We start from the raw sequence: 279,618 nt of genomic DNA, 5'->3' as shown, positions 1-279,618 counted from the left end.
CCTACACTTACCAATCTGTGTGAGTAAATATAAACCCACAATATACTCACCAAAAGTGAAATGATGAATGTCAGTTATGTCCAGGTTGTAAGAACGTCATTCATTCATTTACTTATTAAGTGATTATTGACCCACTTTTAAGTGCATTGTCCTGGATTCTGGTGTTCAGAAAACAATATGTCTAGAAGACAGTAAACAGTATAAAAGGTAAGGATAAATTAAAAAGACACATGTAAAATTTTGGCTCTACTACATTGTATAAAAGCAATAGAATGGTACTTATTATCATTATACCTATAAATACAGTGATTATTGTTACAGAATCCACATTTTCAGTTCCCATTTCAAAAAAAGATCTTTCATTACAATAATTCCAGTGAAATAAAATGCATCATCTTAGAATATAAATGAAGGGCAGGTAAAATTCATGGTGAATATAGAATATGTGCAAACAAGTATTTTTATTCTATTGTTCTTGTTTTCTGGTTTAAAAAAAAAAATGGTATCAGATATGTCCAATCTTTTCTCCCTGCTCATTCCCTCTTGTACCCTCACCACCCATCCATTTCCATCTATCCTATTTCTTGTTCTTTACCCATCCAGCCCTGAGCTTTATGGAACAATGGGTGAGCTGGGGGTAGGAAGCAGGGAACAAAGGTCATCCTGTGAATATATTGTGAATATGAATTAACTGTCTTTTCTTCTGATTGGGTGCAACAATTTGTTGGACAAATGGGAATCATGGACCTTAAGACCTGAGTCTAAGAACAGTCAAAATGGGTGTATGACTTCAAATATAGGACTTATTTTATGACCAGCATTAAGGATCATTCAAAGGAAGAGAGAAATTGATGAGAGTTATGGCCTGCACCAATTACTGGACTGAGATATATTGGATTACAGGTCAGGCAGTGTCTTCAGTAGAGATTCTGGTAAGGATGGATGGGAAACCCTGTTCCTTAATTCTTACAGGTATCACTAAGTGGTCAGTGGACTCTCTACTCCCCATTTTGACCCTGTTTTGATTCCCTCAGACATTCTCTTATTTATGAATACAAACATTCCAACCATAACTTTACCAATGGCGATAAAATTGATCAAGAAAGTATTTACTTGACATAGCACTATTAAGTCAGTTTAATTCCTGGGTGAATTTTCTTATAAGAGCAGTTAAACCACTTCTATATTTTTCCCCTTTAATTTTGATTTTACTGAAGCTACTTTTTTTTTTTTTTTTTGCGGTACGCGGGCCTCTCACTGTTGTGGCCTCTCTCCCGTTGCGGAGCACAGGCTCCGGACGCGCAGGCTCAGCGGCCATGGCTCACGGGCACAGCCGCTCCGCGGCATGTGGGATCTTCCCAGACCGAGGCACGAACCCGTGTCCCCTGCATCGGCAGGCGGACTCTCAACCACTGCGCCACCGGGGAAGCCCTGAAACTACTTTTGTTAGTACCTGTCCTTTTCTATGAACGACAGCGCTTTGGTTCATTTATTAATTTTTTTGTCCATATTAAATTTTATGGATTTGTGAGCTTTTTGTTTGTGTGGTAGTATTTCTTATAGATCTGCTTCTTTCCTTGCTGCTCCCTTCCCCGCAATATGAACTCAGGCTGCTAAACTTATTCCTGAACACCTAGAAGATAAACTTGCCTAGCGGCATCATGGGTCCTTTGTCAATAATGGGCTGTTCCATGTTCTCTGCAGCTGGCTTCTCTGGTGCTGTACAGATGGTGGATGTCAGGAGGCCAGTCCAGGGTCCCTTAGTCCCAGGCCACTGCCTGGCTGCTCTGAGGATGTAGGGGTTCAGTGTCTCATACCTGGCCTATAATCCATTTGCCGGATACCAGTGTATCATCTCTGATTTAGCAAATCATGAGAAAATTGTGATATTCCTTCAGATATTTCAAGAATCTTTTATTGTCCTCGATTGTTCTATTATATTTTAATTTAATTTTCATAAATACTTTTGATCTTTCTGCTTACAGTTACTAATAGCTTAAAGTGTTAGCAGAACAATAGCCAACAAGAAGTTCCAAGTACCCCTTGGGTCAAATCCTCCAAGATTCAATAGCAAGGGTGAAAAGAGCTGAAGTATCTTGCTTTTTCTGACTCTACTAAAATGTTTTATTACTGACACTGCCACATAAAGTATGTCATTAAATATTTGCATTTTAAACACCACCAATCACGAAAATTTAAGAATTAGGCTGCAGTTTCTTGTAGGTAATCCAACTTAAAATGATAGTGCCTTAGAAATAAATAAATATGGGTTGTGCTAACTCTTGATTTTATTTAATTTTAATTTGAAGGTAGAACTGAAGCAGCAGAAAAGTAAGAAACAAATAAGTAGATAAGCATCTAGTGGTGTGTAAGAAACTTTGTTTAACAATGTCATTTGTGGCTTTGAAGGCCAGAGATGTAGTAAGCTCTAAACCTTTAAGTGTGTGACTCTGAGTTACTGTTAGAATTTAATGTGAATATTTACCCTGAGGTACTGTGAGAAGCCCAGGAGACTCCCAGAGCCTGAGAAGTATGTAAGGGTAAAGGACACTCCTCTTTAGATGTCCCCCCTTGCATCTGTGCTCTCCTTTCTTTCATATTTCTGTACCATCACCTCTCTGTAAGCCAAACATGAAAACTCTACAGAATAAGTTATTTCTAAAGACTATTTGATGTAAAATAGATAGCTAGTGGGAAGCAGCTGCAGAGCACAGGGAGATCAGCTCCGTGCTTTGTGACCACTTAGAGGAGTGAGATAGGGAGGGTGGGAGGCAGACGCAAGAGGGAGGAGATATGGGGATGTATGTATATGTATAGCTGATTCACTTTGTTATACAGCAGAAATTAACACACCATTGTAAAACAATTATACTCCAATAAAAATGTTAAAATAATAAAATAAATAAAATAAAGACTATTTGATTTTCTAATGTTCATAGATCGAAATTTATTTAAGCATACTCCATTTGTCGTTAAAAATTTTTATATAGCACCACAATGTGAATAGTCACATGCATATATCTTTGTGCAAGTCTGATTATAGAGTAGAATTATGAAGACAAACAGCATAAAGATTTTTGAAGTTCTTAATTCATATAGATAACTGTCTCCCAGCAAAGTTGTGTCAACATATACTCTACCCACAGTGCATGGGGGTCCCCTTGTACCACCAAACTTCAACACTGGCCATTTTATTCTTCTAACCTTTGTCAATTTGAAAGGGAAAAAAAACACAAAACTTGTTTTAATTTGTGTTTCTCTGATTGCTAGTAGGTCTGAACATATTCCATATTTACTGGCAATTTGAATTTCTTCTCTTTTGAATTGCCTCTTCATGTCTTTTATGGGAGCACTCATATCCTTGTTGTTGCTCTGTGGGCCTCTTTTCTCTATTGGGAATACGTATTTTTTGCCATATATGTTGCAAACATTTTCCCCAGGTTGTCGTGTTCCCTTTTATTTTGTATATGGTGGGGGTTTTCTCCCCCATTTTGTGACAATTTCCAAAGTACCTTCACAAACATCAGATTATAAAAAGAGGATGACTACAAATCTGCAAACTCACTGTGGGCTTCTCTCTACTATCTCAATGAAGGAATAAAACCTTAATAAATCTAAAACACAAGAGACTGTTGATACTGTACTAGTGTTTAACATTCCTAAGTTTATATTTCATATTTGAGAGTTGGATTCTGGAAATACTTTAGTGTATCTATAATTCTAATTGAAAAAAGTCTTAATTAAATAATCGTACGTTGCATGCTAGATACAACTTTTTTAAATGAGAGAATCCTTTATTTCAAGGAGCTGCTCTACCAGGAAAGCAAGAGCAACATAGTTTTAAAAAATAATAGTCTTAAAAATGGTTTGGATTTAAAGTCTGTGTAGTTATCTCTTATTGTATGAAATATACACTTGTAATACTTTATATGAGCAATATTTTTTCTATTTTTTCTTTGTTGAAACTACCCCCAATCCCTTCACTATATTCTGTGGAAAGATCTTTTGAGGTCAACAAAAACAATAGCAATGATCAATGACATTTATTAAATGTTTACTATGTGCTATTACACATTGTTGACTTAAAACAGGTAGACTGCCAATTATTTCTCCAGGAAAAAAAAAGTGGGGGGTTGTTATTCAGGATCAGCAAAGAATTGCAATTCAGAGTCTGCAATCATGGCAAGCCACAAGCAAGTCCCCAGCAAAAGTGAAGAGGAGTACTCTTTTATAGAAGGGGAAAGGAAATTGGGAGGACTATAGTAAACAAAGAGTCCATGGATTTTCATTGGCTGAGTTGTGACAGTCTCTCATTGGTTGAGCTCTTGCCAGGCAAGAAGAGGAGTCTTTCTTCTTCCTATTAGGCTCTTCTATTGTTGTAGGACATGGGAGCTCCCTGCTCTGGTCTCCCAACTCTAAATTGAGGTTTCTGTTGATTAATTTTTTACAACATTACTGAGTGTTTTATATGGATTATTTTAATCAATCCGCAGCAGCTTTCTGAGGGAGTTTCTATTGTTATTCCAATTTTATAGGCAAAGAATATGAGGCACAGAGAAGTCAAGTAATGTGCTTAAAATCACATTGTTAATAAACAGTAAAGCTAAGCTTCAAACCCACAGAGTCTGACTGCAGATTTAATGCTGTCAGCCACTGTGCTATACCCCCACTTACAGACTGTGTGAGAACATTTGTCTGTCAGAGAAGAATCACTTATAAAATAATAATAATAGCAAACACAAATACAGTAAGTCCCCTACATACGAACCTTCAAGTTGCAAACTTTCAAAAATGCGAACATGCATTCGCACGTCCAATCACGTAAGTTAGTTCTCGTGTCTGGCATTTACTGTCACATGCGTGCATCCTCTACAAGTGGTTCTGCTTTTGTGTACTTTACTGTACAGTACTGTATAGAATACAGTAGTACGGTATCTTTATTTCAAGCCCAGGATGTCCGGAAGCAAGTGTAAAATCATCAGTATATAGCCGATTGTGTTAGTTGGGTACCTAGGCTAACTTTGTTTGACTTAGGAACAAAACTGGCCTTATGAACGTGCTCTTGGAATGGAACCCATTCGTATGTAGGGGACTTACTGTATAGCCCTTTCTGTGCGCCAGACATTGCTCTAGTCGAGGGTTTCTCACAGGTGGCACTACCAACGTTTGGGGCTGGATAAATCTTTGTAGGGGGCTATCCTGTGCATTGTAGGATGTTTAGCAGCAGAGGCCGGTAGCAACACTCCTCACCCCTGTTTGGACAACAACAACAAAAAATGTCTGCAGACAATCCCAGATGTCTCTGGGGTGGGCCAAATAGCTCCCAGTTGAGAACTACTGTGCTAAAAACTTCACTTACATTAAGTCATTTAATCCTAATAACAACTGTATGAAATAGTTACTGTCATTATTTCCATTTTACCCACTTCAGACCAGTTCTATTCTAGATAATCTAATCATCCAGAAAGTGAATTTAAAAGATAATTCATAATCTGGACCAGTCTAATTACCTCTAAATGTATTACTAGAAGATAAACCATCTACTTTGGCACAGCAGTGCTTGGATTAACACATTTTGGGGGTGGAAATAATCTTTTATTAATGAGGCCTGCCTAAGTATAGAGAGGTTTTGGGGAAGCTCCATTGTCCTCATTCATTTTGCAGTTCATTCAGCAGACATTTAGTGAACACCTACACAGTGTCAGGCAGTTCTGAACCCTGGAGATGAAGTGGGAAATGAGGCAAAGTCCTGGCACTCACATTCTGGTGGGAGTGTACATTCCAGTGACAGACAACAATCAAGAAAATAATGACAACAGTTCATTTTCAGATAATGTTAAGTGTTCTGAAAAAAAATAAGAGTATGATGTGCTAACAGAGAGTTGGGCAAGGGACATGTTGGTTTAAATAAGGATGTTAAAGAAGGCTTTCTATGATTTCTTTTATATGACACCAGGGGAAAGCAGAAGTGCAGAGACAGAAAACAGGCCAGTTGTTGCCAGAGGCTGGAGGTAGAGGGAGGGGTTGACTACAAAGGCATATGAGGGAATTTTTAAGGTGATGGAAATATTATATATCTTGATTATATCTTGATGATGACGGCTATTATACAACTGTATGCAAAAACTCTAGAACTGTACACTGAAAAGGGTAGATTTTACTTTATGTAAATTGTAACTCAGTAGACATAATTCTCTCTCTCTCTCCACATAGGCTTTTTACTGTTTTAGAAACAAAGATTATTGAGAAAGAGGCTGGGATGTTGTTCCTGAGGCTGGGAGTGTAGGCCAGAACTTGAACTTAGTTGGAGAGAAATTCAGAGAAAGCCTCAGGTCAGGCTGACAGGAGACCACAGTGTTGCCCCTACTTGCCTTGTTACCTTCAGTGGCTGTAGTGAAGCTGCTGCAAAGAACTGAGGTCATGTGGGCACACAGGAGGTCACCTGTTAGCAGCCAGTTGAGCCGGGCCAACCTGGGATGTACACCTGGCCCCTCAGAGAACCAGAAAAGATGCTCAGACCACAGGCTACGGTTCACTGAGCTGCCTTTTCTTTGTTCACCTCCCCTCTGGGGAAGATCTGGTTTGCTGTGCCACAGCTGTGTTTAGAACTCTCAAGACTAGGCAGAGTTCACCCAAGGTCTTCACCCACAGGCCTCCTCAGAGGTGTCGGGCCTTCACGTGCCTGGCCCACACATGGCTGCTTTCCCTAACCTTTCCCCACCCCATCACCTGTGGCAGGAAAAGCAGAATCTGTTTTCACAAACAAAACCCATTGAACTGAGATAGCAGCCTGTGCAGGAAGGAACCTGTCGGGACCACTTTCCTTAAAAGGAATAAGAAGCAGGCTTGTCTGCCCAAAGAGTACAGTCAGAGAGGGGAGGCTAGATGGAAGCCACCCTGGAATGGATTCCTTGGACCACTGCAGTATTTCAGCCTGTGGGAACAAAGTTTCTGGCAACTAATTTGACCTTGAAATGTATTATCATGTTAATGATATGTATCAAGAGACAGAAAAGTACAACCGAAACATTCTTCATGATGCTAGAATATAACAACATTTGACTCTTTAGGAAATAGAGTAAAATCAATCGCTGAGCATCTGAAAGTTTAGGTCCAGTAGGTCTATACTCAGATAAAAAGAACTGGCTGCAATAGGAGGGCTCTTCTAAATCTAAGCGACACTATTTCTTGATTTTCTTGGGAATGGAGGGGAGGAGAATGAAATGCATTCATAATTTGACATTGAAATGCCCTCTTGTTGCAGCAAGTTCTTTATATCTGAGACTGGACCTATTGCACCTAAAACTTTCAGATGCTGAGCGATTGATTTTACTCTATTTCCTAAAGAGTCAAAGGTTGTTATAGTCTAGCATCATGAAGAATGTTCTGATTGTGCTTCTCCATCTCCTGATACGTGTAATCTATAAGTAATACTATGTCTTGACTTTCTTAGGGACTGGGGAAGGAGAATGAGATGTTTGTTTTCTTCCCCGTCTTGCTGAGACCATTGACTTTGTGACTGTCTTTGAATGTGTATAGAACATGCCACTTTCTAGTCACCCACTGTTTTTGTATCTCAGGTCAGCTGCTTATTACTCAACCTGAATCTTTCCTCAAGAATTCTGTGCTAAGTATAGATATTGAATATAGAATGCTGGTGTGAACAAAGAGGGATTTGTGCTTTTAAAAAAAGATGAGCAAAATGGAGGAGGAAGAGGAAGCATAATGATAAGAACTTTTCAGTTTACATATCTGTCTGAATCATCTTTGTTTAATACTTTCCCCCATAACAAGTAGCATCGTGTCTTCTGTGCTGTAGGCCTCTTCATCACATCTGGTAAGTGTTGCTGCATGAATATTCGAAGAGCAAACCATCAGCACAGTGCCAAACCTAAATGCTTAACCCTGCATAGTGGTTATCAACTTCTTCTCTGAGACCATTGAGATGGAAGCCAGAGGAGTGGTTCCTGTCTGTTAGGCAGTGGACCCAGAAGTAATATATCAAATACGAAGATACATCAAGGAACATTTTTTAACTCATAAGAAATCAACATCAATTAGCAGTCTTGCAACTTTCATTTTTAAAAAGCACAACAAGTATATTGAGATGCTGGAAGAATTTTTTTAATGCATGAAAATAAATACAAGTACTTTGTGCTCATTCTCTTGCCTTATAAGTTAATAGGATCCTAAATTAAGGACCTTCTAAAGTTTTATGAAACTGGTAGTGTAACACTATAAATTAGAGGAAAGTTTCCATTCATATATGTTATAATGCTAAGGAGTAGAAATGGCCATACCCTAATAAGTTGCTATTTCTCAAGGCTTCATAGGCAAGGGGTTTTTTCATTCATTCACTCATTCAACAAATATTTATGAGTGTCTGACATCATAGACTTCTCAGCTTGTCAGGGAGGCAGACAAGTAAACCAATGTTCATAGCCCATTAAGTACCTGTGACAATAGAGGAGTATGCAGGATATTATGGGAAAACAGAGAAGGAACAAGGTCAGCCTGGAAGATTCAAGATAAAGATTGCCAGATGAGATGCCCCTTGAGTTGAGTCTCAAGGAACTCACGCAAGCAGAGATTGGAAAGGCAGGACATTCCAGATGGAGGAAACATATTTAAAAGTATAATTATAGAAGAAATGATACATTCTGGACACTGCAAATCATTCAGAATGGGCACAGGCCTGGAGAGGTAATAAAGGGGTAAGGTTATAAAGGATCTTACAACCATGCTAAGATGTTTGAACTTTACCCTGAAGGAAATGGAGTCACTAAAGCTTGCTAAGCAGGGTCCTGGGGGATGAACAGAATTAGGTTTGTGTTTTAGCAAGGTTAGGGAGACTGGCAGGAAGTGTTTAAATTTGTTTTACAAAAACCTTTTTTTCTGGTTAGAACACAGCCTGATTATAAAAGGCCTACTTACGAATGAGTGGATGGAAATATGTGCATGAGAGAATGCACATTGTTTTCCAATGTCCCCAGCAGGTTTGGGGGGTGGGGAGGCTTGGGTTTTTTTGTGGTTGTTGTTTACTTTTCTTAATTTTTTGTAAAAAGTTGGCTTTATTTGTTACTCTTTCACCTTATCTCAGTTATGCCATTTTGGCGACCACCGTGGCAATCCCCGGGGGAGCTGGGGCTGGTACCGCCCACCATGATCATTAACCACAGAGCGTGAACCTGAGCCTAGTAGGGCCCTGCTGAATGGTTATAAGCTTCAGGCAGGGCTGCAGGGCCCCCCCCACGAGGCCCAGTGCCCTCCGACTCACAGCCCCTGAGCCTGAGGACTAGTACCCTGCCTGCCAGAGGCCACAGTGTTCCCAAGGGAGGGGGGTTGCTGAGCAGACCGTGTGTCGGGGGAGATGCCAGATCTCTGCTCAGGACCGGGTCTGATACAGCCATCTGTGATATGGTGGTATGTCCTGGACTGTGGGAGGACAGACCTGTTGGGCACATCCTAGTTCTGCCGCTGACTTGCTGGGCAGCTTTAGACAAGTCATTTCTTGTCCCTCTGTCAGTCTGTTTCCTGATAGGCACTGCCAGTGATGTCTCCTAGGAGCCCCTCATGACTCAGACAGGTGCCAAGTTTGCCACCTCTGCTGAATTATGACCATGGATTTGTGCTTTGAAGGCCACTGTGTGTCTGTTGCTGAGCATCTCTCACCATAGGGCTGCTCTTGCCCCTGGTGTTCCCTTCTTAGCACTGGGGTGCCCTCCAGCAAGAAACCCTCAGGCAGTCAGTACCTGACTTTGTTGTCTCTGCTGCCCAGCACTGCCAGACCCCTGTCCCAAGAGGGGAGTCCTTAAACTTTCTAATTCCTAAGATCTAGGTCACCTGTTATTGTGAACAGAACTTATTTTAGACATAATTGTGAGTCTTTCTATTGTAGAGTAATTCTTATGTGAATGCTCTGGGGACGGAAAGGAGTAACCTGACAGTGGGCTTATAATGACCTTTCCTCCATAAAGAGAGTCCCACCTGAAGAAGGAACTCTCACATTGTGACAGTCCCCAAGGTCCTGGCATTGGACTGGGACTATACCATAGCCCTCTGACCAGAAGCAAGCATTGAACAGGTGTACAAGTCCAATAGTTGTGATTGGGACAAACCTGATGGCTCTCATGTGAAAGACAGAAAAAATGACCCTACCATGTGGAGAAAGAAAGGAAGTCAAGAGGGAAGGAAACTAGGTAGATTGCCTGCAAATTTATACCTGCCCTTTGGGGATGGAAATTTGATCCTGGAAGAATGGAAACTGGAGAAGAGCAGCTGAACAAATGAATGGAGTTATGGGTGTTGCTTATATTTTCCATAATAATTTCATTTTTATTTTCCTTTAGAATTTAGTAAAGTTCATTTTGAAAATTCTAGATTGGCTTGGCTGTGGTAAAGAAAGCCAAGGAAACCTTTAATTTAATTTAATTTAATTTGGTATTTGAACCAAGTTAAAAAGGGAAATGAAATTACCCTGGGGAACCAAGAGAAACCAGAGTGAGAATCTGAAGTGAACTTCAAGGGGACACATTTTGGGTTGGGTTTCTTGGCCATCTATCTCTCCCAACCTGGAGATTCTCCTTCCAGGGGTATGATCTGCTTAGACCTTTTAAAGCTCTGTATTGTCACAGAAAACTGTTTCATGTCAAAACATGGATAGCAGCAATACTGTTAAAAGTAATCCTAAAGTCTCTAAAAAAGATCCCATTCCTGGGATTTTGAACATACTGTATATAATGATATTTAAGCCTTTAATTATCCCCACTCACACAACTGGTAATCAGAGCAGAAAATAAAAAGTCAAAACACCTCTTTACTAAGGGCATCTATACACTAGGATTAAGTTCTGTTTGCTATCTATCAGTGCTACATTTTAACCAGATTAAAACATTAATTGTTAACCTCATTATCATGATTATTACCAATTAAAATCATCTGAACACTCACAAAGGACATTGTATTGGCACCATTTATCAAGTTATCAGTAGAGTAATCACATTTTAGGTTTAATTATTCCGCTTCTGATTACTGCTATATTGTTTCATCTCAGGGAAAAATATTAAGACTTTGACAACATTTATTGATCTATCATTATTCTCTGATTCTATGGATCCATTTTGGGCCAAGTTGTAAGATCTCAGCATAAATTCTTAGCTGGGAATACTTCTTCAATTCCTGTTTCTTAGTGTATTGCCAGAATAAGAGATTAAAACCTGCCATTTTCAAATTCTAATTTTAAATAGGGTAAAACCAGGCTGTATTTTAGACCTTATAAATATGTCTAAGTCATATGACTCAGTTATAAGATAAATTTCATGAAAGCCCTTTGGCCGTTACAAAAAGGGATACAAGCTATCTTTCCTATGTGAAGTCATTCATTCATTTAAAACATATATGTATATGTATATATATATATTTGCTGAGTATCTACTATGTGACAGACAACAGTAAGTAATAAGACACTGGATATGGAACGGTGAACTAAACAGACAGGATTCTGCTCTCATGGAGCTTACATTCTCGTGGGAGTAGAGAAACAAATATATGTCAGGTGGTGCTAAGTGTTGAGAAAAAGGAGAGGGGGTGGGGTGGCGGTTTGCAGGTTTACATACATAGTCAGGAAAGGTGACATGAAAAAAAAAGGGAGACAGTCATGTGTATGGCTAAGAGCCTTCCAAACAGACAGACATGCAAAGGCTTCACTGGCAAATTCTTGGTTTGTTGGCAGGAGTGAAAGGAGTCCACTGTGTGGAACAGCCTGAGAGCAAGCATGGTGCGAGCTGAGGCCAACAGCAGGATGCCAGATCACAAGGGATGTTTTATTTGATTTGCTTTCACTGGGGTGGAGGAGCAAATAAACTGAAAACAGATTAGTAAATCAAAGAGAATAGATTTCAGGACCGAACAAACAATATACTTAGTATGGGGGAAAAAAAAAGAGAGAGGGAATTCCTATTTCTTTTTTACTGCAATTGTAATCTGATTTGATTGTAATGCGTTTTTAGCCTTTCTCACTATAAACCCAAATGAAAAAGACTGAATTAAATTTCCAAAACTGAACAAATAACTATGAGAGGAAACAAAACTATGAGAAGAGTGTCATTTGCTGTCAATGTGCACAAATGTTAACACTGAAAAATCAAATGAGAGCTTAAAATTAGTACCAAATTCTATAAATTCAGGCTGTGGGTTTACACAGTTGTCTTGTGTACTTAAAGACAATGCTATTGAAGTAATTTTTATCTATGCATGGTAGGTGAGGTTGCAAAGAGGGAGTGGGGAGTCTCTTCCAGGTGGCTCTGATAAAAAATGTATCCTGAGCTTTGCGGTTGGAGCCCTCAGTGGTAGATTTTGTGAAGTATCTCTTCCTGATTTTAACAGTTTAAAATCAGGTCATCCACTTTGAACTAGCATATCAATGCTTCATTGTTTTACATTATGTTGCTTTTTCTAACCACTTCCCCAAGAGGGAGTGTACAAAATAGATCCCTAAATAGATCTCCCAGGCACCCCAGGCTGTTGTCAAAATTTGGCTATGCTGTTTTGCTGATGACTTGACCCATCAGTCTTCTGGACCATTTGCTTCCATTGGGTTTTCATTATGGACACGTACTGAACACCTCCTTAGTAAGTCATTTTGGGACGACTGACCACATGCAGCCCTCACCGATAGGATAGATAGAGATGGCTCAGAGTACACTGACTGCAAATAATGAACATATGCATTACATTGAGATCAAAAAGCAGGTGGACATTTCCTTTACACATCAGTCTGAGACAAACTAAGGAAACCCCTTCCCTCCCTTATCCACCGTGAGCTCTGTGGGGGAGGGACCTTAACTGTTTTGCTTAAGACTGATTGAGTTAACACATATAAAGCGCTTTAGATTTGTGTTTGCCATATAGGCGCTGAATAAACTAGTCACTGACATTCTCAGCATCTATCATATATATACATTAACATACTAGAGAAATAAAGAATATAGCTCGCTAGAGAAATAAATAAGGAACCAACTTTTGCGGAATTCTTATTAACCCACCATTGGAAACCAATGATTATGGCCACAGAGTTGAGGATAATAATTGCTATGTCACAATACCCACAAACCCACTACCTGGAGCACAATAATTATCCGAGTGTTGCAAGGGGAAGGGTTGCAGGGGCTGGAGAAGAGAGGCAACTCTTGGTGAGTTCCCCCAAAGCTCTAGGACAATACAGTCCTGTTCTCCAAGGAATCAAAAAAACACAGGCCAGCTCTCTGATCGGCTTCCAGCCCTGCAGACGGACGTCTTCCTAAACTTCCACCCCCAGGAATTCCCCCTCATCCCAGTTTCAAGGGGCGGGGAACAACCGGAATCTTTGTCAGGTCCTCCGCGCCCCGCCCCCTCCCCCCAGAGCCCCACCCAGCCTGACGTTCTCCTCCCCCACAAGCTCCCCTCCCCGCAGCCTGCGGCCTTGCCTCCCCTCTACTCCCCGCCCCTCCCCCTTCTCCTCTCCCTCCCCGGGCCCAGGCCGTCGGCGGGCACCACTCCCGGAGCAAGGGAAACCGCCAACCGGGTGGCGGCGGCGTCTCCCGGGGCAGGCGGGCTGGCGAGGAGGGGCGGAGCCTGGCTGGAGGGGGCGGAGCCAGGCTGGAGGGGGCGGGGCGGGCAGCCGCTCGCGCCGCACCCGGACTGACTGGCGAGCCGACCCCCGACCCCCACCCGCCGGCTCGCTCGCCCCCCCTTCGGGGCTGCCAGACTAATTTCTCTCCCCACTGGCCTGGTGCGGCCTGACGGAGGTGGAGTGGCTGGCTCCGGGCCGGCCGGCGCCGGGGGTGAGGCTGCCGGGAAGGGGCTGGGGGCGCCCGAGGGGCCGAGCATCCCTCTCCTCGGCCCGCCGGCCCCCGTTCCCCGCTTTCCCTCCTTCTCCCGCCTGGCCGCCCCGCCCCGCCGTGACCACCGGGCGCCTCCAGAGCCCGACGCGGTAAGTGCGACTTTCTCCTCGGCGTCGGGGATGGAGCCGCAGAGGGCCGGCCGCGCGCCGAGGCCCGCTCCCCTCTCCGCGCGAGCTTCCCGCCCGGCCGCGGCTGCCCGACTCCGGACGGGCCCTCGGGGAGGCGGCCCCGGGGCGTCTCGGTCCGGAGGGGTGGGCTAGGCGGGGACTTCCCCGAGCCGCGCCCGGGGCTCGAACCCCGGCCGGGTCTCCCGCCGCGCAGCCGAGAGTCCTGAGCGGCGTCTGGGCTGCCCTCGAGTTGTACAAAGTTCTGGACGCGGCGTTTGTGGCAGGCCTGCTGCGGCGTGGGCTGCTGTCCAGAATCAGTGCTTCCTCCCCGTCCTCTTCTACCAGTAAAACAAAGTGGAAACCATATCGAATCTTTTTTTAATTGTTACCCGCAGGCGATCATAATCTAAGTTTTTAAGTATATAATTGCCTCAGACCCGGAGTGAGGAGAATCAGAAAGAGACTTTATTTCAATAAAAACCGGCGTGTCTGGTTGAAACTTTTTCATTTAGGCGTTTCAGTGCATACGCAGGGATCAAAAGCTGACGAAGAAAGTTTATTGAATCAAAGAGTAAAGCACTTCTGCCGTCTTTATTATCATTACGTTTTTTAAAAAAATTTTTTGAGTAATAGATTCCTAAAATTCAAACGGTACAAAAGAGATACACAAAGTCTCTCGCCCCACCCACCAATATTACCAGTTTCTTGTGCATCTTTCCAGGGATCACGTATAATGCCAATGTCCTTCTTTAAAACAAATAATAAAGTGAAACTGTTGTGTGTTAAGTGCCTAGCAGTTACTGGTACCCAATAAATGGTAGTTGTCCTTACGTTTCCAAAAGAGTTTAATAAGTCTTTTTGGTATTAGACCGCTGAAAAACCAGTGGTAACTTTTCTTCTGGTTTAAGCGTTGCAAGTTTGATTATATTGTGAATGTGTATGTTCTATTGGCTTGTCATAACTCTGTGGATACTTTTACACAAAGGTGACACTGATATTTTGGGGTAATGGGACAGGTAGGGAGATATCAATATGAAATTGTAAGAAAATAGGACTTAATATATACAATAGATTCAAAAATGATTTGAAGCAACTTAGTGTCCATATAGTATTGTAGGGTAAAACAAAACGAAATGAGAAAAATTGAGGCAGAGCAGGGAAAATATGACTACAAAGTCAAGGGTAAGATAATACCAAGTGCATAAGATCCTGTACTAGAGGTGAGTGACAGTTTTGGCTCTGGGCTTCCCTGGCAGCCAGGCGGAAAAAAGAGAGAGTGGAATAAAATAAGTTTCAGTGTGTTTCTAATTCCAAGATAAAAACAAACCAGTTCTCCTGCATAAGCACGACATTTTCTAGTAATGAGGCCTGAGAGGAACATTTTCTCATGGGCCCTAATAAAAAGGAAGATTGTTGTGATACAGTTGACAACAGCTTTAAAATATCCCTACAGAAACTGATGAATTTTGGTTAACAGTGTTCTTCAGTATAGGACAATGGTAAGACTCTAAAGGTGAGTTCTCTGAAGGCTTAACTTTATCCATTCATAATGTTTAGAATTACCTAGAACAGTATTTCCCGAACTGTGTTCTTAGGCCTCAGAAATTAGTAGTTTATTTCTTAAAATAAGATTCTGAGCTCAAATAAGTTTGAGATAACTGGGTTAGACAAATTTCAATAGTTTTTTTTCTCAATTTCTTGGCTAATGTTCAAGTTTACTGTCTTAAAGGGGGATGTATTGTGTGACCTTTTCCAAAATTATTTGACTATGGAACACAAATTGAGAACCACTGAACCTGTAGAAATGGGTGGATTGCCTATCCTTCAGGTGATTCTTTTTTTTAAAATTTATTTATTTTTGGCTGCGTTGGGTCTTCGTTGCTGCGCCCGGCATTCTCCAGTTGCGGCGAGCGGGGGCTACTCGTTGTGGTGCGCGGGCTTCTCATTGTGGTGGCTTCTCGTTGCGGAACACTGGCTTTAGGTGCGTGAGCTTCAGTTGTTATGGCACATGGGCTCAGTAGTTGTGGCTCGTGAGCTCTAGAGTGCAGGCTCAGTAGTTGTGGCGCACGGGCTTAGTTGCTCCGCTGCATGTGGGATCTTCCCGGACCAGGGCTCGAAGCCCTGTCACCTGCGTTGGCAGGCAGATTCTTAACCACTACGCCCCCAGGGAAGCCCCCTTCAGGTGATTCTTTGTGAATATTTCTTACAGCTGAGGTTTGATAAGAATTAGAGCGCAAAGGGTTTGAGGTTAGCCAGTTTATTAAGAGCCAAACTGAAGATAATCTAAAAGTCAGAATTTTTTTTTTTTGGCTGTGCTGCATATGGGATCTTAGTTCCCTGACCAGGGATCAAACCCTCGACCCCTGTGTTGGACGTGCAGAGTCTTGACCACTGGACCTCCAGGGAAGTCCCTAAAAGTCAGAATTTTAAAATACTATATATCAAAGGAAAAGGCTGCTTTTTCCTGGAGTTCTTTTTATAGTTCCTCGTTGTTCTGCAAATTGCCAAATGATCTCGAGAACTTTTTCCTGTTCTGTGCTTCAGGGTACTCAGGGTCTTGAATTAAACTAGGTTTAGGCAAGTAGAACTCCTTAAAGGTTGACTTTTATTATTCTTGGATGTAAATATGTCATTAACATTTACTTTTTATCCTAAACACTGTTGGTACTATTACTATCAAATCCTAGAATTCTGTAGCTGTAAGAGATCTTGGAAAGCATGGTACGTAATGGAAAGGGGTTTGGAGCCAGAAAATCTGGGATTGTGTCACTAATGTGCAGGGTTGTTTCCAGTAAGTTTATGAACCTCTCTGAATCTGTTTCCTTATTTGTAAGATTAGAATGATGACAGCACACAATTCATTCAATAGATGTTGAGAGTCTAGTAGATACTGGGCAGTAGAAAAACAGCTTTAAGGGCACAAATGAAATAATGTATCAGGAATCCTTTACTGTCCAATTTTTTTCTGTTCTTGAGTGTAGATGGCAAGAGTTTGAACAGCAAGGAATATCATCCTATTCCAATATATTTGGTCTCTGAGTTTCAGATAGCAAGTAGTGAGGGGTTGAGAGAATGAGGGATTAGTCCAAAAATTTATTTGACTCCATCCAGTTGTGTTTGGATTTTGAGAGTTTGGATAATGAGTGATACTTCTATAAGAAAGTATTCTATAAATGATGCAGTGCTGTACAAAATGTTACCATTCTGAAGACAATGAGAGGGGTTTGCAGAGTATATCAGGTAGGATAAATAATGATGTGGTAACAAAAGCCCTCACATCTTAGTGGTTTAAAACAACAAAGATTTGTTGCTCAGTCAGGCTCAGTTAGGGTCAGCAGGAGAGCTCTGTTGCAATAATCATTTAGAGCTCCAGGTTGTCAGAGGCTCCATTTCAACCCCTGCTTCCACATTTGTTAGGGAGGGGAGAAGATGTGATAAATTGCACATTGGCTCTTAAGGCTCTGCATGAAAGTGACACAGTAACTTCTACTGCCATTTCATTGGCCAAACAAGTCATATGACTGCAACCCGACTTCAAGGAGGTGGAGAACTGCAATTCTATCTCGTGCCCAGAAGGAGGAGAACGGGAATAGTCTTAAGAACAACCTAAGCAGACTTTATAGTACCACAAGTTAATACAAAATCTGAATAAATCAGATCCAGATTGTGTTTTTCAGTATTCTATTTAGAGAATAGAAAACAGCATTCCTTTGTGTATATATATATATAATCGTAGAATTATGCTAATGAGAATTTAAAGAACGTATTTTATTAATTGGAACTGAAATGCTTTTGAAAACTCCCAATTAGACAAACTGGCCAAGTGGATTTCATTATTTTTTAATTATATGTCCATTCAATAAACATTCGTTAAATGTGGTGTGTATGAGGCAGGATGTTAGATACCATGAGGATAAAAAGATGAATGGAAAGTTTATACCCCAACAGAAAATAACTGTAATTGAGTTCTCTCTCTTTCCCTTTCTCTTTAAAACAACATTAAAAAAAAAATTAACAGAATCTTTCAATATGATAAAACCTGATTATGTATATATACATTGTTACACTTTGCCTCTAACCATCTTTTTTGGTCTTAGGGATTATTTGGTGACAAGTTATAGAAAATTAGTTAAACTAATTTAAGCAAAAAGAATGTTTTGTTAGAAAAGGGATATAGCTTTATGTCAAAGAATCCAAGGGCAAGAAGTGCAGCTGAGTCTCAGAGGCAACTGGCATCAATAACAGAAAGTTAGGAGCTGGGCTGCTTGCCCCTCTCCAGGTCTATATGATTTCTTGCCAGTGTCTCTCTCTGCACGGATACTTAATTCCTCTTTTTCTCTGTTGACTGGTTTTCTCTATTCTGCTGTTAAATGGGTGTGTTTAACCTAAGAGTTCACACACTTAAAGGAAACTAACTAGAGCCTTTAGCAATTCCAAAAGAACTACTTTTTTTCTAAGTGCCACATCTTGGTTAGTTCTTAAGTTAACCACTATCAGAATTTGAAAATAATAGAGTTGGCCCTAAAATATCAATATAACAAGTTAGGGTAATTGACAACTTTGTAATAAAGGAGGCAGTTCTAATAGCTTAGGATGAAAGAAACCTGTGATGCTGGTGAAAGTTCTACATAATTAACATCAGCTTGCAGATATCCTGGGACAGGCTGATTAGAATAATCAGGATAAGAGGGTAGAACTAGAGCTGACTTGTGGCAACAATATCCCCTCCCCGAACACTGGCAAATGCCATCTCCATTGTAATCCTTTTAGCCATCCCTTCTCCCTCTCCCAAGGTACAGACTACTGAATTGTCTAATTCTTATAAGTCACCTACTTTTGATGCTAATGCAGGGCTCCCTGGTTTCTTCCCATGGTTAATAATGCAGAAGGGAGCACTTAATAGACTGCTTTACGCTGTTCTTTTCTATCCTCCAAATTGGTCTAGACACTCTACTTGGCATTTTACCCTTTAACATGATCGCCATATTTCCCCACCAACTTAACCTATTTTTATTCTTGATAAATTTCCATTCTTTTTCTGTAAACTGTGTACTTAGCTTCTCTAGAAAAGTTCCCTTGGCATTCTTTACCTATGCAATATCTCCTTTAGTTTTGGAAAAACGTCCGTAGCTTCACCTTAGCAGATGGCTGAAGGGATGGACTGTGGAGAGGTAGTATATGTTACCTGGAAGAGGGGATCCCCAGGAACAAATAACAACAGAGGAAGGCGAGTAAAAGCTGTGTAAGAGATCAGGTGGGATTTGACAGGGATACATGTTAGGCTAAAAAAAGAAAGAGGAAGGGGTTGGGTTCAGATTGTAGAACATCTGGAACGTCATTCTAAGACATTCTTATAGTCTTGTTGCTGTGCAAATGAATGGGTCTTCTTGGGTTCAGACTTGTAAAACTACCACAGGCTTGTTTACTCAGAAGGCTATCAGACAGGAACCACAGCTTGCCAGCAAGGCAGCATCACATATTACTCATCAGTGGTTGTAATCCTCACAGCAGGCCACGTAAGCCGTTCATGTAGCCACCTGGGAGACATCTCTCCCCGTGAAAGCTTAGGTGCAAGGAGACAAAGCTCACAACAGAAAGATGCAGGAGCTGAGTTGGCTTAAAATCCTCGTGTCCCACAGGCGACAGTTCTCTCTTACAGGATTCCATAGACTTAGCTTCCAGGGTCCCCACAGGGCATGTGCCAATTACAAGAGCCACCACACTTAGGAAAGTCAAAGTTATGGCTTCTTAAGAGGTATTTATAGTTCATTTATCATTCCTCTGAATCCAGATGCAAATTTACTAATCGGGGGATCATTTTTATTATAAGCAATGTTGCCAGGTAACATAGTCGACATACATACTTCCATCAGATTGCCAGGGGAATAGAGCCAAGAGAGTTAGTTGAAGGTTAGTAGTAGAAGGGAAAAATTTTTTTTTTTTTTTTTTGCGGTACGCGGCCTCTCACTGTTGTGGCCTCTCCCGTTGCGGAGCACAGGCTCCGGACGCGCAGGCTTAGCGGCCATGGCTCACAGGCCTAGCTGCTCTGCGGCATGTGGGATCTTCGCGGACCGGGGCACGAACCTGTGCCCCCTGCATTGGCAGGCGGACTCTCAACCACTGCGCCACCAGGGAAGCCCGGGAAAAAGATTTTACCCACACTTGTCATTATGCACAGTGTCTTCCATAGTCCTTTTTTCATTTGGGAAGTACTCAATAATATTCATTTTGCTTATGTTAATGTAGTGTGTTTTAACTCTTCGTGACAGAAAGTGTGAAATAGAGAGCTTGAGAGAAAGGGAAGACTGGAAAGGTAGGCAAGGACTACTAGGTTGTCAAAAACACTGAATTCCATACTAAAGACCTTGGCTTTTATTTATCTTGTAGGTGATCAGGGAAAAAGAAAGTTTTAAGTAAGAGTGATGTCAAGAATTACACTTTGGAAGGTTAACTTTGGCTATAGTGTGAAGAGCAAATTAGAAGAGATTTAAATTTGAGGCTGTTTGGTTCATTTCTAGTAAATATTTGCCTTTCTTTGGGGAGATATTTCTCTTATAAGCAGAAAGAGGGAATATTCAATTCTGTGCTCTGCAGTTTAGAATTGCTGGACAGCTTCAACATGGTCCACTGATGGAACCAGTTCATCGTTTTAAATTTATTTGCCATCCCCCCCAACCCCCAACTTGAAGACTGAGAGTTTGGGAGGACTGCTGTGAACTGCCTGAGAACATTGGATTAACACTAAGAAATAATCCTCGCCTCCACTGGTCTCCACTGATCGCCATTTTACTCACTAGCATGCCTTAGTTTGCTTTTTGCCAGAGTTAAATTATAGAACAGTCTTTTGGTGGCTTTTTCACTTCTTTTCTTTCTTTCTTTCTTTTCCCCTTTTTTTTGGTTTGGTTTGGGTTTTTTAGGCCTGGTTGTAGGGCAAGCCAGGGAGTTTCTTTAATAGCTAACTGGTTTAACATTTGTAGTGATTAACCATTTCTAATTATGAGCAGTTGAGAAACCTAGTGCTTCATGTTTTTCTCCTCTCTATTGCTTACATTGCCCTTTTTACCCTTTCCTTACCCAGCTTACACTGTTCTGTCTAATATAAAATACAGTTCATAAAATCTGATTGATCCTACAGCAGAGTCAAGTTGATCTGTGATGGGCTCATTATGTTCCAAGAACTCAGGCAATTTTGCTTGATTATATTTGTGTCTAGAGAGTACTGATTGATTACTTTTTTCCATCACCATAAAGCTACAAAGAAGACAAACACTTACTGGATTTGGTTCAGGTCAGTAAAAGACAAAATTATGGTTATACAGATTATTACTTTTTATGGTACATAAGACAGCTATGTGCACATGCCAAACATAAAGTATCCAGCAGGAATTTAGCAGTGGTTTGCCATCAGATTTATGGTATGATTTTCATCCTTGTGCCGCAGCAAATACATACTTAAATTCACAAAATCTAAGGAGGTGGTGCTAAGGAAGTCTTTCGTTTTGACCTGTCATCAAGTCAAAGGGCTGTTTTCTTTTTGTTTGTTTGTTTTTTGGTGTTTTTTTTGCGGTACGCGGGCCTCTCATTGTTGCGGCCTCTCCCGTTGCGGAGCACAGGCTCCGGACGCGCAGGCTCAGCGGCCATGGCTCACGGGCCTAGCCGCTCCGTGGCATGTGGGATCCCCCCAGACCGAGGCACAAACCTGTGTCCCCTGCATCAGCAGGCGGACTCTCAACCACTGTGCCACCAGGGAAGCCCCAAAGGGCTGTTTTTTAAAGTCAATATTTTGTTATAATCATGCTATGGTCTTCAAAGTATCAATTGTGATAACTTTTATAGATGAGTTGGGGATTAAAAGGCCATATAATATTAGTTTAGCTGATTTTTAAAATGTAACTTGTTCTACTACAAGCTGTTAGTACCAATGGACAATTGAGGGATGAAAAGGTACTTTTGATGTTAATGTGGGTCAGCACTTCACACTATAAGAAATAGTGACAGAAGTTGGGAGGGAGCCAAGTGGGGCAAAATCTGTGAGGCATTTGTACTTGGTGAATAAATGCCATATTGGCACTTAATTGCAATAATGATGAACTTAGTATTTTGTTATATTAGGAGTGATATGGTAAGTACTCTTTTTTTCTTGCTTATTGTCTTTTTGCTTTTAGTTTGGTCAGTCTTACTGATAAAGCATTTAAGTCTGCTCTATGGCTCTCTTCTAGATAGCTAACCTTGATAACCTAGACTTAGCTACACTCTGAGTCTGCTTCCCAATTTGGACAATGAGGGTAAATACCTACTCTACCTTCTAACAAGGTAGCTGTGGGTTGCAAATGAGAATACTTTAAAAGCAAGAAGCAGTGTGATGTACTTGACAGTGTATGGTCTTTAGAGCCAGTCTTGGATTCAAATTGAACCCTGCTACTCACCAGACAGATACATGTAGCCTCACTTCACTTCAAGGTCCTCACGTGTATGGGGAAAGCGGAATGACCCCTGTTTGCCCAAGTGCCTGTGACAACTGAATGCCCAATTCAATGTAAAGTATTCCGTGTTAGCCTGCACATTTGCACACTGAGGAAGTGGTAGCTGGTTTTACAAATTCGCGTTCTTACTCAGTTCTTCCACATGCTACTTACTTAGTCCATTTATCTTAAGAGAAAACTGAAGATCGAGGAGGTAAAGTGATTTGTCCAAATTATACAGCTAGCTGGTGAGTAGCTCAATTATTGACTCAAGCTCTTTCTGCTCTACCACTTAGGCTACCACTAATAAGTGACCATGTGGGAAAATGACAGCAACTATCTGTGAACTGACTCATGGTTTTAACCTAACACACTCTTTTCCCTCTGTAAAATGTACTTACTGATCCCAGGGGCCAAGTGATCACTCATGGCTGAGTAGGCTACTCCGCGGCAGACCTGCATGACTCTGTGCCTACCTGTTGAGTTGGGTACTTACCAGAAGTTGGTTATTTTTATTCACAAACCTATTTTTAACAGTTATGCTTGTTATGGTAACTATAAAACGTTGGTAAACATGTAAATTCATGAGAGTGTAAGAAAAAGAGAATTCATTCTTTGAAAATTAAGTTGACTGCTTTGGGACGTCATCTCAATATAAATGAATTATTAACAAATTTGCTATCAAATTTGATGAAGCCTGGATAACTGTAAAAGACTAGGGGGAACATCATCAAAGCCTAAACCAGAGGCTGTTAAAAGTGTTCAAGTCCATGGTCCAGCTAACTGGTCATTAGACTATTAGTGGTTCTCAAGGAAATAAGGAGCCCACACCAGAATGTAAATTAACTACATCATTAAGCACACTGTTTGGTTCAGCTGAGAGTTTTTTTTTTGTGGTAAAACTTTCTCCTTGAAGGAAGCAGTGCATTAATTTACATTCTGGCGCAAGTTTTTTATCTCGTGGTGGATAGACCATTGGACTAATGGATTCTGTATTCATATTCTTTCAGAAGTGCTTTTAAGTTCTCTCTCCATTTATAGAAGCAATAAGTGGAAATCGTAGATGATGGGTCATTGTGAGCATGGCTTATGCAAGAAAGAGGACCCAAACTCAGTAGGAGGCCCACGTCAAATATGTGGCATTAACCCTATATGAAAAGATTTATGAATGAATGTGCATTTATGTTTAAATTGAAATAAAACCTTTAAGAATATGTAAATATAATTTTTATGCTTACTAACTTTTTCATTTAGTGGACCAGCTATGGGTTTCATCCAACAAGGGGGCTTTTATTATACTTAGAATTCCAGCTTAACTGGAAATATATCTTTGACCTCTGCAGCTATCTTAGCATCCTGTGCTTGCCCCTGTATATTTTTACCATGCTGTATTGCAGTTTTAAGATTGAATGTCAGTTCATGTATTGTAAGTGCTTCAAAAGCCGTAGTCCTTTCTGTAATCTTCATAGAGTTTCCAGTCTAGGGAAGAAGGCAGACATTAAGTAAATAATTTCAGTGAGATTATTGAATTATCTGAGCAAGTAGTTTGGAATGCTATGTGACCATATAGCAAGGAGACATAATTTAAAGGTTAAAATTTAGCCCACTCATTTTTTTTCACCTTGATCTCATATAAGTATATATCACAATACTTTTAGGGTACACAAAGAAATAAAATCCTTGTATTAGATGGCTATTACCATGAAATTAGTCTTCAGTTTTCAGTGTATAGGAGAGTTCTCAACTGCTGTTTTCAATCTACCGTATAACTTACAAAGCTAAACTAAATCTCTTAGCTTGTTACAGCTGAATTTAAATTCAATACTTATTTTTAATTTTCATTTACTGTTTAATCAGAAATATTTCCCAAATATTTTTAACAGAGTGAAAGATTTAACATTGTGCTAGAAATTTAATTTTGGATTTCAGAGTGTGTTTCTAAGCTTGTTTTTATTACAAAAGAGATTTTGATGCCATATGTTTGTAGTAAAAAGTGGAAAGAATGCAAAGATAACCAATGTTAACAGCCCAGGATTCATCTATCCACGCTTTAAGTTTCTGATTTCTTAAATAGATTGTAGATTGATTTTTAACTATAAGCTAAATATGGCTCTAGACTCCATATTCCTAGCTATTTTGTTGCTAAGTAAATAATTAAAGCTAAGTTTGTCTAAAGCTACGCTCCATCCCCCTGAAACTGTATCCTTCTTACTTCCTTATTTATGTTAATATTACCATTCTTGCAGCCACCCACATTTGCAAATGCTGTCGTCTTTGACTTCTTCCTGTCCATTTGCCACAGACATTTTATCAGGCCTGTTTTTGTAGTATCTTTAACACCCACCCCCTTTTCAGATCTCATTGCTTCCTGCCACCTCAAAGAGTTTTCTGATTTTCCTACCAATGGCATCTGCCCTCACAAATCCATTCTTCACTTAGCAAGTTAATTTTTTTGAGGTATACCTCAAAATTCTTAACTCAAGAACCTCATCCTCTCTCAAATAAAGGACATACCTACCTCTTGATAATTAGTAAGGGTTTCATTCAAAACCCTCTTCTGCTATATTTTAAGATCTTTCAAGGTCTGTGCCATTAATTTATTCATTTATTCTTTGGTTTAAATTCAGTAAAAGTTTGAATGTCGTGCACTATACAAGTTGTTACAGATATAGTGGCCCCTGACCTGATGGATTTTACTGTCTATTTTCTCATCTTTGAGTTCTTTCTGCTTATAGCAAAATTTGTTGAGTTTATATAAATACAGGATTTTTTTTTCCATTTATAATGTTTGCTTTTAATGAGTTTGGGGAAGAGGTACAGAATATCTGTTTCTGGAATTAAAGTTAAAATTAAATCTCAAATCTTTCCTAACCTGGGTAAATACTTGACTGACATTTTCTGCTGTCATACATTTTTTTGTTTTGCGGTACGCGGGCCTGTCACTGTTGTGGCCTCTCCCATTGTGGAGCACAAGCTCCGGGCACGCAGGCTCAGCAGCCGTGGCTCACGGGCCCAGCCGCTCCGTGGCACGTGGGAACTTCCGGACCGGGGCACGAACCTGTGTCCCCTGCATCAGCAGGCGGACTTTCAACCACTGCGCCACCAGGGAAGCCCTGCTGCCATACATTTTTAAATGTTAGTGGAATTATATCAGTCTTCAAATTTTTAAAATAAGCCAAGTTCTCATAAAAGACCTAATTTGACAGAGCTTTAAAAGTGTCCTGGAATTATCAAACTTTAAAGGGTTCTTTGAAATCATGTGTTGTAACTTATTCTTTTTATAGTTGAGGGGAAAATTGGGGAGGTGAAGTGCTGCTAAGTTAGTACAGTAAAATTAATTCTTGATGTGTTTTATGCAATATGTAGTACACACTTAAAACTATAGGAATAGATTCATTAAAATTGATTACTCATAAAACAAATACTGTTTTCTTAAAAACACTATGTGATGAGAGGTTTGTATAATAATGATTACACATATAAACCAGTTACTAAATGGTTGTAATTTAAATTGTTGAGTGAAGCCATAGCTTTAAAAGCCATACTGTTGAAGTGAGCTCATCTGCAGTGTATCTTAATGACATCTCAGTGTTGCTATTGTCATATTGAGTAATGTCATCTTTTAAATTCACAAACTAACATATGAGAAGTTTTGAAGCAGAAATTGCATGTGGATTCCTTAATTACTTTTAAAATAATGTATTCATAATTGACACTTACCTATTTTAAATACTGTGTGAGCTTTTGTATCTCAAATTTAAGTAAAGCAAAGTTATTAAAACAAGAAAGAGGTACAGAATATAATTTGATAATCAGTTTGAAGAAAGAAATGTCAGTCTGAAAAGATATCTGCTGTTTAGCCAGTAGATTTCAAAGTGATACAAATTTTATGCCTAAAGAATGAAATAGAAAAGAGAAATTCTTTGAGTAATATATTGTGATTTTTTTCTTAAGTTGAAAAAATACTAAAAAGGTTTTGTCACCAGAGGTAAATGTTTTCTAATATTCTTTTAACATTTGGTTCTTAAGTTTATTTTTATTTATTTATTTTTTTTGCGGTACGTGGGCCTCTCATTGTTGTGGCCTCTCCCGTTGCGGAGCACAGGCTCCGGACACGCAGGCTCAGCGGCCATGGCTCACGGGCCTAGCCGCTCCGTGGCATGTGGGATCTTCCCGGACCGGGGCACGAACCCATGTCCCCTGCATCAGCAGGCAGACTCTCAACCACTGCGCCCCCAGGGAAGCCCCTTAAGTTATTTTATAATTTCAAAAATGTACATAATAAGTATATATCTTTTATTATTGCTCTTATAGTTATTGGATTCATTCATTAGAGAAATATTTATTCAGCACCTGTCTTTCAGGTACTGTTTTAAGTGCTAGGGCTACAGCAGTGAGTCAAACAAAGCTGTACTGCAGCTAACTTTGTGGTGAGGGTAAAGATAATAATAAGGGAATAGCATCTAATATGCTAGGGGATGATGAGTGCTGTGAAAAAAATCAGGAGGGTCAAGGGGATAGAGAATGATGAGGGATCTAATTTATATAGAGTAGCCTGTGCAAACCATTTTGATAATTTAACAATGTAATGCCTTTTAGTATGTATTGCTCTTTCATAAATAATTACCCTAGGAAGGACTTCTCATCAGAAATGCATAAATTTTTGAGTGAAACAATATTATATTGTATAGTAAAAGTTGATGGGACAGAAGAAAAAGTGTTATTTAAATAAATGCTGAATTCCATGCCATGAAAACCTTAATGCTTAAGTTTACTACATATTTTTCATAAAGTATTTGGCCCAAGAATTCAGTTAAAGCTGGGAAATATTTCTGTAAACCCCTTTCTATCAGTGGGTTATAACAAGCTACTTTATGAATAGATCATTTTTTAATGTATTTTGTTAGAGTAAAGATTTTCCCCCAAAATACCCATGCTTAGACAGGCTTAAGCTTAGGTGAAAATTGTTAGAGACCTAGCTATAAAGGATTTTGAGCAAATTCTGTCTTTGAGGAGTATTTTCCAACTTTGCTTACCTAAATTCTCTCCATTTGTCATCATTTCCATTATTCAATATGACATTTAAAATTTTTGTTGCAATAGTGATCTTTTATTTTTTAAGTCTTTTATTTAAATATTCTATTTTAATGGTCATGTTATCCTCATTCTAAGTTCTAATTTGTTTTTTCTTTGATTGAACTTGCTAGGAGGTAAGAGAAGATACCAGCAAATTTTTTTGTGTGTGTGGCGTGTGAGCTCTAGAGCACACGGGCTCAGTGGTCAAGGTGTGCGGGCTTAGTTGCCCCACAGTATGTGGGATCTTAGCTCCCCGACCAGGGATCAAACCCATATCCCCGGCATTAGAAGGTGGATTCTTTTTTTTTTTTTTATACAGCAGTTTCTCATTAGTTATCCATTTTATACATATTAGTGTATATATGTCAATCCCAATCTCCCCATTCATCAGTACCAGCACATTTTTAAAGAGATAGATCTCTAATTCTGTCATTTCATTTCTTAATTCTTTAGTTTCTCCTCTAATCTTTATTATTTCATGACTCCTTTTAGAGGACTTATTTGGTTTTCAACTTGAATAGACTGACTAGTGCATGTCTTGTCTTTCCTTTTTAAATAATCAATGCATTTAGAAAGTCATAAATCTTACAGTAGAGGAAATATCCCACCTACAATGATTATCCAAGCCATCCACTGTGCTTAGGTGCCATTCCTTTTTCTTTTATCAAAGTCTTCACTTTTTTTGCTCCAGTGCTTTCGCCTGCAATCATCAATCTCACCTTCCTGTTGGATCATTCTCATCATTCTAATATGTTCTGTGTTTTTTAAAATCAACAAATAAACAAGCAGGCAAAACAAATCCATTGCCTTGATTCCTCAACTCTTCCAGCTGTAATCTCATTCCACAGCCTCACTATTGAGCAGAATTTTCTGAAGGCGTTGTCTGTACATGCTCTCTCTTATTTCCCATCTTCCGTTACTCTCAGCCCACCGCAGTCTGGCTTTGGTCCCCAACCCTTTACTGAAACTGCTCCTATCTGATTTGGCAAAATTTTTATATTGCCAATTCCAGTGGACATTTTTCTTTTCACGTGGTACCTGACCTCTCATTTGACATTGTGACCATGGCTTTTGCGTTGAAACACCTTTATCCCTTGACTTGCCTAACACCATACACTGCTGATTTTCCTCTACTTCATTGGTTGTTCCTTCTTAGTGTCCTTTGCCTTCATCTGTTAGAGTTCCTTGGAGCTTGGATCTGAGCTCCAGGAACATTTATCCAGCTACCTGACATCTCCACCTAGATGTCTCAAAGTTGCCTCTAACTTATCAAGAAATGAACACTAATTTTAAAAATATCAAAGCTAATGAGAAAGTATGATAAAAGGACTGGATATAAGATAAATGTACTTAATACTTTTATTATAATGGCAATAACCATGTGGAAATGCTAGAAAAAATTTATTGCATTTACAACAGTGAAAAAAGAGAAAATAAAAGAACATGATAAAAATTTTAATAAGAAAGGCACAGGACGTATAGTTAAAAGATTTAAAAATCTTATTAATGAGCATAAGATCTGAACAAACTAAAAAACATGCTTGGATGTGAAGCCTTGATATCATAAAATGCCAACCATCTTAAAATTAATACACAAATTTAATGCAATTCCAATTAGAATCTCAATAGGGTTGGATTTTTTTAAAAATATTTATTTATTTATTTGGCTGTGCCAGTCGTGTGCAGGATCTTTTAGTTGCAGCATGTGGGATCAAACCTGGGCCCCCTGCACTGGGAGCATGGAGTTTTAGCCACTGGACCACCAGGGAAGTCCCTAGGGTTGGAGATTTTTGTTGAGAGGATTGGGTAATATTATTTTAAAGTATATATAGAAGAGTACATATTCAAAATTAGTTTAAAATTTATTGTAAAAGACTATATGTGTAGATAGGAACTTGCTTTAACAAATAATAAACATATTGTAACTGTACTGTAATTAAAACACTAATATTGGCATAAAAATAGACAAATGGTGCAACAGAATTAGCATCCTGAACTGTTAAAATTCATAACAAAAATAATACCTCAATTCAGTGGGAAAAGGGTGGTTTATATCAAAATGATGTTGATAATAGAGGGCTCATATTAGAAATATAAAGAATTATAATACTTATTGTTGACTGGTGGGCCTGTGAAAATGAATGAGGATACACTCACTTTACTTTTGAAAATATAAATTTCAGGAAAGTAAACTATCTTTTCAAATTTAAGATGCACATACTTGCAACCCAGCAGTTCCACTCCTGTGAATAAATTCCAGAGACACAAAAGCCTCACAAGGATGTTTATTTCAACATTATCTTAATAGCATAAAACAAAAAAAAACTGAAATCAATTTGCATGCCCACTAGCAAGGAAGTAGTTTAATAAATTGTGTTTTACAATTATGGAATATTATGCAACTATTAAAAAGATCATTATTAGTTTATATTTCCATGTATATAATTTTGGTGGGAAAAGCAAAATGCCAAAAATATGTATACAGTATGATCTCTTTTATAAAACAATAACAAAAACTCCTATATATGTGTATATAAGTTTGGATATGAATTTTATAAACAAAGAGAAAGGTGTGAAAGGCTGTACACCAAGCTGTCAACATTGATTACCAGGAAGAAGGAGGAAGATTGACAAAATAAGTGTCTCAGTGAAAAAAGCATGCAGTATGAGTCCACCAATACAAAAGGTTGGGGTGGTGGTGAGCTTTTGTATATACATGCGTATGTATGTATGTATGCATGTAACCAAACCCATGACTATTACAGCAGTGGTTAAAGGCTGCTACTTGGCCTTTGTCAACCCAAGATCCTAGTATCCCTTTAAAATCAGAAAGCCTATTTCAGTGGCTAAACTCCCATATGCATCTCTAGTCTACTCAGAAGAGCTACTACATTAAAGAGGTATTTATTTAATGTATATCTCACTACCTTGGTGAAGAGGGTCTTTGGCCCCTCTTGGGAGTGGAGGCATGGTTCAACATTTTAACGTTCACATCTTTGGATTTCTTCTCTATATCGGGAAATGTCTTGCATATCAGTGGTCTTTTTTAATAAATTTTTTAAACTTTATTTATTTTTGGCTGCATTGGGTCTTCATTGCTGCACGTGGGCTTTCTCTAGTTGGGGCAAGCAGGGGCTACTCGTCGTTGTGGTACACGGGCTTCTCACTGCAGTGGCTTCTCTTGTTGCGGAGCACAAGCTCTAGGCATGCGGGCTTCAGTAGTTGTGGCACGCAGGCTGTAGAGCGCAGGCTCAGTAGTTGTGGCGCATGGGCTTAGTTGCTCCGCAGCATGTGGGATCTTCCTGGACCAGGGCTCGAACCTGTGTCCCCTGCATTGGCAGGAGGATTCTTACGTACTGCGGTACCAGGGAAGCCCATCTCAGTGGTCTTTAATGAAGTCCACTCTTGTGTTCAGGCTCCAACCAATCAACCAAACAGCAAAACAATTAAAATTAGCTTTTGGAGCTGGCACAGTGTAAATGGACTCTCTGGTAATTGTTCTCATGTTGACAGATTGAATTTGAAATTAGAAATTATATTTATATAAAATTATATATATCAAAATGTATTCTTTATTTGTAATGTTCGTTTAATTATCCTTTTCTCTACCAGAGTATAGCCCTCTTTAAAGAAAGATCTTTGTTATTTATTTTTCTACCTCTTGTGGTGCCTTAAACGTGTAAATGCTTCGTAAATTCTTATTTGCATGAAGACAGTGATGGCAAGATCATTATGAACTACTACAGTGGCATTTCTTCATTGTGTGGGTCTATACCATGCACTGCAAGATGTTTACCATCTCTGGCCCCTGCCCATTCAATGCACATAGCCCTCTCTTGTCATTCCAACAACTAAAAATCCATGCCCCCTTCTTCCAGAAGCCTTTCTGGGGTGTGGGAGCAGAGAGCTGTTGCTGCCTTTGTTGAGAACCACAAGGCTAGAGTAATTGGAGAAGCCTTTCTAAGGGCAGCAGTATCTGTGCTAAACCTTGAGGGATGAGTGGGATTTCAAAACCAGAGAAATTGGGACACAAACAGCATGTAAAACAGGAAGCACAGTAGACTTTGTCTTAACTGATGAAGCAGTGTGTCCATTTGGAAAATAGTTAGAAACAAAGTTGGATAGGTAGAGTGGAGTTAGAAGGGTGTTGATAAAAGGAGTCTGACAGAGGTGAGAGGAGAGGGAATGGTGTCATTTCATTCTCTAATGCATCCTGCATACTACTGCCAAATTAATTTTCTAAAACATTGCCCCGTTCAACAGTCCACTTAACATTGCCTGCTAGCCTTTACACCTTTGATGTGTGTTCAGGGCATTTTACGTCATCTTATGCATCCAAATTTATCTCTTATTACTCCTTAATATTAATTAGGTATTTCTGGTTGGCTGATCAAACTGATATTCCCCCCTCTTTCTTTGTCAGTGTGCTCACTTCATGCTTTGTTAATATCTTTCTTCCTTTATAAAATCTTTCATCATTCTGGCTGTAAAACTTCTTACTATTCTTAGAAGCCTTCTCCCTAATGAAACTGGCCCATAGCACTCCACACCATCCTGATATCTCCTTTCTCTTTCTTATAGTATTTATGGTTTGTCCTACAGTATTTGGCACAAAATTATATATGACTTTTCATGCCTATTAGTCTTATTTCTCTGAATAATTTTTATTCTCCTAAAGAGCTGTGTGAGGTTAAGATATACCTCACAATATTTTTGTAAGCCTCCAAAGCAGCTTTTTTTGTCATTTATTTTGTCATTTTGATATAGCACTAGATATTGAGCACCCTGAAAACTCAAACTCTGTTTTTGTAGATGACAAAATGTTAATACTGCAGCATTATAATATTTCTTATACTTAAGTTATCAATTTTGTTGTTTCAGTAACTCGATTTAATTATTTTTGAGGGTAGGAACCAAGATGTATGTATCTGTTCCCCCATAATGCCTATAGAGTGTCTTGCTCACAATAATCATTCAATATTTTAAAATTTGATTGCATTTGATAGATTTTTATTTGCTTTATCAATTCTCCTTAGCTGTAACCATGTTCAGACCATTGCTTTGTTTTGCCAACAACAGAGGGCACCATCGGGGTACTTATACACCCAAGAAATAATCCTATCCCAGTCCTAGGTAGCTTTCTTGAGCCACACTTTCCTTTTCCTAAGTAGTGTCATAGAAATTTGGCTATTGTAGTAATTCAGAGTGGCTCAATCCTAATTATAGAGCAATATGGACTTCAGGTCATTTATTTGAGAAAGAATAAGTACTGTCGTATTTTGATCCTTTGTAGTTTTCAGACTTTTTCTTTCTTTTTAGTCTTCTCAATATTCTTTGCTCAGATGAAGTCTTACCCAGATCTTACTATATTAATGAAACACACTCCTTTCCTGAAAGGAGAAGATAGAAGTGGAGAGCAGTGAATGGGAATCCCACCTTTGTACTCCTCCTTCTTCCTGACCCCGCATCCAAAGAGCCAGCTTGAAAATCACTATAACTCATCTAATTTAAAAAAACTTTAAAACAACCTGTTGTTTTGTGATATCTCATTTAGGAACTTAGTATAAAAATAGAAACATTTTAGTTTTACAGTGATTTTTAAGTACAAAGGAAAATGCTGTGGCATACATTTCTTGTTTCAGCAATAAAAGAGTTAATATACTAAGCAGCAGAGACCGAGACACTGCGACTACAGGATAGTGCTTTCTGTCACTGTCATTTGTGGTTTAAGAAAAGGGGGTGGTGTTCTGCGTTTAAAAGGACTTTAATGAATGCTGTCAGTGTTTGTGAGAGCTAATGGTCAGTAAGGGAAAGGAGAGTAGGGGACAGTGGTCTAGCTGTTTCAGGATAGGTGGATGAGAGTTTGCTCTGATTGAATGGAATGTTCCACCGTGTTTCATCTTTTTTTCATTGTCCTTTGTTCTCTATAATCTGATATATTGGTATAAAAGTAAATGTAGATATATATGTGAATGTGATTTATTTTCCTTTCAATTTGTTTATTGTGTACAACAGGGCATATACTTCTCTTGTCTTGGTTGGATGCACAAATTGTGCAGTGCTTTTTGCCCGTTGCCTAGACGATCACTTGGTTTCTCTGAGGATGTCTGGTTCTCGTAAAGAGTTTGATGTGAAGCAGATTTTGAAAATCAGATGGAGGTGGTTTAGCCATCAAGGATCATCTCCGAATTCTACAGTTGACAGCCAGCAGGGAGAATTTTGGAATCGAGGACAGACTGGAGCAAACGGTGGGAGAAAGTTTTTAGATCCGTGTAGCCTACAATTGCCTTTGGCTTCAATTGGTTACCGAAGGTCCAGCCAACTGGATTTTCAGAATTCACCTTCTTGGCCAATGGCATCCACCTCTGAAGTCCCTGCGTTTGAGTTTACAGCAGAAGATTGTGGCGGTGCACACTGGCTGGATAGACCAGAAGTGGATGATGGCACTAGTGAAGAAGAAAATGAATCTGATTCCAGTTCATGCAGGTTGATTATTTTCTTACTGATAGAAATGGGGTGTGGGGGTATATTCTATATACTGTTTAAAATAATTTAGTATTATTACTTAAAATCTATGATTTTATATATATATATATACACATACCTCTACATATATACACATATGTAATATCTTGGTATGTATATGTGATACTTTTGCTGGAATTTTTTTAAATGTTCTAATATTGATTTTAATTCTGTAAAATTATAAAGACAACAAATAGCTTTCATTTTGAAATATCTTGTGTTCCCTATATAGATCTGGCTCTGCCCTGAAAATAATACATGGTAGCAATTCTATGCATCCTTGCCTTGCATTTTGCTTCATTAGTTTATCTTCTATAGTCATAGCAAAACTATAGAAGACATTTCTATAGTATAAAAATTTTTATGACATTTTAGTTTGCAACAGATTATAGAGTCATTTTTAAATTTTTATGAAAATGAAAGGTTTTATGAGGAGAGGTATATTGTAGTTGCCAATAATTTTTGCACCATTGTAGTTATCAATAATATTTTTCTTATGGTTATTTCTCTTTGTCCTATGTTGCAGCCCTCCAGACTAATTCAGAGAATACAGTAACATGTCTCTTTCTAAGATGACAGCTCTACTAATTCCTGTTGCCTTCACTTCTCTGAAAATTGTGCTATTTAGGGAAATGAAGGACATTCCTTCAGTAGAGTGTAAGGGAACATAGAGGAGCTAGATGTGGTCAGCTGGTGAAAAGGGGGCAAAAAGAGGAGGAAATGAGTTTGAGGAGAGAAAATTAAAAATTGGTAATTTCATAATGACTTTATCCACCTTCACCCGTGGAACCAGGCTTTACCTCTGAAATGAATTTTCTTCTTTATCAGTTTAAACTATCAATACTATAGCATATTATGTAACAAGTTAGGGCCTGAAAGTCATCTTTCTGATTCACCTTCATTCAAAAATATTTAAAGGCTTATTATTTTTCTAGATTAATTACTGGATCCTTTTTCTTTTAAAATTTCTTTACAGGTTTTGATAACACTTGTAATTTGTATGTTGGTTATTATTAATATAGGCATCATAAGAGATGGAGACAAAATGAGTTCGTATATTCAGATATCTTTTACTTGGGGATATTTACCGCCTTCTCTTCTAATCTTCAGAATATGGAATTCTGAACTGTGATGCTGGAATAATAACAAATATAGAACAGTCCTCTGTAATCATTTGTTTAATGGAGAGAAGGGAATATCTCTACATAGGTAACTAGTGTATTTAATTTTTTTAAATTTAATTAGTTTATGATTTAGCTTATTTTAAGGGAATAGGAACCACGAATAATTTTGATTGGAGATTATTTGAATTAATATGGTTTCATTGTTTTGTATTTTCTTTGGATACTTGTTGCCATAAAAAGAATAAAGTATATATTAAAAGGTTCAGGGTTTATCATTTTGGGGATAAAACCATTCCCATTTGGAGGGAAACCAAAGAGTAATCATCTTTTTATTTGAAACCAATACAATGTATCAAGAATATTCTAACAAAATTAGAAAAAAACCAAAACATTCATTCGTTTACCAGCATTAGTTATGAAAATCTTAACATGTATCTACTACCTGGAGAGAGTATGCATATGTGAGTATAAAATTTATATACATGTATAACCTTAGAAAGGTTGTACACACATAGGTCACTATAATTTACTTCCTTCAACAGAAGTAGTTTGCATAGCTAATGATTACTGAAATTAAGTTAATCTATTCTTTAGTATCCATATTAAAGTGTCATCTTGATCGGATATTCATTATGACAGAAAAAGACTTTTTTTTTTTACTGAGGTAGCTATGTGCATACTTCAAGAAAATACAATTGTTATTTTTAGTTGTAGGAGTTATAAAAATAAGAAAATTATATGTTTTAAAATTTAAAATAAATTTAGTTGTTTTCAAATGCTAATCAAGAAGATTGAGAGAGTAAATAATAAGATGGGAGTAAACAGTTCACATCTGCAGTGACCAAACTATTTCTAAAATATTATTTCAAAAATAAAATGTACTTAGAGAACATGTCTTTAATTTTTAGATATAAGAGGGGAAATCTGTCAAAGAAATTTAATATTCCTGGTGGGTTAAAATTTCTATCCCAACATCTTATTGCAAAAAAGTATTCTAGATTTTAGAAACGTCATTTGCGTGTATACTTTTACTTTTCCATTTTTTCCCTAGATTTAAATACATCTAATTGTCACATCCTCCTTCAGTCCTCCAGCTCTGAGTCTTTGATCTTCGTTATGAGGATAAATTTATTTGCCCCCAGCTTTTTGATTAAGTAAGCAGTCTCTCTAGGTGTTTGCCCTTCTACTGTAAACAAATCAAAAACTATCACTGTTAATGTCAAAAGAAGCTGCACTGACATTCATCAGATTTTGTATATAACTTGGAAATAGTTATTTTCATTATATAATATTTGCAAATAATAAAATATATAGTAAACATTTTATTTGAGTATACTATAGATTGATATCACATGGTGGGGAAATACAATATACGAAGAATTTCTCATTTAAGCGGTCGTAATACTTGCATAGACCTCAGAACTCAGATTGAAATTTTGAGTTATTAGAAAAAGGGAAGACAACTTAATGGTTTTACATACACAGAATCATAACCCCTACAGTGGGTCCAGACAAGTTAAAGCAGAAGTTAAGAGGCAGCATATGTTGCTAATATGTTTGATCAGTTGTATTCTAAGTAGGAGAAATGTCTGCCTGAGCCTTCGGCTTATGGTAATTTCTGCTGTCACACATCTAAGTGATTTCTTATCTTTTAACTTGGATCTTGGGTCTATAGCCTAGCCACTCTCTGTCTGTGGAATCAACTCTAAGTCATTACTTTGTTTTTAAAATAAAATAAAAAACTTTGGTTTCTATACCATGAGGAATTTTAAACCCTAAGTAACTGTTGTGACCTATGTGAGCAGTAGGTTCCAATGACTTTAACTCAGGATGAATTTTCACCAGGGCCAGCCAGGTTTACATAGTGGCTCACCATGTGACCATAGCTTAAACATGGTTTACACTTTACTGGATTTGCCAATTTTGAAATTATGTAATATTGACATATTGGAGAAATTTTCATTATTTATATTTTCATTATAATTTCATTATAAACAACCTTTGTTTATAAAGTTAGGGTTTAATATTTTATATATCAGACTACTTTTAGTCAATATGTATAAAATACTTCTATACAAATATCCAAAAATTATAATAGCTAATATTGATTGGGGGCTTGCTATCTGTGAGACACTGTTCTAAGCATTTTAGTACTATATTACCTCATTTAGTCTTCACAAATTTCTGAGTTAGATTGCTATTATTATCATTCTAATTGTAGAGATGGGGCCAATGAGGCACAGAAAGGGTAAGTAACTTGCTCAAGATTAGTAAGTAAAATGAAACCGCGTTTAAAAAACTAAAGTTTATATTTTTACAATAGTTTTAGATTTACAGGAAAATTTCAAAGATAGTATGGTGAGTTCCTTATATCCCACACCCAGTTTTCCCTATTACTAATATATTAATATGGTGTATCTGTTACTGTTAAACCAGTATGATACATTATTATTAACTAAAGCCCATACTTTATTCAGATTTCCTTAATTTCCTTTTTTCTGTTACAGAAAACGTCCTAACGTCCTTTTATCTGTTACAGTCCATGATACAGTCCATGATATTATGAAGATACATGATATCTTCATAATATACCGTTTCTCAAGTGCTATCTCCTTTTTCTTGACCCTCTTTAGGTTGTCTTTATATCTCCTTGTTTGAACCATTCTATTAATTCTGGTTTACTTTAAAATTAAAATCTTATATGTTTCCACATGAAAAAAATTTTGCTTCCAGAGATGGCAAAGAAGTTCAACTATATTGTACTTGTATCTGGGAAGGATGTATTGCATTGTCCTCCCTCACATGTGTATGCCCAAGTCATATCATGGATTCCCTTGACATAAGCCATGGAAACTCTCCCCAGAAAACCGTCTGTATGTGTGTGTGCACATACATGTGCGTATGTGCACATGTGTGTGTTAAATATTTCATATGGGGTTCAAGGAATTCGTGAGCCCTCTAAAGCCTGTCTGTACACTGTATCAATCAGTGTTCTTAGTTTTAAGCAACTGAAATTGGCTGGTTTAAACAGAATAGGAATTTATTGGAATCATGTTAGTTCCTAGAAAGAATCAGCTTAGGAAAAATGTTGAGCATTACAGTTGCACAACTGGTATTTATAAGTCCAGATTTTTAAGGCAAAAGAATCTTTTATGACACTTATTGCTTATATTTTATTTTCATCTAGTTGGAACTGGATAGTGAAGTTTTACATTTTTAGAATTAGATATATTAGGCATGAAAACAATGATACACATGCACACACATACACACACCACATAATCACTCATGCACAGAGCCATATAATTTGGCCATTTAACTTTAGGGAATATATTAGTAGAGAATAGGCTAAGATAATATAACAAAGAGATTCAGAAATATAGTGGCTCAAATAAAATAGAAGTTTATTTCTCTGTCACCTAACAAATGGGGAAGTGACCCAGGGCAGACAGGTAGCTCTGCTACACAGGTTCCCTCAGAGACCCAGATTCCTTCTATATTGTTTCTTCATCCTGTAGGGTGTTATTATTTCTTTATGGTCAAAGCTTCCTCAGCTCCCCTCTGCATTCTAGCCTATGGGAAGGACCAAAGAAAGAAAAGGGAGGACATTAAGCAAATAACACAAGTTGCATATATCATTTCTGCTCACGTGCCATTGTTGAAAACCTAATCACATGGCCACGACTAGTAGCAAAGGAGGAGGCGCAGCTGTGGTCTCTGCCTGGGTAGCCATGTGTCCAGCTAAAACTCATTACTGTGGTAGATGTGAAGAATGGTTTGGAGGTTAAAATCAACAGGGTGCAAGAGGTGAGGACAGCTGGATAGAACTCTTCGGAATCTTTGGATCTAATTATTTAATGAGTTTTTTCCCATATTATTTACTATTTTTACCACTGAGATGTGAGCAAATAGAGATAAGCAAAAATGGAAAAACAAAAATTACAAATTACCCTGCCACCCCAAAATAATAACCATTAACAATTTGAGGAAGTATCCTTCCAGTATATTTTAGGTAAGTATGGAATAAAAATATATTTTTAGAATAAAAATCTGAATCTTATTGTACATACTATTTTGTAACCTTTTTTGCCCTAATGTAAATATAAAATTAAGACTCCTTTGGTCAAAAAAGGCAGAAGCCCCAACTCAAACTGACAAGCAAAAACTAGAACCTTTTTTTTTTTTTTTTTCTGTACGCGGGCCTCTCACTGTTGTGGCCTCTCCCGTTGCGGAGCACAGGCTCCGGACGCGCAGGCTCAGCGGCCACGGCTCACGGGCCCAGCCGCTGTGCGGCATGTGGGATCTTCCCGGACCGGGGCATGAACCCGTGTCCCCTGCATCGGCAGGCGGACTCTCAACCCCTGCGCCACCAGGGAAGCCCAAAAAACTAGAACATTTTGATTCACATAAGTAAATGAAAACTCAAACAACTTTAGACATGATGAATCCAGATACTCAAATAACACCAGAAATCCTTTTTTTCCCCCTCTTTAGAATCTGTTTTCCTTTGTGATGGCATTTCCTTAGGCAGGCTTTCTTTGTGGTAGCAAAAAGCCACTAGTAGCTCCAAGTTTACTTTTTATCAGCTTAACCTCCTCAATGGAAAGAGAGGGACTCTTTTCCAAGAGTACCAACAAACATCTTGAAATGGACTCTCATTGGTTTTCTTTGGATCTTATGTCCACCCAAATCAATCATTATAACCAGAAGATATGATACTCTTGTTGGCCAGGCCTCAGCTGCTTGCTCACCTCTGCCCAGGGGGAAGACTCAACTCTGCCCAAGCCCTGTGAACTGAGGTAGAGTATGTGTGGTTTCCCAAAAGGTCGAGATGGGTCTGTTACCATAGAAAGAATCCTGGATAGGCAAAAGCAGTGTCCAGTAAAACAGCTTGCTATGTCATTAAATGTTCTCCTGTATCTTTTTGAATGGCTGCATCATTCTCCCTTGCACAGACATACCTTTTGGTTATTTAACCAATATTCGAATTTTTTTGGAATTTAGATTGTTTCCAGTATTTTCTTGTTAGAAACAACCTGTGATAACCCCGTCCCCATAGTTAGATCTCTACATACAGATGACCATTTCCTCTGGATAAAGTCCCAAGGGTGTGCACGTTTTTAGGGTTTTTGATCTGTATTCTCAAAGTTATTTCAGGAACATTACTCCTCTTTTAATTCTCAGCAGCATTGTATGAGAGGGCCCACTGGCCCTTCTCCTTCACACTGGTTATTGTTTAAGAAAATCTGATTCTTATATAAACAACATTTGACTCTTTTCACCACAGATATTCTGACTGCAGGACCAGCAGAGAACTCCTTAAATTCCAAAATGAAAAAGTATTTCTCTTGAGAAGGGAAGAGGTGAATGTATTCTTTTTCTTTGCCTCTTGCCATTTCTCTTTATGCACCTGCCTTGTCCTCTCCTTAAAAGAGAAAACCCCAACTTCTCTTCCTCCTTGCTCATCTAAACCTTAAGATGTATTTCAGATCTCACCTGCTGCTTGTTGCCTTTCCGATCACCAGCCCATACTGATCTTTCCTTTCTGTAAATTCTGATCACAGTTACGTTCCAATTGGGGATGTACAAGATGATCTGTTGGAGAAATGGTAATTATATGTATATATACTAGAATGTTTATTTACATTTTATTTTTTAAATCTATTCTTTTTCTATTTTATAATGTAAATAATAATTGTACAATGACATATGTATATCTTTTATAAACTCATAAATATCCATATATTGGGGCACATGCTTAAAAGTATACTGAAAAGGATATGCATAAAAATATTTTTAGAGACTGCTAGCCTACACTAAGCAATTTACATTCTTATTTTACATTTGTGACTTTGAATATGTGTAAAAGATGTCAAAAGATTCATGATATAGTAATCTGCACTTTGGCAAAAGCATGAATTCTGAATGCCAGAAGCTATGAGGCAGCTTATCACTTACCTGGGGAGTGAGCCAACAGACCACTTAAGAGTTTCAATGCAGCTTTGTTTTCTACGCAAAATCATATACAGTATAATTCTTGTGAAGTGATTTTTAAAACTTCTTTTTGAAAAATTACTCCATTAAGAAAGCCTAATGCAAGTTCTGGTGATGATAGTGAGGAAATCTAAATAGTTTCTAATAAAAAGATAGTATTGGCCATGGTGCATATTGTGTGCGCACAGATGTGTGAAATCTGAAGAATTGCAAGTATTAGTGTTGCTGTTTACTTTTTTCCACTTTATAAAACTTAAGTCTTCAAATTCTAAGTCCCTTCACTAAAAGAAAAAAATCATACCTTCTTTGCATCCCCAGTTTCTAACAACTGGTGCAATAATGCATCTCAGGAGTTACTCTATAAATAGTTGGTGACTTGATTTGTTTGATACTTGCCTCTTTTCTATGTTTAGGCATTTTCTGACTTACAAATTCATAGCCTACTGCAGAGGGACAATAAGCTAAAAATTAAATGTTTCCCGGTAGCCTGGAAATATCCAGCAATGTAGAGTTCATTACAGTGAACGTCTGTTACAAAAGATTTGAATGATCTCATGATGCAATTCTTTGAAATATGACTTACCATCTTAGTAACATCGAAGATATAAAACTAAGCAGAAATGTTAGATATATTTCCTCTGTCACCATGTAAAGATCTAGTAGGAATCACAGAGAAATATGTTTTAAATGCTCCATAAATGGCCTATTCCCAGATGTTTATATTGTGGGTTAGGATGTCTACTGGGTTTGTTAAAGGCCATTTTAATTAGGAATCAGGAAATTTAGTTATAAAAATTGATAATGTTGGCGATCGTTTTTTAGGAAGACAACCAAACAAACAACATTGTATAAGACAAAAGACTGAGATTACAGGCCTTCCCATTGGCCTTTGAAAAGCAAGGATCTACTAATAGGAGTTTATTTACCTTGATTGTGTACTTTTTCTGTGCTAGGATTATGCATTCATTTAATAATCCTCCCATGAAGTATCCTCTAAAAGAAAATACTATGTATTACTTATTTCTGTATTGCTATTGGAGGTAAGACTTAGAGAAGTTAAATAACTCGTCCAGATACATAGTAACAGAGTTGAATCAGCACTATGCAATAGAACTTTATGCAATGATGGAAATGTTCTATCTCTGCACCATCCAATCTGGCAGCCACTAGCCCCATGGGGCTACTTGAGCATTTGAAACATGACTAGTTCAACTAAAGAACTTTTTAATTTTATTTTCTTAATTAAAATAGCCACATGGGGGGCTTCCCTGTTGGCGCAGTGGTTGAGAGTCTGCCTGCTGATGCAGGGGACATGGGTTCGTGCCCTGGTCCGGGAAGATCCCACATGCCGCGGAGCGGCTGGGCCCATGAGCCATGGCCGCTGAGCCTGCGCGTCCGGAGCCTGTGCTCTGCAACGGGAGAGGCCACAACAGTGAGAGGCCCGCGTACAGAAAAAAAAAAAAAAAAGCCACATGGGGGCTAGTAGCTAACTATATTGGACAGCACAGTTCTAGAACCTTCCTAAAATGCTCTTAATCACTACCCCATACCTCTCCAATTCAAGCTTCCAAACCAAAACACATAATAGGAAAAGAAATAGTAAGAAAGTAATGACATTATAAATTACACAGAGCCAGAGTATTAAAAACCTTTGATTAGCCAGAGATAGAGATGTTATCTCTGCCCCATGGAAAACTAAGAGACTCTTGCTGTCTTAACCCTAGCTAAGGGGCAGTAACAGAGCAGTAGACTTTTGTCTAAGATCCTGAATTCTCATGTCTTTTGTTGTTGTTGTTATTGTTAAATTATCCTCATTCATATTGTACTATCATTCTCCCTTCATACCCTTGGTCCTTGCACTCACTAATGCCTTAAGGTAAAGGTAAGCAAAAATTTTCATTCCTTTGTGAGTGATTTGACCAACATTCTGAATGCCTCCTGATCCCTGGTTTTGTATCCAGCTACCTATATGTCCTTGGTTGATCACTTTGAGCCATTTGGGGCCTCAAAATTTTCTCATCTGCAAAATAAGGGGGTTGAATTAAATGACTACATAGGTTCCTTCTAGATGTAAAAATTCTGTGTATAATGGTTCTGATACCTAGGTTCTACAGTTGTCTGGATATGCAGCAAATTCTTTTTTTAAGTAAATTCTTCCATTATTAAAATTGTATGTGCAAGGTCCCAAATTTCTTAAAATAGAACAAGAGACGCTAGAAAGCTGTGCAGCTCTTTAAGCCTGAGTAGCTTTGTTCCTACCTCTTTCATGTTCCTTTTGTGAATGGACAGCTTTGCTTTTCCACAGACTACAAATCAGAAGCCTGCACTTCTTTTGATCCTTCATTTGGAGCAGTGGGAGTGATTGCTATACCCAAAAATCTCTGAATTAATTGTCACATTGAAATAACATGTTTATTTAACATGTGATAGCAACTGAAGCCTTGAAAGCAAATCAAGAAGTTCGAAATGTTCAGCAGAGAGTGTAAATAGGAGTAGAAAATTTGAATTCCTAGGAGCCAGAGAGCTAATACAAATCAGCAAAGAGGGTAAGGTTGGTGGTCAAGAGGACAGCTGGTCCCTGGTAAGATATTAGATATTTATATTAAGAAAATTCTCTTAAGATATAGTGAGGCTTAATTCAACAAAGCATTTATCAGAATCATTATATCCTTAAAAGTAGATCTGATGAGAAATGATAACTAAGTTACGGCATAGTCGGTAGTTTTGTAGTTAATTGTATAACCAAGGGATGTTGATTACTTGATTCAAGTGATCTTGGAGAAGGGATCTAGGGGAGAGGGATGGGTTTAGGATTTCATTCTTAGTCCCAATCTTTTCACTTTTTCACCATTTCCATCAATGAATCATAATGAAAATATAGAACAAATACTCTTCAAATTATAATTTGGAAATTTCAAATAATTTTTAGATACCTGGGTTAGGCCATCAAATTCTCTTAAGCTATAATCTAAGTTATAGGTTACCTGGGCTATTGAAGACTAGTCAGAGAATCAAATGATTTATAATGATTTATTATAATGATCTATTAATAATTATTTATAATTTATAATTATTTATAATTCATTTATAATTTTATAATATATTTTGTATTCTAAACAGTTATAAATGAACTGTGAACATAACCCATTTTTAAATAAAGGATGGCTTGGGTTTATATCTCCAAAAGAGTTTAATTCCCTTTCTGCCTTCAAAAAATGATCTCTTGGGCTTCCCTGGTGGCACAGTGGTTGAGAGTCCACCTGCCGATGCAGGGGACACGGGTTCATGCCCCGGTCCGGGAAGATCCCACATGCCGCGGAGCGGCTAGGCCCGTGAGCCATGGCCGCTGAGCCTGCGCGTCCGGAGCCTGTGCTCCGCAACGGGAGAGGCCACAACAGTGAGAGTCCTGCGTACCGCAAAAAAAAAAAAAAAAAAAAAAAAAAAAATCTCTTATGCCCTTAAATATAATGTTGGAGCTATGACTATCAATATGAATATAGTTTGGCTCTTTTTCAGCAGAGACGTCGTATTGACAAGAGAAGAGACCTCAGGAACAGGCAAAGAATATATGTAGCTATTAACTAGAAGGTATCACATTCACAGTGTTTGCAAGACACACATATGATTTGAGCCATCATTTGATTTTCAAAGGCAAAAATGATGAATGATTGTTCATTAATATAGACTGATAGCGTTGCTTCTATTACATTTGAAGGATTTAAAAGGACTTAATAGGAAAGATATTTTTAATGTGTTAACGACTTTTCAAAATGTGTGTTTTCTTTCTTTTCAGGACTTCCAATAGCAGTCAGACAGTATCATCCTGCCATACTATGGAGCCATGTTCATCAGATGAATTCTTCCAAGCCCTTAATCATGCTGAACAAACATTCAAAAAGATGGAAAACTATTTGAGACACAAACAGTTATGCGATGTAATTCTAGTTGCTGGTGATCGCAGAATTCCAGCTCACAGGTCATTGTTTTCTAAATTTCTGTATGTGTGAAATATTTCCTTGATCATTTAATTATGTATATTGAGGTAACTTGTTCTAATTGATTATGCAATGGACTCTTTTGGTAAAGTGGTATATTTCATGGAGTTTCTGCAAAGAAGACAGTGCATATGAAATTATTACACATTAAATGACCCCAGAAGGATCACTTTCCCTCTGTAGAAGCATAAAAACAAAACATACCAGCCTGAAATCAGTATTGTTTGGTATAGATTTCAGCTACTATGAGCAGCATTCCACCTAATTCTACCTATTAAATAACTTTCAGTAAGCTCAGTAGAAATTAGAGCTTTGAGTATTTAGAAACAAAAAGGCTGGTGGAATGGAGTGGCAAAACTGTTGAGTTTTTAAATAGCCACATCTATTCCAACTTCTGTTTGCCTGCCTCCAAGAAATATGAAAAGCAGTGGTGCTAGGGAATAAAAGCCTTTAACAGAAATGAAGTATTACTTCTTGATGTAAGAAAAGGAAATGGAAGCTGTTAAATAAATAACGATTCATTATTTTTCTCCTAATAATTACATATTTAATTGTTCAGTGTTAATCACCATTATGATCCCAAAGGTTTTTTTTTATAATACCTTTCAAAACTAATTAATACTGTGTCCCAAAAGTTTTGTTAAACCCTCAAAAGCGAAAGTAAAATTAGAAAAAATGGTCTTGGTCTTCAAGTTTTCAGTTACTCAGTTCAGCATATATTTATTGAGATGCTACTATATATTGTGACAGAAAGTCCATGTTGTGAGCATGGGTTTATTAGAAAGATATTCCAACCTGAATTTCATACAGGCATCTCAAATTCCCTGTTTACAAAACAAAACTCATTACCTTACCTGCAATGCTTGTGAAAGCCATCACCATCTCACCTGGATTACCAGTGCAAGAAACTCCTAACTAGTCTCCCTGTTTGCACTTTTCCCCCTTACATTCCATTTTCTACACAGCTCCCTGAGTGATCCTTTAAAATGGAACTTAGATCTGGTTGCTTCTGTGATCAGACTTTCCAGTGCCTCCTCATGTCACAGTGTGAAAGCCCATTTCCTCATAGTGGCTTATGTGATCCAGCCTGCCATTACCTCTTTACCATTCTGCCCTCCTTTCTCACTCTGCTTGAACCACACTGACCCCCTTGTGGTCTGTTGCATGTGGCAGGCATGCCGCTTCTGCCTTTGGATTTTTGCACTGGCTGCTACTCTGCCTGAATGCTGTTCCCAAATACCTGTGTGACTAATTCCTGCACCTCCTTCAAGTCTTTTCTGAAGTGTCACCTTCCCATGAGACCACCTATTTAAACCCACTCCCCATTTGCCCTTACCCTGCTTTTTTCCCCATGGCACTTATCACTTTTTGATGTACTATAGAATTTACTTCTGCTGGGTATTTGTCTCCCTGTAGAATATAAGACTCCATAAGAGAAGGTATTAATACATCTCAAGTATTTAGAACAGTGCCCAGTATTTATTAGGTGTGCATTATTATTTGTTCAGTGAATAACTGAATGAATGGGCAGTTCTCAGAAGAAGAAACCTGAATGGCCAAAAAACATTTGAAAACACCTTCAACCTCACTAACAATCAGGTGAATGAAAATTAAAACAACAATGAGATACCATTTAACACCTTGCAGGTGGCCAAAATTTTGACATCGACAATATTGTGGGGAAAGGTTAACTCTTATGCAGTGCTGGTGCTAGACTAAACTGGCACAGCTCTTTGGAGAGCAGTTTGGCAAACCGTAGGATTCAGCAGTGCCCTCCTGGGGAGAGAGGTGAAGGGAATTAGAGAGGAGCATAGAGAGAGCTTCAACTATTATCTGTATCATAATTTCTACTTCTTTAACAAATGAATAAAGTAAATCTGTGTAAGTGTGCTGATATGGAAAATATCTTCAAGACATATTATCAAATGAAAAATGCACGTTTCAAATACATATATTTATAACGTATTTTGCTTAATATGTGACTATCAATAATTTGGACAGAGACATACCTAATATATAATAATGTATTATAACAAAATACAAAGTATAGTTTTGTATTGCGATAATGATATAATTTTATAACAAAATACAAGCATTATAATATACTATCATAATTTAAAAATCATGAAGTTTAAAAATAACCTGCTAGGGACTTCCCTGGTGGTCCAGTGGCTAAGACTCGTGCTCCCAATGCAGGGGGCCCAGGTTTGATCCCTGGTCAGGAAACTAGATCCCACATGCTGCAACTAAGAGTTTGCATGCCAACAACTAAAAGATCCCACATGCCGCTACGAAGATTCCACACATGGCAATGAAGACCTGGCGCAGCCAAATACATAAATAAATATTTTTTTTAAATAACCTAAAACCAGTCTCAAATGTCTTCCATGTATTGACTACCTCTACAATTAAAACAAAACTTAGATTATTTTCAAAAGTGATAAAAAGAAGAACCTTTGCATTCTTCCCCCCATTTTTTTAACCATCAGTTTAATGCTGTGAGCTTGTAGCTTTTTTTTCAGGATGTTAAAAAGGGATATTTAAGTAGTGAATGAGTAAATCATTTATGTCAGCAGAAAATTTTCAGTAATGGTAATTTGTTACTCAAAGGAAGGAGCTAGAGCATAAAGCAATTGGTCAAACTTAAAATGCATTTCTCAGTACCAAACACTCTCTATGGGTAACAAAATTTTTTTTAAAAAGGAAAAGAAAAATAAGGAAAAAGAAAGCAGCAGCATTTACTAATGAACATCAGCTTTGACATTGTCACTGATTTGTTGCTTTTCTTCTAATATGTTCATAGATTGGTGCTCTCTTCTGTCTCAGATTATTTTGCTGCCATGTTTACTAATGATGTCAGGGAAGCAAGGCAAGAAGAAATAAAAATGGAAGGTGTAGAACCGAATTCACTATGGTCCTTGATTCAGTATGCATATACAGGTAATAAATCTGAAAATATGAATTTAAAACTTCTTAAATGTAAGTTGTATTATTAGATTTCAGATTTCTGCTTTTAATAAAGCCTGCCTTAGCTAACAGTTAATTCTGCTGTTATGATCACCACCCCTGGTGGTATGTATATAGGTTAAAATCTCTATATTAGAACCTTTAAAATGGTTATCATAATTAAGCTATTGAATGATATTTTAAAATGTTAATGTAATAATTTGATGAGTTATGTTTTTTAATTATTGTATTTAAAATTTTAGTTATATGTAATAGATATATTACTAATTAAATCATTCTTTAAAAATTCTGGAAACAAACTATTAATTTTTAAATTTTAGTAGAAGTCACGAAGTGCTAATAGTTTTTTTTCATGTTTAGTACTTTTTTTTCTTTTTGGAATGTCTTAAATCATCTATGTCTGGAATGCATGTAATGAGCTCTTGCTTAGAATTATTACTGTTAACACCAATTACCTTATAAACTAAAGTTAATATAATTCCATAGTTAATGGAATTTCTTTTTATCATTAAGGCCGCCTTGAATTAAAAGAAGATAATATTGAGTGCCTGTTATCTACAGCTTGCCTTCTTCAGCTTTCACAGGTTGTGGAAGCATGCTGTAAGTTTTTAATGAAACAGCTTCACCCATCCAACTGTCTTGGAATCCGTTCTTTTGCTGATGCTCAAGGTTGTACAGATTTGCATAAAGTGGCTCACAATTATACTATGGTATGTATTTTTTGAAAAGCAAGAAGGTATATGCTCTTTGCTTTATTCCTTATTGTTGCAGGCTTATCTACATGTTGCTGTCTTCCCATGGCTCTGCCATATGTCTTGAGGTTCAGGCTCACTGTGTAGTTTGTCATATTTTCATTGAGTTATGAGGAAAAAACATCAAGTAATATTTCTCCTGGATTTATGAGTCAAGCCTTAAGTTATTATAGCCATTAAGAAGCATGGCGGTATTAAGAAGCAGAGCGGTAGCCTAGGACTGTTCCATTCAAGATTTTCAGATCTGCTGCTTTTTAAAGCAGGATTTCCCCCAGACAGTTTATTTTGTAGCACATGGATGAATTTCAGAATTGTCCACATACTGTTGGAAGTTGGTGATGGTGATTGTAGTGTATTGGTGCAGTATTAGTACAGAAGATAGGAGGATGAAAGGGAGACTTTTTATTAAGGATAAATCTGACTATATGTTAGAAGTGTCTTTAGCTACATAGAAAAATGTTCTTATTAATTGTAGCAAATTATGTGCTCAAAGTAAAACACAGGGGGTTCTGATTCAGAAGCCTGGAGGATAATGGATATAGATTGATCTAGGACAGCAAGAAAATAAGGGCATGTGGAGGGCATACTGTTGGGACCAGCCTCCACCATCTTAATAGTAGAAGGATTTGGGGAACAGAGGTGTGTGGATTTTTAAGGAACGACCATCTTGCTACACGTGGGTCTTCACACCTGGGCAGTGATTGAAATTTTTGCTTTAAATGCTTCATTTAGGGCAATACGGCTTCTGAGAGAAGAAAGAATGTGAACATTCACATACACGTATATCATTATCCATGTTACTGATTTAGTCAACATTTAGGAGATATTTTTTTGTCTACCCTCTCTTCCATCCCCCTTCCTTCCATTGAATTGGTTTGTAGGTGAAGGGATTGAACAGTACTTTAGGAATCTTCTACTAGAGAAATAGAGATTTGGAAAAAATTATAAGAATAGATATTTGTAACTATGAGGAAGATTAATTCTGCTTACTTCATGGGCTTAATGTGAGGATTAAATGAGTTAATAGAAGTTTAGCACTTAAAACAGTGATTGATACATAGTATACCCAGTCAATAAATGATGTCATCATCATCATTATTTAGATTTACTCTGTTCAACAGAGTGATCTAAGTGAGTGAGCAAAAGCACTCAGGCAAAAGCAGAACCTTTATTCTCCCTGTGGTGTAATCGCTTCTTAGAAATGTTTCTTATTTATGATGTCAAAGTGTTTCAAGTGAAAAAATAGAGATTGTGTAGACAGGGCAGTACTGTACAGACCTAGCATCATATTAGCTTAACATCTTTTAAGTCCTTTGAAATATTCCCCACCGCCAAGCCTTTTTTTTTTTTTTTAAGGAGACTGGTACCCTCTTTAAATTTTTGTTTGTTTGTTTGTTGTTTTTTGAATTTTATTTTTTATACAGCAGGTTCTTATTACTTATCTATTTTATACATATTAGTGTATATATGTCAATCGCAATCTCCTAATTCATCCTACCACCACCCGCTTTCCCTCCCTGGTGTCCATATTTTTCTTCTCTACATCTCTGTCTCTATTTCTGCCTTACAAACCAGTTCATCTGTACCATTTTTCTAGATTCCACATATATATGTTACTATATGATATTTGTTTTTCTCTTTCTGACTTCACTCTGTATGACAGTCTCCAGGTCCATCCACGTCTCCACAAATGACCCAATTTCGTTCCTTTTTATGGCTGAGTAATATTCCATTGTATATATGTACTATTTCTTCTTTATCCATTTGTCTGTCGATGGGCATTTAGGTTGCTTCCATGACCTGGCTATTGTAAATAGTGCTGCAATGAACGTTAGGGTGCATATGTCTTTTTTTTTTTGGCGGTATGTGGGCCTCTCACTGTTGTGGCCTCTCCCGTTGTGGAGCACAGGCTCCGGACGCACAGGCTCAGTGGCCACAGCTCACGGGCCTAGCCGCTCCATGGCATGTGGGGTCTTCCCAGACCGGGGCGCAAACCCGTGTCCCCTGCATCGGCAGGCAGACTCTCAACCACTGCGCCACCAGGGAAGCCCACATGTGTCTTTTTGAATTATGGTTTTCTCAGGATGTATGCCTGGTAGTGGGATAGCTTGGTCATATGGTAATTCTTTTTTTAGTTTTTTAAGGAACCTCCATACTGTTCTCCATAGTGTCTGTATCAATTTACATTCCCACCAAAATTTCAAGTGCAAGAGGGTTCCCTTTTCTCCACACCCTCTCCAGCATTTGTTGTTTGTAGATTTTCTGATGACTCCCATTCTAACCTGTGTGAGGTGATACCTCATTGTAGTTTTGATTTGCATTTCTCTAATAATTAGTGATGTTGAGCATCTTTTCATGTGCCTCTCAGCCATCTGTATGTCTTCTTTGGAGGAATGTCTGTTTAGGTCTTCTGCCCATTTTTGGATTGGGTTGTTTGTTTTTTTAATATTGAGATGCATGAGCTGTTTATATATTTTGGAGATTAATCCATTGTCCGTTGATTCGTTTGCAAATATTTTCTCCCATTCTGAAGGTTGTCTTTTCGTCTTGTTTATAGTTTCCTTTGCTGTGCAAAAGCTTTTAAGTTTCATTAGGTCCATTTGTTTATTTTTGTTTTATTTCCATTTCTCTAGGAGGTGGGTCAAAAAAGATCTTGCTGTGAATTATGTCAAAGAGTGTTCTTCCTATGTTTTTCTCTAAGAATTTTATAGTTTCCAGTCTTACATTTAGGTCTTTAATCCATTTTGAGTTTATTTTTGTGTATGGTGTTAGGGAGTGTTCTAATTTCATTCTTATTTCCCAGCACCACTTATTGAAGAGACTGTCTTTTCTCCATTATATATCCTTGCCTTCTTTGTCACAGATTAGTTGACCATAGGTGCATGGGTTTATCTCTGGGCTTTCTATCCTGTTCCATTGATCTATATTTCTGTTTTTGTGCCAGTACCATATTGTCTTGATTACTATAGCTTTGTAGTATAGTCTGAAGTCAGGGAGTCTGATTCCTCCAGCTCTTTTTTTCCCTCAAGATTGCTTTGGCTATTTGGGGTCTTTTGTGTCTCCATACAGATTTAAAAATTTTTTTGTTCTAGTTCTGTAAAAAATTCCATTGGTAATTTGATAGGGATTGCATTGAATCTGTAGATTGCTTTGGGTAGTAGAGTCATTTTCACAATATTGATTCTTCCAATCCAAGAACATGGTATATCTCTCCATCTGTTTGTGTCATCTTTGATTTCTTTCATCAGTGTCTTGTAATTTTCTGAGTGCAGGTTTTTACTTCCTTAGATAGGTTAATTCCTAGGTATTTTATTCTTTTTTTGCAATAGTGAATGAGATTGTTTCCTTAATTTCTCTTTCTGATCTTTCATTGTTAGTGTATAGGAATGCAAGAGATTTCTGTGCATTAGTTTCATATCCTGCAACTTTACCAAATTCATTGATTAGCTCTAGTAGTTTTCTGGTGGCATCTTTAGGATCATCTATGTATAGTATCATGTCATGTGCAGTGACAGTTTTACTTCGTTTCCAATTGGGATTCCTTTTATTTCTTTTTCTTCTCTGATTGCCGTGGCTAAAACTACCAAAAGTATGTTGAATAACAGTGGTGAGAGTGGGCAACCTTTTCTTGTTCCTGATCTTAGAAGAAATGTTTCAGTTTTTCACCACTGAGAATGATGTTGACTGTGGGTTTGTCATATACGGCCTTTATTATGTTGAGGTAGGTTCCCTTTGTGCCCACTTTCTGAAGAGTTTTTATCATAAATCGGTGTTGAATTTTGTCAGAAGCTTTTTCTGCATCTATTGAGATGATCATATGGTTTTTCTCCTTCAACTTGTTAATATGGTGTATCACACTGGTTGATTTGCATATATTGAAGAATGCTTGCATCCCTGGGATAAATCCCACTTGATCGTGGTGTATGATCCTTTTAATGTTTTGTTGGATACTGTTTGCTAGTATTTTGTTGAGGATTTTTCATCTATATTCATCAGTGATATTTGTAATTTTCTTTTTTTGTAGTATCTTTTCCTGGTTTGGTATCAGGGTGATGGTGGCCTCATAGAATGAGTTTGGGAGTGTTCCTTCCTCTGCAATTTTTTGGAAGAGTTTGAGAAGGATAGGTGTTAGCTCTTCTCTGAATGTTTGATAGAATTCACCTGTGAAGCCATCTGGTCCTGGACTTTTGTTTGTTGGAAGATTTTTAATCACAGTTTCAATTTCATTACTTGTGATTGGCCTGTTCACATTTTCTATTTCTTCCTGGTTCAGTCTTGGAAGTTTGTACCTTTCTAGGAATTTGTCCATTTCTTCCAGGTTTTCCATTTTATTGGCATAGAGTTGCATGTAGTAATCTCTTAGGATGCTTTGTATTTCTGTGGTGTCCATTGTAACCTCTCCTTTTTCACTTCTAATTTTGTTGATTTGAGTCCCCTCTCTCTTTTTCTTGATGAGTCTGGCTAAAGGTTTATCAATTTTGTTTATCTTAAAGAACGAGCTTTTAGTTTTATTGATCTTTGCTGTTGTTTTCTTTGTTTCTATTTCATTTATTTCTGCTCTGATCTTTATGATTTCTTTCCTTCTACTAACTTTGGGTTTGTTTGTTCTTCTTTCTCTAGTTCCTTTAGGTGTAAGGTTAGATTGTTTATTTGAGATTCTTGTTTTTTTGAGGTAGGATTGTGTTGCTGTAAACTTCCATCTTAGAACTGCTTTTGCTGCATCCCATAGGTTTGGGGTTGTCATGTTTTCTTTGTCATTTGTCTCTAGGTATTTTTTGATTTTGTCTTTCATTTCTTCAATGATCTCTTGGTTATTTAGTAACGTATTGTTTAGCTTCCATGTGTTTGTGCTTTTTACGTTTTTTTCCTGGTGATTTGTTTTTAATCTTCTAGAGTTCTGGCTGGAAAAGATGCTTGATATGATTTCCGTTTTTTTAAATTTACCGAGGCTTGTTTTGTGACCCAAGATGTGATCTGTCCTGGAGAATGTTTCGTGTGCACTTGAGAAGAAAGTATAATCTGCTGTTTTTGGATGGAATGTCCTACAAGTACCTTATCTATCTGGTCTGTTGTGTCATTTAAAGCTTTTGTTTCCTTATTAGTTTTCTGTCTGGATGATCTGTCCATTGGTGTAAGTGAGGTGTTAAAGTCCCCCAGTATTATTGTGTTACTGTCTGTTTCCTCTTTTATAGCTGTTAGCAGTTGTGTTATGTATTGAGGTGCTCCTATGTTGGGTGCATATATATTTATAATTGTTATATCTTCTTCTTGAATTGATCCCTTGATCATTATGTAGTGTCCTTCCTTGTCTCTTGTAACATTCTTTATTTTAAAGTCTATTTTATCAGATATGAGTATTGCTACTCCAGCTTTCTTTTGATTTCCATTTGCATAGAATATCTTTTTCCATCCCCTCACTTTCAGTCTGTATGTGTCTGAAGTGGGTCTCTTGTAGACAGCGTATATATGGGTCTCTTTTTATATCCAATCAGCAAGCCTGTGTCTTTTGGTTGGAGCATTTAATCCATTCACATTTAAGGTAGTTATCTATATGTATGTTCCTATGACCATTTTCTTAATTGTTTCGGGTTTGTTTTTGTAGGTCCTTTTCTTCTCTTGTGTTTCCCACTTAGAGAAGTTCCTTTAGCATTTGTTGTAGAGCTGGTTTGGTGGTGCTGAATTCTCTTAGCTTTTTTTCTTTTTTTTTTTTTGTGGTACATGGGCCTCTCACTGTTGTGGTCTCTCCTGTTGAGGAGCACAGGCTCCGGACATGCATGCTCCATGGCCATGGCTCACGGGCCCAGCTGCTCCGTGGCATGTGGGATCTTCCCAGACCAGGGCATGAACCCATGTCCCCTGCATCAGCAGGCAGACTCTTCAACCACTGCACCACCAGGGAAGCCCTCTCTTAGCTTTTGCTTGTCTGTAAAGGTTTTGATTTCTCTGTCGAATGAGATACTTGCTGCGTAGAGTAATCTTGGTTGTAGGTTCTTCCCTTTCATCACTTAAAGTATATCATGCCACTCCCTTCTGGCTTATAGAGTTTCTGCTGAGAAATCAGCTGTTACCCTTATGGGAGTTCCCTTGTATGTTATTTGTTGTTTTTCCCTTGTTGCTTTCAATAATTGTTCTTTGTCTTTAATTTCCGTCAATTTGGTTACTATGTGTCTCGGCATGTTTCTTCTTGGGTTTATCCTGCCTGGGACTCGCTGCACTTCCTGGACTTGGGTGGCTATTTCCTTTCCCATGTTAGGGAAGTTTTCGACTATCATCTCTTCAAATATTTTCTTGGGTCCTTTCTCTCTCTCTTCTCCTTCTGGAACCCCTATAATGCAAATGTTGGTGTATTTAATGTTGTCCCAGAGGTCTCTTAGGCTGTCTTCATTTCTTTTCATTCTTTTCTCTTTATTCTGTTCTGCAGCAGTGAATTCCACCATTCTGTGTTCCAGGTCACTTATCCGTTCTTCTGCCTCAGTTATTCTGCTATTGATTCCTTCTAGTGTATTTTTCATGTCAGTTATTGTATTGTTCATCTCTGTTTGTTTGTTCTTTAATTCTTCTAGGTGTTTGTTCTTTAATCCTTCTAGGTCTTTGTTAAACATTTCTTGCATCTTTTCAATCTTTGCCTCCATTCTTTTTCCGAGGTCCTGGATCATCTTCACTATCATTATTCTGAATTCTTTTTCTGGAAGGTTGCCTATCTTCACTTCTTTTAGTTGTTTTTCTGGGGTTTTTTCTTGTTCCTTCATCTGGTACATAGTCCTCTGCCTTTTCATTTTGTCTGTTTTTCTGTGAATGTTGTTTTCATTCCACAGGCTGCAAGATTGTAGTTCTTCTTGCTTCTGCTCTCTGCCCTCTGGTGGTTGAAGTTATCTTCCCCCCCAGTCTTTATTCTTCCCTGTAGATTTCTTAGTTTAACTTTTACAGCTCAGGTTCAAATATTTTTTCGAATCAGATAAATATAAATAAAATAAAGGTGGATTTTTTTCCTTTGTAATCATTACATAATTTACGTAATATCTCTTACCTACCTAAGAAGGAGTTTTATTCACATGCAAACATTTGTATGCATTTAGGTCATTGCTGTTCTTTACAGTAGAGGCACAGTTGCTCCTTTAAGGCTTAGATATAAATTAAATTTAAATTAGCTCGATGTTTATAAAGCTATTTTCATAGCCAGTTAGTTGTGGTAGTTTTTTTCTCCCCAAGGCCATTATTTGACATTATTCAGTTTCAACAGAGACGTGAAATTGAATTCTAATAACAATAAGTAATTTAGAGGCAGGTTGTGTGATTTGAGTTGTTGCTGTGGGAACGGAATCAAAATGTATAGCAAAATTCAGTCTTCAATTTAAATAAATCCCTCAGTAATTTCATGTGCTTGAAAACTATTCCAAAGGAGGAAAGAGCATAATGCTAGCAAGTGTTTGGTAGCATGATAGCTGTTTGTATCGTAAAATGGATTTAAAATATGAAGTAAGCACAATGCCACAGAGTGAAATCAACTGTCACAATTAGCAAATAGTGCACATACTTGGGATGTTCACTCATCCTGCACGAATACAAATAGAAAAGGATGAAAAGTTCCTTCTTGTAATCCTGAAATCTGGAAACTTTTGTTCTTGTTCTGACTGCCACTGAACGTGACCTGGAAGACATCATGTAACCTCTACAAAAAAAAATCTTAAGACTGGTTATGTCATTACAAATATTGAGTGTTATTGTGGATTGATAAAATAAATACAAACATTTGATTTTACAATTTTAAGTTTTGTTTCTTGTTCTAGAAAACCTGTAAAAAACATTGAATTTTGCTAAAATACTTGCTTCAAAACCAAATTAATACTTTTGAAAAGCACTTTGTGTTTAACCTTGAGTTCAGTAGTATTTCTATAAGGTATTGAAAAACCCCATTTTCACTTAATACAAATTATACCAGAGTGGAATGGGCATTGTTCTGAAATAGATATATCAACAAATAAACTATTAATTAAATGAATATTTATATAATCTTTTTCTCATTGATAAAATGCAATTAATTCCATTTGAAAGTATGGCAGTAGTTACTTCAGTGTTGTATAACTGTTGACTGTGCTATACACTATACTTTTGAACAATTAGAAATGTATATTATTTTGATTTCTTCAGAATCTCATCTAACATTATATAATAAATATCTTTCCATTTATCTATGTGGTCTTTGTCCCTAAAATTGTTAATGCCTGAATAATAGTCAATTGAGTTACGACCCCCTAGAGCTGGACATTTAGGCTATTTCCCATTTTTTTACTATTATAAATAATAATACAAAGAAGCACCATTAGAGAAGCATCAGCTTTTTCTTCCCCTTCTTGTGAATTATTTACTAAGGATTAAACTACTTGTGGTATAACTACGAGTTGAGAGCTTCAGCATTTTTATAGCTCTTGCTGTGTGTTACCAAATCATTTTATAATGTCGGTATACAATTGAGTAGTACAATTTGCTTGAAGCCATTCCAGCCCTTAGGTTTTATTAAAATATATTTCTGAAAAATGATAATCAGTCATATTAAAACAGATTCATTTGGGCATCTTTAACAAATCGTGATGAATTGAGGCAATTGAATGTAGTTAATTATTCATGTATGGTTTTCCTCTTAAGAATTTCTTGGAAAGGAGTGAAATGTCAACCCAAGATATATCTTAGATCAGTACCTAACTTGGGTTACTGGATGCTATGTGGAAAATACAATTTTCATCTTAATATAGAAGATAATTGTTGATAGTCCTTATCTCTAGCTCTAATTTAAATATCTTGAGCTATTTTTAAATAGCTCTGATTTAAACAGCCTTAGCTTTTTTTATTAAAACTGTATGCTGAGACAGCCATAGTACGTTAAGAAGCATAAGAAAAACATTAAGGGACAATACTTGTAGCATTTGCGTTTGTATTATAACTGTGTAAGCAGCCCATGCATTAAGACTTGTAACCTTTTACAACAGAAGACTATTTCTCTTCTCTTTAGATTGTTTAGCATAATAGCCTAGTAAAAGTTATCTAAGGGCATTTTTATCTTCCATTTCAAATTATAAAGAGGCTGATTCTAGAATGTAGCCAGAACTGAGTCATCTTCAGTCTAAGGCTCTGGAGTCCCAGTGTACTGTAGGTCAACATTTTTGTTTTGGCTGTTTTTCCTATGAGACCAAAAGAACTTTGTACATAAATCATGTAAGAAGAGATTAAAGTTTTCAAATCAGACCTAAAATCCTTGGTGGTCTTATAAATAATATTAAAATACTTTTAAAGGCCAGTTTGGCTCATGGATAGCTCTAAGGACACATTCTCTTCCCAGGCAGTCTGAGAAGAGTTCCGTGGTTCAGAATGGTCTTGGGAAATTTAGCCACCCTAGAGGCCATTTCTGGGTAAGAGAAATAACTTCATTCTCACCCAGGTATTTTGCTCCCCTCTTGGCCAAAATCTTCTGCACCACAAATCTAAACTCACTTTTGATGTTAATCATACAAAGTGTCTATGTCATTTTTTCTATCTTCCTTTGAAAGACTTGCCAAAACTATTCCCTAACTTGAGCAAAGCAATGCCTAAAAGTCCCAAATTTATTTTTTAATTGTAATAAATGATACAAAGCTTTAATTCTACTTACATAGAAATAAGAATTTTAACAACATAATTACAGTTTAAATGTTATTTTCTGCTGTGTTTTTTCCCTTGCAGGCAATAATACATTGTAAGGAAGGGCTGAAGTATAAACTGTGTTTTGGCATCTAATTAAAAAATGTTTAGTTTCTTTTAAACTGTGATGGACACAAGAAACAATATCAATTATATGCTCTTTTTCCCTCTAGGAACATTTCATGGAAGTAATTCGAAACCAGGAATTTGTGTTATTACCAGCCAGTGAAATTGCAAAGCTCTTGGCCAGTGATGACATGAACATTCCTAGTGAGGAGACGATATTGAATGCACTTCTTACTTGGGTCCGTCATGATTTGGAAGAGAGACGGAAAGATCTCAGTAAACTTTTGGCTTATATTAGGCTACCTCTCCTTGCGCCACAGGTAAACTATTTTTGATTATTTAAAATCAAGGTCATAATTTCAACAACAGTAATTGCTGAAACTTTGAGTAGTCAGCCTTCCACATCTGTGGGCTCCGCATCTTAATTTCAGTGAAGTGTAGATTGAAAATATTTTTTAAAAAATTCCAGAAAATTCCAAAGTGCAAAACTTGAAGCTATCCTGTACCAGCAACTATTACGTAACATTTACGTTGCATTTACAACTATTTACATAGCATTTGCATTGTATTTGGTATTGTAGGTAATCCAGAGATGATTTAAAGTATACAGGAGACTGTGTAGATGTTATCTGCAAATACTACATATTTGAGGTGAAATGTTGTATCCACACAAATCCTGGAACCAACCCTGTGTCCCCAGAATACTGAGGGACTACTGTATTCACTTTATGCTAATTACATTAATATGAGCTTATCTATTAATTACATTAATATGAGCTTATTTATTCTATTCAATATGGTTATTTTATATATATTCCTATGAAATGTTAAGGTGACAAGTAGCAAAAATAAAATTCTGTTTGTTTTCAACCCAGAAGGTCTGACTATCTAAATTGCATCCATTAAGTAACATTGTTGCTTTGAGGTTAGTAATTTTATTTGACTCAGCTGCAGACCTATCCTAGCAACTGCAGACCTATCCTAGCAACTGAAGAATTAATAAAGCTGCTAATGAAAGAAACACTGGACTCTAGGAATCAGAAAATTTAGATTAATTCATTTGCCACACATTTATTAAGTATCCACTAAATGCTGGATTCTGATGGTATATAAATTAATAACATGTTAATAGTTCTGGCTCTGACATCCTAAAACTCGGTGACTTGGCAAATTCACTTACCTCAGTTTCTTCATCTGTCAAGTGGAGATAACATCGTTTCTATCTCACAGGATTTTTATGAGGATCAGAAAAGTGCTCTGTGAAATAAAATGTGTTATAAATAATATTAGTATAATTATTACCATTATTTTAGAATTGAGATATCTAGTTGGTATATTCAAAGCAATCAGTAACATATTTACATGCATAGTTTCCCCTTTTTACAGTTTCAGCTGGAATATACAAAAATTTCCTCTGCATATTTTGCTACTTATTTTGAGGCCTTAAATAGAGTCCTCGAAAGTAAAGAAAGAATGAGTTGTTACTGCTTGAGATCAGATTTTTTGTTGTTGTTGTTTAAAGTGCCATGAGTTTAATTTTATTTGTATTTATCTTGAGCATTATATATTATTTTCATCTGTTGTGAGCAAAAGTTACTGTTTGTTCTCTACCTTATAGAAACAAAAATCAGTGCTGATGCTTTATAAGAAAGACCTCTCTTCACAGACAGAATATTGTTTGAATTCATAGGAGTGAAACTACACGAACTGGTGACAATTCAGGAACAATAACATCATAAAACATTTCTCTTAAAATCAGATTTAAAGATGAGAGGACTATTTTTGCTGATATACAACAGAATTTTTTTCTTATCCTTTTCTAAATGAAAGAAAATAAAATCTGAAAAATCCTAGTGGACTTTGAAAAGAATCTGTGCAATTAAGTAAACTGACAATTTACTTCAGTCCTGTAGCTTCAAATATTTATGATACTATATTTGCATGACTCTAAGAGATCTTTAAAATTTCTTTTATCCAGGATACTGCTGATAATCATAGCCATAAGATCTTAGAGTTGAAAGGCACTTTGGAGAACATTTAGTCTAACACCTGTTGTACAAATGAAGTAACAGACCAAAAAAGTAAAACCATATGCACAAAATCGCAAAGTGATTGCATGAATCCCTTCTGCGTTGTAGTTTTCTTTGGCTTTGTTACTTGGCTAACATCATATGTTAGAGTTATGAGACAGAGGTAGGACTTGAACCCAAATAAAGTTCTATGCCTTTTCCACTGAACTATTCTGCCTTTTGAATGTACTTTGTGTAAATTTGCGAGGTGGGGGGAGGGACATCAGGTGGAGGAAGAAATAGATTAAAAAATAAATCGGGGCTTCTCTGGTGGCGCAGTGGTTGAGAGTCCGCCTGCTGTTGCAGGGGACACGGGTTCGTGCCCCGGTCTGGGAAGATCCCACATGCCGTGGAGCGGCTGGGCCCATGAGCCATGGCCGCTGAGCCTGCATGTCCAGAGCCTGTGCTCCACAATGGGAGAGGCCACAACAGTGAGAGGCCCGCGTACCACAAACACAAAAAAATAAAAAATAAATAAAAAATAAATCAGTAATTACAATATAATGAGATGAAGGCTGTGATCTATACATAAACACGGTATTATGAAAATAATTGGAGTGGCCCACCCAGACCGATGGTGGGGAAGCTAGGAGAACCTCTGAAGTGTCAGTCAGTTTGCAGGCTGAGTTCGCCACCCAAAAGAATGGACATAATAGCCCAAGGAAGAAGGGGTTCTAGTTATAGAGCCATGAGCAAATTCGTGTTCTGGAATTTGAAGATAGCTTGCATGGCTAGAGTACAGAAATAAAAGGGCAATGTTGAGAGATGAGTCTGGAGAGGTAAACAGACCGGATCGTGAAGGAACTCAGTCATGCTAAGGTGTTTGGATTTTATCCTAAAAGCAGTGAGGAAGCACTAAAGGGTTTTAATTAGGGAATGGCATAATTATCCTTTTAGTTTAGAAAGATCCTATAACTGCATTGCAGAGAATGGATTGGAGGAGTCAAAGTAGAAATACACTAGGAAGGCTATTGGATTCAGACCAGTGAATTAATCACTTTCTGGAAGTGGAGGTAGAGAAATTAATTACCAGAATCAAGAGCTATTTAGAAGGTAGAATTGATGCAACTTAATGACCAACTGAATGGTGTGGGGTAAAAAAGAAAAAAAAAGAAGGGTCCAGAATAATTCTGATTTGTGCAACTAGGTTGATGAAGGTGCTGTTGATTAAGACAGAATACAGGATGAAGAGCTGATTTTGAAGGTGGGGAAGAAAGTAGAAGAACCATGTTCCCAGAGCTTCTCGACACCTTGAATCCTCTTAGAGTCTAAGAAGTTTTGAAAACTACTTATTTATGTTGTTGAAGCCAAGGGGAAGAGAGTGACACTGATCAAAGAGAACATGAGGGTACTAGGGGTGGAACCCTAAGAATTACTAATATTTAGTGGTAGTCCCAAAGCTGCCTAAATACCTGTAGTACCATTAAAAAGAGATTGCAAGTTCTAGAAGGAGGAAATTTTTTTTGCAGGGGAGCTGCATTGGGTCTCCTTTGCCACGTGGGCTTTCTTTAGTTGCAGCGAGAGGGGGCTACTGTTCGTTGCAGTGCATGGGCTTCTCATTGCGGTGGCTTCTGTTGTTGCAGAGCACGGGCTCTAGGCCCGCAGGCTTCAGTAGTTGTGGCTCGTGGGCTCTAGAGTGCAGGCTCAGTAGTTGTGGTGCACGGGCTTAGTTGCTCCGTGGCATGTGGGATTTTCCCAGACCAGGGATCGAACCCGTGTCCCCTGCATTGACAGGCGGATTCGTAACCACTGCACCACCAGGGAAGGAGGAAATTTTAACATCATCAGATACTACAGAGAAGACAGATAAGGATGGAAAAACCACTGGATTAGCCCAATGGTTCTCAAAGTGTGATCCCCAACTATAGGATCAGCACCACATGGGTAATTGTTTAAAATGAAAATTATTAGGCCCCCAGTCTACACCTACTGAATCTGAAACTCTGGGGGTTGTTATTAAAACACAAGCCAGCTGTATTTTAATAAGCCCTCAGGTGCATCTGATGCCCACTCAAGTTTGAGAACCACTGTCTTAGCTTGATGAGTAGCTGTGATGGAAGCCACATTGCTCTGTATAATTTAAACAAGTTAATAACACCTCTTGGAGCACTGTTTTTCTTTTCTGCAGTGGTAATACTCTGTTGCACCATCATGGCATTTAGAGATACTAGCAGGGTTTTTTTTTCTCCCTTGCTAAAAGTAAAGGGCAAGTTTGCAGACTTAGAGTTGTCAAGTGATGAAGTATTGAAGTAGACTCTGAAATCATCAAGAAAATGTTGGATTGTATTCTGAATGTTTTATTTTAAAAGATAGGAAAAGGATGAAGTTGCTAAGATCTTAAAAGTTCTCATCACACACCAAAAAATTGTAACTCTGTGGGGGTGGATGTTAACTAGACTTATTGTGGTGATCATTTTCATATATATATATATATATATATATATATCTCAAATCATTATGTTGTACACCTGAAACTAATATGTTCTCTGTCAATTATATTTCAATAAAAAACAAAAGTGAAAACAAAAGAAGTCTAGTGCCTATCAAATAAATGACTAATTTTTTTTAATTGACATTAGATCCAGTTACCTAATGAGTTTACTTTTGTGAAATAATTCCTTTTTCAATGAGGTTTTACCCTACTCCATTGATAAGAAACATTCTATTTACCCTAACTAGAAAGAGTTCAACTGACATATAGTAATTTTATTGTAGTGTCTCCTTAAAATGATATAGGAAATCATATATATCATTGTAATCCTCATCCAAATGATCATTTTAGTGTGGCTTTTTTTTTTTTTAAACTCTGAATAATGCAGAAGACAAGTGTGTGTGTAGTTTTATTTTACCTTCGAAAGCATTTCAGACTTTTCTGTTTGATCCCATTTTAAATAATGTTCATAGAAATACAGTTGGCCCTCGAACAGCATGGGGATTAATCTGTGTATAACGTATAACCTCCATATCTGAGGTTCCTCTATATCTGTGGATTCAACCAGTGGACTGTGTAATACCGTGGTATTTACTACTGAAAAATATCTGTGTATAAGTGGACCTGTGTGTTTTGTATCCATGTTGTTCAAGGGTCAACTGCATTAGGACATTATTTTAAAGATTTTGGCACCTAAATTCTTAATGTTCCCAATGGTTACCCTGTATTACAAGTGTCTTGGTCTCCACTATTCTGTTCTCAATTCTCATTATTGTTTTTTACTAAAATTCAGAAATATAAAACGAGTCAGTATTTATATTTAGTATTTTATTTTACAAGTTTTGTAAAAATTTTTTTTGCAAGTTTGTAAAAAAAACTTCTTTTAAAGGCTGTAGAGTTCATAAATCATTCACATTCTGTTTTTCACTCTTAGTAGTAGTTGAAGGGACAGTTTTAGTGAAATAGTCATATAGTGAACAAGTATGTGAGTGAAGATAAAAATTTACAAATGGAAAATGTTTCTTCTATTTTCTAAATGTTTCCATTTTAATAATTTGTCATTCTTTTATGGCAGAGAAGGTACATAGTATTCACCTAAAATGAAGAGTATATGAGAGTCTGTATTTTGTAGTGCTTTATCAGTACCTTCTGAATGATTTTCCAAATGATATCTGGTACCTTCTATTTGATTAATCTGATACTTAGATTAATGGATGCATATTTCCTTCCATTATTTCATCTCTCTACTTAAATATAATTAATTCCATTTGTTCAAAAATTATAGATAATGTCAGCATGCTAAGAAATATATTTTGCTTCATATTGCAGTAACTATTGAGTCTCACAAGACTTTACTTTCTATAATTTTTTCACATTTATTTTTTTTCAAAGGACTAAAGCAATTATATATAACCGAAGTAATATAAACACTAAGATTAATCTAAATGAACCAACTCAATGCATATTCATTAATGGCTTCTCTAGCAAATATAACTATATTTTGTGTGCACAGAATAATATAGAATAATTAATACCAGAATTTATACTCTGGCTTAGGTCCTGAGACTTAGGTCTTAATTTGGCTTTTTTGCCTTTAGCGTGCTGTTCTCAGTTTCCAAATGCCACAAACTATTTTACAGTGACTTTTGTTAGAGACTCTTCCTTCTCTTCCATTATCAAAATATGAACATACTCTCAACATTATTAGCCATTAAGGCAATGCAAAGTAAAACTGCATTTCCCACCCACTCAAGTGGCTAAAAAGAGAAGACAGTAATAATTGTTGGTGAGAATGTGGAGAAACAGGAACCCTCATAGATTGCTGGTGTGAATATAAATAGTGCAGCCACCTTAGAAAACAGTTTGACACTTTCTTAAAAAGTTAGCATAAGTTTATGACATGACCCAGCAATTCTACTCCTAGGTATATACCCAAGAGAAGTGAAAACATATATCCACATAAAGACTTGCACACAAATATGCTTAGCAGCTTTATTCCTAATAGCCCAAAACTGGAAACAATATAAGTGTCCATCAACTGGTGAATGGGTAGACAAAATGTGATGTATCCATACAATGAATTATTATTCAACAGTAAAAAGAAATGAAGTAGTGATACATGCTACACATTGATTAACCTCAAAAACATGCTAAATGAAAAAAGCAAGATACAAGAGACCGCATATTGTATGATTCTCTTTATACGAAACATCTAAGGGCAAATCTACAGAGACAGATTAGTGCTTGGAAGAGGAGATAGGAACAGAGATTAACAGTAAACAGACATGCGGGATCTAATCAGGGTAATGAAAATGTTCCAAAACTGTTTTATGATAATGGTTGCGCAACTTGGTAAATTTACTGAAAATCATTGAATTGTATACTTGAAATGGTGAATTATAAAATATATAAAGTATACCTTATATTATCAAATACAATCCTACAGTGTATCAAAAGGATAACACACTATGACCAGGAAGGTCTTTTTCTAGGAATACAAGAATGGTTGAGTATTAGGAAATCTGTCAAGGTAATTATATCAGTAACTTCAAGGAGAAAAAGCCATATAGTCATATTAATAGATGTATAAAAGATACTGGAAAAAATTAGCAACCATTCTTAATTTTAAAACTCTAAAGTAAAATAGGGAGAGAAGAAAACAACCTATCTATAATAAAGATGGATTACTAAATGCTATAGTAACTATTATCTGAAATAGTGAAACACTAAAAACATATCAATTGAAACCAGAAAAATGGATACTCTATATCACCGTAATTATTTAACATTGCTTTGAAGGTTTTAGCAACTACAATAATAAAATAAAAATGAAATAATTGGCATACATATTAGAAAAAGATGTAACTATCCCTGTTTGGTGATTATTATGATTATATGCCTAATAGCTAGAGTTTGATAAGGGAATGTGGTAAAGTTGTAGGTTATGATACAAGTATACAATGACAAAAGATATGTAAAGTGGAAATTCAAAAATCTATTTCCAATAGCAATAAAAATAATTTTTAAAATATATTTAATATATTATTTAATACATTTAATATAAAATGAACATATTTAATTTAAAAAGGCATAATAATACCTATATAAAGAAAGCTATAAACAGTGGAAAGGCATCTTGAACAAAAAGACTTAGCATCATAAAAATGTAAACTCTCCCAAAATTAATAAATTGAATGCAGTTCATATTAGAATGCCAACAGGATCAAGATGGCAAAGGGGAATTAGATAAATCTGTCTTAAGTTTATATGGAAAGTAAAGACTCAAAAATAGTCAAGGGCTTCCCTGGTGGCGCAGTGGTTGAGAGTCCGCCTGCCGATGCAGGGGACACGGGTTCGTACCCCGGTCCGGGAAGATCCCACATGCCGCGGAGCAGCTGAGCCTGTGAGCCATGGCCGCTGAACCTGCGCGTCTGGAACCTGTGCTCTGCAACGGGAGAGGCCACAACAGTGAGAGGCCTGCGTACTGCAAAAAAAAAAAATAGCCAAGAAAACTGTGAAAATGAATAGTGAGGGTAGATTTATATCATATAAGCAGGAAATGCCATAAAGTTGCTGTAATAAAATATAGTATTAGAAAAGGAATAGACAGATTAGAGGATTAAAGAGCAGATCTCATATATCCTGAGACTATTTATGACCAAGGTTCAATTCAGTTGGAAATGGAGGGAATTATTTAGTAAGTGGTGCCAGTACAGAACTAGCTATTCATTTGGAAGAAAAAATATTTCTCAACTCATCTTCTGTTTAAAAATTAATTTCATATGGCTCAATATCCTAAATGAAAGAAATAAGGCAATAAAGGGGCAGGGAGGGGGATGGAGAACCAAGTACAAAAAGAAAAAAAATAATTTTTTAAAAGGCAGGGAATGACCATATTTATGCATTTACATAAAATTACATAGGTAAAAAAATAGGATTCAGTGAAGTACAAGGAATTTTAATTCATTTAGAATAAATCACCATTTGGAGTTCTTTGCTGCTCAAAAAAATTGGCAAGTTTTGTTTTTGCTGTTGGTTGCTGGTTGAACATTCTTTAGAGAGGTCAGATAAATGCAGTCTAATTAGTCAACTCCTACTTATTATTCTTCAGTTAAAACTATTTCTAACTTAAAGAGTAAAATGATTTATTTCAGACAATCTGGAAAATATAGAAACATACAAAGAAAGATTATTTAAAACACCAGTTTCCCCACTACCCAGAGATAAGCACTATTAAGATTTTAAAGCATACCACTTCTCCTCAGTTTCTGTTTTTCAATGAAATGTAAATTTTGTAAATGTTGAATATTTTAGTTAAAAATAGATGTCCAGACTTGGATTTTTTTTAACTTTTCACTTTATCTTATTTTTTAATTTTTTAAATTAATTTATTTTAATTTTTTTGGCTGTATTAGGTCTTAGTTGCGGCACACAGGATCTTCATTGAGGCATGCAGGATCTTTCCTTGTGGTGCACAGGCTTCTCTCTAGTTGTGTCGCGTGGGCTCCAGGGTACGTGGGCTCTGTAGTTTGCGGCATGCAGGCTCTCTAGTTGAGGCTCACGCAAGCTCAGTAGTTGTGGCACGTGGGCTTAGTTGCCCCACGGCATATGGGATCTTAGTTCCCTGACCAGGAATTGAACCCACGTTCCCTACATTGGAAGGAAGATTCTTTACCACTGGACCACCAGGAAAGTCCCTTGGATTTTTTTTTTTAATGAGATCATTTCCATTTGTGAACTAGTTTATTCTTTCAACCCTACTATTTTCTTGGTCATTCAATACACATACTATTTCTTCTAGTTCCTAGCAGACATGGAAAATAATGCACTTTTTCGAGATGATATACAATGTCAGAAACTAATTATGGAAGCAATGAAGTATCACCTACTACCAGAGAGACGGCCCATGTTACAGAGTCCTCGGACAAAACCTAGGAAGTCAACTGTTGGTACATTATTTGCAGTTGGAGGAATGGATTCAACAAAAGGTATTAAATAATCTTTTATTGGAAGGAATGGAAAAATGAATATTTTAAAAATTTTTATTGAAGTATAGTTGATTTACAGTGTTATGTTAGTTTCAGGTATACAGCAGAGCGATTCATCTATACATATACATATATCCACTCTTTTTATAGATTCTTTTCCCATATAGAGAAAAGAGTATTACTCATTACAGAGTATTGAGTAGAGTTCCCTGTGCTATACAGTAGGTCCTTACTAGTTATCTATTTTATATATAGTAGTGTGTATATATCAATCCCAATCTCCCAATTTATCCCTCTCCCCTTTTCACCCTGTTAACCATAAGATTGTTTTCTACATCTGTAACTCTATTTCTGTTTTGTAAGTAAGTTCATTTGTACCATTTTTGAAGATTCCACATATAAGTGGTGTCATACAATATTTGTCTTTCTCTGTCTGACTTACTTTACTCAGTATGACAATCTCTAGGTCCATCCATGTTGCTGCAGATGGCATTATTTCGTTCTTTTTTATGGCTGAGTAGTATTCCGTTGTATATATGTACCACATCATCTTTTTTTTTTTTTTTTTTTTTTGCGGTACATGGGCCTCTCACTGTTTTGGCCTATCCCGTTGCGGAGCACAGGCTCTGGAAGCATAGGCTCAGCGGCCACGGCTCACGGGCCCAGCCACTCCACAGCATGTGGGATCTTCCTAGACCGGGGCACGAACCCGTGTCCCCCACATCAGCAGGTGGACTCTCAACCACTGTGCCACCAGGGAAGCCTGCGGTGGCTTCTCTTGTTGCGGAGCATGGGCTCTAGGCACACAGGCTTCAGTAGTTGCAGTACACAGGCTCAGTAGTTGTGTCTCATGGGCTCTAGAGTGCAGGCTCTGTAATTGTGGCACACGGACTTAGTTGCTCCACGGCATGTGGGATCTTCCCAGACCAGGGCTCGAACCCATGTCCCCTGCATTGGCAGGCGGATTCTTAACGACTGCGCCACCACGGAAGTCCTCAAAAATGTTTTTGAACAGCTACTGTATACAGTGGAGTCTATTATATGCCACTGAGAATGCAAAGATGGAAAGAGACTTGGTATTTATTACAAATAACTTAAAATTTTTGTAAAGTAAATAAAAAATAATAAAACTCAAATATATAAGAAAAATATTTTATATATATGCATATATTTACACACACACATATATATATAAACCTTCAAAGGTTTCTTGCCATATATGTATATGGCAAAACTATAAATTTTAGGAGATATCAATAGCGTCTGTGCTCTGGTGACCTAATTGTAGCAAATACTTTAGAATAAATGTTTGTCTTGATTGTAATTTTGTAAGAATAGCACTGATAGCATGTTGTATTAGAAGCTTAGAAGACAGAAGTAAAGTAGATACTAATGGAACTCTTCATACCTGGGGGTTGGGTGTTTGTTTGTTTTAGAGGAGTGGGTCTTTTTTTTTCTTAATTCCACTATTCTTACCTCATAAAGAGAACAGAAGAGTTCCTCGGCTCTTCTAATTCTTGAAAAAAATGTAGACACTGTCCAGCAGTTATTCCCTAAACTTTCTACTCTCACAGCTCCCAAAGCACTTGATGTACACTTATGCTCTTGTCTTTCCTGGTTGCAGTGGAGTGTGTATCCTCTCCCTCCTCCTATCAAAGCCCCTCCCCTGTGCCCTGATACTGCCCTTTCCTGCCTCTTCAGGAACCTCCCACCATTAATGAGGATCCCTTCAACTCCTGTATTTTCAGCTTCCTTCCCCACAACTCGATCCTTCCCATTGACTCAAGTTTTTCTACTTTTAAAAGCAAAACAAAACGAAACCTCCCTCCACTGAGTAATTCTTATCTCTCTCTTCCTTTTTGTAGCCAGACTTCTTAGAGGAATCGTCTATGCTCACTGTCTCCATTTCCTCACCTCTCAATCATGTCTCAACTGCTCAAACAAGGGACCCTGCCTAAAGTCATCAGTGACCTCCATGCAGCTAAATCCAGTCATACTTTTTAGTCTTCATCTTACTTGATACTCTCAGCAGCTATACACTTTTTTACTTTGGTTTCCATGGTGCTAAACTACCCTGCTTTCCTCCCACTTCTGGCTGTTGCTACTCAGCCCCCTTTTACAGATAATCCTTTCTCATTTGACCTCTTAGTACCAGAGCCAGGTGTACTCTGGTACTAGAGAATAGTAGGAGATGAGGACAGAGATACAAGCAAGGATGAGCTCATGCAGGGGCTTATTGTAATTTATTAAATGTATTACTGTCACTGCTAATAATATACTTTTATATGTCTAATTTCATAAAACACTCAAGCACGGTGAGCTTTTTATTTGCCTAACTTCTATCTATCACTATTAAGGAGCAACAAGCATTGAAAAATATGATCTCCGTACAAATATGTGGACTCCTGTAGCCAATATGAATGGGAGGAGGCTGCAGTTCGGCGTTGCGGTGTTAGATGACAAACTGTATGTGGTTGGAGGAAGAGATGGACTGAAGACTTTGAATACTGTAGAATGCTACAACCCCAAAACAAAAACTTGGAGTGTGATGCCTCCTATGTCTACACATAGGCATGGCCTTGGTAAGCATAACTGCAGATTCATTCATAAGGCCATACCCTAGGCTTGCATGGCATTTTCACATTCTTTACCAGGCAGAAGAGCAGTGTGGCAGCTGCTGGGCCAACAGCAGTCACCAAGCATTCCTGCACATGCTCCCTGTCATCTGAGAAGCAGAAGCAGAGAAAACAAGCCTGTACATAAATGTATATTGTGCAACCAGCACAAGTGAAAACATGAATATTTAAGAATTGTGGTGTACCACGATGGAGTGACAAGCCACCTTTTGACATGTGGGTTCTATGTTGACAATTAGTGTTATCTAACCTAATTGAAATGCATACTTATTTAAAAACCTTTAGCATTATTGGTTTTCATCTATATCCCTTAGTTTTTAAGCAGAAATGAGTACAACGCAGAAAAATTTTGAGGTGACACAGAGAATGTAATGATAGAGGCTTTTTTTCTTTAATTCAATAATCCACTGAGCAGATATTGATTAGTGTGTGCTATATGCCATGCTCTGTGTTCTGTAGGTATACAAAGATTGCAATGTATGTGTATCGTCCAGATTTTGCTGCACAACAAGCCACTTCAAAACATGGAGGCTTAAACCAAGAACCATTTATTTAGCTCATGGATCTGTGTATCAGCTGGGCAGTTCTTCTGGTCTGGACTGTCTTAGAAGATTTCTGCTGGGTTTTCTCACGAATCTAGGTTGGGCAGGCAGGCTGGTTGGCTGGTTGATCTAGAATGGCCTCACTCACGTGGGTACTGGTAGACAGGCTGTCAGCCTGGGCAGCAGAGGCAACTGGGCCATATGATGCTAATCATTCAGGCTAGACCAGGCTTCTGCAAATGGTGGCAGTCACAGGGTTTCAAAAGCAGGAAGAGAAGGCATGCTCCAATGCACAAACACTTTTCAAGCTTCTGCTTGCCTCATGTTTGCTAACATCCCATTGGCCAAAACAAGTCACATGGCCAAGCCCAGATTCAAAGGATAGAGAAATAGACTCCTCCTCTTGATGGGAGGACCTACAAGAATCACATTGAAAATAAGCATGTATTCTGGGAAAGGAAGAATATGTGACCTTATCGTCAATTTATCACAATTTGGAAAATGTTTAAAATAGTTGCAATAAAGAATTTGATAGGTTATCATAAAAGATGAGTTAAAAGATGAATGAGTAGCAGTGAAAGGATAGTTGAGTTTGGATAGCATAGGTTTCTACTATACTCAATTTATTAATACTGAGCACCACAGTAGAGGTTGCCCAAAAGGCCAATGAAAAATATCTAGGCATGAAGATTGGTATGGTAGTGGATACAGCAAAAAATCAAAGAGACAAGGGTTTCTACTAGTTGCATTTAGGTGTCAGTGAAAGATGATCTTAAATTCCAAGTTAGGTAAGTGAGTAAAACCAGACAGTTGGGGCTAAGGTACTGAGAGAAGAGCTTAAAATTAACTATATGAAATTTAACAAAGAAAACCATAACACATTACTCTTGAGTCCATAAAATCAACTATTACGTAGGCACAGAACAGGAAGATATATCTTAAAAGCAACATGAACATGACTTACAAATTTGTGTTGACCATAAAATCCAGGGTCAAAAGTGTGATTCAATTGCAAACTTTCCCCTACTATGGGGAAAAGAAAATCAATTCTAACTTAAGATAAATCTTATAGATACAGTATTACATAGAATGAGAATGCCCATGATCCAGCTATGTCTTGTGCAGATGTGATTGTGCATGGAATACTATCATTAGTTCTAGGTACCATACAAAAGACTTTATTGAACTGCAGCAAGTTCAGAGGAGAATGATCATATCACGCAAAGTGTCTTCTTTAAACCTTTATTTCCATTTTTGTTTCATTCAAAACAGCTTTGTTGTAACTATTTACCTTGTAATATTATTTACCTTATAATAAATAATGTTTTAAATTGAACTTATAAAAGAAATCTTTAAGTAAATTTTAAATTAATTATACTCACACACATATATATAATTGAATATGTATTATATATAATTGGAGATAGATTAGATAGATAGATAGATAGATCTCCTATAGCCAGTACTGGCAGAACACAAATGAGTGGAATGATACGTTGGTTTTGATCATACATGAGTGGTGACTATGTCATCTGGCCATGATTTCACAAAAGTAAATGTCTTCGTATCACAGTATTTGTGTTTTGGCCTTCAGGTGATACATATTTATATCTCACCTGACTATGGTCATATCATACCTCTTCTCAAAACCCTCTGCTGGCTTTCCATCTCATTTAGAATAAAATCCAAAATCCTTAGAGTAGTCCCGACCGCCATGTGATTTGACTCCACCCTTCCTCTCATCTCCTACGCTGTCCCCCTTACTCACCCTCCACAGCCAACTGGGCTCCTTGCTGTATGTACCACAGACGCACTAAGCATGCCTCAGGACTTTTGTACATACTGTTCTCTTTATCTCACCTTCTTCTCCCCCAGATACATTCATGTCTGGTTTCCTAACTTCATTCACATTTTTGTTCAAATGTCACTTTATCTGAGAGGTCTCCCTTGATCCTCTCTACTCTTTTACTTTGCTCCTTTTTTTTTTTTTTTTTTTGCGGTACGCAGGCCTCTCACTGCTGTGGCCTCTCCCGCTGCGGAGCACAGGCTCCGGACGCGCAGGCTTAGCGGCCATGGCTCACGGGCCCAGCCGCACCGCGGCATGTGGGATCCTCCCGGACTGGGGCACGAACCCGCATCCCCTGCATCGGCAGGCGGACTCTAAAACACTGCACCACCAGGGAAGCCCTAAATTTTTTTTTAAGATATATTTATTTATTTATTTTTGTCTGTTGGGTCTTTGTTGCTGCACGAGGGCTTTCTCTAGTCGTGGCAAGCGGAGGCTACTCTTCGTTGCGGTGAGCGGGCTTCCCATTACGGTGGCTTCTCCTGTTGCGGAGCACGGGCTCTAGGCGCTCGGACTTCGGTTGTTGCCGCACACGGGCTCAGTAGTTGTGGCACGCGGGCTCTAGAGCGCAGGCTCAGTAGTTGTGGCTCACGGGCTTAATTGCTCCTTGGCATGTGGGATCTTCCCAGACCAGGAATCGAACCCGTGACCCCTGCATTCGCAGGCGGATTCTTATCCACTGTGCCACCAGGTAAGTCCCACTACTTTTTTTTCTCGTTAGCACTTATCAATGCCTGAAATATACTTTGTATCTGTTTCCTAACTAAAATGTTAGGTCGAGGCTTCCCTGGTGGCGCAGTGGTTAAGAATCTGCCTGCCAATGTAGGGGATACGGGTTCAAGCCCTGGCCCAGGAAGAACCCACATGCCACGGAACAACTAGGCCTGTGTGCCACAACTGCTGAGCCTGTGCTCTGCAGCAAGAGAGGCCACCACAGTGAGAGGCCCGCGCACTGCAATGAGGAGTGGCCCCCGCTCTCCGCAACTAGAGAAAGCCTGCATGCAGCAACGAAGACCCAAAGCAGCCAAAAATAAATAAATAAATGATTAAAATAAAATAAAATATTAGGTCCATCAGGGCAGAGGCCTTATCTATTACGTTCTACTAAGTGCCTGACACTTAGTAGAAACTCAATAGCTATTTGTTGAATAAATGAAATTTGGCTTGGTTCCCTCGCGATGAAACACGCCAATAGATTGTGGTATCTAATCTACAGCAAAATCTTATGAATTTGAATTAAAGGGAGAAAAGAATAAAATTGCTGTTTTCTAATATATTATAAATCCAAATTATTGAAAAATGTTTTAAGTATGGCAATGTGTGCATCTTGTATTTTTTTAAAATACCTTTCCCCTGTTGGACCTCAAAATACTGCCTCTTAAACTTTTTTTTTTTTTTTTTTTCGCGGTACGCGGGCCTCTCGCTGCAGTGGCCTCTCCCGTTGCGGAGCACAGGCTCCGGACGCGAAGGCTCAGCGGCGTGGCTCATGGACCCAGCCGCTCCGCGGCATGTGGGATCTTCCCGGACCAGGGCACAAACCCGTGTCCCCTAAATCGGCAGTCAGACTCTCAACCACTGCGCCACCAGGGAAGGCCTGCCTCTAAAACTTTTAAGAGCTACAGTGCTATTGCTTCCCCTCACCCACCCACCTATCTACCAAGAAGAGCTATAAGAAAGCCAGATATCTTTATCATCAATTTTTGCCTAGTTAAATTTGCATGTTAAAGGTTCATTGTACTTACATTTCAGTTAAAAGATTTTTAAGTCATTGCTTCTTTCCTGTCTCCTTGTAGGTGTGGCTGTATTGGAAGGCCCTATGTATGCAGTAGGAGGGCATGATGGTTGGAGCTATCTGAATACAGTGGAAAGATGGGACCCTCAGGCTCGCCAGTGGAATTTTGTTGCCACTATGTCCACTCCCAGAAGCACAGTAGGTGTGGCAGTACTAAGCGGAAAGTAAGGAAATATTTAAGGTTCCACTTAAAACACAATAAATTAAATGTATTAAGCTATATCTTGTCCAACTTAAAGATATATAGAAATCATGAGAGAAATAACTCTGAGTGATGTAAACAACCTTTTTAAATAGTCTCTTTTTATAATAGCTCTAAATATAAATAGCTCAACATTGTTAGTCTTTTATTCTAATGTGCAGATACTATAAATTTCTAGTTATCATTTTGAGTGAATAAATTTTATATGAATATTCAATGTCGTCAAAATCTGGTGGTTCATATAGCTTTAAAAGTATATGGTCTTTTAAAAGTTGTATGGTCTCTCTCATGTTTCCCTAAATAATTCTTTCCATTTCTTCTACTGATTTTTCCTTACTTTTACTTCCTTCTTATCTTGGTAAACTGCTGAAAACTAGAATGCATTTAGAAAGAGGTGCTTTCTTGCTTCGTATCTGCTCTAAATAGAGTAAACAAATTTGGATAGAGCCACCACTCAAATACTAAATACATAGTATCTTTTTCAGGCCTTTCTTCCATAAAATGAAGCCCTTATGGTTATTAAATAAAAGTTGTTTGTTGCATACCTTTACTCACTTAAAATGTTTTATCATCATTTCCAGGAAGAGGAAAGAACCAAGGTTAAAACATAGAGACTTAAAATTATTTGTTGGATTGTTACTGATTATCAAAAAAATGAGAAAATGTTAGTAATATTTTTATATTTTATGACCTAAGGTCTTGTTTCCTCAGGACCTGTTAGTTGCATCCTTTTTTTTGTTAATTTTTAGCACGATTACAAGTAATAAGATATAGAAATAGAAACCCATTTTTTAAATATATCTGATCTCAATACACCTCCCCTCATTTGTTTTAGCTAAAGAAATGGCTTCAAATTTTATCACTACATTTCTCTCCTAGTTCTTTGGTAGAAGAGTCAGCCACCAAAGAGTATAGAAAGTGATAAAAAAGAAATTACTAGTTCTGGCTAGAAATATTTATTTCTAATAGAAGACATAAGAATAACTGCCTTCTCTAAAACCTGATTTCCAAACCTACAGTATCCTGGACTTCTAGGCATAGAGGTATCTTACTTTCTTACCTTTTCTTGCTCTCTAATGAGAAATAAATATTTCTGTATTTAACCTACCTGAAGCACAATTTGTTGAGTATAATTCTGAGAGTACCTAATAATATCAGAAGCTAAGGACTTCTTATCTACTAAGTAGTAAGACAGTTGATTTTGAAAGTATCGTATATCTACGTTGTGATTTTAACTGGTCTATTGGGGTAGACTGGTCACTTTGTCCCTAACCTTAACTCTCTTCCTTTCATTCTTCATTTTAGAGACTCACCTAATGTTCTGCCTAAAACACAAATAGGACCATGTCACTTTCCTACTTAAAACCTTTCAGTAGCTTATCTGACCAAGCCTCCTTTTTGATCTTGCCTCTGTCCACCTCTCTAGCCTCTTCTCTCTCCTCTACTCATGCATAATACACTCCAGCAAAACTAATCCATTTGTGAAAAATACATTTTGTTTCACATTCCTATTGTCTGTTAACCGAGACCATCTTTCTTAGAATATTGTTTCCCCCACTTTCCTTCCTGGCAAACTCAGCATCCTTGAAACTTGCTTAAAAATCACCTCCAGGAAACCTCCAATCCCCACTCTCATCTCTTCATTCCCCCTGCACTGATTGTCCATTCCATGCTCAGCAATTTTACTGTATATAATTTGTATATAATTGTATTGCAGCATGTACCACTCTATTATTGTAGTTATTGACTGGTCCATCTCCTATAGCAGATCATGGTCTTGAATGACCTGATCTGACTTCTTGTTTCTTACACCTAGCACAGTATCCAGCACATAAAGCTGAAGTGTGCAACCTTAGTGAAGAATATCCTGGTACCAGTTATATGCAGGAGTGCTTTAATCACCCCAAGAAGAGGATGTGTTAATCCATCAACCACCATTTTTCTAAGCTTGCACTAAAATAAAGTAGCAATGTTTTAAAATATTTTGTTAGTTTCCATTTTGGGGTACAAATCCAGAACCTGGAAAAAATAGAAATTATGTTGTTAATATTTTAAATATGCAGTTGATTGAAAAAATTAATTATGTATCTTCTCTCTACCAGTCCTTTGTGATTTAAAACAAATCATTTCTCTGTGCCTCAATTTTTTTAATTTATAAAATGAAAAGCCCAGTTAAATACTGTTTTTGTTATTTTAAATTATTTTACAATGCTTCCTGATGCAAAATATAGTTCGTTTCTTTAGGGAAGAACTGTTTTAATGTCTTATGAGTTACCCTCTGTATCTTAAAATTTTGAAAGTGTTAAAATTTTTATTTCTGCCATGTTTGACAGAAAGAAACTTTGTCTAAACTTCCAGTTGCTCAGGCTACTTTTAAGCCATTGGCTGGCAAATACTTTTGGCAATAGAATCTTTCTTTCAAGTGAAATCTTACAAAAACCTCGATACTTAAGGCAAATGGAGGTTCAAGTTTATAATAAGCTTATTTTAAATTTATTATAAGTTTGAGTTTATAATACTTACTGTAAAAATCAATGTAGAAGCATAAGTCTGTTTTAAAGAACACAGATTATTTCTGTTTTGTTTTGGTTGTCCAGTATGAAGAAAATCCTGATTCGCAGATAAGAAGCTGAAATTGGTAATAGTTATTTTAACTACTAGAGCAATTTAATTGGAATCACAGGAAATTCTTCAGTTAAATTGCTCAAGTAGTTTGAAAGTAGTAGACACTTTTTTCTCAGCTGAATCTCAAACAATATCTACCAACCACTTGTATTCTTGATCATAATTTTAGAAGTCAGGTGAGACCTAAATCTTATTTTTAAATATGTAGTACAATACTATTGCAATTTGACATAATATTTCTCTTTTTATTGTAATAGATATTGTCATGGGGAAGAAAGATGAGTTCTGAATTTTGCATGACGTTTAATTGAGCCAGGTGATATTTTTGAAAATTAAAACTACTTTTTAATCTTTAATTTTAAATGAACCATTTTGGGGGTCCCCTAACATCCTCCACAGAGTCCTGGTCTTAGAATACAGTTTGAAAACCATTGCGTGAGATATGATTCTTCAGAAAGTGTTACAATACATTTTAGCCCTTAATATTATCTCAGTATGAATGTTGTTTGTACATTTAACATCTCCTAAAATACCGTTTTCTAAAAGAATGCAAATAGAGACAGAATTTACTTTTCCCCTTTAACACATACCATGTTTACCATGTGCCAGGCAATATTCAAAGTACTTTAAATTTGATCACCAATAATCCTGTGAGGCAGGGCTTCTAGATTTTATGGATGATGAAGTTCAGGCAGACGGAGATTAAATAACTTGTCCACAGTCACAGCTAGTAAGTGATAAGTGGAAGAACCAGGATTCAAACCCAGAGAGTCTGGCTCCAGAGTACATGCTCTAAATCACTGTACTACACCACTTTTCACAAGAAGACCCATGAGTTCACTGTGAAGAGGGTAGGGTGCTGGAAGCCTATGATACTATATATGTGTGTGTACATATATTTTTACTTATTGACATTTTCTAGTTGATTCCTTCTAATATTCTATGATCCATATTTAGGTAATTATTCTTCCAAGTATTAGTTAAAGATGAGGACAGCTTAATATTAAGAACAGTAGCACAAAAAATAGTTTTTAACATAAAATTTTTAACAGATTAAAGTTTCAAATAAATTTCAAATTCCATACTATTAATATATTTTAAGTTTAGAACAAGACACTGCTACAAACATGCTTTGCTGTTTAAAATATGGTTGTCTTATTATTTAAGAACCAGTTTGAGTGGCATAGGTACTTTAAATTATGAATTAAAATTATGAAATCTGTCTTTAAAATATGTATATTTATCCAAATATAAATACTTAGAGTTTTAATGGGCAGAAATTTGATATAGTTCAAATATTATTTCTCAAGAATTAAAAATAGCTAAATATTAACTAAGGCATCCATAAATTCAAAATGTGTGGGCTTTTGAACAGCAGTGAACTGAATTTATTATTTTTTTAAATGATAGAAAAAATATCTACAAAGAGCTTCCTATGTGAATAGTAAGTGTAAGAAGATTTTGTGCTTAATAAAGAATATTCAAATGTTTAAATATTTAAAATATTTTATATATATTTTAAGTTCAGAGTAAAAAGACTTTTAAATTAATGCAGTATATTGATTGATAATAAATTGGTTTACTAGGCAATGTTTAGGACGTTAACATACCAATAAATATAAATATGGTACGTTAACGTCCTAAACGTTGCCTAGTAAATCAATATATTTGAATCTGTAGTTTTATTCTCATATTTCACTATTACAAGTACATACCAGATGACTCTTGACTGTCCAACTGCTCATTAATATAACTATTGTCCTGGTTCTGCTTCTTCCTGGGTGACTATGTACAAGTCTCTTAATCTCCATGAACCCCAGTTTCTTCACCTGTGCAACAGGGATACAAATGGTTTGTCATAGCATCATTATAATGATTAAATTAATACATGTAAAGTGCCTCGCCTGTGGTAGGTGCTCAGAGAAGGTTAGTTTCTTTCATTTATCACCAAGTCCTATCTTAGCTATTTAAGAAATGTCATGGTATATTTATACACAATATTTTATCTATTTTAAGACATACTTTAACATCTCTAAAATTGTGACGCATTTTACACTCAATGATAACTTGTCAAACAGATGGCAGCTGTGAAAATGTTGTCATTGTTTTCATGTGAGTTTGTTTTCTTTTTTATATATATATGTGCCATTTAATTGGTAGCACATCTTTCTCTTTTTTATAAATGTATTTATTTATCTTTGGCTGAATTGGGTCTTCGTTGCTGCACGCGGGCTTTCTCTAGTTGCGGCTACTGGGGGCTACTCTTTGTTGCAGTGCTTGGACTTCTCATTGCAGTGGCTTCTTTTGTTGCAGAGCATGGGCTCTAGGCACGTGGGCTTCAGTAGTTGTGGCACACGGGCTCAGTAGCTCTGGCTCGTGGGCTGTAGAGCACAGGCTCAGTAGTTGTGGCACACCAGCTTAGTTGCTCCGCGGCATGTGAGATCTTCCTGGAAGGGATCAAATCCATATCCCCTGCATTGGCAGGCAGATTCTTAACCACTGAGCCCCCAGGGAAGTCCCATCTTCTTTCTTAATGGCACATAAATTGACAGTATTTCTTTTTTTTTTTTTTTTTTTTGCGGTACGCGGGCTTCTCACTGTTGTGGCCTCTCCCGTTGCGGAGCACAGGCTCCGGACGCGCAGGCTCAGCGGCCATGGCTCACGGGCCCAGCCGCTCCGCAGCATGTGGGATCTTCCCAGACCGGGGCACGAACCCGTGTCCCCTGCATCGGCAGGCGGACTCTCAACCACTGCGCCACCAGGGAAGCCCGACAGTATTTCTTATCGTTGATAGGCACCTTGAATTCAATGAAATACCATAAGAATAACCTCTGTCTTATGCATAATAATAGCACCATCTCTTATTTATCATCCCATTTGTTGTTTTTACAGACTTTATGCAGTTGGTGGTCGTGATGGCAGTTCTTGTCTCAAGTCAGTAGAATGTTTTGACCCTCATACTAATAAATGGACACTCTGTGCACAAATGTCAAAAAGGAGGGGGGGAGTAGGAGTCACTACCTGGAATGGATTGCTGTATGCCATCGGAGGCCATGACGCACCTGCATCCAACCTGACTTCCAGACTCTCAGACTGTGTGGAGAGGTAATTTCCTGTGAAGGAAAACTAGGAATAAAAAATCAAACCTAAGCCTCTGACACTTCCACACGAATTGGTAACTCTTTATTGAGCATCCACAATGTGCAAGGTAGTTCCTTAGGAGCTCTGTAAACACTGGGTGGTCTGCTCAGGCCATCTCTCAGTCTGTCACCAAGAGCCTACTCAGTCTTCTCTCAATCTGACCTTAGAATTGATTATACAGTTTATTAATTGAATCATATGACAAACATTTATTGTGTACCTACTTTGTACTGGACATTGTACCTAATAAGAAAAGGGGTTTGACAAATTTCACAGAGAATTAATTACGGGCTGGAGGCCAAATAAGCAAAAAGGAGAGGGACATTCCTGACATATTTTGATATAAAATGAAGTAGTATGAAATACTAAAAGAAAATAAAGGGCTAGTAAGGCTTGAAATCTTGATCAAGTCATCCTTGTTCAAAACTCAAATACGAGCCTAGGTAAAGAGCCCGATGTCAGTGGAAGCTCTGGACAGTGGCTTAGGCTCCCATCTGCTATGGTCAGTGGAATGGGGAGAATTGAAGGGCTTTAGGAGGTAGAGTCAATAGGAGTGTGTATGAACACTCCAAAGCAGGAAGGAATATGTTTCATTCAGAAAACTGGAAGTTGGCCACTGTCATTGGAGAACAAAGAATGATGGAGAGAGTGGCAGAAAAGGAGTGGGGGGACATTGGGGCAGATCATGCAGAGTCTTGATGCCTTATTAAAAACTTTGGATTTTAAAGAGCAATGGGAAGTTAATGAATGTGTGTGTATATATTATTCAATAAATTATAAATGACTAGAAGAAGAATAAAAAGTGAAATGAAGGTTTGTTGATGACAACAAGTGCTTTCTATGAAATAATAAGCAGAGTTGGTTGGTGTTTTTTGAGAGAGCATGATAGTTACACCTGCATTTCACCTGTATTGGGGAGAAAATAATTCAGACTATGCTTGTTACATGTTATAATCCAGGAAAGGGATATAGAAGTCTTTATATACTTGGCCCCATAAATTACAGGCCCACTACAGGACCGCACCCAGTGAAAAATTGTTTATTGATACAAGTATTGGAAGCAGTATAAGTCATCTTAGCATGATGTATCTGCTCTCAGATAGACAATTTGGGGCAGTTCTAATTAACATACTTCATAAAAGGAACAAGAAGCTCCAAAAATGGACAGTTAGCAATGATTGAGGCTGTAAGTCATCTTACATAGAGCTTCATGAATTGATTTCCTCAGATTTTCAGTAGGCAACCTGAAACCTTAAAGCAGTTTTCAACATTTACATTAGCTCTTTTGACTAGTTTAAGTGTTACGCATCTGCAAAATAGCTCTATTATGTTGTAAGTTAAAAGTTTTCAGGAAAATATTGATATTTTTCTCTAAAATATGTTCAAATGTATTTTATATAGCAGATGATAAGATTAAAGGACAAAACTATTTTTATGTAAAGTATTGTGAGAACAATATCAGCTCCAGTTCTAAAATTTTCTTTCAGATATGATCCTAAAACGGATATGTGGACTGCAGTGGCATCTATGAGCATCAGCAGAGATGCCGTGGGAGTCTGTTTACTTGGTGATAAATTATATGCTGTCGGAGGGTATGATGGACAGACTTACCTTAATACAGTGGAGGCTTATGATCCCCAGACAAATGAGTGGACCCAGGTATGACATTTCATTTTTCATTATTACACTTACTCTGTTTTTGTTACAAACAATTGTTTTTTTGTTTTTTGCGGTACGTGGGCCTCTCACTGTTGTGGCCTCTCCCATTGCGGAGCACAGGCTCCGGACGCGCAGGCCCAGCAGCCATGGCTCACGGGCCCAGCCGCTCCGCGGCACGTGGGATCCTCCCGGACCGGGGCACAAACCCGCGTCCCCTGCATCGGCAGGCGGACTCCCAACCACTGTGCCACCAGGGAAGCCCAACAATTGTTTTGGTAAAACAAATCCTCTCAATTATGTCCAATATCAAAATATATGGCATAAACATGATAAAGTCACCTTTTAACTAAATATAAGAAAACAGAGGGAATGTTTAATTTTATAGTATAGTTAAAATCCAAAATTACCTTTAAAATATAAGTTAATACTCAAAGAAATTCTTATTAGTTGGTTATTATTATTATTATTAGCTGCCACCATTTACTTGCTGAGAATTGATGAGATGTTCTAGCATAGATAGAGCTGATAGGACCACAAGAGGGCTGTAATAAAGGGAGGGAGATTGTGGAAAATTAAAAACAAAGATAGTAGTCAGGAACAAATGAACCACTTACCCATACATGAGCAATAATTTTTAAATACTCAAGCCACAGATATTTGGGAGCAGATCAAATGTCTGGTTATAACCTAGTAAAGATGGCAATCCTAAGTCACATTAACAAGTAAGAAACCTGACCTGACAAACTTAACAGAAAAAATTCCCTCTTTGTCTGTTTCTGAGAGGGCCTAGTACTTCTAAGAATGATCTTTTGAGATCTTTGTTTCCATCATCACCCAGAACAGAACCAGGAATTTTCTGCCTCTGGCATCCAATTCAGTATGTGGTACATAAAAGGCACTCAGATGTTTAATTGAGCCAAGGTTTTCCTACATACAAGGAGCAGTGGTAAGTACTGTCAAGAAAACAATACCTATGAGAATCCCTGCTGTCACAGAGCTTAACTACTTAGGTAGGTGAGATCTGCTCATGTAAAGGGAGGATCCACAGTATTGAGCAGTTGGTATGAAGTGTCCCATGGTATAGGCAGTGAGTGGCCTAGGAAATCAAAGAGAAGAGAGAAAATGGCTGTTGAGAGGGCTTCGGTAAGGAAGAAGTGGGATTTACTCTAAGCCTTAATGAATTGATCCAATTCAAAAAGATAGAAGGAAGGGGCTTCCCTGGTGGTCTAATGGTTAAGACTCCTTGTTTGCACTGCTGGGGGCGAGGGTTCTCTCCCTAGTCAGGGAACTAAGATCCCACATGCCGCACAGCGTGGCCAAAAAATAAAAGGTAGGAGGAAAAAGGAAATTGTGTGAGAAAACATGAAAGAAATGTCACTAAAGCAGAAATATGCAGGCTCTATTAAGGAAGTGTGGTGGGTTATAAGGCTCCATGCTTGAGAAGAGTAGGAGTTCTTATTGGAGAGGAAGGTTGGGGTCGGGATGGAGGTCCGCAATGGTCAATCTAAAGAGTTTGGTAATGAGAAACCAGTGGAGACTTTTAACCAAGAGAGCAATGCAGTAATAGAAAGTCCACATGTCAGCAGGTGGGGACAGGGTAAGTTGGGTTAGGGGCAGGGTAAGTGAAGCCTGGGTGAAAGGAAAACATTTATAAAGTTATAAACTTCAGTTATAAGGCTTGAGGTGTTAAATATACAGATGGATCCAAGAGATATTACCAAGTCCTGTTTATTTTTAATTTATACACTTACTAGGTTGTATAGAGAGGTGCAGCTTCTGAAGGAAACAGCAGAAGAATGATTAGAGAGTGTCTTAGTAGATAATGAAATAGAGCATTAAAAGAAAGGTGGGGGGGGGGGGCTTTCCTGGCAGTCCAGTGGTTAAGATTCTGCGCTCCCAACGCAGGGAGCACAGGTTCAATCCCTGGTGGAGGAACTAAGATCCCACATGCTGCATAGCGCAGCCAAAAAAAATAAATAAAATGTTTAAAAAAAAAAAAAAAGGAGAGGGGAATTTCAACAGCGTAAGGAAGAATGAAGAAGATTTGTCATTCATGAAGTTGTCAGGACCTTTGAGAATATGATAGAATCAGAAACCACCACGCAGTGTAAAAAGTAAAAAGAAGAGTAAAAGTAAATGTGGGAGCTAGAGGGGCATACAATTTTAAAATGATGATGATAGAAAGTTAATACTTACTTACTGAGTACATTTTATGTTCCCGACTCTGGTCTAAGTACTTTACATTAAAGAATCTTCCCAACAACACTATAAGGAAAGTACTATTATTTCCTCACTATGTTGGATGAAGGAGTCTGAGACAGAGAGGTTAAATAGCTGACCCAGCGTCACACAGCAGATGAATGGTGGAGTTAGAATTTGAGCCTAGGATCTTTTTCACAATAGAGATGAAGACGAGAGTTGAACAGGATTCCAGATGCTAGAAGGAGAAAGCAAAATTGAAGGGCACTTTTCTGAAAGAAGGACAGGAACAGAATTGAGAGCAAAGGCAGGTCCTCCTTAGACTGGAGGAAAGATCTTATCCTCCAAAGCTGGAGGGAAAAATGAGAATATCAGTGTAGAAAGATACAAAGTGTTTTCAAGTGAAGAGAAGGATAGAAAAAGAGACTTAGATTGTTATGACCTTGATCTTGTTTCTTAAGTAAGTGAGATCACTTGGTGAAGGCGAGAAGGCATAATTTGAGAGCTTGAGTTAGAGCTACGGGATTTCATAGAAATTATGAGATTACCTACCATCAGCCTCCTACCGTGGCAGAAGTAATTGTGAATGATAACCAAGGAATCCAAGAAGAGATAGAAGGATCTCTTTTCCTGAGGTGTATTTTATTTAAGCCCTTAGGCCAGTTATAAGGAAACCTATTAGCCAGTATTTCAGACTTGCTGTTACAGATAATTAATACCTTATGCTGAATCACCCTGTATCAAAATTAATAATCTGTGACCACATAGCTCTTTGGTTTACATGCCATCTCCATTACTTTTCTTTAAATTTTTTTTATTGAAGTACAGTCAATGTACAATATTATAAGTTACAGGTATACAATATAGTGATTCACGATTTTAAGGGTTATGCTCCATTTATAGATATTATAAAATATTGACTATATTCCCTGTGTTGTACAATATATCTTTGTAGCTTATTTTACACATAATAGTTTGTACTTCTTAATCCCCTAGCCCTATTTTGCCCCTCCCCCTTCCCTCCCCCCACTGGTAACCAATAATTTGTTCTCTATATCTGTGAGTCTGTTTCTTTTTTGTTATATTTGCTAGTTTGTTGTATTTTTTAGATTCTACATATAAGTGATTTTAAAGCTCCTATATGTGAATTTACAACCATAGTATCTGAAAAATAAATGTTTTCCATTCAATGTTTCTACAAATGGACAAGAGGACATTTATTTGTACAGGGAATGAAATGTGATTACTAAGTCTTAAGCCATCACCCACCCCACTACCAGCCTTGACCCAAAGCAGGAGGTGACTGCATTGTATTTAATAAATTCTCTAAGCTAAACTTTCTAGCTGGTTGTCGTGACAACATCAGCTATTCACAATGTAGAGACTTAGTGTCTTGAGTGTTTTGAGAAAAGCTGCTGATTACAGACGTTTTGATTTAAATGACGTAGAGGTTACTTCTAGAATATTGTAAGTAGATATGCTTTTAAAATAGGTTATTTGTTCAAAAAGATATAACAGTGATCAAAACAACTGATTCAGATGGAGAACAACCAAGAATTCTCTTAAAATTGAAGTCAGATGTATTCTTAAAATCCACTCATTGGTCTGGGGAGGAGGAGTCAAAATGACTAGAAAGTCACTTTGATATCATGTATTTGACAAAAATACTTTATGACATACACCCACATACATAAGTACAAAACAAACTTTCTTAGTACTTTATATTAGTCACCCCTTCCCAAATGCTAGTGTCTTAATTAATTCTCTTAGCTCAAATGCATAGATTTTACTGGGCTCCAAGTAGTCCTTCTTTTAAAACTATCCTTGTCCACACTTACCTCCGCTATGAATTGCCCAGTGTCTAGAGTACTTTAAAAAAAAAAAAAAAAAAAGACAAGAAGTGAAAGATTTAAGAATTGTTCCTAATGCATAAGTCAAGATTATACTTTTCCCGTAGTACCTCATACTTCTATCTCACTGTCATGGAGTTTATTCACCAGGTTTGTTTCCACTCCTAAGGAGTTCAATCGGTAGTATTTATTATTTATTCACTCTGGTAAAAAACAGTAGAATGGGTTTAGACCCTTCAGCCACGCTGAGAAGGTCATCAGTGAATGTGAAGTTAGTGGTTCCTCTGGAGTCGACAGACCCAGGGCATGTGGTATATTCTGTGTACTCTCTCTGAGATAGCACTTCTGTTGCATGGCCTCTCAGGATAATACTTGGTACTTTCTCCATATTAATCACAAAGCTACTCTAAGTGTTCAGCATTTCCTCACATCCATATTGTGAATCATGTTGGCCAAAATAGTGTTTCATGTAGAACAATTCCTGTGCTATCTTTAAAAGTCACCTTTAAAGAGAAATAAATACTACATAATTATGTTATATACCCAGAACAATTTAGTCTATGAAGCTTTGGCTTCAGGAGGAAGAGTCTTGTTTAAGACCTGGGCCAGCTTAGGGTGCAGGCAGCAGCTCTTTGCCAACAAGTACGAACTATTTCAGTATTTCACCGACTGGTGTGGTATTATCAACGTTTTTACCCACAAACCCAACACGTGTCTTTTTTTTGTTTGTTTTTTAGGTTGCTCCACTGTGCCTAGGAAGAGCTGGGGCTTGCGTTGTGACTGTAAAGTTATAACTTAGTGCTTTGTTTTCTAAATGAAGATATTCGCTTCCTTTATGAATTTAGTATAATTGTTCTACTATCAATGGATACGTTTTTAGTAAATTTGCAAGGCCACATTCCAGAGCACGAAGTGCCTGGTCTCTAAGGGAAGATGTTAAAACAAGGAAGAACCAGGATTAAATACTTTTATTTCTTAGCAAATCAAAACTGCAGCTGGTGGATTGTGAACGTATGTTCCTGATATAAAATATGAGGACAAATGCACTGCTCCTGACACAACCCAGTGTTAACTGGGAATTTCATTTCTTTTAATAATCAAGCACATTTTGCTCATATTTTCCACATTTCTTTTCTTACAGTGCAAATACCCCAGATAAAACTTCTAATGTTTTGCTATGTAACTTTATCATACATGAATTATGGTAATTTTTATTCATTTGTTTACTTAACTACAACCACTGTCTTAATGATATTACTAAAGACTATGCATTTAGCTGTTTTCAGAAATAGCTGCATTATATATGCTTCGCTTGTGGATATATTTCTAAAATCGGCTTAGTCCAATGAATAAATGAAAATATTAAAGAGTTAGAACAACAAAGACCAAATAAAAACTTGATATGACCTTTGGGATCTATTTAAATGTTCATTCCATCTAGATTCACCAAGAACTCCATGTTATTGATATTCTTAAATTAGAATTGAAACATGGTGTTTTGCATTAAATTTAAGATATGCAAATTTTGTGGAGAAAATAAATGTTATATACCCTCTAATGTTCTTTCACCTAATTAGCATTTAATCGTGTGAATTTGCTTTCTTTTATATCGTTAAAAATGTTTTGATTTTGTCTTTTTATACTGACAGAACTGTTTGGATATTCTTATGTTCTCAGATCTCTATTTGCCTCCCCTGCCTTGTTTGCTATCTTTTGCCAGAGTTAGGTAATCCTTTGTGCTTCTTTGTAATCAAACAGTTTGGGGGGAAGGGGCTTATTCAATGTTTGAAAAATAAGTTTAAAGTGTTTATTACCCAAAGTTTTGTACATTTGTAAACTCTTAATTACACATGTGAATGTTAATATTCTCAGTGAATTATTTATTGTTTGCAAAAATGCACTGGGCAATAACATTTTATGATAAATCCTTTAAGGTATAAGTCATTAACTTATATCTTAATATAAAATGAGTATAAACTAAATTCCCACCTTTTGAAAGTCCATATTGTGGTTAATGTGTTTTTACATTTTATATCAGGGTAGCCTTTATTTTAGTTGCTTCCTTTAAAAATTAAAAGAAACTTTTTTTTAGCTGATTTTGAATGCTTGTGAAATGTTTCTACACAGGAAACCAAGAAACTTAGTACGTCTATGCATAAAACAAATTCCATGGGCATTTTACTGGTGTGACCACTAAGAAAATAGCAGTGATAGTGACATACATTAATATTTCATATACTCATTATAGTGTGGATATGAATTCAGTTACTTTCCTGACAAGGAGGGATCAGTGGTAGAGTATATTTATGTATTTAGGGTAAGGGAGAGAAGAAGAGGAAAAGCTATAAGAAACAAAGCAAAAATTTCAAAAGCAGAAATGTGTCAGTACATCATCCCTTCTTGTGGAGGCTTAGACCTGTGATTTGGAAGGAAAGTACTTACACTTGTGATCATTTCTCATCTCCACTCATCATCCACTCTCTTGTTCCCTGTGCCCGCAATGGAGTCAGACTCACCTTAAAGTAAAGGAACTGATTCTTTTCTCTGAGGATCTTCCTTTCCTTTATGGGATTCATAGAACAGTCCCTTTGATTTTTTATTCCACTGAAGGGGCCTGTCTAATGCAGTTTTGTCATCAGCAGGCTCTGCTCTTCTGGGTACTAGTGAAGAAAACTATTTCTTTTCTAGTGACAGAGCATTCACCAAAGCATTCATTCTTCTCCTAGTCTGGGATCTTATAAATCTAGAGGAAAATATGGTCCTTCCTTGTGTGCATCATCTAACATTGCTATCTTGACTTTTACTGTTAGCTTCTGCACTGAGATGTCTAGCTGCTCTTAATTTTAACCCCAATTAATGACCACCTTATGAAAAATAATAATATTTCTTATAATTATTGAATGTTTATTATGAACTAGGAACCAAGTTTTTGCATGTATTAATGCACTTAATCTTCACAGCAACCTTATGAGGTATGTTCTGTTATTATTCTCCTTTTTACAGATGAGGAACCCGGGTCAGGAAGAGTTTAACCCCAAGATTCTATATGGCAAATAAGTGGCAGAGCAGGGATTCAAACACAGGCAGAGGCTCAGGAGTCCATTCTGTCATCACTCCTGTTTCTAGGTAGAAAAAGAAGTTTCCTTTTATGTGAGAAATCATTTACTTTAACAAAAAGAAACGTGAAGAAGGCTTATGCTTTTTAGAAGTGAAATTTATCAGTCACACTCTTATCAGAAGATTTTTGTTTCTTACTATTGGGGAAATTTTGTTTAATTCTCTTATGGAATTTTATATACATTTTGCTTTAGAAGACTAAATGCAAGAAAACATACATTTCAGGTTTTATAAATATTAGATAAATTGCATGGTATTTTGGATGGCTGAACCATAAACAAATTTATTCATCAAAAATAAGCTTTATTGCCAACAAAATAGATAACCTAGATGAAATGGACAAATTTCTAGGAACACACAAATCACCAAAACTGACTCAAGAAGAAGTAAAAAGTCTAAACACATCTATAACAAAGAGATTGAATCAATAATCAAAAACCCCTCAACAAAGAAAGTACAGAACCAGAATTTAGTAGAAATCGCTGGTGAAGTCTACCAAACATTAAAAGAAGAATTAACACGAATTCTTCTTAAACTCTTACAAAAAAATAGATAAGGAGTTAACACTTCCTAATTCCTTCTATAAGACCAGCATTACCTTGATACCTAAGCCAGACAAAGACAGATTATATACCATGACAAACTAAGATTTATTGCAAGAATATGGGGATGATTCAACATATAAAAATCAGTCAATGCGGTATACCACATAATAGAATGCAGAGAACTCAGAAGAAACTAGAACAGTGATATGAAAATAAAGCTCTTTGTTATTAAAAAAAAAAAGAATGAAGGGAACATAAACATTATCATCTCAATTGATAAGAAAAAGCATTTGACAAAAATCAGTACCCTTTCTTGGCACTCAGCAAATTAGGAAGAGAATGGAATTTCCTCAACCTGTTAAAAGGCATTCACGAAAAACCCACAGCTAACAGCATACTAAATGGTAAAAGATTGAAAGGTTTCCCTCTAAGATCAGGAAAATGTTCACTCCCACCACTGATAGTCAACATTGTACCAGAAGTTCTAGCCAGAGCAATTAGGCAAGAAAATAAATAAAAGGAATCGCAATTAGAAAGGAAAAAGTAAGACTCTCCATTTGCAGCTGACATGATCCTGTGTATTAAAAATCTTAAAGAATACACACACAAACTATTAGAGCTAATAAACAAATTCATTAATGTTGCAGGATACAAGATCAACACACAATTGTTAGTTGATTCCTATACACAGGCCCCCCCCCCAAAAAAAGTTAAGATGGAAATTAAAACTAGTCCATTTACAATACTTGAAAATAAATCTAACCAAGGAGGTACAAGGCTTATACATTGAAAACTACTAAACATTGCTGAAAGAAATTAAATAAGACCTAAATAAATGGAAGACATCTCATGTTCATGGCTTGGAAGACTTAAGATGGCAATACTCCACAAATTATAGATTCAATGTAATCTCTGTCAAAAGCCCAATGGCCTTTTTTTGCAGAAATGGAAAAGCTGATCCTAAAATTTGCGTAAAATTGCAAAGGACCCAAAAGAGCCAAAACAATCTTGAACAATGTTGAAGGACTCACATTTCCTTATTTCAAAATTTATTACAAAGCTACAGTAATCAAAACAATGTGGTACTGGTGTAGGGATAAACATATAGACCAAAAGCATAAAATAGAAAGTCCAGAAATAAACTGTGGTCAACATAGTATGGTCAATTGATTTTCAACAAGGGTGCCAAGGCCATTCAATGGAGAAAATAGTCTCTTCGGGGATATTCATGTTCAAAAGAATGAATTTGGTCCTTACTTTACAACATATATAAATATTAAAGACATAAATATAAGAGCTAAAACCATAAAACTCTGAGAAGAAAACAGGCATAAATCCTCATGACCTTTGATTTGGCAATGATTTCTTAAATATGACATCAAAAGCACAAGCAACAAAAGAAAAAATAGATAAATTGGACTTCATCAAAATTAAAAGCCTCTGTATCAAAGGATACTATCAAAGTGAAAAAACAACCCACACAATGGGAGAAAATATTTGCAAATCATATATCTGATAAAAGTCTAGTATCCAGAATATATGAGGAACTCCTACACTCAACAAAAAGACAAACAATCTAATTTTAAAATGGGCAAATGACTTGAATAGGCATTTCTCCAATGAAGATATATACAAATGGCCATCAAGCACATGAATAGATTCTCAACATCATTAGTTATTAGGGAAATGCAAATCCAAACAACAATAAGATACCACTTCACATCCACTAGGATGACTGTAATTTTAAAAACAGAAAATAAGTATTGGAGAGGATGTGGAGAAATTACATAGCAAAGAAAATGGTAAACCAAGGTGGAGCTTCCAACATCAAGAAAGTGATTGAAAGAAGATGAAAGACTGAGGAATGAGGCCTTGAACTCAGTATGTCAGGTCTCCCCACTGAGTCTCTGGGCCTGAAGACAAGCAGAGCCTCTCTTAGGTGTTGAAGCATTTAAATGAAATTGGGCTAAAAGCTCATGTTTTATTAAATTGCCTCAGACTTGGTCATTTGTTTACCGAAATATAGGGAGGTTGAGTCAACTTGATTACGTGGCAGATACTGTGTGCTGAGTACATCATGTATATGTTCATACATTTAATCTTTACAATAGCCCTATGAAGTAGATATGATTATTCCCACTTAATGATGTAGAAACTAACAGAGCCAAATTTAAAAACCAACCAGATGTGTATGACCTTAGAGCCTTTAACAAAAATCTATGCAAGATTGCCACATGAAGGTGAGTTCTGGCTGTCCTGATTACATAGGATGATGATACCTATTTGATGCCAAGGTTAGATATTGTGATAGGGTCCTCATCACATCTGTGCTACATTTGAAGCTTTTAAGGAGTAGAAACAGGCTGGGTAGTTCTGCCTATTATGTGCATGAGTGCATACACACACACACACATGCAGAAACTGATCCTTACTAAGTACGTTTCTGTGGTGAGAGGACAAAAGCAGGGCATTTTAGTAAGGATGGCATATTTAATGTCCTGGGTACAGAGAAGAATTGGTGCTGTCAATAGAGTGAAGAGCAGGGTTGCTGAGTAGAGCAGTAATGAGTGGAAATGAGAAGATGAGCCATTAGTAGAAAGTCATGAATCCATTATTAGAAGTTTAGTATAATTTAATAGAGACAAATGCTTAAAAATTCTAAGGATATGAGGAAGATGATTCTGTAGTTACGATGTATTAGTCAGGGACCAATCAGGAGACAGAAACCACACAATAATTTGAACAGGGGAGGTTTGATATAAAGAATTAAATGCTATAATAGAGGACTGAACTCACAAAGGATCGGCTGGTTATTAAGATTTGGAATTTGATCCTGCCCTATTTGCAAGCTAGTTAATTATCCTGTTATTGTTTCATGGATGCTGGCGGAAGACACAAAACTCCTGGATCAGAGAAAAAGGACTTTATTACTCAAGGCGTAGAAAGCAGTATGACTGTCAACTTTGGGTTAATTCCCCTTGCCTCCCAAGTCCCACATGAGCAACGTGGAATATCCCAGGTAGGAAATTCCCTGACTTGGGGAATGCACTGCTTTTGTAGTAAATGGTAGGCAACCCTGAATTTAAACTATGTCTCAAATTTTAAAATTAATGTGTAGCATCTAATATTCTTTCCATGATCTGATTCCCTTGTCCAGCCCCAATTAAACTTCAGATTCAGAAGTTCAACAGAGACATGGAGGTACATCTCACGTTCTACCTAAACGTCAATTGAGAGAGCGATAAAGGATGTTCTTTTCCTTTTCTGCATGAACTAACAATAACAACAAAATCTATTGTGGCCATCTTAGACTGTGTCATACCAGCCTATGGACGCTTCCTTGGAGAAATGAAAAAGAAAAGAAAAGAAAATGAGTGACTAAATAATAGAAGAAAAAAGAAAGAACATGGCAATGGGGAAAAAATGGTTTACAGGGGTTATTATGAAGTTGAACAGAGAAGGGGGAAATAAAGAATAGGGAAGGGGGAAATAAAGAATAGGGAACAAACTGTCAAGATTTACAAGGGTTTTGAAAGTAAAAACAACAGCCCTTGAAAAATGTATACTCTTTACGAGTAATTTCAACCTAAAGTACCATCTGATTTTGTTGCCAAGCCAATTTAAAAGTAGGTAAGAGAATCAGATGAATGACTGTAAAATTAATCTAATTCAGATAAAAACATACTAGGGACTTCCTTTGTGGTCCAGTGGTTAAGAAGCCACCTTCCAATGCAGGGGACGTGGGTTCAATCTCTGGTCAGGGGAACTAAGATCCCACATGCCTCGGGGCAACTAAGAGAGCCCATGCGCTGCAACAAAGACCCAGCTCAGCCAAAATAAATAAAGTTTTTTTTAAAATTAGAAAAAAAAAAAGTAATTTAAATTTCATTTTAAAAAAGCATTTTCCTATCCTAATAATGCGATCTAAAGCCATTAGGTGGAATATGACAAGGATGGCACCTGCAGTGGTGTTGAGGGACGTCATGGTAGCCTCATGTGGGGTATTGGAGTCCAAGTGGGGTGAAGAGGGCATCCTACAGAGGAGAGGGATGGCCTGGGGTAGGGTGTCAGACCCCAAGCAAGGTAAGGAGGGTAACCACACAGGGGGCAGCCTGGCATTAGAAAGTCAGAGCCTGAGCAGTGAGGAAGGTGTGTGTGAGGATGATGACACATAATGAAAGTCTGGAAAGAGGACTTAGAGCCCAGCAGGGAGGCGTAGGCATCTGGGCAGAGAGGGAATGGGGGCAGGGATTAGAGAGTGTTTGCATACAAGAGTGTGATGTTGTGACTTATAATAAGAAATGTGTATCACTATTTGTCTTCCAGTTTCTGGCAGCCTCCTAAAACCCTTGGAATTTCCTGAGCTGAGGGCGATCAGGGTGTCTTGTGTGTGTTAATGAGGTAACTTTCCGAAAGCACCTAAGGATGGAGGTCTGTTGCCAGGAGAACCAACTTAGTGATTAGAGGGTTGGAATTTTCAGTCCCACCTCCTTTACCTCAGGGGAGGGGAGAGAGGCTAGAAGTTGAATTAATCACCAATGGCCAATGATTTAACCAATCGTGCTTTGTAATGAAACCTCCATAAAAACCCAAAGGGATGGAGAACTTCTGGGTTGGTGAACACGTGGAGGTTTGAGGAATGGAATGCTCAGCAAGGACTGGAAGCTCTGAACCCTTTCTCCATACCTTGCCCTATGCATCTCTTCCACCTGGCTGTTGCTGCGTTATATCCTTTTATAAACTGGTAAATAAAATGTTCCTGTGAGCAGCTCTAGCATATGGATGGAACCTAAGGAGGAGGTTGTTGAAACCTCCAATCTATAGCTGTTTGGTCAGAATCACAGGTGACGCCTGGGCTTGAGATTGGTGTTAGGAGTGTGAGGGTGGGTGAGTAGGGGGTAACAGTCTAAGGACTGAGCCCTTAACCTGTAGGATCTGCCGGGATATTTCCAGGTAGTGTCAGAGTTGAGTTGAATTGCAAGACACCCAGCTGATATCAGAGAATTGCTTGGTGGTGTGGAAAAACCCTGCAGACATTGGAATTGGTCCCAGAACTATTAAAGGGGATTAATCAAATTAGTGATTATATTAAGGATAATGAAAGACCAGATTCTCACTGTTGGAGAAGAGAGTTATGAATACAGAAAAGGGAAAAAAAACTAGAATGAACACTGTAGTGTTGAATTGGAATTGGGCACATTAGTATGAACTCAGTTTTCAAGATAGATTTAAATAGATGATAGATAGATAGATAATAAATAGATAAATAGATATATTCCCTAGCTCAGTCCACAGAGAGTCTGGGAATAACAGTGATCACATCTTGTGCCCAGATCTTGACTTCTAAACATCACTTTCTACCAAAAGGAATGATGGATCCTTGGGCAAATGGCTGGTTCCAGAGTTGAGGCAGGGAAAATACATGGTGAACCTGGAACATCTTATTGTTCCAGTAAACAAGGCTGTGCTCAAAGAATGTTGGGGACATAGCAAAAGTACACAGAAGTCAGCTTCGAGGGGCTTCCACTGGCCAAAATGGAGCCAATTTTAGCATAAAAATAAATGAGAATAATGAATTATATCCCTTTGAATAACACAGGAATCCATACAGGTATAGATAAACACACAAACTGAAAGTTTGATGAGGAACAAGATATTTACATGGTTCTAAGATATCTTCCCCCCAAAATATTCATTTATTACAAAGGGCAAAGGATAACTTTACAGGTAAGAAGCCTGGCAGATACCACTTTAGTCAAGTGATCAAACTGAAAATCATCAGTAATGGGACAAATCAAAATCTTATGCCACATGATAGAATGGGATGAGAAGAACACAGCATTACTTCTGTGATACTCCTGCCGAAAATGCATAACATGAATCTAATCATGAGAAAATATTAGACGAAGTAAAATTGAGGGTCATTCTACAAAACAACTAGCCTGGAATTTTCAAACATGTTGAGGCATGAAAGTTAAGATTGAGTAGCTATACCAGATTGAAGACTAAAGAAAAATGGCAATTAAATGCAATGCATGATCCTGGATTGAATTCTTTCACTGTAAGCAACATTATAGAGGCAACTGTCAAAAGTTGAATGGTTCTGTGAATTAGATGATAGTAATGTATCAATGTTAACTTCTTGATTTTTATGGTTGTATTGTGATTTTGTAGATAACTGTCTTTGTAGGAAATACAATGTATTCTGGGGTGATGGGCCATCATGCTGGCAACCTACTCTCAAAACAATTCGGGGCAGGAGTCGGGGCAGGGGGGCGTTACTTTTCTGTAACTCTGATTGTTTCAAAATTTGGGAAAGTGGTTTTTAAAAAGTAGGCCCATTTTAGGCTTAACACATGTTCACTGTGTTCTAGGCCTCTTCCTTCCAGTCTTCCACAAAGCAAATTTCTTGCCTTCCTCAGATGTATAGGAAACATTAGTGGAGTAGAAAATCATCTACAAGTAGTTGATTATTGAAAACTGCACATCTGATCTCAGATTTGCCAATGATAGCTTCTCCGCATATAACTCCATCAATATGAGATCGATTTTATGAAAATGATCCATATTGCAAATGAAGCAGACAAAATTCAGTTTTCCATTTCTTCCTTCCAAGAAATTCTTAGAAGCAAATTGATACCCTTCCCTGTGGAAGAGATTAGATAAAGTGAGTGAAGGCATGGAAAAAAATGCTGAAACCTTTGAAATGAGTAGCATATATTGTACACATTAACTAGGAAGATGAAAAGGTGTTTTATATTCAGGGATAGCCTTAGGGTTTGAAAGACCTGATGTAACCAGAGTGTTTTAGGGCCTTAGCTCTGTGTTATATTAGTGGTCCTCCTATAGATAGAAGTATCAGCTAGAAGAAATCTAAGGGCAGATCTCGGGTCCCTGACCACTTCTGCCCTGTAAGTCTGATCCTGTGTGTTTATCATAGAATGTTGTAGTGTAACAGTTACATTACTTATCCATTATTTTCACTCTTTCAGAATAGTAACTTTTCACTCTCAAATAGTAACTTTTCCCTTGGTTCCAAATATATCCCATCCGCTTGGCATTTTTAAATACCATAGGATATCTTTTTCTTTTTTTTTAAGAAAAATTCACATTTCTGGTGTGTTTTCAAGAAAAATCTTGAAGTCTACAGCTACTTAAGACAATATTCACATTTCTCAACCCTACTACTCTGATTTTTCCTATTCTTTTTATTTTCCTTAATTTCTTTCCTTCCCTTTGGCATGCTTCTCCTCTGCCCTTTTAGAGAAAGCATTATTTTCAATGATTTACCCTTGGAGGACAGGTCCATCCAGAAGTTTTAAAATCACTAACACTAAGGGACTTCCCTGGTGGTGCAGTGGTTAAGAATCCACCTGCCAATGCAGGGGACACGGGTTCCATCCCTGGTCCAGGAGGATCCCACATGCCACGGAGCAGCTAAGCCCGTGTGCCACAACTACTAAGCCTGTGCTCTACAGCCCGTGAGACAAAACTACTGAGCCCGCGCACCTAGAGCCCGTGCTCCATAACAAGAGAAGCCACCGCAGTGAGAAGCCCACGCACAACAACAAAGAGTAGCCCCCGCTCTCCACAACTGGAGAAAGCCTGCGTGCAGCAACAAAGACCCAATGCAGCCAAAAAATAAATAAATAAAAATTTAAAAAAATAAAGACATAATATTTTTAAAAAATCACTAATAATTGAGACAAGGGATACCCTTTGGTCACTGCATGCTCCTCACTGAGGACCTAAACACCCAATTTAAAAAAAATTCAAATCCCCAGATACAGTATATTCTTAGGTATATTCAGAATATAGGTAAGTGAGAGCTTCTACCTAAGGCTCTTTATGAAACAAACAAAAAGCCTGGATCATGTGATTAGGTAGATTCAATAGTTGTTTTATGACAAGGTTTAATCTGATTTTCAGAAAAGCTAGTTTTGTTTATCAAGAAAATCACATTAAATGTAAAGATTCAATGTGCATAGGCTTTTTTTTTAATTAAGTCAAAATTCATGTAACATAATATCCATTTTAAAGTGGACGATTCAGTAGTATTTAGTACATTCATATGGTTGTGTAACCACCACCTCTATCTAGTTCCAAAACATTTTCATAAGCCCAAAAGAAAACCCTGTAGCCACTAAGAAATAACCTCCCATCCCTCCTTTCCCCAGCTCCTGGCAACCACCAATCTGCATCCCAGCTCTGTGGATTTACCTATTCTGGGTATTTCATGTAGAATAATACAATACGTGACTTTATGTCAGGCTTCTTTCACTTGGCATATTTTCAAGATTCCTCCATTTTGTAGCATGAAATGTAGCAACACTTCATTCCTTTTTATTTTGGAACAATATTCCATTGTATGTGTATACCAAAATTTGGTTATCCTTTCATGAACATTTGGGTTGTTTCTACCTTTTGGCTAATGTGAATAGTGCTGCTATGAACATATGTGTACAAGTATTTGTTTGAATCCCTGTGTTTAATTCTTTGGGGTATATACCTAGGAGTGGGATTGCTGATTCATATAAGTAATTCTATGTTTAACTTTTTAAGGAACCATCAAACTGGTTTCCAGAGCAACTGAGCCATTTTACATTAGTGAGCATAGGCTTTTACCAGAATTAGCTCTCCACTTTCAGAAACAAAACAGGCGTTCCATCTGCTGTTTTACATTTGGCATACTGGTCCAAATGTAAATAAACGAATGGTTCTCACCTCTGTACACCACAGAATTAGAGAGAGACAGAGACAGAGCAGGAAAGAAATAAAAGATAGGCTTCATCTCTAGAAATTCTGTTTCAATAAATCTGGGTTGAGCCTGCGCCACCCCAGGTGACCCCCAAGTCATTCTAATGGCAGTCAGGATTAAGAACTACAATATGAACTCCGGAGAGTAACACAAAACATTTCCCCTAGAGAATAGGAATCATTAAATTGTCATGGACCCAGAACTAATTTTTTGTTTGTTTGGTTTGGTTTTTTTTTTTTTATAGCTCTGCATTGGAGTATAATTGCTTCACAATACTGGTTTAGTTTCTGTTGCACAACAAAGTGAATCAGCCATATGCTTACACGTCCCATAGCCCCTCTCTCTGAGCCTCCCTTCCATCCTCCCTATCCCACCCCTCTAGGTCATCGCAAAGCACTGAGCCGATCTCCCTGTGTTATGCTGCTGCTTCCTGCAAGCAAACGATTTTACATTCTGTAGTGTATGATGTAGTGTTGATGCTACTCTCACTTCGCCCCAGCTTCGCCCCCCTACCCCATGTCCTCAAGTCCATTTTCTATGTCTACCTCTTTAATCCTGCCCTGCAACTAGGTTCATCAGTACCATTTTTTTTTTTTTTTTAGATTCCACATATATGCGTTAGCATACAGTATTTGTCTTTCTCTTTCTGACTTACTTCACTCTGGATGACAGACTCTAGGTCCACCCACCTCACTACAAATAACTCAATTTTCTTTTTTTTTTTAAATATCTTTATTGGAGTATAATTGCTTTACAATGGTGTGTTAGTTTCTGCTTTATAACAAAGTGAATCAGTTATACATATACATATGTTCCCTTATCTCTTCCCTCTTGCGTCTCCCTCCCTCCCACCCTCCCTATCCCACCCCTCTACGTGGTCACAAAGCACCGAGCTGATCTCCCTGTGCTATGCGGCTGCTTCCCACTAGCTATCTATTTTATGTTTGGTAGTGTATATATGTCCATGCCACTCTCTCACTTTGTCACAGCTTACCCTTCCCCCTCCCCATATCCTCAAGTCCATTCTCTAGTAGGTCTGTGTCTTTATTCCTGTCTTACCCCTAGGTTCTTCATGACATTTTTTTTTCTTAAATTCCATATATATGTGTTAGCATACGGTATTTGTCTTTCTCTTTCTGACTTACTTCACTCTGGATGACAGACTCTAGGTCTATCCACCTCATTACAAATAGCTCAATTTCGTTTCTTTTTATGGCTGAGTAATATTCCATTGTATAAATGTGCCACATCTTCTTTATCCATTCATCTGTCGATGGACATTTAGGTTGGTTCCATGTCCTGGCTATTGTAAATAGTGCTGCAATGAACATTGTGGTACATGTCTCTTTTTGAATTATGGTTTTCTCAGGGTATATGCCCAGTAGTAGGATAGCCAGGTCATATGGTAGTTCTATTTTTAGTTTTTTAAGGAACCTCCATACTGTTTTCCATAGTGGTTGTATCAATTTACATTCCTACCAACAGTGCAGGAGGGGAATTCCCTTTGCACCACACTCTTTACAGCATTTATTGTTTCTAGATTTTTTGATAATGTCCATTCTGACCAGCATGAGGTGATACCTCATTGTAGTTTTGATTTGCATTTCTCTAATAATTAGTGATGTTGAGCATCTTTTCATATGCCTCTTGGCCATCTGTATGTCTTCCTTGGTGAAATGTCTATTTGGGTCTTCTGCCCATTTTTTAACTGGATTGTTTGTTTTTTTGATATTGAGCTCCATGAGCTGTATGTATATTTTGGAGATTAATCCTTTGTCTATTGTTTAATTTGCAAATATTTTCTCCCATTCTGAGGGTTGTTTTTTTTTGTCTTGTTTATGGTTTCCTTTGCTGTGCAAAAGCTTTTAAGTTTAATGAAGTCCCATTTGTTTATTTTTGTTTTTATTTCTGTTACTCTAGGAGGTGGGTCATAAAAGATCTTGCTGTGGTTTATGTCAAAGAGTGTTTTTCCTATGTTTTCCTCCAGGAGTTTTATAGTGTCTGATCTTACCTTTAAGTCTTTAATCCATTTGGAGTTTATTTTTTGTGTATGGGGTTAGGTAGTTTTCTAATTTCATTCTTTTACATGTATCTGTCCAGTTTTCCCAGCACCACTTATTGAAGAGGCTGCCTTTTCTCCATTGTATGTTCTTGCCTCCTTTGTCATAAATTAGGTGCCCATATGTGCATGGGTTTATCTCTGGGCATTCTATCCTGTACCATTGATCTATATTTCTGTTTTTGTGCCAGTATTTTACTGTCTTGATTACTGTAGCTTTGTGGAATAGTTTGAAGTCGGGGAGCCTGATTCATCCAGTTCCATTTTTCTTTCTCAAGGTTGCTTTGGTTATTCGGGGTCTTTTGTGTTTCCATACGAATTGTAAAATTTTTTGTTCTAATTCTGTGAAGAATGTCATTGGTAGTTTGATAGGGATTGCACTGAATCTGTAGATTGCTTTGGGTAGTATAGTCATTTTCACAATATTGATTCTTCCAATCCAATAACATGGTATATTTCTCCATCTGTGTCATCTTTGATTTCTTTCATCAGTGTTTTATAGTTTTCTGAGTACAAGTCTTTCGCCTCCTTAGGCAGGTTTATTCCTAGGTATTTTATTCTTTTTGTTGCAATGGTAAATGGGAGTATTTCCTTAATTTCTCTTTCTGTTTTTCATTGTTGGTGTATAGGAATGCCAGAGCTTTCTGTGCATTAATTTTGTATCCTGCAACCTTACCAAATTCACTGATTAGTTCTAGTAGTTTTCTGGTGGCATCGTTGGGATTTTCTATTTATACTATCATGTCATTGGCAAACAGTGACAGTTTTACTTCTTCTTGTCCAATTTGTATTCCTTTTATTTCTTTTTCTTCTTTGATTGCCATGACTAGGACTTCCAAAACTATGTTGAATAAGCGTGGCGAGAGTGGACATCCTTGTCTTGTTCCTGATCTTAGTGGACATGCTTTCAGTTTTTCACCATTGAGTATGATGCTTGCTGTGGGTTCGTCATATATGGCCTTTATTATGTTGAGGTAGTTTCCCTCTATGCCCATTTTTTGGAGAGTTTTTATCATAAATGGGTGTTGAATTTTGTCAAAAGCTTTTTCTGCATCTATTGAGATGATCACATGGTTTTTATTCCTTAATTTGTTAATATGGTATATCACATTGATTGATTTGCATATATTGAAGAATCCTTTGCATCCCTGGGATAAATCCCACTTGATCATAGTGTATGATCCTTTTAATGTGCTGTTGGATTCTGTTTGCTAGTATTTTGTTCAAGATTTTTGCATCTATGTTCATCAGTGATATTGGTCTATGATTTTCTTTTTTTTGTGATATCTTTTTCTGGTTTTGGTATCAGGGTGATGGTGGCTTCATAGAATGAATTTGGGAGTGTTTCTCCCTCTGCAATTTTTTGGAAGAGTTCGAGAAGAATGGGTGTTAGCTATTCTCTAAATGTTTGATAGAATTCGCCTGTGAAGCCATCTGGTCCTGGACTCTTGTTTGTTGGAAGATTTTTAATTACACTTTCAATTTCATTATTTGTGATAGGTCTGTTTATATTTTCCTGTTTATATTTTTTTGATGCTCTGTCCATTGGTGAAAGTGGGGTGTTAAAGTCCCCTACTATTATTGTGTTACTGTCGATTTCCCCTTTCATTGTTGTTAGCATTTGCCTTATGTATTGAGGTGCTCTTATGTTGGGTGCATAAATATTTACAATTGTTATATCTTCTTCTTGGGTCCTTTGATCATTATGTAGTGTCCCTCCTTATCTCTTATAACAGTCTTTATTTTAAAATCTATTTTATCTGATATGAGTATTGCTACTCCAGCTTTCTTTTGATTTCCATTTGCATGGAATATATTTTTCCATCCCTTCACTTTCAGTCTGTATGTGTCCCTAGGTCTGAAGCGGGTCTCTTGTAGACAGCATATATATGGGTCTTGTTTTTGTATCCATTCAGCCAGTCTGTGTATTTTGGTTGGGGCATTTAATCCATTTACATTCAAGGTTAATATCAATATGTATGTTCCTATTACCATTTTCTTAATTGTTTTGGGTTTGTTTTTGTGGGTCTTCTTCTTCTCTTGTGTTTCCCGCTTAGAGAAGTTTCTTTAGCATTTGTTGTAAAGCTGGTTTGGTGGTGCTGAATTCTCTTAGCTTTTTGCTTGTCTGAAAAGCTTTTGACTTCTCCATTGAATCTGAATGAGATCCTTGCTGGGTAGAGTAATCTTGATTGAAGGTTTTTCTCTTCCACCACTTTAAGTATAACCTGCCACTCCCTTCTGGCCTGCAGTTTCTGCTGAAAAATCAGCTGATAACCTTATGGGGATTCCTTTGTATGTTATATATTGTTTTTCCCTTGCTGTTTTTAATATTTTTTCCTTGAATTTATTTTTAGTTAGTTTGATTAATATGTGTCTTGGTGTGTTTTTCCTAGGTTTTATCCTATATGGGACACTCTGTGCTTCCTGGACTTGGGTGACTATTTCCTTTCCCATGTTAGGGAAGTTTTCAACTATAATCTCTTCAAATATTTTCTCAGACCCTTTCTTTTTCTCTGCTTCTGGGACCCCTATAATTTGAATGTTGGTGCATTTAGGGTTGTCCCAGAGGTCTCTGAGATTGTCTTCTTTTCATTCTTTTATCTTTATTCTGCTTCTCAGCAAATATTTCCACTATTTTGTCTTCCAGCTCACTTATTCATTCTTCTGCCTCAATTATTCTGTTATTGATTCCTTCTAGTGTATTTTTCATTTCAATTATTGTGTTATTCATCTCTGTTTGTTCTTTAGTTCTTCTAGATCTTTGTTAACATTTCTTATATTTTCTCAGTCCATGCCTCCATTCTATTTCCGAGGTTCTGGATCAACTTTACTATCATACTCTGAATTCTTTTTCAGGTAGATTGCCTATTTCCTCTTCATTTATTTGGTCTTGTAGGTTTTTACCTTGCTCCTTCATCTGTGATGTATTTTTTTGCTGTCTCTCTTTTTTTTTTTATGAGTGGGATTGTGTTCCTGTTTTACTGGTTGTTTGGCCTGAGGCTTCCAGCACTGGACTTTGTAGTCTATTGGGTAGAGCTGGGTCTTGGTACTGAGATCAGGACCTCTGTGAGACCTCACTCTGATGAATATTCCCTGGGATCTGAGGTTCTCTGTTAGTCCAGTGGTTCGGACTTGGAGCTCCCACCGCAGGAGCTTTGGCCCAACCCCAGGCTTGTGAACCAAGATCCTGCAAGCTGCCTGGAGTGGCAAAAAAAAAAAAGAACAATAACAAAGTAAAAAATAAAATTACACTAGGAAACTAACAGATATGTTAGGAAGAATATAAAGATTAAAATAGAGATGAATCAACAACCAGAAGGTACATGAGTACCACAATAGTAAAAAAGAAGAGGAGGGAAAAGAAAAAAAAAGGGAGGGGAGAAGACCTTGGCTGTGGAGGGTGGGTCCTAAGCAAGGGTGGAGGTTTGGGTGGAGGGCAGGGCCAATGCTTAGGACCCACAGGGCTGGAAAAGGCCCTGGGGGATGTGGGGGGTGGAGCTTAGGCTCAAGGAACAGAAGGGGCCCAGGTGTGCCCTTCCCCTGGTCTCAGAGGGCAGGGGCCCTCACCTGGGAGCCCAGCAGGCTTCCCAGGACGAGTGGACAAGGCCAGTGCCCTCTGCTCCTCTCCCGCTCCTCCTGGAGGGCTCCTCCCACCTGCCTCTCCTCATCTTCCTAGCCTCCCTCCTGTTGCCCCCAGGACCCACACGGCCTGTATGGGGCTTTGGAGGGGGCAGTACTGGCTTGGTAGCTCAGCAGGCTCCCTGGCCTGGTGGGCCAGGAGATCACCCTCTACTCCTCTCCCCCTCTTCCCGGAGAGTCCCTCCCACCTGCCTCTCCTGATCTCCCTGGTCTCAGGGGCACCTATCCCCCCTGGGCTCCACTTCTCCTACCCCCTCAGTCTCCCTACACCACACTGGTTCACTCTGGGGTTCCTCCCGTCTCCATGGGCAGCAGAGTCCCCCACCAGTGGCCGGCAGGTGCCCTAGTTGTGGGGAGATGCTAACTCCATGTCTTCCTACACAGCCATCTTGACTCCACCTCCCAGAACTAATTTTAATTTCTTAATTTCCTTGGCTATTTGATTCATAGCCATGTATCTGCATCTAGAATCATGCTTGGCACCGAACTAGACAAAAATAATTGGCTTAATTTTGAATATTCAATTATATATATATATATATATATTCTTTTTTAATAAATTTATTTATTTATTTTTGGCTGCTGTTGGGTCTTTGTTGCTGTGCACGGATTTTCTGTAGTTGCAGCAAGCAGGGGCTACCCTGTTGTGGTGTGTGGGCTTCTCATTGCAGTGGCTTCTCTTGTTGCAGAGCACAGGCTCTAGGCATGTGAGCTTCAGTACTTGTGGCTCGCAGGCTCCAGAGCGCAGGCTCAGTAGTTGTGGCGCACGGGCTTTGTTGCTCCGTGGCATGTGGGATCTTCCTGCACCAGGGCTCAAACCCGTGTCCCCTGTGTTGGCAGGTGGATTCTTAACCACTGTGCCACCAGGGAAGCCCCAGATATTATTTTTGAATACACTATCTTTCTCTAGTATTGTTAGGCTTATTAGACTTCCTTTCTATATAATTTTTGTTTAATTTATTTATTTATTTATTTATTTTTGGCTGTGTTGGGTCTTCGTTTCTGTGCAAGGGCTTTCTCTAGTTGCGGCGAGCGGGGGACACTCTTCATCGTGGTGCATGGGCCTCTCACTGTTGCGGCCTCTCTTGTTGCAGAGCACAAGCTTCAGATGCGCAGGCTCAGTAGTTGTGGCTCACGGGCCTAGTTGCTTCACGGCATGTGGGATCTTCCCAGACCACGGCTCGAACCCCTGTCCCCTGCATTGGCAGGCAGATTCTCAACCACTGTGCCACCAGGGAAGCCCTCTATATAATATTGGTAGGAAATTATTTCCTCAAATGGCTATCATTTTAAAGTTTGGAAGTGTAAATGATAAACTGGAGGCAAATTATAAGATGATCAAACAATATTGGCATTTCCTGGAAGTGTAGTATGCAATAAAAACTTTCTGAATTTATATCTATTTATCTTTAAAATCTGAATTCCACCTAAATTTCCTAGTTTCTTTATCTGTACTTAGTATTAAATGTCATTATTTTCCATCCCCAATCCCATGCTATCCCCCTTTCTCTTCACCTTGGAAGCTCTCCTCTTTCTCTCTTTGGAAAAACGTTTTTCTGATATTATAACATGTTATTCATTTTTCTCAATATCCGTTTGAGAAGCTTCATACCATTTTTACCAGCTTTTATAGCAGATTCTGACAAATACTTTCTCATAATGCCATACTTTTCCAGATAAATTAGAGGTTCCTGAAGATTACTATAATAACATATTTATTTATACTTAAATAAGGAATCAATTTTAAGTTGTATAGTTTATTTTAAAAAATAGCTCTGTGCACTCTAGAATTACCCCATCCCATAGATTGTATAACAGATTGGCTAACTCTTCAGTGAATCTCTCCCCACATATTTCCAAGGTATACAAAAACTTCCAGAAGAATACCACAACTAAAAATATTTTTATCAATTTTCAATTTCCATTATAGATAATAAAAGTGAAGCTTAGGGGGAGTTCCCTGGCAGTCCAGTGGTTAGGACTTGGCACTTTCACTGCCATGACCCAGGTTTAACCCCTGGTTGGGGAACTAGGATTCTGCAAGCCAAGGTGCAGCCAGAAAAAAAAAAAAAAGAAAGAAAAGTGAAGCTGATAATTATTGCTACAATGGCAATCATATTACAGTATATAAATGTGTCAAATTAACATGTTGTACACCTTAAATCTATACCACGCTATATGTCAAATATATGTTTCAATTAAAAAAAAAGTGAAGCTGAGAAAGTTAAGTACATAATCTGTTACTAACTGGTTGTTACTGGGTTCAAATCAGTTTGTCTGCATCTTCCACCTTGTACCTCATTATCTCTAAGTATCCTTTCTCTTTTATCCACCTGTTGAAATCCTGCCTATTCTGTTAGCCTAATGAGAAAAACAGAGTAATAAAAAACAAAAAACTAGGCAATAATTAGGATCCCTGTTTTATCTAAAATAATACCAAATGCTCCTTGCAGCTTAAAAATAATAAATTGAAAAGTGACTTTCAGAGGCATATACTTGGAAAAGATTTGTTGCTTTGTAAATTTAATCAACATAAAAAGGAATACAGACTGTTTTTAGTATAACACGTAGGACAAAAAAGTGGAGAGGCTTTAGGAAACAAATATGGAGAGAACAGTGGCCTCAAAGTGTAATCCACAGATGGGCATAATCAGCATCACCTGAAAATGTGTTAGAAATGCAAATCCTCCACATCAACCCCAGAAGGACTAAATCAGAGACTCCAGGTGGAACCAAGCAATCTGTGTTTCAACAGGCCCTCTGGGTGAGTCTGACACCCACTAAACCTACCAGATACACAGTAAAGTTAGAGAACCAATTTTTGTAAATGATTCAGCCTCAGAAGCAGTGGAAGGAGTGGAAAAAGTTGATTTTCTTGGTATGGGGAAACTAAAATTATTAGGATTGTACGCTTTTCTACTGCTCAGTACTAAGCACCCTAATAAATGTGTTATATTATTTGACCTAAATAAATGTGTTAAATACACACATAAATACCATAATTATAAATACATAGTAAAATTGGTATACATAGGGGCAAAAAATAGAGGGAAATATGCCCCCCCAAATTAATATGTTGATGTGGGATTTTTGTTTTCTTTTTAACTCATTCTCTCATATCAGGTAAACATAATACATAGAAATTTGTATGCTTTTCCCCTGTTAATTGGTCTTATGTCAGTTTAATTCTCAGGCCCTAAAGGTAAAAGTAAAATTTTGTCTCACATTCCCGAAATCTAAAAAAGTCCCATTCACTCTGTTTTAAATACTACAAGGACAATTTCTGAATTTCTACTTCTCTAACCTTTTTCTCCTTCACTCAGTCACCTATTAAAAACATCTCCCGGGGCTTCCCTGGTGGCGCAGTGGTTGAGAGTCCGCCTGCCAATGCAGGGGACACGGGTTCGTGCCCCGGTCCGGGAGGATCCCACATGCCGCGGAGCGGCTGGGCCCGTGAGCCATGGCCGCTGAGCCTGCGCGTCCGGAGCCTGTGCTCTGCAACGGGAGAGGCCACAACAGTGAGAGGCCCGCGTACCGCAAAAAAAAAAAAAAAAAAATCTCCGTTTAAATTTGCAGGTCTTGCACCCAAATTTAAACATCTGAAGATACAAATATATCCCCAGCAGAAATCAGTCTTCAATTTTAACATCCCTTGAATAGCTTCAGAGTGATCTCTTTGCGTGGATTGCTTAAGAGTATTGCCCCATGAACCAACTCCCCCCTCCTTTTATCCACACTCAGTTCCTTTCTTTTCTTGAAATTCTCAGCGCCCTCCTCTGGCTACTATTGACTTCTTAGCAGCCGGGGCCGAAATTTACGCAGGCGCTTTCCAACGTCTCATAGAGTCAGCCTCCCCTGGGTCGCATCCAATCAGGGCCCAGCCAGAAAGCAAGGGCGCTGCAAACCCTCGCGAGGTTCAACTTCTCTGGGCCTTGCTTCGCGGGCTTCACGTGATCTCAGTCCGCACCTCCCGCTCTGCTTCGCGGAGGTCGCCGCTAGGCACTGTTTTCAGCTGGCGCTCGCTGATTGGCCATTGCTCGCGCGGTCTCCTGGGAGACGGGAACGCGGTAGCCTTCTTGAAGGAGACTGCGTGCGCCTGCGCACTTGCCAGATCGCGCGGCTGCTCGAGCTTTGAGATGAAGGTAAATAACTTACGAACCCCGGGGGAGCGGGAAGAAGCCCGCCAAGAGTCGCTTTGAGGATAGGAGCTTGTGATCTCCTTTCGTCCTCCCGAGTGCGTGAGAAGTGGGGATGGGAGCGCAGGGGCGAAGTTGAAGGAACAAGGGAATAGGAAGGAAAATTGAAGAGGAGAAGGCGGGGAGGGAGGCCTCTCATTTCTGGCACCGCGGCTGGGGTTCGTGCTTTGCGGGAAGAGGGAACCCCGCCACGGCTGGAAACGAGCAGACTGGATCTGAAGAGAACCCAAACTTCGCACGGTAGAAAGAACGAGTTGTGTGAAAGCGCTTGGAGGGTCGCGGTGAAGTTGACTCGTTCGGGTGTCAGGAGCTGCCTCATTTATTGCAGCTAAACACCTGGCAAGCCGCGCGACTGCTCAGCGCCTTAAAACGAGTGAAAAGCCTGCGAAAAAATAATCCCAAATTATATTGCCTGTGACTGGTGCAATTTACAGATCACCTGGTGGCGATGTACATTATTCACGGGGAAATCTGCACACGCAGGTCTCAAGCTCTAGAGCGTCATCCTCTGCACGCACGGTTTCTAGGCTTGGGCTTCTCGTGAACCCCATTGCCGGGTCACTGGCTACAGATCATTCACCCTTCGCTTTACCGAGCAATATCCCCTTACACACCCCGGCCCTGATCCGGCAAAGAAATGGAAAGCTTAATTTTTATAAGTTCTGGTGGCTATTAATGTGGAGATTGCAGTTGACAGACTGGTAATCTTAACTCATTTCTAAAGCTCTTCACGACTTATGAAGTACCAGAAGTAAGGAGATATTATTATTCCTGGTTTACAGTTGAGAATTCTGTGTTTGAGGCAATTTAATCGACCTGCTTTAAGCCCTACAGCTAATAAATAAAAAGCCAAATATAAACGTTGGTATTCTGGTTGTGAAGCTAGCACCTTTTCTGGTCCATTGTATGTGTATGGAGTGTCTATAAACCTCCTTTGAAGAAAAATAGTTTATAAGGTCACAGCCAGAGGAGGTCTACCATGAAGCTGGTAAAATTCAAGTTTAGGGACCCCTCACTTCCATGCAGGGGTTCCAGGGCAATGTGGTCATAAAATTGCAAAAGTAAGATGCTTTTATACTCTTTTTTTCTTTAAGGGTGTCTTCATGCTTCACAAAACTTGGATGCACCTGTGATTTTAGCGCACCTGTTTTCAGTACAGGTGGATTTAATCTTTAACATAGTAAATGCCTGTGATTGCTGTTCAATTTTGACCATTTGAAGAGTTTTGTGTTGCTATTCAGACTGTCAAGCCACCTGCAGTAGTCTCTAAACTTCACATGCCTAGATATAGGCATCATTGTTTAACCTGTAATTTAACCTAATGTTAAAATCTACATTTATTCATCCCAAACTCTTAAGTTCCTAGATGTTCTAGATCAGCACTGTTTTGATATAAATATAATGTGAGCCAATGTAATTTAACAATCTTAGTAGCCAAATTAAAATGTTTTTAAAGAAACAGGTAAGATTACTTTTCATAATATATTTTATTCTACCCAGTATATCCAAAATATTATCATTTCAACATGTAATCAGTATGAAAATTATCAGTGAAGATAGTTTGCATTCTCTCCTTTATAGTCTTTGAAACCCCATGTGTAGTTTATATTTACAGCACATCTAAATTTGGACTGCCCACATTTCAAGTCCTCAATAAAATTCCAAGTCCACATGTGGTTTGTGGCTTCCATACTGGATACACAGTTCTTTATTGTCTAAGTGAAAAGAATGATTTTTCAGTTGAAAAAGTGCCCACCCAATAGCCAAATTAAACACTTAATGATAAAGTAAATGTAACTGATGGGGAAAGGAAAATAATAATTTTGAAGAAAATATAGACATTTTGTATTTCTATCAGAGTTAATATTTTTAATAGCAATTTTGTTAAATTTAATCTCCCCAAATCTATGCTATTAATAATTAGCTAAGTTCAAGTTTAAATTATTTAAATTTTTAATAGCTATAAAACACTAAAGCCATACATTTTTATAAAATTAATATTCGAAGACATTCAAAAGCAAAAACGTTATATAGTAAATGCTCCCATATGTATTGAGGTCCATACTTTACCGATCAGATTGTGATTATTTGGTTGGTTGGTTGATTGGTCATTTTGTTTGTTACATTGTTGACTTCTTTTGGGTAAGCTCTAGCATAAGCCTTCACCATCCTGAATCCTACTGTTTTCATTATCATGTTTTGACATCTTTTCTGACCAATGCTTAATTGTATGTTTTGAAAATACAGAAATTGTATTGTGTTTTTTAGCGTGTTTTCTCACTGCTAGAAAAGACTTGGCTTGGCACACCAATAAAGTTTACCTGGCAGAAAACATCAGGAAACTACCTTGCAGTAACAGGGTAAGAAATCAGTGAATGTTGGTAAATCGTCCTGACTCCAAATGGTTGTATGCCCACCTAACTACGCTATCTGTTCAGTAGAAATTCTTGGGTGATGACTGAATGGTGGGAAAAGTAATATATTTCCATTAACATCACAATTCATAGAACCTTTTCCCTGGTAATAACTTTTTACATATAAATTATGAAACTATCGTGAGAAAATAAAATCAGTTGGGTGTATAAAAAAACTCTTTAGAGAAATAAGAAACACTTAAATCGTATCTTTGTGTTCTGATTGCTTTTAGAGCTGATCATATTGTGAAAATCTTTGATCGCCATGGTCAAAAAAGAAGTGAAATCAACTTATCTGGGTAAGTACAGTGGTAGATCAAAAACTTTTTCAAGCTTTGTGGCCTAAAAAATAAAAAAACACTGTCTTAAAACTATAATCAAATAGAATTTTATAACATATCTAATGTGTATCTCCTCTTTTGCCTTCTCCATTTGCAAAGAGATTTGGTTTTTTATACCATAAACAGTTAATGAAATATGTATATGTATAGCATATGAATTAGAATTTAACGTTTATAAACACTCATACATTCACAGATAAGCTGTAAGACAGAATTATAAATGAGTCCATGTGAAATAATTCTTATTTAATTATAAACAAGCTTTAGTGTGTGTATATGCAGATAAGATAAGCCCATATGGCTGTAGTATTTCCTCTCTAACAGTTACTTTCTGCATACTTCTTAAAGGACAAAGGCCTTATTTTATCTATTTTAAGGAAGTCATTCTAGATTACAGTAAGCATAACATAAGCATTTTTAATGATTCAGTGTTATCATTCCCTGTAGTAGTTATTTTACTGATAGTCTTAGTGGTAATTATGATGTGTAGAGTCCCTCACCTAAATGGTCTTATGCTGCCAGCCTTTTTAAATACACATCTGCTTTCTGCTTTTATCACCACCATCTTTGCAAATCAGGTTGCTTTACTTCTCTCCCATCCACCTAATGCCACCATTTTGGCATTTCCCATTGCTCTCTTTCTTTTATTATTATTAATTTTTATTGGAGTATAGTTGCTTTACAATGTTGTTAGTTTCTGCTGTACAGCAAAGTGAATCGGCTATACGTATACATATAGCCCCTCTTTTTTGGATTTCCTTCCCATTTAGGTCACCACAGAGCATTGAGTAGAGTTCCCTGTACTATACAGTAGGGTCTCATTAGTTATCTGTTTTATACATAGTAGTGTATATATGCCAATCCTAACCTCCCAATTCATCCCACCCCTGCTGCCCTTGGTATCCATATGTTTGTTCTCTACATCTTGTGTTTCTATTTCTGCTTTGCAAATAAGTTCATCTGTATCATTTTTCTAGATTCCACATATAAGCGATATTAAATGATATTTGTTTCTCTCTGACTTACTCTGTATGACAGTCTTTAGGTCCACCCACTTCTCTTCAAATGGCACAATTTCATTCCTTTTTATAGCTGAGTAATATTCCATTGTATATATGTAGCACATCTTTATCCATTCCTCTGTTGATGGACATTTAGGTGCTTCCATGTCCTGGCTATTGTAACTAGTGCTGCAGTGAACATTGGGGTGCATGTATCTTTTGAATTATGGTTTTCTCCTGGTATATGCCCAGGAGTGGGATTGCTGGGTCATATGGTAGTTCTATTTTTAGTTTTTTAGGGAACCTCCATACTGTTCTCCATAGTGACTATCAGTTTACATTTCTACCAACAGTGTAGGAGGGTTCCCTTTTCTCCACACCCTCTCCAGCATTTGTTGTTTTTAGATTTTCTGATGATGCCCATTCTAACCGGTGTGAGGTGATACCTCATTGTAGTTTTGATTTGCATTTCTCTAATAATTAGTGATGTTGAGCGTCTTTTCATGTGTTTGTTGGCCATCTGTATCCCACTGCTCTCTTAATTGTTGCTTCTGGTTTCTCTATTCTAGGAAACAGAGGGCAAGCTAGTTATAATTATGTCTAAAAGTAAGAAGCACTTAGTAAAAGAACTTCTTTGAGTAAATTGTATGAGCTTTATTGCATAATCTCTGTGACATCTATTTTGGTTACACAATGGCCTTATTTTTTTACTTATGAATTCTTTTTTGTTGTTGTTGTCGCTTTTGCGGTACGCGGGCCTCTCACTGTTGTGGCCTCTCCCGTTGCGGAGCACAGGCTCCGGATGCGCAGGCTCAGCAGCCATGGCTCACAGGCCCAGCCGCTCCGCGGCATGTGGGATCTTCCCGGACCAGGGCACGAATCCGTGTCCCCTGCATCGGCAGGTGGACTCTCAACCACTGTGCCACCAGGGAAGCCCACTTATGAATTCTTTTGCTGTATTCATCATAGTTGAATTAGACTGACAAAAGATCTCCACATAAATAAAATGCCATTATATATTGTCTTTACTTGGCAGATGATTTTATCAACAATTTGAAAGCCTTCCTCTTCCACACTCTCAAAATCCTGAAAATATTATAGAAAATTGAGATCCCAAAACATATTTTATTTATTTTTAATTTTTAAAATTTTTGGCCACACAGTGTGGCATGTGGGATCTTAGTTCCCTGACCAGGGATCGAACCCATGCCCCCTACATTGGGAGCATGGAGTCTTAACCACTGGACCACCAGGGAAGTCCCCCAGAACATATTTTAACAGTTCGAAGAATAAAATAACTTAAGTAATGCCCAGCTGTCTTAAATGTAAAGCTGAGTATGGCTTAGCCAATACCCAAGAACAGAGGGTCTCCAAATGAAATATAGCATCAGAGAAGGAAGGAAAGGTTAATCTTCAAGGAAGTTCTTAAATTATAATAGACATTTGGAGTAATTTTAAACAGTAAGAAACATGTTAAATAGAGCATTTCCTATTTATAACTATTTTGTTATCTTAATTGAATCACTCATTCTATTAAGATATGAAATAAAAATAAACTTTCTTACTATTTCAGAATTCAAGTCTTTCTTGTTGTTTGCAGTCCTACGTCTACCCAGCCTTGATCTGTTCAATACACAGTTTATCTAGATATAACATCACTTCTTATCAGTACCTACTTTTTCCCTCTGTAAATCTGAAATAACCTTTCGAAAGTTGATCATACAAATTTTCTCTTGATTCCAGGTGTGATTCCTTTCCAGAGGTGCTTGATGAGTTTGTTTTACCAAAGGGCCAGGCTCTTTATAGGTGTTGAGAAAATCTGCTAACTTATTAGGTATAATTATATTTAATATAGTATATGAAAATGATATTTAAAATGTTTCTATTCCCTCAACAACGATATAATTGGTGTTAGTTTTATCTAGGCACTGAATGGTGAGTTATATTTCTCACTTTAGAAAGTTTATGACTTATTCAAAAATAGATTGAATGGTCTTGTTATAGACAAAAATCACAAATAGTTGAGTGTTTAAATTTCTTTCCCTACTTAAAAAAAATGCATAGTGATGTTTTGCTCTCTTTTTAAAAAGTAACTGTGTTGCTATGGATTGGGATAAGGATGGAGATATCCTAGCAGTGATTGCTGAGAAATCCAGTTGCATTTATCTGTGGGATGCCAACACAAACAAAACCAGCCAGTTAGACAGTGGCATGAGGTAAGGATAGTTTTTTTTATATTTTAAATCTTCACTTAGAAATATCATTATTTGCAGATTTGATGCTACAAATACTACTTTCATTATAAAGATGCATTGATGAGTTATTTTCTTATAAAGGAAAAAGTTCATTTCTTTTTTAATTGTTATATATAATCCTATTAATTTTGTTCAGTTAATTAGAATAAAGTTGTTATGATTATAAAATATGACTTCTTAAAAAGTTGCTTTCAATGGAACAGACTAAAATGTCCAAAGAAGAGAGAAAACGTATATGGGAAAATCTGGAGATGGGATTGGCTGCAGGCATGGCTGGATCTAGGGGTTCTAATGATGCAGTCAAGACTGTCTCCATCTCTCGGCTCTTCCTTTCTCTGTATTGACTTCTTCTAAGTCAGACTCTCTCTTTTAAATTTTATTGAAGTGTAGTTGATTTATAATGTGTTAATTTCTGCTGTACAGCAAACTGATTAAGTTAAACATATATATATTCTTCTTCATATTCTTTTCCAATATGGTTTATCACAAGATATTGAATATAGTTTCCTGTGCTATACAATAGGACCTTGTTGTTTATCCATCCTATATATGTAAGTCAGACTCTTGATGGCTACTGGCAGGTATCAGCTTATACCATTCTTCACAGCAAGTTATGCCAGAGGAAAGAACATACCCCTATCACATTACTAGTGTCCACTCATTTCTTCAGAAGGTCTCTGAATAGGGTAGGCAGGGCCATGGGGTTGATAATCCTACCCAGTGAAGAGTGGAGTGAGGGTGGGGAAGTTCACAAGTGGGAAAAATCCTGGGCAGACAGAATAAATTGCAGGTCTCTGCAATTTATTGGAATGGAAACCATTCCAATGGAAACCATTTTGCCATATGGAAAAGAAAAACGTATCGGTATTTACAACTAAAACTGCAATTTTGACCTTGGATAAGTTGCTTAACCTCTCTTTAATCCTCAATTTCTTCATATATGTAAAGAGTGTATAGTAATAATAATCTGCTTCATGGCATCATGTGGCCTGCAGGTGGGCAGGAAGAGATCACACACATACCATAAGGTTAGATTATACTTTTCCAGCTTACATGCCAAGGAATAACAGAGCAGGACCAAACATCACCTTAGCGCAGGTTCTCTTGACCCTCCAAAGTGACGCACGAGACATGCATCCACAGGCAATAGTGTCTGACCAACATCAAGTCTTGCTAGGTCTGAGAACCTTCATTTCTTGCTCTGTCCTTTAACACTTCGGTACATCACTTTTCAGAAGGATTTTACACACCCTGTGTGCTTTCATTCAAGAGGATGTTTATAAACATCAAGTACTGCTTCTTGAACCAAATTGAGCATCAGTGAGGCCACATCCTGACCCAGAGAAAAATGCATAATTAATTCCAGGTGTTTCGAATTGGCAGCTCTGCCTCCCACTGTCTTATCTTCCCCCACTTCCATTTTTTCACATCATCTCAGGATTGTTGTGATAGTTAATTGTATGCAGTGGCCAGGCACCAAAATAAGAACTGAGGGAACAGTAGATGTTATTGTAATTATCAATAAGGTAAAATTAAGGGTGTTTTACTGTTGCTATTAATATTTAATGTCTAAAGGCCTTTGGCTATAGAAAGGTATACCTACTACTATTTGTTTTTTTGTTAATGATCAATCTAATACATCACGATAGTTAACAATTCTGAATATCAAGTTTGCAAAATTTTCTTAAATATTTTGCAAACTTAAGTTTCCTTTAAACAATTAAAATTTCACTTACAAATTTAATCTGATTAGATTCTTCTGCGCACTTCAAACACAAATAATTCACAAAGCATCAAATATAATTATTACAAAACTTGCTGCAATGCCACTTAACTATCTTGAATTATTATGTTAGCACAATGGGTTGAATTTATTTCATCATTTTTACTAAATGTATTTTTTATACCTTTTTAAGATTATAGTGGTACTTACCCTGATCCTACCTAGGCCGACAGCAGTAATCATTTAGTTTTTTACCTGGGATACAGCAATCTTTTCAGAGAAACTCTGAATACAACGTCTGGTTCATAAACCAATTGATTCTTGGTTGGATCATGGGACATGGTTGCTTCTCCCAAGGCCATTCACACCTGAGTACTAGTCACCCTACTCAGCTTCTTTTCTAATTGACCTTCAACTGTCATATCAGCCAGAATTTTACAAACCTATGCCTTTCACATAGGTTGCCTTTTTTTGTAGCCAGGTGCATTTTCCTAAAATAATATATTCATTACATTTTTCTTGGCCAGAAATATGTGTTATTATTATATGTTGGCCTCATCGGTTAGCATAATTGGAAACATGTATGGCTTGGGATCTTACTGTACTTTGTAGGACCTTTTAGACGTCTTATCTCCTAAGAGAGGAAGATAAAGCCCATTCAGTTAACTCTTCTTTTGATGACATTTGATTACTTGATCTTCTTGGAATACACTATTTAACCCTCTTTCTAGTTGGTTGTTCTGTGACTGTTAGTACTGATCAACTATTGACTGGACTAATATTGTTACACTACTCTTACTATATGTGACCGCAGTTGCTAATCCGACCTTGTTCTTGTCATATAGTTCCTCTTTTCTCTGGTACTATTTAGCTCACTCCAATTTTTTAAATTCATGTTTTCTGAGCAGCAGACTCCAAAATGGGATTAAATGTGTAAGGTGTTTATCACAGGAAATATCTATGAGGGAACAGAGAGGGAGAAGAAGTTAGAAGAGCCGTCAGACCCTTGTAAAGGAGAGAGGGAAGAAAGAAAGGGGGGGTAGAAACATCTGGGACCGCAGCACAGTTCTAAAAAGTTCAGCTAGGCCCAGTCTGAGCCAAGGTTACCATCAAAGGAGTCCTGTGCCTCCCAGGAATGGGCCTCAGCAGGACGCTTGCCATGCGCAATCATTGTCTGGGAGCAGCCCATGGGAAGGTGTGGTCCCAGCATGTTGAGGTGATGGATTCCAATGCCTAGCAGCTGGGGGCCTTGGTCGGTTATACTTTCTATAGTTGGAGATCTGAGAGGCATATTCTCAGGGCTGCTGTACCTACTTAAACTGAGAGACAAATGCATATTTATCTTTTATAAAGTATGTACTTAATATCTTTTATAAAATATACTGTATACTTAATATATTCAATAATTGTAAATATATACTCAATTGAAGAAAGCTAGCAGCCCAGTATATTAATACTTCTTGTTAAAATTAATTTTTAGCTAAACATTTTATTACATTCACTTATTATTACAACTAACTTTTCCTATGCTTTAAGTGAATTTTTGTCTTCCAAGTATCATTAGGTTTTATGGCCTTTCACAAACTTAACTTGTTTCAATTAAATATGTAATTTTTAATGCTCAAATTCCTCTAATTTAGCCAGAGGAGTCCCCTTTGAGCTGACTCTTTTGTCCTTTTATTACTGCCCTCAACATTCTTGAGAGCTGTGTTGCTTTCTGAAAACAGTAGCTTGATCTATCAGTGACTGTCAAAGTTTAGCTGCATCAGAATCACCTGGAGAGCTTATGAGAACACAGACAGCTGCGCACCACCCCCAGTTTCTCATGCAGTAGGACAGGGGTGGGATCTGGGAACTAGCATTTCTGAAGTTCCCAGGTGATGATGCTGGTCCTGGGATTGTATTTTCATAACCACTTTTCTAGATCCATTGTGATTTCTTTCCTCAATATATAAATGAGCTACTCTCCAAGGAGTCTTGATTCCCTTTAGTAGAGGATTGTATAAAAGTTCAACCTGGGCTTCCCTGGTGGCGCAGTGGTTGAGAATCCGCCTGCCGATGCAGGGGACACGGGTTCGTGCCCCAGTTCGGGAAGATCCCACATGCCGCGGAGCGGCTGGGCCCATGAGTCATGGCCGCTGAGCCTGCGCATCCGGAGCCTGTGCTCCGCAACGGGAGAGGCCACAACAGTGAGAGGCCCGCATACCGCAAAAAAAAAAAAAAAAAAAAAAAAAGTTCAACCTATGGATCCTAGAATGCACAGTAAGAACTGGTGGTAGGCAAACGTGCCTTCTACCTCCTTCTGAGCTACTCTTAGCAGAGCTGGAAAATGTATGTCCTTTTTCATGAATCATGAATTCCCAATGATTTTTCCAATTTAGTATATCGTATAGTTGGACCCTACTTTTTTTTAAAGCATAAGATGTTATCATCCATGAAGATTTTTACCACAATTAGAGTTACAACTATCATTAGTAGACAAATTAATAAGTAACTCATCATGAGTCATCTGATGAAATTTGAGATTCCATCATGACTGAATTGAAGCCTATATTCATCATACATTTGTATTTTAAGTCTCACTCACCTAAGACCATTTTATAGTGTCTCAGAATGTCTTTAGCACTTCTTCATAGTCCTAAAGCATTAAGTTGTAATTTTGTACTTCAGCTTCTACGTAGATGTTAAAACTATTCATGAAGTACTTTTTAAAAGGACTACTTAGGGGGTTATAATTGTGAATTGTTTAGTAATTTGTATCTTAATGTTACAGGGATCAATTGTCTTTCCTTCTTTGGTCAAAATTTGGAAGTTTCCTGGCTGTTGGAACTGTTAAAGGAAATTTGCTCATTTATAATCGTCAGACATCTCGAAAGATTCCTGTCCTTGGTAGGTTGTAGCTGGAAACACTGCTAAATATTTGAGATGCTTTACATAAATGGAAATTTTACCACCTCAGATTTCCCTGATATTGCAAGAGAAATTTTGTAGTTTAAAATGAAGACTTCCCTGGTTAAGCCATACATCTATCTAATCTAGAAGATCCATCTTCACTACCTACTAAGAATTTCCCAGGCTATGTAACAGGTTGCCCTAGGGTGAGCCTGTGCCTTTGGACACCAGTACATTAATAGCATGGCTTCTATCTGTCCCTTTCTCACCCAGATTGTGCCTCTGGCATGGAATAGCTCAGATGCATATCAACACATTAGTAGATGGGCTAAAACATTTGGTGGCTTCTTGGACAGAGTATCCAGATTCCTAATTCTGACCCCTCACTCTCTCCAAACACCAATTTAATCTAGGAGTTGACTTCGAGTTATATTTCCCTCAGGGTATATGACTGGATGATATGCGTGTTTAATCCTTTGACCTTCTTGGTTCAGTCTCTGATTCCCCCAGCCTCTGGTCACCTAGCATCTGCCCTGGGACTCCCCAGGAGGAAACAGTATGGATTCTTTTCAATTATTGTAACATCATGCTGGTGAATGGTGAAACAGTGGGCTTAATTACATACAGGTGGCCAGTATAACGTACCACTAATGAAAGAATCAAATCCTGGAGATAATAGTGCCCACAGAATACTTGAGAAAGTGCCTTTCAATTAAGGACACTTGTTCATTTCAAATTATTTTCACATATATGTATATCTTTCATAGGAATATTTTTAGTGCTGTAGCTAAACAGTTATGTCATTGATCCATCTGAAAAATTAAACTAAAAACTTTTGAGTTACAAAGCTCTGCTTTCACCATATAAATTAATTTGTTTGACTTAAATAGGCATTTTCTATATCCCACTTCATTTACAGGTATATTCTACCAGTTAACTTATAAGCCCTAGAAATTTTGACACTTGAGGTATAAGAAAATAATTTGTCAAAGCATGATTATTTTGTGTCAGTAACTGTCATATATACATGATTTTATGTGATCTTTGTATTTAATATGAATATTGATTCTATTCTCAGCTAATTTAATTCACTGTGTAAAATGGAAAAGATTCAGGCTAATTATATATTTTAGGTCCTTTAGCTGCCTCTTTTAGAGTTAGTTGTGATTTGTGGCTTTGCTTTTTTTCCTTTGAAATAATTTACTTTCCTAAAACTAAGACATTTCACTTCCAATAGCAGCTGCACGAATGCATGGTTTTTACAGTAGCTAATGTCTGTTACCTTGTTTCGTCATGCTCTGATTTATTTCCTTGAACTAGACTAGATATAGGCAGTTCTCACTTTGCATGCTTCTAACATGCATGAATTTCAGTGTTCACAGTATACCTAATATTGCCAGTCTCCCAGTAACATGATTTACATTTCAGTGGCCATAGTATGGTAGCTGTAAGTTAATACTAATTAAATGAGTCAATACGTGTAAAGTGCCCAGAACAATGTTAAGTAAGCACACAAAACATGTTAACTGTTATCAGTGAGGTTAAGGTTAACCTGAATTCTGAGCACTAGAAGAAAAGGAGAGATTTTCTTCTCCCTTTCTTGAGTATAGAAAGAAGTTTGTCTTTGGCATCTTTCCACCTCTCTTTATGTACTCCTTTTTTCCCTTCTAACACCCATTACTTCCGACACTCAGTTCCAGTGTACCACTTAAGCCACTTAATCTATGATCAGCAAAATCTCCTATATCCCAGTCTCTTCTCTGAATGTTCCCTTCACTTTTGTGCTCTGGTCTTCTGATTTGAAATACTACCTCTATAGTCCCACATTTATCTCTTCCAAACTCTAGACTCATACATCCAGCTGCTTACTCAACATCTCCAATGAGATTTCTAGTAAACACTTCAAATTTAATACCACCAAAACCAATAGTTTTCCCTCTCATTGATGGCATTTCATCCTTTTAGATATTTAAGCCTAACCTTACCATCATCCTTGACCCTTATCTTTCTCCTACGTTCCATACCTAATTTGCCAGAAAATCTAGTAGGATCTATCTCCAAATATCTCCAGAATCAAGACTGTTCTCATCACCTCTACTGCTGCCACCATGGTGTGGGGCTCAGACATCTTTGACCTGAATTTCTGGAATATCTTAACTGGTCTCCCTGCTTCAGATCTTGCCCTGCTATAGAATATCCTCAGCCCAGAGGCCACGGTGAGCCTTCTGCTCGGAACTCTCCAGTGGCTCTCCATGTCACCCAGGGTCAAAGTCCTCACTATGGCCAGCCAAGCCCTCTGTGACCTGGCCCTTGGCGACTCTCTGACTTCATCTCTTACCCATCTTCCGGGACTTCACAGCTATACTCTCCTCCTACCTGAGCCTCTAACACACTCTGGCACACTCTGGCCTCAGGGTCTACTCACTTAACGACTATTTATTTAGAGCCTGCCTTCTGCATACATACTGTATTAAGTTCTGTATGGGGTACATGAATAAAATAAACATGATCTCTGTCTCAATAACAGCTAAAATAGCTAACATTTATATGGCATTTCCTATATGCCTGGCACTCTTCTAAGTGCTTTAACTCGTTTGATCCTCAACCCCTATGAAAGAGCTCCTACTATTATCCCCAATTTTTGGATGATGTGACTAAGGAATAGAAAGGTTAAGTCACTTACCCATGGTTTTGCAGTAAGTGGTGGAGCCACTTATTCAAAATAGGCAGTTTGCCTCCAGAATCTGTATACTTAATTAACCTTGGGGCTCTTGAGTATTTATCTATCCCAGGACCTTCAACAAATGCCCTCAGTGTCAAGCATGCAATTTCCACTCCAAAATGTGGTTTTTGCACTGTCTGGATTGCTCAATAAAAAAACGTCCTGATACTTAGTGGCTCTAATATCCCTCACTAGCTAAATGAGTCAATTCTTTTTTTTTTTTTTTTTTTTGCGGTACGTGGGCCTCTCACTGTTGTGGCTTCTCCCATTGCAGAGCACAAGCTCCAGACGCACAGGCTCAGCGGCCATGGCTCATGGGCCCAGCCGCTCTGCAGCATGTGGGATCTGCCCAGACCAGGGCATGAACCCGTGTCCCCTGCGTCAGCAGGCGGACTCTCAACCACTGTGCCACCTAAATGAGTCAATTCTTAACACAAGTCTCACTAAGGTGCATTCATATTTGTACCTCAGTGTTAATCATGAATCATTGTATGTCCTTTAGTTATATATGAAGGGTCAAAACTGTGATGTTGAATCTGCTTATGCTAAGGGTCTCCCACACTGTGAAGCTGAATATAGTAGAGATAGCTTCAGTGCTTTGAGATTTAAGCACATTTTGTGCTTAAGACATTAATGTGATAGGTTTGGTTATATGGTAAACAAACTTGTCAAGGGGTGGAATGTCTTTTTTATGTTAGGACCTATGCTCATATGCACATAAAAAATTGGAAAACATGATTGCCCTCATATGCCTTTATCTTGATTTACAACTTGGTAATAAACTGTTTTAAATAAGGTTGCTTAGACACTAACTGCTTTGATGAGATTTTAAATTTCTTGTCTGTTTAATTTCCATAGTATATTACCTAAACTTTCAGATTAACATCATGGATATCTAAAAATTTTTTTGAGAAATCAATATGTACATCTCTTTTTCAGGAAAGCATACTAAGAGAATCACATGTGGATGTTGGAATGCAGAAAACATGCTTGCTTTAGGTGGTGAAGATAAAATGATTACAGTTAGTAATCAAGAAGGTGACACAATAAGACAGGTAATACAGTAACATCTCTTTGGTCTGCTATATTCAAATTTTCTTCCAAAACAAAGTTTGTCTATCAAACAGATCTATAAAATTTTAAAATCTCTATGTGAGATATGTATACAATAACTTCACATTCTAAACATCAATTTTTTTTAATGTATTAGGACATTTTTCTTTAATATGAATACTTTATCCAAATATCCTCCTTTGTACATTTCCCATTGGCTAGTTATTAGCATGGATTATCGGCTCTGTGGTTATAGTCAAACAGTATATTTGTGAAATAACTCTTATTTTATATATGTATTTTATGGCGTAAATGTTAACAACTGCACTCAGAGTCAGGTAATGTAACCAACTGCCTGATTCTAAAACCCACTCCTTTAGCTGATATGTTAAATTGCTTCCAAACTAATTCTAATTAAATTTAATTTTAGGATTAGATTTTACTGATGTTCAAATTTCCCAAGATTGATTAGATCTTCAGAGGCTCCTCTCAAGGGAATTTGTATTACCCATAGCTATAGAAGCTCACCAGTGGCATTCACTTTGGATGACTTGGCTTATGATTTATTACTTCTAGAGCAATATTGACGTGCTTTGAATACCTGCTAGTTACATGGCACTGTGCTATGTACTATAGAAGAAATATGAAATATGACTACAGAAGAAATAAGAAATATGGCCCTATATTAACTATCTATTGCTACATAATAAATTACTCCCAAAACTTAGCAGTTTAAAACAAAAAACATTGCTTTGCAGTTTTTGTGGATGAGGAATCCAGCTGCAGCTAAGCTGGGTGCTTCTGCCTCAGGGGTCTCTCATGAGGCTGCAACCATTTTATCAGTCTGAACTGCAGTCTTATCTGAAGGCCTGACTGGGGACCACAACAAAGCAGCTGGCAAGAGAGTGAGAATAGTCATTCAAGACTTAAGCTGCAATCGTTAATAAATAACCTGATCTCAAAATTATTTTTGCTGTATTCTGTTCTCTAGAGGTGAGTCACTAGGCCCAGCCTACACTGAGGGGCCGGGATGGGGATTACACAAAGGCATGAACACCAGGAGGTGAGGATCGTTCCAGACCATCTTAGAGGCTGCCCACCATAGGCCCCCTACTCTCAAGAAGAGAAAACTAATCATGATAAAACATATATCATCTTATATGATTATCAAATTGTGTGATATAGCTTACAAGTCCTATAACATTTGTGAGATAGAGGAGATAAATGAAAGTTGGATTGTGAATCTGTAAGAGAAAAGATGATCTAAATCAGTCAGGGTATAGGCTAAACTATTGTAACAACAAGACCCAAAATTACAAGGACTCTAAGAATATGGTAGTTTGAGTGGTTTTTCCTCTTTTTTTTCTCATAAAACAGAGAGGGGTAAGCGTGTCATCTATGTATCTCTGCTTCTCAAGGTTGTATAAATTCCCCCTTCCTTCCTTCCCCTCCCTTCCTTCCATCTTATTGTTCTGCCATTTTCTAGGGTGTTTTGCCCTCATGTACATGGTTAAAGCAAGCATACCAGCACCTCATTTCAGCCCCAGGCAAGGAAAAAAGAGAAGTGGAGTGCAAGAAATTTGTGAACGACCTAATCTGGAAGATGCAATCATAATTTCCATTCATATCATATGACCAGAACCTAGTTATATGGTCACACCTTGCTGCTGCCAGGGAAGCTGCAAATTTAGTCTACCTAGGTGATCATGTGCCCTGCTAAAACTTGTTTTAATGGGTATTATAAGACATTTAGCAGTTGCTGTCATTCACTCCAAGCAGAACAGAACAAAGATAAGAGGAAAAACTTATTACAGCTTGTTCATGGCTTATTCCAGACTGGACTGACTGAAGATTTGGACTTTGAGAATTTATAGAAGATAAGTCTGAAGAAGAAAGTTGGTTCTTGTATCTGGAAAGCTTTGAAAGTGAGATAGAAGTAACTCAATCATGTTGAGCAGACCATAGCATGATTACAGTGGTTCTTAAGGAAGGTTAATATGACATTACAATAGAGATGTTAAAATATATATATATATATATATATATATATATATATAGCATTACTGTAAAAAATAGTTTCTAGAAACCTTGTAATTTTGGTCCATCTATGTTGGAGTCCTTTAGAATTAGAATGCTACAGGTCCCCCCTCTTGTATCCATATCACACATCATCAGTAGATATTGGCATTTTTTTTCTTCACTGAATCAAGACCTTAGAATACTTTTCCACACATAACATCCAAGGAAGCCACTACCACTGAGCCATTATAAACATACAAGACAACTATTTCCCATTTTTAATCCCCAAGAAGTATGCTTCCAGAATTTGGCATACTACTTAAGTTATGATGCAGTAAACAAAACATACGTTATAAGTATTGTTTTGTCTGGTATTTTCTCTGCGTTGCTTTGACTTGGCTATTCTGCAGAGCACTCCATTGTAACTTGTGTGGATTTATCTTTATTTATCCTGCTGAGGACTTGTCTTGCTTCCTGAATCTGAAGATTGCTGTCTTTCATCAATCCTGGAAAGTTCTTAGTCATTATCTCTTTGAAATTCACCTCTCGCCCTTTCTATTCTGTCTTTCCAGAGCAACTGTTAGACATATGTTGGATCTTCTTACATCTCTTGATCTCTCTTTCATAGTTTCTTTTTGTCACTCTTTGCAATCTTCAGGATAATTTCCTCAAATCAGTTAACTTATTCTTTCTTCAAATTTGTCTAATCTTCTGTCCATCCCATTGAGTCTTTATTTTAATGGCTCTACTTTTTATTTGTAGAAGGTACTTTGTAGTTCTTTTTAAAATCTGCCTGGACTTTTAAAGAAAGTGTTGTCTTTTCTTATATTTATGAGTCCTTTTATGTTTTTAGCCATTTAAATGTATTTATGATATCTTTCTGATAATTCTGTTCTTTTTAGATCTGGTGACTCTTCCTCTTGATCCATTGTTTGTTTCTGAGTTTTCTCATTTTGAATTGTGAGCTCATCTCCAGCAGGGCTTGACTGTGGAAGTTTTTTGCAGCCTTTGAAGAGGATTTAGATTCGTTTTGGCCAAACACTGCAGGGAGTTTCTAGACCACTCAAAGTATAACTTTGGACCTTAGACCACAATGAGCATAGGAGGGAAAGTCTTTGATTTTAAAAGAATTTTTTCTGACCCAAAGCCCAGCTTGAGCCAAATGGGCTTCCTTATCGTCTCCCTTTACCAGCTGCTGCTCTGGATATCTGCAGCATCAGTTTCTGCACACACTTTGGTTTTCAATTTGATCTTTGCTTATGGTCCCTGGAAATCTCCTAACCTTCTTTCAAGCTTATCTTAGCCATTTAATAAGATATGTGTTCAGTTTCATCCAGAATTTCTAGAAGTTTGTAGCAGTAGGATTTTCAGGCTGTTAGTCCAACCTGTAACAGAAATGAAAGCAAGTTACCTGTTTTAGTAATAGAATGAATTTGAGTTTGGGGTTTATTCATAGTGATAGTATTTTCACCCTTGCAGACACCAGTGAGAGCAGAGCCTAGCAACATGCAGTTTTCCATGATGAAGACTGATGACCGAACCTCCACTGCTGAAAGCACGGTAAGAGTTCTAAATCAAATCCAGGCCCAAATTATTTTGGTAATTTTTTAGGATATTCTGTCTCCTTTTCTAGTATGGTTCAGAATCTATAGTGATAAATAAATTATAGTCCTTCACTTATTAAACCAGTGCAGGCCCCAGTTTCTCAGGCCTAAATGTTTTTTCTGCTGCCACCTAATATCACAGCAAGTGAGGACAGTTTCCTGTTACACTTGCTGCTCTTCTTGTTCTTATGGTAGCAACAACAGTGGGGGCACCTTGAAAAGCAAGAGTATTGATTTTTCTCTTTTTTTTAATTTTCACTCTATCAGATGTGGGGACCAGAGCTCTGGAAATTACAGTTTTATTTTTTTAATACCTTAGATTGTTTTCCCTGCCACATTTTAACATTCTGAAATCCAGATGATTTTCACAGTCAACAAGAATATGTTTAATGAAGTAATGTTCCTTTATTTCTCAAGAAGCTATTATTAAAATGATAATAACTCCTAACTGGTAGCATCTTAGAATCAAGGAAATATATCAAAGTGTTTCTCTTTACATATATATATCCATTACCCTTAATGAGCCCAAATAAGTAATGCACTCTTTTCTCTCCCCAACACAGTTAGACCCTCAACTGAGAATTATAGTTAAGTACCAACTTGTAACAGCGGGATAGTAGTCTAGCCACACTGACCAGTGCCCTGCTGGTGATGGGAAGAGTGATGATATAAAAAGCCGAGCTAGATTATCCACACAGGTGTGGACCTGTAATCCCAGATAGCCCCAAATCAAAATCAGACAGCCTTAGGATAGAAGACTCTCTATACTCTGGATATGAATTCAGTTTCAATGGAACTATGTCAGACCTACCTTCCTTTACTGCACAGGACTCATATTAGAGGTACAGAGAATTGTAAAAGGTTATTCCATCGAGCTATTTTAGTGTACTTCCAAGGGTGTATTGCATATATGTGAAGCCAAGGATCCTTTCCAGACTGTATATTAGTAAAATGTTACAAATGTTTTGAATTAGTCACATTGTTACCTTACTAATTATAACATTTAACATGCTAAATTTGGCTCATTGTTTTTCTAAATTAGGTTTATGCTCTTTGGATTTGCTTATTAGTCTTTTCATGAAGTGCTGAGTAATTCATTTCATAATCTCTTTTCTTTTCTGGCAGATAAGTGTAGTGGTTGGCAAGAAAACTTTGTTTCTTTTTAATCTGAATGAACCAGACAGCCCAATTGATCTGGAGTTTCAGCAGCGCTATGGCAACATTGTCTGCTATAGTTGGTATGTACAAAAGCTCATTACAGAAGGATACCCCTGTGTTTTCCCTTACTAATTATATTTAATTTTTGTCTGTAGCATTTTCACTTCTCTATGTAATATTTTCTGGATTATAGTCTATGATTTATTATGTGGAACTACCTAGCATATTATCTGACAAATAGGCCCTTGATAAATTATATTCTCTAATTCCTTAGTTTTAAGGTATTTGCTTATTTACTGTATTGCAAATGATAATCTTCCTTTTTACTGTATTATTGCCTTCGTTGCTATAGGTATGGTGATGGCTACATCTTGATTGGTTTTTCACGTGGAATTTTTGTGGTCATTTCCACTCATATTCGAGAGATCGGTCAAGAGATATTTCAGGCTCGTGACCATAAAGATAGTCTAACCAGTATTGCAGTATCACAGACCCTTAACAAAGCTGCTACATGTGGTGATAACTGGTAAGTTATATTCACATATTCCCAGGAAAGCTTATATAAGGAATATTCAAGAGATTCAACAAGACATTGTTAACTAATGTGAATCTGTCAACCATAGTTGCACTGTTAAAATACGTTTGCAATTGAAAATTCCTAACATGCCTTTACCTCTGCCTTTAACACTCGGGGTAATACCTAAAATACTAAATGCGTACTAAATACAGAACCTAAAATGGAGTATGCTTGAAAATAATCTTAAAAATAAAATAGGCACTTCTGGGTAACATGGAGTAAGCACACTCCACCCTGTCACTCTCACTGAATACAGCCATAAAACCTGAACAGAATCCATGGAACAGCTATTTAAGGACTCTGAAAAGTAAACAGTAGCAGGCAGATTGGAGAAGAAGGCCGGCGTCTGAAATATCACTGAGCCAGCCGTGAGTCTCCCATTTGTCTTCCGGTCTCTCTCAGCCAGGACTCAAGGCAGCCTGAAGCCTGGACCCTGGATGTAAGCACTGGGCAGAGAGAGAGAACTCTGAGAGAAGCCCTTTAGTTCTGGCTCAAGTTGCAGGAAAGAGAACTCCTAACACTCAGAGAAAGTTGGGGAAATCCCCCAATTTTCTTTTTTTTTTCTTTCTTCTCTCATGCCCCAGCCACCAAGCAGTCTCACCATGGGAGTGACAGAAAGGACCCACAGGCACCTAAAACTCTGATGGAGGGTAACCTTCCTCTCCAATTGGAGGAGCTGTGGTCCCGAGAAGGTGGGGCATACCCTTGTTATTTATTTTTCTCTCTGTCCTCTCACTACTTGGCTGCAGGCACAGTTGTAGGAGGTACAAGGCAGAGGAGAGCAACTAGAGCCCCAGATTTCCTGCTGGAAGACCAAAAAGGGGAGCCCTAGGGAACCAGAATATACCAGGGAGGTCCTGGAGAAGGAGAAACTCTGGAAAGCAACCTGTGAAGATATTTATGAACTCCCAGGTTCATCCCTGAGCTGTGTGTGTGTATCACATCCTAAACACATACCAAAGACTTTGACAACTGAAATAAGGGATAGATCATAGCCCATGACCTATACTGGCCAAAGAGTAGGGCATACAGGGACATATCCGAGTACCACTACAAAGGCTTTGGAAGTGGAACTGACATTGAAATCATAACCCACAGAAGGCTGGTTAAAATGTGTGGCCTGAACCCAACTGGGCTGATTGCCTGCTTAAAAAAAGAAAAAAAAAAATTAACCTTCTCTGTGGGATTTAAACAAGACAGAGTCTCCTAACATAATATTCAGAATGTCCAGAGTATAACCCCAAATTACTTGACATATGAAGAATCAGGAAAATTTCAACTCACTTGAGAAATGGCAATCAAAAGACACCAATGCCAAGATGATGCACATAGCAGCTATTATAAAAATGCTCCAAGAAGTAAGGGCTAGCATTCTCAAAACACATGGGAACAGTCTCAGGAAAGAAATAGAGCCTATAAAGAACCAAATGGAAATTCTAGGACTGAAAAAATAATATTAATGCAGTGTATGTAATACCAGCATGGAAATCACAGAGTAAAAGAGTTGGTGAAGTTGAAGGTAGAGCAATAGAAATATCCATTCAGACCCAGAGGAAAAAAAGATTGGAAAAGAGAAAAATGAGCAGAGCCTCAGGGACCTGTGAAACTACCAAAAGTCTAACACTTTTGTCTTAAGAATCTCAGAAATAATGGCCAGAAACTCTCACATTTGGCAAAAGACATAAACCTATATATTATATAAGCTCAGCAAACCCCAAAAGGGTAAATCCAAAGAAATCTAGGCCCAGACACATCATAATCAAACTGCTAAAAGTTAAAGGCAAAGAAAAGATTTTGAAAACAGCCAGAGAACATTTTGAATGACAGCAGATTTCTCACCATAAACCATAGAGGCCAGAAGGAAACTCACAACATTCTTAAAGTGCTGAAAGAAAAGAATTGTTAACGAAACCTCTCTCTATATCCAGTAAAAATATCCATCAGTAATGAAGATGAAATAAAGACATCCTCAGATGAAGGAGAATGAAGAGAATTTACTGCCCGTGGACCTCCTCTAAAAGAATTGCTGAAGGAAGTTCTTCAGATAGAAGAAAACAGATGACAAGGAAATTTGGAACATCAAGAATAAAAGAAAAGCAACAGTAATGGTAAATAGCTGGGTAGGTCTCCAGGCAGGGGAGGCTGTTGGTCACAAGGACTGTTGGTGAAGTCACATAAGGAACTTATATTTGCTTGTGACTGTGGGCTGCTATGTAGGGCATGCATGTGCAGGAAGGACTAGTGTTAGTTTAAGGTCCCTGCAAGCCACGTGGCCAAAGTAGATGCCAAGGCAGCTACATCATGGTGTAGCTTAGCTAAACTCTCAACAGACTTGGACTGTGTTGTAAACCAACCAGACCTAGCAGCCATCTACAGAACACTCCACCCAACCACAACAGAATACACATTTTTTCCAAGCACCCATGGAACATTCACCAAGGTAGACCATATCCTGGACCATGAAACAAACCTCAGCAAATTGAAATTGAAATCATACAAAATGTGTTCTCTAACCATCATGTAATCATGCTTGAAATCAGTAGCAGAAAGACAACAAGAAATTCTCTAAACGCTTGGAAAGTAGACAGCCTACTTCCAAATAACTCTTGGGTCAAAGAGTAAATCTCAAAGCAAATTAAAAAATACATAGAACTTAGTGAAAATGGAAATGCAACATATCAAAATATATGAGAGTCAGCTAAAGCATTTCTGAGAAGAAAATTTATAGTATAAATTCATAAACAGGAAAGAAAAGATTTCAAATCAATTAGCTAAGTTCCTACCTCAAGAAACTAGAAAAAGAAGAGCAAAATAGGCCCAGAGAAGAAGGAAGAAAGTAAGAAAGAGCAGAAATTGAAAATTAAAAAGTAGGAAAAAAATTAATTAAAAAGCTAGAATTTTTGAAAAAAATTGATAAATCTCTAGCAAGGATGACAAAAATAGAAGACACAAATCACCAATATCAGGACTGAAATAGAGGTATCACTACAGACCTGAAAACCATTAAAAGGAGAAAGGAATACTACAAACAACTTTATACTCAGAAATTTGACAACTTAGAAGATAGGGAACACAACCCAATCAAAAAATGGGCGGAAGATCTAAATAAACATTTCTCTAAAGAAGACATGCAGATGGCCAAAAAGCACATGAAAAGATGCTCAACATCATTAATTATTAGAGAAATGCAAATCAAAACTATAATGGGGTATCACCTCATACCAGTCAGAATGGCCATCATCAAAAAAATCTACAAGCAATAAATGTTGGAGAGGGTGTGGAGAAAAGGGAACCCTCCTACACTGTTGGTCGAAAAGATACGTGCACCCCAATGTTCATTGCAGCATTATTTACAATGGCCAAGACATGGAAACAACCTAAATGTCCATCGACAGAGGAGTGGATAAAGAAGATGTGGTACATATATACAATAGAATATTACTCAGCCATAAAAAAAGAACAAAATAATGCCATTTGCAGCAATATGGATGGACCTAGAGATTGTCATATTCAGTGAATAAGTCAGACAGACAAATATCATATGATATTGCTTATATGTGGAAACTAAAAAAATGGTGCAAATAAACTTATTTACAAAACAGAAATAGTCACAAATGTAGAAAACAAACCTATGGTTACCGGGGGGGAAGGGAGGGAAGGGATAAATTGGGAGACTGGGATTGACATATACATACTACTATATATAAAATAGATAACTAATAAGGACCTACTGTATAGCATAGGGAACTCGACTCAATATTCTGTAATGACCTATATGGGAAAAGAACCTAAAAAAGAGTGGATATATGTACACACACACACAGACACACACACAGACACACACACACACACACACACATACACATACACACACACAGTACAAGTAAGACCAGGGACATCTGAATAAGATTCATGGGTTTTATCAATGTCAACATGCTGATTATGATATACTATAGTTTTTCAAGGTGTTACCATTGGGGAAAAAGGTAAAAGTTACACAGAATCTCTCTGTTACTTCTTACAACCACATGTGGACCTATAATTATATCAAAATTAAAAGTTTAATTAAATGAAAACATTTAATGTTTTAAATGAAAGGAAAAATATATAAGTGGGAAACAGTGGGAGGGAGGAAGGAAGGAGAGGGGAAGGGAGACAGGAAGAAAGAAATGTTGCAACCGTTGGGTCCCGACATCCTGCTACACAGCTTTCATTCGCATTAGCATACTTACTCTTCCCAATAACCCCATGAAGTAACATTATGCCTGCATTTTTCAGAGCTTTCCACCTAGGCCTTGTGATTCCAAATTGAATGCTCTTTCTATTATACGTCACTTCTTTTTGTAGGAAAGAACTCTTGGAGTGGGCGGGGCGGGGGGGAGGACACATTGCAAAGAGAAACCTGTTTCAGCTTGCAGCAATCAATACTGCTCAGGGGAATGTTTTCCTACTCAAACTTTTCTTCAGGATAACTTAAACCTCCTTGTTCCCTGAAGCTGTAGATTAGAGAACTAGGGCACAACCCTACCCCACAACTCAACAAACAAACAAAAATTTAAAGGATAAAATATAATTAAATGTAGAAAATTTAATATTTTCTTACCTTAACCCAGTGGATCCTCCTTCTTTTGAAGAGCACAGACCTGTTCCATAGCTTATAATTGTTTGTGAAGAAAAACAATTTAACTTAGCGGTCATATTTAAAGGACATTTTTTTTTTCAGCATTAAAATCCATGACTTGGCAGAATTAAAAGACATGTATGCTATAATCAACCTGGATGATGAAAATAAAGGTACTGATTTTTCTGTAGCAGAATGACATTTTATCATTTCGATTACAGAGAGTAATGTGTCACTGTATGGTTTGCATTAATTATAGAAGGAATAAAATTAACACCTTTCACTAGAGTTCCCTAAGATAGCCTCCTTATTTCAGTAATTATGTTGAGTCATACTCCTTGCCTAGAAGCATATAAGTCCACTTTGATTCAAAGATTTCTAGTGCATTTTATCCCAAATCCAGTTGCAAAAACTAAATTCTTACATACCTTCCCTTTGAGCCAGTGTTGAATGAATCAGGGCTCATGTCCATAAGCCAATCCATGATGAATGTCCTAGTCTAAATAAAGACTAAACTATTTTTAAAATTTGAAGATTTTTATGCTTCTGGCAGCTTAAGTGAGGAGAGTTGCTTGTTTGCCTGCAACAGTATCTCTGTTTTTGAATAATCCTTTATTATGTCCATTATTTCAGGGTTGGGCACCTTGTCCTGGACAGATGATGGTCAGTTGCTGGCACTGTCTACCCAGAGGGGATCGCTCCATGTTTTCCTGACCAAGCTCCCTGTCCTCGGGGATGCCTGCAGCACCAGGATTGCATATCTCACCTCCCTCCTTGAAGTCACCATAGCCAACCCTGTTGAAGGAGTATGAAAATGCTGTTACTTTTATTTATTAATAAAATCAAAACAGTTTCAACGGTTAACTACTGTTATTTTTCTCTATTATAGGAGCTACCAGTCACAGTTTCTGTGGATGTGGAACCGAACTTTGTAGCAGTAGGGCTTTATCATCTGGCTGTGGGAATGAATAATCGAGCTTGGTTTTATGTCCTTGGAGAGAACGGCAAGTCTAAATCCAGTTGTTTTCTTCCTAGCATATAATTTGTTTTTATTTGGGAAGCACTGATAGTTTCTTTTAAGACCAAGTCTTTCACTCCTTTTCTTCAGACATCCCTTTCTTAGCTTAAATGGTTTTGCAAATCTTTTAAAAAATTTGCATAATATTTGGAAAGGTTTTATTCTTTACCTTTGTTGTGAAGACACCATGGTATAGCGGGGCAGAGTGTGATCTTTAGAATTGGGCCCTGGGTTCAAATTCCCTTCTGCCCCTTTTAGCTGGGTGCCTGTAGACAAATTCTTTACCCCTCTGAGCCTTGGTTTACTTATCTGGAAAATGAGGATTCTTCTACTTATGAGGAAAATTAAATGACATAAAATGTGTGATCTGCTTTTGCACACGGTCTTTCTTAGGCACTTCTTGGTCTGGTGGGTACTTAGTAAATGTTGATTCCCTCCCCCACTTTATTCTTTGAAAAATGACCATTAGCATCTGAAGGGAGCCTTGCTTTTTCTTCCCCTCCTTCCTCCTCTCCACCCCTTTCCCCACTGGAGGTCAGATATCCCTCAGGAACAGAGCCAACCTGAGAATTATCCTTAGATGTTCTATTAAGCTTATTGTCACTAAGGTTTAATTTTTGGTTGTTTTGCATGTGATTTTATTTTACATTACTTTGTTTCGTGTGAACCACTATGAAATTCCTGAAGGCAAATTTATATGGCAACTAAGATTTTCTTTAGAATGGCTAAAATAAAAATTTTAGGTTCGGAATATTCTTGCAAAGGCACACGTTTAAAACTTATTTGCAAATCATTAATTAGATCATTTTATTTATATTTTAATGTGTTTGGTTTTGTTTTAATTGCTGCAGCTGTTAAAAAATTGAAAGATGTGGAGTATCTGGGGACAGTAGCCAGCGTTTGCCTTCATTCTGACTATGCAGCTGCACTTTTTGAAGGCAAAGTCCAGTTACATTTGGTAAGTATAATTTTGATGTCCTGAGGCCTGCTCAGGTAAGTGATGAACAGCCTAATGTTTTATTATCAAGAACTTTGGTCAAGAAGCGACCATATGCTTTGTGACCACCTAGAGGGGTGGGATAGGGAGGATTGGAGGGAGCACAAGAGGGAGGGGATATGGGGATAAATGTATATGTACAGCTGATTCACTTTGTTATACAGCAGAAACTAACACACCACTGTAAAGCAATGATACTCCAATAAAGATGTTAAAAAAAACAAACAAAAAACAGCATTAGGGTAAAAACTAGGAAATCTGAATAACGTATGGAGTTATGTTATAAATGATGTATCGATATTCGTTATTATTTGTAATAAACGTACCATACTCATGTAACGTGTCAATGATAGGGGAAACCAGGTGTGGGGTATATGAGAACTCTACCATCTTCACACCTTTTCTGAAAATCTAAAAGCATTCTAAAATAAAGATTTATTTTTAAAAAATAAAAAAAATAAAGAAGAACCATATAACAGACTAGCTAGAAACCCAGATGTGGATAAAGGATTAACAGAACTCCTTACCCTTCTGCACGAGCTGTTCAGTTGACTCCCAAGCTCTGTTCCCATGAAGCCTGACAGAGTTTCAGCTGTGCCACTCACAACATTGCTTATGGTAAAAATGACTGTGTAGACTGCATCTAGGAGGAACTATAAGTAAATTGTAAAAACTGATGGGAATGCCATACATCTGGCTTCCTGGAATGCACTGACCCATGTATTTGGGCATGTCACTTGTGGGGATCTTGAAACTGTGCCTGTTGAGTTGCTCAAGAGATATTGGCCCCTGAAATATGGGACTTCTCAACCAGGGCATCTCCCACATCTGTTTCTTGGCTCTTTGCTTCTGGGAAGCCAAAGAGACTAGCTACTAGACAATTGCAGAGCCTGCTGCGGAGACTATTCCCATTAAAAGGGATGTTTAATGCGCCCTGCTGGCAAGCTGGGTTCCTTCCTGATATCTTTCTGAGTAAACTGGTCTGTGATAGTTTGGTGAGTCTGAATGTTTAGCTGAACTTAAGAAAAAGACTCTCCCCTACCCCTTAGATGTTGCAAACCAGGTTTATTCAGATAAATCTATGATCCACTATTATTCTTTACCTTTTAGATAGAAAGTGAAATGTTGGATACTCAAGAAGAACGTGAGACTCGACTTTTCCCAGCAGTGGATGATAAATGCCGTATTTTATGTCATGCCTTAACTGGTGATTTCCTCATCTATGGTACAGATGTACGTATTGTCTTCCTTAATATAGGACATGGGGGAATTTCTCATTTTTACCTTGTAATTTGTTTATTATATATGTGTTTATATACATCTATTATATAGATATCATATGTGCAGTTACAAACATTATATACTTATGTAGCGCACATAGGTGGTGTGATTTGCCAGTGTCAAGTGCTTTTGTAACTATAGCAATTTTGATGGCACAACGGCTTTGGAGTCTGGACAATTTGGGCTCAGATACTAGCTCTCTTACTTGCTGCTTCCTGCTTGACACCTCCCAGCCTCATTTTCCTTATCTAGATGCTTTAAGGATTTAATTTGATGACAAATGTAAAACACGTCATTCAACTTTAGCTCTCCAGTGCCTACATTTAGTGGGCATTTAATTAAAATTACTTGAATATTGAGAATCCCACTTCAATTTTTTGTCTTTTGAACCACCAATACCCTGTACTCCTAAATATTACATTAGCCACATATACATAAAACATAGTTTAGTAATAGCATCTTATATTTGTAAAAAGTTTTCAGAGTTTTTCAAAGCATATCATACCTCTTACCTTGCTTAGCCTCTAGAAGAATTCAGTGAAGTTGGTCTAAAAAAAAAAAAGCATTGTTTTCCACATTAGAAAACAATTATTCATTGTTTCAAAGGTTCCATTTTCTCATACTGTTTTTTAAACCGAGCATATTTTAAAACATGCTTATTGCCAGAAGAGAGACTTTTTAAATTTAAGTTTGACCTAAAATAATGAGTCTTTGAGCTATATACACAAGTAGGGTAGGTTTCATGTATCAGGTAAAGTGGTAAATGATATGGTAAATAAGTAGTAAATATAGTCATAAATATATAAGCAGAAAAGTTTTAGAGATAAGGATACTGAAGATTGAGAAGTTAGTAAGTTTGTAGTAGAGGTGGACTTAACAAGCAATATTTTCTGATGGAAAATCTACTCTTCCCACTGTGCCACACAGCATTGTGAAGTAAGAACTCAAAGTGTAGTAATCTGCCAATAACGTAGCATTTATCTCTAGCTCAGTTTCTTTTTTTTATTGAGGTATAATTGACATATAACATTATATTAGTTTCAGGTGTGCAGCATAATGATTCGGTATTTGTACATATTGCAAAATGGTAACCCTCTAGTTAACATCCATCACCACACACAGTTACAAAATCTTTTTTTCCTATAAAATATCTCATTCTTGAGTGATTCTGAAAATATCGGGGTTTTTTAGCAGCTTTATTGAAGTATAATTGTTATATAATAAACCACACTATTGAAAGTCTATAATTTGATAAGTTTTGACATATGTATATCCTGTGAAAACACCATCAACTTAATCAAAATAGTGAACATATTCATCACCCCCAAAAGTTTTCTAATGACCCTTTATGATTCCGTCTTCCCATCCCTCCCCACTCAGTGCTTTCTGTCACTATAAATGAGTTTGTCTTTTCTAGAGTTGTATATAAATGGAATCATATAGTAGGCACTCCTTTTGTCTGGCTCAGTATAGTTATTTTGAGATTCATCCATGTTGGTGTGTGTGTCAATAGTTCATTCCTTTTTCTTGCTGGGTAGTATTCCACAGTATGCATATATCATAATTTGCTTATCCATGAACCTATGGATGGACATTGGTGTTACTTCCAGTTTGGAATATTTACAAATAAAGCTGCTATAAACAAATTTGTGTTCAAGTCTTTGTATAGACATATGCTTTCTTTTCTCTTGGATAAATGCCTAGAAGTAGAATGATATGTCATATAGCAAGTGTATGTTTAACCTTTTAAGAAACTGACAGACTCTTTTCTGAATTAATTGGTTGTACCATTTTACATTCCCATCAACAGTGTATGAGTGCTCCAATTCCTCTACATCCTCACACTTGATATGATCGGTCTTTTACATTTTAGCCGCTCTAATAAGTGTGTAGCGATACCTCATTATGATTTTAATTTGCATTTCACTAACGGACTAATGATGTAGAACATCTTTTCATATGCTTATTTGCTAGCTGTATATCTTTGGTGGAGTGTCCAAGTTCTTTGACCATTTCTTTTTTTTTTAAATTTATTTATTTATTTTTGGCAGCATTGGGTCTTTGTTGCTGCGCGCGGGCTTTCTGTAGTTGCATTGTGGTGCATGGGCTTCTTGTTGCAGAGCACAGGCTCTAGGCACGCAGGCTTCGGTAGTTGTTGCACATGGGCTCAGTAGTTGTAGCACACAGGCTTAGTTGCTCCGTGGCATGTGGGATCTTCTCAGACCAGGGCTTGAACCTGTGTGCCCTGCATTGGCAGGCGAATTCTTAACCACTGCGCCACCAGGGGAGCCCTTGACCATTTCTTAATTGGATTGTTCGTTTTCTTATTGAGCTTTGACGGTTCTTCACACATTTTGGATTCAAGTCCTTTATCGGATATGTGCTTCGCAAGTATTTTCCACCCAGTGCGTGAGTTGTCTTTTCAGTCTCTTAACAGTGTCTTTCAAAGAGGAGAATTAAAAAATTTTTGACCAGGTCCAGTTTATCAATTAATTTTTTTATAGGTTTTGCTTTGGGTGTCATATCGAAGAAATTTTTGCCTAACCCAAGGTCACAAAGTTTTTCTCTTATGTTTTCTTCTAGAAGCTTTCAACTTTTATGTTTTACATTGAGGTCTGTGATCCATTTTGAGTTAATTTTTGTTTATGCTGTGAGATATGGATCAAAGTATTGTAGGTTTTTTTCCCTGCATATAGCTATTTGGTTGTTCCAGCAACATTTGTTGAAAACACTATTATTCTGTTGAGTCGATTTTGTACTTTTGTCAAAAATCAATTGTCCATAAATGCACAGATCTTTTTCTGGACTCTCTGTTCATTCTCTTGATCTGTTTATTTGTCTTTACATCAGTATCACACTGTTTTGATTACTGTAGCTTTATAATAAGTCTTGAAATCAGGTGGTGTTAGCCCTCTAACTTTTGTGTTTCCTTTTCAAAGTTGTTTTGGCTATTCTCAGCTTTTTGTATTCCCAGTTAAATTTTACAATAAGTTTGTCCAGTTTTACAAAAAGCCTGCTGGTATTTTTATTGGGATCATTGTTGAACTTACAGATCAACTGCCATCGTAACAATATTGAGTCTTCCCACCAAGGAACAAGATATATATCTTCATTTATTTAGATTTTCTTTAATTTCTCTTAGCAGTGTTTTGGAGTTTTCTGTGTACAGGTCTTTCACATCTTGTTTCAGATTTATACCTAAGTATTTCGTATTTTGGGTACTCCTATACATGGTATTGCTTTTTTATTTCGATTTCTGATTATTCATTTCTAGCATATAGACATGCAACTGACTTTTGTATATTCATCTTGTATCCTGAAACCTAACTAAACTCACTAGTTCTAGTAGCGTTTTTTTGGTAGATTCCATTGGATTTTCCATATAGATGATCATGTTATCTGCTAATAAATATAGTTTTACTTCTTCCTTTTCAGTCTGCCTTCTATTCCAATATATTGTTGGATAGAAGCAATGAGAGTAGATGTCTTCGTCTTGTTCTTGACCATTAAGTATGATGTTAGCTGTAGGTCTTTTACAGATTCCTGTTATCAGGTTGAAGAAGTTTTCTTCTATTCCTAGTTTACTAAGAATTTCTGTGGATGTTGGATTTTATCAAATGCTTTTTCTCCATCTATCGAAATGATCACATGGGTTTTCTTTTTTAGTTTGTTTATAATTTGTGGATTATATTAATTAATTTTCTAGTGTTAAGCCAACCCAGCATTCCTGGGATAACCCCCGCTTGATCATGATATATTCTTCTTTTTATACATTGTTGAATTCATTTACTAAAGTTTTATTTCAAATCTTTATATCTACGTACATGAGGTACATTGGTCTGCTGTTTTCTTTTCCTATGATGCCTTTGTCTGATTTTAGTTTCAGGGTAATGATCATAGAATGAGTTAGTCATCTTCAATTTTCTGGAAGGGTTGATTAGAATTAGTGTTTTGTTTTGTTTTTTGTTTGTTTTTTGCTTAAATGTTTGAAAGAATGTGCCAGTGAAGCCTACTGGGTGATCAAGCAATTCCTAGCAGCAGTTGAGTAGTACCTGCTAGGTTTGCCTGCTGCACTTCCATAGATTCAGCTGGTAAGGAGGAAGCAGTCCCAAATAGATGTATACAGCAAAGGCAAGATCATGTTATTAGAGCTCCCCACATCCTTAGTGCCACAGGATAATACCAAACCGAAGGGGTCACATGCTCTTCTATGTCCTCTGTGGTGGAGGACTCAACTCTGCTACAACTAAGCAGTTTATACTCTGCAGCTATACACTAAGGAAGATGCATTGGACAATCCAAGATGAATTTGACATCATTGGAACCAGGGAAGCAGCTGAGAAATTCCTCATGGAAGTCTCCCACAAGACAGAGAGGTGGATGAGAAATGACTCAGTGACAGATTTTCACAAGAGTGCCCATCTCACCATGTTCCTTGTAAGATAACAGAGGATTCTGCCAAGACATGGGTCAGACTACAGTTGAGCCTTGACTCTGTGGCATTGCAAAGTAGCCAGGTGCCATGGTGGAGCTGTTTTCCTACGAAGCCTTCTAGGCCTGGAGTTTTTTTATGGGAAGGTTTTAAACTATAAATTTAATTCCTATAATCAATATCAAAATATTTGGGTTATCTGTTTTTTCCATGAGTGAGCTTTGGTAGTTTGTGTTTTTCAAGGAATTTGTCCATTTATCTAAATTATCAAATGTATAGGCATAAAATTATTCATAATATTCCCTATTATCCTTTTAAATATTTGTAGAATCTGTAGTAATATCACCTGTTTCTTTCCTGATTTGGGTAATTTGTGTCATTTTTCCTGATTGGTGTGCCTGGAGGTTTATCAGTTTTGTTTTATCAATCTTTTAGGAGAATACAACTTTTTTGTTTCATTGATTTTTCTCTGTTGTTTTCTGTTTTCTGTTTCATTGATTTCTGCTCTGATCTTTATTTCTTTTCTGCTGCTTATTTTGGCTTTAATTTGTTCTTTTTCTAGTTTCTTAAGATGGAAGCTGAGTTCATTGAGTTGAGACAATTCTTTTCTAATATACTCCCTTAGTGCTAGACATTTTCCCCTAAGTACTATCTTAGCAACATCCTGCAAATTCTGATATGTTGTGTTTTATTTTTATTCAGTTCAAAATGTTTTACAATTTCTCTTTTAATTTCTTCTCTGATTCATGGGTTATTTAGAAGTCCAGTGTTTAGTTTTCTAACAATCGAAATTCTACAGAGATCTTTCTGTTATTGGTTTCTGATTTAGTTCTGTTATGGTCAGTGAACATACTTTGTATGACTTGAATCCTTTTAAATTTGTGGGACTTAATTTATGGTACAGAGTGTGATCTATCTTGGTAAATGTTCTTGTGTATTTGGAAAGGATATGCTGTTCTAGAATGTCAGATCAAGGTGGTTGATGATGTTCAAGACTTCTGCAACTTTATATATACTTGTTCTGTCAGTTATTGAGAAAATGGTATTGAAAACTCAGATTACAATTGTGGATTTGTCTATTTCTCTTTGCAGTTCTGTCAATTTTTTTTTTATGTGTATTGAAGCTCTGTTATTAGGTACATAACCATTTAGGATGGTTATGTTCTCTTCATAAATTAGCCCCTTTATCATTTTGAAATGACCCTTTTTATCCCTGGCAATAGTCTTTGCTCTGGAATTGATTTTGCTTGATATTAATATAGCCATCCTAGTTTTTTAGAATGTTACCCTGGTATATATTTTTCCATTCTTTTATTTTTAACCATTTGTGTCTTTATATGTAAAATATTTTTCTTGTAGGCACCATATTAATTCTCACAATTTGACAAACTCTGCCTTTTAATTACAGTGTTTATTTTTTTATAAATTTATTTATTTATTTTTGGCTGTGTTGGGTCTTTGTTGCTGCACGTGGGCTTTCTCTAGCTGCAGCGAGTGGGGGCTATTCTTCGTTGCAGTGTGCGGGCTCCTCATTGCGGTGGCTTCTCTTGTTGCAGAGCATGGGCTCTAGGCGTGCGGGCTTCAGTATTTGTTGCACATGGGCTCAGTAGTTGTGGCTCGCGGGCCCTAGAACTGAGGCTCAGTAGTTGTGGCACATGGGATTAGTTGCACCACGGCATGTGGGATCTTCCTGGACCAGGGCTTGAACCCATGTCCCCTGCATTTGCAGGTGGATCCTTAACCACTGCGCCACCAGGGAAGTCCAATTATGTTGTTTAGACTTTTGAATTTAATGAGATTATCTCTGTGTTTAGGTTCGATCTACCATCTCACTATTTGTTTTCTATTTGTCCCATCTCTTCTTTGTTGCCTTTTTCCTCTTCTTTTGCCTTCTTTTGGATTGTGTATTTTTTACTATTCAATTTTATCTCATTCATTGACCTTATTAGCTACAACTCTTATTTCAGTGGTTGTTTTAGGTTTTGTAGTATACATCCTTAATTTATCACAGGCTACCTTCAAGTGACATTATACCTTGTAAGGTATAGAGAATAGTATAAGTTCATTTATTAGAATAGTATGTGTCCCCTCCTACCTCTGCTGTTGCTGTCATACATTTTACTTTTGCAGGTGTCATAAACCCCATAATACACTGATATTAGTTTTGTTTAAACAATCAATTAAGAGATTTACATAATTAAAAATATCTTATATATTTCTCCATATAGTTACCATTTTTGGTGCCCTTCATTCTATTATGTGGATCCATAGTTCCAGCTGGTATCATTTTCCTTCCACTAAAGGACTTCCTTTATCACTGTTTGTAGTGCTGGTCTGCTGGTGATGAATTCTTTTGCTTTCGTGTCTGAAAACATCTTTATTTCACCTGCATTTTTGAAAACTATTTTTGCTAGATATAGAATTGTAGGTTGACAGTTTTTTCTTTCAGTACTTTAAAGATGTTGCTCCTCTGTCTTCTGGCCTGCATTATTTCTAATGAGAAATCGGTCATCTTTATCTTTGTTCCTCTGTGTGTAAGCTGTCTTTTTCCTCTGGCTTCTTTTAATACTTTATCACTGGTTTTGAGCAAGTTGATTGTGATCTGTCTGATGTAAGTTTCTTCATATTTCTTGTGCTTGAGGTTGTTGAATCCAAGGGTTTATAGTTTTAATAAAATTTGGAATATTTTCAACCATTATTTCTTCAAATATTTTTTTCTCCCTCTGTTTGCATTCCAATTTCAGAAACTCCAATTATACATATATTAAACCACTTTAAATTATCCCGCAGTTGATGCTCTTTAAATTTTTTTATTCTTTTTTTCTCAGTTTCATTTTGGATAATTTCTACTGCTGTATTTCAAGGTCACTAGCCTTTTTTTCTGTCATGTTTAATCTGCCAGTAGTTTCATCCATCGTATTTTTCATTTCAGACATGGTAGCTCACCTGCAGAAGATATATTAGAGTCTGTTTTTGTATCTTCCATGTCTCCGGTTACCTTTTTAAACATATGCCATGCAGTGATATTAACTGTTGTAGTTACATTGTCTGCTAATTCTAGTATCTGGGTCAGTTTTGATTGATCAGTTATTCTCCTTAATATGGGTTATGTTTTCCTACTTCTTTGCACTCATGGTACTTTTACCTTTTGAGGTACTGGATGTTTTTGTATTCCTAAAAATACTCTTCAGCTCTGTTCTGGGATGCAGTTAATTTGCTTGGAAACAGTTTGACCCTTTTGAGTCTGATTTTGTGATTTGTTAGGTAGATGTGAAACACTGCTTAGTCTAAAGCTGATTACTTCCCACTTTTGAGGCGAGATCTTCCTGAATACTCTACCCAATATCCCATGAATTATGTTTTCCAGTCTGGCTATTGGGAGCAGTCACTCTTCCCAGTCCTGTGTGAGTGCCAGTCACTGTTCACGCTCATCCTTTTGGATGGTTCTTTTTCCTGGCTTCAGCAGTTTTCTCATATTTATGCAGTGATTAGTTCTCTGCTGAAGACTCAAGGTAGACCCTCTGAAGATCTCCAAGGTTCTCTCTCAGTGCAGCTTTCTCCTCTCTGGTACTATACCCTACAAAGTCTAGCCACCTCCTTCCCTGCCCCCACTGGATTCTCAGCTCTATCTCCTCACCTCAGGGAATCACGCTCCACCTGCATTTTCCCTCCCTTTGCCATGGCTTGAAAACTCTCTCAAGGCGAAAGCTGGAGCATTCACAGGACTTACCTTGTTTATTTCCCATCACTCAGAGATCACTGTCCTTTGTTGCCTTATTCCAATATCTTAAAAACTGTATTTTCATGTATTTTGTCTGTTATTTTTGGTCATTTTGGGTGGGAAAGTTAAATCACGTCTGTTATTCCATCTTGGCCTGAATAGAAATCTAAGATATTATTATGTGTTTTTATTTCAATTAAAATTTTTATTTTGAGATCATCATAGATTCACATGAAGTTGTAAGAAACAATACAGAGAGATCTTAATAAACCCTTTTCCTAGTTTCCCCCAATGGTAATATTACATTGCATATCACAACCAGGGTATTGACATTAATAGTCAAGATACAGAACAATTCTGTCACTACAAGGATCCTTCATGTTGCTGTTTTATCTCCACATCCACTTTCCTCCTGCCCCCACCTCATCCTTAATCCCTGGTAACAAATAATATGGCTTTTCTGGTGTATTCCAATGATCTATGTGTCTATCCCTCCACCAATACTACAGAATCGTGATGGCTGTAGCTATAAAAAAAAGTCTTGAAATTTAATATACTAATTTTCCCACTATATTTTTTCAAAACTGTTTTAGCTATTGTAGTTCCTTTGCCGGTCCATATAAATTTTAGAATAATCTTGTCTGCGTCTACAAAAAAATCTTGTTGAGATTTTTGTTGGAATTATATTAAACTTATATATAAGTTCAGGAGAAGTAACATGTTTACTATGACACCAATCCATGAATACAGTACACCTCTCCATTTATTCAAATGTTCTTTAATTCTTTCATTAGTGTTTTTTAGTTTTCAGCGCACAAATCCTATGCATGCTTTGTTGAATTTACACCTAAGTATTTAATTTTTTTGAGTGATTGTAAATGATATATTTTTAGATTTTGATGTCTACATGTTCTTTGCTAACATATAGAACTACAATTGATTGTATCTGGTGGGTTTTGGTTTATTTTTTATTTTAAACTTAATTTTCTAATTTATCTATTAATTAACAGCAAAAATATTTAAAGTAACATGACTTGAAAGTCACTCTTAAACAATAAGGGTATTTCTTGCAAGTGGAAAATCTGAAAAATCAATTAAGCTTTAATATCACTAAGAATGTTAGAATTAATAGACTGTTTAATCACATGTGCATTTTCATTTTACTTATTTTCTTGGGTCTGTACTTGGCTCATATAGTAAATATTATTCTTAAATTCTTCCTTGATCAAAAATACGACATTTTTTTTCTTTAAGTTAGGAAATATGTTTAACATAAATGCTGAAAGTCTGTATCTTCTTGACAACCTTTTATTTCTATGACTGTATTTTTTTAGACTGGTGTCATTCAGTATTTCTACATTGAAGATTGGCAATTTGTTAATGATTATCGACATCCTGTCAGTGTGAAAAAGATTTTTCCTGACCCAAATGGGACCAGATTAGTTTTCATTGATGAAAAAAGTGATGGATATGTCTACTGTCCAGTAAGTCAAGAAAAGTTTTCAAATGCTTGTCTTTAAAAAATGCAACATATGAAGAAAAAAGTGTTTTTAAAATATATTCCATATATAAGATCATTTTCTCTTAAACCTTGCCATGGATTGTAGTACTTTGTTATCATGTTTGTGATATCATGTTTGTGATCCGTTTTCATGACTATTTACATCAAGAAAAGTTTTTCCATTATTTTGCCATTTTTCAGTGTTAAAAATCTTCAGAGAGACTTTTTAGTGGAAAGAATAGTTGTTATATTCTGCACCATTTTTAACCTTATTTACTGCACAGTATTACAGTGTATCTTCAGGTACATGAGTTTTCTCTCTAGAAATGCAGTAGCTTCAGAGGGCAGGGACTGTTCTCTGTCCTTTTTGTCCACCGCAGTTGATTTCCCTCTTCCCTTAAAGATCCTGAACATAAAGGAAAGGTATTTTTGTATTAGGTGATTGAAAACAGATGAACCCATTTTTAGACTTAGTTACTCTTACTTTTAAACATCCTTAACTTTTTTGAGAATAGATTTAGATAAAGGAGATGTTGTGTTTTTACATTATCTACTATACTTGAATTTTTCGTTTATTTTTGATATCCAGTTAATGATTTGTATGTTGCTGGTCACAGTTCACACAGCCTACAGCTGCTCTTGGACCCACCCTTAATAACTGTTCCCTAGGCATCTGTGCTTCACCACAGCGAAGACATGATTCAATGAAGACAGCTCTCCCCTCACAATACACTCTCCTAGATATAAAGACTTTCTTCTTTCCATTTCTGTCTCTCTCTTCCCCTCCTCCCTTCCTTTCTTTATCTTCCCTTCATTTTTTTTCTTTCTCTTTTCTTTCTTTGACAAATGTAACAGGTTTCCATGGGTGTCTGAATTATTTATGCCAAATTCCTAATATTCTAGTTCTTATTCAACCCATTTCTCGATCACAAAACAAATGAGGAAAAATGACCTAAATAAAAAGATGACCTTGCGTTCCCTCTACTTAATAAGGAAATTCAATCTGTAGAGATTTCCTTTCTGGAACAGGGTATACGGAGTTAAGCTGCCTTGCTTCCTATGTGGGTTCACCCCAGGTGGAGTCTGCTGTTTAGACAGGGTGCACAAGAGGGTAGCAGGGTGCAGCGGGGCATCTGACAGGACTGAGAGTGAGAAGTGGGGTCTGACGGCTCGGAGAAGGGCCAGGGGTAAGACCTGTCCCGAACAAGTTGATGCTTTTTTCTTTCTCCTTTTACAGTTCTCCTTTCCTTGATAGTTTCTGTCAAAGAGGCTAATGTGACCTCCTTCCTGGGGTTGGGATGAGGTTTCAATGAGCTGATTTTTCCAAACATATTATCAGGCATAGGGTAGCTATTTAGCAGGGGTTAGTTAAAGCTCTGCCCTCTTTACCTCTTTATCACAACTTAAAACCCTCACATTCCAGAATTTTGTCACCTGTTGCTGCTCATCCCCAATCCCTTTTCCAAGTCTAACCTGAAACTCAGCTAAGTTAAAAACAAAAACCCTGGTGAAACAAATCCGCACAAAAGAATGACTCCACGAGGGCATAGCCCCTCCCTAACCCAACATGGGGTTGGGTGTGAACTTCTTTCCAAGTTAGGGTCTCACTGGTAGGTTAGAGTTTTAGGTTGTTGGATAAGATATCCGAGGGGCGTGTGGTACCCACAGGAGCAGTCCCTCTTTTAAATAATACCCAGTCTTGCCTAGGAGTAAGGCCAGCCTGGCAGGGAAGGGAAAGGAGAGCTTGTGGTGCAGAGCCTCCCCACACCTCAGACACAAGAGGAAGCTATGCTAAGGCCCTTGGACTCTTGACCAGAGTGCTGTGCTGTTTTTGTTTGTTTTTTTTTTTTTAACACTCACCCTGTCATAGTGTGCTACTATTGCAGCTTACTTTTTCATCCAACTTCAAAGTGAGAAAAACATTGCTTCTGTGATGTACATATATGAAAGTATATAATAATTCAAACCACAACTATTCCTCTTTAAAATTCCCATATATACTCGCAATTTCTCTTCATGTGTACATTTATTCAACCTCTTTTCCCTCACTGTGTGGATGGCAAGGAAGTGACTCCTGTCATACATTAGAGTTGGGAGAGATGGCTTTTTTCTTACATGTGCCCTAATGAAAACCTTGCGCCCCATCACTCCCTATATACCCATAAAGGCTGACTTGTGATATACTGTAGGAAGTTCATAAACAGAGGCAGTAGAGTATAGTAGTTTAGTGCATGGGCAGACAGACAAACCTGGATTTGAGATTAGTAATAATGACAACTAATATTTCCATGCTGAGTATGCTGTACATATATCAGGGATTTCTTGTAATCCTTAAAGCAGCCCCAGAGATCAATACTCCTATCTTACCATTTTACAGGTGGAGAAATTAAGGCATAGAAAAGGTAAGTCACTTGTCCAAGGTCACACAGTCAGCACATGGTATCAGTGGTGTGAGACTAGGCCAGCTTCCTCCAGGGCTCTCACTTTGATTGGATTCCCAGTTTCCGCATCTATAAAATGAAAATGGTTCCAGTACCTACTTTGTAGATTGTATAAAAATTAAATGGGATAATGCACATAAAGCTTTCAGTACAGCATCTGCCACATAGTAAGCATTTAACAAATGGTTACCCCCTTTAAAACATTTCTACCATCTAGCACTGGTGTGCTCATCCTTACAAACTGACAGTCAGTATGACATAGTGGCTAGAAGCATAGACTGTGGAGCCAGACTGCCTGGTTCAAATCCTGACCCTTCAGCATATTAGCTGTGTGACTTTGGGCAGATTTCTGTGTGCCTGTTTCTTCATCTGCAAAATGGGCATAATAGAATCTGTCTTATAGAGTAAGAGATTAGAATTCAATATATTAAATTATAAACTATTAAATTATATATATACTTACATATCTTAAAGTAATTCTGTATATTAAATTCAGTAAGTATAATTTACAAAAAGTAATTTATAAGGTAAATTAAGTAAATATAAGTACAATAAGTATAATTAAATATAAGTACACTTCTTGGTAAGCAACACTATCCAATAGAAATGTAATTTGAACTACATACATAACTTTAAATTTTCTACTAGTCACATTTTTTAAAACAGGTGAAATTAATTTTAATAAGATTTTTAATTTAACCCAATATTATCATTTCAGTATGTAATCAACATAAAAATTATTAATGAGATGTTTACACTCTTTTTTTCATACTAACTCCTTGAGATCTGGTGGGTAGTTTACACTTACCCACATCCCAATTTGGACTAGACACATTTCAGTGCTTAAGAGCCACATGTGGATATTAAATAGTGGCCGTACTGTATTGTATGGCTGTATAATATTAGTTATTATTATCTATAGGAATTTTATATTTCATTCTTATTTTGAGAGGAAGATAGATTAGAGAGGAGGCAGGTGTTTCTTAGCTTCACATTGAGGATATATATAAGCCTATCTGCCTGAGGAATATGTGGAATCGGAATATGTGGACTGATTTTTTTTTTAATAGCTTATATTACTGTAACTATAGTTTATGTTTGTTGGAATTGCGCTGTAGAGAAGTTTTGGAAATAAAACATACCGAGTGTAATTTATTTAAATCTCAAATCATATACAAATTAATGTTTCTTCTCTAGTTGGAGCATTTCTGTACCCAGTACTATTGAAAATTTTCTAAGCACAAATGTGTTCATAGTTTAAATTTCCATCATCTTGAACAACTTCAACTTTTTTTCTTAACCTGAAGTTTTGTGTCCAGACTTGTAGTTTTTCCTGCAAATTCACCAAATTTTAGATAAAATCCTTGATTTTCCATATAACTACAGGTTTTTTTCAAGCCAGACCTCTAGGAACGGGAAAAGAAACTTTTCTTCCTTTATCTTGGGATGTTGCTGAGTTGAATGTGGGTTGGTAAGCTTTGCCAGCAAAGGCTGTAGACAGGCTCCTTCCTACCAAGGCAAATGATAGTGGTTTAAGTGCAAACCTGGGGCAAATCTGTAAATCCTTATTTTGTAGGTTAATGATGCTACCTATGAGATTCCAGATTTTTCACCAACCATTAAAGGTGTTCTTTGGGAAAACTGGCCAATGGATAAAGGTGTGTTTATTGCCTACGATGATGATAAGGTGTACACTTATGTCTTTCACAAGGACACTATACAAGGTACTTAATCACTTTTTTTGTACATTTACTGAGAAATACATTTCCATTGCAGTGAAATTAAAACATGCGTTTCTGATGTGTGTGCTGAGTATTAGCTTTCAGCATTAAGATGTCTGTTTTATAATATAGGATCCAAGGTCGTTTTGGCTGGTGGCACCAAAGTTCCCTTCTGTCATAAACCTTTGCTGTTATATAACGGAGAGTTGACCTGCCAGACACAGAGTGGAAAAATAAACAACATCTACCTTAGCACCCACAGCTTGCTCCACAGTTTAAAAGATGTGGAGCTTAATGATCTGAGGCAGATGCTGACGCAGACTTTAATGCTAAAGAGGTATGGTTTTAAATACTTCTCGTGGGGCCTCTCATTTGCTTTTGTGATTTTAAAGGTCAACTTCTATTAAAATAGTTAGAGGTAATAGTATTTACCTCATTTACTTCACAGGATTATTGTGAGGCTCAGATAAGATGATGGATATGAGAATGTATATAAATTCTAAGGGAAGTACTTTTGTACAACACTATCAGTGCTTTATTCCAAGAAAAGCCCTTCAGAACAAAAAGGTTTCCCATCACCCAAATAGCACAGTTATTGTGAAATTCTAATAAACGTAATTATTTCAACACTCTTAATTTCATCATAACAAAGTTTGATTTTACCTTACTTAAGATTTCCTTTTCCTGCTTTTTCCTCTCACCTCTTAGGGCCACTGTGAATTTCTTTGTGGTTCTGATTCTTCTCACCATCTCTTAAATGTTGCTCTTCCTCAGGGTCCCTTGAGCTCCTTTCTTCTCTTCTCACTCTAATTATTCTTCCAAAGTGAATCTCCTCAAAGATGGTTTCAGTACCATCTATACGAGGCTGACTCCAAAATGTGCATCCTTGACTTAAAACTCTGTTTACCACTGCCTCCCAGTCATAGGTAGTTGGGAGTCCATGAGTTCCTCAAGTTGCCTCATCATCTTCCCCAGCCTCCCCCGCTGCCCTAATCACATTGTACACATGCCCTACCACCCACCCACACCCACACACACACACACCCTCACACACACACCCTCTCACACACAAACACCCTCACACACACACACCTTCACACACACATGCTCACACACACACCCCTCACACACACACACCCTCACACACACCTTCACACACACACCCTCACACACACACGCTCACACACACACCCTCACACACACCCTCTCACATACACCCTCACATGCTCACACACACACCCTCACACACACACACACACCCTCACACACACACCCTCACACACACACACCCCTCACACACCCCCTCACATGCACACCCTCACACACACACAGCTTCACACACACGTTCACACTCACACCCTCACGCACACACATACCCTCACACACACACACACCCTCACACACACACACACCCTCACACACACACACAGACACACACCCCACACACACATACACCAGGTCCTTTTGTCCTCTGCTATTCCCCCACCTTAACTCAGGCCCTCACGTGGAGTAGTGTATAGCAGAACCACTCCTGACTGCTCTCTCTTATGGTAGCCTCATTACAATCTAATCTATTCTCTACACACTTTGGAAGATGTGAATCTGATCCTGTCATTTCCCTGGTGAAGATCTTCCAGTGACTTCCTGTTTTCTTTAGGAAGAAACCCCTGCTTCTCGGGGACCTCAGCATGACATGCTAGGTTCATGATGATTTAATACTAGCCTCATCTGTCCCCACTCCTCCACTCCTCTCTGTGCACTGACTGCTTGGATTCAGTATTTTTCATGATTTCTTGCCTTGGCACGAGCCGCTTTTTCATCCTGGGCTGCCCCTCCCTGTCTCTGTAGATAGTAACTCTTCATTCTTCACCATACAGTGGAGCGCTCTCCTCCTCCAGGAAGCCTTCCCAGAAGACCCGACCACTGACAGTCTAGGTCAGGGCCTTTCCGATGTGTTGCCTCGGAGCCAGGATCCAGTGTGCAGAGTGGTTTAGCACATGTTATCTCTTACCACTGTGTGACCTGGGCTGGATTTTTAAGGCCTCTAAGCCTCACTTTCCTCAGCTCTAAAGGAGAAATAATAATAATACATAGTGGATAGGGTCGTTAGGGTGATCCAGCGAGAGAATTTACACAAAGCACTTAGCACAAAGATTCACATATTGTAGGCACTCCGGTACCTTTGTCATACTGTGTCATAGTCATCTGTTTTCTTACCTGACTCTTCCACCTTCCCCAAGTATGACTGCCTAAAGGACAGTGATCTGCATTTGAGCCTTACGTCTTGGTTCCTGGCACATAATGGTGCTCAGTGAATGTGTGTTGGATGGAAAAATGCATCAGTGAATAGAGGGGGAGGCGTAACATATTCATCAACGTAGGGGTTCCACAAAAAGTCTCACTGACATTTATGGTTAAGTTTTATACCAGAGGTCAGCAAGCTTTTTCTGTTATGGTCCAGATGGTAAGTATTTCAGGCGTTAAGGGCCATAGGGTCTGTCACACCTACTCAGGCCAGCTGTTGCAGTGCAAGCACAGCCAAGACAGTCCGTAAAGAGCGGGCGGGTGAGTGTCTGTGTTCCACTCACACTTTATTCTCCAAAACAGGCAGCTGTGGGCCATAGTTTGCTGACCTCTGTTTTAAAGTTCCCAGTTTATAGGGATAGAGTACTAATTTTATTAGAATTATGTGAGAACAAAAATAATTTTCATCTGTGTGTGAAGTAAACCAAAAATAAATAAACAGAATTAGTTGTTGATGAGGGAAGGTGGTTATACAGAATAGATTCAGATTAATTCAAGAAATTCAAGAAAAAACATCTGCATAAAACTGGAAGAAAAGTTTATGTAGCTTTTCATAACTTGAAAATGACTAAAGATTAAGAAATGTTTCTGCAAAATTTATCTAGGGCATAACATTAAATTATATACTATCTGAAAATTGCCTAATACGGGGCAAATAGAGCTCCCTGATTAAGCTTATGTACTCAACTGCTAGGTTTTCTGATGCTTGGGAAATGTGCAAGATTCTGAATGATCATGCTGCCTGGAATGAGTTGGCCAGAGCTTGTCTACACCACATGGAAGTGGAGTTTGCAATCCGTGTTTATCGAACAATTGGAAACGTTGGCATGGTGATGTCCTTGGAACAAATAAAGGTAAACAGCATCTTATGGGAATTATCAGATTAGCATTTAAATGGTGTTTAGTCAAACATTTAAAATTTCTGCAGTTAATCTTACCTAACTCATAAACATTAATTGATAGACCACTACCACTTCCTCCTAAGTACAGTCCTTAAATAAAAAAACCCTGTATTGGGCTTCCCTGGTGGCGCAGTGGTTGAGAGTCCGCCTGCCGATGCAGGGGACACAGGTTCGTGCCCCGGTCTGGGAAGATCCCATATGCCATGGAGCGGCTGGGCCTGTGAGCCATGGCCGCTGAGCCTGCGTGTCCAGAGCCTGTGCTCTGCAACGGGAGAGGCCACAGCAGTGAGAGGCCCGCATACCGCAAAAAAAAAAAAACCCAAAACAAAACAAAAAAAACCCTTGTATTTCTTCTCATTAAAACTGCTTTTATTTGTAGGGAATAGAGGACTACAATCTTTTGGCAGGACATCTTGCCATGTTTACTAATGATTTCAACCTGGCTCAGGACCTGTACCTGGCATCCAGCTGTCCCATTGCTGCCCTGGAGGTACGGCTCTCACCTTTTGTAGAGTTAAAATCTCTCAGCAACAGATACCACATGCCTTCCCCCTCCTGGAATTCAGACTTCAGCTTTAAGAATTCCTGAGTATTCATTAACTTTAGAAATATTTTCATTCTGCATTCTGTGGAGCCATAAAAGGCATGGTATTGTAATATTACCAAATAATTTTAAAGTCAGACTGTGTCCAGAGAGGACAGATTCCGTAACTTACAAAAATGCACACAAATAAAAACAGCCACCATTTCTTTCTTTCTTTCTTTCTTCTTTATTTTATAGACAAATATGTTTATTTTAAGAGTATTTGTTTTTTTGTTTCTTTTAACATCTTTATTGGAGTATAATTGCTTTACAATGGTGTGTTAGTTTCTGCTTTATAACAAAGTGAATCAGCTATACATATACATATATCCCCATATCACCTCCCTCTTGCATCTCCCTCCCACCCTCCCTATCCCACCCCTCTAGGTGGTCACAAAGCACCGAGCTGATCTCCCTGTGCTATGCGGCTGCTTCCCACTAGCTATCTATTTTACATTTGGTAGTGTATATATGTGCATGCCACTCTCTCACTTCATGCCAGCTTACCTTTCCCTCTCCCCGTGTCCTCAAGTCCATTCTCTAGTCTGCGTCTTTATTCCTGTCCTGCCCCTAGGTTCTTCAGAACCTTTTTTTTTTTTTTAGATTCCATATATATGTGTTAGCATACGATATTCGTTTTTCTCTTTCTGACTTACTTCACTCTGTATGACAGACTCTGGGTCCATCCACCTCACTACAAATAACTCAATTTCGTTTATTTTTACTGCTGAATAATATTCCATTGTATATATGTGCTGCATCTTCTTTATCCATTCATCTGTCGATGGACACTTAGGTTGCTTCCATGTCCTGGCTATTGTAAATAGAGCTGCAATGAACATTGTGGTGCATGACTTTTTTTGAATTATGGTTTTCTCAGGGCGTATGCCCAGTAATGAGATTGCTGGGTCATATGGTAGTTCTATTTTAAGTTTTTTAAGGAACCTCCATACTGTTCTCCATAGTGGCTGTATCAATTTACATTCCCACAACAGTGCAAGAGGGTTCCCTTTTCTCCACACCCTCTCCAGCATTTATTGTTTGTAGATTTTTTGATGATGGCCATTCTGACTGGTGTGAGGTGATACCTCATTGTGGTTTTGATTTGCATTTCTCTAATGATTAGTGATGTCGAGCATCCTTTCATGTGTTTGTTGGCAATCTCTATATCTTCTTTGGAGAAATGTCTATTTAGGTCTTCTGCCCATTTTTGGATTGGGTTGTTTCTGTTTTTGATATTGAGCTGCATGAGCTGCTTGTAAATTTTGGAGATTAGTCTTTGTCAGTTGCTTCATTTGCAAATATTTTCTCCCATTCTGAGGGTTGTCTTTTCGTCTTGTTTATGTTTTCCTTTGCTTGCAAAAGCTTTTAAGTTTCATTAGGCCCCATTTGTTTATTTTTGTTTTTATTTCCATTTCTCTAGGAGGTGGGTCAAAAAGGATCTTGCTGTGATTTATGTCAAAGAGTGTTCTTCCTATGTTTTCCTCTAAGAGTTTTATCGTGTCTGGCCTTACATTTAGGTCTTTAACCCATTTTGAGTTTATTTTTGTGTATGGTGTTAGGGAGTGTTCTAGTTTCATTCTTTTACATGTAGCTGTCCAGTTTTCCCAGCACCACTTATTGAAGAGGCTGTCTTTTCTCCATTGTATATGCTTGCCTCCTTTATCAAAGATAAGGTGACCGTAGGTGCATGGGTTTATCTCTGAACAGCCACCATTTATTGAGTGCTCACATGTGCCAGGCACTTTTTTAAGCATTGACATATTTTAAATTCATTTAACCTTCACAACAGTCCTGTGAAATAATACTATTATTTTCTCTATTTTCCAAATGGGAAAATTGAGGCGCATTTGTCTTTTATTTATTATGTGAAATTCTCTTGTGTATGAGGAGGGCGTTAAGGCTTGTGTATCATCACCAGTTTCCCAGAGGTGAGTGTTGCAGGGGAAGGATTAGAAATGAGTGAAGGACCTAGTTCAACGCAGGGAAGGAGAGAGCTGTGGCTGTGTAGAGTAGTGGTTAAGAACGTGGACTTTAGAGTCAGACGTGGCTGGGTTCAGATCCCAGCTCTGTGTAACCTTGGACAAGTTATTTCATCTCTCTGTGCCCTAGATCCCATTTAAAGGAGGGATAACAATATCTAGCCCACAGGGTGTTGTAAAGATTTAATTATGAGATTAGGTCTTTTGGAACAGTGCCTGAAGGGCTGTAAAGACAGAGATGGTGGCTGCTGACACTCACATTATTTCACCCCAGCCAGCATTTCTACAACCACATAGAGGGAAGCATATTTGCTGTTGATTTCACAACTTCTCTTTTCAAATTGTTCTATAGCAAATTTTCATTTTAAAATTTTAAGTGAAGTAAATTACTTTTGTTTTAAGAAAAAATTAGATAATATTACAACATTATTTGAGCTCATTGGGGACACCCTGGGAAATTTCAGAACTTGGATTGGTAAGCACTGAGGTAGGAACATGGCTGCACTGAGTGAGGGCAACGATGTCATCCCAGCTCTTCTGCATTAGCTGTGGACACTTGTGTGCTGCTGGATTTATAAAGGATTTAAGGTGATGGCTTCACAATGGAAAGAGGTGATTGCACCCTGTTGTTCCTTTAACCTCACTTTGAAGACTGATAGGTTAGCTAAGTAAAGAGGTTGGAAGCAAAGCCCTACTGCCCAGCCCTGCCACACACTAACAATGAGACTTTGTGTGCAAAACTCCCTCTCTTTGCCTCAGTTTCTGGATCCCTAAAATGGGCACAAGAGCAGCTCATTACAAAAAGCCTAGTTGTGAAGAGTAAATAGGCTAATGTCCTAAAACAGTACCTGGCAGAAAATAGCACTTACAAAATGTTAGCCATTATTAATTCTTTACAAAGAGTGAATAAAGTGAGGAATGAACTCTAAAAAGTTAATGATTTAATCTTTAATGGTTAGTTTATATGTGGAATTATGTACCAGACACATATAAAAGACCTTGGGAGCCAGAGAGAAAGACACGTTCACGTTTTATTTATGTTTGCTACTATTCATCTCATGATATAGGTTCAGATTTTCTCAGAAAATAACATCAGTTCCTATAGTAAAGTATTTCTCAACTTTTTCTTTATTATCTCCCCTCTAAGAAGAAATATTAATTTTAATTTAGCTGATTGAATTAATTTTAATTCAATTTAATTTTTTCCTATGGAGAAAAGTTAACTACTAAAGAGAATAAGATTTTGTTTAGGATTGAGTTTTGGAGGGCCACAAACCATTGTAATAGCCAAGATGTTTTTGGTCTCCAAGAACCAATTTTCACCCTTTTGGAGGCTCTGTCACCTGCATTGAGAATGTATGCTATAGTAATTTATTGTCTTTGGAAAGACCAAGTTTCATTTTTTAAACAAAAAGTATCTGTAATCACTTTTATTAAAAACTATATGGTGACTGTGCAGAATAATTTGCTATTTGAAATTAATATCTCTCTCTTCCTAATAGATGAGAAGGGATTTACAGCACTGGGACAGTGCTCTACAACTGGCAAAGCGTTTAGCCCCAGACCAAATACCTTTTATATCAAAAGAATATGCTATTCAGCTTGAATTCACGTAAGTACTTGTCTTTATATGTTTCAGTCAGTATCTAATTATTGAATATCTTCAATTCTAAACAGCTGTTCATTATAAGGCCATTGATTTAATAATTAAATCCATTGATTGAATAATTGCTTCTTAGGTGGAAAAAGCCATATTAATTATACATCCAAAAAGTTTTATTCTAACTAATGATGTCTTATCCATGTATTTATCCACTTGCATTTTCAGCATCAAAGTCTAAGTTTGGGTCTAAGCCTTTTCTATATTTAGAGTCTAAATATTTTGAATCACATTCGGCCAACAACAGTTACACATAAACATTGGGATGACTCTGCTTTTCTTAACCTAAGTGCATGACCTTGACCTCTTTGAACACTTTGAGGATTTGCAGTGTGATTTCAAGGCACAGTGAAAAATACCAGGCTTTGTTCTACAACTTCTATTTGCTTCAATTTGTACTTTTTTTTGTAAATTGAATTGCACATAGATAAAAATTCAACAGTTAATGTTGAAAATCAAGCCAGAAACTTTTCACAGGTGGGTATGTAGTGCTAGAATAATAGTCCTTCATGATGCATGATGAATAGGCTTCACAGATCTTTCCTACCTTTGAAAATGCCATAATCCATTCTGAGAGATTTAGAATTTTCTAGTGCTGTTAATTGCTAGATGGTCTTAACTGTCAGTAGTCTTAATTGGCAGACTATACATTTTTATTTCAATGCTGCATAAAAGTGTAAGTTTAGAGGCATTCAAGATCCAATTGTAAACTCACCTTCAGCCATGGTTAATGCCACTAATGCAGATACCTGCAGAGACAAAAAATGAATAATTCATTTGCAAATACAAGTTCACAGGTATATGTGCAATGGCAGTTACATCACAGCTGGACAGTTTCTGTTGACATTTATTATAGGATACATTCCAATTTCAAAAACTATAAAATGGGAAGAATACTGTTTTTTGAACAAAGAAAATATGGTTCTAGCATTTAAAACAAAATTTTTATATAGTTCCACTTTGTTTTCTATAGACTTTAGATTCATTGAGAATCTTGACAGATAATAGTTGTAGAAATTATTCCATCAAAAGTATTCTTTCATTTCTAACCAAGATACCTTATTTAAAATTTTCCATTTTGCAAATAAAAACTTTTGGAGATTTTATTTCTTCTTAGTCAACCTTGATCTAAATTTGGCACATTTCTGCCTCTTATACAGTTAATCTATATTTTGAAAAGGTCAAATAGGAATCTTAGTACATAACACAACGGACAAGGCCCTCCGTGTCTGTCCTGAGAGTGACTGGGTCTTAGAGTAAAGAGAAAAGGGTCAATACATTGGGAGATGAGCCACCATCTCCTGTCAGAGGACAAACACCAAAGTAAGCCCTGGAACCATCCAGAAAACTTCCATTGTCTCTTCTTTCAGGAGAATCAAAGTTTTTGTAGCAGACCCTCAAAAACTGTCTCGTTATAGTCAGATGAGCTGAGCCAGTTGAAAGCCTGTGATGTTTTTGATATTTTTTAACCGTTTCTGCTCAACACTTCACCGTGAAGCCACCAATTCCCAAAACTTTCACTGCTATTTCTGTGCTGACCCCTGGACCCTGATCTAGATACACACCCCAGCCCCCAAAATCAGGAGACTTTCCCTTGTGATAATAGTAATGAACTAAGTATATCTCATCATCATCCGATATCCCAGTAGCCACCAGCTGCTGATTTTGATGCTAAGGCCCTAGGCCTGTGCTCAGTTCCATCAGTCTGTTTTATTCTGCATCCAAGACATTGATTAGATCAAAGCAGGACCAGTCTGTCACCTGTGGGAGGGATTTAGCTCTCCAGTCTGGCACTAGAATAATGAGCTAGATCCACATGAGAGTTCCAAAATAAAATAATAATAAAGTGAGTGAACTAAAATACCATAAAAATAAAGTGAGAGTTCCGAAGTCTTAATTTAGCATCTCCTAACTGGGTTTGCCCAAGGAAAACCTCAGGCTCCTGAAGGAGGAACTATCAGGAGACATCTCTAGCTGTGTTGATGTAATTGGGTCCAAGTATTAGAAATTCGCACTTAGGAACACTGCTGACTATGAAGCCCTGGGCTGTCCAAAACAAAGTTCTCAATTGGCTTCTCTTCCAGAAAATTCCTTGTAACCAACAGATGAGGAAACTGAGTGAGGATGAGAGAGGTTGAATAACTGGTCTAAGCTGATAAGGTAGAGCTCAAATAATGCCATTTTCAGAGCTGATTAATTTATTGTGGAGGAGGTGATTTCTCAGAGGACAATGGATCTCCAAATTGATCTTAAGTAAATCACTGGTCCATTCTGTTCCAAGCAATAAAAATGAATTGAGATAATAAATATGACTTCTAGATATGCAGATCCATGTTAGCATTGGTCATGGGAATAGGGAGTGGTATTATTTATTTCATGTATGATACTTCTAATCAGAATAAGAACCAGGGCCCTTAATACTGTCATCCCCAGTGTTTTCCTTCATTTCTACCCAGATTCTCTTAATACATATTGTACTTATAAATATTGGGTGTTTGGAAAAAACATTCTTTTTTATGGTCACATGATTGTCTTTAGTGCCCCAAAGGAGATAATTAAGCAAAAGTGACCCATAAAATTTAATGTACTTCCCCAAAATGCCTAGCATACTGCAAAGTTAGTACCTTACAGTCTTAGCAAAATCTAGCTTAATAATTATTTTTAAAGTAGCAAAATAATGGACTGCACTTGAAAGAATGCATGTATAAATGTTGTATATCACACCTTTTATGTGCTTAAGCAATTCAGTGACAGATGATCTTTTAAATCTTGTATATGTAAATAAGATACTTGAATGTGTATTAAAATTCACATTTTTTTTTTCAGGGGTGATTATGTAAATGCTTTGGCTCATTATGAGAAAGGAATAACAGGTGATAATAAGGTAACCTTGAATAAAGATAAGATATGCATAATTATCTTTGGGTTTGTTGTTAGTTTCCTTTAAAAAATAATCTTATTTGCATTGTATTTATTCCATATATAGCAGGTGAGCCTTTTTTCAGTTTATTAACAGCTTTGCAAGGATATGGTTAAATCATTTTAAAACCCTGAACTCTTTTTAAAAACTGAAGTTGACAATATTTTTATCAGTCTGAAAAAGCTATGTTTTCCATACACCCTAATTATGAGCTTCATATTAAGGTTGGGAGTATGATTTCTGTCCCTTCCCAGTTACAGGCTAGCTATTGATTTTCATAAAGCTGTTCCTTTTACTCTTAAAAAGTTTCAGTAACCACTTTGAAAGTGAATTCCCAGTCCATAAAAGTTTGTTCTGCCATTTCATTCCTTATGCTGTATCTTTTATGATGAACCTGGTAAGCATGTACTTTACCCACCATTCCAGTCCATTCTCCCATCCCAGACGATCCCAGAATTTTAGCTCCAGAAGCTAAATTTTGCGATAAAAATGGATGTTTTTAAGTTAGGTGATGTCAAGATTGAGAATCTTTTTCTTTTCTATATTATATCTAGCATTTTATTACAGAAGTAATACAATTTCAGTATAGTCAATTTGAAAAATCACCAAAGTATGTTAACCTGCAAAGTGAGAGTCCAACGTTCTCTCCTCCATCCACACTCCTTAATTTTATATATTTCCATCCAGAATCTCTGCTAAGCATACAGATATGTATATAATAGGGATTTTTACTAAAAATGAAATCATTCACTTCCATTCGTTCAGCAAAGATCAACTGAGAATACATTCTGTGAAAAGCAGCATTTTGCTTTATGGTCTTTCCAAATCAATACATTATGAATGTTTTAATTTTTTAAGAGCTTCTATAATTTCATTGTTTGGATGTACCATGGTTTTTTCATCCACTCCCTTATTGATTATATTGTAGTTGTTTAGGGTTTTGTTTCTATCAAAAACACCACAGTGAATATTCTACCTAGTATATATATCTTTAGCTACTTAAAATAGTATTTCTGCAGGATATATTCTTACAGGTGGGATTCTAGGTCATAAAATGTGTGCTTTTAATTTTTTGTACTGCTAGATTGCTCTCCAAAAGAACTTGTAGTAATTCATCCAGCTGTTAGTTGTGTAGGAAAGGGTCTGTTTCCCTCACATTCTCAACACTACCAATCTCTACCAATTTGATCAGCCAAAAAAAAAGAAGGTATTTCATTTTACTTTGTGTGTGTTTGATTATTAGTGAAGTCAAGCATATTTTATTTATTTATTGGCCAATTGTATGTTTTTTTAAGAATTGCCTGATTATATCCTTTGTTCATTTATCTCTTGGGGTTTTGACATTTTCTTTGTTTGGCTGCATCTAAGTTCGTCCTTAATTGTGTTATTAAAGACAGTCACCACTAGTCATATGTGGCCATTTAAGTTATTTAAAATTAAATAAAATATAAAATTCAGTTCCTCTGTCACAAAATAAATAAATAAAGGTTTTATGTTTCATCAGGCCTAGTAGAGAAATTTTCAGTTTGATAAATATTTTCTCTCTTAATGTTATTCATACATAGCATTTATGCTATGTGCCCAGTATATTTCCTCTCACGTAAAATTTTATACCAAGAAGACATACAAAGAAATGCAAGGTATTACGACAAAGGGGCAGTAAAAATTTGGTCTTGAGCACAAAAGATCTAGATTTCTAAAGAAAAAAATATAACTTTACAACAGATGATTTTTAAAAAAAGACTCAATGTTATTTCAAAATCTTGAGATTTGCCAGAAAAAGATTAATGAAAGTAAACCATAACCTTTGGGCTTATTTTAGATTTAAATTGTTTGGCTAGAATACATCATTTTAAGTTAGGGTCTGATTCATTAGTTATTTGCCTTCTAATTTCAGGAACATGATGAGGTATGTCTGGCTGGCGTGGCCCAGATGTCCATAAGGATGGGAGACATCCGCCGAGGGGTTAGCCTAGCCCTCAAGCACCCCAGCAGGGTCCTTAAAAGAGACTGTGGAGCCATATTGGAGAATATGAAGGTAGACTTTTCTGTGAATAAATTTTCATGTGGTCTCATACATAATAAATTTAGTATTTTGATAATCTCATATTATTTTAGCAATTTTCAGAAGCAGCTCAACTCTATGAAAAAGGTCTCTACTATGACAAAGCAGCATCTGTTTACATCCGCTGTAAGAACTGGTAAGAATTTGCTAAAATTTGTTCTGAGCAGGTGTGGAGATGAATGTGTGTCGACGATCTCCCCACTGGTTTTCTTGCTGCTCCTCCCAGCTGTACAACTGTTGCCTCTATCTGGGCCTTCCTTCCATCTCCTCTTTTTCTTTTTAGATGAGTTTACATTAATAGTTCCTTTTTCAAAGAACAGCACATTTTCTTGGTTTAATATGGGGAAATACCTGATAGATAAATTGCTAGAATAAAAAAGCCCTGTTGTCCCCAAAGAGTTAATGAACTAACCTTCATTTTCCCACAGAGGGTGGGCTAGTGGGGTTGCGGGCCGGAGAAAGAGCAATTAAATCTTTTACCTGTAGGAGGCCAAGATTTTTTAAAGATCACGATAACTGTTTTTTGAATCCTAAAAATGAATATCTGATTGTAGGAAGCTACTTTTAGAGCAAATGTAGTGCTGATATTATTCTCCTAAACCTACCTTTCTAGGGCAAAAGTTGGTGAACTTCTGCCTCATGTTTCTTCTCCAAAGATTCACCTGCAGTATGCCAAAGCTAAAGAAGCAGATGGAAGGTTTGTACAATTTCTCAATTTTATACAAATTTAAAAGAATGTTTTATAAATTAACTGTTGATATTTGCAACCCTCTAAGAAAGGCAGAGCACAGAAAGACAGAAAATATCTTTACTCCTCACCTGGCTTGAAGTGCCAGACTATTAAATTTTTCCCACACTTTGATATACCTCAGTCAGTCCTTTATGTATTCATATATGGACTAAAATCTCATTTTTACTTGAGGGTTAAATATTAGAAGTTGAAATTTTGATATAATATGGCATGAAAATGAAGTTAGGCAATAGTCATTTTATTAAGGACGATAACTTACAGTTGCAGAGGACAAGAAAAGGGAAGAAACATGAAGTTCATACCTATGGCTGCACTGTTTAAGCCACAAAACAGTATTAAAATATAGCAATGGATAGTTGGTATCCTAAATATACAAATATTTCCTGGAACTTTAATACAAGAAACTCAAAGGCACTAGGAGGAAATGGGCTAAAGACAAGGAAGAAATACAGTTATGAAATTATATTTTATGCAAACGTGAAAAAGTTCTATCTCACTAACAGTAATTAAATTAAAGCAAACAGTATATCATTTTAACTTATCATATTGGGGAAAAGATTTATTTTAAACTAATAACCATATTGTCAAAAAGCACTTGTTTTACATGACTGATGAGACTGTAAATTTCTAAAGTCTTTAGAAAGTTATTTAGCAATATGTATTAAGAGATTTTGAAAGGTTACTTCCTTCTACTTTTAGAAAAGTAACCTTAAGAAAGATATGCATTAAGTGTCTTGTTAAAACGGAAAGAGCTAGAGAGCTCATGGGGACTGAACAGAAGTCTTGAGCTCCGTCTAGAGGTCAACACACAATGATTTTATATATCACTGTTAAGCTATGTCTCTAATTGTGAAAAATTCCTTATTTTCTGTTTTCTAAAATAAGCCTGTATTACTATTATAATCTTTCCACTCTAACAAAAACAATAAAATGTAAAAAATTGTATATATATATGGTTCAGATGAGAAAACAGTAAAATTGGTATTTTACTGTTAGTTTATCAAACCTCTGAAAAGAACATATTTTAGTGAAATGGTTCCTGGTATTCTTTCTGATAAAAAATGAAGAAGTTCAAGAAAAATAAGCAACCACCGTCAATAAAAAAGTGTCCCAAACATTTATTGACATTTTTTTCCCCAAATGTGACAGTGTTAAGAAAGTTTGTCTGAAATAAGTACCTCTTATAGATACAAAGAAGCTGTTGTGGCTTATGAGAACGCAAAACAGTGGAACAGCGTGATCCGCATCTACCTGGACCACCTCAACAATCCAGAAAAGGCTGTCAGTATTGTCAGAGAAACCCAGTCCCTGGATGGAGCCAAGATGGTAGCCCGGTAACATAACGCATTAATATTTTTGGACTTCCAAAAACGAACCTTAAAAGAGAGCCCCCACTTCCTCTTATCAAAAAATCAATTCAAATGGAATACTTATTCTGTTTTGGGTTTTTTTTTTTAAATTATATCTAAGTGTTTAAATTCAAAGGCTGTTTGTTGTAGTCAACATATGAGAGTATGTTTTCCAAATATAAACATATGGTATAGAACTGCAGTTTACCGAATACATTTTTACTTTTAAGTGGTTTCTCCAGGTTGGAAAATATCTTATTTTGTAAATGACAAACTTCTTTTAAATGAGTCAAGTTCATTAAAGTACTTTGTTTCAGGTTTTTTCTACAGCTAGGTGACTACGGGTCTGCCATCCAGTTTCTTGTTATGTCCAAATGTAATAATGAAGCTTTCACACTGGCTCAGCAGCACAACAAAATGGAAATCTATGCGGACATTATTGGTAAATATCGTTTTTTTCCCTAATTTCTCTTAAAGACTTTATCAAAGGAACGCTTTGACTCTTATGGTCTAATGATCAGATTTGTATATCCACAAGGACATGCACACACACCATTTATACACAGACACACACACCAGCTATATGTAACTTGTTAGATTTCAAGATCCCTACTATACCTTAAAGATGAGACGGAATTATAAGACCATTTTCAAAAATTAAGGTGTTTTGGGTGACTTCTGCGAGAAGCCAGATTTCCCAAATCCTGCTACTGCTCAAGGAACCTGGTAAAGCAAGGTTCCAAGATGAAGGTAATAGGAAATGAAGAATGATTTTTGAAAAAGTAAATGTTTTCATAAATTTTTTTAATTGAGTTATAAATTAAGAATATATGGGGGCTTCCCTGGTGGCGCAGTGGTTGGGAGTCCGTCTGCCGATGCAGGGGACACGGGTTTGTGCCCCGGTCTGGGAGGATCCCACATGCCGCGGAGCAGCTGGGCCTGTGAGCCATGGCCGCTGAGCCTGTGCGTCTGGAGCCTGTGCTCCGCAATGGGAGAGGCCACAACAGTGAGAGGCGCACGTACCGCAAAAAAAAAGAATATATGATGTGGTTTTTAAAGATTTTGAAAGTACAAAAGAAAATTTTATGTTCTGAGAATACTGGCTTATACGTTTTCTTCCCATGTTTGTAATTATTCTTAGAAATTACTGAAACAATTTTCAGATTTTTCACTTCATGGGCCATGTATAACATTATTTGTGGTGTGATTTTTCTTCTTTTTTTCCTTTTTTATTATAAAATACACATAATGTAAATTTACCATTTTAACCATTTTTAAGTGTACAGTTTGGTTGCATTAAGTACATTCGCATTGTTGTACAACTATCACCACATCCGTCTCCAGAACTTCGTCATCATCCTAAACTAAAACTATATACCCATTAAACAATAGCTCCCATTCCCCTCACCTCCCAGCCTCATAACCACTGTTCGACTTTCTGTCGCTATGATTTTGACTACTCGTGGTACCTTTTATAAGTGGAATTATAATATTTGTCCTGTTATGTTATTTCATTTTTTTACAATTCACAAAATGACTGTAAGAATTGTTGGTGGGATTCATGAGAAAATTTTTGTTTCAGTCTTCAAGGGAAGTAATAGGTAAAAGCATCTTCTAATATCTTAGGAAGTCATTCAAGTAATTGGAGAAAATAAAGAGCTAAAGAAAAAAAGGAAATACAGATAAAAGCAACATTACCAATATTAATGTTTAACATGACAGATGACATTTCTGTCCTAACAATTGTAAATCATCATTGCACTAAAGCATTTAAGTTTTTCTAATTTCAGAAGGATGTGGCTTATCCTAAATCATGCACACACACATATACACACATATGCCCTCCCACTCCCAAAACATAACACACTTTTCTTCACCTTTCTTTACTCCCTTCTTTTATAAACTCCATATCTGCCTTGGTCTGGAGACACAGAGCTGTTCTTATACTTTGGTGCCCTACTGGGCCTCCAACTCCCATGGGTAAACATAAACAATGAATTGGAATTCCAGCAGCTTTGGGGTCTTCTGTGCTTAATATGTTTAAACCTGTAAAAGAAAAACAGAAAAGGGACTTCCCTGGTGGTTAAGACCCCACGCACCCAATGCAGGGGGCCCGGGTTTGATCTCTGGTCAAGGCGCTAGAGCCCGCATCCCACAACTAAGATCCAGTGCAGCCAAATAAAAATTAATTAAATAAATAAATATTTTTTAAAAAAAGGAAAAACAGTAGTTATCTTTAAATAGCATCTGTTGTCCATTTGAGTATCATCTCCCTTGTCTGACAAATACATACAGACTATTGTTTAAACTGGGCACTGGAGAAAGGAGATGGATTACATTTGCATTATGGTTAACTTTGCTCCTGATTGTTCTGAAACCCTAGGGAAATCCTGGATTGTTCCTTGTTTTAGGAAATAAGATTGAGACTCTTAAAGAGAGATAAAAGTCACTAAGGGTAATGTCAAACCGTAACCCAGCTTCTCTCAAAGCGTCATAACTTCCTCTCCTGATTGTTATTTAGAGCAAAAAGAAGATGGAACAGAGTTGATATGTGGGGTTATTATGGTGAATGTGTTTTGTGATGAAAAAGACACTAATAATAATATTTGCTGTTAAAAGGTTTTCATCACCTCTTTTTAGATCCTATTTTTAGATTAGCAATAAGAGGTAAACAAGTTTTGCTCAGTTATTTTACTCAATGAATTGCTGTTGTAGGTTCTGAAGACACTACTAATGAGGACTATCAAAGCATTGCCTTATATTTCGAAGGAGAAAAAAGACATTTTCAGGCTGGAAAATTCTTCTTGCTGTGTGGCCAGTATTCACGAGTGAGTATTTGCCAAGAAAACATACTCTGGACTCCACAGGAATGATCAGATAAAATAAATAATGATATTAAAATAATGATAATCATTAAAATAACGATATTATTTTAAGTAATATCTTAAAATATATTACGCTCCCAGACACCCAGATTTGAAATCTCAGAGTCAGCCTTAAACTCTTCCTCTCTCTCCCACATCCAGTCACATTCTGCCTTCGTAACCTCTCTCACAGCTCTCTCTTTTTCGTTCTAACTACCATCCATGTAATCCAAACCTGGGTCACCTCACTTTAGATTATGGCAATGGTTTCCTGTTTTCCTCGTTTTTAGCTTCTCTGTCTATAACTCATCCTTCATTTTGTTCCCCAAATGGTACTAACTTTGACTGACAAAGAGCCCCTAAAGCAGGGGTTACGGTGTTCAAGCAAGGGACGTAAACAAGTGAAGCTGCAGGGTCAGGCTGTGCGTTTACTGAGTGACAGGGTAGGGACTGCTGGACGGGACGTGTTTTGTCTGAAGGGAACAGCTGTTTCTCACCTCCAAAAAAGTGTTGCCATTCAGGAGTTTGGGCCTGCTAGCTCAGATCATAGGATTTTTTCACAAGAAACACAAGTCTGGGTCAATATTAAAATATAGGCCCAGATATTTGTATAACATCTCGCTGGCCAAAGAAACATGTCTGTGTGTGAATTCAGCCTTCAGGCCATCAATTTGCTGTTCTGGCCTCTTAGTTACTGAGTCTCAACTCCTTAGCTGGCACTCAAGAGAATTTCCACAATTGACCAACCAGCCTGAACTTCCCAATCTGGCATCTAGCTTTTTCCATTGAAGAATCCCACGCTTCCGCTAGCCTTCTCCTGTCCCTGTTCTCTACCTGGGTTCCTCTTTGCCCTCTTCCCCACCTTCCACAGACCTGTCCATCTTCAAGTCCTTTTCCTCTGTGTTATCTTCAAGATCATCCTCGTGTCTAATCATCTTTTCTTCTTCAGACCACCTATAAAGCCAACTGGCAATACTGCCCATTTGTCTCTGAAACTTTTATAACTTTAAACGTCTTCATAGGTGTGGTGGTGTGGCGTTCAGGAGTTAGACAACTATGGCTTAAAATATTTGATTATAATAATTATATTTTCATCACATCACATAGATCTCTCCAATTAAATTGTACATGATACAAAGAGACGGCCTGGTATTTTCCATAGCATCTAGCACAGTCTCATATACAGAGCAGCAAGTTGTCAGTAAATGTTTGTTGAGTGAATAAATGAATGAAAATAATTAACTCTTCCTACCTAAAGAGGGCACATTTTTCATTCTGATTTCACTTGAAATCAAAACTAGATGCTTCAAAGGGTCAACTGGATCCTTCCACTTTTTAAACTGCACTCAGCCTTTTAAGTATATATTTTAAGACTCAGCACTGTGCAAGCTCCTGGTTAAGATGAAGATACTTTCACAAACTGTGATTACTTTGTTTGTGTGAAAACTTTGTTTTTCCCAATGTGAAAGCAGTCTGAAAATTTTTAATTTCTATTCAATTCTCATTTCAGGCACTTAAACACTTGCTGAAATGTCCAAGCTCAGAAGACAATGCAGCAATAGAAATGGCAATTGAAACTGTAAGTTAACTCTGGAATGAAACTTTCATGAATGCTAATTATTTTTTTAACTTTTTGAGGAAATTTCCAAACATTTACAAAAGTAGACCAAACAGCATAATAAACCCCCAGATACCCATCATCTCATTTCAACAGCTGTCCACACATGGCCAGTCATATTTTATTCATACCTCCACCCTCTTTCCCTATATTATTTTAAAGCAAATCATATCATTTTGTTTGTGGATACAAAATCTATCTCTAAAAGATAAGAACCTTTGCATTTTCTTTTAGGTGTAACTTGCATACAGTAAAATGCATGAATCTTAAATATGCAACTCAATTACTTCTTTCAAATAAAATCTGTGTACACCTGTGTAACCCCCATCCAGATCAAGCTGGGCCCAGAAGGCCCACTGCTGCCTCCCAATCAGTGTTCCCCACCAGGGGTAACCACAATTCTGACTTCTATTCTTATAGATTGGTTTTACATGTTTATGGATTTCATGTAAATGAAACCATACATATGTTCTCTTTTGTGTCCAATTTCTTTCATTCAACATTAAGTCTGCGAAAGCATCTGTGTTATCATGTGTAGCAATAGTTCATTCTTATTCATTGCTGTGTAGTATTCCACCATATGACTGTCACAGTTTCTTTACCCATTATTCTGTTAATGGACATTTAGGTTGTCTCAGTTTGGGCATATTATGAATAAAGTTGCCATAATGCTGTTCATGTCTTTTTGTGTACATAAATAAGCCCTCAGTTTTATTGGGTATATATCCATGAATAGAATTATTAGGTCACAGAGCATATATATCTTCAGCAATAGTAGGTACTGCCAAACATTTTTTTCAAAGTAGTTGTACCAGTTACACTCTATCAACAATGTAAAAGAATGTAGTTGCTTCCCATCTTCACCAGCACTTATCAGTCTATTTCATTGTAACTATTCTGATAGATGTGCAGTGGTATCTCGTATGGTTTTAGTTCATTTTTCAAAAGAATAATGAAAGTGAGCATTTTTTCATGTGTTCATTAGCCATTCAAATATCCTCTTTTATGAAGTTCTGTTCAAATCTTTTTTCTAATTTTTAATTGTATCATCTCATTCTTACTGATTTGTAGGACTGTATTATATATTCTGGATACAAGTCGTTTCATCAGATAGATGCAGTGTTGTAACATGTATCAGTGCTTTATTCCTCTTAAAGCCTAATAATATTTAATTGAATGTGTACACGCTGCATTTATCCATTCATCAGTTGATACACATTTGGGTTGTTTCCACTTTGGGGCTATTATGAATAATGCTGCTGTGAACATTTGTGTACAAGTTTTTGTGTGGACATGTGTTTTCATTTCTCTTGGGTATATACCTAGGAGCAGAACTGCTAGGCCACATGTTAAGTCTATGTTTAACATTTTGAGGAACTGCCAAATTGTTTCCCAAAGCAGCTACACCACTTTACATTCCCAGCAACAATGTATTGGGATTCCAGTTTCTCCAACAATAATTTCTTTTTTTTTTTTTTTTTTTTTTTTTTTTGCGGTACGCGGGCCTCTCACTGTTGTGGCCTCTCCCGTTGCAGAGCACAGGCTCCGGACACGCAGGCTCAGCGGCCATGGCTCACGGGCCCAGCCGCTCCATGGCACGTGGGATCCTCCCGAACCGGGGCATGAACCCACATCCCCTGCATCGGCAGGCGGACTCTCAATCACTGCGCCACCAGGGAAACCCCCCAACAATAATTTCTTGATATTGCTCCTTTGCTCTTGCTGTTACCCACACCTAGGACGCCCTCCCTCCTGCACCCCTGCCTCCTACCCAACATGCAGGACCCACTTCACACGCCACTCCCTGTAAAGTTTTCCTGAACTGTCCTCTGGATGAAATTTCACCCTCCTTAGAATCCTGTAAGTACTCTGAACCTTACTTACTGCTACAGTTAACCCCCTTCAGATTAGTAGTTCCTCAAGGTCAAAGGCCCATCTCTTTATAGAGTGTTTAGCACATTGTGGACACTCAATATTTATTGAAACTACTATGCAGGTGATATTAGTTTCCTTCCCATTCCTTTATCCCTTTATCTTCTTTCCACCTTGAAACCCCTCCCCTGAAAAAAATAAATCACCTTTACTTGTAACATGCATTTTCTCACAACCTGTGCACTGGTACCTGCTGATTCTCAACCAGAAGGCATAGCCCTTAATCATTTGAGAACATCTTTAAAATGTTCATGCTTCACTCACCCCCACCCCCATCCTCTACACCTCAGAGTTCTGAAATACCTTCTTGGTGTGTGTGTTGGAGAAGGGGGGCAGTAATAGACCCCTAGTTGGGAATCATCACCTGAGAGAACCCACGATAGGGATGGGAAAGATGGGTCTGTACAGCATCCGACGGTTAGCTTTGTGGGGGGCCTGCTCACCTTGCAGTCAGCTTCTGCCTTCACCCCTCTGTAAACCTTCTCTAAAAGGTCCCCACTGATCTCATCCTTGCTAAATACGGACGTTCCTTCTCAGCCGCCTTCTCTTAAGCCGCCTAATCTTGTCAGTAACTATTCCTACTATCTAAATCTAATACATTTCCGTCCTCCAATTTGATAAATAATTTTCCTGATCAACACGGCAGTGATTTAAGTCTGAGCTTTATGGAGATGACTCTCAAATCCAGATTTCCAGGCCAAAGTCCTCTCTAGAACTGCACCCCACATTTCCAGCTGCCTGCCCTCTTCTGGGACCCTCTGGCCGTACTTTTATTTCTACTTTAAATTACACGTAGCCATATGCAAGTGCCTTTTCTCAGGGAGCTGCTGGAGATGAGGCACTTGGAGGTATATTGTTGTATAAGGCCCAGTTCCTGTGCTCAAGATGGCATTCTCTCCATGTCACAGTCACTTATCTTAAGAAAGTTTTTATTGAAACATCCAAGAAGTACATTCTCTCTGTGTGTAAAAAACAATACCACAGTATTTTGATACGGCAACTTAGAAAAGCTATAGCTTCTAAGGATGGATTTTTATTAATGGAGACTCTGCAAATGAATGAAGACACACCCTGAGCTTACATCATGTTTCAGGCACTTGATTATAGGTATTTTTACACAATTTTTAAATTTTGTCTCCTCAGTAGATTATTTGTCCTCCCCCCCTCCACCCCGCCATCCACAACCGCCCCTTCCTAAGTTTAAGATGCTGGACTTATATTGTTTGTTTCTCTTCCTAAACAGGTTGGTCAGGCCAAAGATGAACTGCTGACCAGTCAACTGATAGACCACCTTATGGGGGAGAGTGATGGCATGCCTAAGGTACTTAAAGTGTTTTCGCCACTGAGATTCTCAAGTATCTTAGTTATGGTTTTACTTTATTCTGCCCTGTTTTTATCTGTTATGGCTTTTGCATCATAGATGTAAAAAGTTTTCTTTCTGGGTGCAGCTTTAGGTCATCTAGACGGACCCTGCATTTTAGATATTGTGTACATTCACTTTGAAATTGGCATTGCCCCCTGTGAAATATAGCCACGCCCTTCTGGGTAACAATCCTCACCACCCACAATTTTTCTCAAATGTTATAGAGTTTTATTTATTCTAGGAACTATGAAAATGATTACTAAAACCATGAGTTAGCACTAATCGCTAAAAATCAGTGTACTTTGTTCATATTTCAGAAATTTGGGGACTTAATAAAAATCCTATTTACCGTAAAAGTAGCTCACTGAAAATATAAAATAGAAATAAATCATTAAGAACACGTTTTCGAAATAGGTGACTCTTGGATTTTGTGCAGAAGTTGGTCCTCTCTCAGTCCTAAGGAGGACAGACTCCTTTCAGAATGCCCCTACAGCCTTTTTTTTCACTTTTGCTTTGGTGTTTTAAGGGGATCTGCTTGTGAAGGAAACTCGAGTACAGTTGACCCTTGAACGACACGGGTGTGAACTGCACAGGTCCGCTTTTACACAGATTTTTTTAAGTAGTAAATACTATAGTACTACCCAATCTCAGGTTGATTGAATCCGAGGATACAGAGGAACTGCAGATACCGAAGGGTGACTATAAATTAAACACTGATTTTCAACTGCGTGGAGGTCGGCGTCCCCTAACCCCAGCATTGTTCAAGGGTCAGTTGTAAGTGATTTGGATACAAGGTGCTGGAATGTCATAGCTGGATTGTAGCCATCCTGATCCCTGAGTCCATTTTCTGTATTTTACAGATAAAGACACTGAGACCCAGGGAGGCTAAGTTAATCTGCCAAAGGGCACAGGCCCTTAAACTGTGCCGAATCACCTCACCTTATGTCCACTTATTCTGATAATCAGCACACCAGCATCAAGTATGTGAAATTGTTTAGAGTTAACATAGAAATGGAAAATGGGCCAAAGAAAATTTTATAGGCCAGAGAAATTTATATAGGTGTAAAAATTTTTGAAATCTTGCGAAGTTGCTACATTGTATAAGAGCACCTTTCCGTTTGAAGCACATGAGAGAGAACTCTATGGACTAGGGTTAGCACGCAGACTCTGAAGCCAGACCACTGTGCTTCAGATCCTGGCTCTGGAGAGGTGCTGTTGTGTTTCAGTTTCTCATCAATGAAATTAGTACAAAATCGCACCTTCCTCCCAGGGAGGGTATGAGGATTTAACCGAGTTACTACTTCTAAGGATACTTAGAATACTTACCTGGCACATATTAAACCCTGAATAAATACTTGATAAATAATTCTTTTTTTGTTTGTTTTTTTGCGGTACGCGGGCCTGCCACCACTGCGGCCTCTCCCATTGTGGAGCACAGGCTCCGGACGGACGCGCAGGCTCAGCGGCCATGGCCAACAGGCCCAGCCGCTCCGCAGCACGTGGGATCCTCCTGGACCGGGGCACGAACCTGCGCCCCCCGCATCGGGAGGCGGACCCCCAACCACTGCGCCACCAGGGAAGCCCGATAAATAATTCTTTATTTGTTGGCTTTAAAAAAAAAAAACAATTTTGGGCTTCCCTGGTGGCACAGTGGTTGAGAATCTGCATGCTAATGCAGGGGACACGGGTTCGAGCCCTGGTCTGGGAGGATCCCACATGCCGCGGAGCAGTTAGGCCCGTGAGCCACAACTACTGAGCCTGCGCGTCTGGAGCCTGTGCTCCACAACAAGAGAGGCCGCAATAGTGAGAGGCCTGTGCACAGTGATGAAGAGTGGCCCCCGCTTGCCACAACTAGAGAAAGCCCTCGCACAGAAACGAAGACGCAACACAGCAAAAATAAATTAATTAATAAACTCCTACCCCCAACATCTTCTTTAAAAAAAAAAAATTTCAACCCTCAGTTACTGGAAAGTGAATGTGATTCTAACAGAAATGCAAAATTTTAGATGTTTCTCCCTTTAGCAAATGCAGAAAGTGATGTTTCTCTAACGGCTTGTATGTCAGGATGCCAAGTACCTGTTCCGCTTGTACATGGCCCTGAAGCAGTACCGAGAAGCTGCCCGGACTGCCATCATCATTGCCAGGGAAGAGCAGTCTGCAGGTAGGTCCCCAGTAGGCATGCTTTTCTCCTCAAACAAGTAGTGGAAGCCAGCTCCAGTCCCTTCTCTGTCCATTTCTAATCTAGGATTGCTTTGAGCCCAAAAGGCTAGGCGGATGACCATTTCTGGGCTTCAGGGAAGTAAAATCATTCACCATCACAGAACAGCCCCACTGAAGCCTTCTCATGTTTGGTGCTAGTTCCTCTCCTCCTCACAGTTCTGTCTCCTGGACGACGGCTTCTCTGACCTCTCCAGCCCACAGACCCCCCTGCACTTTCACTACACTTTCTTTCCATCCCAGGTGTTTGGCCTTAACAATATAAAACATATTACAAGGTGGAAGACGATGTGGTATTCTTATTGACCTAGTCTTTTATAACACGCAGGGACTGTTTATAGAATCTCTAGAATGGTTCTGTTCATGTCTATGCTCTGTAAATACTCATTGAACAAGTCAGAATTAGAATTAGTCTGACATCTTCACTGATTTTTGCAAGCTGATTCTTTTAAATGTTCATAAATATGGAATACAATTTTGGAAAATATGGAATTAAATGTCATTCTTTATTACCTAGTAACTTAATAAGATGATTAACAAAATCCACCTGTAAAATGGTGGCCCATAGAAAGTCCTCAGATTTCATCCTTTACAGTAATGTCATCTTACCACCTATTTTCAAGGAAACTATCGGAATGCACATGACGTTCTCTTCAGCATGTATGCAGAACTTAAATCTCAGAAGATCAAAATTCCCTCTGAAATGGCCACCAACCTCATGATTCTGCACAGTTACATACTAGTGAAGGTGAGGCCCTTTGAGTGACTTGGGACACAGTCTGCCAGGTGTGCTAATCACCTGAAGGGCTTTCGTTCTGGGCACCTCTCCATTGGATTAGAGCCATTTCCTAGATCTCTGTAGCGTTAACCGAAAAAGCAAGATACAGAATAATTATACAATATGCTGCCTTTTGTGTACCAAAAGGCAGAAATATATATATATGTTTTCACTGCAAATAAAATTAGAAATATACTTTTTAAAAAAAGCCTAGGAAACATAGTTTCCTAAGGGGATCAAGGCGTGGAGCAGAGGAGGCGTGGCACCAAACCCAGTCAGGGGAGAAGAAGGAGAACAGGTTTCTCCATATAGTATATCTTTTTATACTGTTTTGATTTTGAAGTATATAAGTGTATTACTTGGTCAAAAAAAGATTTATGGAAAACATTTTTGTTTAACCAGAGCTTCCTAAGTTTATTAATTCTAGGATAGTGGATTTTATACAATTCCACTGTGTTTTAATACTATTTAGTTTTCATCTGAATATAAAATAGATATTCAGTGAGAAAATTTAGAGAATATAGAAAAGTATAATGAAAAAATAACTTGCCCCCTTTAAATCCATCACCAGATATAACAGTTGTTAACACTGTGTTGTATATATCCTCCATATTTCTAAAATAATGTGTGCACCCTTTTTTTACATTAGGAATATATGTATGTCCATAAAAATCACTGATATTTTTTAATCGGTGATTTTCAATAAAAACAAAATAGAACATGCAAACCTGAAATACTTCTATTTATAATTTACATAAATGTTATATGTGTGTGTATATATATATATACACACACACACACACACACACATAGTTATATGCAGACACATATCTTTGTAAAAATACAGGTAGATGCCAACTTACATACTTTTCCAAATTTTCATTTATGTCAAAGTACATCTTTCCATATTAATGCTAAGTCGGTTTTCAGGCCAGACCACAAGAGCTTATGCAATTTCGAAGCTTTCTAGGTTACAGCAATCACGTTATGAATGGCTTAGATCCTTATTATGGTCCATAACAGCACTGCCCAATAGAACTTTCTGCAGTGCTAGAAGTGTTCTGTATCCACTAGCCTGGCTGTGGAGCACTTGAAATACAGATAGTGCAACTGATAAACTGAACTGTAAATTTTATATAATCTTAATTTTTATTTAACTAGCCACATGTGACTAGTGGCTACCATTTTAGGCCCCATAGGTCTATAGTCCTGATTGTAAGAGAAAACTTAGAATTCCAACTTGCAACCACCAGGAGTGTATTTCCCTTCAGAGCCGCATGGGGTCCCTTCTCTCGTACAGAAAGGAATACAAAGGGGGAGGGAGGACTTTCTCAGCTTCAGACATCAGTGCTGGTGCCAATGTGCTGGGGCACAGAATCCAGCCTTTAGGGGTGGAGGGGAGGATAGAAACAAGTTAGTGGAAGATGGGAACAAAAATAGGGATTGCTGTAAGAAGCCCTCCAGGACCAGGGCTTTCTTCCACTAAAAGCCATAGGGATGGTTCTCGAGTCTTTTTCTTTTCCTCCGGCCCCAAGAGCTGGCCCATCACTTCCACTGGACCAGACATCCTCTTCCCCTTCCACTGAAGAGCACCCGTGTGACTTTTCCCCTCTGCTCTAGTCTCTTATTCAAGCACCAGATATTTTCAAGATTTTTAACTGCTTGTGGTATCAAAAGGGAAACTATTAGACCTTATCACATAAGAATTGATGTAAAAATGTCACAGCGCTCTTTGACACAAAGGACTGGAGAAAGTCAGCCACATTTCAGGGGAAATGGAGACTTGGCTTTGATGGATGCTTCCTCCCCAGAGCTGAGGCAGGGGCTTTGGCTGAAGGACAGCCTGGGGCCTTCGCACATGGGTGGCTGAGCCGGGTAGCCAGGGAGTCAGTGGAGGGTGACTTTAGATTCAGTTAGTATTTATGAATTACATTGCAGTGCTCAGTAAATTATACCATCATCCACGTGCTTAGACTGGATGGATGTTATGCCTGGGAGTTATTCTGTACTCACCCTTCACATTCTCACCAGATATCATCAGTTCTGACTCCTCGTCTGTCTACTTCTCTCCATCCCCACTGCCTGCCCTCTGTGGACCGCCTCCTCTCACTGGACGACAGCAGTGACATTGTGGTCTGGCCCTGCCGACTCCCCAGCCTCATGTCATCCTAAGTGGACCCCCTCCTTTCATCACAGATCCCACTCGTACTTACCTAAGCTCAGGCCCCTCCAACCATCGTTGCCCCTTCCCTTACACAGGCAGCGCCCTCTTCCTATAACAACCTATCCTTTCTCCTGCCTAACTCATAACTCAGCTTTCAGGTCTCACAACAACTTGTTAGTCCTCCCATAATGGCCAGTAAGAGATGGACCAAGGATTTGAACTCATGTTGAGTGGTCTCAGGCAAAGTGAAAAGCTGAGTGTAGAGTAGGGGTGAGGCCAGGGGGCCAGGTGGCAGCTGCTGGAAGGAGGATAAGTAAGAGAGAAACCCCAAGTGGCATTAAAGTAAGGCTGCAAGGAGCCCGTGACCACCCGTTCAGGGTCACAGTCAAGGAGTTGTTTATTTGGGTGAATGAAACATGGATTAGGGTTAATCAAAGTCTCTAAGAAGAGTAAACTTTATCATTTATTTCAGATTCACGTTAAAAATGGAGATCATATGAAAGGGGCACGTATGCTTATCCGGGTGGCCAACAACATCAGCAAATTTCCGTCACGTGAGTACTGAGAGGAGCCTGTTGTCCCCATGTCTGCCCGACTGTGGCACGCCAAGATCATCCTCACGGACTCTGCCAGCCGCTCTTCTCTACACATAGTAACTCATTTAATTCTCACAGCAACCCCATGAAGTGGTGTAACCGGCGCGCGTCCCCAAGACCACCCCCAGGCGTGAAAATTCACGAGGGGGATTCACATAACTCAACATATAGTAGTGCTAAAGCTAAGATTTATTACAGGGAAAGGATACAAAGCAAAATCGGCAGAGGGGAAAGGTGCGGGGGGTGGGGGGCCGGAGGTCAGGGGCGAGCGTCCACAGCCCCCCTGCCACCACTCCCCCCCCCAGTAAAGTCACACTGGACACACTCAGCACCTCCAGGCAGCACGTGGAAGGTGGTGTCTACCAGGGTGCTTGTGAGAGACTCGGTACCCAGGGGTGGTCTTGGGGAGCTGGCCACGTCAGCATCCCCTGCTTAGCATGTACCAAATTTTCAGACTCCCAGAAAGCAGGTGTTCTGCATAAACCCTATTGTTTGTACAAAAAGGTCAGGCACAGGCAGCCACTCTTCTCAGTTCTGGAAATGGCAGGAACTCTCCCAAAATCCAAGTTCCCAGATCCCAGTTTCAGGCAGATCCTTCCAAGGAAAACAGTCTCAAAATTGCACACAAATGGCCTATTGTTATTTTCCCTATTTTACAGATAAGCAAACTGGGGCAAAAGAAGTGAGGTAACACTTGCCCAAGACCATACTGTCAGCCAGTAAGTCTGACTCTGTGTTCTCAACCACTGTAGACCATTGCCTCTGAAAAAGGTCCCAGTGTTCTAAAAGACTTGTCATTATAACATTTTTCAGTGATTAGATTTTGTCACATTCCATGACGGAGTCAACAAACGTTTGCTGTAAAGGGTCAGATGTCGAATGTTCGGGGCTTTGTGGGCCACGTGGTCTCTGTTGCCACTATTCAACTCTGCCGTTTCGGCGTGACCCATACATAAATGGATGAGCATGGCTGTGTTCCAACAGAACTTTATTCTTTTGGACACTAAAATTTGAACCTCATAAACCTTTCACATGTCGCAAAATATTCTTCTCCTTTTGATTTTTTTTTCCAGTCGTTTAAAAATGTAAAAGTCTTTCTTAGCAAATGGGCCATACAGAAACAGAGGGCCAGATTTAGCTCATGGGTCATAATTCACCAACCCCTGTTCTCTAAATGTGTTCTTTTTTGTTACATAAAAAAGACTAAAATAATTGTTCACCATGCTGGCAACGGGTGTGATAGGACAGGCATTCTCATGACTGCTGGTGGGATGGAATGGACATTGTTGTGGCCTTTCTAGAAAGCAGTTGCACAATTTGTGCTAGGAGTATTTGTTCTTTAAAGTCACGTTCTTTGAGCCAGTAATTTGACTTTTAGGTATCTGTCCTGAAGAAACAGGTGCACGCAGAGAGGTTAGTGCATGAAATTGTTAATCTCCCCACCGATTCATCAGCAGTCCTGTCAAATGCAAAACTCTCTCAGAGGCGGGGAAGGACGCACGCAAAAGGTTACCTCAAGGGAGTGTGGGTCCTGGTGTTACAGGCAAAACACAGTATAATCAGGGGAAAGACATTGTGGTGAGCAGTTACCTGACTCCACTGCCGTGCCCTTTCCTCATTAAACAGTCCACTTCTGGTTCTTTGTCAGAAAAAGCAAATTTAGAGAGGTGCAATCCTGGCATCACGCTAGTAGAGGCAACGTGCTCTTTCTGCTCCTCCGTTTGCGTTGCAGACATCGTGCCGATCCTGACGTCTACTGTGATCGAGTGTCACAGGGCTGGCCTGAAGAACTCTGCCTTCAGCTTTGCAGCCATGTTGATGAGGCCCGAGTACCGCAACAAGATAGATGTCAAATACAAAAAGAAGATCGAGGCAATGGTCAGGTAGGCGGCTGTTTCTACCATCTAATCGCATTTCACAAGCGTATCTTTCAGAACGTAGCTGCTATTATGTGGGCTCAACAAGAACACAGATTGGGGGTAGCCATTAGGATTGTACTCAGCTACCAGCACCTGGAAACCCAACGACGGCTTTATCTGATTTATGTGACTCACGCACAAGGCATCGTAGCCCAGGGCTGGTGGTGCCGTGTCCCGATGTCACCAAGGACCGATCCCTCTGCCTTTTGGCTTTACCATCCAGAGCACACAAGTTTCCTCCTCATGGCTGCACAGTGGTGGTTGTCATGGTGGGGTGACATCATGTACCCCATTCAATGCAGAAAGAAGGAGGGAAATTAAAAGATGAAAAGGTCTTTTGCCTTTTTAGTTAGGAAGGACACCACCCCCAGGACTTGCATTTACATCTCACTACTCAGCCGCGTGGCTACCTCTAGCTGAAAAGCATACTGCTGAGTAAAAACCAAGTTCTCTTGGCAAGGAAGAAGGAAAGATGGCTATTAGGGAGGCAGCAAACAGCGTGTCTGCCACAGACAAAGAGTGGGTATTTCTCAGTGTAAGAAACCTGGTAATTATACCGCCTACTGCCAAGAGACTTCATTTCGAAATCCTGTGTAGCTCCAAAGGCACATAAGGCATATCCTCACTTCAGAAAGCCTGGTTTTCAACAGGAAAACTAGGAGAAAGTAGCACTCATCTTTACAAGAGGAAAAATTACCTGCAATCCTGTAGTAGTTCTGTACTACCACTTGTTCATAGCCATGACATCTGGGGTACCTGTTAGTCCCGTTTTGACCAGGGAGCTCAGGTGTACCTGAATCTTGACCCAGAACTCTCTCATCTCAGCCAAGGGAGATGGCTACACCAGTAATGGCAAAGGGAAGCAAATACTACTTATTGTTAGCTGGGCTCATGGCAGGGAACTCTAACCTGGACAGGGGCTACACGGAACACTCCCTTTTTTTTTTCAAAGCTGATAAGCCTAAGTAGCTTCAGACCAAATCAGTCTGACCCAACATACCTGCCATCAGGAAGAGTGAGGTGGGGAGAAAAAGCTAGAGCACAATTATCCCCCAGTTTCGTGCCACACCAGTCTAGGTGCCAGCTTGAAGAGGCGCTGGTTATTCTCTCCCCGCGCAAGAGTACTCTTAGCTATGAGGTCTAATACGGTATCTGCTGGCTGCATGTGGCTATTTAAATTTAAATTAAAGTGAATAAAATGTAAAACTTAGTTCCTCACACTATCCATATTTCAAGTGCTCTGAGCTCCATGTGGCTCATGGCTACCATATTGGAGAGCGCAGAATTAGAACAGTGCCATTGTCACAGAAAGTTGTGCTGCACAGCTCTGGACAGCCTTTACGACTTCAGTACACAAAGGGAAAGACAGAGAAGAAGCAGCAAGCTCACTACTCCAGTGACAAGGAAGACACGAGACAGCCAGACCCACCCGTGTTTTCTCCCACATAATGTGCTGTGAACTCCAGCTCCCAGAGGTGGCCATGGAACGCCAGCCTGAGCAGTCCTCATTCCTCTCCCTCCTCCGTGGGCCGGAGCGTGTATCTCTAGTCTCAGAGTCTGACTGTGAAGAAGTAGGTGCATTTCATGTGATTCTTCCTCACAGGAGACCCGATACATCTGAGACAGAAGAGGCCACAACCCCATGTCCATTCTGCGAATTTCTTCTCCCAGAGTGTGAACTCCTCTGTCCTGGATGTAAAAATAACATCCCATATTGCATTGCAACAGTAAGTTTCTGTATCATCATTTCCCTTTCTTTGCATATATATCTATAGCCCATTTGAATACTTGCTGTGTGTCAGTACTTTCTTCACTTCTGAAATAATCTTATCCCTCAAACTTGCTGCAACATTTAGCATACAATTTCATGGTCAACAAAGCTGAAAGTTATATTCAAGGCACATAATAACCTAAGTTAGTATCAGGAAGGCACTGTGGGGCAGGAGAGCATACACTTGGGGATCAGATGGTCCTAGGCTTAGATCGTCTTTCTGCCACTTACTGGTTACATAACCTGGTGCGATTTGCTTTTACCTTGCTAGGTCCGTCAGTTAACAGTACCTGCCTATTGAGGTAAACTGCAGGTTGACGAGAGGACGTGTTTGAAGCCTTAGTACAATTCCCGGCATGCTGCAGCACTTAATAAGTGATGGCCTTTATTGTACACTTTAATATTAAGACCTATTATTAGAAAATTTTTAAATATCAGATTATTTGTTCATCACTAGGCTAACGTAAGCTTTATTTTAAAGGAAAATAAATCTAGGTAGTGTCACAATATTGAAGATTATTCTCTTTATACATGAATCTGATAAATTTGGCTTTAGTCCTTTTGATGCCATTTCTTTCTAATTACCCACCTATGTGAAATATCAATAATTTCATAATTTAGAGGTCTGTCTGGCTTTTAACTGTAACCATGTATTATAATTGAATAATGGGGGGAGTTTTAAAAATAAAGATGAATTTTATTCTTCAATGTACTGTTTCCAGGGTCGACATATGTTAAAGGATGATTGGACGGTGTGTCCACATTGCGACTTTCCTGCACTGTATTCAGAATTCAAGATGTAAGTGCGCATCATTTCACTCAGCCATACAGATTTATCGAATAATAGGCCTTTTATTCAACCACGTTTATAGTGAGGTCTCTTCATGTGTTCATGTTCTTAAAAATCTCTAAAGACTCAAATTGTCTTCTTGGAAGAACCTTCTGTGATCTTTGAGAACATTTTCTTTAAAGGGGATTTTGCATGAGACTGAATATTCCTAATTCTTAAGTCTCATGATGAACATGTACTAAGAAGTAGAAAGGAATAGTTGGTTTTCACATCACAATAACCCAAAAGTAAAGGAATATTTAATCTACTCTGTCTTTCCCTCTCCAAACAGCATGTTAAACACTGAAAGCACATGTCCTATGTGTTCAGAAAGATTAAACTTTGCTCAGCTGAAAAAAATCTCAGACTGTACCCAGTACCTGCGGACAGAAGTGGAGCAGTGAGTGGCATGTGCAGGTAAGTCAGACCATCCACTTACCTTCCCAGGGCACGAGATCCACGGGGTGGACACAGCTGTACAGTGTGTTTTGCCATTGGCTCCTTTTTCTACATCATGTAACTTGTCAGATTTGAACGAACAAAACTTGTCAGATTTGAAACAAACCTTTGATGTACTTAAAAAAAAAGCTAAAGCACAGGTTGTACAGTCTCCATGGTGACAAAGGTTATTTGGCCAAGCAGCATCATGGATTACAACCAAAATGTATATTATCAAATCACATGGGCTTCTTTTTAACCAGTCCATTAAAACTGTAGCTAGCTATTAACAGTGGGGTTTTTGAGTTCTATAATTCAGGAGAATATATTGTAAAAATTTTTGCTTCCAGAGGCTTGAAAACTCCCCATTTCTTTTTCTTTCCAAGTGTCATTTTTGTTGCATGGAAGCAGCACAATACCGCTTCCACTCTCACTCCATTGGCAAGAATTTACTCATAGGGCCACACATACTGCAAGGGGAGGCAGGGAAAGGTAGTCTCCAGGTGGAAAGCCAAAAGCCCCTGCCAAAAACTCTTTAATTTTAAGATTCTTTAATTAAAAGGAAAAAGTAAGATTAGTCCCTGACACAGCACTAAACATAGTTAAAACGGAACCCTAGGTTTTCACACGAAACCTGTTCTCGCAATCTTCAATCCATCAGTAAACAGCAGCTCCATCCTACCAGCTGATCAGGATGGAAATGTGGACACCACCAATCCCCCAGTCCATAGGCAAGTCCTCTCAGTCCCCCTCCAGTGTATCTGGTTCCCTTCCTCAGGGGGACTTTTTATTGCACCTGCAAAAATAAAGAGCCTAAAAGACTCGACACGAACTGCCCCAGCCTCCTTCTCTGCTCACTACGCTGCAGCCCCACTGGCCTCTTGGCTGTTCCTTGGACTCCAAACTGCTTTCTGTAGCACCTGCAGTCTCTCACATTCCTGCCAGCAGCACCCAAGGGTTCTAGTTTTCCCATATCCTCACCAACACTTGCTGTTGTCTGTATGCTTGATTATAACCATCCCAGTAGGTGTGAAGTAGTATCGCATTGTGGTTTTGATGTGCATTTCCCTAATGGTAACGATGTTGAGCATCTTTTCACGTGCTTGTCGGCCATTTGTATATCTTCTTTAGAGACCTGTCTTCAAGTCCTTTACCCATTTTTTTAACTGGGTATTTTGTCTTTTTATCGAGTTGTAAGAATCCTTAATATATTCTAGGTACAAGTCCTCTATCAGATACATGACGTGCAAATATCCTATTCTGTGGAAGTATTTTTTTACTTTCTTCATAGCATCCTTTGATGTACAAAAGGTTTTAATATTTTGATGAAGTCCAGTTTATTTTTTTTTCCTTTGCCTGCTTGTGTTCTTGGTGTCATGTCTAAGAAACCACTGCTTAACCCAGCGTCACAAAGATTGACACTTACGTTTCATTCTAAGAGTTCTATAGTTGCTGCTCTTACACTTAACGTCTTTGATCCATTTAATTTTTGTGTATGATGTGAGGTAGGGACCCAATTTCCTTTTGTGTGTGGATGACCAGGTGTCTCAGCATCATTTGTTGAAAAGACTGTTCCTTTCCTATTATTACTGGGTATTGTCTTATTATTATTGTTATAAAGGTTATTTGTATATTCTAGATATAAATCTTAGATTTATTTTGCCGATATTTTCTCCCACTGTGTGGCTTCCCACTTCTTTTTCTTAATGGTCTTTTTTTTTTGGAATATAGTTGATTTATCAATACAATGTTGTGTTCGTTTCAGGTGTACAGCAAAGTGAATCAGTTATACATATATCTTAATGGTCTTTTGATGAGCAGATTTTTATTCTGATGAATTATAATTTATCAATGTTTCATTTTATTATTACTTTTATTACTTTCTGTGTCTAAGAAAATTTTTGCCTACTCGAAAGTCAGGAGCATATTCGCCTGTGTTTTCTTCTAGAAGCTCTGGGTCTGTGATCCATCTTGAAGTTATTTTTGTTTACAGTATGAGGTGGGGATTGAGATTCTTTTCCCTCTCAAGTAGATATCCAGTCTTCCAACACCATCTGTTGAAAAGTCTTTCCTTTCCCCATTGAACTTGCTTGCATGCCTTTGTTGAAAATCAGCTGGGTTTTAAATATGGGTCTACTTCTGGACCCTCTCTTCTTTTCCATTGCTCTATTTGTCCCCTATTTTTATACTATACTGTCTTCATTACTGTGACGTTATAGTGTATCTTAAAGCCAGGTACATTGTGGATCCTACAACTTTGTCATATTTTCCAAGACTGTTGTTTTTTTTTTTTTGCCGTACGCAGGCCTCTCACTGTTGTGGCCTCTCCCGTTGCGGAGCACAGACTCCGGACGCGCAGGCCCAGTGGCCATGGCTCACGAGCCCAGCCGATCCGTGGCACGTGGGATCTTCCCGGACCGGGACACAAACCCATGTCCCCTGCATCGGCAGGTGGACTCTCAACCACTGCGCCACCAGGGAAGCCCCCACCAAGGCTGTTTTGACTACTCTTACTTCTCTCCATTTCTCTCTAAAATTTTAGAATCAGCTTGTCAAATTCTGTTTTAAAATCTTACTCAAATTACGATTGGGATATGTTTATTTTTCTGTTGCCACATAACATTATCACATATTTAGCATCTTAAAACAATATACATTTAATATTTCACAACTTTTTTTGAGGTATAATTATCACCTTGTATTAGTTTTAGGTGTACAACATAATGATTTGATATATGTTTATACTGTGAAATGATTACCACAGTAATTTAGTTAACATCCATCACCACACAGTTACAATTTTTTTTAATTGAGAACTTTTAACACCTATTCTTTTAGCAACTTCCAAGTATACAGTGTTGTTAACTATGATCGCCATGCTGTATATTACATCCTCAGGACTTACTTGTAACTGGAATTTTATACCTTTCAACCACCTTCATTCTGCCCACCCCCACCCTCTGGCAACCAACAGATTGTTCTGTATCTATGAGTTCAGTGTGGTTTTTTTAAAATTAAACATGTGAGATCATACAGTATCTGTCTTTCTCTTATTTCATTTAGCAAAATGTCCTCAAGGTCCATCCATGTTGTTGCAAATGGCAGCATTTCCTTCTTCTTTATATGTATATACACATGTATACATATGTACCACATATTCTTTATCCAGTGCCATTTTCTTTATCCAGTATTAGTGGACACTTAGGTCATTTCCATGTCTTAGCTATTGTAAATAATGCTGTAATGAACACTGGGGTGCAGATACCTTTTCAAGATAGTGATTTTGTTTCCTTCAGATAAATACACAGAAGTAGAATTGCTGGAACATATGGTAGTTCTATTTTTAACTTTTTGAGGAATCTCTGTAGTGTTTTCCATAATGGCTTCATCAATTTACATGCCCACCAACAGTGTACGATGGATACCTTTTCTCCATATCCTTGCCAAGACTTGTTATTTCTTGTCATTTTGACAGCTGCCATTCTAACAGGTGTGAGGTGCTATCTCATCGTGGTTTTGATCTGCATTTCCCTGATTTGTGATGCTGAGCACCTTTTCATTTACGTATTGACCATATGTACGTTTTCTTTGGAAAAATGTCTATTCAGAGCGTTTGCCCATTTTTTTGATTGGATTTTTTTTTCTATTGAGTTGTATGAGTTCTTTATATATTTTGTATATTAACTCAAATTATCAGATATATGATTTGCAAATATTTCTCCCATTCCATAGGTTGCCTTTTCATTTTGTTGATGGAAACTTTTTAGATTGATGTAGTCTTACTTGTATATATTTGCTTTGTTGCCTTTGCTTTTGGTGTCACATACAAAAATACATTGCCAAGACCAATGTCAAGGAGCTTACTCCCTATGGTTTCGTCTAAGAGTTTTATGTTGTCAGGCCTTATGTTCAAGACTTTAATCCATTTTGAGTTAATTTTTGTGTATGGTGTAAGATAGTGATCCAGTTTCATTCTTTTGCATGTGGCTGTCCAGTTTCCCCAACACCATTTATTTAAGAGATTGCCTTTCCCCATTGTATATTCTTGGCTTCTTTGTCATAAATTGACCATATATGCACAGGTTTATTTCTGGGCTCTCTATTCTGTTCCATTAATCTGTGTGTCTGTTTTTATACCGATACCATACTGTTTTGATTACTATAGCTGCATAATATAGTTTGAAATCAGGAAGTGTGGTGCTTCCAGCTTTGTTCTTTCTCAACATTGCTTTTTGGCTGTCCAGTGTCTTTGTCGTTCCATACAAACATGAGGATTGTTTGTTCTATTTCTGTGAAAAATGCCATTGGAAATTGATAGGAATTGCATTGAATCTGTAGATTGCTTTGGGTAGTGTGGACACTATAACAATATTAATTCTACCAATCCATAAGCATAGAAAATCTTTCCATTTATTTATATCTTCAGTTTCTTTCATCAGTGTCTTATAATTTTTCAGTGCACAAGTCTTTCACCTCCTTGGTTAAATTCATTCCTAGGTATTGTATTCTTTTTGATGCAATTATAAATAAGATTGTTTCCTTAATTTCTCTTTCTGATAGTTGATTATTAGATACAACAGATTTTTGTATATTGATTTTGTATCCTGCAATTTTGCTGAATTTATTATTCTAACAGCTTTTTTGGTGGTCTTCAGGGTTCCCTATATATAATATGTTATCTGCAAATAGTGACAGTTTAACTTATTCCTTTCCTATCTGAATGCCTTTTTTCTTTTTCTTGCCTAAAGGCAAGAGTGACATCCTTGTCTTATTCCTGATCTTCGAGGAAAAGCTTTCAGCTTTTCACCATTGAGTGTGATAGCTGTGGGTCTGTCCTATATGGCCTTTATGATGTTGAGGTATGTTCCCTCTATACCCACTTTTGTGAAAGTTTTTATCATGAGCAGATGTTGAATTTTGTCAGATGCTTTTTCTGTATCAAGATGATCATATGATTTTTATCCTTCATTTTGTTAATGTGGTGTATCATCTTGATTTTCTGGATGTTGGACTATCCTTGCATTCCTCCAATAAATCCCACTTGACTGTGGTGTGTGATTCCTTTAATGTATTATTGAATTCAGTTTGCTAATATTTTGTTGAGGGTTTTTGCAACTATGTTCATCAGAGATATTGGCCTGTAATTTTCTTTCTTGTAGTTCCTTTGTCTGGTTTTGGTATCAGAGTAATGCTGGCCTCATGGAATGAGTTTGGAAGTGTTTCCTCTTCTATTTTTTGGAAAAGTTTGAGAATTGGTATTAACCAGTGAAGCCGTCTGGTCCTGGATTTTTGTTTGTCAGGTTGTTTTTGATTACTGATTCAATCTCCTTGATAGTAATTGGTCTAATTTTCTATTTCTTCATGATTCAGTATTAGAAGGTTGTATGTTTCTAGCAATTTATCCATTTCTTCTAGGTTGTCCATTTTGCTGGCATTCTAGTCCATTTTGCTGGCATTATAGTATTTCATAGTAGTCTCTTTTGTATTTCTGTGGTATTGAATGTAATATCTCCTCTTTCATTTCTGATTTTGAGTCCCCTATTTTTCTTGGTGATTCTAGCTAAAGGTTTGTCTATTTATCTTTTGGGCAAAAAAAAAAAAAAAATAGCTATTAGTTTCATTGAACTTTTCTATTGTCTTTTTAGTCTCCATTTCATTTATTTCTGCTCTTTGAGATTTCCTTCCTTCTACTAACTTCGGGCTTAGCTTGTTCTTTTTCTAGTTCCTTAAGGTGTGAAGTTAGGCTGTTTATTTGAGATCTTTCTTGTTTCTTAATGCAGGTGTTTATTGTTATGAGCTTCCTTCTTAGAAACTGTTTTTGTTGCATCCCATAAGACTTGGTATGCTGTATAGCTGTCCCAAACCAATCCTGGATTGGTTCCAGGATCCCTAGTGGATACCAACATCCACGGATGCTCAAGTCCCTTATATATAATGGTGTAGTATTTGAATATAACCTATGCACATCTTCCCGTATAATTTAAATCATCTCTAGATTACTTATATTACCTAATGTAAATGCTATGTAAATAGCTGCCAACATGTAGCAAATTCAAGTTTTGCTTTTTGGAACTTTCTGGTACTTTTTTTTTTTTTCCTGAATCTTTTGACCCATGGTTGGTTGGATCTGTGGATATGGAACCCACAGATATGGAGGGCCAACTCTATTTCCATTTTCATGTCTCAGGTATTTTATTTCTCTTTTGATTTCTTCTTTGACCCAGCAGTTGTTGAGCAATATGTTTGAATGTCCATGTATTTGTGAATTTTCCAGTTTTCTTCTTGGAACTGATTTGTAGTTTCATACTTTTGTGGTCAGAAAAGATGCTTGATATGATTTCAGTCTTCTAAATTTATTAAGACTTGTTTTGTGGCCTTACATATGATCTGTCCTGGAGAAATGTTCCATGTGTGCTTGAGAAGAATGTGTATTCTCCTGCTTTGGGATGGAATGTTCTGTAAATGCGTTAAGTCCATCTGGTCTAACATGTCATTTAAGACCAATGTTTCCTTATTGGTTTTCTGGCAAGTGAAAATCTATTCACTGATGAAAGTGGGGTAATGAAGTCCCCTCCTATTATTGTATTGCTCTTTCTCCCTTTAGATATGTTAATATTTGCTTATATTTAGGTGCTGCTAATGTAAGTAATAAATATCTACAAATGTTATATCCTCTTGTGGATTGATGCCTTTATCATTATATAATGGCCTTCTTTGTCCCTTCTTACAGTCTTTGTTTTAAAATCTATTTTGTCTAAGTATAGCTACTCCAGCTTTCTTTTGGTTTCCATTAGCATGAAATCTTTTTCCATTCCTTCACTTTCAGTCTGTGTGTCCTTAAAGCTGAGTGAGTCTCTTGCAGGCAGCATATAGATGGGTCTTGGTTTTTATCCATTCTGTCTTTTGATCAGAGAATTTATAAATTATATTTAAAGTAGTTATTGATAGACAGGGACTTGCTGCCATTTTGTTCATTGTTTTCTGGCTGTTTTGTAATTCCTTCGTTCCTTCTTTTCTTGATCCTTTTTCTCCTTTTGTGATCTGACAATTTTCTGTAGTCATATGCTTAGATTCCTTTTTGTCTACCATAGGTTTCGCTTTGTGGATACCATGAGACTTACATAAAATACAACAGTCTGTTTGAAGTTGATAACAACTTACGTTCAAATGCATTTCTACTCTCACCATCCACATTGTTTGTGATGTCACAATTTATATCTTTTTATCTTGTGTATCCATTAACAAATTATCAGTTATTTTTACTATTTTGTCTTTTAACTTTCACACTAGGTTTATAAGTACTTACCGTTACAACATTAGATTATTCTGAATTTATATATTTACCTTTACCTTTGAGATTTATAATTTCATATATTTTCGTATTATTAATGAGTGTCCTTGTGTTTCAGCTTAAAGAAGTCCCTTTAACACTTCTTGTAAGGCCAGTCTAGTGGTGATGAACCTCTTTAGCTTTTCCTTGCCTGGAAAACTTCCTCACTCCTTCAATTTTGAAGGATGGCTTTCCCAGGTAGAATATTCTTGGTTGGCAGTTTTATTCTTTCAGCACTTTGACTGTATCAGGCCACTCTCTTCTAGCCTGCAAAGTTTCTGCCAGAAGAATCTGCTGACAGTCTTATGAGGGGGGAGGGGGTTCCCCTGTACAGAACAAGTTGTTTTCTTTTGCTGCTTTTAAGATCGTCTTCTTGTCTTTAACTTCTGGCGGTTTAATTATAACTTGTCTTGGTATGGGCCTCTTTGGGTTGAGTTGCTGAGCACTAACTAACTTTGCACTTTCTCATTCTTCTCAGTAAGGTGGCTGTTATCATCATCCTCACTTTATAACAGAGGTTCAGCAGCTTGCCCATGCAGTTCTAGTCAGTTGAAAAGCCAGGACTGACACTCGATTACAGACTGGGAATTTCTTACTTGAACGTAGTTATCCTGCTCCACATTCCAGAAATGAGCAAAAAAATCTTCTTTATTATGCTTGGCTTTATTACTAAATGCTAGTAGTTACTTGAAACCCTTCTAAAAGCATATGGGGTTTTGTTTTTTATTTTTTTATCCTTTCTAGGTATTATGGTCCTGAGAAGATACCATTTTTCCACAGGAGGCTGTGTTTCTACCCCTGGCAGATTTCAAGATGGTCCATCCCGAATACAGAAAAAACAAGGTCACCTCTCCAGGCCACCACTTTCAACTTCTGCAGAGTGGGAAACAGTGACATAGAGCATTGCTGTTTATACTTTGTACATTTCCTCTTCTGAGTCTTACATAGTCTATGCTCTATACTGTTAATAGTAACCTACGACATAACTGTAAATATTCAGCTTTTTGATATCTTTTCTATTTTGAAATACCTCCTTTAAAATAAACTTATTGATTAGATATTTGTAATGTTTTCCCAGATTTAAAGACAGCAAAAGAAATAAAGGAAGGTAGCTTTAAACCATACTGTGAAGTTTGGGCAGCACAGATATTAACAGTGTTAAAAAGTTTGAAGTGAGAGGCTTACACAAATCAAGGCTATTTAGCAGAATCAGTCTGAGAATAAAAACATCAAAAATCAGTAAAATCAGCATTTTTAAAGAATGAAACTATAAGCTTATGTTTCTTGAGTCATTATGCTACATAGTATGGAATTCCTGTCACAAAATTAAATCATTTGACTTCCCCTGAAGACGTACATTATTCAGAATCTTCCCCAAGGTGGGTGGAGGGTTCCTTTCCCATGTCACACACACCCAATACTATACATATCAGTATATGCTTCCTTGCCATCCAAAGCCAAAGTATCAAAGTCTGAGCAGCTGACAGAATCATGTAGCCTAACTAACTCTGAATGTATCAGATGATATGATTTTACAGTATAGCCACCAGCATTCTGAGCATTACAGAGGTACCTACGAGCCTAGGGTAGAACCCAAAGTGCCAGTAAAGTTTTACAGCATCCAGGTATCCATATGCACGCCTCCAGCTTTATGCTTTTCCTTCCCAAAGGCTGGCTAGAGGCTCTTGCCTTCCTAAGTGATACAAGTCATTATCATTAACCCCACCCGTGGTCCCTTTGTTTTGTGTTATCACTTGAGGGATGTTGTAAGGTTACAGGAATAATAAGAGCCATAGGCACTTGGGATCTGTAAGGGTAAGCACATTATATTTTGGGAGTTAGTTATGGGCCTCAGACATTCACTAATGAGCATAATTGTACCAGAACTTATTTAGGAAGATACTCCTAGTACACATAACTATGTGCTCCTTATTAATAACTTCAAGAGGCCCAATAATGTTGCTGTAAATAATACACTGACAAAACTTAAAAAATGACGGACGAAGTAGTATTAGTAATAAAGTAGTAGTTTGTTATAGACTACCAAATGGCCAAGACTCAATGGATTGCAAAGAAAGCAAGTATACAGTTTTATGCTGCAAGGATGATGTGTGGCATCCAGTGGCTCCAATAAGGATTTACTGGTTGCTCCAAATCATAATGAACAAGTAAAGGACACTATCTGTTGTTCTGGCTGCAAGGAGATAATAGTCCCTTTCCTGGAAAGCACAGAGCAAGTAGGCAGATATGACTTGCATATCAAAAAGCAATAGAAATGGAAAAATATGCATAAGAAATTTATGCTCACCCCGCTGGTGAGGTGAGGCAGTCGTCAATCAAGAAAATCTTCACTGGGCTTCCCTGGTGGCGCAGTGGTTGAGAATCTGCCTGCTAATGCAGAGGACACAGGTTCGAGCCCTGGTCTGCGAGGATCCCATATGCCGCGGAGCATCTGGGCCCGTGAGCCACAACTACTGAGCCTGCGCGTCTGGAACTTGTGCTCCGCAACAAGAAAGGCCGCGATAGTGAGAGGCCTGCGCACTGCGATGAAGAGTGGCCGCCGCTCGCCACAACTAGAGAAAACCCTTGCACAGAAACGAAGACCCAACACAGCAAAAATTAATTAATTAATTAATTAAAAAGAAAATCTTCACTGAAGCAGAAGTTTCAAGCAGGGCTTTTAACAAAGAGAGGGACGTGGTTTAGTAGGCAAAGGCTTAAGGCAACATTTTATTCCCATAATGAACTTAATCTACATGAAAGACATTTTTCACACTGGTAAATACATTTTAAATGTCTCAAGAACTTTGTCTGGCGTCCCAAACAAGACTATCAGTTCCTTAAAGGCAGGGAACAGAATCCTGATTTTACATTCCTTTTAGCACATACCTTGCAGAAGTAGCACATACCCTTGAGCATTTACTAACAAGATTTTAAAAATTGCTAGACACCCAAATTCCAGACTAGTTCCACAGCCTCAGGCCTGTCAACAAGCACAGTTACAGGTACAATCTAAAGTTCCAGTAGGGTTTGTGGAATCTGTCAGGACAGAACTGAATCCCTCAGGGACAAAGTAAACAAAAGCCAGTGTTCATTTAGTCCCAAACCAGAGTGAGGATAAGAGTTTGACCCAGCCTAGGCCCTACTGGTTTTAAACTAATGAGTTGAAACTCTGGAAGGCTAGGAATGTCTGACAATCTTTCTGCAGCCACAATACCCTCTAATAATAACAAAGAGCCCTCTCCACGAAATTCTATTCACAGCAGAGGTGTGGTTGACACTCATGGGGTAATGAAGTTGGGAATTAGAGTTCTGACTCTTCAACTGCCAAAGTTATGTTTCACAGAACAGGTCAGTAGGAATATAGTTAGCTTTTGTATCCAATCATTTGCAAATTAATAAAGAAATAATATACCAACATAGTATCCTACTGTACAAGATGACAATCTTAAGAATTTGTACATGTATCATGTGAAACATTTTTATTTCTAATTTCTATTTTGCAAGGTATTTGACAATGTACAAAGAATACCCAGTTCTAGGTGGTGACCGTTTTGTATTTTATTTACAAAATTTCTCCACATAATAGTAACTACCTACCTCTTTTTTTAAAAATCGGCATCGGTCGTATAATGGCCATTAGGATAAATTCTTAAGCCTACAAAAGCCACCTTAGTACCTCTGTTCCCAGACATATTACTGTTAACTAAAAATCTGACTCCAAAGCCCACATGTAGTTTCTAATTCTGAATATACAGTCATTTTGAAGTACAATCTCATTAGATTGACAGGGGACAGTGGAGGACCCAAGCAGTCCTATCAACCTCTATAAGAGGTGTACATCAGCCTACTGTTTACATCCTTCTAGCTGTACCACCGTTTATTTGTAATGGGACCATGAGGTTGCCCCATTACACTAAAACATGGTTCCTTTGGAAAAACAAGGCATTCTCTAAGACCAGCTAGACTGGTCAGCAGGTTGAGTAAAAAGTAGCGGTCAGCAGTGAAAAATGGTTTTATTTCTTTGAACTTTTTCCTTTTCCTTTTCTGGACTCTTTTTCTGATTTTGAAGTCTTTGAAGATTTTGTCTTTTTCTGTTGGGAGGGAAAGATGCACAAAATAGTTAGTAGCTGTGTTTATGAGTAAATGAAATAAGTTCATCTCTACAAGAAAGCAAATCTTTACCTGCAACTTAATAAGAAGAAAGGGTGCACACACCTAGATCTTGAACTACAGCTACCCTCGATGAGCTTACTAATAACAACTGGCTAGCTGTAGCTTTGAACTACTGAAAAGCTATTTAGACTCTAGAACTAGGATATGTTCCCCAGAACACCGATATATTTAGGAAAGACAAAATAAGCAAGATATAATTTACACACATGGTAATGTTTTCATGAAGAATTTCCTTTTCTTTCAGTTTCAGATTAGAGATCCAAACACACTCAGTTTGAGCAGGGGAGGGAGTAGACTTCTTACGTCTACACAAGACTAGAGAGCCACACTGGAGAAGGCCACTATTCCCACCCCTGCACATACAAAACAGAATCAAGGAGCAAGAATGATAAACACACACACACTAAGGACAGAAGAGGATACAAACTAGATTCCTTTGCCTCAGCCAATGGTAAACAGGGGGCTGATACCATAAATAATTTTAATCTTTCCTAGCAAAAGATGAGGATGTTTTGCTCTGGGAAACTTCTATGGGCAGTTCAACAGCTATAGCAAAAAATAAATAACAGAAAGGAGAAATGGTTTCATTAAAAATGCTTTTCTTGATTATGCTATGAAAATACATCTGTGGGTAAAGCACACACCAATGGCAAATTAAAAAAAATAGTCCTTTTTCCAACACAGCATATGACCATCAATATGATGGCCTATTTTTTTGCTGTCTGGCTCTTCCACTGTTATAAGAAGTTGACTGTTTATAAAAATGAAATCTACACCTTCTTCACCCTCGGAACTGTGATGAACAAAACAGAAAGTATTTTCAGCTTCCTCTGTTACTTGCTAAACAGGCTCTGAATAATTTCAAAAGGCAAGTTATACACAAGATAAGCTATTTTGAGGGAGTATCATAGCTTCTCCTATTTGCAGATGAAAATACTACCTTGATCATAGCATCAGTTTCCAAAGTGTCCTGGTCTTTCTCATCAGATTGAGAGTCATCTTCATTTAACTCTTCATTGTATTCAGCATCCAGCGCTGGGCCTGTGCTGTGTCTGTGTGTCTTTACTGCCTGGAGTGAATACGGAATAAGGTGGACTTCCTTATTGTAAGCTCTCGTGAAGGCTGCTTTCACCTACACAAAAGGAATAGAGGGAGGTTTTTAAAACTCTAACTGCCAAACAACCCCTTTAAACTCTGTAGGCCTAGAGGCTCTGAGAGACCCTAGGAGCCCCTTGAAATTGTTTGTAAAATATGTATGCATGTACATGTAAGTATATCTATATGCATTTTCCTATGGAGAAGTTCCATATTTTTCATGACATTCTTAATAGAGCCATGACTCAAAAAATAAGAATCAGTATTTGGGAACATTAGGCAGGTTTTTAAAAGTCACTTTAAGTCATCAATTTTTTTCTATTCAGTGTTCTCTGCAGTTCTACAAAGTGACAAGCAAAGTTAGTCAGTGAACCAATAAATCAAAAAAGGCTTACAATAAAGTACAAGTTAAAGTTGTCCTTTAATTACCATAAAATAGTAACTTGAAAAGCCTTAACCTCAAGCTTCTAAACCTAACTGTAGAATTAGTCCACAAATTCTAACAACGAATGTCTCTTGTGAGAATTTACCTATAGTCATACCCGTAATCAGGTCAAAATTCTAGAGAAGACAAGCCACAGAGAACATGTCTTCTAGAACAGCACCAAGTAAACAAGCACAAGGGTGACATATTAGATACCACAAACTCATGTTACGTCACTTTAGTTTTTTCATGTTCACTATATAAAGTAGGGGATACATCATTACATAATAGATTGTCCAACTGTAATAAATACACTAAAACACAGATTAGGCAGACCAAGAAAAAGTCTAAAAATGCTCAGCCAGTAAACACTTCTTTTCATAATGCATTCCCACCACCTCACTTTTACTTCCCCAGGCTCATCTGCCTATCCTTGTAAGGAATACATCTACATTTGCTCCTCAGATTTCACACCTTGCTTTTCCATGCAGGATAAGGCAAAGATAAAACTATAAATTATAAAAGTCAAATCCCAAAGTCTACTCTTAATATTGTACTCAAATAGTATCTTTGGAAAGCACAGACCATAAGTAAAAAGCATTTAAGAAAAGAAATTAAACTTTTAAAAACATCTAAAACATCTCTGAAGTACTCCTAGTAACACGGTAATTACAAAATGATGGAGAACCAGTGGGGTACACAATTTACCTTGGGATCCAGCTTGGAGAAGGGACTAGGTCTGTCTCCCCAGCTGCTAATTTCCATGATATTCTCAAAGTCTTCTTTCATCAAATAATACGCGTCCATAAGAGCAACAACATCCTGTACTCCTTCTATCCCTTGTGAGGTCAAGGGCTGTACAAGTGCATCCCTTATATGCGACAGATAATCCACATTTACAGTCTTTTTGCTGGAGTAAGTTCTTAAACCAAAACAAAAGATACACTGTAATAGATGGCAAACTACCACCAACTCATAGTCTGCTGGAGTTTAATCCACTTTTAATAATGTTAATGTATCTACACGATGTATCTACACAAATATAGTGGAAACGTCAAAGAGGCACACCCCAGGGCAAAGTGATACATCACCTTGAAAAAGTGGTGGGCAGGGAATAGGAAAGGAGCTGAGACAGGCCTTCAGCTTGAGCTATGAGAAGAGCAGGGGAAAAGCTTCTAGAGGCCACCTGTATCTCTTGGCTCATGGTCCCTTTCTCCATGTTCAAAGCCAGCATTGGGAGTGCAACATCTTCACATCTCTCTGACTGATGCTGCTGCCTACCTCCACCACTCCTTTTTTTTTTTTTTGTAAAAACACTTACGATTACTTTGGGCCCATCAGATAATCCAGGGTAATCTTCCCATCTCAAGATGGGAATAAATTTGTGTTGTTTTAAGCCAGTAAGTTTTGGTAATTTGCTATAGCAGCAATAGAAAACTAACATGGGGTGGCAAAAAAATGACCCACACCATAAACTACGAAGAGGGATCATAGTAGGAAGCAGAATTCTACAGGAACAGAAGAAAGGAACATCTCAGTTCAGTTTTAAACAAAAGTTAAGGTTAGACTAATATTAATATTCTTTCCAGGGACTAGAAAGGAAAATAAGATTGCTTAAGTAGTTCTTCATGGTTAAAAATGAATCCCTAAAGTTCACTTAATATTTGTATGCAAGCACATTTCTAAGTTTCTAAACTGTAAAAAATTTAACAAAATTAAGAATTTTTGAACGTCCTTAAACTTCTCCAAGGACATTGGTTTTCAATCATCTGAGTATCCACCTTCTGTAATACGCTAAACTGTATCCCCCTGTCCCAAATGACTAGGTCAGTTTACTATTAGGATAGGAGGCAAAAACTAGTTCATGTATTTAAATAGTTCCCTTTTTCCTATTAATTTATTTGGAGGCCAATATATTATGTATGCCTACTAGTAATAGGCACTGTCACAATAACAATAAATAATAGCAGTACCTCAGATTTATATAGCTTTAAAACTTATCTTAACATTATGGCACATCTACCATCTGGCTTTATTCTCCAAAGTATCCTTTTAAGTAATAAAACGAGTGTCATACCAGTTACAGATAATAAAACTCAGGGCCGTGAACTTATCCATGTTCACTTATCTAGTTAGTAATGAAATCAAAACTAAAACACAAATCTTTGTGACTCATGCTATCCTTATTAAAGGCTAGATATACTACCCTGATAAAATGCCACACATAGAGTAATACCCCGCTTACCTGAGACTCATATGCAATGCTAGGTCCTGAACAATACGATCGTGTTTGCCCATAGATGAGTGCTTCCCCAACCAACTTGGGAAGGTAGGAAACTGGGTCATGTACCCCCTCATTAACTCTCCAGGAAGAACACTGGCATAAATGGCCTGAAAAAATTAATTGCAGTCCACAAGTTAAATTCAGTACTGAGTTAAGGTGCTTCTTTAGCAGCTGTTGGCTTCCAAGCAGTCTCCGGAAAATGCAGTAACATTGCTCCCGGTACCTAACTCCAAGATAGGCCCCTTCCCTCTCTCCCTCATCTGTTGGTATGGGAAACTTCAACTTGAGAAAACAATTAATTGCAGTAAATGCCTTGGTCCAAAACATGTTATGGCCCTCACAGATCATCTAGCCAACACAGACTCCTCAGCCAACTGATCTCAACATACACCAGTAACCTCACAATGCCAGTGTTATAGAAAAAACTGTTTAAGAGGAATATGATTGTCTTCAACGTAAGATATCAATAAACCAGGTGGATCAAAGCATGGAAAATCTAATAATTAGAGAATTAAGTAAACTGACACTTGAGAAAAGTTTTTTTTAAAGGTATCCTTGGATATCTTCTATATCCAGGGTTTTTACCTTTTTTATATATATAAATTTATTTATTTTTGGCTGTGTTAGGTCTTCGTTGTGGGCTTTCTCTAGTTGCAGTAAGTGTGGGCTACTCTGCGGTGCATGGGCTTCTCATTGCGGTGGCTTCTCTTGTTGTGGAGCATGGGCTCTAGGTGTGCAGGCTTCAGTAGTTGTGGCTCATGGGCTCTAGAGCACAGGCTCAGTAGTTGTGGTGAACAGGCTTAGGTGCTCCATGGCATGTGGTATCTTCCCGGACCAGGGCTCAAACCCATGTCCCCTGCATTGGCAGGCGGATTCTTAACCACTGCGCCACCAAGGAAGTCCCGGGGTTTTTACTTTTTTAAAGGTTGGAATCATACATAGATCTTGTGTCCTGCTTTGTTCTAATAATATTCTCTCATAAGTATTTTTTATATTAGATCATCTTTACAAGTAATTTTAAAGGCTGCATAATGTTCCATCAAGAGGATTTACCATAATTAATCAGACTCCTATTGCTGAACATGGAGATTTTCTCCCATTTCTTGCTATCAAAATTAATGCTTTAGGGCAGGGGTCCCCAATCCCCGAGCCACACACCAGTATCAGTAGGAACCGGGCTGCACAGCAGGAGGTGAGCGGCGGGCAAGCGAGCGAAGCTTCATCTGTATTTACAGCCGCTCCCCATCACTCGCATTACTGCCTGAGCTCCACCTCCTGTCAGATCAGTGGTGGCTCATAGGAGCGTGAACCCTACTGTGAACTGTGCACGTGAGGGATCTAGGTTACGCACTCCTTATGAGAATCTAATGCCTGATGATCTGAGGTGGAGCTGAGGCGGTCTCATCACCCCCAGATGGGACCATCTAGTTGCAGGAAAACAAGCTCAGGGCTCCCACTGATTCTGCATTATGGTGAGTTGTATAATTATTCCATTATATATTACAATGTAACAATAATAGAAATAAAGTGCACAATAAATGTAATGTGCTTGAATCATCCCAAAACCATCCCCCCACCCCCACCATCCGTGGAAAAACTGTCTTCCATGAAACTGGTCCCTGGTGCCAAAAAGGTTGGGGACCCCTGCTTTAAGAAGTATTTTTGCACATTAAGCTCTTCCTGTGTTTAACATTATTTCTTCAGGATAAATTCTCATAGGTATAATTATTAGGTACAAAAAAAAATGAACACTTTTAAAACATAAGAGAAAGGAATCTTTAAAAGAAGAGTAGACCTCCAGAAGTCCCTTGCTTGTTAGGTCAATATTACATAAATATGCAAAACTCAAGAATAAATAACCAGTCTTAATGATGAAAGTTTGCAAAACTCTGTTTTGAGTAAAAGATATCAACCTAAATAAAGTACCCAATACAAAGCTGCCTCTGTAGCAAGGAAGAATAAAGAAAATCAGAATTCATATATCAGAAAAATGGCTGCAAACCTGCCCTGGTTGCATTTCTTCAGGGATGAGCTACTTAGTAACAATCTGGGAGAGCCAAGAATGACAAAAAAGAAATGGATTCTTAAGGTAAAAGAGAGCAAATGAAACTTTTGACTTACATCTTAGTTATGACCAAAAGCTGACATTCCTAGTTCCATATGTCCATTTGCATTAAAAACATTGAAAAATAAGAGTAGATTAAGAAATAGATAATAGTGACCACAAGGTACTTTAATCTATAACAGATTATATTTTTTGCCATTAAGAGACGTAGTGTTTATCTGGTATTTCAAATAATTACAGGAGCTAAAAGCTATTTTGTTCTAACTAAAGCAGGGTCTGAGCTTTAAGGAAAGCCCTATGCTTACCTGTGTGGGCAGAAGACTCCAGTTTTGCTTATTCCGGATCTGACGGTCCACTAGGTCACCATCAGATATGCTGTCTGCTGCTCTGCTTAAAAGCATCAAGTGCTTTTTCATGTCACCCCTGCAGGAATAAACCAGTCCAAATTACACCATTGTTCACACTCCACACCCCTCCCTCCCAGGTATCTGGCCTTCGTAGGGCTTGGAGGGGTACTAATTCTACCCCTCATTAGCTCTGAACACTCACCCTGCGGCTACAGGCTTCACATGTATGTAGTTCTCCTGGACAAAGAGGGGTGCTATTGAATAATCATAAAAAAAGAGATCTAATTTGTCCACAAGTGACATATGAGCAGTCTCCTCTCCAGTTACAAACACTTTCCGGGCAACATCAAATGGGCCCTAAAAAGAGAGAGGGACATACCTAGTAGAATGACCAATAACCAAAACACTGACAACACCAAATGCTAGCTAAGATGTGGAGAAACAGAAACTCTCTTTCACTACTGGTAGGAGTGCAAGATGGTACAGTCACTTTGGAAGACAGCTCGGTAGTTTCTTACAAAACTAAATACATTCTTAACATACCATCCAGCAACTCCGCTCCTTGGTATTTACCCAAGTGAACTGAAAACATATCCACATAAAAAGAAATGACTTACAAAGCCATGAAAAGATATGGAGAAACCTTAAACGTATATTACTAAGTGAAAGAAGTCAATCTGAAAAGATGACATACTATACGACTCCAACTATATGACATTCTGAAAAAGGTGAAACTATGGAGACAGTAAAAAGATTAGTGGTTACCAGGGGCTGGGGGAAGGGAAGGATGAACAGGCAAAGCAAAGAGCTTTTTTGGGGCAGTGGAAGTATTCTGTATGATACTACAATGGTGGATAAAGGCCACTACATATTTGTCAAAACCCACAGAATGTACACCACCAAGAGCAAACCCTAATGTTAAACTATGGACTGTGGGTGATAGTGGTGTGTCAGCGTAGGTCATCAATTGTAACAAATGTGCCGCTCTGGTGGTGGGTGTTGACAGTGGGGGACATTATACAGGGGGACATGCAGGCAATCTCGATTTTGCTGTGAACCTAAAATGGCTCTGAAAATGTTTACTGATTTTTTAAAAAGAGGAAGGGAGGGGAAAAATACTGTTTAGTCATTGCTCTAACTGTAATAATAAATTCTGACTGGTGACTAGGTGAAACAACAGAGATAATTGATACAGACCTGTAGTTTCAGAGAGGTCATTTAAACTATAAGCCAACTGAAACAAGATTATTCTGACCAGTTCCAAAACCATTCAAAACATGAAATCCATATATAAGGGACTCTAGAAAGGCCATTTCATAACTACTCAGGCATAAAACTTCCCTTTCTCAAAATTTACAATTACATTGACAGTCCAGTAAGGAAAACTTCATTTGAATTAGAAACACTGTTAGCAGCTGTCTATATCTCTTACTATAAATATCCATATGTTCCAAAGGTGTCTCAAGGAACTATAATAACTATTTCAATTAAATTAATACTAACAGGAAAAGAAGTGCTTTGGCACTTAAGAAGTGGAAATGTATTTTACCAATTTGATATCCTTTTTGGCTCTAAGAGAATCAGCCTTAGCCTGGTCATAGGTTAGTGCTTTACTTCGTGCACACCACATACTCAGATTGTGTAAAACCTGAAAGAATCACAAGTAAGACACTGTTAAGACAGGAAAATACTGCCACTCCCCATCCCCAAAACACTGAAGGCATCCATTCAAAATCATCATCAATGTTATATAATATATATCTCATTTACCTGTCTGATATCTTGATTGGCTCCCAAAATTATTTCATTCATAGCTGGAGGGGGGATCTTTAAACCCTCTTTAAATGCAACAGACATCATAGCACCCTGAAATTGACAAAGGGGAATGAATCTTCACTCATTTTTTTTAATTCATATAATCAGATTTTTAAAAAATATTTATCAGGTACTTTTAAAAACTGACCCAGAAAACACGGAAAAAATAAAATGACACTTTCCCAAAGGATATTATAAGTTTCAGTCTCCAGGCTTTGAAGACTGGAGATCTTATGGGGCATTTTTCTACAAAGCTTTCATCTGAAAAGATTTCCGCTTTATGATGAGGTTCTGCCGACACTTCCAATCTTCTAGGAGCTTGTAAAATTGTGGAACTGAAGAGTCGTTGTGGATCTTGGATATTACCTTTCCCAAACCTCATATATCCCAGAAATCATATTTTCACTCACAGAAAGATAGACAAGATGAAAAGGCACAGGGCTATATACCAGATGAAGGAACAAGATAAAACCCCAGAAAAACAACTAAATGAAGTGGACATAGGCAACCTTCCGGAAAAAGAATTCAGAATAATGATAGTGAAGATGATCCAGGACCCTGGGAAAAGAACAGAGGCAAAGATTGAGAAGATGCAAGAAATGTTTAGCAAAGATCTAGAAGAATTAAAGAACAAACAGAGATGAACAATACAGTAACTGAAATGAAAACTACACTAGAGGGCTTCCCTGGTGGCGCAGTGGTTGAGAGTCCACCTGCCGACGCAGGAGACGCGGGTTCGTGCCCCGGTCTGGGAAGATCCCACATGCCGCGGAGCGGCTGGGCCCGTAAGCCATGGCCACTAAGCCTGCGCGTCTGGAGCCTGTGCTCTGCAATGGGAGAGGCCACAACAGTGAGAGGCCCGCATACCGCAAAAAAACAAAACCTACACTAGAAGGAATCAATAGCAGAATAACTGAGGCAGAAGAACGGATAAGTGACCTGGAAGACAGAATGGTGGAATTAACTGCTGTGGAACAGAATAAAGACAAAAGAATGAAAAGAAATGAAGACAGCCTAAGAGACCTCTGGGACATTAAATGCAACAACATTCACATTATATGGGTCCCAGAAGGAGAAGAGAGACAGAAAGGACCAGAGAAAATATTTGAAGAGATTATAGTCGAAAACTTCCCTAACATGGAAAAGGAAATAGCCACCCAAGTCCAGGAAGCACAGCAAATACCATATGGGATAAACCCAAGGAAAAACATGCCAAGACACATAGTAATCAAACTGGCAAAAATTAAAGACAAAGAAAAATTATTGAAAGCAGCAAGGGAAAAACGACAAATAACATACAAGAGAACTCCCATAAGGTTAACAGCTGATTTCTCAGCAGAAACTCTACAAGCCAGAGGGAGTGGCATGATATACTTAAAGTGATGAAAGGGAAGAAACTACAACCAAGATTACTGTACCCAGCAAGGATCTCATTCAGATTCGATGGAGAAATCAAAAGCTTTACAGACAAGCAAAACCTAAGAGAATTCAGCACCACCAAACCAGCTCTACAACAAATGCTAAAGAAACTTCTCTAAGTGGGAAACACAAGAGAAGAAAAGGACCTACAAAGACAAACCCAAAACAATTAAGAAAATGGTAATAGGAACATACATATTGATAATTACCTTAAACGTGAATGGATTAAATGCTCCAACCAAAAGACACATGCTCGCTGAATGGACACAAAAACAAGACCCATATACATGCTGTCTACAAGAGACCCACTTCAGACCTAGGTACACATTCAGACTGAAAGTGAGGGGATGGAAAAAGATAGTCCATGTAAATGAAAATCAAAAGAAAGCTGGAGTAGCAATACTCATATCAGATGACATAGACTGTAAAATAAAGAACATGACAAGAAACAAATAAGGACACTACATAATGATCAAGGGATCAATCCAAGAAGAAGATATAAAAATTATAAATATATAAGCAACCAACATAGGAGCACGTCAATACATAAGGCAACTGCTAAGAGCTATAAAAGAGGAAATCGACAGTAACATAATAATACTGGGGGACTTTAACACCTCACTTACACCAATGGACAGATCATCCAAAATGAAAATAAATAAGGAAACAGAAGCTTTAAAAGACACAATAGACCAGATAGATTTAATTGATATTCATAGGACATTCCATCCAAAAACAGCAGACTACACTTTCTTCTCAACTGTGCATGGAACATTCTCCAGGCTAGCTGACATCTTGGGTCACAAATCAAGCCTCAGTAAATTTAAGAAATTGAAATCATATCAAGCATCTTTTCTGACCACAACGCTATGAGATTAATAACCAAGAGATCACTGAAGAAAACAAAGAGGAAATCAAAAAATACCTACAGACAAATGACAATGAAAACACGACGATCCAAAACCTATGGGATGCAGCAAAAGCAGTTCTAAGAGGGAAGTTTATAACCATACAAGCCTACCTCAAGAAACAAGAAAAATCTCAAATAAACAATCTAACCTTACACCTCAAGGAACTAGAGAAAGAAGAACAAACGAAACCCAAAGTTAGCAGAAGGAAAGAAATCATAAAGATTAGAGCAGAAATAAATGAAACAGAAACAAGGAAAACAATAGCAAAGATCAATAAAACTAAAAGCTGGTTCTTTGAGAAGATAAACAAAATTGATAAACCATTAGCCAGACTCATCAAGAAAAAGAGGGAGAGGACTCAAATCAATAAAATTAGAAATGGACGAGGGGAAGACGGCGGAAGAGTAAGACGCACAGATCACCTTCCTCCCCACAGATATACCAGAAATACATCTACACGTGGAACAACGCCTACAGAACACCTACTGAACGCTGGCAGAAGACCTCAGCCCTCCCAAAAGGCAAGAAACTCCCCACGTACCTGGGTAGGGCAAAAGAAAAAAGAATAAACAGAGACAAAAGAATAGGGACGGGACCTGCACCAGTGGGAGCTGTGAAGGAGGAAAGGTTACCACACACTAGGAAGCCCCTTCGCGGGCGGAGACTGCAGGTGGCGGACGGGGGGAGCTTTGGAGCCACGGAGGGGAGCACAGCCACAGGGGTGCGGAGGGCAAAGCGGGGAGATTCCCACACAGAGGATTGGTGCCGACCAGCACTCGCCAGCCCGAGAGGCTTGTCTGCTCACCCGCCGGGACAGGCGGGGCTGGGAGCTAAGGCTCGGAGCCCAGAGAGAGGACTGGGGCTGGCGGCGTGAACACAGCCTGCAGGGGGTTAGTGCACCACGGCTAGCCGGGAGGGAGTCCGGGGAAAAGTCTGGACCTGCCGAAGAGGCAAGAGACTTTTTCTTCCCTCTTTGTTTCCTGGTGTGCAAGGAGAGGGGATTAAGAGTGCTGAGCACTGCTTAAAGAAGCTCCAGAGACGGGCGTGAGCCGCGGCTAACAGCGCGGACCCCAGAGATGGGCATGAGATGCTAAGGCTGCTGCTGCCGCCACCAAGAAGCCTGTGTGCCAGCACAGGTCACTCTCCACACCACCCTTCCAGGGAGCCTGTGCAGCCCGCCACTGCCAGGGTCCCGGGATCCAGGGACAACTTCCCCGGGAGAACGCAGGGCACGCCTCAAGCTGGTGCAGCGTCCTGCTGGCCTCTGCCGACGCAGTCGCGCCCCACATCCGCACCCCTCCCTCCCCCCGGACTGAGTGAGTCAGAGCCCCCGAAGCAGCTGCTCTTTAATCCAGTCCTGTCTGAGCGAAGAACAGATGCCCTCCAGCGACCTACACGCAGAGGCAGGGCCAAATCCAAAGCTGAGCCCCTGGGAGCTCTGAGAACAAAGAAGAGAAAGGAAAATCTGTCCCAGCAGCCTCAGAAGCAGCAGATTAAAGCTCCACAATCAACTTGATGTACCCCGTATCTGTGGAATACATGAATAGAAAACGAATCATCCCAAATTGAGGAGGTAGACTTTGAAGGCAAGATTTATGATTTTTTCCCCTTTTCTTCTTTTTGTGAGTGTGTATGTGTATGCTCTGTGTGAGATTTTGTCCGTCTAGCGCTGCTTCCACCATTTGTCCTAGGGTTCTATCCGTCCAGGTTTTGTTGTTTTTTTTTTCTTAATATTTTTTATTTTAATAACTTTATTTTATTTTACTTTATCTTCTTTCTTTCCTTCCTTCCCTCCTTTAGACAACAAATCATCCCAAACTGAGGAGGTGGACTTTGAGAACAAGATTTATTAATTTTTCCCCTTTTCCTCTATTTGTGAGTGTGTATGTCTATGCTTCTGTGTGAGATTTTTGTCTGTATAACTTTGCTTCCACCATTTGTCCTAGGGTTCTATCCATCCAGTTTTTTTTGTTTTTTGTTTTTTTAATTTTTTTCTTAATAATTATTTTTTATTTTAATAACTTTATTATAATTTAACTTACTTTATTTTATTTTACTTTATCTCCTTTCTTTCTTTCTTTTTTTGCTTCCTTCCCTCCATCCTTCCTTCCTTCCTCCCTCCCTCCCTTTCTTTCCTTCTTTCTTTTTCTTTCTTTCTTTCCTTCTTTTCCTTTCTTTCTTTCCTTTCTTTTCCTTTCTTTCTTTCTCTCTTTGTTTTTGTATCTTTCTTTCTACTTTTCCTCCCTTTTATTCTAGGCCGTGTTGATGAAAGGCTCTTGGTGCTGCAGCCAGGAGTCAGTGCTGTGCCTCTGAGGTGGGAGAGCCAACTTCAGGACACTGGTCCACAAGAGACCTCCCAGCTCCACGTAATATCAAATGGCGAAAATCTCCCAGAGATCTCCATCTCAACACCAGCACCCAGCTTCACTCAATGACCAGCAAGCTACAGTGCTGGACACCCTATGCCAAACAACGAGCAAGACAGGAACACAACCCCACCCATTAGCAGAGAGGATGCCTAAAATCATAATAAGTCCACAGACACCCCAAAACACACCACCAGACGTGGACCTGCCCACCAGAAAGACAAGATCCAGCCTCATCCACCAGAACACAGGCACTAGTCCCCTCCACCAGGAAGCCTTCACAGCCCACTGAACCAACCTCAGCCACTGGGGACAGACACCAAAAACAACGGGAACTACGAACCTGCAGTCTGCAAAAAGGAGACCCCTAAACACAGTAAGATAAGCAAAATGAGAAGACAGAAAAACACACAGCAGATGAAGGAGCAAGATAAAAACCCACCAGACCTAATAAATGAAGAAGAAATAGGCAGTCTACCTGAAAAAGAATTCAGAATAATGATAGTAAAGATGATCCAAAATCTTGGAAATAGACAAAATGCAAGAAACATTTAACAAGGACCTAGAAGAACTAAAGATAAAACAAACAACGATGAACAACACAATAAATAAAATTAAAAATACTCTAGATGGGACCAAGAGCAGAATAACTGAGGCAGAAGAACGGATAAGTGACCTAGAAGATAAAATAGTGGAAATAACTACTGCACAGCAGAATAAAGAAAAAGGAATGAAAAGAACTGAGGACAGTCTCAGAGACCTCTGGAACAACATTAAATGCACCAACATTCAAATTATAGGGGTTCCAGAAGAAGAAGAGAAAAAGAAAGGCACTGAGAAAATATTTGAAGAGATTATAGTTGAAAACTTCCCTAATATGGGAAAGGAAACAGTTAATCAAGCCCAGGAAGCACAGAGCGTCCCATACAGGATAAATCCAAGGAGAAATATGCCAAGACACATATTAATCAAACTGTCAAAAATTAAATACAAAGAAAACATATTAAAAGCAGCAAGGGTAAAACAACAAATAACACACAAGGAATCCCCATAAGGTTAACAGCTGATCTTTCAGCAGAAACTCTGCAAGCCAGAAGGGACTGGCAGGACATATTTAAAGTGATGAAGGAGAAAAACCTGCAACCAAGATTACTCTACCCAGCAAGGATCTCATTCAGATTTGATGGAGAAGTCAAAACCTTTACAGACAAGCAAAAGCTGAGAATTCAGCACCACCAAACCAGCTTTACAACAAATGCTAAAGGAACTTCTTTAGGCAGGAAACACGAGAGAAGGAAAAGACCTACATTAACGAACCCAAAACAATTAAGAAAATGGGAATAAGAACATACATACCGATAATTACCTTAAATGTAAATGGACTAAATCCTCCCACCAAAAGACACAGATTGGCTGAATGGATACAAAAACAAGACCCATATATATGCTGTCTACAAGAGACCCACTTCAGACCTAGAGAGACATACAGACTGAAAGTAAGGGGATGGAAAAAGATATTTCATGCAAATGGAAACCAAATGAAAGCTGGAGTAGCAACTCTCATATCAGACAAAATAGACTTTAAAATAAAGACTATTACAAGAGACAAAGAAGGACACTACATAATGATCAAGGGATCGATCCAAGAAGAAGATATAACAATTGTAAATATTTATGCACCCAACATAGGAGCACCTCAATACATAAGGCAAATACTAACAGCTATAAAAGGGGAAATCGATAGTAACACATTCATAGAAGGGGACTTTAACACCCCACTTCTACCAATGGACAGATCATCCAAAATGAAAATAAATAAGGAAACACAAGCTTTAAATGATACATTAAACGAGATGGACTTAATTGATATTTATAGGACATTCCATCCAAAAACAGAATACACATTTTTCTCAAGTGCTCATGGAACATTCTCCAGGACAGATCATATCTTGGGTCACAAATCAAGCCTTGGTAAATTTAAGAAAATTGAAATTGTATCAAGTATCTTTTCCGACCACAACGCTATGAGACTAGGTATCAATTACAGGAAAAGATCTGTAAAAAATACGAACACATGGAGGCTAAACAATACACTACTTAATAACGAAGTGATCACTGAAGAAATCAAAGAGGAAATCAAAAAATACCTAAAACAAATGACAATGGAGACACGACGATCCAAAACCTATGGGATGCAGCAAAAGCAGTTCTAAGAGGGAAGTTTATAGCAATACAATCCTACCTTAAGAAACAGGAAATATCTCGAATAAACAACCTAACCTTGCATCTAAAGCAATTAGAGAAAGAAGAACAAAAAAACCCCAAAGTTAGCAGAAGGAAAGAAATCATAAAAATCAAATCAGAAATAAATGAAAAAGAAATGAAGGAAACGATAGCAAAGATCAATAAAACTAAAAGCTGGTTCTTTGAGAAGATAAACAAAATTGATAAACCATTAGCCAGACTCATCAAGAAAAAAAGGGAGAAGACTCAAATCAATAGAATTAGAAATGAAAAAGGAGAAGTAACAACTGACACTGCAGAAATACAAAAGATCATGAGAGATTACTACAAGCAACTCTATGCCAATAAAATGGTCAACCTGGAAGAAATGGACAAATTCTTAGAAAGGTATAACCTTCCAAGACTGAACCAGGAAGAAATAGAAAATATGAACAGACCAATCACAAGTAATGAAATTGAAACTGTGATTAAAAATCTTCCGACAAACAGAAGTCCAGGACCAGATGGCTTCACACGTGAATTCTATCAAACATTTAGAGAAGAGCTAACACCCATCCTTCTTAAACTCTTCCAAAAAACTGCAGACGAAGGAACACTCCCAAACTCATTCTATGAGGCCACCATCACCCTGATACCAAAAGCAGACAAAGATACTACAAAAAAAGAAAATTACAGAGCAATAGCACTAGTGAATATAGATGCAAAAATGCTCAACAAAATACTAGCAAACAGAATACAACAACACATTAAAAGGATCATACACCATGATCAAGTGGCATTTATCCAAGGGATGCAAGCATTCTTCAATATACACAAATCAATCAGTGTGATACACCATATTAACAAACTGGAGAATAAAAACCATATGATCATCTCAATAGATGCAGAAAAAGCTTTTGACAAAATTCAACACCCATTTATGATAAAAACTCTCCAGAAAGTGGGCATAGAGGGAACCTACCTCAACATAATAAAGGCCATATACAACAAACTCACAGCAAACATCATTCTCGATGGTGAAAAATTGAAAGCATTTCCTCTAAGATCAGGAACGAGACAAGGATGTCCACTCTCACCACTATCATTCAACATAGTTTTGGAAGTCCTAGCCACGGCAATCAGAAAAGAAAAAGAAAAAAAAGGAATACACATTGGAAAAGAAGTAGTAAAACTGTCACTGTTTGCAGATGACATGATACTATACATAGAGAATCCTAAAAATGCCACCAGAAAATTACTAGAGCTAATCAATGAATTTGGTAAAGCTGCAGGATACAAAATTAATGCACAGAAATCTCTTGCATTCCTATACACTAATGATGAAAAATATGAAAGAGAAATTATGGAAACACTCCCATTTACCACTGCAACAAAAAGAATAAAATACCTAGGAATAAACCTACCTAGGGAGACAAAAGACCTGTATGCAGAAAACTATAAGACACTGATGAAAGAAATTAAAGATGATACCAACAGATGGAGAGATATACCATGTTCTTGGATTGGAAGAATCAATATTGTGAAAATGACTATACTACCCAAAGCAATCTACAGATTCAATGCAATCCCTATCAAATTACCAATGGCATTTTTTACGGAACTAGAACAAATCATCTTAAAATTTGTATGGAAACACAAAAGATCCCAAATAGCCAAAGCAGTCTTGAGGGAAAAAAACGGAGCTGGAGGGATCAGACTCCCTGACTTCAGAGTACACTACAAAGCTCCAGTAATCAAGACAATATGGTACTGGCACAAAAACAGAAACACAGATCAATGGAACAAGATAGAAAGCCCAGAGATAAACCCATGCATCTATGGTCAACTAATCTATGACAAAGGAGGCAAAGATATACAATGGAAAAAAGACAGTCTCTTCAATAAGTGGTGCTGGGAAAACTGGACAGCTACATGTAAAAGAATGAAATTAGAACACTCCCTAACACATACACAAAAATAAACTCAAAATGGATTCGAGACCTAAATGTAAGACCAGACACTGTAAAACTTTTAGAGGAAAACATAGGAAGAACACTCTCTAACATAAATCACAGCAAGATCTTTTTTGATCCACCTCCTAGAGTAATGGAAATAAAAACAAAAATAAACAAATGGGACCTAATGAAACTTAAAAGCGTTTGCACAGCAAAGGAAACCATAAACAAGACCAAAAGACAACCCTCAGAATGGGAGAAAATATTTGCAAATGAATCAACAGACAAAGGATTAATCTCTAAAATATATAAACAGCTCATGCAGCTCAATATTAAAGAAACAAACAACCCAATCCAAAAATGGGCAGAAGACCTAAATAGACATTTCTCCAAAGAAGACATACAGATGGGCAAGAAGCACATGAAAAGCTGCTCAACATCACTAATTATTAGAGAAATGCAAATCTAAACTACAATGAGGTATCACCTCACAACAGTTAGAATGGGCATCATCAGAAAATCTACAAACAACAAATGCTGGAGAGGGTGTGCAGAAAAGGGAACCCTCTTGCAATGTTCGTGGGAATGTAAATTGATACAGCCACTATGGAGAACAGTATGGAGGTTCCTAAAAAACTAAAAATAGAATTACCATATGATCCAGCAATCCCACTACTGGGCATATACCCAGAGAAAACCATAATTCATAAAGACACATGCACCCCAATGTTCACTGCAGCACTATTTACAATAGCCAGGTCATGGAAGCAACCTAAATGCCCATCGAAAGACGAATGGATAAACAAGTTGTGGTACATATGTACAACGGAATATTACTCAGCCCTAAAAAGGAACAAAATTGAGTCATTTGTTGAGACATGGATGGATCTAGAGACTGTCATACAAAGTGAAGTAAGTCAGAAAGAGAAAAACAAATATTGTATGTTAATGCACGTATGTGGAACCTAGAAAAATGGTACAGATGAACCAGTTTGCAGGGCAGAAGTTGAGACACAGATGTAGAGGACAAACGTATGGACACCAAGGGGGGAAAACCGCAGTGGGGTGGGGATGGTGGTGTGCTGAATTGGGCGATTGGGATTGACATGTATACACTCATGTATATAAAACTGATGACTAACAAGAACCTGCAGTATAAAAAAACAAACAAAAAAGAAATCATTTTTTCTCTGTGTATATGCCATGATAAAGCTCGGAACTTAAAGCACTGGTTCAAAAGTTACGTTTATGTTAAAACTGTAATAGCTATAGTTCCTCCCCAAATTGTACTCATTTATACATCTGTCATTAACATATGAAAATACCCTTTCCCATACCCTAGACAACACAATATATTGTCAAGATTTAGAAATGAAAAAAAAAAAATTGACCCAAAAATATATAGGACAGTGTGATGGAGAAAAATATTCCAATTATCATACCTTAATTTGTTCAACCCGAGGTCTTTGAAAACGAAGATCAAAACAATAATGAACCAAAGATCGAATCTTGGGATGATTTCTATCATTGCACATACAAATAATGGGAATTTTTGTATGTTTTATCAGGCCAATTAATTCCTGAAAGGAAAATTTGCAACATAAAAACAATTTATAAAAGAACAACAAAATACCACACAACGTATGTATTTTAGGTTTTAAAACCTCCTCAGCAACATGCCTGAATTGCCGTAAATATCACAGCATGATAATTAGTTCTTTAAATATATATTTTTTTAAAAAAATAAAAATCAACAGTAAAACTTCAAAAATACGGTGATTTCATTACCTGAATTCCTCCCCTGTCCTCATTGCCGGCCATGCCATCTACTTCATCCATGATGAGAGCATGTTTCGTGCCTACTGAATGGGCTGCTCCACCTGCCCCACGTTGAGAAGCAATGGGACGGGACACAAACAAAATCACAATTGTTCAAACACGGCTGCTTTAAAAATGTATCTATGTAACACATGTCCATGGCGTGAAATTCAAGAGGCACAAGAGTAAGCAGTGAAAAGAAATTCTTTCCCACCTCTGTCTCCTAGGATATGCAGTTTCTAGAGGCAAACAATGGGAACAGTCTCCTGTACGTATATCCCTTAAGAGACATTCTATACATATTAAAAACATGTGTACATAAAAATATACACCTTGGTTTTATCATTTAATATGTTTTTGTGATCTGTTCCTTATCTGCACATACACAACACCTTATTTATTAAAGGCTATTTAAATATTCCATTTTACACATACATCATAATTAACCACTTTCCACTGATAAAATATGAAATGCCTCCAATCTTTTGCTATTATGAATCGTGTGCAATGAATACCCCTATATATCTGTCATTTTGCACATATACAAGTATAACGGTTGCTAATTTCCAGAAACTGGATTTTCTGGGTTAAAGGGTATGTATAATTTAACTTTGAGCAATACTGTCAGATTGCTCTCCAGAGCTGTACTGATTTATACTCCCCCCAATCATGTATAAGAGTGACATTTCCTGAGCAAATTCTTTTTATCATCTTCTACCATTCAGGTGACCATGCAATATACTGTAGGTTCTAAATATGCAGTATAGTCTGTAATTTGGGTATCTTATTTTCCACATAAACTCTGGCCATGCCAGACCACTAGCTACAACCTGAAACACAGTGGCACTTTCACACTATGTCCTTTCTCCTCCTCTACCACCTTTGCCTGAAATAACCTCTTCCACCCACAAACTATTCCCTTTCTCATTTTTCAAGGCCCTCTGAACAAACGTCACCTTTTACTGGTAGTTTTCCCCAATGTCTCAAACAGAATCATTCCTTCACTTACAGCCTTTATCTCTTCTCTCATCGCACTGTATTATTTATCAACCTTCTCTCTTCACAGGATTCACTTTTGAATCCTCTAAAATCTGCATAAATGTGTCCACATATACATTTTTATCACATTCTCAGAAACCACTAAGACCTGACCAAAAAAAAAAGTTAACTACTGGCTTCCCTGGTGGCGCAGTGGTTGGGAGTCCTCCTGCCGATGCAGGGGACACGGGTTCGTGCCCCGGTCCGGGAGGATCCCACGTGCCGCGGAGCGGCTGGGCCCGTGAGCCATGGCCGCTGAGCCTGAGCATCCGGAGCCTGTGCTCCGCAGCAGGAGAGGCCACAGCAGTGAGAGGCCCGCGTACCGCAAAAAAAAAAAAAAAAGTTAACGAGTGTCCTATCAGAATTATGTCAGAGGCTTTTCTTATTCTCTCATTACCTCTAGGACTTAGAAGGGTGCCTGGCACATAGTAATGTTCAATACTGGTTACTGAACATTGAAATTAACCTGTTTTTCTTACATAACCTCTCCCCTCCACCAAAAAAAACCAGTTTAAAAATCCACGTACTTGAATAAAAGCCTTTGATGCTGGTATTATTCAGCGATTCAGCAACAATCTCCTTCAAACTGTTCTTACTCCGAGTGTCACTTGCATTCAGTTCCACGTAGCTATATCCCAATTCCTAATCAAAATATTGGACACCATTACTATCACAATGCAAATTAATAACTCACCCCCCAAAAACAAGGCAATTAAGAAAGAAAGAGTAACCATGGGTGAAAAGATAAAGTAGGATACTGACAATAAGATGAACTATAATATGCCTCACATTACTAAGAGATTTTTTAAAAATATCATATACATAACATACCACACACATGTAAACACACACAAGTTTGGTCTTAAAAGCTTAGCTCACATAGCACTAATCTGGAAGAGTATATTTGAACACAAGCAATTTTAAGAAGTTTGCTTCTTAAAGTCCCCAAAAGAATTAAATATAACCATCCTAAAATTTCAATAGTAGATCTAGAATTAATCTTTATTAGGATAACAAAAAGTAATTATTGACTCTTCAAGATAAACTATACAGTTATATCATTCTTTGTCAAACTATCCCGATACACAATCTTCCTGTCAAATTGTGAAAAGTAATTTGGACTTATTTCCCAAAATTGATCATTATGTTGATCGTAAGGCATTATGAAAGACCATAATTCAATTCCCAAAAAAAGTAATGATAATAATAAAGGGAATAAAGAGCCATCTTCACAATTGTAAAGACTAGGGAAAAAATTTTTGTTTTTTTAAATGTTAAATAATAGAGTAGAAAATATATAGTTATTACACCAACTAAAAATTTATGGTCTGGTCCATACAACAAAGACTAAATGAAACCACCAGCCTATCCAACAGAGGGTTGGGAAATCCAGCGATAATTTTTTTTTTTTTGCGGTACGCGGGCCTCTCACTGTTCTGGCCTCTCCCGTTGCAGAGCACAGGCTCTGGACGCGCAGGCTCAGCGGCCATGGCTCACGAGCCCAGCCGCTCCGTGGCACGTGGGATCTTCCCAGACCGGGGCACGAACCCGCATCCCCTGCATCGGCAAGCAGACTCCCAACCACTGTGCCACCAGGGAAGCCCCAGCAATAAATTTTTAAAATATATATATATATTTATTTATTGGGTTGGACCGGGTTTTAGTTGCGGCACGCAGGCTCCTTAGTTGCGGCATGTGAACTCTTTAGTTGCAGCATGTATGTGGGATCTATTTACCTGACCAGGGATCAAACCCAGGCCCCATGCATTGGGAGCATGGTGTCTTAACCACTGCGCCACCAGGGAAGTCCCAATCCAGCAATAAATTTAAAGTAAGTTTAAAACCTCTCATTTTATTATGCTGATACTATTTCATGTATCGTTTCATAGCATACTGATACATGAGCCCTGCTTGGCTCTAGTGCCTCGTCCTCTCATTGTCCAGAGATATGGCAGCTGTAGAGACAACAAGAGCAAAGGCAGGATCCCATAGCAGTGAAGAGTTAGACTACCTGGGTTCACACTGTGCCGCCACCCTCCTCTATAAGCCTGTTTCGTTTGTCACATGAGGATGGCAACAGTACCTATATTGAGTACACAGCATTCTTCCTACAAGGGTATATAAGATATCTGTATCTATAAGAGTCTGCAAGACATATTATCTATAAGATTATACACCCAAGGGCTTATTTGCACACTGTCTGGCACACAAGTGAATATCACCTATTATTATAATTACCAATATTTAAAAAAGGATGAAAATGACAAATACGCCCAGAACCAAAGCAAATTCTAGAGGTTTGATTTTAGAAAAGTAAGGACAGAATACCCACCTGACAAACCAGAGAAGCTGTGGTTGTTTTGCCAACACCGGGAGGGCCTGAGAGCAATGCAGCTTTAAAACTGGAGCCATCATCTTTGCCAGCAAATTTACCAAACTTTGCTGCTAGGAAGAAAGAAGTTCCAGAATGTTAACCTCTACTACCTAACAGAAATGCAGGAATGGCAGGAATAACTGCGTAAAGTTAGCATCAGAAGCACCTCCAGTTTAGTTCGAAATTTGCAGAATATTTTTTACAAAGTATAAACAATAGTTTCCAGAGCATTTAGTGAAATTCTACTCCCTATCTCACCTCCACTCAAAATAAAACACGAAAACTTTAAAACCCTGATCTGAAACAATAATCTTATATAAGTTTCCTTTCCTACAAAAGCACAGGTCATGGAGCACACTACCTGGGCTCTGATCCTAACTCTACCGCTCACCAGCAGCTGGGAGAACTTCAGAAGTGACTTAACCCCTCTGTGTCTGTTTCCTCCTTTGTAAAATGAGGGTAACAATAGTAATGCGTCTAGTGGGCATGCTGTGAGGATGGACATGCTGAGCACAGAGCCTGGCATGTCTCAGTAAATACTAACAAGCACAGTCACCTACATGATCACAAAAACAATGAACTGAAAATGCTGTATCTGCAACTATCCTGCCCAGCTCAACTCCTCCCCTTATCACATGGGGACCTGGCACATAATGGGTTCTCAATTCACATACCAGGACTGAGAGAGAGATGGTTAAACCTACTTCAGGCATGGGAAAACGGACTATAGTTCACCCGAAGCCTTAAAAAGTCTTCTCTAGGTACACAAAGCACTTATACCACCTTTTATTTGGTGTTGGAAAGAGAAAAGGGGTCAGCTTAAGTTTAACCCTGTATTATTACAATTATATTATCTGTTATAAATAAAATAAACTGGCATTGTTGGCCAATGTCTAGTGACCACCTAGACATTAATAACCCGGTCATTGCTTTGGGAATTCACTATGATGCTCACTAAATTTTTCCTTCTTATTTCTCACACAGTATCACCCAGGGCTGTGGCTGGAGCTCAAGACAACACTACTAACATTTGTGATTGGAAACTTCAGTTCCAATAATAAACACTTTGGACATTAAATATATATTGCAACTGTTCATTTTCCGTGCCTACCAAAAGTAAACATGCTACTGGGATTCTCAGGCTGCCTACTCGGTAAGCGTGCCTCAGCTTTTTATTTGCACCTTTCCTCCCAAGTCTCTCTGGCCCTCTCAGGGGTCTTGCTCTCACATGTCTCGGACCTTGGTACATGTATGCTCTCCCACCCGACACTCGCCTCCCTTCACTTCGCTAACTCCTTCTTAGTTTCCAAGTCTTAGCTTAGATATCTCTTCCTCTAGGGATGGGAATCCCTGACCACACACTTCCACCCCCTGAGGACCCTATACTTAACCCTGTAACAGTACTTAGCACAATACATTTTAATTACTGGTTTACCTACGTCTCCCTCACTGACCGGGAGTGCCTTAAAGGGGACTGTGTTTTGTTCACAATAGCATTCCCGGGGTCTAGCACAGCACCTAGGCTCAGAGCAGGCTCTCAATAAATGCTTGCTGAGAGATCAATGAACCAACTACTACACTTCCTAACACATGTGTCACTGAGCAATGACATGGTGACAGACACACAGAAAAATGAATGAAGCTGTAAAATCACCATGTTTCTTATCTTCGGACGGACTCTTGTGCCAGTTTTGGAGCCAGCGCAGGAGTTTGTTGGCACAGCTCTGGTCACCTTGCTGTCCAATTATGGTCTTGAGCGAGGATGGCTTATATTTATCCACCCAGAGCAAATTCTCCACTTTGTTTTCACTGCTGTCATCAGCCAAATTCCTAGCCCAGCTGTCACCATTTGTTTCCTCAGCCACCTGCTCCTTGAAGTCCAGGCCTCTCTGAAACATACTTGTTTCCTTTTTTATTGACTTTATAGAGCTTTGCTTTTTGGGAGTCAGTCTGCACTTTTTAGATTCTGATTCCTTCTTAGTTGGACTAATTCTTCTTTTTCCTTGGTCATTTTTTTGGGGTGTTCTTTCCAATTTGGATTTTTCTTTCTTCATCTTAAAAATTGGAGGAAAAAAGAAACCTGATGAGATATAGAGAATTTCTATCCTTCTAAATGTACTCTAGAGGGCAATCTAAGATATCCAAATGAGCTACCCAACCTGGGTCTGTCTTTTCACAATGGACCCTGCTATTTGTGGAAATCCCCACCTTCCAAACCTTAAAAAAATTAACAGCACACCAAAAAGCACCCAAATACAATTTTAAAAATGAGAATATATTAGTTTTTTGAAAGTAGTATTATAAAATCAGTTTAAAAAAACGTAAAGGGGCTTCCCTGGTGGCGCAGTGGTTAAGAGTCCGCCTGCCGATGCAGGGGACACAGGTTCGTGCCCCGGTCCGGGAAGATCCCACATGCCGCGGAGCGGCTGGGCCCATGAGCCATGGCCGCTGAGCCTGCGCGTCCGGAGCCTGTGCTCCGCAACGGGAGAGGCCACAACAGTGAGAGGCCCGCGTACAGCAAAAAATAAAAAATAAAAAAAGGTAAAGGATTAAGAATTCGTTTTCTGACTAGTTAATATTTAATTTCTCCACAAAAACGCGTACACAAATGTTCATAGCAGCATTAGTATATTTTATACATACAAATAATTATATTATTATAGCCAAAAGAATGGAAACGACCCAAAATGGCCATCAAAAGATGAACAAATAAACAAAATGTGGTATACCCACACAATGGAATACTAATCACCAATAAAAAGGAGTGAAGCACTGATTTATACTTCAACATAGCTGAACCTTGAAAACACGATGCTAAGTGAAAAAAGCCAGAAAAAAAGACCACATATTACATGTTTCCCTTTATAGAAAATTTCCAGAACAGGCAAATCCATAGACAGAAAGTAGAGAAGTGGTTGCCAGGGGTGGGAATGAAGAGTGACTGCTAATGGGTGTAGCGTTTCTGTGGGGAGTGATGAAAATGTTCTGGAATAGACAGTGGTGACAGCTGCACAGTCTTGTGAATATACTAAAAACCACTAACATACATTTTAAAAGGGTGAATTTTATGATGTGTGAATAATGTCTCAATAAAAAGAAAAGTGCCTCTGCATTGTTGGTGGGAATGTAAATTGATACAGCCACTACGGAGAACAGTATGGAGGTTCCTCAAAAAACTAAAAACAGAACTACCATACGACCCAGCAATCCCACTACTGGGCACATACCCTGAGAAAACCATAATTCAAAAAGAGTCATGTACCACAATGTTCATTGCAGCTCTATTTACAATAGCCAGGAGATGGAAACAAGCTAGGTGTCCATCAACAGATGAATGGATAAAGAAGATGTGGCACATATATACATTGGAATATTACTCAGCCATAAAAAGAAACGAAATTGTTATTTGTAGTGAGATGGATGGGCCTAGAGTCTGTCATACAGAGTGAAGTAAGTCAAAAAGAGAAAAACAAATACTGTATGCTAACACATATATATGGAATCTAAGAAAATAAAAAAAAAAGGTCATGATGAACCTAGGGGTAAGATGGGAATAAAGACACAGACCTACTACAGAATGGACTTGAGGATATGGGGAGGGGGAAGGGTAAGCTGTGACAAAGTGAGAGAGTGGCATGGATATATATACACTACCAAACGTAAAATAGATAGCTAGTGGGAAGCAGCCGCATAGCACAGGGAGATCAGCTCAGTGCTTTGTGACCACCTGGAGGGGTGGGATAGGGAGGGTGGGAGGGAGGGAGACACAAGAGGGAAGAGATATGGGAACATATGTATATGTATAACTGATTCACTTTGTTATAAAGCAGAAACTAACACACCATTGTAAAGCAATTATACTCCAATAAAGATGTTAAAAAAAAAAAAAAAGTGCCTCTTTACCAGTGAGTGGGTGCTAAAATTAGTGGGTGAATGTTTGAGGAACAACAAGGTATTAAAGTATCTCCCCAAGATATTTATCAGTTACAAAGGGGAAAAACTGTCACTTCACTGGTGGGAAAGGCAGGCAGAAATCATCTTAACCAAGTAACAAAGGTTAACATCACCAGTAATAAGACATACCGACATTATGCACAGCTGATACGATACACTGAGGAGGACAGAGTATCACTTATGTGGTCTTCTTTGCCAAAAATGCATAACCTCAATCTAACCATGAGAAAACATCAACAACCCAAACTGAGAGACATTCTACAAAACAACTGACTAGTACTCATCAAATCAAGGTCATAAAAAGACAAGGAAAGACTTAAGGAACTATCATAGATTGGAGGAGACTAAGAAGACACAACTCAGTGCAGTGTGGGATCCTAAGGATAACGGGGGGGAATTGTGAAGTTAACAGCATGGCATCAATGTTAACCTCCTGGTGTTGATAACTGTATTACGGCTATGTAAGCTGTCAACATTAGGGGACACTGATGACGGGCTAGTCCAAATCATTCTCCAAGATTTTTCCAACTGGAATAAATCGGAAGACCACCTCACCACTTGGATGACAGAGCTGGGGACATTTAACTTGGGCTGCTGGCACCCCTGTGTCCTACACGTGGAAAAGACCTGTATATAGTGGAAATGAATAAAGCTAACACTAGGAGAAGTAGAGAGACAGAAACTGAAAGGGTCCTAAAAGCACTGCAGTCTGTACATGCAGTAGTTCCTGCATCCGACTGCCCAGAGTTTAGTTACGTGAGTCAAAATTCTTCCTTTTTTGCTAAAGCTAATATCGGCTCGGTTTCTGTCACAACTGGAAAAGTCCTAATATAGTTCTAAATGAAAATATTATCATGCTGATACCTATAGTATATCCTTCAAAGAACTCTTAAGCAAGAACCTTTGCACAATGTTATTGCAAGAATATGGAAAATATGGACGTTTTAAGTAGATATGGTAAGTGCAATACAAGGTCCCCTCTCCCTCCTCATACTCCTTTGAGAAAGGTAAGGAAACACATCAAAGACAACAGCCTACAGCACAGTCCACCACTCAAAAGGAAATAAGGTAAGTTCATTTGTGGTAGAAGGAAAAGTTAATTTTTTAGCCCACAGACCTGCATCCACCCAAGAAATGTCTCTATGAAACAGGGAAGTTGCTATACACCAACTTAAAGTCAAGTTCATTGTATACAAACCTCAGCTTCAGCTGCTATTTCATACTTGGACTTCTTGCCTGGCATAGTTCGAATCAGATTCAATAGGCCATCTTCATCAATAATTTTTGTTCCCAAGGCTGCTGCCTATTAATTAAAAATGCAAATCATTGAAACCATTACTTTCTGTAAAAAAAAAAATATGATTCCCAGACTTGTCAGAAGGTGAAAAACCACATTTGTAAATTAGATAACACTGGAATATTTTCTAAAACCATGTTCATGAAAAAGTATCATTAAAAAGAAAGAAAATAGGGCTTCCCTGGTGGCGCAGTGGTTGAGAGTCCGCCTGCCGATGCAGGGGGCGCGGGTTCATGCCCCGGTCCAGGAGGATCCCACGTGCCGCGGAGCGGCTGGGCCCGTGAGCCATGGCCGCTGAGCCTGTGCATCCAGAGCCTATGCTCCGCAACGGGAGAGGCCACAACAGTGAGAGGCCCGCATACCGCAAAAAAAAGAAAATAACAGATACCTCCTCTAAGAGTGGTGGGTTGGCACCTGAGGTATCACACTGCCACTTCCGTGGATTGCTTTACCTTTCCCTCTGCCCTACAAAGGTCAAAGCCACTAGGGTCAAAGCCATATCGGCTGGCAGACACTCTCCTCTACCTTATCCCTGCTAACAGAACTCCAATGTGTCCATCTCCAAGTGATGACTTATGATTGGTCTGAGAATCAGAAAAGTCCTCATCCTCCCCAACCTCTCGTGTAGCTGTGAATGGCCATGTGACAGCTCCGGCCAATGAGACTTAAGTGGAATTCTGTAAGAGGTGTTTCCAGGGAAACTCTTATAAGGTCAGTCACAGCTAGTATAACATCTTGTCACTGCTCCCTATTTCCTGCCTTATATGTGAACTTGAGAGTGGCAGCTACCTTGCAACACAAGGCAACGTGCATGAAGACAGAAGTGGAGGATGGAACTAAGTCTAGCTACATCACCGAGGTGCTGAACCATCCCCCGCAACTGCCTGCCTCTGCAATTCTCATAAGGTAAGGAAATAAGCAGCTATTTGTCAAAACCACAGTTAGTCAGGTATTCTATTACTTGGAACTAAATGCAATACTACCCAACAGACCTTCCAATAAAAAGATCTTCCAGTTAAAAAACTTAAGATGGAGTCCACAGCAGCATATATAGGTATACTTAGGACTAGAAAAAGAAGAAAACTTCATTTGCTTCTATCTTCAAAACAAGATTTTGACTAGAATAGTACGCTAAGAAAGCCAAGTAAATAGGAACTGTGCCTTCAACTGGAAAACCAAAATCCCAGGATCAAAGCCAAACAACATTTCTGTGGAGAAGAAATAATGTAGTGAAGAAATTACTTTTCCATTTTTTTCCTTCATCTCACTCCGTGTAAAGGACATTATACTACATATGGTCACATGAAGAGCCCGCCAAGGCAAGCAGCCTACTTCACTGTGCTGAGAACACAGCAGTACCCACCTTATCACTCTTGGACTGACCACTATCACGACCCATGACAAGGTAGTTTGTTTTCTTGCTGACATTTCCTGTTACTTTTCCCCCATAACGCTCAATTAGAGACTTGGCCTCATCTCGTTCAATGGACTCCAGCACTCCTGTGATTACAAACGTAAGGCCTTCCAAGCAATTTTCAGCTCCCTAAAAACCAAAGTGTTCAAGCAGAGAGGAAATTACATGGCAGCTTTCCAAAGAAATATTTGGCATCAAAGCTACAGGAAGTTGATTTTTCTCATTTGACATCATAAATAATCTCAGCATGAAAAAATTTACAGGAAATTTACAACAAATAAGCAGGAACAAATTAAATCCTGAGAAATTCTTATGTAGGTTAACATTTAATAAACTTATAAAACCAGCAAAAAAAATATACGTCCAACGTGGTTAGGAAAGTGTATTAAAATTATCCATTCATACTATTCTCATTTTTTTTAATTTAAACTACTAGTTAACTTGTAACACTTTAACAACCAGATGCAATGTACCTACAGAATATCTTGCTATTGTTAAAAAATGAAAGTTTCAATTCTGAAAAAACTAAACAAGTTTGAGCTCCTGCCCTTCTCTCTGGCTGTTTCCCCTATGATAGTAAATCTAACAACCTACGAGCAACTTAAAGGCAATAGCACATAATCTCTTGATTGGAAAGTTAACTTGATAATACAAAAGACATGCGCCAAAGAGAGCCAAGTCCTACAGATTTTGCCTCTTCCATTGAAGCTACTTCACTTCTCAGCCCTTTCACTGCTACTAGCCTGGACAAGTCACTATTATTTCTCACCACCTCCCCTAACTGATCTCCCTATATTTATTCCTCCCCCTCCACTGCATTCTATATTCAGCAGCCAGAGTGCTCTCCTTGAAATGCAAACCTGGTCATACTTTTCCCCCACTTACAACTCCTCTTAGGGCCAGGTTCCTCTGTTACACCCCCTAAAAGAATCTCAGACTGTTCCCTTATGGTACATATCACAACTATAATTAAATAATAATTTACTTAATGTCTCTTTCCTGAGTTAGACCATAAGCACCATGAAGGCAAACAGCATTAATCTTGTGACTGCCGTAGCCTATCTCCTAATTCGTAAAGATGGTGACTAAGGCTTTTCTGTTCATTTTTAATTATTAATTCTCTGCTACTATAAACATAGTAAATACATACATGGACCCACAGGCCAGAGGCCATGACATATCCTCTCAGTACTCTTACCTTTGGTATCTCTTTGGAGCCCAGAGCTTTGGGACCTTCTCGATTTAAGTAGCTTCGATAAGCTTGATAATTAGTTCGTCTCTTTTCAGAATCTTCAGGACTTATAGACTTTGGGGAGAGGGAGAGGAAACTGAATAAAGTCATGCAAATTTAATGTAAAATTAAAAATACATATCAATAAATAAACATTAAGTCACTTCAGTGTTTGGTCCTGATATTAACAATTTTAGCTACAGAGGTACTCCCCAATTTACACGTGCCTGGCTTATAAACATCCCTGCCATCAGCCCTTCTCAAACCTTTTGACTCTCTCTAAAGGCACGTACCTCAGGGTAGATTGGATGTATAAGCCAAGTTGCCAGCCCCAAGCAAAAAAAACGAAAAGGGGGACTTCCCGGGTGGCACAGTGGTTAAGAATCCGCCTGCCAATGCAGGGGAAACAGGTTCAAGCCCTGGTCCGGGAAGATCCCACATGCCGTGCAGCAACTAAGCCCATGCACCACAGCTACTGAGCCTGTGCTCTACAGCCTGCGAGCCACAACTACTGAGCCCACGTGCCACAACTACTGAAGCCTGTGCACCTAGAGCCCGTGCTCCGCAGCAAGAGAAGCCACCGCAATGAGAAGCCCACGCACCGCAATGAAGAGTAACCCCTGCTCGCCACAACTAGTGAAAGCCTGCACGCAGCAACGAAGACCCAATGCAGCCAAAAATAAATAAATAAATTTATTTTTTTTAAAAAAAGTACTATAATGACTTATAAAGTTAGAAATAAAACTTGAAAACAATCAAACCAAGATCAACACACAGCCCCCAAATGATATGCTTTTAGAAAACTTATACCTCTTTTTTAGCTGGAGAACTTTTGATTTTCTTAGGAGTTCTTGTCTCTTTCAACTCAATGGCATTTTCTTTTCTTTTTGAGGCCATAGGCTCTGTTTCTTTATTAGAACTTTCTTCTTTTTTTTTCAGTGGTGCCAGCTTGGAACTGGTTTTTGGAGAAGAAGTTTCTCCTATTTTATGAGTGGATGACCTGGAATGTTGCTGAGATTCTTTTGAACTTTCACATTTAGTTTGCTTCTTAGGACTGCAGTTCTTTCTGTCATCTGAAAATTGTTCTGTTTTTATTAGGAAGAAGGAAAAGATTATGATTGTTGTTTTGGGAAAATGATACCCAATATAAAGATTATTTTTTCATTTTTCAACTGAATAATCTTAGTAGGACACAACGTCATATGGTGACTTCATAACATGCACATTAAGATTTTAGTTCTTCAGGGCTTCCCTGGTGGCGCAGTGGTTGGGGGTCCGCCTGCCGATGCAGGGGACACGGGTTCATGCCCCGGTCCGGGAAGATCCCACATACTGTGGAGCGGCTGGGCCCGTAAGCCATGGCCGCTGAGCCTGCGCGTCCGGAGCCTGTGCTCCACAACGGGAGAGGCCACAACAGTGAGAGGCCCGCATACCACAAAAAAAAAAAAAATTAAACATCTGTATATTACTTCTTTGTATAACCAGTTCAAATTAAGAGATCTGCCTTTTTCAATATAAATTACTCACTAATTGAAATAATACGGTAAACTACATCTGAGAACATGGACTTTATTCCACAGATAAACGTCAATGATCTGAAATTCACACAGAAAAGTTGCTAATTAAAATATGTCACATAAAAATTTCTGTTTGTAATAAAATCTGAAAGAATCTTGGGATTTCAAGACTAAAATTATATGAACAGATATACTTATAAGATTAAGCCCATCTATATTAACAGATGGTTAGATATCAGGACCACTAAAAAAAAACCCGAAAAGCTACAGACAACCAGCAGAAGAGCTTCGGATGACCTGGATAACTATGAGCCAACTCTATGAGCCTGAAACATCTAGTCTTTTGTCTTCATGTATTGAAGTCCACACAGTTGCACTACACTTGGAAATAAACATGAAGCCAAGAGCTATGATACATTTCTCGCAATCAGAGCAGACAGGCATTCTACACCAACTAATATCCAAACAGCTTTCCAGGTATCTAAGTAGAACATGCTCCAGTACTCCTATGAAGTATCTATCTAAGAATACCAGGCAATTATTCAATTTATCTTCGATAAAGATAAATGTTCCAGCTTACTTTTTTCTGCTAGTTTTACCTTTATGAGGATATTTAGGTTTTTCTGCTTTACATAAACTGGCTTGCACAGATGAAAACGTCTCTCTCTCTCCTGGGTCCTTTTGAGCCTAAGAAAACGTAAAAAGTGTCAAATGTGACAAATAACAGGAAAACTGTCACCACAAAATATGTTGTTAAAATCAACCAAACATTAAGGGTCATCTTCCAAAGTAGAGGAACAATACAATAAATTTTCATTCATTTATACACAAAATTTCTGGGGCAAATGAAACATGTTTTAGTACTTTTAATTTTACAGATGAGGAAACAGATGAAAGGGTATAAAAAATACATCTATAAAAAATTATGCCAGTTGTTCCCCACTTGTGAGTCTGAAAATGAAAGCCTTGTTTCTGCTGGTTTCATCTCCAGTCTCAAATTGTTAGCATTATGCAGTTAAAAACTAAAATCTAAACCCAAAAGACTAAATTAAAAACAATCTAAAGATCAAAAGAAAAATAAAGAGTATTTTCTCAAGAGAAAAAAATGTCCATTCTCTTCACTGCTCCATCAAAACTCTCCATTTTACAAAGAGGTCACAAGCTGGGGTGCATGACACAGCATATTTTTAAAATAATTCTAATTTAAATGCCTTTAGATGAAGTAAGGCATTTCAAATGACAGAGTTCCCACCATACCCTATTGTGTTATACCTGCCTGCTGTAAAATCTTTTAGTCAGGTATTGATAATGACAATATTAATAGAATGTGATTCAACAGAAATAAGGCTAATTATTTGGAGATCAAGTGCTTGAAGAAAAAAATCTTGATGCTTTCAGAGAGTCCCAAAAATACACTCATTATTATTTGAGACTGTCCTAATACAGATCTTAAAGTTAGCTAACTAGAAACAGCAAAATTATGTTTTTAAAAAGACAGTAATTAATATTAAAGGTATTAACTTTAGATTCCATTGGAATCTTTATAAATGTTATTCTCTGAACAAGTACATGAGAACCCCTTTGTGACAGACAGTAAGTAAAAGTTACAACTTGTTGTTTTGTGAAGAAGGGTTTTGGTTGGCTGTGGCTCTATCAACCTTCCTTTAGGAAGAAGAAGTTTCTCAATGAGCTTCTCCAAAAACATTTTTATAAATGAAAATAATTTAGCTTCTCTCTAGCAGAGTTATTCATGGTTATATCTCCAGAGCCTAGACTACACAGGTCTGAAAGGGCACACTGATCTGTACTGTATATTCAGAGTGCAAACAGCCTGGTAAAACACCACCTTTTTGGTCTTGGGTTCTTCATCCAACAAGGCTAATGTTCTGGCAAACTCTTCATCTTCATGCAGTTGTCTCTCTAGCTGTAAAAAGTGTCAACACAGTGAGCTGCTTTTTTTCTTTTTGTAAATGAAAAGTTTTAAAATGTGTGGTTCATGATACTTAAAAGAAACTGGAAAAACATTTCCCAGGAAGTAACTAGGACATTTTTTCACTTAATAGCTGAGTATCACAAGTTTGTTTCATGAAGCCAAATTAGACTGCAGAACATATATTTCTAGTTTTGCAGGCCTGATAGATAAATTGAGCATAAAGTTCCAAGTCTTTAGCTTTTTCTTAATGGTCCCAATGCAACACTTACATATCTCTCATCTCTATTTATTTTAAACTCTAAAAAGAGTTCAGGAGAGAATCACTATCCTAACAGAAAAACAATAGCCATGTGGGGGACGTGGGGGGCACACAAAGAAATGAATCTATAAACCAAGAAAATTATATACCTTCTTTGCACACACAGTAAGATACATGCTAATGCAACTATCACTAATATCATCAAACTTCTATTTTCAATTACTAATTCAAATGTATCTGTTCTGATATTTTTTTTAATTGAAGTACAGTAGACTTAATAGTATATTAGTTTCAGGGGTACAACACAGTAGTAATTTATCTGTCCTGACTTTTGAAAATTTAAGTCATTATATCAGAAGTTTTCCTAAAATGCTAATGTAACACGCAGACATTCACCTCGCTGTTATTTCCAAATATTTTTACTTTCAGTAAAATGGAGCTCTTCCAGAAGAGAACGTGTGGAAGTAGAATGTATTTCTCATTATATATGAGAAACAGGACCCAAACAGGATTCTGAAAGGATGTGATAGAAATGGGAAAACAGAGGATTGTGATACAAACTGCCACACCTGGTTTGGAAAGGACAGGGTAAGCCTCCAGTATTTCAGACAGATAAGAAGTCAGGTCCCTAAAAAAATCACTTCATGATTTTACCTAGGCCATCTGTCCTACCCTGAGTCATGTGGATATCTGTATGTAGTTTATAAAATTCAGTGTCGTCAATAAGATGGAAAAAGATTTTGAAAACACAAACTATAAACTGCCAAATTAATAAAACGTGAACAGTCAGTATTACTATTTCAGAAGACTAGAATACTGTTCTCTCAAAACAATTGTTATCAAGAGCCTCTTCTTTGTATAAGTATAGCTGATTCACTTTGCTATAAAGCAGAAACTAACACACTATTGTAAAGCAATTATACTCCAATAAAGATGTTTAAAAAAAAAAAGAGCCTCTTCTTTGCCAAGCACTAAGATGAACACTGATGTCACGATAGTTGAGACATAAACAGCCCTGGTAGGTAGAGTTTAAAGTCTACAGACAGGAAGACAGTGAAATAGCAATTTAAGAAGACACAAATAAACATTAATAGTAGCTACAGGGCATACAGAAGGGATTTCTAACATAGTTTAGGGAATATGAGAAAGTGGCACTTAAGCTAATAAACAGGAAGGAGGTTCAAAGAGCAGGTACCAAGGTCTAAAGTCTCTGACAGAGACAACACTCCCCCTTGAAATACCTTCTTCACTTGGCTTACATAAAATACCAAGCTTTCCTTATTGTCCTACTTCACTAGCCACTTTCTTTAAATCTCCTCTGCTGGATCATCCTTCTCTTCCTGACCTCTCATTGTTAACAGTGCCCCAGAGCTCAATCCTGAGACTTCTTTTCTGTTTACATTCTCTCCCCGTGATCTCATCTAGTTACATTGGTTTTAATACCATTCAAATGTTAATGATCCCAAATAAACATCTTCAGTTTAGACCTCTCCCCTGAGCTCCAGATTCTTCTACCCAACTACCCACTCTGCATATCCATTTGGAAGCCTATTCGGCATCTCAAACTTATGTGCGAAACAGAATTCTTGATTTTCCTGTACCAGTGTTCCAGTCTTAATAAATGATATCACCAGGGCTTAGCTGGTGGCGCAGTGGTTGAGAGTCCGCCTGCCGATGTGGGGGACGCGGGTTCGTGTCCTGGTCCGGGAGGATCCCACATGCCGCAGAGCGGCTGGGCCCGTGAGCCATGGCCGCTGAGCCTGCATGTCCGGAGCCTGTGCTCCGCAACGGGAGAGGCCACAGCAGTGAGAGGCCCGCGTACCGCAAAAAAAAAAAAAAAAGTGATATCACCATTCACCCAGCTGCTCAAGCCAAAAAACATGGAGTCACCTTTAAATCTTCTATTTCCCTCATACCTTACGTCCAGTCTATCTGCAACAACTTGAAGGTTGCACCTTCAAAGCATATACAGATGATGACCACTTCTCACTACCTCTTCCGTTACCCCCATCCTGGTACAAGCCAACATCTTCTCTCACCTCCCCTACCCTAACAGTCTCCAAAATGATCTGCTTTTGTTCTTGCCCACCGTGGTTTCTTTAGCTTCACAGCAGCCAGAATAATTTTCTTTTAAGAGCCATCAAAAGTCATGTCATTTCTCTATTCAATACTCCAATGGCTTCTCATCTCACAGAGACTAAAATCCAAACTCCTTACCATCTCAAGTCCTTCTGGTAGGTACCAAAGACCAGTCATGACATAACAGGATTTGCTGCTGGCCATTTCTTCCAAACTCATTAAACTCAAACATTTCTACCTCAGGATGCTTACACCTGCTATTCTCTATGTTTAGAGGAAAGCTTCCTCCAGGTAGAAGGAAGCCCCATGGCTCACCATTATCATGAATTATGTGCCCCAATGTCACTTCCTCAGAGGGGTTTTCCTAACCCCTGTATTTCAAATAGAACACTCATAACCCCACTGATCACACCAAACATCTATTCCTTTACTTTTCCTTGTGGCATTTATAATGATCTGACTTTTTTTTTTTTTAATTTCAGTATCCTTAACACCTAGAAGTGTGCCACGCACTCAGTAAGTGCTCGATAAATACTTACTGAATGAATATAACAGGTTCACTACAAAGGGCACTCTGAACTGAAGATAGATTTAGAGATCACCAGCATATGCATAGTACTTAAAGCCAGAGGAGTAGATGAGATTGCCCAGAGGGGAAAGAGAAGAGATATGACCAAGTTAAATTATTTTAACTATTCTAAAGGAGGCTTCCATTCAAAGAAATCTAATAATAAATCTTTAGTTATCCCCTGCTCTCATCATTTATCTTTTATATAAACTTAGATTTTCATATAGTATTAGATTTTAACTTATTTTACACATAACTCTTACAATGAGGCTCAATCCAAAATGAAACTAGAACTATCTTAATTGCCTGCCTGGGTAGACTAAATAGCAAGTGACAACATCAAGGTGCTAATGAAATCTAAAGAAAATGCTAATACCTCTGCATCTTCATCAAGTTGCAATTGCTTGGCGATGGCTTCATCATTTAATCTGGAATCATCTGCATTTTGTGAAGGCTATATTTCAAGGAAAATCAAGCAAGATCAGCATAAACCTTAAGTTCAAAGTAAGGTGCTTTTTCTTAACTATAGCTAAGTAAATACACCAATGAGAGATAAATGTACCAGTTATGAAACAGACTCAATGGACACCAGCCAAAAAATTATGTTCATGGCTACTCCGTGACCACATCCAATTTCTTAACAAGCAAATATGCTACAGACAGATGATTCTCACTTAATTCTATTGAAATGTTCAAAAGAAGTACCCAAAAAAAACCCTAGAGACTAATGTCTTCGCTTCAGAAGTAGTCCAGAACATTGGCACACCAACACATGAGAAAGATTACACTGTCTAATGGAGGTACTAATGAAATCAACACACACACTGCTCGGCAGGCTTCCACGCAGGGAACTACTTTCACTAACTTATCTGTATTTGTTTCCTAAATGTCCAGGAAAAGATGAATCCAACATCAGCCAAAATAGAGTAGGTCACAAGTATAGCATAGGGAGGCTCTATTCTAAGTTATGTGTTCATGACCTCATTTGGGAACAATTATATTGTCTGAGGTCAAGGGTAAAATGAGTTTGCATTCTGAGTATTTAAATTCTAAGAATCACAATTTATTCTTACGATTTAAATGATCTTTTCTCACTTTCAAATATTAAAAACTTAAATGTGTGATATTCTAACTTGGTCGTCCTCCAACATAATAGCAATTACATTTTACCCATAATCATAGGAAAATTGTTTTCATCAATAAAATGCTGGTGTATTCATAAAATCCAATTTCACCTCTTATTAATAACTGAACGGGTACAAATCCTGAACATTCTTGCTTGCCTGTAGAACACTCACCTCTTTTCTTTTGCTTGCCACCATCTTCTTAGCCGATCTTTGGACACTTGCAGTTCCAAAATAATCAAGCACTGATGTGGGGGTAAGCTTCATTGGTGACAAAGGCTTATTCTTAGTGTTTAGTGTCTTAGTGTTTTCTTCATTCTTTTTCATGTTTGATGCTCCAAGATAACTATTTGGAGATCCTCCATTCTCTTTTGATTTAGAGGCTGCCTTCTTACACACAAAGTCATCTTCTTCATCTTAAATGAAATATGACCAAATATGGCTTGATAAAATATCAATTGTAATTACAAAAGCAACCACTTCCACCAACTTTATAAAAAATATACAAGTGCTATGGGATGCTAATGATTTTCTTTTCTTCCTATCTCCTAAATTCAACAGTTATCCTCACATTTACCAGTGCCAGGTCTGTAATACACCACCTCCCCCAATTACTACCCAGAGTACACAAACGTGTATATTTACTCATGTATTCAACAAATAATTACTGAGCATCCATTATGTGCTAGGCACTGAGGATACAGCAGCGAATAAAAAAGACAAAATCCCTGCCGTCATGGAGCTTGGAACCTAGAAGAGGAAACAGATACAGAAATAAATAAACATATACTGTCAAGTTATATGTGCTATGAAGAAAAGTAAGACAGGGGCTCCCCTGGTGGCGCAGTGGTTCAGAGTTCGCCTGCCGATGCAGGGGACACAGGTTTGTGCCCCAGTCCGGGAAGATCCCACATGCCGCGGAGCGGCTGGGCCCGTGAGCCACGGCCGCTGAGCCTGCGTGTCCGGAGCCTGTACTCCGCAACGGGAGAGGCCACAGCAGTGAGAGGCCCGAGTACCGCAAAAAAAAAAAAAAAAGTAAGACAGAATGAAAGAATTAGAGAGTGATGAAGGGTGCTCTTTTAGATAGGGTAGTCAGGGAAAGCTTCTTTGATAAGCCACATTTGAACAGAGCCCTGAAATGAAGTTACCTCAGGCAAGAATGTTCAGGCAATGAAAACTACAAGTGCAGAAGCCTTAAACTGAGTGTGCTTGGAGGTCCCTGTGACTGCAGCAGAATGAAGGGGGTACACCACAAGAGTTAAGGTGAGAGAGGTAGAGGCCAAATCCCATAGAACTCTGTAGATCACAGAAGGAATTTTAGGTTTTATTTTAGAATGGGAATCCACCAGAGAATTTTCAGCAGAGTTGTGCGTAATCCAACTTAAGTCACGTCCTTTGGAGAACACACTGTCAAGGGATAAAAGCGAATGCAGGGAGACCATTTAGGAAGATATTCTACACAGTTCCAGAAGAAATGCTGAAGCCTCGGACTAGGGTGGTATTTGCAGAGGTGTTACGAAGTTGTCAAAGTCTAGCTATACATCGAAGGTGGAGTATCTAGCAATATCTAACCATTCATTGAAGACTTTATAAACACTTTGTCTTGTAACATTTTCTTTCCAAAAAGTTTCCATTGAACATCTGGTTTTAAAAGTCTTTCTAGGGCTTCCCTGGTGGCGCAGTGGTTGAGAGTCCGCCTGCCGATGCAGAGGACACGGGTTCGTGCCCCGGTCCGGGAAGATTCCACATGCCACAGAGCGGCTGGGCCGTGAGCCACGGCCGCTGAGCCTGCGCGTCCGGAGCCTGTGCTCCGCAACGGGAGAGGCCACATCAGTGAGAGGCCTGTGTACCACAAAAAAAAAAAAAAAAAAAAAAAAGTCTTTCTAAGCATTCATGACAATGCATAGATAATTAAAGACCCCAAAAATGCACCTCAAAAGGGCCTCAGTAAACTTTTTTGTTTGATTCAGTGATTCACAAGATAAAAATCTTTTTACTTTGGCCTAATTAACAAAAGAAATCCAATAAAAAGAAAAATCTAAAAGGCAGCCGTGAAGACTAGGTCAGGTCACTGTGGGGGAGGGAGGGTTCACTTTATAAGTTTGGTGTTCAAGGCCACACATGAATGGGTCTTAACCTCCTCTCAAGTACTCATTCAACTACTAGTGTTTGCTAAGGGTCATACGTGCCAAGCACTGTGCTGTTCCTAGGTGCTGCCATCTCAAACAAAAAAGTATCCAAGATATGTAAAAATCAAAAAGGATTTAGCCTTACTCTCTAATTATTATGTTTATATTAAAATTAAACTATAAACTTTACAAAGCATAAATAACTTACAGGTTTCTGAGTACTAAATGTAAAAAGTAATCCACTATTTAAAGCAAGAGCAGAGTAGACACCTCTGAGGATGTCCATACAGTTCACTATAAGCCTACTTTCCCTAAGGACTTACACCCCACTCCACCCTCCAAGGGCCTCCAATAACCACAGATATATTTATTAGATGGTTCCATATTCCTTGCCATCACAAACTGGACCAGGAGTGAGCACCTGAACAAGGTGGGGTGAATCTTACCCTTGATCAGTTTGCTGAACTAATGTGTTTAAACTAAGGTGCTAAAGGTTTATTTTTGCATTCAATGACATTCAGCAATGGCCTTCTAATAAATTCCATTTTGCTTACAACAAGCTAGGTTTTCTTCTTAACCTGCAACCAAAGATTTTAGTTAAAGCATACTTGTTTCCTTATCTTCAACTATAGCCAATCTACCTTCAAGATTAAATTAAAAATTCATTCATCAATCTTTCTAAGCACATCCAAGGCTTGATACACGTACCAGATTTCAATCCACGTATTGACAAGGGTCAACATACTAAGTTTAGTCACTCATATATCTGTTCTCCCTACATGACGAGTCCTTCTCTGCCTCTGCCATCTGCTTCAGATGGTTCTGCAAAGGCTAGGTGACATTATCCCCATTCCACTTAGGCACCATAGCCATGCAAATCACTCATAACAGTCCTAGTAACCACTGAGAATATAATCTGAAACTCCTTCCCTCTTCTCTAAGATAACAGCATAATGAATTGTTACATTACTGAAATCCAATTTTTTATAATTTAAGGTTTGTCTATTTTAAATCCCTAGACACAGTTAAGCTGTAGATAACCAAACCAGTAGCATTCAACAACAAACTATTCTACCTTAGCAGTCAAAACAAATTATATGAAATGCCCTTAAAAGAAGATTCAAAACAAAATTAACATTGCTGGGACTTCCCTGGTGGCGCACTGGTTAAGAATCCTCCTGCCAATGTAGGGGACACAGGTTCAATCCCTGGTCCGGGAAGATCCCACATGCCACGGAGCTACTAAGTCTGTGCGCTACAACTACTAAGCCTGCGCTCTAGAGCCCGCGAGCCACAACTACTGAAGCCCGTGCACCTAGAGCTCGTGCTCCACAAGAGAAGCCACTGCAACGAGAAGCCCGCGCACTGCAATGAAGAGTAGCCCCCGCTCGCCGCGAATAGAGAGAGCCCACGTGCAGCAACGAAGACCCAATGGAGCCAAAACTAAATAAATAAATTTATTTATTTTAACAAATAATAATAACATGGCTGATATCCTGGCTTTAATAAAAATAAAATAAAATAAGAAAGCCACAAAACTGGAACCTCCTAAGTATAGATATCCAATATATCTCCTTAGGCAGTAAGTGCAAAGTTAAAAGCATATCTAGTATATACAAGACAAGACTTCCAATCTTATCGAGAGCTTATTAAATTTTATAATTTTTACTTGGTTTGTTTTGAATTCAACAACTGTACTTCTGGGAAAAAAGGATTTCCTTAATGGAGAAAGGACAAAATTAAATTGTATCTGCAAAATGACAGTCTTCTACTAGTTTCTCCCTCACTTTAAAAATGCCCAAAGCAGTAACATGTGTACAAGCAGTATGACAGAAAATCCCAGAACTGAATGGACCAAGTCAACCACTATGTTTTTCTGTTATAGTTCTTCCCCTACACTCAAGAACTTCCTTAGTATATAAAATATTGTAACTGTCCTTAAGCAATTAACTCAAACTAGATCAATCACTGATATCTGGTATAGACTCGAAAGGGAAACAATGGTATTGTAGATATTTGCAATCCCTAGCTTAACGCTTTCTCCAGCAATCTCATAAATATTCACAGGTAACAGATGAGCATGAAATCTAGCGAGATCAAGAATTTCTAAGACCATCAGATTAAAAAGACTGTTGGCAAGGGTGTAGGGAAATGGGACCTTTACATACGCAATAGGCAATGGTATTTTTAAATAGTAAATTAAAAAAAATCTTTATGGGGGGGCAATCTTGCAACATGTATCAAAACCTCACATATGCATACCCATTAGTTGGACCCAGCCATTCCACTTCTTTTTTTAATCTTTTTAAATTTTGGCCGCACCGGGTCTTAGTTGCTGCATGCAGGATCTTCATGGCAGCACGCGGGATCTTTAGTTGCAGCATGCATGTGGCATCTAGTTCCTTGACCAGGGATCCAACCCGGGCCCCCTGCATTGGAAGCACAGTCTTACCCACTGGACCACCAGGAAAGTCCCAGCAATTCCACTCCTAACTAACTAGTCTAAAAACAAAACAGGGGGTCTTCCCTGGTGGCGCAGTGGTTAGGAATCCACCTGCCAATGCAGGGCCACGGGTTCGAGCCCTGGTCCAGGAAGATCCCACATGCAGCGGGGCAACTAAGCCCGTGCGCCACAACTAACGAGCCTGCACTCTAGACCCCACGAGCCACAACTACTGAAGCCCACGGGCTTAGAGCCTGGGCTCTGCAAAAAGAGAAGCCACCGCAGTGAGAAGCCCGCGCACCGCAACGAAGACCCAACGCAGCCAAAAATAAATAAGTTAAATAAATAAAATTTAAAATAAATAAATAAAAACAGGGACTTCCATGGTGGTCCAGTGGGTAAGACCCCGCGCTTCCACTGCAGGGGGCACAGGTTCGATCCCTGGTCTGGGAACGAAGATCCCACATGCTGCACACCGAGGCCAAAAAAAAAACAAAACAAATGAACACGTACACAAAGATATATGTACAAAAATGCTTATCATGGCATTTGTCCATTCAAAAGTATGGAGGGCTTCCCTGTTGGCGCAGTGGTTGAGAGTCCGCCTGCCGATGCAGGGGACACGGGTTCGTGCCCTGGTCCGGGAAGATCCCACATGCCGCGGAGCGGCTGGGCCCGTGAGCCATGGCCACTGAGCCTGCGTGTCCGGAGCCTGTGCTCCGCAATGGGAGAGGCCACAACAGTGAGAGGCCCGCGTACCGCAAAAAAAAAAAAAAAAGTATGGAGAACAGACTGCAAGAGGGCAAGAAAAGATGAAGGAAAAATTAAGGGACTAATACAGTTTAGGCAAAAAAGACAGCCTCAACTATGACAGTTGCACCAAAGATAGAGATAAGTGAACACTGTTTATAAAGTGAGAAAACAAATAACCTGAATACCTACTATTATGTTCAACCATGTAATGAATTATGCAGCAACAGAAAATTATAATGCATATCCATATTTACTGACATCAAGATATTCATATGTGTATTAAATGATAAAAGAGATATTACAAGAAGTTTAGTGATATATCTAAATCTACCCATCTATATATTTATAGATATGCTTTTAAATTCATGTTCAAAGATCTGAAAAGAATAAAATGTTATCAACTTTTATCTCTGGATAGGGGATTGTGGGTGATTTTTCATTTCTTTCATCGTATCTTTTTTATGTGTATATTACACTTCTCTTTCTTTTTAACCTACATCTAATATTTTACAACAAATTGACTATCTCCTAGAAACTCTCCGTCCCCTTGGCTTTCTGAGACAGAAGAGGTTTGGCTTTAGTTTCTCCCTCCTCTCCATTTTTCTTTGCTTACTTCTTTCATTATTTACTAGCATCTCTGCTTATTCTGTCACTAGCTTCAGGGACTTCATGGTATCTTTTTATCTAATTTATGATATAATTAGTTTATAATAGTTATCATTATTGAGCATTAAACTCCATGCCAGGTACTCTACCACATTCTTTATAATGCATCACCTTTAGTGAACTAGTTCTCTTATTCCATACATGGATTCCATTTTCCACATTCCTGGCAAACGCAGACTGGGCTTAAATACTTTCAAAATGGAGCAGTGTAATTCAACGTGACCTCCTCTTTCTTTGGTGAACAGCACTACTGTATTCTTTAGAAAAGTTCTTCCTTACATTAAGCCAAAACACTTCCCTGTGAATTCCACCTATTTTCCCTAATTAATCTTTTTTCCCATTCAGTGTTTGAAGACTGCCTTCGTTCTCTTCTTTAGCTCCTCTTCCCTACAAATGGTAAAGTTTCAAACCACTCACCACTTGGGTTATTGGAAAGATTAGATTTTTAAAAATCAAAGTGCCCAGTATAGTACCTCGCCATGTTATAATAAACATTCAATAAACAATAAAGCAGTATTCTCTGGTGAAAACAATACTGAACCAGAAGTCCAGAAAACTAAAATGCTAACCTGACTTCGGCTTTCTATTGTTATTTTGATTAATTATCTGGGATTCGTTGTCCTCTGCAAAATGTTGGACCAGACAAACTCTTTTAAGATTTTCCCTTCTATAGTTGTGAAAAATCTGTGGATAGTCACATAGATTTTGTACCTACTATACTCAACACTGGTGAGAATGTGATAAGTCTGTACTAATATAAACACTAACTATGAAAGTGTAAACTACTGGGTTAGCCAAAACAGTTTGTTTGGGTTTTTCCGTAACATCTTACGAAAAACCCGAACGAACTTTTTGGTCAACCCAACAGTATGACTTTTCTAGAAAGCAATTTGGCAAAATATATCTAGAACCTTAAAGAAGTTCATAACCTTTAGCACAGTAATTCTTAGAGATAATAAGAGGTGCTGACAAACATTTATATACAAATATATTCATCACACTACTAAAAACATTAAAAATGTAGGCAACAAAAATAATTAAAACTGGAAGGGCTATATACATTGTGATCTAGTCATACAATGAATTCATGCCGTCATAAAAAATTAAGCCCAAATTTCAAAGCTCAAAAAAAAATTATGAAAACAGTAAAAATGAGCTGGCAAAAAACCAAAAATGCATCACTTTGTTCTTTAGGTTAGCCTTAAACATCACTCCTAAAAGAGAGCTTCTTTCCATAGCCTTCTCTACTAGAGATCTTTTTACAATGGGTTTAAAGTTAACAATGTCTTCAAGCTACAGATCCCAAAAATACACTACATCTAAACACAGACATAACTTTATAAACATTTTCATAAATACTGAGTAAAAATGTAATTTTCAAGAAAAAATATGGAAATATTCTGCATGAAATTTCAAGTATGTTTTCACTGTACTAAGCAAAAATTATATACAAGGTGCTTTGTTCTCTACTAACCACAAAATAAATGGTTCTCCAAGTCCCCTTGGAAAGCAGGAGCAATTCTAGTGAAATACAGTTATGCAAAAAGGAAAAAAAAATATTGACTTGCTTGATTTAATGCTTATTTAGTGCCCTGTGATTTGTGAACTTCTCCACAGTCCTTATAGTTACATGCACCTGTAACTATAAGGCTGTGACCATCCTTATGTAAAATAAATATTTTACGATTCTACACAGTGTGTAGACATGAAACATCCCAAATAAAGTTATGGTTGTTTTTCTTTTTTAACATTTGTTCTTGTTTCCTAATGAGCCTAAATTTGTTCTGCCTTGTCAGAAGCCAAAGGCAAAACTGTGTTCTCTTCTTCACATTAACTTAAAATAATGATAAATAGATCTAAGTCAAATTTCTGTGACCTAGTTGAAAATCATGGGCAACGGAACACTTAGAACCTCCCCCCAGGATATCTGACTCCTTATAAAAACACCATTTATTTTTATTTATATACAACATAACCTCAAATGTGGTAAGAATCACCACGTAAACTAGCATTATCCAACATACAGCAGAGGAATTGCCTGGAAGAGAAGATTGCTTTGCCACTCTGAGTTAGATACATTCATTTATTTAAAAGGATAACAAATGAAAGAGCAAGAAAATAATGTGCAGGTCTCTAAAAAAATCTAATTCTGAAGTTCCTACTGCTGAGAGTTTGGGATTCTAATTTTTTTCCCTCAGTGTGAAATACACAGAAACCAAATTAATGGAGACCATCCTAGAAGAATCTGGTTACAGAGATTAAAAATAATTTATTTTGCAACAAGTCAAAAACTAAAAAGGGAATCTGAGTCTTTAGAGCCTTTTTCTACTAACTTCCTTTTCAATACTTCCTTGAGTCAAAAATCCAAACTGTCATTTTGGTGTGGACATAGAGAAAGGTTCATATGCATATTCGAAGTCTTCAATAAATATTTGTTAATTAAGTGGTTGGAAAAGAAACTACACATATCATCTTTGCACCACTTATGGGGTGTGAGAATCGGACATTCTGGGGTGAATCACTGAATGATTTATGTGGTGAATCAGATATATTTCAGTATAATGAAATAAAACTGAAAATGCTCATCCTTAATCAAGAAATTTAGAGATATCATGATTTTTTACTAATAAATCCTCTTAGAATCAAATGGAGTCAGTTATATTTTAAGAATAAAATTACTTAATAATTCGTGAGGTCTAGTGAGGTAGCTAAGTAATGATATTTATCATTAAGAGAAAAAAGTACTGGCTTGTGCTCTGATGTTATCTACCACATAGAGTCCTCCCCAGAGCAGGAAGAACAGTCCATGGAAAGTCACAGCTGGTTTCAATTACTAAGAAAACAATGCAGGAGAAGAAAGTGGAACATTTTACTACTTACTCACCTCCTTCCTCCATCTCCACTGCATCTCACAGGAAAAGAAAAAGGAGGTTCAGGGTTAGGGGAGGGAGGGCTTAGACAACTAGCCACAGGTACATTATCCAGAGCTTCTTACAACTCTAAAGCATGAAACCGGCAACAGAAGGAAAACTCGACTGACCGGAAGAGTTAAGGGAGTGGTTCAGCAATGCGATTCACCACTTCCATTCACATTCCACTTCCCCGCACATGAGAGGACATAACAATGCTGGTTTCTATGCTAAGACCAAGTATAAATCACCTGTATACTGTTTTATTAGTGCTTAATGACATTTTCATAACATAATCCTACTTCCTTAGCATTCTCGAATACAATCCTGTATCTCTCATACTTTCACAAGTACCTGACAACAAAATATGTGTCACCAGAAAACAACAGTCTGTTCATTTTCAAAGATGTTTCAGACACTCAATAATCATTCCAGATACTCTAGTGCTTCATTATTCACTATGTCCTTTTCAGTTCTCCTTCTTCATATGCCACTGAATTTTTTTTCAGGTCTCATAATATGCACTACTGAAAGGGGACTGAAGAGCAAACTAGGGAAAAAAGACTACAAGAAAGCACCTAGCTCTTATAATGATGCTTCAGTCAAAATGAATTTGGGAATGAACTTGCTAAAGGATATCAGTGACCTTGAATCATCATATAAAATGGAAGAAGTCTCTAAAGATTAAAGAGGAGAAGTGGAGTCCTAATTGTCGAAAAGAGAAAGGCAGATCCCCAACTACAGAAATATAGAAGGAGAAAGGTTTGGTTACAGTTCTACACAACAATATCAAGAGCAGGGCAAAAAGAGAGTATCTACAGATAGCCAACAGTCACATGAAAAGATGCTCAACATGGCTATTAGAGAAATGCAAATCAAAACTACAATGAGATATCACCTCACACCAGTTAGAATGGCCATCATTAAAAAGTCAACAAATAACAAATTCTGAAGAGGGGGTGGAGAAAAGGGAACCCTTCTACACTATTGGTGGGAATGTAAGTTGGTGCAACCACTATGGAAAACAGCATGGAGGTTCCTCAGAAAACTAAAAATAGAACTACCGTATGAACCAGCAATCCCACTTCTGGGCATATATCTGACAAAACTATAATTCAGAAAGATACATGCACCCCAGTGTTCACAGCAGCACTATTCACAACAGCCAACACATGGAAACAAACTAAATGTCCATCGACAGATGAATGGATAAAGATGTGGTACATATACACAATGGAATACTACTCAGCCATAAAAAAGAATGAAATAATGCCATTTGCAGCAACATGGATGCAACTAGAGATTATCATACTAACTGAAGTAAGTCAGAAAGAGAAAGACGAATACCATATGATACCACTTATATGTGGAATCTAAAATGACACAAATGAACTCATCTACAAAACAGAAACAGACTCACAGACATAGAGAACAGACTTGTTGTTGCCAAGGGGGAGGGGGGTGAGGGAGGGATGGAGCGGGAGTTTGGGGTTAGCAGATGCAAACTATTATATATAGAATAGATAAACAACAAGGTCCTACTGTATAGCACAGTAAGCTATATTCAGTATCCTGTGATAAACCATAATGGAAAAGAATATGAAAAAGAATGTACATATATGTATAACTGAATTACTTTGCTGTATAGCAGAAATTAACACATTATAAATCAACTATACTTCAATAAAAAATTAAAATAAAAAACAAACAAAAACCAAAAAGAGAGTATTTAACAGAAGCAGACAGAGGTTCACTGAGATTAAACTATGCTGGCCTGAGCCGTCATTTATTCTTTAGGACTAGTAGATGAGATGAATATTAGAAACAGGGATGTCTGGACTGTAACAAAGCATCTACCAAATTGTCTTCCGATAGGCTATGGCAGGGTTTTTAACCTCTGCATTACTGACATCTTGAGCCAAATAATTGTTGTAGGGGGCTCTCTGGTGCACTGTAGGATGTTTAGTAGCAACTCTGGCCTCTACCAACTAGATGCCACAGCATCCGCCAGTTGTGATAACCAAAAATAGCACTCCAGATATGCCAGATTTTTTGCTGCAAGGCAAAATCACCCTTGATTAAGAAGCACTGATTTATGGCAAGATGGAGAAATACAAGATACGTAACAGTGGTTTCTGAGATTCATAACTAATTGCAAAGCTCTTCAGAAGAAACTGAAAAGCTGTATCCAGGATGCTGATATTCGATCATGTCAATTTTGAAAAAGGTTTCTTTACATGTCCCTTAATACTAAACAATTTTACTAATGATTCAGAAAGAAATACACAGATAGGTTCATCAAATCTGTAGAAGATATGAAATCAGATGATATAAAAAATAAGTGGATGAGGGGCATCCAAAGAACTACAGGATTCTTTCACACTGAAGCTTTGTGCAACCTTAGATTGAAAATTGATTCTTTGAGAGTAAGTTTTCTTAAAGCAAGTCAGCTCTGATATAAGGTAGTTTTGAAGATCAAATGAGACAGATAGGAAATATAAGCCATATAATAAATAATGTTATTCCATTCCATGAAGTCAGTATAAAAGTGTTTTGAAAAAAATTTATAATAGTATACAAGACAAAATTTATGTTAACATTATTAAGGTCGAATTCTCCCTGCCTTTCACATGGACACAGAGGTTTCAAGTAAAGTAAGAGATTCCTACACAGATGATACTGTAATTAAGAAAATACAAGGTACGATACAATACTAGGTAGTATTAATCTGGTGTAAGTAAATCTGTGAAAGTTTATAAATTGAATTTTTTAAAGTAGATTTTCCTCTTTCTATAAGTTAGAAAGTAGTGAATAATGCACATGAAATAGCACTACTGATTTCCAAACTTCACATTATTCTCCTTTCTAGTATACACAATACCTCAATCTCCATGTTAAATCCTACCAAAACCTTTGACGTTTATCTCAAATTTCTCTCTCTCCCAGGAAATGTTTCCTGAACTTCCAAAATAAAAGTTACCTCTCTCATGCCCAAATATCCTTGGAAGATATTTTTATCACTGTTAATTGTTTCCTTGTATTACAATTTTTATGTAAAAGGCTTATCTCCCCAGTAGAATTTAAGCCCTTGAAGACAGGGCTGAACTTTATTCTCTTATCTATTTCATAGATTGTCCAGTATGCTGTTGGGCACAAACAGTGAACAATCGCGTTTGTTAAATAAATAAATCAGTGAGAATTTAATATTGTTAAATGAAACTATTCAAATGTAAAATTAAAAAAAAAAAAGATAACAGAATCAGAATACAAAACCCTGGAAGCTAACAAGATAAAAACGTAAGAGTTTCAGAAAAAAATTTTCAGAAAAAAAATTTAATAAGGATAAACATAAAGTCCCTTTTCTGGACCTGAGAAGCACAAAGTGGAACCCCCTTCTATTCTTCATAATACAGGTGAATAAACTACACCCTTAAAACAAATGCCACTTAACCTCAAGAAATTCTATTCTCTTTTAAGTGATAATATTCTTCATTGTGAATTGTCCACTTATTGATGGTTAAATATGTTCTATTACAATGAAGCATAAACAAGTATGTTCACATCAATAATCCAATATCCAAAATAAGAGTATGAGAAAAATTAAATGCATACTATTAAAATTCACTATGCAGAAGTTTAAAAGAATGAGATAGGAATCTTTCTGTATTGAAAGAGAGAGAGGCTGAGGGGTGGGGAGGGAGGGAGGGGAGAAAAGGAGAGAAGGAAGGAGGAAGGGAAGGAGACATTAAGTTATGAAAAAGCAAGTTGCAGAGATGTTACAAGATGCCACTCTCAAATACGTGTATATATGTAAATATACATGTGTGTATATATATATATTTTTTAAATTTATATAGCTATGTAGGGCAAAAGGGATGGACGAAGGAATGGAACATTTTTTATCTGAATTGTTTCTTTTTCAGTGAGAATGTGTTACTTAGGTAATTCTGAATAATATTAATCTAAATATTCATCCTCAAAAATCTAAACTTAGTTTCTTTTATAGTCTTATAAAAACTATAAATATTAATAGTATTATTAATTTTTTAATATTGATTTTAAATCCATATTAATTTTTGAACAAGTATAATGAAAGAAATATAATACACAGTTCTTAGGTTTCCTCTCACTTCAAGGAAATTCTCTGTCTCAGCCACACTGGGTTTCCCTGAAAATATCTAAGAGAAGTTCTCTATCCTATACAGAAATCTATTCCTATTTATCTGGTACACAAAGCTGTATGTCACTAAAAATTAGCACACACATTCCCCAATAATATTTTCTGCTGCTATTTTCCCGAGTCACAAGTCACTGATATTACATGGTAACCTGGAGAACACCACATTCCCAACTTTTTCCCACTTAATGTCCCCAAAATAATTATAACTTCAAGAACACTATCAGCCTATGGAATTATATGCTCAATAAAAATTACCGGTCATAACAACCCACAGAATGGGAGAAAATATTTGTAAATGAAGCAACGAACAAGGGATTAATCTCCAAAATATACAAACAGCTCCTGTTTGGACTTTTTTTAATACAATACAAAAAAAAAAACAGCTCAATCAGAACACCGGCAGAAGATCTAGCTAGACATTTCTCCAAAGAAGACATAAAGAGGGCCAAAAATCACATGAAAAGATGCTCAACATCACTAACTACTAGAGAAATGCAAATCAAAACAACAATGAGGTACCACCTCACACCAGTCAGAATAGCCATCATTAAAAAGTCTATAGGGCTTCCCTGGTGGCGCAGTGGTTGAGAGTCCGCCTGCCGACACAGGGGACACGGGTTCGTGCCCCGGTCTGGGAAGATCCCACATGCCACGGAGCAGCTGGGCCCGTGAGCCATGGCCGCTGAGCCTGCACATCCGGAGCCTGTGCTCCGCAACAGGAGGGGCCACAGCAGTGAGAGGCCTGCATACCACAAAAAAAAAAAAAAAAAAAAAAGTCGGGGCTTCCCTGGTGGCGCAGTGGTTGAGAGTCTGCCTGCGGATGCAGGGGACACCGGTTCGTGCCCCAGTCTGGGAAGATCCCATATGCCTCGGAGCAGCTGGGCCCGTGAGCCATGGCCGCTGAGCCTGTGCTCCGCAAAAAAAAAAAAAAAAAAAAAAAAAAAAAGTCTACAAATAACAAATGCTGAAGAGAGGGTAGAGAGATGGAGAAAGTGTGGAGAAAAGGAAACCCTCCTACACTGTTGGTGGGAATGTAAACTGGTACAACCATTATGGAGAACAGTAAGGAGGTTCCTTAAAAAATTACATATAAAACTACCATATTATCTGGCAATCCCACTCCTGGGCATATATCTGGAGAAAACCATAATTTGAAAAGATGCATGCACCCCAATGTTCATTGCACCATTATTTACGATAGCCAAGACATGGAAGCAACCTAAATGTCCATTGACAGAGGAGTGGATAAAAAGATGTGGTACATATATATGATGGAATACTACGCAGCCATAAAAAAGAATGAAATAATGCCATTTGCCACAACACGGATGGACCCAGAGATTGTCATACTAAGTGAAGTAAATCAGACAAAGACAAATATCACATGATATTGCTTATATGTGGAATCCAAAAAAATGGTACAGATGAACTTATTTACAAAACAGAAAAAGAGTCACAGATGTAGAAAACAAACTTATGGTTACCCAGGGGGCAAGTGGGGAGGGGATAAATTGGGAGATTGGGATTGACATATACACACTACTATGTATAAAAGAGATAACTAATAAGGACCTACTGTATAGCACAGGGAACTAGACTCAATATTCTGTTATGACCTGTATGGGAAAAGAATCTAAAAATGAGTGGAGACATATATATATGCGCATATATTCACTTTGCTGTACACGTGAAACTAACACAACATTGTAAATCAACTATACACCAATAAAAAATTTTTTTAAATTACCCGTCATAAACAATTCTCAAGATTGGGAAAAGCCCCACCATTTTCAACCAAACACAAGCAGCCCCTGATGAAACTGCATAATAAAAGGTCACCTGTGTCAAACAAAACTCAAGGTCTCTCACTTCATTAAACAACTAAAAGTAAACATATTTACCCAGTACGACAAGTATTTGGATTTTTACCAACCTACAAGAACATTTTACTACAGTCAATGGTTAGCTATGAAGATATGTATAAGCAATTTTTTTTCTTTTCCTGTAATATGAGAAACTAATGTAGTTAAAGTACTTTAAAAATCAATAAGGGATTTCCCTGGCAGTCCAGTGGTTAAGACTTTGCCTTCCAATGCAGGGGGGTGCAGGTTCGATCCCTGGTCGGGGAGCTAAGATCGCACATGCCTCGCGGTCAAAAAACCAAAACATAAAACCGAAGCAACACTGTAACAAATCCAACAAAGACTTTAAAAATAGTCCGCATCAAAAAAAATCTTTAAAAAAATCAATACATAATAGAAGACAAATTTAATCAAACAAAGTGATGATGAAAAGTGTGTCATGGAGCTAAATGATAAGCCTAAAGATCTGTATAACAATATAGCCTAAAGAACTGTGTAATAGTACAACCAAAAGCACCTGAAGTAGGTTAAGTAGGTTATTTTCTTTTCTTTTTTAACTTTTTAAATTAATTTTTATTGGAGTATAGTTGCTTAGTAGGTTATTTTCTAAAGTTAGGTTATTTCCAAGACTTCCTTGGTGGTCCAGTGGGTAAGACTCTGCACTCCCAACACAGGGGACCCAGGTTCAATCCCTGGTCGAGGAACTAGATCCCACATGCATGCCACAACTAAGAAGTCCACAGGCCACAACTAACAGCCCACATGGAGCAACTAAGACCCAGTACACCCAAAGTAAATAAATAAATAAATATTTTAAAATAAATAAATAAAGTAAGGTTATTTCCTAAGTATGTTTCTCATTGTTTATAAAGAACTGTGCAACAGGAATAAAATGCAAGCCACCTTTTTAAAAAAGAAAAAGAAACAGATGAAATTAATTTTAATAATATATTTCACTTATCCTAACATATTCAGATTATTATTTCAACATGTAATCAATGCTAAAAAATTATTAATAAGATAATTTATCCTTTTTTTTGTAGTAAGTCTTTGAAATCTATACTTCACAAGTAAAACATTCTGAATTTCGGCTAATCATATTTCAAGTGCTCAACAGCCACATGTAGTAGTTCCCATACTGGACAAAGAACATCTATAACATAAGTGGGCCAAATACAATTTCTAAATTTCTAAAGCACAGTTATATAATCAAAAAAAGCCCTAAGTATCTAAGCAAAAGCAAATGTCTTTAGCATAATCTTAAAGGCAGATGTAGGTGTACGATCAGGTCAAAATATAATAATAACAGTTAATACTTACTGAGCATTTCAGTAATGTGACAGACACTATTTTAATTGCTTTTCAAGCATTATCTCATTTGATCAAGCACAAAGGCCTCTGATGTAGGTACCAGTAATACCCCATTTTACAAACAAGGAAACTAAGACACAGGGAAGGTAAATGAAGGTTTAACCCAGGCAGGAGGTTTTACTCAAGAGCTCATGTTCTTAAACACTACGCATGCTATGCTGTAAGGAAAAAAAACAGTTGGTTTATAAAAGATAAAATATGGAATAGTAAAGAAAATTGTTTCTTTTGGAATTAACAGGTTTTTAAAACTGAATCATATCATATAATCCTTTTCCACAAGAAGCTCCAAACTCCAAAAAAAAAAAAAGTACAATTTTATTACCACAAATATTTTATTTAACCTTATACTGATAAATTGTTGTTGTGGGTTTTTTTTTTTTTTTTGGCCACGTGGCATGTGGGATCTTAGTTCCCCTTACCAAGGATCGAACCCACGCCCCCAGAATTGGAAGCATGAAGTCTTAACCACTGGACCTCCAGGCAAGTCCCAATATACTGATAAATATTTATTTCTACAATATGAATACTTATTCATAACCAGCATTGAAATTTTATATGTAGTTTTAGCTTTAAAAAAAAGAATAAAAGAATTATTTTATGGTCAAGAAATTTCTAGTTAGTTTATTAATTTCAAGAAGCTGCACTTTTCTTTTTGTGAAACTCATTATATTTCTGATTTTATTATGCTAATTTTATTGCAGACTTCTTTTTAACCGTCTCATTCTCTTTTATGATGGGAAGGAAAAGGGCTTTTCTCCCATTCACCTATCATTCCAAGGCATAAAAAAGTATGAGAAGATAAAACAGGCAAAAAAACAGCTAACTTCTTTCCTGTATCTCAAATCCAGGAAAAAGCAGAATACTATGTAATACTGAACATCATATGAGATAGATATACTGTACCCCAAGAATTTTTGCTAAGACAAGATGACAACATTCACTTTCACATGTACATACCCTTGGCAGGGTGATATAAATACTGTCTAATGGTCATAAAAATTTCAGATAAGATGATAGTTAGTTATCTTTTCAGAAAATAACATTCGAAAATACCTGGTCTGAAATAAACAGTCCCATGTTAAAGAAAACCTGTGATCAGAGCTTAAATTGTTTGACCCTTCTGTGTACCTAAAATCACAAGATAACGATAGCCTTGATCCACAGTTGAAGGCCATCGCTGTCTGCACACTAACTTTGACGTTTTCAGGGTGTCACTGGAAAGCTTGATCACACCACCTTCAGTTACATAATAAACCTATCACCATACTGGTTTTAGTATCCCTCCCACATATTCAAAACTTGACAAAGGTGGCCAGATGTAAGAGGGAGCCTTTTAATGGAAGAGCGCATTTGCACAACGTGCCTGAACAGATATTTAGCAACAGAACAGAAAGGTTCAAGAGTCAATCTGCCACAGGCCATAATGAAGAAATTTATCTCAGCTTCCAGAAAATATGTTCATGTCACTTAGATTTTCTCTTTGGTCATTTGAACAACTTTATCAAATATGTAAATGTTTCAGAGAGCCTACAAAGCTTCATCTGTGGGCTTCTTTCATTTTTATTTTTTCCTTTTGACAGCCTGTTATTTATGTTTCAGGCACTGGGTCTGGCCCTTTCATATGCATCATCCCATTTTTTCCCAACTAGCCTATTCAGTTAGTGTTTCTACTTTACAGAAAGGGAGACAGACTCACTGCCCTTTAGCCCAGTCACACAGCTGTTAGATGGGAACTAAGGATGTACCCTCCAGGCAGGGCTTCTGACCTTCCAGTCTCAGCTTCCTTCTACAACTCAAGGACTTCTTTCCTGTTTCATTCCCTACTTACTGACCAATTTATCTACCATGAGTACCTTCATACTCTCAAGTAACAGCCCATACATGAAAGCAAATTCCAATAACATTAAAACATTAAAGGTGGGGATTCCCTGGTGGCTCAGTGGTTAAGAATCGGCAGGGGACACAGGTTTGAGCCCTGGTCCGGGAAGATCCCACATGCTGCGGAGCAACTAAGCCTGTGCACCACAACTACTGAGCCTTTGCTCTAGAGCCTGCGAGCCAAAACTATTGAGCCCACGCCCCACAACTACTGACGCTGCGCGCCTAGAGCCCGTGCTTCGCAACAAGAGAAGCAACTGCAATGAGAAGCCAGCGTACCGCAACAAGAGTAGCCCCCGCTCGCTGCAACTAGAGAAAGCCCGCATGCAGCAGCAAAGACCCAATGCAGTCAAAAATAAATAAATAAAATAAAAAATTTTTAATTATATTAAAAAAACCATTAAAGGTTAATTGTATGGTATGTGAATTATATCTCAATAAAGTTGATGTTAAAAAATAAAAAAATTTTACATGTAAGCATGCTAATAACATCAGCTCTCTAATTATCCTAATAGTAAACCATAGATAGCATGGCTGAATGAAGCCCATAGGTAATCCAAAAACCTAACCTATAACTCATCCCCAAAATGTTTATAGATCAGTCCCTAACTATTGCTAACTTTTAAGACTCTCATTACTTCACTCGTAGATTACCATAAATGCCTCAGCCTCCCCAATTATGATTTTTCTATTCTCCTTCCCACCTTAAATACTCGCAATCACTCTTAAATACTAGCAATCACTCTTAAATACTATTTTCATCATTCTATATCTGTTCAAAAACTTTAATGGTTCCCTTTTCCCTGCTATGTGGAATTCCTCTGCCTAGCTTTCAAGATCTTCCCTAACCTGGCTTCATCACCTCTCATTATTCCTCATCATGTGGGCAAGCAATCTCTTCAGTGTCCTGCGAATACATCAAGCCTTGTGCTGGATGCTGTGCTTTAAATAATCCCATCTTGTTAACCACACATGTTCTTTCCCTCCATCATGGGCTCATCCATCAAGGGTTAGATCAAATCTTACCCTCTCCATGAAGCCCTCTCCCTGACTATTGTATATTGCAGCCTCAGGCAATTCCTATAGTACTTAGGAGTCTTTAATCATCTTTGTATCCCAGCACCTAGTATCTAGGACAGAAAAGACAATCAATAAATGTCTGTTGAATGTAAGTTGTAACATGCTGTGTCAAAATAATTGTGGTTTTTACCCTGTCTCTTCAAACCAGGTGTATTCACTTCACTAGCAATACAAGTAGCAGAGTGCTAAAAATAATGGTGTCAGAGGTTTTCCTTAAGATGAACAAACTAATGAGGTATCAGATGCTCTCATGGCCCCTTTAAGCAATTTCTATATAGGAACTGATAAAACAGGTTCTGTGAATTTGAAGATGGTCTCCTCTAGGAGTTAACAATGCTAAAATCTAAATGACTTTATAATGAACCCATCTAAGTGTTTTTTCCTAAGATGACAATATAATTCAGGGTTCCTCACCATAAAAGAATACTATCTATGAAACAATTATTTATACTATGATATCTTAAGATTAGTGTACATTTATAAATATCTTATTTTCTGACCACTCAAAACAGCTCAAATAAATATAAATACAATAACAATCATTTTTTTTTAAAGCCAATGCTAAAATCTTTCGTGTCACCAGAGAATATAAGGAATTTAGGTCAAATTCTAGATTGACCTAGATTATAAAGCACAAATATGAATAGTCATTATATACTTCGATTGTTATGACTTTAACACCCAAGATAAAAAAACTTACATTAAAAAGTTTTAAAACAACCCAATAATATTTGAATATATGATTCAAGACAGAGCTTCAACATATATGCTTCAATATACAGCACTTTAAAAAAATTCTAAGAACCAATTCCCCTGTAATTGGCCCTTAACTCACAGAAAATGCCAAAGATAATTACAACCTTCCCCTGGTAAATATAATTCCACAAACCAAAAAAGGCAACAGAAATTCAGTTCAAAGTGAAGGAGGTACATTTAGATACCAACGAGAAGCTCAAGAACATAACACACACTGCGCTTTTTTCTAAAACAATAAACATATTCGGTACCCTTACCTGTTTCTGAAATGTATGTAACAGGATCCTGGTGTCGAATTTTAGCAGGTTTAGAAGACAGTGGCAATTTTTCTGGTCGCTTTTTGGAGTTTTTTACCTGCACTGTCTCCTCTGATTCTGAATCTAAATGAGAGGAAAATTAAAACTTTGAAAAGAAATAGTATAATATAGTGTGTTTTTAAAGTGGGTTTTTTTGTTTTGTTTGTTTTTTGGCTGTGCCATCCATCTTTCAGGATCTTAGTTCTCCGACCAGGGATCAAACCTGGGCCCACAGCAGTAAAAGCACCAAGTCCTAACCACTGGACCACCACGGAATTCCCTTAAAGCGGTTATTATTAACCAATTCCTCAAGACCCTTTTCAAGGCAAATCTCTTTTATAAATTCTCATAGGTTGCCTTCTATCCAGTGTTAAGCCTTTGTATTACTTTTCTGTTGCTGCTGTGACAAATCACCACAAACTTAGTGGCTTAAAACAACACAAATGGGGAATTCGCCGGTGGTCCAGTGGTTAGGACTCCGTGCTTCCACTGCAGGGGTCACGGGTTCTATCCCTGGTCAGGGAACTAAGATCTCGCATGCCGCATGAAGCAGCCAAAAAAAACAACAAACCAACACAAATGTATTATCTCACTGTTCTGGAGATTGGAAATCCAATTTGGGTCTCACTGGGCTAAAATCAAGCATCAGGATGGCTGTGATCCTTTCTGGATACTATAGGGAAGAATCCATTTCCTCACCTTTCTAGTTTCTAGTGACTGCTAGCATTCCTTAGCTCATGGCCCCCACTTCCTCCATCTTCAAAGCCTGCAACATTAGGCAAAGTCCTTCTCATGCTGCCATCTCTCTAATTCTCTAACCTTCTTCCATAGTCAATCTCTCTCTAAATCTCTTCTTCTGCCTTCCTCTTCTTTGTGACCACATTGGGCCCATCCAGATAATCTCCCTACTTTAAGGTCATCTGATTATCAACCTTAATGTCACCTACAATTTTAATTCCCTTTTGCCACGTAACCTAACATATACACAGGTTCTAGTAACTAGGGTGTGGACATCTTTGGGGGCCATTATTCTGTCTACCACAATCTAATCACCCATAGCACTTAAATATAAATCAAGACAAAGTATAAATACCTAGTATACGTCTGGTACAAAATAGAGGAGTTTCAGAAACTTTAGTGTCCTTCCTCTTCCTCTCACCATGCATTTTTAAATCCTGTCTCGTATTGTTCTAAAATGTATCAAACAATTAAATTTCCACTCTCCCAAAAGATGGAAACTCCTGAGAAATGGTGATATGTACTTATTTCAAATTCTTTACAATTCTATACAGCAGTAAAAGACTCACGATAAACACTCAAGTACTTTTAGAAAATGAGTCAGAATCTTTGCTACCACTGTCAAAATCCTAACAATCTATAAATGCTTCCTTAGGTTACATTTCTAACTTTAAGAATTCATACCAAATAGATCTTCTCCAAAAAAAGCAAAACCTAAAACTTCCTGAGTTCTACTATTATTTTAACATATCATAAAAGGCATGCATAAAAGTGTATGTTCCCTATCTTAAAAGGATAGTTGATCCTTGAACACGGGTTTGAATTGCACATGTCTACTTATACACAGAGTTTTTTCAATAAATACATTGGAAAAGCTTTTGGAGATTTGCAACAATTTGAAAAAAGAGACAAACCACGTAGCCTAGAAATATCGAAAAAGTTAATTAAAAAGTATGTTATGAATGCATAAAATATATGTAGATACTAGTTTATCCCTACATAGGTATAAGGTGATCTTTAATATAAAATTAATGTGTTAGTTTTCTGTTTTGTAACTTTGCTTTCAAAGAATCACATTACTATACAGTATGCCTCTCTATAACTGGAGAAACTGCATATCAGCCTATCTATCAACACAGGTGAGTTTTTTTTAATGTAACAATGTTTCCAATACTGTATCATGAATATGACTGTAATACTGTATGCCAAAATTTTATAACAGATTCATTCATTAGTGCATAGGCTAGGCTATCATGAAGCAATTGTATCAACAACACTAGGCTACCATAAAGCAATCATACTGCTGCTTCTTCATTATTAATGTATGAATCATTGTATCTGTAAATAAATACGAACTTCCTTTTCACATTATCTTTTCATTTTTGATGTCTAGCATTAGTAATACATATAACATCTACAGTCTTTTGTATCATATTAGACAATGTTGATGTAGGTACTAAGAGATGATTCATCTTGTAAACAGATGACATAAACTTACGGTATCAAAAACACAGTACAGTACTGTAAAGGTATTTTCTCTGCCTTAAGATTCTCTTAATAACACTTTCTTTTCTCTAGCTTACTTATTGTAAGAATATAGTAAAAATATATATATAACATACAAAATATGTATTAATTGACTTTTTATGTTATTGACAAGGCTTCTGATCAGCAGTAGGCCATTAGTACTTAAGTTTTGCAGGGAGTCAAGTTATATGCAGATTTTCAACTACAAGGGGGGTTGAAGCCCCAACCCTTGCATTATTCAAGGGTCAACTGTATATTCAAAGTTTTTAAATTGTGTTTGTTCCTTTTTAACTGCAACAAAAAAGGACCAGATCAAAAGCACAAAAATTATATTTTAGATCTTTGTTTCTAAAGCAACATTTTACGGCACTATTTTTCAAATTCAGTTTCTAAGAACCTCAGCTGAAAGAGAAGTTAATATGAATATTTAAAAAAATAAACATACCATATTCAAAGTAAGTTTCAGATATGCTGTATATACTATCTCCCCTCCCGAACAAAACTTTAATATATTAACATATTTCGGCTCTGATAAATTCTGTAGTGTAATAAAGTTGTTTTCAACTTTACTAGAACATAGAACCCTCTTCTCACAGCACCTGTTAACATCATAGAGAGCTGTGTGTCTCAGAACATCAGTCTGGAAAACACTGTTCTAACAGATATAAAGTAGTTTTTAAACTTGAAAGCTCCTCAAAAGAAATATTACCTGAATCATAGATGATCCTCTTTTTCTTGTTTGGTTGCTTCTGTTTGAAGTCATCTTCTTTACAAGAACGATTTACCTATAAACATCACAGTATAATTAGAACACAGAGAAGACCATATAACTTAGCTGTTTTTTCCTCATTAGATTTGGGCTCAATAGTTCACAACTAGAGGAACGCTGCCCCCCCAGGAAACATTTCTGCTTGTCATAACTGGGGTGAGGGTGTTACTGGCATATAGTGGGTAGACGAGGGATACTACTAAACATCCTGCAATGCACAGGACAACGAAGAATTATCTCCACAACGAAGAATTATCCTGCCCCAAATGTCAGTAATGCCCAAATTAGGCTAAAGGACAGGCCAGACCCATCATCAAAAAGATAAGAGATAACAGATGCTGGTGTGGATGTGGAGAAAAGGGAACCCTTGTGCATCGTCGGTGGGACTGTAATCAGTGCAGCCACTATAGAAAACAGTATGGAGGTTCCTCAAAAAATTTAAAATAGAACTAACTACCATATGACACAGCAATTCCACTTCTGAGAATATAACCAAAGGAAACAAAACACTAACTTGAAAGGGTATCTGCACCCACATGTGGTAATCACTGTGGTAATCATTTCATAATATATGTAAGTCAAACCATCATGCTGTACACCTCAAACTTATACAGTGGTGTATGTCAATTATTTCTCAATAAAATTTGGGGCGGGGGGAGGAGCAGGGGAGAGAATAAGCCGGATAATAATTGCATCAGATGGCAAAGGCAGGATCGTAGAAAACGCTATATTATTATTCATTTCCACTTTCAACACTAACCCATGTATAACAAAGAGTAAAAGGATATCAGATATTACAAGGCAAGTGCTTCCTGAAAATGAAAAATTGAGACAGAAATAAAAGCTAAGGAGTTGTGGGCCTATCACTACTCATTGCCTGGTGGAAAACTAAATAAAACCAAGGCAAGGGTAATTAATATTTATATTTTTTAGTTATATACACATTTCTAACATATTCATAAGGTATTACTAATATTTTGTATTTTATATTTTATATATTTTATATATTTTGTAGTTATACATCACATTTCTAACACATTCAAATTTTCCCAAACAAAAATCAAGAAAGCAGACAGCAAAAAAACTGACTATAATCAATTACAAGGTAGAAATACGTTTCTATCCATTATAATAAAACTTCAAAAACTTAAGCACAAAAAAAAAAAAACTTAAGCACAATCAACTAGCTTGGAAGAAAATGAGATGAATAAACCACTGTAATTCAAATACACCACCAGACTAGAGGACAGGGTTAGAAACAATGACAATAATTCAGAAGTGAGAGAAAGGGGTATCCCAGGAGGGAGAGAGCCACAGAAGGGGTGTTCCAAATTCTGTCAGTAAACTTAGCCCAAATCTGCGGCTGTCTCCTGAACTATATATGCACAGAAAAACTCGAAGTGCCCAGCTAAGGTTAAAAAAAATTGAACAAAGACTTCAGATGCTGCCCATAACAGAGTGGACAAGAGTTTGGAGTTTGAGTTCAGGCAGGTTAACTGCCTGCTAAACTAAAAGAATTAACACTCTTTGGAGGAAATAACAGAATCCAAAGTTCCTACATTGTAAAATTCACACTATGCAAGGTAAATCCAAAATAACCAGATGTACAAAGAAATAGGAAATGTGACCTGTGATGGTTACTTTTATCTGTCAACTTGACTGGGCCACAAGGTGCCCAGATATTTCATCAAACAAGATCAAATAGGATTTGCCTTTCTAGGTTTTAGACTTGCTTGGCACCTGTCACTCCTTCTTTCTTCTGATTTCTCCCTTTTGAAATGGGAATGTGTATTCTACGCCTGTCTTACTATTATATTTTGGAAGCGCATGCTTTGTCTGGTTTCACAGGTTCACAGCTGGAGAAGAATTTTGTCTCAGGATGCATCATACCTAAGTCTCACCCATATATGATTTAGATGATATTTAGATAAGCCTTTGGACTTCAGACGTTAGAACTGGTGATGCACTGAATTAAGACTTTGGGGGGCTTTAGAATGGAATAAATGTATTTTGCATGCAAAAAGGACATGAATTTTGGGGGACCATTGGCAGAATATTATGGAATGAAAGCTTGTATCCCCCCAAAATTCATACATTGAATCCCTAACCCCCAGTATGGCTGTGTTTGGAGATGGAGTCTCTAAGGAGGTAATTAAGGTTAAATGAAGTCATAAGGGTAGAGCCCTGATCTGACAAGTTAGTGTCCTTATAAGAAGTGAAACCAGAGAACTCACGTGCATACACTCACTCACTCTGTCTCTCAACCTCTCTCCCCACGTGTTCACACCAAGGAAAGGCTATGTGAAGACTCAGCAAGAAGGGAGCCATCTGCAAACCAGAAAGAGAGTTCTCGAGAGAAACTGAATTGACTGGAACCTTAATCATAGACTTCTAGCTTCCAGAACTGTAAGAAAATAAATTCCTGTTGTTTTAAGTCAGCCAGTCTACGGTATTTTATGGTAGCCCAAACTGACTCATACATGACCCACAGACTCAAGATAAAAGGCACTAAACTGAGATGAATCCAGATGTTAGAATTAGTAGGCAATGCTAGAACTGAAAAATACAATACTTAAAACAAAATATTCACTGTATAGGCTTAATAGCAAATTGGAGATGACAGAAGAGTCAAAGAACTTGAGGACAGTAATAGAGAAATTATCCAATCTGAAGTACAGAGGAAAAAAAGAATAAAAATAAATAAGCTGCAATGATCTGTGACGCAATTCCAAAATTCTTTTTTTTTCCATATTTATTTATTTATTTTGGCTGCACCAGGTCTTAGCTGCGGCACACGGGATCTTTAGTTGCGGCGTGAGGACTTCTTAGTTACAGCACGCAAACTCTTAGTTGCGGCATGCATGCAGGTTCTAGTTCCCAGACCAGGGATCAACCCGGGCCCCCTGCACTGGGAGCATGGAGTCTTACCCACTGGACCACCAGGGAAGTCCCGTAATTCCAAAATTGTAATGTGTATATAATTGGAATCCCATAAGAAGAGGAGAGAGATAATGAGGCATAAATATATTTGAAGAAATAATGGCAGAAGTTCTCAAATTCGAAGAAAGATATAAATTTACAGAGTCAAGAAGCTCAGAAACCCTAAACAGTATAAACACAAGAAAATCACACACAGGTATACCATGGGCAAAGCTGAAACCCAAAGATAAAGGGAAAATCTTTTAAAGCAGCATGAGAAAAATAATACATTACATACAAGAGAATACAACATGACCACTAACATCTCACCAGAAAAAATGGAGGCCAAAAGAAGAATGCGACATTTTTAAGTGCTGAAACAAACTGTCAATCCAAAACTCTATATCCAGCAAAAATATCCTTCAAGAATGAAGGCAAAATAAAGACATTTTTAGATAAACAAAAACTTACAGGATTCATTGCCAACAGATCTACTCTACAAGAAACGCTTTAAAAAATTCTTCAGGTTTTAAGAAAATGATATTAGATGGAAATTCAGATCTTCAATAAGAAATGAAAAGCACTAGAAGCAGCAAATACATAGTTAAGTATAAAAGATCAATTCTCAAAAAAAAAAAAAAAAAAAGATCAATTCTCCTTTTATTTATTTATTTTTTTGCAGAGCAGAAAACTGAGGTTTTTATTTTAGTCTCATCTAAGAAATAAAAAAAATATGTGTTTAAATTATAATTTATTGATGATTTTGATGGTTTGCTTATTTTAAATTATTATATGTATTTGTTTATAATTTTAATCTTACATATTTTTAAAATTTTGTTTAATTTTGTTTATCTTATTAATTTAAGGTAAGTTTTTATTGAGAAATAATTGACATGTAACATTATATTAGTTTCAGGTGTATAACATGAAGATCTGATATTTGTATATATTGCAAAATGATCATAAGTCGTTAACATCCATCACCACACGTGGTTACAAATCAATTTTCCTCTTTTAATTTCTTCAAAATAAGGTCAGTTTACAGCAATAATTATTACACTGAGTGTGGAGTATTAATATATGTCGATATAAAACATATGCCAATTAGGGCATAAAGGATGGGGTGGTGGTAATCAGACCTGTAGAGTTGCAGAATGCTTACATTTTACACAAAGTGGAACAATATTAACTCAAATACACTATTGTAGTCATTGCCTGCTTTTCATAGTGACGTTATATCTTAACTTCTCTGAGGCCCAAGGAGGACAGGAAAAAGAATAAAGCTTTCCTCCAAAGCCTTCCCTCACCAGAAGCCCAATACCATTCACCTGGCACTCCTGTCTTTATGAGCAAATTTTGGTCTTAAAACACAAAGTTTTAACAACTAAAAAGGGTTCCATGTCTAGTGAAGGAAAACACCAAGCTATGAATGCAGTAAGATATATTAACCAGAAATAAGTAATACCTTATTACTTTTCTTCTTCCTCTGCTGAGTTGAAATCTATATTTACTCGAGACTCCAAATATATCAAATCTCAGAACTGAGTTTATTTTATACAATTCAATATTGTATCTGGAAAACTGACCTTGATTTCCTTTATTCCTTTCTTCGCTTTTCTGGTTTCTTCAGCAGACTTCGTTTTCTCATTCTTCTTTGCTGTTTCACTTACAACTTTCTTTCCACTTGGTATAACCCCAAAGAATTTTCGAATATCCTAGAAGCAAAAAAGGAGAATCATAAACAAACATTAACTGCACAAAATTCTAATTTCAATTGTAAAAAGGAACAACTCTCCACACACACTGGTTTACTCTCAGTAATTTCTTCATAATGAGATAGTTCCACGTGTGCAGCAGCATTCTTTCTATATGCAAAAGTTAACTGATAAAATTACCTCAGTTAAAAATAATGTGTCCAGGGACTTCCCTAGCAGTCCAGTGGTTAGGACTACTCACTTTCACTGCTGAGGGCCCGGGTTCAATCCCTGGTTGGGGAACTCAGATCCCACAAGCCACGTGGTGTGCATCCCCCCGCCCCCAAAAAAAGATTTAAAACTAGTGTGCCTAATGAAAAGTAATATTAATTCTCAGAATCTGGCCAAAAATAGGGCAAAAATAAACAAAGGAAATTTTTCCTAATGACAGCACAACTACTAAAGAGGCAAGTAACAAGCATTTATTGATCATGTATGCACATACCCCATCATCTCGGGCATAGTAGGTGAAAAGACAAAGAGTTGAAGAACATAATCCTTGCCTATGGGATTTTGTTTTTAATATTTATTTATTTATTTGGTTACACTGGGTCTTAGTTGCGGCAGGCAGGCTCCTTAGTTGCACCTCCAAGGCTCCTTGGTTACGGCATGCATGTGGGACCTAGTTCCCTGACCAGGGATCGAACCCGAGCCCCCTGCACTGGGAGCACGGAGTCTTATCCACTGTGCCACCAGGGAAGTCCCGCCTATGGGATTTATACTCCAGTTTGAGAGAAGAATAACTCTCAGAACCCTGATCATTTAAGACCTTAATAACTAAGAACCTTGAAATTATTTTCCTTTACATGATTTTTCCAAATTCTGAAGAAAAAATTTTGACAATACTTTCTTCAATTACTCTACCCCGTGTTAAACAACAGAATCAAATTAATCATACTGAAACACTTACAATGTAATTTACAATTAATATCACTCATCTTTCTTATCCTTCGCATACATATTCTTCCCTACCCTTTTATATTTTAGCTTTGAAGAAACTGTGGTATAGAGAACAGGGAATAGACCTTAGAATGAGAAACCTCTGGTATGAATCTCTGCTCTAGTGCCTTCTAGCTGGGTGACCCTGAGCAAGTTACTTTAATCTGTTTTCTCATCAGTAAAGTGAGACTAATACTCTCTACACTTTATGAGGATTAATCATGCATCTGTCACAATATTGGCTCAGTAAAAACTTCCCTTCTCTCTCATTTATGAACTATTATCCCTTCATGTCACTGAAACATCTCCATTTACAGTTGTCTCTGCTCACAGGCAAGGGTATAAGGAACAAAGTATAGTGAGAATTTAGGATCTGAATTCCAAAGGATGGGCTCAAGAGCCTGTTGTATTGTTTTCCCTATTCCTATCCTTAATGGTCATAAGCCTGAGTCTTCAATTCTTTTTACCTGTTCCAACCTATCTCTATTGTAGTGAGGAAAATGCCTGTTAAAAGTACCTTACCAAGTGGAAGAAAGGTAACAACTTTTCTCCTAGATCCTGGCAGTAATTGTCAAACCCTTAAAATGTCAAAAATCCCAAACAAGTGTGTTATACAAAGACACACACACACACAGCTTTGTGGTTAAGGCAATAAAGAAAACAGATAAATGAGGTACACAGACATGTTAATTTTTTTTGAAAGGTTACAGACTTCCCTAGTTTTATACCCTCTTTTGTAAATTTCTCAATATAAAAAAGTCACAAATCCATCCTAATAAAATCTAAGTCTAAAAAATACTGTTAAAAAATAAACAAATAAAATAAATAAAAAATACTGTTTGCAGAATGGATACCTCAGTTATGAAACTCAGACATTTGTGTCAGGTGCCAAAGAAAAGTTAGAGGAATCAGAAAGCCACAGTCTTCCATATAATTTGCAAAGAATTGAGTTTGAGGCTAACAACTACTTACTTTATTGCTTCTGGAGGAAATGAGAGTTTCACATTGGAGTTTCACTTTTGAAATGACCAAGTGAGTCTTCATTCAAACAGTGGTGATTTTTTAAACACATACAAACACATACACACACACACACATACACTCACACAGCACACATGTACCATGGAAATATCAAAACTAAATATTAATAATCAGCTTAAAGTCAATGGTGGTTTTCCATCTGTGTTGGAACCACAAATACTTAAAAAAGCAAGAGGAAGAAAACAAAATATAATTCAGGAAATGGAACTGTTGGTAACGTTGAGCTCTCTGATTTTTGTCTGTTCCATACTGCCAATCCTCAGCATTGTTGCCACCTTTCCTCCCTAAGTAATTCTTCCTATTCACAACCCCTTTCTTTTCCTTTCCCTTTATTCTACCCTACTCTCCCACTCCCCATGCCCTTATACTCTGATGGCAGCTGAAAAATTAAATTACAGCATCCTGATCTAACTCAATATACATTAAAAATCTAAACTTTTGGAAAAGAATTTACATCAGAATGAAAGCGATTCTACTCACACCTTTTTAGGGATTATCTCTAGTGTGAGCAGCCATCTGCTGTATGAACATTTAAGAGCCAAAGTCACCAATTTGACTTTAATTTGTAGTGTGACTTCACCTCACTCTTTTTTTTTTTTTTTTTCCTTCTGGTACGCGGGCCTCTCACTGTTGGGGCCTCTCCCGTTGCAGAGCACAGGCTCCGGACGCGCAGGCCCAGCGGCCATGGCTCACGGACCCAGCCGCTCCGCAGCACGTGGGATCTTCCCGTGTCCCCTGCATCGGCAGGCGGACTCGCAACCACTGCGCCACCAGGGAAGCTCCACCTTACTCTTAATTCACATTCCCTGCCTGGTATTCCAGGTCTTCGAAGACTAGTGACTAATCGAACTCCCAAATAATGGATCTAGACATCACTCTTACCTGCACAGAATAATTCTTGCTGAGTATATTAGTAAGGAACAAATTTTTAAGTTTACTTTTATAATCTTAGCAAAGGGAAGTCCTTCCAAGCAGAACATGAAGGCTAGAAACCACCCATAAAGAAAGATTTGACTGCATAAAAATAAAACAAAAGATGCCATAAACAAAGTTAAAATATAAGCAACTAACAAGAAAATATCTACAACATGTTATATATAAGAGGGCTCCTACAAATCAATAAAAAATAACCCAGTAGAAAAATGAGTAAAAGCTACCAGTAGACAAATTATAAAGAAATGCAAATAACCAACAAACATAACAAAAGATGCTCAACTTCACAAATAATAAACAGATAAATTAGAACTTGATTATATTTCCCTAAGCATTAAAAGACTGATAATGCCCAGATATGTCAAAGTTGTGGGGAAACATGCTCACATACTACACTGCTAATAAAAGTAAAAATGGGGGGGCGGGGAGAGGGGGAAGATGGCGGAAGAGTAAGACACGGAGATCATCTTCCTCCCCACAGATACATCAGAAGTGCATCTACGCGTGGAACAACTCCTACAGAACACCTACTGAACGCTGGCAGAAGACCTCAGACCTCCCAAAAGGCAAGAAACTCCCCACGTACCTGGGTAGGGCAAAAGAAAAAAGTATAAACAGAGATAAAAGAATAGGGACGGGACCTGCACCAGTGGGAGGGAGCTGTGAAGGAGGAAAGGTTTCCACACACTAGAAGCCCTTTCCTTCGTGGGCGGAGACTGCGGGTGGCGGAGGTGGGGAACTTGGGAGACGCGGAGGGGAGCGCAGCCACAGGGGTGTGTAGGACAAAGCTGGGAGATTCCCGCACAGAGGATCGGTGCCGACCAGCACTCACCAGCCCTACAGGCTTGTCTGCTCACCCGCCGGGGCAGACGTGGGCTGGGAGCTGAGGACTTGCAGCGTGAACACTGCCTGAAGGGGTTAGTGCACCACAGCTAGCCGGGAGGGAGTCCGGGGGGAAAGTCTGGACCTGCCACTTGCTGAACGCTGCTTAAAGAAGCTCCAGAGACGGGCGTGAGCCGCGGCTAACAGCACGGACCCCAGAGACGGGCATGAGACCCTAAGGCTGCTGCTGCCGCCACCAAGAGGCCTCTGTGCGAGCACAGGTCACTCTCCACACCTCCCCTCCCGGGAGCCTGTGCAGCCCACCACTGCCAGGGTCCCGGGATCCAGGCACAACTTCCCCGAGAGAACGCACGGCGCACCTCAGGCTGGTGCAACGTCACGCTGGCCACTGCCGCTGCAGGCTCGCCCCGCACTCCGTAACCCTCCCTCACCCCAGCCCGAGTGAGCCAGAGTCCCCGAATCAGCGGCTTCTTTAAGCCCGTCCTGTCTGAGTGAAGAACAGACGTCCTCCAGCGACCTACACGCAGAGGCGGGGTAATTCCAAAGGGGAGCCCCGGGAGCCGTGCGAACAAAGAAGAGAAAGGGAAATCTCTCCCAGCAGCATCAGGAGCAGCGGATTAAATCTCCACAATCAACTTGATGTACCCTGGATCTGTGTAATACCTGAATAGACAACGAATCACCCCAAATTAAGGAGGTGGACTTTGAGAGCAAGATTTATTATTTTTTCCCCTTTTCCTCTTTTTGTGAGTGTGTATGTATACGCTTCTGTCTGAGATTTTGTCTGTATAGCTTTGCTTTCACCATTTGCCCTGGGGTTCTATCCATCCGTTTTATTTTTACTTTTTTAAAAAATTCTTTTCTTAATAATTATTTTTTTATTTTAATAACTTTATTTTATTTTACCTTACTTTTCTTTTATCCCCTTCCTTCCTTCCTTCCTTCCTTTCTTTCTCTTTCTTTCTTTCTTTCTTCTTTTTCTCCCTTTTATTCTGAGCCATGTGGATGAAAGGCTCTTGGTGCGGCAGCCAGGAGTGAGTGCTGTGCCTCTGAGGTGGGAGAGCCAACTTCAGGACACTGGTCCACAAGAGACCTCCCAGCTCCACGTAATATCAAACAGCGAAAATCTCCCAGAGAGCTCCATCTCAATACCAACACCCAGCTTCACTAAACGACCAGCAAGCTACAGTGCTGGACACCCTATGCCAAACAACTAGCAAGACAGGAACACAACACCACCCATTAGTAGAGAGGCTGCCTAAAATCATAATAAGTCCACAGACACCCCAAAACATGCCACCTGGCGTGTGGGCAGACGTGGACCTGCCCACCAGAAAGACAAGATCCAGCCTCATCCACCAGAACACAGGCAATAGTTCCCTCCACCAGGAAGCCTTCACAACCCACTGAACCAACTTTAGCCACTGGGGACAGACACCAAAAACAACAGGAACTACGAACCTGCAGCCTGCAAAAAGGAGACCCCAAACACAGTAAGATAAGCAAAACGAGAAGACAGAAAAACACACAGCAGATGAAGGAGCAAGATAAAAACCCACCAGACCTAACAAATGAAGTGGAAATAGGCAGTCTACCTGAAAAAGAATTCACAATAATGATAGTAAAGATATCCAAAATCTTGGAAATAGAATAGAGAATATGCAAGAAACATTTAACAAGGACCTAGAAGAACTAAAGATGAAAGAAGCAACGAAGAATAACACAATAAATGACATTAAAAATACTCTAAAAGGGATCAATAGCAGAATAACTGAGGCAGAAGAACGGATAAGTGACCTGGAAGATAAAATAGTAGAAATAACTACTGCAGAGCAGAATAAAGAAAAAAGAATGAAAAGAACTGAGGACAGTCTCAGAGACCTCTGGGACAACATTAAATGCACCAACATTCGAATTATAGGGGTTCCAGAAGAAGAAGAGAAAAAGAAAGGCACTGAGAAAATATTTGAAGAGATTATAGTTGAAAACTTCCCTAATATGGGAAAGGAAATAGTTAATCAAGTCCAGGAAGCACAGAGAGTCCCATACAGGATAAATCCAAGGAGAAACACGCCAAGACACATACTAATCAAACTGTCAAAAATTACATACAAAGAAAACATATTAAAAGCAGCAAGGGAAAAACAACAAATAACACACAAGGGAATCCCCATAAGGTTAACAGCTGATCTTTCAGCAGAAACTCTGCAGGCCAGAAGGGACTGGCAGGACATATTTAAAGTGATGAAAGGGAAAAACCAGCAACCAAGATTACTCTATCCAGCAAGGATCTCATTCAGATTTGATGGAGAAATTAAAACCTTTACAGACAAGCAAAAGCTGAGAGAGTTCAGCACCACCAAACCAGCTTTACAACAAATGCTAAAGGATCTTCTCTAGGCAAGAAACACAAGAGAAGAAAAGGACCTATAATAACAAACCCAAAACAATTAAGAAAATGGGAATAGCAACATACATATCGATAATTACCTTAAATGTAAATGGACTAAACGCTCCCACCAAAGACACAGACTGGCTGAATGGATACTAAAACAAGACCCATATATATGCTGTCTACAAGAGACCCACTTCAGACCTAGGGACACATACAGACTGAAAGTGAGGGAATGGAAAAAGATACTCCATGCAAATGGAAACCAAAAGAAAGCTGGAGTAGCAATTCTCGTATCAGACTTTAAAATAAAGACTATTAGAAGAGACAAAGAAGGACACTACATAACGATCAAGGGATCGATCCAAGAAGAAGATATAACAATTGTAAATATTTATGCACCCAACATAGGAGCACCTCAATACATAAGGCAAATATTAACAGCCATAAAAGGGGAAATCAACAGTAACACATTCATAGTAGGGGACTTTAACACCCCACTTTCACCAATTGACAGATCATCCAAAATGAAAATAAATAAGGAAACACAAGCTTTAAATGATACATTAAACAAGATGGACTTAATTGATATTTATAGGACATTCCATGCAAAAACAACAGAACACACATTTTTCTCAAGTGCTCATGGAACATTCTCCAGGATAGATCATATCTTGGGTCACAAATCAAGCCTTGGTAAATTTAAGAAAATTGAAATTGTATCAAGTATCTTTTCCGACCACAACGCTACGAGACTAGATATCAATTACAGGAAAAGATCTGTAAAAAATACAAACACATGGAGGCTAAACAGTACACTACTTAATAACGAAGTGAACACTGAAGAAATCAAAGAGGAAATCAAAAAAATACCTAGAAACAAATGACAATGGAGACACGACGACCCAAAACCTATGGGATGCAGCAAAAGCAGTTCTAAGAGGGAAGTTTATAGCAATACAATCCTACCTTAAGAAACAGGAAACATCTCGAATAAACAACCTAACCTTGCACCTAAAGCAATTAGAGAAAGAAGAACAAAAAAACCCCAAAGTGAGCAGAAGGAAAGAAATCATAAAAATCAGATCAGAAATAAATGAAAAAGAAATGAAGGAAACGATAGCAAAGATCATTAAAACTAAAAGCTGGTTCTTTAAGAAGATAAACAAAATTGATAAACCATTAGCCAGACTCATCAAGAAAAAAAGGGAGAAGACTCAAATCAATAGAATTAGAAATGAAAAAGGAGAAGTGACTGCAGAAATACAAAAGATCATGAGAGATTACTACAAGCAACTCTATGCCAATAAAATGGACAACCTGGAAGAAATGGACAAATTCTTAGAAATGCACAACCTGCCAAGACTGAATCAGGAAGAAATAGAAAATATGAACAGACCAATCAGAAGCAATGAGGTTGTAACTGTGATTAAAAATCTTCCAACAAACAAAAGCCCAGGACCAGATGGCTTCACAGGCGAATTCTATCAAACATTTAGAGAAGAGCTAACACCTTCCTTCTCAAACTCTTCCAAAATATAGCAGAGGGAGGAACACTCCCAAACTCATTCTACAAGGCCACCATCACCCTGACACCAAAACCAGACAAGGATGTCACAAAGAAAGAAAACTACAGGCCAATATCACTGATGAACATAGATGCAAAAATCCTCAACAAAATACTAGCAAACAGAATCCAACAGCACATTAAAAGAATCATACACCATGATCAAGTGGGGTTTATTCCAGGAATGCAAGGATTCTTCAATATACGGAAATCAATCAATGTAATACACCATATTAACAAATTGAAGGAGAAAAACCGTATGGTCATCTCAATAGATGCAGAGAAAACTTTTGACAAAATTCAACACCCATTTATGATAAAAATCCTCCAGAAAGTAGGCACAGAGGGAACTTTCCTCAACATAATAAAGGCCATATATGACAAACCCACAGCCAATATCATCCTCAATGGTGAAAAACTGAAAGCATTTCCACTAAGATCAGGAACAAGACAAGGTTGCCCACTCTCACCACTCTTATTCAACATAGTTTGGAAGTTTTAGCCACAGCAATCAGAGAAGAAAAGGAAATAAAAGGAATCCAAATCGGAAAAGAAGAAGTAAAGCTGTCACTGTTTGCAGATGACGTGATACTATACATAGAGAATCCTAAAGATGCTACCAGAATACTACTAGAGCTAATCAATGAATTTGGTAAAGTAGTAGGACACAAAATTAATGCAAAGAAATCTCTGGCATTCCTATACACTAATGATGAAAAATCTGAAAGTGAAATCAAGAAAACACTCCCATTTACCACTGCAACAGAAAGAATAAAATATCTAGGAATAAACCTACCTAAGGAGACAAAAGACCTGTATGCAGAAAATTATAAGACACTGATGAAAGAAATTAAAGATGATACAAATCGATGGAGAGATATACCATGTTCTTGGATTGGAAGAATCAACATTGTGAAAATGACTCTACTACCCAAAGCAATCTACAGATTCAATGCAATCCCTATCAAACTACCACTGGCATTTTTCACAGAACTAGAACAAAAAAATTTCACAATTTGTATGGAAACACAAAAGACCCCAAATAGCCAAAGCAATCTTGAGAACGAAAAACGGAGCTGGAGGAATCAGGCTCCCTGACTTCAGACTATACTACAAAGCTACAGTAATCAAGACAGTATGGTACTGGCATAAAAACAGAAAGATAGATCAATGGAACAGGATAGAAAGCCCAGAGATAAACCCACGCACATATGGTCACCTTATCTTTGATAAAGGAGGCAGGAATGTACAGTGGAGAAAGGAGAGCCTCTTCAATAAGTGGTGCTGGGAAAACTGGATAGGTACATGTAAAAGTATGAGATTAGATCACTCCCTAACACCATACACAAAAATAAGCTCAAAATGGATTAAAGACCTAAATGTAAGTCCAGAAACTATCAAACTCTTAGAGGAAAACATAGGCAGAACCCTCTGACATAAATCACAGCAAGATCCTTTTTGACCCACTTCCTAGAGAAATGGTAATAAAAACAAAAATAAACAAATGGGACCTAATGAAACTGCAAAGCTTTTGCACAGCACAGGAAACCATAAACAAGACCAAAAGACAAGCCTCAGAATGGGAGAAAATATTTGCAAATGAAGCAACTGACAAAGGATTAATCTCCAAAATTTACAAGCAGCTCATGCAGCTCAATAACAAAAAAACAAACAACCCAATCCAAAAATGGGCAGAAGACCTAAATAGACATTCCTCCAAAGAAGGTATACAGACTGCCAACAAACACATGAAAGAATGCTCGACATCACTAATCATTAGAGAAATGCAAATCAAAACTTCAATGAGATATCATCTCACACCAGTCAGAATGGCCATCATCAAAAAATCTAGAAACAATAAATGCTGGAGAGGGTGTGGAGAAAAGGGAACACTCTTGCACTGTTGGTGGGAATGTGAATTGGTACAGCCACTATGGAGAACAGTATGGAGGTTCCTTAAAAAACTACAAATAGAACTACCATATGACCCAGCAATCCCACTACTGGGCATATACCCTGAGAAAACCATAATTCAAAAAGAGTCATGTACCAAAACGTACATTGCAGCTCTATTTACAAGAGCCCAGAGATGGAAACAACCTAAGTGTCCATCATCAGATGAATGGATAAAGAAGATGTGGCACATATATACGATGGAATATTACTCAGCCATAAAAAGAAACGAAATTGAGCTATTTGTAATGAGGTGGATGGACCTAGAGTCTGTCATACAGAGTGAAGTAATTCAGAAAGAGAAAGACAAATACCGTATGTTAACACATATATATGGAATTTAAGGGAAAAAATGTCATGAAGAACCTAGGGCTAAGAGAGGAATAAAAACACAGACCTACTAGAGAATGGACTTGAGGATATGGGGAGGGGGAAGGGTAAGCTGTGACAAAGCGAGAGAGTGGCATGGACATATATACACTACCAAACGTAAAATAGATAGCTAGTGGGAAGCAGCCGCATAGTACAAGGAGATCAGCTCGGTGCTTCGTGACCACCTAGACGGGTGGGATAGGGAGGGTGGGAGGGAGGGAGACGCAAGAGGGAAGAGATATGGGAACATATGTATATGTATAACTGATTCACTTTGTTATAAAGCAGAAACTAACACACCATTTTAAAGCAATTATACTCCAATAAAGATGTTAAAAAAAAAAAAGTAAAAATTGGTATAACCTTTCCAAGACAATCTAACAATATCTATCAAAATTTTAAATGTGCATACCCTTTGTCCCAGTAATTTCATTTCTAAAGGAAATGGTGAAAGAAATAGTTTTATTTCGGGAACCAAAAGAGAGTAGTAATTCACTCTTCTTACTTTCTTTTTTAATAGTTACTAATTGAACAGGTCAGTTCAAATAAGACAAAAGATTTAGGCAAAAATTACATAAAAATTAAAACAAATTTTAGCACACACAGCTAATAGTAACAAGTTAAGTTTTTCACACTTTTACTTACAGCTACTGGACATAGATTTACCTCTTCTGATGTTTCTGTGAGGTATAAAGGCAAATAGAATGATTTATCTCCATTTTATAGGTAAGTAAGTGGAATTAAGTCAGACAAAAAAAAGCTTTTTGTCAGTTTTGCCACTTACTTCCAGACACTTGGGATGAATTACTTAATTTCTCTGGCCCTTACTTTCCTCGTAATGCCACTTACTCCACAGGATTCCTGTGGGGATTAGAAGAGATGACACAACAGAATGGAACCTAGTCCTCTGACTACAAATCCCTTTCATAGTTCTCTACTTGACCATGACTGCTCCCTCATAGTTTTACCATAATTCTAAGGATCTATGCAAAAGTAGCCATACTCCACAAGTAGCAATATGGCCTTTCCATTCTCATTATTCCTGATACATTTGGTCCTTGTGTGAACACAAACAGGAAAATGCCCTCATGAGGCTACCTGGGAGATAAATTAATATATAAAGAATTAAATACAAAACAGTGCTAAGACAGAGCTAAATCACAAAACTGTAAGAGCACCAGGAGCCCCTAACACAGAGAGCCTCAGGGACAGTTGACCAAAAGAAGCAACACCTGAAATGGGTCCCAAAATGATTAGTAGGAGATATTTTTGATAGTCATAGTAATCTGAGTTTGAAAACATTGCTGTAAGTTCCATACAGCAGGCCTGTCTAGCTTACTCACCTCTGTATCTCAAGTACAGGGCCAACAGCTCAGATAAGCAGATGCTTAATTAATAATGGTTGAACACATGAGTGGTTATTCCTAAGGTCACTGACCTTCACACCTGGGCTCAGAAAGAGACGTTCTTAATTATGTAAAATGAAATTCACGGTAAATTTGTTTTTAAAGATTGTGTATTAAAATAATCTTTATTTGAGACTAATTTTTTTGCCATCACTTTACCTATTGCACTTTGTTTTAAGAAACTTTAAGTGGGTATTAACACTTATTGTGTATTATTACTTCTATCATATAGTACTCTCTTGTCATATTACAATATTGTGGCTACAAAAAGCAAAAACACTTTCACTTTTAGTATAATACTTCCTCTTCTTCAGGGCTTTTTCCTGAAGCCTATTAATGGCTCTCCATGAACCCTAAGTTAAAAACTTCTGATTCACATATTCACAAGCTAACTCACATCCATCTCAACGTCAGTACCACTTAAAAACACACTGCTGGGCTTCCCTGGTGGCGCAGTGGTTGAGAGTCCGCCTGCCGATGCAAGGGACACGGGTTCATGCCCCGTTCCAGGAAGATCCCACATGCCGCAGAGCGGCTGGGCCCGTGAGCCATGGCCGCTGAGCCTGCACGTCCGGAGCCTGTGCTCCGCAACGGGAGAGGCCACAACAGTGAGAGGCCCGCGTACCACAAAAAAAAAAAAAAAAAAAAAAAAAACACACTGCTACCTGCTAAATCTTGTCTCGACTCAAGACCTCTGAGCTCCATATCCATGTAGCCGATAGTCTGTCATCTCCACCCCTACCAAATGCCCCAAAGGTGCCTCCAGCTCATAACGTCCAAAACTAAGCCCATATTTTGGAGGCTTGCTTCTCTCTCTTTATTTCCCTCCTCAATGCATAGCACCACCATTAACCAAAAACAGAAAAATGAGCACTGTTTTTCCTCCTCATTCTGACCCTCCACCTAATCAACCAACCCAACCTAATCTCCCAAATACTGCTGTCTTCTTTCCTCTATTTCTGTTGCCAGTGCCCTGATTTAGGGCTTCATTTATTTACTTTTTTAACAAACCCTTAAATAGGACTTACTCTGTGCCAGACAATGATTTAAACTCTTAAAAAAATTAATTTAATCCACAGAACAAATCTATGACATTCTTTAACTTTAATTCACAGATGAAAAAACTGTGAATGACAAGGCATTTTCTAGTAAAAGTTTTGAAATTTAAATGCTCTTAAGTGTAAGCAAAAAAAAAAAAAAAAAAAAAAAAAAAGATTTATTGCACTCTCCTACCCTAAGGTGTAACTAACAATTCTACAACACTATTAAAGAGAAGCATCGCCTATCAGGCAACCCAAATGCAATTTTAATATGCGTAAGTCAAGACAAAGTACCAGACCTCGCTGGTACTCAAAAAAATCATGCATTTTTTAGAATTTTCTAACTTGGTTGATTATAAATCTATTAATAGAGATGAAAAAAATTTTTTTGCAGTAAATACTCCTAAACCTGCACAAAGTAAGCCATCATAATGACCTTTTAACTTTAAAAAGTCAAAGTACAAAAGCTGATATATATCAACTTTGAAGTATAACCAAACAGCTCTTATAACTTTTTTCCACTGCTAACGGGCTCAACCAACCAACAAGTTGTTTGTGCCTACCAAAAATGCAAAGAGAAAGCAAATCATGCCACCGTGTTCACTTACTTTGACAAGTACAGGATTTTATGCAAAATAAGTACTGCAGTGCTCTGTGGGGTAGCTACCAAAATATTACATTTTGGCTTTACTTCTCTATTTTGAAAGTAAAGAAATATAAATATTTCTGATTAATATTTTGAAGTCCTCCACCAAATCCACAAGCAGAAATTGATTATCACCAACACACTTCACAAAACCTATCCAAATGTAAAAATCTTTTATCTTTAAAACCACTTAAATGCAAAATTATACATCTGACTAATATTGTATATTGATAGCAGCACAGAAGAGAGAAATGAAATAATTTTAAAATAGTTAAAATTATATTATACTTTAAAAACAACAGGTAATTTGTTAGAATGTAGTCCCTTAAGGTCAGGAAGAAGACAGATCCTTCTTGCCACTCCTATTCAACACTGTGGCAAAAAAAAAAAAAAAAAAAACTAATTAGGCAAAAAATAAATTATAAAAGGGGCACCTAGATTGGACAGGAAGAAGAAAAATTATCTTCATTTGCCGATGAAACGATCTTAAATGGAGAAAATCCTAAGGAATTCACTAAAAAACTATTAGAACTACAAAATGTGTTCTCCAAGGTTGCATGACACAAGATCAATATACTAAAACCAATTATATTTCTATACTTTTGCAATGAACAATCCAGAAATGAAATTAAGAAAACAATTCCAGGACATCCCTGGTGGCGCAGTGGTTAAGAATCTGCCTGCCAACGCAGGGGACACGGGTTCGAGGGAAGATCCCACATGCCGCAGAGCAACTAAGCCCGTGCACCACAACTACTGAGCCAGCGCTCTAGAGCCCACAAGCCACAGCTACTGAGCCCAGGTGCCACAACTACTGAAGCCCGCGTGCCTAGAGCCCATGCTCTGCAACAAGAGAAGCCACTGCAATGAGAAGCCCGCGCGCCACAACGAAGAGTCGCCCCCCACTCGCCACAACTAGACAAAGCCCGCGCGCAGCAACAAAAACCCAACACATTATAAAACGGTGACAACACTGCTCCGGGAGATCATTCGCATAGTAAACTACAATGTGAAAGGTCTCCCCCAGAATGCTGCAATGAAGCAGCTTAGATGTAGTCAGACTCTCTTTGACAGCTCTTCAAAAAGGCTTTCCCTTAAGTCTCATGCATGTTTAATTCAAACTTATGCATATTTTCAATAAATAACTATGCCAGCCAATGAATTATATATGTTGATTTCTTAAAAACGGCATCTTTCAAGTTTTATTCACATTTTGAGCAAATAATTAAATCCTCGTAGCAATTCAAATCATTTACATGGCTACTTTTTATTCTGTTTATTTTAATTTCATTTCGATTCCTTTAATAGACATTATATTCACATGGTTCAAAAATTCAAATGGGTGAAATGTCTCCCTCCCACCATGCCTCTCAGACACACATTTCCCATCTTTAGAGGCAACAAATGTTATCAGTTAGTTCCTTGTGTATCCTTCACATCTTCAAGCAAAATAGGCATATTCTTTTCTCTCCTTTCCTACATAAAGTGGTAGCATACTTTACATATTGTCCTGCACCTTCTTTTTTCACTTATCTTGGCAACTGTTTCACATCAGGGCATAAAGTTTTCTCCTTTTTAATGGTTGCGTAGTATTCCGTTTTGTGGATATACAGTATTTTATTCCTTTGATAACTTTAATTGGAAAAGATTTGAGAAAAAGATGCAGCTCCCAGGGCAAGAGTTGCTAACCCTGCACCTGTAGAAGGGCTTCAGAAGATATGCAAATCCCCTAAAATGGTGTGTATGTATCCATATGTATTTCTGTGGGCAGAAAACTTGCATACCATTCACCACAACATCAAAGAAAGCTGTGACCCAAGCAAAAGTTAAGAACTACTGTACAATATAACTTGTGCATAGGTGTTCAATAAGCATAGGTTGAACAGAATTCTGGTCTAGGCTTCTGCTAATTTTTGTACTACAAGACAGAAGGACTAAATTAAACACTAATATAATCCAAAACTCTTATGTACTTTATAGAACCTTTTCCCCACTTGTTTTCTGAGAAGGGCTTTATTTTTCCTATGCACTATGAACAGGAGTACTAAGAGGGAAAAGAACCAATCATTTAAAGTAACTGAATAATCAAAAGTTGAATAAATAAGCTGTTGTTCACCATAACTGACAACATCAGAGGCATCTTTGATGTCCCTTAAAACTCTTTGTAATGTTTCATAGAGTCCTTCCTGAGAAAATTAGATCATTAGTAACGTAGTTGTATACTTCCTACCACATGCCAGGAAACAGAACAGAAGCTTTACATTTATTATCTTGTTTAATGCTCAAGACAATCACTTAAGGCAGCTATATTTCCCCCCTTTTACAGGTAAGGAAACAGAGGATTTAAGAGGTTAAAGTTAAGATATTTACTTAATCAGAACCACTTAACCATTAAATGGGAGAGCAAGACCAAAACATTGCCTCACTCTCACCTTCAAGACTCCAAATCTCATGAACTTTACACAATTACCATAGTGCCTGAAGTCCAAAATGCAATTTTGATCATTATAGGGAGGTGGTATAATGCACTGAAGGGTTTTTTTTAAAGATTACTTTTAACATCAGGTGATAAGCGATGACAGCTGTCAAATGCATTACAGCTGTTTCTACCAGGTTTTTTGTTTTTTCTCCTGGTAAACCGTGTTATCCCTTTGATTTCTATGAACTCATCTAAACAAAATAAAACATCCTTCTCATGCCATCGATTTCAAAACGGCTCTGTGATGAGCATTTCGCTGAGCTGTTAATCATGAAAGTTGAAGGCCTAAGACAACTTTTTCATTAGAAAGGAAAGTCTGTTACATTCTTCTCCTTCGAGACCCAAAGCCTGAAGTCAACGCTTTAGGCAGGACTCAAACCGAGGTTCGAGGCAACACTGAACAGGAAAAGCAACTGTACCGCTGAGCCCCCAAATCACCTTCATTACTCCCTTCCTTTCTCCCTTCCCCCACGAGTGGAAAAAACTGCTGCGCAGCACCAAGAGCCCTGAGCGCTGGCTGCGGCTGAGAGCTGAAGCCCGCGGTGCAAGGAAAGCTGTGAGACCAGTGCCTAGTTTGTGGCCCCTTTCTTGCCTTCGCTCCCCTCCGAAGCCACGCATCGCGATCCTCCCCGACCCTCCATGCCAGGAATGCCAGGTCCACGCCCAGCCTGCAAACTCTCCCCAGCCCCCTGGTCGCATAGCCTCCCCCGGGGGCTCACCATTGCAGCCCACGGATGAAGGCGCGGGCGGGCAGGCCGGCCGGCTGGGGAATCCGTTACCGCGACTCGGGATCCATTCGCGCCAACAACTTCTCCCGCGAAGTGGAAGGAGGTCGAGGCAGCGGCGCCCTGTGATGACGTCACGAGGTGCGCAGCTTCCTGTGGGCCCAGGCCGGGAGGCGGGAGGCGGGAGATGCCACGTGGGCCCAGGTGCAGCCCCCGAGACCCGTAGGCCGCCGCAATCGCGAGGAGAGGCAGGGCCCAGGACCGCGCCCAGATTTGCGTCTTCCGCTTCTCTAAGGGCCTCTCAAGTGGGGAGGTTCTGAGATTGATTTCCCCCGAGGGCGGGCACGTTTAGAGAATGCAATGCCCCCCTCCTTTAAATGTAGCTTTAAAATGTTTCTATTACCAGCCAAAGTAAGACACCTTTTAGGTATACGTTTCACATATTACTTTTTAATATCTATTCTGAAACAAAAATTTCACCAAACAGTACTTACCCCGATTTTTTTTTTTTAATGTTTGACCAGTCGAATTGGTCTTTTCGCCTACTTTTAAGTGGAGACCCACAGTTTGAAAACACATTTAGGACAATTTTATGTTGTATAATTCCAGGGCAAAAAAGACTTTGATAAAATAGTCATTACTACCCACACCATTTTATAAGTGAAAAATATAAGGCCCAAACAAGCTAAGGGTCCTAGCTGGGAATCTAGGCCTCCAAATTCCCAAACCTGCGTGGCTGAGTCCCTCAAAGGGGTGTGTGAAACCAAGACATAAACAAGGTACATCTTCTCCCTAGAAGAACAATGATCCCGAAAGCTTTGGAGTAAACAAGTTTTATATTAATAGATAAGCAACTGAACTGTGGAATAGCATGTGACATTTGCATACAATTTTAAGAGAAGACATGAGGCCTTAAGGAGTTTAATGGGAAGAGCAATATCTCCAGCTTTGGCCCTAGACTTTCAAATCCTTATCCGCCCACCCCCTGTTCCGTCTTGCATTTTATCACACCCATATCTCTACAGTGAAAGATAGCAAAGTCTTCAGGAATAAAACAGAGGCTAAGCATGGAGAGCTCCTATTTATTAACTGCCCACTGTCGTATGTGCCAGGCATGCAGCTATGGACTATCCCAGTTTAACTCGTCTAATACCCACAATGACACTGGCTACTATTATTATCCCCAATTTACAAAGGAGTAAACTATAGCTTATGAACAGGGCCTCATTGCATGGGACTCTCGGAAGCCAATATGCTAGGGTTCCTAGCCCCACCACATGCTAATTATGTAACCATGGGCAAGTTACTATGCCTCAAGTTTCCTCAACTGTAAAACAAGGATAATAGTACTATGTTCTTCATAAGGTTATGAAACTGCTCCTGGCACATAAGCAGATAATAATCTTTTTTTTTAAGTCAGCTATTATCATTATTATTACACAAGGTTAGGTATTATCAAGGGAGATGGTTCCAAAAATGAACTTATCTACACCATAATTTTACTCAGGAAAATACTTGATTGGGGAGGAGGGGAGTCATTAGATCCTTTGAGAAATCAATAATCTACGAAGCTACTCCCCAGAAAACTGTACATAGCAGACACATCACATAAATTTTTGCCTATAACTTAAGAGAACCTAAACCAATTTACAATGTTCATTGTGTTATAAATAAGCAAATAAGATGTATATTAAATGTTTTACATATCTTTTACATTATATTACTTTAAACTTTTGCATTCCTTTTTTAGTATTTTGAAGCCTTCCTTGAATTCAGGTGAGAATTAAGTCAGAAGACTATAACTTCCAGAAAGATACTGAACTGAATTTGTTGGATTGTTTTCTTTTTTCCTCAATAAATTTATTTATTTATTTGTGTGTTTATTTATTTATTTTTGGCTGCGTTGGGTCTTTGTTGCTGCACAAGGGTTTTCTCTAGTTGCGGTGAGCGGGGAATACTCTTCACTGCAGTGAGCGGGCTTCTCATTGCAGTGGCTTCTCTTATTGCAGAGCACGGGTTCTAGGCCCACAGGCTTCAGTAGTTGTGGCGCGTGGGCTCTAAAGCACAGTAATTGTGGCGCACGGGCTTTGTTGCCCCGTGGCATTGGATTGTTTTCTTTAGGAACATTTTTTTTTTTTTTTTTTTTTGCGGTACGCGGGCCTCTCACTGTTGCAGTCTCTCCCGTTGTGCAGCACAGGCTCCGGATGCGCAGGCTCAGCGGCCATGGCTCACGGGCACAGCCGCTCCGCGGCATGTGGGATCTTCCCGGACCAGGGCACGAACCCGTGTCCCCTGCATCGGCAGGCGGACTCTCAACCACTGCGCCACCAGGGGAGCTCTCTTTAGGAACACTTACTTGGAAATATTCTATCTCAAAAATGTACCAGGACTTCCCTGGTGGTGCGGTCGTTAGGAATTCGCCTGCCAATGCAGGGCACATGGGTTCGAGCCCTGGTCAGGGAGGATCCCACATGCCGCGGAGAGGCTAGGCCTGTGCACCACAACTACTGAGCTCGCGAGCCACAGCTACTGAGCCCATGAGCCACAACTACGGAGCCCGCGTGCCACAACTGCTGGGGTCCGGGCGCCTGGAGCCCGCACTCCACGAGAGGCGGGGCTGCCACAGTGAGAGGGCTGCGCACCACAGCGAGGAGTAGCCCCCACTCGCTGCAACTAGAGAAAGTCCATGCACAGCAACAAAGACCCAACACAGCCATAAATAAATAAATAAATAAAATAAAAATTTTTTTTAATGTTCCAGATTTAAAACGGCTGTATATGCTTTGATACTTCTCCCCAAATGTGGGCTGACCTGTGACTGATTT

The 279,618-nt window shown here is 38.1% G+C and overlaps 3 protein-coding genes across 6 annotated transcripts; 2 read left to right on the top strand and 1 right to left on the bottom strand.

Moving 5' to 3' along the window:
* The first annotated feature begins 13,659 nt into the window (after positions 1 to 13,659).
* Positions 13,660 to 88,690, top strand: KLHL5 (kelch like family member 5). Of its 3 annotated transcripts, none has more exons than XM_060012689.1 (11): positions 13,660 to 13,969; positions 44,962 to 45,144; positions 47,967 to 48,103; positions 48,644 to 48,840; positions 58,728 to 58,940; positions 67,922 to 68,108; positions 70,466 to 70,690; positions 74,926 to 75,088; positions 80,644 to 80,856; positions 82,380 to 82,551; positions 87,338 to 88,690. In XM_060012689.1, the coding sequence occupies exons 2-11, from the start codon at positions 45,002 to 45,004 to the stop codon at positions 87,392 to 87,394; spliced, it is 1,707 nt and encodes a 568-aa protein (XP_059868672.1). In that variant the 5' UTR covers positions 13,660 to 13,969; positions 44,962 to 45,001; the 3' UTR covers positions 87,395 to 88,690. The 3 variants fall into 3 exon arrangements, with proteins under 3 accessions (XP_059868672.1, XP_059868675.1, XP_059868676.1); XM_060012692.1 differs by lacking the exon at positions 13,660 to 13,969 and adding an exon at positions 33,614 to 34,011; XM_060012693.1 differs by lacking the exons at positions 13,660 to 13,969; positions 44,962 to 45,144 and adding an exon at positions 33,614 to 34,011.
* Positions 88,691 to 108,831: 20,141 nt separating this feature from the next.
* WDR19 (WD repeat domain 19) lies at positions 108,832 to 193,465 on the top strand. The gene is made up of 37 exons (XM_060012686.1): positions 108,832 to 108,860; positions 111,183 to 111,274; positions 111,562 to 111,627; positions 114,761 to 114,886; positions 119,422 to 119,537; positions 123,202 to 123,317; positions 126,814 to 126,894; positions 128,064 to 128,176; positions 128,449 to 128,622; positions 133,397 to 133,467; positions 133,928 to 134,100; positions 134,184 to 134,298; positions 135,164 to 135,270; positions 136,420 to 136,542; positions 146,078 to 146,227; positions 150,262 to 150,409; positions 150,539 to 150,743; positions 153,405 to 153,564; positions 153,992 to 154,102; positions 157,680 to 157,789; positions 160,664 to 160,721; positions 162,655 to 162,795; positions 162,876 to 162,958; positions 163,436 to 163,519; positions 164,761 to 164,907; positions 165,240 to 165,364; positions 167,638 to 167,750; positions 169,297 to 169,365; positions 172,580 to 172,657; positions 174,764 to 174,860; positions 175,540 to 175,664; positions 178,331 to 178,412; positions 180,187 to 180,337; positions 181,977 to 182,100; positions 182,867 to 182,943; positions 183,266 to 183,390; positions 191,486 to 193,465. Exons 1-36 carry the CDS (start codon positions 108,855 to 108,857, stop codon positions 183,375 to 183,377), a joined length of 4,029 nt encoding a protein of 1,342 aa, XP_059868669.1. The 5' UTR covers positions 108,832 to 108,854; the 3' UTR covers positions 183,378 to 183,390; positions 191,486 to 193,465.
* A 743-nt stretch (positions 193,466 to 194,208) lies between these two features.
* RFC1 (replication factor C subunit 1) lies at positions 194,209 to 276,904 on the bottom strand. Of its 2 annotated transcripts, none has more exons than XM_060012687.1 (25): positions 276,788 to 276,904; positions 260,290 to 260,418; positions 255,725 to 255,800; positions 252,712 to 252,834; positions 232,602 to 232,843; positions 231,680 to 231,757; positions 228,311 to 228,388; positions 227,064 to 227,151; positions 225,758 to 226,032; positions 224,915 to 225,022; positions 223,666 to 223,845; positions 222,204 to 222,308; positions 218,706 to 219,105; positions 217,010 to 217,122; positions 215,205 to 215,319; positions 213,610 to 213,701; positions 213,264 to 213,401; positions 202,903 to 202,998; positions 202,682 to 202,780; positions 201,335 to 201,489; positions 201,091 to 201,208; positions 198,682 to 198,827; positions 197,145 to 197,358; positions 195,858 to 196,049; positions 194,209 to 194,835 (listed from the first exon to the last, which is right to left on the bottom strand). In XM_060012687.1, exons 1-25 carry the CDS (start codon positions 276,788 to 276,790, stop codon positions 194,758 to 194,760), a joined length of 3,441 nt encoding a protein of 1,146 aa, XP_059868670.1. In that variant the 5' UTR covers positions 276,791 to 276,904; the 3' UTR covers positions 194,209 to 194,757. The 2 variants fall into 2 exon arrangements, with proteins under 2 accessions (XP_059868670.1, XP_059868671.1); XM_060012688.1 differs by having other exon boundaries at positions 217,010 to 217,119.
* Between the last annotated feature and the right edge of the window lie 2,714 nt (positions 276,905 to 279,618).

This window comes from Delphinus delphis, chromosome 5 (genome assembly GCF_949987515.2).
Source record: "Delphinus delphis chromosome 5, mDelDel1.2, whole genome shotgun sequence".
NCBI classification, from domain to species: domain Eukaryota; kingdom Metazoa; phylum Chordata; class Mammalia; order Artiodactyla; family Delphinidae; genus Delphinus; species Delphinus delphis.
Note: the sequence above shows the minus strand (reverse complement) of the source record. Positions and strands in the feature narration are given on the sequence as shown.

Coding starts and splice junctions, on each gene's coding strand:
- KLHL5 (XM_060012692.1), top strand. CDS start 33,629: ATGTCTGGTTCTCGTAAAGAGTTTGATGTGAAGCAGATTTTGAAAATC. Junction 34,012..44,961: donor TCTGATTCCAGTTCATGCAG/GTTGATTATTTT, acceptor CTTTCTTTTCAG/GACTTCCAATAGCAGTCAGA. Junction 45,145..47,966: donor CGCAGAATTCCAGCTCACAG/GTCATTGTTTTC, acceptor ATATGTTCATAG/ATTGGTGCTCTCTTCTGTCT.
- WDR19 (XM_060012686.1), top strand. Junction 114,887..119,421: donor CAGTTAGACAGTGGCATGAG/GTAAGGATAGTT, acceptor TTAATGTTACAG/GGATCAATTGTCTTTCCTTC. Junction 175,665..178,330: donor ACAGTTACATACTAGTGAAG/GTGAGGCCCTTT, acceptor CATTTATTTCAG/ATTCACGTTAAAAATGGAGA.
- RFC1 (XM_060012687.1), bottom strand. Junction 213,702..215,204: donor CATCAAAGGCTTTTATTCAA/GTACGTGGATTT, acceptor AACGTGGGGCAG/GTGGAGCAGCCCATTCAGTA. Junction 197,359..198,681: donor GCATTGCATATGAGTCTCAG/GTAAGCGGGGTA, acceptor TTTTGGTTTAAG/AACTTACTCCAGCAAAAAGA.